We start from the raw sequence: 288,358 nt of genomic DNA, 5'->3' as shown, positions 1-288,358 counted from the left end.
TCAGCTCCAATGTATCCAATGTGCTTGCTGTTCCATGGGAGAAATCTATGCCTTATAAGAGATAAAATAATTGGGTTTTTATTGCCTCAGCACACACGTGCACAATCTAGCAACCACCTTAATACCAACCAAAGATGCTCCCTCACACCCACTATTGCCTGTGTGAACTTCTGCTCTCAGTTCTCCCAACTACTGTGGATTCCAGGGCCACAGCTGGAATCTGACCAAGAACTGCATTTAGGATCCAAGACTGAGGTTTCTGCAGCTATTGAAACAAAGTAAAACACATTTTTCAAGCCATTATGAGCTTTCCCATTCTTTCCCCACCCAGACTTTTAAATGATACCTAGTTGGAGATACAGAGGAGGAAAAGAAGAACCCCCTGCAGTCACTGAACTCGTGGTCTACGTGAGGTGTGAGCTGGGTTTTCCCATCAAGGTTTCTGGGCACCCCCAAGCAGATGCCACCTCAGCAGGTCACCACAGACTAGACAGAAACACGAAGCCCTTGCTATCACACTGTTGATGTTGGCTGACAGGCTACCACGAAACCAGCTCCACAGGAAAGTCTCATATTTGAACTTTTCACTCTTACTTCATTGTATTAAACAGCAGTGAAGGTAAGCTTTGTAAAAAATAGGCTGAGCTAATAAAACCTTGATGGCTGGTCAGAAAAGCTGCTGGCAGCCCAAAAGCAGCACTTTTACCCCACTCCTGGTCAGGAGGTGGCCTTTACAAACAGACTTGTTTCTTTTCAAGTGATCGTTTCTGATGGACAATTCAAAACCTGCTGGCCTGACAGGTGCAGAGGCTGAGATTCTCAGGGTGAAGCCATATGTGTACAGTCTCCACAAAGGACAGAGCAGCAGATTTTTCTCGACTTTGCCATAATTCACACTGTAACTCCATGACTGAAGTGCAGAGCTGGCATTGCTTTGGAGCCTCCCACAATAATAAGCATTTAACTCCACCTAAAATCAGAAGTCACTTATGATAACCTTGGGAGATACACTTAATACTTCTATGACACAATTTAAGCTAAGTACTTACATTTTATTGAAGCAACATCATCACACACACAAGAATAGTTCCTAAGTGAAAATGAGAAAGATCCAGTTGGGACTTTGTGGGTACATGTTGAATAATAATTCTGGATTAAATACTAGAATCATAGAACCATTCAGGTTGGAAAAGCCCCTGGGGATCCCCGAGTCCAACCATCATCCCTACTCTACCCAGTTCTCCCCTAAACCATCTCCACCAACACCACATCCAAACCACCCTTCAACACATCCAGGGATGGTGACTCCACCACCTCCCTGGGCAGCCTATTCCAGTGTCTAAACACTCTTGCTGTGGAAAAAATTTTCCTACTGTCCAGTCTAAACCTGCCCTGTTGCAGCTTGAAGCCATTCCCTCTTGTTCTGTGGCTAAGGACCTGTGAGAAGAGACCAGCACCAACCTCTCTCCAATGACCTTTCAGGCAGCTGTAGAGACTGATGAGGTCTCCCCTCAGCCTCCTCTTCCTCAGACTAAACATTCCCAGCTCCTTCAAGCCTTCTGCATCAGATTTACAAAGTACTAACTGTGATGCAGACAAACCATATTACCCCTAAATACTTGTAAGAAGTTTTCCTTGGGAATCTAATAAGTCCTGAGCTACAGTAAAAACCTTAGGCACATGAAGATCCTGAAATACATATAACCCTATATGAGAGCTCAAATTTTTTCAGCTTCTTGAGTGCTTTGTGGGGACAGGCCTAGCCTAGTTTGGGTACAAATAATTGGAATTAAACATGTAAAAATAGGAAGTGACAAGAACAAATGATTTAACTCAATGTTAAAAGATGCTGCCTTAAGGATGACATAACAGTTGGGTTTGTGATCATACAAAATAAATAAGACCTTCAGATTTGTGCCTAGCAGCTGACACTTGCAAGATGTGAGAGAACAGAGCTAGACTTGCAAACAGTACTGCCAAAGCCAGGATCCATAAGGTGAATTTGGGTGAGTGATCTGGCCTGGATGCTCAAACTTCCAGGACAGGATCAAGATCACTATGTGTAAAACCAATAGCTTTTAACTAGCCTTCCTTTAAGGGCAGGTTAAAGATGTTTGCTTTTTTAAGCCTAGCAAGCTGACACCTCAAGTACCTGACATTCATCCATGACTTAGTAAATCTCTGCCAGTTTTCAATTTTCCTCAGACACAGGCTTTTAAATATTTTTCCTCCCTTTTTTTTTGTAGCCTATCATTAAGCAGTTAGTTGTTCATTACTGAATTCAGCTCCTGACCCAGTTTTATAATCACTACACGAGCAGGGAGCAGCAGTTGGAATTTTCAGCTGCCCTGCAGTGCCTGGAGGTGGGCGTGGGAAACGTGCAGCAGGAGGAATGCAGGAGAGGACAGGATGTGGGGAAACAAGGCTGCAAGGCCTTGTTATGGTCCTGTGTTTTGGGACTGAGTCCTGGTTTGGGCCTGACCTGACAACAAAGAACCCACCCCAGGGCTGCTCACTCACTGCCCCCATCACACCCTGGGATGGGGAGGACAAGCCCAACTAGGATCTCATGGGTTGGGACCAAGGACAAGGAGGGATCTTCACTGATTGAGGTCACAGGCAAAACAGACTCAAATTGGGGAAAAAAATAATAATTTCATTTACTGCTAATGAGATGCACCCAGGACATATACACACACAGAGTAGGGCTTGCATATGTTATCCCTCCCCCCCCTTCTTCCCGGGCCCAAATCTCTTTGTTCCCAGTTTCTCTCCCTCCTTCCCCCCAGCAGCACAGGGGATGGGGTTTAGAGTCAGTTCACAGGCTGGTGGGTCCTGCTGCCCCTTCCTCCTCAGGGAGAAGGATTCCCCACAGTCCTGCCCTGCTTCCCCATGGGAGACAGTCCCTCCCCAACCCCTCTGCCATCAGTCCCTTCCATGAGGTGTGATCCCTCAGGAGCTGCTCACAGAGTCACTGCTGCTCCGGGAACAGCCACCTCCCCTGCTGTGGGGTCCTCCACGGCTGCATCATCCGAGTTCATGGGCTGCAAATTCCCCCCTCAGGGAATCCCCTTCAGGGAATGTTCCACCAGGTTCCTCCACGAGTGCAGGGGCACAGCTGCCATCTCCCCATGGGCTGCAGGGAACCTTCTGCTCGGGCCCCTTCTTCCTCAGCAACCTTGAGATCCTCACCCCAGCACTGCCCTCACCTCTCCAGCTCAGCTCTTCTCCCTTGCTCTCTCCTCAGGTCTTCTATCAGTTCTTTCATATGTTAATGGCAGAGGCCCATCTATTGTCTCTCTAGCCTTGGCCACCTGAGCTGGGGGAACTTTGAGTAGCTTCTTGCAGGAGCCACCCCTGGGGCCCCTCCCCTGCTACCAAAAAGCCCACCAAACCCAACCAGCACAGACTAATCTGCTTGCACTGAAAGGAAGAGGCATTCCTCCTTCAGCTTTGAAGATGAAGGAAAGCAAGGTGAGTACTGTTAACAACTCTGCATTTTTTTTCTAGTGCAATTATCCTAGGAACAAGAATTTGGAAAAATACCCACCAATCTTGCCAATTTTAAGTTCTGTCCTGGGGAGCTCCCAATTAAAATAGGGCTCTAAACTGATCAGTTAGCTATTTTTTCCATTTCAATACTGGTTCAATCTCTTTCATCCTAATTTGGGGTTACAATCTAGCAAGAAGGAGCTGAAACAAAAAAGCCAATATAAGCCTGCATGTCCAGAGGTGATGCATTTTAATATTCTACTGCCTAAAGTCCTGAGAAAAGGTACAGCTACCTTTCCAAGAAATGAGGTTTCCTCACTTCAGAGCAAAGCTGGATTGCTGTTTCTTCACACACATGCACTGCAACATGCTCTGTGCTATTAAACAGGACATGTCTGATACTCCAGGTATAATCACCATACTGGGTGCAGTCCAGTCTATGAAATGAAATTTACCTCAAGAGCTTTGGTGCCAAGACTGTGACTTATGAACATCTTGAGTTGAAGAAGTAGCTGATGGTTGTGGCAGGGGAAGGAGGGAGTCCTGGTAGGGTTGACTTTTTGCAGCTGTAGGCTGCCGGTTTAGGCTGCTGTCCCAGTAGGGCCCCTCTCTGCACTCCAGGCTGACACCAGACTCGAGTTTCCTGGCTTACATCATTACATTATGAAGGGATGACCATGGATTTATAGGGAGAACACTGGCTTATGCAAACCATGGGGCAGAAATCAGTAACAAGGTCAGTTTGCTGCGTACCTTCCAATTTCCCACTAACACTGAAATACACTGGGCTAGGACTATCATTAAACAAACCAACCAACCAACCTAAAAATCAGAGCCTATCTTAATTACCCTGAGGAGCTAAGTGTGCTCTTTACTTCTCACCAAACTAAGGATTGCTTAAAGTACCTACTTTCAAATGGGGAAGTGATGCTCCTGCAAATGGTGGCCATGCAGGCCAGAGATGGGATGGAAGGAGCAGGCAGTGCTAAATACAGCAGGAGTAGTGGCTGGAATTAATTCGATCAAGATGGGGATAGATGTTTAAAACTGGAAGAAGCAAGCGAGGACAAAGAAATACCTCATTATAATTCAGCAAGAAAAACTGACAAATGTTAACAATCTCATACCCCAGGCTACTTATTTCTGTGAACAAGGCAAAAAACTTGAAGGCAGATGCCTGGCTCCTTTTTTACTGCTGCAGCCCTAAATCAGTACCTTCCTCTCTCTGTTCCTCTCCTTCACCTTCCTCCCTACTTGGCTGGGCAGCCCAAGTGTTCCCATGCTGACCTGCCCAAGTGCTCCCCTGTGCCACAGGCTGGAAAACCACAAAGTGTCTGGACAGATTAAAGAGACCTTGAGACACTTACCTGCTGACTTATTCCTTTCCATGGGGCACTTCCCTGCTACAGCATGATGCTGGCAAAGCCATTTCTTTCCCTTTCCCTCCCGCAGAAGCCATTCCTGTCACTGTGGGAGCCACTGCTTGGCAGCACCTCTGCATGTCTTGACTTAGCCGACGCTTTTGACTCATTTTACATCCTCTCCTCAAGCTACAGAGAACAGAAACAAACTGCTCAACAGTGAAAACATCTGTAAAAAACATCACTCAGCAATGTAAACTGGGAATTCTGTTTTCTAGGAAGAGGAAACATGCAAGTTTCCAGCCATAAAGGCTGTACTGGGTACTATACAGCAGTTTTATGTGACTCTATTGATGGCAACTTGGTGGCACCTTCTTCACGGGGGCAGAGGGACCTCTATGATGAACCAGATCTAAATGAAAATTCTTAGGCAATGCCTACCTTTTGTAATCTTTTGGTAGATGGATAAGATTGTCTATGTGACTCCCAAACACATGAGAGCTCCAAGGCACGTAGCACAAGGGAGGAAACTAACTCAGGTTCATCAGAAATCTACGTTAACATCTCAAAGATATGAGAACTGACATTTAACCACATCCGAGGAAAGTAATGTGGGATTATTCATCCTCATGAGCACTGTGGCTAAAGTTGCTAGCCCAGACTATGCCTCTACTGTGCAGGGTACTGTGTGTACACACACAGCAGGAGACAATCCTGCAAAACTTGCAGGTAAAGTACACAGAGAGGAAGAAAATGGAATTAGAGGTGCACAGAATTTAAGTCTGTCATCCAGTGCCAGGTAGTTTGTATAACAGCCCAAATCCCACTCCACATCTGTCTGGTTTTCCAATTCCTATTCTTCCAGAAAGGTGTCTTGGCAGTAGGGAAAACAAGTGTTTGATTTTTGTTTTGTTTTTTAGGAGAACAGCCATTGGCAGTTAATGTACACAGGCTGCTGAAGAGAAGCAAATTGCATCCAGTTCAAGTTACATTTGCAGAAACACCTGGGCAGCTCTTTCTCTGTGACTACTGGCCATGGGCTGACAGTGCAGGTCAGGAAGACCTGAGGGTATAGACAGGAGAAGCAGCACTGCCTGGCATTTCAGATTTCCTTTCCATGGAAAGGAAAGTGAACCTTAAGAGACACAGCAGCATAAGGGATTTAATGCCCACAGAAACTCAGTGATGGAACCACTGATGGGTTCTCATGCCTTCCAAAAGCCCAGCTCCCCACTGCTAGCAATGACAGGAGGAACAGTGATGTGGGGGCCCTTCACTGTGCCCTCCTCTGGAAAAGAAAACAGCCTCTTCTTCCCAACTGAAAGCAGTCTAGAAAATTCTTTTAAAACTTCCACATCTTTCAGAGGTCACAGTAGGATACTCTTTGGTCAAGGAAGTGCTCCTCAAATGAACTGTGGGCTGGCACAGACCAAAATGGAAGTCTCCAGCACTTCAGGCAGCACAACCAACCTCACACTAAGGCAACTGCTCCAGGCTCCTGCAGGTTGCTGGTCAGGATCTGGAGACAACTGCATTGGAAAAGGTCCTTTTTCATCCCTCAAGAGATTTCAGCTCTGTTTTCCATGCTGCCCTGCTCTGCCTGGCCATCCCATTACAGTTACTGGGATGAAGCACGTACACAGGGTGACCAAAATGCCAAATGCAGAGAAAATCCTGCTCTAACAGCAACACTTCAGCATACTTTGACTGCTCATACTAACAAATCCAGCTGTTGCTCTCAGATTTGATCCTTGCTGTGTACACCATCTTTCTGTTACTGTTTTAACTGTGGTTTGCTCCTTGCAAGTGGGAAGTGGTTCATTCTGAAGAATGTAGTCTTATAGGAAGGGTCTGCATTTTAAGTGGATGTTTCTGTTTGGCAAGCAGAGCTTCAGCAAATCAGGCAAGTCACATTATGGAGAAGCACTTATCAAATGGCTACATTGATTAGACTGCAGCAGGGAAGGAGCAGCACAGCTGAAAATAACCAAAACACAGAGTAAATATGAAACCTCTTTGGGCTGTTTGACATTGTGGTCTGGTCCTGGAGCCAGTTAATAAACCCAAGGGCTGGGAATGCATTATCCAAACTCTGACCCCAGCTAAATATAATTATTTGAACAATACCAACTGGAAAGAGATTTCATCTAAAACCATTCTGCATGGCATAAAGAAAGATCCATAGTTCTTGATCAAGTATTTACAGTGAACAGACTTTTCTTCCTGAAAGGCTCTACAATTATCAGCTTCAAGCAGCTTTTTCATTGAAAGATGATGGCATTTAACCCACTTGCAGCATGCTACACTGAAGAAGAGTAACCTACAGACATTATTACATTTATCTGCACCTTTGTTCCTTCCCACATTTCTGTATGTTGCTTGATTCAATCCCCACAAGAGTTTTTTAGGACAGCATTTCCAGTAGGAAATATAACTGAATATGTCCCTCCCTTAACTCCTTGTGGTGTAACAAGTACATAGGCTCTGTATGAAACCGTCTTTATAGACAATGCAATGATTGCTATGGTTTCCCACTGCAAGAAACAGACTATTTGAATGTTGAAAAAGCTTGGGCTTGTTTTCCTTTTGTTCCAAAGACAGTATTTCAGGCTGAAACACATCATCAGCTGGAGCAACCCCTTGGGCTTCGTGTACTTCTCTGCTAACAGAGTACAAGCTAAATCTTCCAGGCTCTCCTGTAGGTCATTTATTCATCAGCCCTCTCTAGGAAACAAACTGGGAGAGTATTCTGAATTTAGTACTTCCAAGCCTACAGACAATGTTTTCTTCAGGAAGGACTGAGAATCCAAATATCCTCAGCTGGCATTAACAGCCCCGAATGTGTGGAATTCCAGAGCAAACCTGCATTGACTTACACCTTATGAACAGTTAGATGTCCCCCAAAGACTCCAGCAACTTGGAGGTGAAAATGAGTTGAGTTTTAAGGTGAGCACTTGGCACATTGCTACCCAGGAGAAAACACAAAGCAGCAGCAGGGAACAGTGATATTCTGCACAGAATAAGCTAATCAGACTTATCAGGGAGTAAAAGATAACGGACTTCCTTAATCAGAAAATAAGAAATGCAGCTTCCAACTTCAATTTTGAATTGAAAAATTGCTCTAGCCAACATACTACACGGAAGGTCACTGGAATTTGCCAGCTTTTAAATTCAGCTCTTTACTGGTCTCAGAATCACAGTAAATCTACAGATGGATGTCATCAAGGTATGCAGAATGTAAAATGTCATAAAACAGAGATGACAAAAACCAAGGTACTTTTGCAAGGAAGGAGGTGCCAGGGACACGGTTCCTGTCCATCCAAAGTGCCATTCCAGGCACCATTCCAGGCAATCCCAGCTTCAGAGGAGTGCTGTCCAGTACCACTAACACATCACCACTCCCAACTGCCTCTCAGTGTCTCAAAAACAGAGTAAACTGGAAACTAGGTTTACAAATCACCTTCTAATTGGGAGAGGGAAGCAACTGCAGAGAGCATTTGAGTATGGGAGCTTTTGGTATTATGAGGAAAAGGACTGGTTTGATTTACAGCTAGATGACTTACTGCCACATCTGGCAATATCAGGCTAGGGAATTTCATGTGGGAAGGAAATGCCACTTGATGCTTTTATAATTAAAGCAGACAATATATATATTACACAAAACCACTATTTTCTTTGGGACCCTTTACCTGAAACCTTGTGCCAGGAACAGTGAGGAGACTACAAAAATTACAATACAGATTGCTTTGGACATGCATTTCTATCCTTTTCATTACCCCGAGTGGTTCACAGCAGAGCCTAAGACACACTTTTAACTCCCACTGCTCACCTGTATGAAATTATTACAGGAAGAAAAGTGATTTTCAGAAGAAGTAACGAGACCAAAGTTTTCTGAGAGTATGTGTCCATGGAGGCTGATTTACTGAAGGGATATGAAATATTTCACAGCTTTGATAACTGCATCTTACAGCTGGAGGTTCTGAGGAAGTGAGCAAGATGGAGAGGGCTATACCTGCAGTGGAAGTCAGAAAAAACAGGCTGAACTGTCTCAATTCAAGCTGCTTAGTGCACAGTGCCTTCAAAATCTGGCCCCAACAGTAATTGCTGAGTCCCTAGCCACAAGCTCTTTAGAAAATCTAACTGACTGCACCAGAAAACCACATGCCACCAGTTAGGCCAGTAACACAAAGTTGAGTTTGCTTCCATCTGTGCACAAAGATGAAACTCATCTCCTACCATTCAAGCATAAAAGGTCATTCCTCTCTTTATCCTCTTAAATGAACAAGAGGAAACAGAAACATGTTCTGATCATCGTTAATCTAACTAGCCACTTGTCTCAGGTTTGCAAACTGTTGCCTTACTCTCACAGAATGGTGTCTCCTGGAGAAACCAGACTGGGATCCCTGTGAGGAGCAACACCTGATCACTGCACGACAAGCGTTTAACACATGACTGTTTTCTAAAAGCAGTGTCACATTCTCCTGGAGAATCCCACAGCCTATTTGTCCTTAAAAAGCAGTCACACACACACAAAAAAGAGGCCTTTATAGGAAGGGACCTTCTGATCTTGTGTTTCATCCTTGGAAAGCTAAGCAGGTCTTTTCTGTAAGCAATGATAATGAGAATTCAAGTCACTGCTTCAGACCAACGTAACTAAAGCATCACATACATGCTCAGCAAAGCCAAAACAGTTTCTGCTATTAGCTAAGCATTCTGTTTAAATGTTATTCTCAAAATACAGCTAGTGGAGACAGCACTGCAGTCCCTTTCTGGCTCTCTGGCTGGGTCAGAAGGCAGGTGGAAGCCAGGCAGGGAATTCCTGTCCTGCATGTGCAGAGGATGGACAACAGCGGGATCCAAGAGCTGCTGGCTCCACAGGACCCTTCTGTAGCAGCAGTTATCAGGGTGAAAGACATTGGCAGATCCACAACTACAAGTCTGTGCTTATGATCAACACATCTACAGCAGCCTGAGCAGTGTTGGACCCACCTGGTCCTGTGGCTGTTACCAGAGATGCTGTGCACCCTAAAGAATCCCAAACCAGGGCCTGTATTAACAAAGGTGATCGTTTAGCCAACATGGTGTGTTTTACCTTCAGTCCTTAAAGTTCTGAAGGTTTTGGGAAGAATTCCAGATCAACTGAAGCAGTTTGTGCTGTTAGACAGAATTCATGCTTCTAATTACTATAATTCACTATAATAGGCCCCTGAAGGCTTTCCATTTTTGGCTAAGTTCTTTTAATGAGGCTCAAGTTGGATCTATCTCCAGATATCTTGTATCTTAAAATACTTTAAATGAACACACCGTAGGGAAATCTTACAAATAAGCAACAACAAGCTGAAAAACCTGTATTAATCCAGTGAAAAAGAGAACAACTTCAAATGAAGAAGGGTAAGTATGGTCCTACTGAAGCTTTCTTTCACCTCCTGTCCAAGGGCCATCTGTGTCAGCTGGGTGTTTCCACTAGAACGATGGGGAGATGTGCTGAAATGACACAACTGTGGATTTTACCCTGGATAAATCAAGAATGTGTGCTGACCAAAAGCATGCAGGGAAGAATCTGACCAAACGTTTGACTGACAATAAATCTTGAAAGGCTTGGCTAAGGAGGGATGTATTTGGAAGAAAAAACTCTCACCAGATACTGATTTCTGTGGAGGTCTGTGGCAGAGAAATCTGTTTTTTTAAGATCAGTTTTCAGAAAAGGGAAGTATCTTAGCACGTTGAAAAGCTTCTCTTATTCCACCTTCTCACCTGGTGCAGAAGTAGCTCACCACAAAATCACAGCCTAACTGAGGTTGGAAGGAACCTCTGGAGATCTCCAGCCCAACTCAGAGCAGGGTCAGCTCAGCACCTTGTCCAGTTCAGTTATGACTAGATTAGTGAAAACATTTAAGACCCAGTTCCACTGTTCTTATGTTAAATAATTGTGATTAATTAAATGCCTGTGATGAACACAGAAAATCAGCACAACTGCTCTCACACAAAAGATTTCATCAGCTTGAGAAAACAAGGGAAAGCTGCAAGTTTAAGAGCTGAAACTATAGCACTGAAAAATCATTCCAGTATTAACATCTGAATTTTAGTACTTTCCCGGGAAGGGATTAAGAGTAGAGAACAGAAAGGGGAACAGAAATATCAAAACAGAAAGTGAAATATGAAAAAGACAGAGATGCTTACTTAGAAGGTAAAAGTTTAAATGTGAAGATGTAAAGAAAAAGTCCCCAGAAAAATTCAGACAGGCAGCTGGCACTTCCCAAAGTATCCCTACTGAAAAGAATTAAAAGGGAATATATTCAAAATGTCTAAATTTTGTGCCTACAGCACTATCTATGATTCTTGGGCAGGATTTTCTTAAGTCTTCAGCATTTGACTTCACTCATATTCCACTAAAACATGGACATTGTCTCAGCAACTCCAAACCAAAAGAAATCAGAGAAGGGAGAACCAGCTTAGGTGCTCCTGCGCCACAATAGCTGGAGACCCTGAAATATGGGATAGTTTTCTCAGGGTCTGCTTATGGGAACATTAGACTACAGAGAGATTGGACCATAAATGGCAATAGTGGACTTTTGTCACCCTCATTCAAGTGGAAAAGGCTGACTTGCTCTTAAGAGATATTTTATGTTGTGTTTAGCTGCAACTTAATCCAGAGCGAAAGGAACATCTAATGAAAAATTGATGTCATTCACATTGGACATCACTCAAAAAAGTTCTCAATACTGTCACAATTTCCACTTACTAAGCAGCTCTGAACTTTTAGGAATAAAAGGGTTGTAGATGCAAGATTGTGTGAAATTACATGACAATCTGAGGCTCTGATACAGCAGCAAAAGGAGGTTGGAAGCGGTGTTGCTGTTTCTGTGCAGGATTTCAGCTTTTGATGATTCACTCACCTAACTGAAAGTGACTTCCACAAGGTCACCTGCAATCAAACACCAGCACTCAGAGGTGTATGCTAATGGACTGGGTGACTCAGATAAGAAACAGGCATTTCTGTCAGTTTTGATTGTACATCATCAAAGAATGGATTCCAGACTGCTGCCACTGTACACTATGTGTTGGGGTCCCTCCCTCCAGAAATCCTTGCATAGCTCTGTTAAACTCAATCAGATACTGTCTGTAAAAATCCAAGAGGAGGCCACTTAGGGCAATTCCCATCTCCTTTTTCCCCACTCAGGCACTGCTGTTTCTGATGCACACCAACAGTTGAATCTGATGGCTTCCAGCCAGGAAACTTCAGTTAAGCTTTGGATTTTTTTCAAAACGTCTGACCTCCTCCACCCACACTGAGGTCAATTTTACTATAGATGCCTTGGTAAATTAGTATTGCTATTACTGTAAAAGCAAAGGCAGGCAGCTCCAGCCCTCAAAGATGGCACAATGAATATAAAACTCTGCATTATAGACTAACAGTGGGTAGAGCTGCTGAGGTAGCTGTGCTGCTCCTGCCTTTTTCCTTTACACAAAACACAGTCATGGATTTTCTCTCACTGCTGTGGCCAGCGATGATTCCTCCTCTTAGGTTATTCATTTAAAAGAAAAAAACCCACTTCCCCATCAAGTCAGAACAAAGGGAACCCCACAGAATTTGCTCTTCCCACAAGAAAGTCAGAAACCAGAAAACTGATTGTATTCTGTTGGGGAAGGGATACAGTTCTGCACAGAGCCCAGGTTGCCAACAGCAATCCCCCTTTGCCAGAAGGGGTTGAAGCCTGAGGATGGAAAAGGGACAAAGATTCACGTGCTCTTGCTGTCCCACACATGACATAAATACTCTGCAACATAGCACCAAAGGGCTTTCTGTCCCAAGGTGATGTATCTCTGTGCCTCTCCTACAGCAGCTGTATGCAAATGTCCTCTCCCACCCTTAACTCCCATCCCACTAATAACACAAAATCACTTCTATTAAACAATCTGTACCCTTGATGAAGACAAACTCAGAATGTGCCAGGTTGAATCACAACACCTCTACTAATGGTGGCTGCTGGGGAAGCTGAGCACTACACACTCCAGACAAAGGCACAACCACCCCTCAACCCACATACCACAGAAGTCCCTCAGGCAATCCCTAAAGCTGGGGCTGAACTGGTCTCCACATCACAGCGTTACAGACATGGTTAGTAACCACCAAAATACGTAGCCCATTTGAAAACCTAACCTCAGCATTTCCTTTGATTATATGATGCTTAAGTCAGCTCCTCAACATCCCACAGATGTTTAGTCAGCGTCAGTTCAAAGCCACTGCCGTTTTACTGCACCAGGTATGTCTTAGTTCTCATCACCTATGGGAGGATGAAGGAAGAAAAAAGTGAGCACTGATCACTTTATATATGATTCTTTACATCCCCTCTAGGGTTTCTCCTCTCCAGACTAGGCAGGTAAACTAAACTCTAGGTTTGTACTGTCCTTCACCCTCTCTCCCTTAGCCTGCGGATCCTGTCCTCCTGGCTGCATCCCAGAAAGGCAGAACAGCAGCAGCCTCTTCAGGTTTCGTTGGGTTTTTGATTTTGTAACTCATTCTGTCACTCTCACTCCTCTTGGCCGTGCTCTGGAACTGCATTTAAACTTCAGTTGCATTCATCACCTCAGAGTCAGGGTGGTCTCAGCACCAAAACAGCCAGCGACAGCACTGGCCAGGAGACAGGAAAATATTATTTCTCTACTAATACATTAATGACTCTGTCCTGATTGCTATTAGCACCAAAGAATTTCACTCCCAGTCTGACAGGCACAGCAGAACTGACACCTCTGGTTTTCCACCATAATAATCCTATCAGCAGCCTTAGATTTTGACTGCTCCTGAAATGAGTTATTGCTCTGTAAAAATGAAGCACGCTGCTGCTGCTGCTACCTGGTAGTTATCAATTGCTTTCTGGGAAAGTATTATGCTATCTATCTATAAACAGTGTTTTTCTAAGGTTTCCCTCCTGAATCAAACAATTTAATAAAGCCACAGGCAGGAAGGATGAAAAAGAGCCCTTGGGGAGCTGATCAGCTGAGACAGGGCCAAGATCTTCATCACTTCCAGCAGTTTAAAACTAGAACTTTCCAATTTAAAGGAAAGCTTTATTATATTCTGAAATTTAGTGCTCCTTACTGGAATTTCTTTTCCCTAGAGCCTAGTGCCTGCCTCTTAAGTCTTTTTTTATACCACTTTTAGCAGGTTTAATCCTGCTCCTACAGAAAGCCAGGGCAAAACTGAAGGATTTCTAACACGAAAGACACAGACGAAATAGGAAAAGCAAATAAAATAAAATAAAAAGAAAAGAAAAAGAAAGATATTGCTGTCTCCAACTTTTCCTGGGGTAAGAGATGAAGTGTATTAGGTTTGGAAGATTCTTCATTATACTGCCTTCCAAAAGAAACCCACAGAAAGGAGGAAGGGTTTAACTTGGGAGAAGCCTGTGATAGTAAGAGAGGGAGACGCACCATGGTATCAGGGATCATACATAAGCACTCTTCCTGGAATGTTTACAACTGAAATGTTACTATTTCCCTATCTGTGCTTCTTCTCACTCCTTTCTTGCAGCCTCTGATTACCCTTGTGCTTCCTCTGTGGGCACCTACACTCTTCTTCCCTCCCCTGCACTCCATCCAGTTTTCCTAGGCTTGCTCATTCTCCACTCTCCTCCCCTTCCAGCCTCTTTTGCCACTGTCGACTGTTCCCCTTCCCAGCCTCTGTCCCTCCAGCTGTCTGGAAGGTTACACCCTGCCTGAACTGGCAATCAGCCTTCCCAAGGCATGGCATGAGGGTGACTTTGGAGCCCAGCAGAAACACCTTCCCATGGAGACAGCTGAGATAGAGCAGGATCCATTTGGGCAGATAAAGCAGCACTTTCAGGGTGTCTGCCCTGTTGGCTTTCACATTATCTAAGTTGAAACGTGCAGCAGGGAAGTGTCAGCAGATGGAAGTAATGCACAGGTTGGCAATAAGCTAAAGGAGATTAGGAAGAAGGAAAGAAGGGAATGTTGGTCCTGAAACAGAAAGCCTCTGACTTAAAGAGGGACAACAGCTGACATTCTCACACCACTGCTTTGAGAGGAATCAGCCCCTGGGGCAGCAAGGTAGAAAGGAACATGGATAAAAGCCAATCAGCCAAGTGGAAGAAAAGATGAATTTAGTGCTTGTGCACAGAAATCTATGGTAACAGAGAAGATAAAGGAAATCCAAGGTAGTGAAGAGAAAATGCAAAGCTGGAGCTGACTGAAACTGGTAACTGCCAACTGCAGCACCCACCTGGGTCATGCATGTCCCAGGGGATATGGGGCAGAACTGTGGGAACTGTGCACACGTGGCTGCTCTTGTCTCCTTCTGAAGATCCTGCACTGGGAGCTCCACAGAGGACCATCACCTTCCCTCTCCACACAGTCTTCCCTTCCCACCAGAGACAACAGAGTCCTGAAATCCTCCAGTGGAAGCTTTTGCTCTCTGATTCCATCTCCTTTGATTCCTCATACTTTCATCTACAACAAAAATAAATAAATAAAACCTGGTCCATATTTTAGACCTCACACAATTTTTCAACGTGAGCACCTCAGAGGCATAGTGGCACGGTGGCAGTCTGCTGAGCACAGCTTTGCACTTCAGTCCACAGACTGAGGTGAGGAGATGCCCAAAATGGCCCACACTGGCCCTTTTGAATATTTGCTTAAGTCAAGAAACTACCTGGCAGTTGTTCTGTAAAGTAAAATAATAATAATAAAAAAAAAACCTTTAGAGTTTCTCCATCTCCTTTCTACACCTGGCAATTCTCCTTTTGATTCATTCCCTCTGTCCACCCATTGCCTGCCCCACCACTTCACAGCACGAGTACTGCTCAGAAACTGTTAGAAGTTTGAAGCATCTGCCTATTGCATGCCAGGAAAATGCATGGAATTTCATGTTTGGGTTGGGAAATCTGATTTTGTCTGTTTTATCCAGTGCTGGAAGGGTGGCTCCCAAGAAGATGGAGACTCCCTATTTACAAGGAGTCACATGGGAAAGACAAGGGGTAATGGGCACAAGTTGCTCCTGGGGAGATTCCAATGGGACACAAGAGGTAATTTTTCCCCCATGAGAACAGTCAAACACTGGAACAGTCTCCCAAGGGAAGTGGTGGATTCCCCCACATGGGACAGTTTTAAGTCTCAGCTGGACAGTGTGCTGAGCCACCTCATATAAACTATAGTAGTACCTGGAAAGGTTGGACCAGATGATCCTTGAAGTCCCTTCCAACCTGGCATTCTAGGATTCCATTATTCTAATCAATTACAAAATTTTCTCCAACAAAAATATCTACTTGTTCTCTATTAAAATGTATTTTATATTCCTCCAAGACTAACTGCAGTGAAGCCAATCAAAAGTATGAGCCAGTGAAGGGGTCCCCAGCACGCTGGTCTTTTATATTTATTGAATCCTTAAAACCTTCTTATAAAATGCTGGGTTGGAAAGGACCTCAAGGATCATCTGGTCCAAGCTTTTTAGGTAATGCTATAGTTTATGTGAGGTGGCTTAGCACCCTGCCAAGCTGAGACTTAAACCTGTCCAATGTGCGGGAATCCACCACTTCCCATGGGAGACTGTTCCACTGCTTGACTGTCCTCATGGGGAAAAAATTACCTCTTGTGTCTCCTTGGAATCTCCCCAGGAGCAACTTGTGCCCATTACCCCTTGTCTTTTCCATGTGCCTCCTTGTAAATAGGGAGTCTCATTCTTCTTGGGAGCCACCAATAAATGTGTTTTTTCACCAGAACAGCTCACCAAGAAAGGTAAGATTTAAATTAATAATTATACTACTACTACTACTACTATTACTATTATTATAAATATATTTAATGTTATGTACTAAGATTAATGGTATGATGGCGATTAGTTGACAAACTAGAATTATGAATATGAGTTAAGGTGCGTAAAAAGTCCAACATAATTTCCTTTTTGACAGCTCCCTCTTCATAAAACAGTACAACAGTAAATACAATAGTAACTGGTACGTCTGCTGAAACACTCAGCTGGTCTAAATGAAGACAAATTCATTTACTTTAATGGAGTGAAGCTAATATCTGTTATTTGGGTCATTGTTTCTACTATTTGAGAAGAAATTATTGCTGGGTTATTGTTTTAGGTCTTTTATATCCTAATTTTTATAACACTGTTAGAACCCAATATTCTTCATCCTGGCATCATGTCTTTTACTGTGGCATTTCTCCAGCATTTTCCACTTTGCTTGTTAAAAGGACACGAATGAAATAGCAGCACAGCAGAGAGTGAAAGAGTTACTGCTAAAATACATCTTGACTCCAGGACAGGCTGAGGTTTTGCATCAGTGCTTGGAACTAATCATTCTTGGCAGCTCCTGCAGCATTTGCTGCTGTTCCTAACACCTCAGTTCCTGGGCTAATGTAATTAGAGGGCACACAACTGGCAAAAGCTCTTACAAGGGAGTGCAAAAGCTTTATTTAAAGATCAGCCTTGGACTCTTCAGAAAAAAAACAGTTCAATTATAAGAGTAGCCTCTTCCCTTGACTTCCATCTAGCACTCAATGAGAAACCAGGTGCTTTCCTTCACAGAAGTAGATGGCCAGACTTGACACCATGCACAACTTTGGTGTCACCCTAATCCCAGAGGAAGAGAGGTGCCATCATCTGTGGGGCCACCATGTAATCTCCTTCCTAGACAGCAATAAAGGTGTGGCAGTATAAGGCCTCCAACATTTGTTCTGCTGACCTGCTCAGGTATGGAGGAGATGTTGGTGGGACAGAGAAAGGGCAGCAGAAAAGTCTAGAGGCAGAGGAAGGCAGGTGAACTGCCTGGGACAGGCTTGCAAGCACATCTCAGCTGCTTGCCAGGACTTTCACGTTCAGTGCAGGCATTTGAAATCTACCCACGAAAAGCCAGTCAAAAGACCACAAGACCAACACGTTGACTCAAGAGGAACTGCTGTCTGGGCTGACAGATGACAGTCTAGAAACTGGAATTAGTGTTTGTTTGTGAAACATCCTCATGGTAGCTCACTTCTTATTTCTTTGTACTTACATTCAGCAATCTCCCTCATGTACAGAAGGAACATCAAGGCATCAAACTCCTATATGAAGACCCAGATAAGCTGTTAAGCATTGTCAATACTGTCAGCATTAGCATTTCAAGCTTGCTATTAGAGGCCTAGCAAAGGAACTGAACAAAAAAGGATGGAGAAGCTTAAGTTTCATGAAACTCAGCACTTAAAAGACCTTATGGGAGAGACAGAGCAACCAACCGTCACAACTGCCTGGGGACTCACTGAAAGCAATTAGCTCAGCTTGTTGAAAAAATGTCTTTGATTCCTGCCAGATCCCACAGTCTTTTCCCACAGCACCATATAGTCAGCACTGCTGAAGACTCCTCAAAAATCCAGCTCTCTCAAAGAACACCACACTGCTCACAAGTCCTCCTCAAATAATTCCCAAAATAAGCAACTAGCTGATGGTTATGGAACCGGAGGATGTCTGATCCTGTTAGAGTCAGTCAGCTGGCACTTTCTCAGAAGTCTTTCCAAGAAATGTGAGTAAGCAGGAATATGACCCTCCAGGAAAAGATCTCTCCGCGAGAGCCAGACTGCTCCAAAGACTTCTGTGGAAATCTCTACAGGAGATCTGAAATAAGATTTCAGGATTTCCAGAGGCTCCAACTGCGATAAGAGGAATAAAGGACATAGCGAGTTTTATCTCTTTGTGATTTCAAGTCCTGCTACAACTGCTCCCTGAAGCTTGTCCACAATTAATACAAAGCATATTGAAATCCAAAGCAGTGAGCATCATCCTCTCAAACTGACTGGCAGCAGTAGAGGAGTGGTTCTGTAGGTCCTATAGCAGAAGAGCAAGAATCTGAACAAAAAAAAAACCCAAAGTAAACAAAGAAACAGAGTTCTAACTGGCAAAGTTGACCAGATTGAGGACAAAATCCTTGCCCCTGCTACCTCATGTCCTTGTGAGAAGGGGACACTGGAGTGCCCCTCAGGGAGCTTGGCCTCCTGTCAGCAGGATGCATGAGTCAAGTGTAAAGCTGCAGGGCAGCTGGAACCGAGTGGGAGCCAGGACTAACCGACTCACGGCAAGGTAGGCTTTTCCACAGAAATGATGAAACCACGAGTAAGTGAGGAGAACTTTCCTTGGAGTCTGCATTTCTTCCCATTCAGCCAGACAGCTGAGCTATGACTTTAGAAATAGCATTGAGAGGAACCTCACCACACAGCAGACAATAGTTTTCTGATTCCTATACTAACGTATGCAACAGCGATTATTAGGTCTTTTAACTCCATGCACTTAAACTTTTACCAGATTCAGGCGGATTTTTGGAACCAGAGAGATCTGTATATTGAGAAGTCTGATTGGTTCAGGCTTAAAATACCAATACTGGATTTCACCAGGTGCAAGGGCTACTGAAGTCCCAAGTGCCATATCACACTTACCCACCCATTCTTTTACTAACAGCAAGTGATCTCATCTCACCTTTAATACGATTGTTACACCAACATCTGACCCCACAGCAACTTTTCATCTCATCCCAGCCAAAGCAAGGCTACCTTTGGCTTATAAATACCACCTTGTGTGACAGCAGCCTGAAGATCTTTATGCAGTAACAAATCTTCCTTGGCTAAGTTTCTGGTTTTCACATTTCACCAGTTCTGCAGCTCCCTCACTGCCACTTCTGGATCTGGTTATGATTTTAAAAAATTTGGAAAAGTACATTAGTCAAAACTGCAAAACTTCATGACTTTTACAAAATCTCATTGTTTCTGAGATTATTATCCTAGCGTTATGCAAAGATACACAAAAGGACTCATAAAGAAAACCTCCTTCATTTTAACAATGGTTGCCTTTTGGTATCTCTTCTCCAAAAAACCCTTTGTTTGATTGGTAACCATTAAAATATCTGCCTTTAAGGTTTCTTCCTGTACCTCTCCCAGTCTCCTCATAAGAGGAGAGAGAAGCTGAGGGTGAGCCCTTTGGAAATCCCACCCATATTGCTTGGCCACAACATGCAAGTTTTGCAGGAGAACCCTATAATGAACACCTATCAAAACAGGAATGAAAGCTTGTACCCCATATTAGAAGGCCTGAAGGAAAGAGTTTGTTGAGTCTGAAAAGAAAGGAATAGAAACTAAATTTGGTTAACCAAATTGGAAAGAGAGGGACATTTTTTTGTTTGTTTGTAATTGGCATAATTTTTAAAAGGGAGAAATCTGGAGAATATTAACATTTCTACCTGAATCTGTGCAGAAAGTGTTTTTTTGTGATTTCAGAGCCAAAAATATCTTCCTGTAAAATGCTTTTTAAAAAAGGAAAAGGGGGGGTTGGGGGGGAAAGCACCTTCCAAATGGCATTCACAATTCTCATGGGTAGGTGATCATCAGCTCCCATTAGCCCCTGGCAGAGGAGTCTGAGCAAGAGTGATGGACTCAGCGCATCCAAAAATGTTTAGTCTAGACTAAACCATGCTGGAATTCTCCACAGGCGAGACTTCAGCCCTCTGGATCCTGGACAGCCATCTATACTGGCTGCAAGCAACAACACAGCCTGGATCCCATTCCAGGCTTTGCTCCCACTTCTCCTTATCTAGTCCTTTTGCTATTGTCCCTCCTGACTCCCCCCCACCCTGGCACTTGGGACAACACGGTAAAAGCTTTTGACTGTTGCAAGTATTTGAAGCCTGGTTAATGAACGTAGGTAATTCTCTCCCTGTCCCCCCCTCCATCTGTACAGTCAGCATGTGAGCCAAGCCCAAAATAATAAAACCAGAAAAACATGTTCATCTGCTAGGCAGCAGCCAGGACTGAGTAATGCCAAAAAGAAAAGAGTCTGGAGCTGCTCTTTATAAAATTTTGTCAGCACAATTAATTCTGAAATATGCTCAGAAAATGTGGTACATGCCCCATATGTCAGGGCTCCTCTTGTGTATTTAATGTCTTATTGAGAGGGTCTGAATATAAACTCAGTCCTTTCATCTCCAAACCTAGCTTTCCTGTGCAAAGCATTCAGCCAGTAGTTAAGAATTTCCTCCTTTCTCAATCTCATTCCTAAGCAGGGTCCCTCCAACAGAGAAGATGGTCCTGAACTGAAGAACTCCTCTGTCACCATGGCTGCAGTGATGCCCTTCTCCAGGACACCATTGTGGCTCTGCAGAATCCCCAGGGAAGACCTCCTTTGGGCTCTGCAGGATCCCCAGGGAAGACTTCCTTTGGGCTCTGCAGGACAAGGCAGGCTCCTTAACAGCCAAGCTTCAATAGCTTGAAACCAATCACCCCTTGTCCTATCACCACATGCCCTGTGAACAGCTCTTCCCGAGCCTTCTTACAGGCTGCACATCATTCTCAACCTGATTTCCTGAGGCTAAACTTAATTCTGAAACACAACAGATTTAGTTACACTGGATAGAAGTTATTTATACACAGGTGAAATCTATTTATAAGTCCATGGAGTTTTTGAGTAAGACAATGCAGATCTTTCTGGTGGAATTTGTTGGTTGTTTTTATAAATCTTAGCAGTGGCACAGGCTATGGATAATGGCAGCTTTTAAATTAAACAACTTCTTTTTCTGACACAAATCAGATTATTTTTTTGAAATAACTATGTTTTTAATATTGTTATTTTAATATGTCTTCAGCTCAGCCAGGAAAACAAACAATAACACAGGCTTCAAAATAATGGGTCGGGTTATCCTGGCTGGTGACAGCTCATTAATGGAATGGATGTGCAGAACCTTTATTACTAGTAATAGTGGATTTGCCAAAAATAAAGTGTCTTGACCTGTACATTCTCAGACACATTTGTAAAAGTAGCTTTTTCCATTTCTTTTGGGTTTTTTTAGACATGCAGCTAATCTGCAAGCTAAACAAGCTTTCACTGGGAGTAGTAAAGAACATCAAGTAAAGACACACCACTGTGTTCACCCAGATGAGAAGGTTACTTGCAGTTTTCATCTGCTGAGACTGAATGACACAGAATTAGTGAAATCTTCTGGTTTGTACTGCACTGTTAGCTATTCCTCTGGAAAATCCCAAGAGGTGAATTGAGAAAATGTCTATCAAATTCCCATTCTTAGTCACACGTGAACCACCAGGAGTACTTTCAAAGAACACTTTGGATTTACTGTTGTAAATGAGGCCAGACTGGCACCCTGTGCTTTGCTTACATCTTATCTTTCTCAATATAAGAGGGTATCTAACATTAAAAGTGTATATTCAACGTGGTTGTCTTTAAGGTTATGTTTGGCCCATGAATGTGACCGTTTTGAGAAGTTCAATACCTGTCTGTGCATTCTAAGCTTTTCAAATTGAGACTTTGATGAATAATTGAATTTGCTGGGAAAACAAGCCCTGAATCCCATTTCACAACATTGAACGGATGCATTTCTTTTGCTTAGGGGATGGATTTAACTGCTCACATTAAAAAGATGGCACCAGGTGGACCCAGATTAACCATGAAGCCACCCCTAATTACAGAGTCACAGCCAGCCCCATCACTATCTCTAGTGTAGCCAGAACAGATGTTTAAAGGGATTCTCCTGGGATTTAAGCATCTTTGCAGGAAAAAAAAAATACATCTTGAAGCAATCAGGCAAAGGATTGTAACTCTAATTTAAAGATAACCATTGGCAAATTAGGTATATTAGTTAAGTAAACTTGCCTTAGACTTACATGCTTATCCACTTGCCCCAGGCCAGAACAGACAGCTTCTACACACCAGCTGTTCTCACGTTTTTAGGACAGACTCTGCCTTCTTTTCTGTACCAGTACACCAAGTACCAACACAGAGTCACACTGCCAAGGAAAGGAACCAAGCAGAAAAGCCTTCCTACCCCACTCCCTGCAAGCCAGCCTTGCCTCGCTCCTCAGCTTGTGGACTCTCAAGAAAACACATACCTCATGGGGCTGCCAGAGAAGAGAGGGCTTTTGAAACAGAGACAGGAAAGCGGGGAAGGGGAGGATGGAGCCCAGCTGGAATTTCCTGGGAGCTCCCCAGCCTCCTCTGCACCATCTTTCTCTGTCAACTCTTCTCCCTTTGCCCAGGGAAGCTCCCCAGTTCCTCCCTCCTGAGCCACCTCAGAAGTGGACACAGAGACACTCTCAAATCGTGTGTGCACATTAAAAATGCTGCAATACTGTACAATACAGAACAATACTGTACAATACAGCACAATAGTGAAGATACAGCACAATACTGAACCCACAGAGAAGACATGCATTTCTAAAGGTGGTTTTCATCCACATGTTCCTCCTGGGCAATAATGCCCAATAGTGTCACTAGGATGATAACAGAGCTCTGTCTCACAAGAAGCCAGCATTCACTCCTTCATATAACATACTGTCCACCATAGTTCTGGAAATAATGCAAGTTCCAGGCAACCTTTATATAGAAAGACTCCATTCAACACGAGGCTTAGTCTTGTGGCTGCTGCCATGAGGGCAGAGTGGCAAGAACTGTCCTTCTTGATGGCTTACCTGGGTGATGGTCCCCAAGGGGGCAAGCTAGCAGGCAAGATGTATATGCACAGAACAAGATTTACAAGATTATTTATGGGAATATAAGTTAAGGTTAGAACGCAGAAGGTATCTTAACAGTAAACAATAAAGGTTAACCACTAAAATGTTGGCAACTTATTACCGAGTTTTATACTAGATCTAGAACATTAATTATCAAATTTAAAAGGATCCTACAGTCTTAAAAATTAAAACTTCACAATGAAAGATCACTTAGTATTAAATTAACTAATAAAGACAGTAAGGGAGTTAAAGTCTCTCACCCTCTGCGTGTCCCCTTGTCCAGTCCTTAATTCTTGAGAATTAACCTCTCAGGCAGGTGTCCCTGCTGGGGAGGAGAAGGTCCAGCAGCCTCCTGGAAAGTGAATGGGAGTCTCTCTGATCAGAGATGGGACCAGCTTTTAAAGAATAAAGTGGACTGACTGCTGTCATTTAACTATTCAGCTGTATCTCCAAAATTTCTCATCAGAGAATAAAAGGAAAGCAATGGAAAGACAGAGACAGAGAGACAGAGAGACAGAGAGACAGAGAGACAGAGAGACAGAGAGACAGAGAGACAGAGAGACAGAGAGACAGAGAGACAGAGAGACAGAGAGACAGAGAGACAGAAAGAAAGAAAGAAAGAAAGAAAGAAAGAAAGAAAGAAAGAAAGAAAGAAAGAAAGAAAGAAAGAAAGAAAGAAAGAAAGAAAGAAAGAAAGAAAGAAAGAAAGAAAGAAAGAAAGAAAGAAAGAAAGAAAGAACAAAACAAAACCAAGGAGGCCCTTTTCTCACCAAGCAAACTCTTCTGTTTACCTGTTCATTCTTGTTTTGTCTCCATTTCAAGCCTAGTTGTGGCTGGGCTGAGCTCCCTGTGCTTCAACACTGGAGAGCAGCTGGGGTTATCAACAAGTTTGTACCTTTCAAGGTTGTTACAAGCTCAGGGCTAGGCCCTTTCCTTTCCCATGGGAATCTTTCCACTCCAGGCCTGGGCCTGTAGAATTGAGAGACAATCAGCAATTGAATCACAGAGGGAAACTAGAGGCAAGGCATACTGAGAGATGGAGCTTCCTGCTACAGCAACTTTGGGCAGGGCATTAAATCTGTGCCTCTCACCTACCTATCTTAGAACAAGTGTCTGTCACCGAGCTCAAAGGGACCCTTGTGAGACTGTTCCATAAACACTGAATTTAATCATACTCCTACACGAACTGAAAGGATAAAAGAGGACTCACTTGAACATAAATCCTCCCAGCTCTCCACAACAGAACCAATTCTAAGGATGTACAAAGTTAAAATGAATTAAGGACTGGAGTTCATGTTAGCCTGAAAAGCCAGACCAAAATGACAAAAAGCTCCTTTGAAGTCAGAAGGAATTTAGGAAACCAAAAGGGCTACTCCTGTTATGCTTCCAAGCCTGTCAAAACCAGGAGTTGTTAGAAATCTTATTCACCAGCCACTTCCAGCATGATTTCTCACTGAATAGATGCATACAAGTTTAACCTAGAGTCAATTCCTAAATTACAGCTTTATAAAATATCTGTAACAAAACCAAAAATAGCTTAAAATTTGCCATAAGCTTTACATTTTCCATGGAGCTGCCTGCATGTCCGGGGTAACACGAATGCACGTTCCTGTGGAGTATCTATAAATTTGATGAAAGATTTGCTAACACTGGCCACACATTCCGTAGTCAGGTTCTGTCACTTGCTGGATCCATGAAGTAACACCAGGAATGACAAGACAGTTGTCTTACCAAATACCAGAGTACTACAGGAGTTCTCTCTTTTAACATGCCTACACCAACACGCAGCCATATGGATGAACAACTGCCCTGGGGTGTATCAGTGAGGAAACCATACCTGGGTAATTTCTCTCTCAGATATTTGGACCACCATTCCTAACGAGGATAACAATCCTCCTTTCCCTTCAGCTGCTCCTGTGACAGCACCTGTGTCCTTTCTCCAGGTGTGGGAAAGACCTTCTCTGTTTCTATTTGAACTTACAATGTGCAGGAGTTTAACCTTCTCACCCGTCAGTACAGTAACTTGGCATGGCTTCTTTATTAATATTGACTACAGTCTGTTATTTTCATAACGCTCTTCTTCTCCATGCAGCAAAAAGCCATTGCAGCCGTTCTTTTAGGAAAACAAATATATTCAAAATCATGGAAATAACAGTTACCTTTCTCTGCTGCCAGGAGAAGAGTTTGAGGCTTCCAACCCATTTCCCAAGGCCACAACTCTCCAGCACTGGCCCTTTCTGCAGGTAGAACAGGAGTCACTGCCACTCTTGGTCTTGGGCTTCCCAGTGTCTTCAGCGAGCTCTGAGTAAGATTCCCAGCTTGAATGCAGTGGCAGGCTAGGACACCACACAACAGCCATTACTTTTCTTAGTCTGTTTAAAATATGGGCAGGGGCTGAAGCTCCCGGGTCATTTAAAGCAGGGGCAGGCTGTGATGGTTCCTGTGACCACCAAGGCGGTGAGTACATGTCAAGGCATCACATTTGTGTCCTCATCAGATGACCAGGTATGGCTAATGGTGCTGATTGCTCACTCTAACATACAATGGCTACTTCCTGAAGAGTCAAACCCTGACTGTGCCTTTTTAACAGTTAAACAGAGTTGCCTGTCACCTACACAGCAGAAGCCCACTCAGCAAACCTGTGTGAACTGTAGTGTATCTTTCACAAAAAAAAAAAACACACAAAAAACCAGATCCAAACCTTCTTCTCTTTTGAGAAGCTGTTCCAACAGAGAGCACAGCCAGCACACCAACCACCTGTGTCTAAGAACTGCAGGACTGAAGACTGACTGCCTCCCACCCTTCTCCAATCGACCATCCCATTACAGAATCACACATTCGTCATGGTTGGAAAGGACCTCTGAGATCACCAAGTCCAACCATCAACACTTCCCTATTCCTGCTGGCCACACTATTCCTGATGCAGGCCAGGATGCTTTTGGCCACCTGGGCACCCTGCTGGCTCATGTTCATCCAGCTGTCTACCAGCACCCCCAGGTCCCTCTCTGCTGGGCAGCTTCCCAGCCCCTCTTCCGCAAGCCTGGAACATTGCCTGGGGTTGTTGTGACTGAAATGCAGGACCAGACACTGGGCTTTATTGAATCTCATACAAATGGTCATGGCCCATTGATTATTTCATGTATAAACCAAAAAGCAGTGGGGTGGAAGCTGTGCTCCGTGCAGCTGGGTTTGCCATTCCCCTTTGGGTGCTGTGGAACAGCCAAACTGGGAGACAGCCCATGGCCAAGCATCTCCTTCAAGGTACAGCCACATAAAGGTCCCTCCTGTCTTGTGAGCCATCTGCCACCCACCTGGACCCCCAGCAGAGGGTGTCCCCTGGGAATGAGCACCACTTGTCCAGGCTTCCCCAGGAACCATTCCCAGATGCAGAAGCCTTAGACAACAGCAGGAGAAATGGGAAGCAAACCACACGAAGGTGCCCCAGTGAGGTCTCCTCCCAGAAAAATGAGTGAAGCAACACACCTCACACTAGCACAGGCCAGTGAAGTGGTGCAGCTAAAAACCAGTTTGCAACAGGGTGTAATACTGGTGTGTGCCAGTGCCAGGAGAGCTGCTCATCTCCTGGGTGCCAGTGGGAAATCCTGAGAGAGGCGTTGTTTTCCTTTTCAAACAGAGATATTTTCCAAACAGAGAAATATGAATTACCTGATTCTAAATGGACGGAAATCAGATTTCTGACGGAGCACCATGTAAACAGCCAGTCAAGGAGTATTTCATATATATATATATAAATAAAAAAGTATAACATCTTTCCCTCTATTCTGTTGAAATAATCTTCTGCGTTTATAGGGTTCTTCAGCAGAGAAAAGGCCAGAGAAAATGAGATTTCATTCAGGGAATTGGTTCATTCTCACAGATCATTTTACAGAATGGGGCAGAAAAAGATGGAAATGGTTCTTCCCAGAGGACAGTGATGTAATATTCTTGCACACATTGATGAGTATCTCAAGAATCTAATCCTTCAGAGGAAGCAATTTTTTTTTCTGGCTAAGCTTAAGTGGTTACTCTTTTGAGGTCTATGAGATCCATCATTCAAAATGAGATTTTTTTTTTTTCCCATGTTGGTTATTTTTTTTTTTATTTTAAAGCAAAAATAAATACTTCATCTCTGTTGGACTACACCACCTCAGTATTTGCATGATTTCTCACATTCACCAGCACGCTCCTTAACCCTTAGTCAATCACTAAAGGCTAAGCCTTGCAAAATTACCAAGAGGTTACTTAGAGGTAACCCAGTTTGCTCACATGCTTTTCCTTCAGCCCTGAATACAGTGCCTGATTACTCACCAAGGGAGTTAGAATTTTGACTTTCCTAAGAAGTCAAATTTATTTCATACAGAGTGAACTTATATGGATTCCCTGTAGAAGGAGGATTTAATTTACAACAAGCCAGAGAAGATGAAATCAGGATTCTCTATATTCCTTTGTTGCAAGAAATGAGAAAAGGCATCCCTGCAGGATGCACTCAGGGCTAAATCCCCATGGCCCAGTCTCTTACTTCTTGCAACAATGAATCCCTAAATTCTCTGTGTTCCAGCAAACAGTCCACTGACAGTCCAGCAAATAGATCCACTGGCACTGCTTACCCTCTGCTCTTTCAAAATCGGTTCTCCCCTATTAATAAAAAAGCTCAAGTGCAGGTTTAACTTCCAGTACATTTTTTTTTTTCCCAAAAAAGGAGACTCCCAATTGTTTCCAGCCTTTTTTCCAAAACAGATGACACCCGTGGCTCCTGCTGCTGGTCTGCCTGTGCTGCTGTTCCCACTCTCCCTCTGAACCCACTGGTTAATTTTAATCAAATTTAGAGTTGGAATCCAAGTCTCAAGGTTCTGATAGATTTCATAAAATTAGCAGCTGATACAGCAGATACCCCATTAATTCCCCCATTCCTTAATTCACAAAGGGACAAGAAAGCAGCAATTTTCCTTGTTTCCATGACTATGAACTTCAGATCAAGCAAACAAAGAAAAGATACTGTTAAGAGGACCACAATTCCTCCATCCAAACAATAGAAAAAAAAGGTAAATTCTTAACTGCAAAAAAACCCCACCCCAATTATTTGCAAACAGATGCAGTGCTTCTAAACGACTTTGTGGGATATGTTTGGGTTTTTTGTTAGAGATCCATGTATACATAGTAGAAACAACCCCAAAATAACACCTTCTCAGTGTCACCTAATTTAAAGTTCTGCCAGTTTAACCTAAATCAGCTACATGTCCTAGATATTAAAAATGTCATCTTAACCAAGATGCAAACACCACGTCTCTACACTCCTCTTAACAAGGCAGATTTGTCTGTGGTGTGAGTCTCTGCAAGTTAGATTAAGTGCAAGAAATACATGGAGTTTACTTGCTTATCTTAGATTGTCCAGACTTGAATGGCCTGGAAATTCACAAAACAGTTTTGCAAGATCAGATTTTTCAAATGAAAATTCCATTACTGGTTGTGTTTCAACCTGGCTGGAAATCCCTCCAGCACAGATTCTTTTATACTGTTTTAACAGTTTGAGTTTCTGCTGAAGTCTGGAATTTTAAAAGCATATGCAGACTTTTTAAAATTCAGCTTTAAAATCCTAAAACACTTGGGTTTGGGTGTGACTTGAGCAGTGACAAAAACCATACAAAGCTCAGCTCTTTACCATTACTTTTTCCTGTCACTTAGCTCCCAAGCTATGCCTCAGGAATTATCTTAACACTGTAATGCCACTTCCCACCATGAATACTTTCAACAAAGCTGAAGATGTATCTGACCCCAAGACCTATCAGCAGAACAGCAATCCTTTGAAGGCAGGGCTGATAAAAATTGACAGTCTTCAATGTAAAACCTCTTGAAGTATCCTTAACAGTGAGTATTTTTTTCCCCCATAACATAGGATTCTACTGGGCCAAAGACATTATTTTGAAATGACATGCTATCATATTAAAATACCTGATTCCAATAATACACTTACAGTGCATTCTCTGCAGATGACAGGCTGGTCAAACTAAAAGCCCTCGTTTTTTTCCCCCTCTGCTTAGATGCAGAGTTTCTTGCGATTTCTAGTCAACATAAGCAGTATTGTACATCAACTGATGTGAGAAATGTGATCAGCTGTGCCAGCTACTCACATACATCTTCTACGCTTTTCTTGGTACCAGGCTCTTTCCTTCTGTACACAAGTGGAATTCACTGGGAAATGGGCTTGGCTGCTTATTTGCACCCTGTGTGGGAATAGCATTAAGGATCTGGGGCATTTTGATGGTCATCCATTTAAATGAAGCATCCTTGCACAGGACATGGCTGCTAACTAGTTTTTAATTTTGAAATCTAAGCAGACAACAATTAAGAACAAAGGAAGAATTTTCCACCACTAATACGATCAGAGCAGGAAAGGAAAAGGCATCTGGGGCAGGATTAAAGTGGCTGGGAGAGAGGGTGAGTAAACCTCTGTTACAAAAAGAACGTGCAGCTGAGGTGTAGTCTGGCCTAGCTGGGGAAGCCTGGTAGGGACAGAAGGGCACAAGAGGGAGGCACAAGGTAAGGCAGCATGCGGGGGGCTCCAGTATTCCAAAGGGATTGTGATTAAAAACAAAATTACCATGCACTCACATTACAAAATCTTCATGGTAAAGACTGTGTCAATGAATAGATTGCCCAGGCTAAAATACTAATGATTAAAGCAATTAATGACCTTTGAAAGAAGAATTTGAAATTAAAAATATTTATATGCTGGAAAAATGTTGTTGGCTGGGCCAGAAGTTGTTCTTTAGTAACTACAAAAGCTTGGCAGAAATAGCAATGCATCATCCCAGAGATGAGAATTTAACTGTCAGCACTGACATTTGTGACAACCAGCTGTATTGGAAATGTACTGCTTCAAAGACATGCCTGTTTCTTTCTTTTTGAGACATACTGCCCTGAACTTTTACCTGCAACTGTCTCCAAAATGATGGACCCTTCCTTAGAGCCCTTGTCAAGCGTGAAGGCTTTCAAGAGGTTTGGTTTCAAGATGTTGCAATGAGCACTGCACTGGAAGCCAAGGGCTACAACTCATTTTCTAAAACTTGAATCTTATTTAGGTGTCTTGCATAAGTCCATTTGAAAATCCTGGAACCAACAACTATGGATGCTTAAAGCTCCTGAGAATGCCACTCCCTCCTGCTGCAGACAGGTCACCTGAATTCAGGTCTGCCCATGCATTTCCTTCTCCAGTTTGTTACTTTTACCTAGTTGAGACTGCAAGCTCTGGGAATGATTTCAGGTCTGAGCATCACAGTAATAAAACAGTCACACTGTAGTAGGAGAGCCATTGATTTGACAGGGAAATGCTTATACTTCCGTGGAATACTCAGGTTACCAAAGGGATTTCTAATCATATTCACAGACTTCAGAGGTGACATCATATTAAGACATCTGCATTATTTATCTTCTGTAATTCCAGCCAACCAGAAGCAACCACGTGGCCAGTAACATATGCTGAATAATTTGTTAGTTTTGACTAACTAAGATATACACCCAAGCTCTTCAGTGCACCCTTACACACAAACACAATCCCAGACCCTGGGGTTTTGTTTTTTCCAAGATTCATGAAAAAGAGGTTAAAATGAAAACAGACTCCTCAAAAATTCAGCAGCACCCAAAGATATCCTGCAATGAAGAATCAAGTATTCTCTTTGCTGCAAAAATATGAATTAGTAGCCTTTACTGACCAGGCAAAACAGTGCATTTCAACACAGCAGCTAAAATTTTACTGTACCTTTGGAAAAAATTGTTTCAGTTCCACGGAGTTACTGGCCAGCTCCTTTCATCTCTGACCCAGAAGGCACAATTCCACCATGTGGCAGCTTCCAGAAAAAACTGCAGAAGTAACAAATCAATCCATCAGGATTCCAGGAAAACACATTTTACTCAGTAAATAGCACCTTCTGCAAGCCTTCTTTTAAATGATGAAGTTGTGCTCTTTGAAGCTACGTAGCACATGCAAGTTCTGTGTGCACGTACCAGGAGACGTGTTTGGAGGAACTTGGCAAATTGCACTAGAAAACAGGGCTGACATAATTACTGAGCAAAGCCACCTTGAAGTGATTGTTGCAGCAGACTGGAGAGAGTATATCCAGTGTCTTTGTGCATAATCCTTCCACCTGCTTCTCCCAGGGACTCTGCATTATCTCACAGGATAGGAAGGAACGGACGGGAGGTGACACAGGCCTTGTTTTCTGGCACTTGGTGATCACAGTTGGGCTGGTTTGGTTCTGGCCCAGTTTTGGCAGCAGGGGAGGGGCCCCAGGGGTGGCTCCTGCAAGAAGCTACTCAAAGTTCCCCCAGCTCAGGTGGCCAAGGCTAGAGAGGCAATAGATGGGCCTCTGCCACTAACATATGAAGAACTGATAGAAGACCTGAGGAGAGAGCAAGGGAGAAGAGCTGAGCTGGAGAGGTGAGGGCAGTGCTGGGGTGAGGATCTCAAGGTTGCTGAGGAAGAAGGGGCCCGAGCAGAAGGTTCCCTGCAGCCCATGGGGAGATGGCAGCTGTGCCCCTGCACTCGTGGAGGAACCTGGTGGAACATTCCCTGAAGGGGATTCCCTGAGGGGGGAATTTGCAGCCCATGAACTCGGATGATGCAGCCGTGGAGGACCCCACAGCAGGGGAGGTGGCTGTTCCCGGAGCAGCAGTGACTCTGTGAGCAGCTCCTGAGGGATCACACCTCACGGAAGGGACTGATGGCAGAGGGGTTGGGGAGGGACTGTCTCCCATGGGGAAGCAGGGCAGGACTGTGGGGAATCCTTCTCCCTGAGGAGGAAGGGGCAGCAGGACCCACCAGCCTGTGAACTGACTCTAAACCCCATCCCCTGTGCTGCTGGGGGGAAGGAGGGAGAGAAACTGGGAACAAAGGGATTTGGGCCCGGGAAGAAGGGGGGGGAGGGATAACATATGCAAGCCCTACTCTGTGTGTGTATATGTCCTGGGTGCATCTTATTAGCAGTAAATGAAATTATTATTTTTTTCCCCAATTTGAGTCTGTTTTGCCTGTGACCTCAATCAGTGAAGATCCCTCCTTGTCCTTGGTCCCAACCCATGAGATCCTAGTTGGGCTTGTCCTCCCCATCCCAGGGTGTGATGGGGGCAGTGAGTGAGCAGCCCTGGGGTGGGTTCTTTGTTGTTGAGCTGGGCCCAAACCAGGACAACAGTAAAAACCCAGCCCCTCATACGTGCTGCTTCATTCTAATTTAAGGACCACTATTAATCTGTAAAGCCAGAGAAGATGGACAACATAACAACTACAGAATCTGTTTTAAAAATCTATTCCCGCATATGCGAGCACCAAATAAAGTAGCACAAAACTAAGTAATAAAAGACTATTTAAAGTTAATATTTTAGAATATAAAATAATTTTGTCCAGACTTTCTTCTACTGCCATTTACAACTTCCTATCAGCCAAGTTTTAAATGTTTTGCTTGAGTCTGCAAGGCCCTGACAAAGTTCAGACTGCTTGGGCCCAAAGGGGAGAAGAAAAACAAGGTTCATGCTCATATCAAGGACTGTTAATGAGATTCTTCACTAAATATTCCATTAGGCTAGATTTTATCATATTTAAAACACTGTACTATTAATGTCTGCTGTTTGCAATATAGACTTTAGCTAGGCTAGGCATCATACAAAGAGCAAATGACTGGAAAACTCTTTAAGGGCTTGACACAGCTTGGCTCCAGCCAGGACCACTGCAGAGATCCTACAGGGTCCGTCTCTGGTCCTTCAGAGAAGATCTGACCCCAGCTGCTCCAGGCAAGAGGAGGCCTTCACTCCTACGTGATTTCACAGCTATAAGCAACAAAAACATCAGGAGAAATTTGACTGACTAGTCAAAAATTGTTAAGCAACAGGGCCCTTCAGCCCAGCTGGTCACTGGGTCTGTCCCCACAGAAGCAAGCACTCAGCAGCCCTGCAGGAGCCATTTTCCACAGGCATCCAGGTACTGCTTTGTTCATGGCACTGAAAGGGGGCCAAGACACATCTGATGTGGTGCCTGGCTGCTGCTAGAAAGCACACAAGTATCAACTCTCTCTGATACAGATGGTCAGGGAACACAGAAGGAAACGTAAATAAAACATCCTTGAAAAGCTACCCTAAACGCAGCAAAAATATATTATTTTTTTTATATGTTTTTTTTTTAATGTCCACAAGAGTTCCCCTTTCAGCAGTTGCCAGGATAAATTTCCCCTTCGGGCAGACGGTCTGAAACCTGAGCCCATCATGAATGAGAATGTGCAGCTCTACTGGAGCACACGTTGAAAAAAATCCCTAGGATTCTGTCCAGGGAAATTAATCATTCTCAGCACCTCTGCAGATACAGTCTCTCCCTTTAGCACTGACCTACATACTGCACAGACTACACTTCAAAACAATCTGACATTTTAAATCAAAACTGCCCAACCTCCCTCTCCTTCCCTTCATTCCCAGTGCATCAACAACCGATTGACCAGTTGCCCTTGGAATAACGTTTCTTAGTGCTGCTCCAGGACACTCAGGGTCTCCTCTGCATTTTTTGCACCACAGTTTAGGACTGTCCTGAACTGGAGGCTGCAGCTCTCGTCCTGTGTGGAGTTTCAGTTATGCACCAACCACGTCTACGAGCAGACAGGGAAGGTGGTGGGCAATCCTTTTTTTTCTTGACAGGGACAGCTGCAGTGTGCGCTGTCACTTCGGAATTCAGACTGCTCAGACTCTGGTTTTCCAAAGGCAACCAGAGCCTAGTGAGCTGGGCACTTCCAAGTGCCCTCCAGAACCCTGGAGCCTGGAGCCCAGCCTTGGGAGGGTGTGAGTGCCACTGCAGAGCAGGTACACTTGGCCACTCCTGGGTCACATCCCACCTCCGCAAAGAGCCATGAGCTGCCTGAAAGGCTGCTGGTGATTTCAAAGAGAATGGTAAGTACCAGCTTCTCTTCTGTTTCTTTTTAGTTTTGGGGCTTTTTCTAACTAACACATAAAAGTTACCAATTTACAAAGCAAACACTCTGCCCTGAGCGTTTTTGAAGAGTACCAGTGAGACACAGCATCACCTTCAACAATTTGTCTTCCAAACCAACAAGTAACAGTCCTTACAGATACGGTTACACCCACAGATAGGGATGGTTTATCATGACATATGCAGAGTCATTTTTTTTTTCTAAGGGTCTCTTGTGAACAATGAGAAGGTAAAACTTCATACATTTACATTTTCCAATGTGCCCACATGCAATAGAAAACAAATACCATCCTAGCAACAAGAAAAGCACAGTTAGTGGGGAGAAAAGGCACAGTCCTGGTAAATCACTTCTTTCTCCTTTCTAACAGTTACGTTCAAAATACATAAAACTGGAGCACATAAAAATGGCATGGAGCAAACAGTAAAACATAATGGAAGTTTAACTATTAAATGAATAATAACTCTAGCCAGTGTGGCTATGATTTCATGCTTTTCCACTGTAAAAAAAAAAAAAAAAAGAAAAAGAAAAAAAGAAAATAAAAAGGAGTCTGTCCACATTTCCTAACTCCAAAGGGAACAAGTTCCACATTTTCAGGATTTCCCAGAGTCATAAGTGAGTCCCCCCTGGCTTGAGGCACTCGGCACTGCAAGAAAAAGCTGCAGTGCCCCACGGCTGCAGAGCCCACCTGGCTGTTGGGACAGTGGCACTTGGGAAACATGCCACAGCCCCAATGCTAAAGGAGAACATCTCCTTCAAGCTGCTCGTGCAGGAGTTGGATGCAGCACTGCACAGGATGGCACAACCTGGGGCTCTGCTTTCGTCTTCAGATGCGCCAGATTCAGCTCAGACCCTCAATTTTTTTGCAGCCTCTTCCCAGCATCAATCCAGCTACTGGGCAACCACAAGTTAAACCTTATCGAGGAGCTGATCTGGCTGAAATGTTTTCCATGGGCTTCTGTGAGAAGACGTGTGGAGACTGCAGGGATGGGAACAAGCAGACCCGGTGATGCCAACACCAGCTTACAAGTGATTCTCCAAATATTTATGTGGTCATAGTGATACCAAGGCTTGCCCAGAACAAACAGGCCAAGGCCAGTTTTGGCTCTGGAGGTATACAGCTGTATCAGCGTGGTGCTGCAAGGAACTGCACGTCTCCTACCAGTTTCTCTCCTTCCTGCTTTTATGGCACAGTTTGTCACAGCAACACCAGTCTCTGCACTGGAAGGGAGCAACAGCCAACTTCTCACACCTAATCGAGTAGGACAGAAATGTGTATCCATCAGCTCAGGAGAGCTCATGCTTCCACCCATCTTAGCATCATCCTCTCAGCACTTCCTGCATGGATGCACAGGAAGGAAAAGATTTGGTCTAACTCACCTACTGAGAAAGAGAATCCAAAACTATGGAGCCCGTGTCCAACGCTCTGATCACCCAGCCAGTCCCTCTTTTTATGACACAACCATGGCTGGATTTATGTATTTATTACAGAGTAACATTCCTTCACCCTTCCCTTTCACAGGTAACTGCTAATGGGTGAAGTTGAAGGAGACAGTTTCCTTCCTTGTCCCACACTTGCCTCCCACAAAAGAAAAGCATTAACTGAAGCCTGAGCAATAAGACCAAGAGAAATGTGTTAGAAAATTACTTCATTCCTTTTGCTCTACTGCTACTGAGAAGAATGTGTGGCACACTCCAGCTGCAATCCCTCCAGAAGCTCCTTCATTGATTTGTTACTTGCCCACAAAGAACCCAACGGAGACAGCACATAGTTCCTGATGCAGGGGGGTGTGGAAAGCCCCAGTTGCACAGCAGACACTGGGGAGGGGGTGCACCACTCCACCCTGATAATTTGGAATCTGCTCATTAGAGAGGAATCTGCTGTAAAACTGCTGGTAGTCACACCAACAGTGACCTTGCAGATCAAGCCTGAAAAGCATCTGACATCCTATGGGTAACGTCTTCTATTATTAGGATGAAAGCATAATAAAATGAAATTTCTATAAAACTTTATGATTTTAATAGTTTCACTTACTAAGTTCAGTTTTCTGGAGGCTTGGCAGGCATTCCTGGCACGGACTGTGATATCTGAAACCTCTTTTGTTCCCTTTTTTTTTTTTTTTTTTTTTTTTTTTTAATGTAGCTATTTGCAACCATCAATGAATAGTGGCAAAATACGAACTTTAGAATTAACCCTGAAATCCTGGAACTGTCCAATGAGCCAAAAAAACAAAGCAGAATGCTTCAGTCTTCAAGCCAGAGTATCCTTAACCCTGCTTTAATCCCTTAGTTTCACTGTGTTAACATGCTCTATTCTATCAATCCATTAATTGCTGACGCACTACAAGAGAATGTCAAAAAGGATTTTCACTGCAATATTTCACGAGAGTTTTATGTGGCTGGAAAGTGTTCTTGCCATCTACAGCAAAACATTTGGGTCAGTGTTTTCATTTTATCAGTATCTGCATTAATTTCTTTCATTAATTACAAATTATTTGCTCATCGTGGGGAGTTGAAATCCTTTTGACTCCACAAATCTAGAGCATTTATATATATAAAAAAAAACACAACAAAAAACAAACCAAAACAAACCTAAATTGCACAGTGTCCCTGTTTTTTTTCCAGCAGTTCAGATGTCTGGACCAACTGCACATTCTAACACTTGAAAGGAGATTCTGCCTCATGTAATAGCTAAAGGAATGTTCCACTGTCAGTGCTGGGGACGATGCAGATGGCTGCAATGCATTTCAAAACCAACTCAAAAACATAGCTCTGTGTGGTTTTTCATGAAGTCACCTAAAAATCTTGTGTCTTCTGGGTGTATTTTAATCTCCAGGCAACACAGGTCTGTTTTACCTAAGCTGCCTGCAGCAAAAACTCTCCAGCATCAAACAAGACCAAATATTGGACAAATTAAGAGCTTAAAATTCTCCTTGCTAAAAACTCAGCTTCTCTTTTTTTGCTGAGCCGTCCCTTGGGCAGCAACATAGACTAGCAGGCTACAAGAGCTTCCTGGGCATGGCATGAAGATCCACAGCTCTGCATCCACAGCTCTCTGCATCCACAGCTCTGCAGAGCATCCAGCAACTTGTCACAAACACACAGACGGCAGATCCGGGGGTATTTCCACTCACACCGTGCTGATCGTGCAGCCAAACTGATGGGAACTGAGTCCAAAACCAAACTCAAGCCAGATGTTTTTAAGTTTGTCCATCCTCAAAACATGTAAAATAGCAGGACAGAAACTCAACCACCACTCATGTGACATTAGATAATTCTGGTCTATCTACTACAGCTGAGGAGTAAATCCTACAAAAATATGCATGCAAACAGGACAGAAACGTGGAAGAAGTAGCTCTTTCATAGAATCACAGAACTATTCAGGTTGGAAAAGACCCTTGGGATCACTGAATCAGTGGCTAAGCACACACACTGCTGCACAAGCAGCTCCAGTTAAATATAAGGAAAAACTTCTTTCCTGTGAGAGTAACAGAGCCCTGGGACAGGCTGCCCAGAGAGGCTGTGGAGTCTTCTCTGGTGACATTCAAAACCCATCTGGACCTGTTCCCGTGGGATCTACTGTGGGTGATCCTGCTCTAGCAGGGGGTTGGACTGGATGATCTTCAGAGGACCCTTCCAATCCTGATGACTCTATGAGAAGCTATCATTTTTTGACAGAGGATGCAGCCAAGCAAAAATTCCTGAAGGGGCCGTACTTGGTTGCAGAAGTCTAAAGCACAACCTTCTGTGGTAGCACGAAGTTCACAGGCAGCATGATGCCCACAAGCTACTAACCAAACCCCTGTCTTTCACTCCTGTCTTGCAGTTTTCTGGCTGAACTTAGCCACTCTGCTCTGTGGGATGCAGCTCAGAGGTAGCTGCAATCAGGAAGCTGATAAAGACAAGACACCGCTTTTGACAGGTAGTTCACTGTCACTCGGAGAAGCATTAGAATTGTCTCTGTTTCTCATTAGGAAACATGGAAGAATCTTGGGTTTGTGTTTTTCAGCTTTTCAGAAGTATGCTTACAGCTGGTTATCAAAGTTGTTCCAGCTGCTTCTCACAATTATTTTTAAACAATTTTTTTATTGAAACATTCTGCTCATTACTAGTAAAATGTAGATGATCTGAATAAAGTATCACAGAATGGGTTGGGCTAAAAATCTGAAAACGTGTTGTTTAAACTGGGAAAGATCAGAACTTCTGTTGCATTCTGGTTTTGTCATATTCTGTTGCCTTTAAACGCCAACATGAATGTAAATTGCCTGTTAAGTACAGCAGTCCTAACAGATCAACTCATTTCATCATCATTTTATCATGATTAGAAATACACAGTAGGAGCAGAGACCCTTCCAACAGACCTATGTAGTCTATGAGGAATGAAAGCAAGAGGTTGTTAATAGGATTTAGTAAAGCTCTGTAGAAATTATAAAACCTTGACAAATCAAATAGTGACTAAGATTGTGCCAGGTCTGAAAACCATTTTACAAAGCCTTATCCCTAAGGATCTAATTTCCTACTAAATTTGCTCCAGCTGTTCCCATATGCAGGAAAGGTTATCAGTTTCTCTGAGTGCTAAAGCCTTCTCAAATGGGAATTCAGAAGGAAATACATTATAAACTGAGGTGATGCCATCTTTAGGGAGGTTGATATTGTCAACTTACGTTGCAAACTCCTCTACTGAGGAGCAAAGCCAAGGATCTGCTTCACAGCCAAAAAAGGCCATCACAACAAAACAGAAAAGAATATGAAAATCTCCAGCCCTGTAGGATTCTGCAAATCTTTTGGCTGTGCCTTTGTTTATTGAACACCACACAGTTCACCAGGTAGGACACATCATGACTGTGTTTTGGACAGCACCTTCATAAAACATTCCAAAGCTGTGGAGGAGGTATTGGGTCTGAACACAACAGCAGAACATGCACAAGAGAGGGACTAGACAACACTGTCCATATTTGACCTGCCATTCCAGCTCCTGGTTCTCCCGGACCAGTATGTTAGAGAAAAGCAGGACTGCTGACAGCTCCTGTGTTTGCAGTGCTTTTGATAAAAAGGGCCTTTTAGTGAGCAGCTGGGGATGTGGTTTGAGTGAAGACAAGCAAGGTGTGTGTTTGTAGATGCTGGAAGCTAACCTGTCTCTCTGCAACACGGCTCTCCGTACCTAGAAGCAAACCTCCTTCCAGCTACCCAGTCCAAACAAAATAAAAATAAAGAGACTGCTGTGTAGAAATCCCTCCCAAGCGTGGCAAAAACCCCAAAGACTTTGGTTACAGGGAGAGGAGATGGAGACTATACTAAGCAGATGCTCCACACTCCAGCAAAGACAGCAATAACACCATTATGGGCCAAAGCTTCCTGCTGGTGTCTGTACAACACAGACCTCCTGGAGTCCTTGACAGAGCTCCCATCACCTTGCTGGGACTCCCTAAGGAATATGAATGTGCAAAGTCTCCAAATGTCACTCTATGGCTTTATGGGAATTATTCATTCACCCTGTGAATAAGCATGCTGAATTTCTAAAGTAGCAGAGCAACAAAATAAACTCCATCACACCCTTGAGGATATGATGTGTGAGTGACTGGTAAAAAGTGAGCCTTTAGTCTTGAAACATTTTTGAAGAGCCTCACCAGCTCACAGCTCTGTTCTAGCTTCATCATTGATCACAAATCTATCTCCTGGCCCAGTGTCGGGGTGTGTGTGGATGGATTATGGACACAGTCACAGAGCTGATTCCAGCTCTGCCCTGATTTTCCTCCCATTTCTAGCAGCAAGATCAGGCTCCACAAAATCTGGCAATGTGAGCTTCTGGGCACGGCCCAGTCTTAGCTGGGCTATGAAAATATCATTATCATATTTTCCAGCTTTACTGTAGCTGATTCTAAGAGCAGCTAAGTTTCCACATAAAACAAATGGTACTTTTTCTTTGTATACTGCCAGCCCTTGCAAATTGTACAATTGAGAGCATAAGTGTTTAAGTGATGGATGGAGAGAGGCACCATTTGCTGTAAACCTCTTCATGTTTTCCCTCATGCCGGTGTCAGTCTCAGGATAAACAGATGCATCAATCTGCCTAAATATACAAGCAAGTTTTGTGAAAGAAGTTTGCATTTTGCATAGAGTCATAGAATGGTGAAGGTTGGAAGGGACCTTCAAGATCATCAGGTCCCAACCTCCCTGCCATGAGCAGGGACACCTCCCACCAGACCAGGCTGCACAAGGCCTCGAGGCCTATTTTTTTTTAGAGTTGAAGGCTGACAAGGAAATTACTCTTTACAAAATGACAAGAGGCATTTTTCCTGGGTAACCGAGATAAATCAGGAAGAAGAAATAAAGAACAGCCCCACAGTACCTACTATTAGTATGTGCCCATCCTATATGGGCACAGACCAAAAATAAAACATGTATGTATAATTCTTGGCAGCTTAGAGTCTTGTCTCTTTAGCTGCCTTTCAGAACTTTCTCCACAGGCCCAAGTCAGGTGAATATGCTAAGAAATACCAGCAAACAGAATCGAATTATTGCCCCACAGAAAACAAGGGAACAAAGCTTACTGTCCTACACATGAGAATTAAATATTTTCTTAAAAAAAAAACAACACACAACCAAACAAAACCAGAACCTTTTCCCTACTGCTATTCAGAGACAGCAGAATTTGGTTTTGTAAAAAATATAAATATTCCCTGAACAGTAAATTAATGCACACATTCTACAGCCTCTGGCATGTGAAAGAAGAAGGTCTTAATCCTTTACAGCTGACTCTACTCTCTGAAGGTCACATTCCCAGCAAACCTTGAACTTCTAGTTGACTTTCTGAAGGCAGCTTAGGTCTTTCTTTGAAACAGTGCTTAAACCAGTCACACATCCCATTAAAAGGAGAGAGGGAGATTGCTGACCTGGGGGGAGATAAACCAGCAGTTTAGGTCATGTTTAATTGCTGCAGAACACCTTGCACTTATCAACAAGAGAGGGGAAGGAGAGGTCATCCTCAGAGCCCCCTGTCTTTGTTTTCAGCAGCTTTCTACTTCCTCTCCCAAAGTGCTGTGGACTCTCACTTCCCTGCCCTGTTCCAGCCTTAAGAACATGACCACAGAAGTGGGCACCACTAGTCCCATCATAACTGCTGTGCCAATGAGGATGGGATCCAGTATATAGAGTCAGGAGCAAAAGCTGGGATCTTTCAGGGTGAAAGCTGCTACAGAAATGCACACTACCATGGCCAGTGTTTAATTTCCAATGGAACATATTTTTCTAAGAAATAACTGAATCACTGGGGAATGCTGGAATTAAGTCAGGACATGAGATTCCTGGAATGTTTGCCAATCCTAGTAGCAACTGGCGTGAGGGCCAGGTCTGGCATATAAAAGGATTGTTTTTCAGTCTGATAATAGCAGTGAAAATTGGTCCATCAAGTCAAAATCTGGCAATGGTTACCATGGCCCTGGTAGAACACAGACTTTTTCATGGTCTGTGAATGCAATGCATGCTGGAAAAAGGCAAACAAGTTTACGTTTTATCCCATCTCCAGTTCTGATGCAGAAAATCAAAGGCCTCCCATGTTGCTCTTATTTGAAGATAGGAGGCAAGGCAAAGGACTGAAGAAACTATATAGAAGCAACACTGGGCTCCATTTTGAGTTTAATGGAATGAGAAATTGGATTATTTTGCAATGAAAAGCATACAATAGGTTACCCAATTATGAAGTTGGTGCCGTTCCCCGGGCATCACACTGGCAGGGACTCAAGCAGCCACACAGTTTGTAACCAGCATGTAGCAGAGGGGGGAAATACTCCAGGAAAAAGTGCTCATGGCTTCCCATCTGGGTGGCTGCATGCAGTATTAGACATCTCCAGGCAGCCATGGCACAAATTCATAATGGATTTTACAGTTCCTGCTGAACATCAGTTTCATCAGAAGCATGGAAAGAACATGACATGGACTTAGGTCCTATGGAAATCCTGCTAAGGTTTGGATCAGGCTTCCAGGGATTGAGTTTGCAATATTTGAAAGCAAACTATAGCAAATGAAAAGTAAGTGTGAGAAATAGTAACTGCTTTCTTTTTTTTTTTTTCCTCTCAGGAAGCCAACCAATGCCTGTCAAAAGAGTTCATCAACATTGAGAGGAATTAAAATCAGGTCCGTTTGCAACTACTTACAAGTAAGAAATAAACACCTGATTCAGAATCAGATACATAAGATCCACAGACACAAGCCTGTGGAAATTACTGCATAGTTACAAGGAACTTTGTGGGGACATCCTAAGCAGCTGCTTGCTGCAGGTGAGACATGATAAGCATCAACACGGATATTCTCATTTTGTTACAAATGTCAACTTAAAAAAAAATAAACAAAGAAACCACAAAAAACCTAAAAGTAAACGAAAACCCATCCTCAGTTTCAGTCTCTTCATTATCTAGAGTGTGGTTTAAACAAATGCATTTTACTTCCCACCTCCCATGAGCTAGGAGGGTACAGGCTGTGAGTTCTGGCATTTCATTGCCCTGTCTGTGCTTTCACATCAGAATTCCTCATGAGCCTCCTGCAGTCAGCCCCCTTGCTTTGGAAATAAAGGTCACAGGAAAAACAGGTCACACAGCACAACAGGCCAGGTCTTCCCAGGGATGTTTGTACATTGCTACATTAAACTGGATACTCACAGCAGAGCCACATGGCTGGCACGCAGACACTGCAGCCACATCATCCCAGTTGAGTTGCCAGGACGTGGACAGCCAGGTTTCTCCCTTGCACTTTGATCTCCTTTAGACAGCTGGAAGAGTGCCTGTGAAGTGCAGTGACACTGAAGATAAGGTTCTCACTGACAGTTCTCTCTTTTGATCTTTGAGACATAAGGCAAGACTGAAGTGGGTGCTGCCAATGCTACAAAACAACATTTTTATCTGTTTTTCTCTTGCAGTCGGGGCAATGCAAGATTCCAGTGACATGCAGCCTCGTCCAACCTACATTCCCTCAGAGATAAAGGAGGCATTGACTTTGGCTTTCAAAATACACAGATGGAACTGCCCAGATGCTTCAGCCAGAGGCACTGTGAGAAAGAAAGCACAAATGAGACAGAACAAAATTCTGTTTGTTCATTCACATCCTAGCACAAGAAAACTCCATATCCAGACATACTGGCTATTCATCTGGAACAGACAACAGTGATCAGAATGTCACTTCAGGACTCAACAAAGAGATAGAGCACAAATAATTTACAAAATGAGCTTAAAGAAGACATATTTGGTCACAGCCGCTGTTAAGACTAGATTGGAAGGAACCCAAAAACCAGGAGGAAGTGAGAGCATTAGTAAATTAGAAGGGGAGATCAAGAGCTTGCTTCTGTAAAGAGATCCCAGCCAAACACCAATGATCACTTCTAGATCAGTGGAAGCCACTACAAGAAAGCACCTGGAGCTTTTGTAGACCAACAAAGGGCCATCACAACTTTTTTGTGTCTTCCTTGAATTAAGCCAGCAACTAAAAGAAGTGCATGTGCTCCTGGTGGCTGCTCATATTATCTACAGAAATGATCTATACTCAGAAAATTAAGAGACTTTGTAGAGTGAAGAGGAATATTACTTACTGAAATTTGTACAGATGGAGCACTGCATGTCATGGGGGGAGGGGGTGACTGGGGTTCATCTTGTTAGACATAATGGGACTTTATTCATGATGGCTGAAGAGATTCAGGTCTTACCGTTACGTGAGAAGATCACTTCAGCTGTGGTGTAAGCACATCAACAGGACTTGCAGAAGGGTGAGTCAGGCTACTGAGACACAGCAGTTGGCAAATTTCAAAAAGCTGCTGGAATATTTGTTAAGATCCCACCTCATCTGGTGGATGTCCTTAAAAACATAAATCTCACTTCCATTATGAAAAGGAATAAATCTCAATGGCTGTCAGCGTATCTAAGAATTACTGGGGTGATCAATAAGCTGATCAGCATCTGGGATTAGAAAGAAATGCCCTCTGCTCCAACCCCACCATGGCTATAGTGTTAGAAAATTAATAGTATATCGATGAAAGGAACACCTTGCTTTAAAGCATCCCAGATTTTTATGCCATATGGACAATTATCTGTTCTACTAGTGCAACTCTTCTTGCTCTTAAAAAAACACACCATTGCTCCTCACAAATTCCAAATTATTACTGGGTTTTGTGCCATATGAACCACTAACCACTTTAACCACTGATATTTACTATATTCTGCAGCTTCTGGGATCTCTCAAAGTCAGGATCTCTTCTGCCACCCTCACTGATGGCCACTGCCTACCTAGGGAGCAGCCACTCCTGCCAGGGCAAAGCAGTAAAAAGATTCCTGAGCCACAGGACGTGTAGCCTTGGTCCGAAGGTTCTGACATCTGCCTGGATTGCAGCACGTTGCAGCTGCTGCCGTGAAGCTCCCCAGAAAGAGCCTGAATTGTCTAACAGATAAAAGTTGCCTTTTTTTTTCGAGACAAGATGCTCATGTCAAAGGACTTGAGGAGGATGAGAGGGAGCAAGTATCCAGCCCACATGGAATTATTTTGGCAATGAAACTGATGAAGGAAAACACAATAAAAAATGCTGCAAAGAACTTTCCCAAATGTTTCTTTGAAAGAATTTGTACACAGCCAAGAAATGCTGGTTCCACACCAGACTCCTGTGCCAATCTTCTTTCTTTCTTTCTTTTCTTCATCTTTTTCTGAAGATTTTATTGGTACCTTTAAATTTTCAAGCTTTTTATAAAACAGAGAGCATGCCTTGCCAATGACTTCTCCTCTACAACTCTGAAAGGTTTGTTTTCAATGTTTCACCATGATTTAAAAGTATTTTAGGCTGTAAGATCTTCTGATGTTGCATGACTTACCAGTTGCAAGACTCTACTAAATGTCTGATAAGCCAGTGAAACTGTGAACAGCTTAATGGTTTACACAGAGACTGGAAGAGAAAATTGACCGTGGTAGAAATGAAAAATATCTGTCAGTCTCAGGGGTGCTGATCTGCACTCAATGCTAAGGAAATCAACTGCAGCCCTTGTTTCTTGCCACATAACAGAAAAGTTTAAAAATTTCACTTTCACATTTTTAAGCTAGGAAAAGCTGTAGTGAGGTTGGTTCTTTTAAGCATTATCTCACTGAAGTGATCGCTAATTGTCCCGTTTCCTTCATGTTCCACGAATTTTTGCCAACTGAAAGGAGCAATTAGAAGTTCTAAAAAGACAAAACTGAAGCCAAACACTTAAACTTTCAGTCTGCCTTCAGCTGCTTAAGTTCTTCTACGTTCAGCTGCAATGAGAATTACATATGATACATTTTTTGAACTGTATGAAAACCGTGGTTCATTAAGCCCCTGGTTGGCTTCAGTCCTAACAAGATTTGCCTTTAATTTTGCATAAAACAGGACAGGACTTCCAGACTACGTTTGCTTCTGGGAAAACTATTTTCTTTTACCTAACACAAAATAAATATCTACTTACATCTGTTTTATTTGGAAAAAAAAAAAAAAAAAAAAAAAAGTAGTTTTCAGAAAAATGCTTGGGAAATATTCAAATAGTGTCATGTAATCCAAAACTTCAGTGGGATATCCTAGTAGTTTGGGAAAGCTCCAAGCAGTTCTGGGTTACACAGTAGATTATGAAATGTATACAATACTGAGATAGACATGATGTTAGCTTCCAACCAACGTGTTGGATGAGTACTGGACAGGCAGCAATTCATTTCAGAAGATGGAGAGATGAAGTCCCAGCACACTGCACGTGCACTGACCTCCAGCAACACACACCAGCACCCCTCGGTTTGAGCTGAACCCCCAGTTCCTACACACATCTGTAAGATGGGGGCTCTGCTGGTCCCACATCTCACTTCATTCATTGTACAGACAGAGCAACCCTCGGGTAGTCAGGAATATCTTGGTTACCAACTTTGAGCCACTTGTGAAAACTGCTTTTGGGAGCTGTATTTACCCCTCTGTAAAGCTGTCCCAAACAACAGCCTGCCTTGTCTGAAGCAGCCATCCTGCTTCCCAGGACAAAAACCAAATGTCCACACGTTCCCTTGAGACGGGGCTGAAAGCAGTGGAATTCTCCTCCCTCCCCATCCATCTCTGAAGGACAACAAATGACATCTTTCTGGGTTAGGAAAAATCTCTTTTACCAAACAAATCCTATTGTTTGTGTGATTCTTGTGGTTTCATGCTGTTGGCTGCACTCTGGGGACAGTTAAAATACTGTGGGGCTCTAAATCAGCACAAGTTGGCTGGTTTTGAGTCTGTTCTTGCAAGGACACCAAGAAGCCTCTAACCATGCATGCTCTGCAAATCAAGATGGCCACTGCAAAGCAGAAACTCTTTCACTCCCCCCGAAGTAAATCTCAGACATCAATGCTTTTATGAATGGTGCGTGTGCCTGTTTGAATTTAGGCTCTCTCTAGGATTAGGAGTGCCCATGCAACTCTAGAAAATGCTGGAAACCTCTCCAGAAGCCCCCCCCTGTTGTAAATGAAGGCAGTAATTCTGTAAATGCAACAAACCTCAACCCCAACGTTTAACTGTGCAATAATATAAACTGCAGAAAAGCTGCATAAAACTTGCTGTTTATGAAAATTTTATTAATTAACAGGGGTTCTCCAGGCAAAATCATGGAAGTCCCTAAGCAAATGGATGCTTTTTGAACAGCCCCGGGTTTTTTAAAAATACACCTGTGCTTCAGACAGTCTGTTTGCTAGTTCTGCACAGTTTATAACACAGAAAAGGCCAGTAAGGATCAGAAGCAGAGAAGAGCTCCTCAGCAGCAGCCAAGCTGTCACCTATTGGATGTAAAGTGGAAGCAGAACACACACCACCCTTTGTTCAGAGTAACTAGCCAGAGCCAACCTCAAGAGTCACCTTACAGCAGAATGGAATTTTTAATGGAATATAGAATCAGAGTCATAGAATGGTTGGAAGGGACCTTCAAGATCATCCAGTTCCAACCCCCCTGCATGGGCAGGGACACCTCCCACCAACCCAGGTTGCTCCAAGCCCCATCCAACCTGCCCTACAACACCTCCAGGGAGGGGGCAGCCACAGCTTCCCTGGGCAACCTGGGCCAGTGCCTTCCTACCCTCATGGTGAAGAATTTCTTCCTGACGTCCAACCTAAATCTCCCCTCTTTCTTTCATATAAGGCCATGCAAAAATCCTTTAAAGAATAACAAACAGGAGAGGGAGATGGTACAGGCTTTGTAACTGGAGTCAGCACAATAAATACTAATGAAATTAATAATGGTCACATTATGCAAGCATTTGATTAATAAAGAGCTCAAGTCTGCTACTCCTAAAAACATGGTTATTTTTCTAAAGAACTGTTAGTTTTGGAAGCATTTATCATTTCTGTTGTATTTTTCTGAAACAGAACAACATTTATTCTGTCCTTCATTGTAAGAAAGATAAAATCACAAGCCTAAATAGGTGTGGCCATTAAAAATCCTCTGCTACCTTTGGCAAGAGCATGGAGAGCCAGCTCCAGCAATCAAGCCAGGTCCCCAGTGTGGAAAGAATTCCCTCTTATTCACTTCCCAGGTTATTTCAGATACGAAGTCTTTTGCTGATGTTCATTTGTATGGCACCACACAAGATACAGCCACGTGGCTTACATCAGCTTTGGTTCTCTCTCACCCTAAACAGCTGCTTCAGTGATAGCTGCACTGAGTGAGGACAGGAATGATTTTGGAACCCCTACTTTTATCCTGCCCTTCCAAATAATTCTGCTTAGCAGCATTTCATTTCAAAAACAAACTTCCTAAAAAGCTTCCAAGCTTTCAGTACACTGCTCAATAGCCCCATTTTGCAAGCACAGAGACAAAACTTAAAATTCCAGTCTTATTTCTTGTTCTACCTTGTTTCAGAATCAACACCATTCCGTACACAGATTCTCTCCCTGACCTGCCAGCACACAGACCAGTAACTCAGGGCTGCCATGCTCTGGGCAAAGACCAAGTTCTCCTTCTAATCACTATGTCCATTTGGACACTTACACTCACCCCTTTAAACATGCCTTCTAGTGTCACCACTGCAGACCCAGTGAGAGAATCCATTCCAGTTGTTTGATTAAGGACAGTACAAGCCCTGTGACCATCAGGAGTGCAATGTGCTGGCCACCTCATATGCCATCAGTTAAACTGTGTAGATGACTCTTTTATACCTGCCATCCTCAACTTCACTCATCTTTACTTTGCCCAGTTTCCCACCTGTAAATCCACCATTTAATGGATTTAGCTCATCACAGTTATTTAGCTAAAATCAGTTATTACTGTGATATCAAAACAGGTTTTGTTAAGGAACATATTTACTATATAGGGCCTGATTTCTCAAAACCAGTTTTTTTTTTTTTTTTTTTTGGGGAGGAGGGTGGGGGTCGGGGCTACAAAAGTCAACTTCAAGGCTTAAGCTGCATTTCTCAAAACTGAGGTGCTCAAAATCCTCCTGAAACTCAGTGGCTTTGAAACTTTCAACCTCAGGCTGCAGTCAAATTTATATTCTTATGTGTGGGCTCATGAAATGGCATGAAATGGGTGACTTTGTCCTCATGAGATGGTCAGATTAAACACAGGAAGATCCAGCATATAAATGATGTCATTTGATGACACCTGTATTTTTGAAGCCAAATGTCCTCTCTTTGCTACAATCATGTCTCTCCTTCCAGAGCAGGGGGAAAGTCTTGACTATTCATTGATATCTGGCATTCACTTGTCATCAACAGGCACACAGAAAGGTAGATCTTAAGAAAGAGATTATTTAATACTAAAGAGGATTATTGCTATTTAAAAATACATGAAGAAAATCTGTGAAATCTTCACTCGAATATGGGCTTACTCTAGCTACTTGCCTACCAGACAAAACTCACTAAATTAATTCTCAAGCTTCATGAAAGTCTGGAATAGGCACTGAATTTTTGGTGATAATTTTATGTGTTGAACTGTATTGTACATAGTTTTGAAATCTGTTAAAGGTTTAAGCCTATTATCATCACCTATAAGAAGAAAAACAGAGCACCTTGCATCTACTCATGATCTGTTTTCTCCCTTTTTTTTTTTTACTCACCTGGCTACAGATTGTTTTCATACAATCTCTGGCTCAAATCCTCTGGCAGATTCTGCTTAAGTCAGAGGTATACACTGACTAAAAATCACCTTCCAAGTTTCTCCCTCTCCTTATTAGCTGGCACAGCTTTCTTCCCAATATATTAATTTGCTTGACAACAGCCTGTGAATTACACCACTTCAAAGAGTCCCCTTTGCAGTAAAGCATCTGTGCTTTAAATAATGGTTAGTGAAGAAATACTAGCTAGACAGAAAGGTAAAACTTTGGCTGGCTGTTTGACCAGGATAATTTTGCCTCCTCACAACAAGATTTAGTTGCTGTGTTCTTTCTGGAGAGTAGTAAAAAACCACTGTGCTTTGGAAGGGGGAAAATATCTTTTTCTGGCTGAGCTAACTGCTTCTGTGGACTGTACTTGCTAAATGTTCTAGCAGAGGTTAGAAAATTGCTTGGAATGGCTCGGAAACTTTGTTCTAAAGCAGAGAGAGTAGGTAAAGAAAAGCATTTCATGATAATAGGAAAAAAATGGACATCCTTAATACATGAAGCAGTACTTGCTAAGAAATGCAAACTGCAAACGGACTGATGCTTTGATTTGCTCACATGACTGTAAGGGACAGCATTTTTTTAAAATCTGATGCTCCATAGCCAGGTGTGGCTTATCAAACAGTGGATTCATGCATATTCAGGGGCCAGCGAGAAACCATTAAAGCAACACTTAAGTTGCAGAGACACTTCTGTACTCCAGAAAATGGGATAACATCTGAAAACCAAGGCAATAGGGAGGAAGTAGAGTGAACACCAACATTATTTTGTCCTTGCTTCACTGATGCACCACAATCCCGTATCTCTGGTAGCACATTATCCTTGAGTCAGTGCTCAAGGGGGATCCAGAAATGACGACAGCCAAGGAACTGAACCTAATTCTTCCTTATGCTCACAAATCCTGCATTTACATGAGCTGCACTAAATAGGATCTGCTCGCACAGGCTTTGTAGCCAGAGACAAACCATTCAGGAGGAACTCCACCTCTCCAAAAGGACACTGCCCACCTGCTCTAGTGCAGGCTGGCCCTTCAGCACCAGTCTTCTGATGCCCACACTAAATCCAGCAAAACACTGCTCCAGATTCACCCTCCCCACTCCAAATCAACCTGGCAGAAACTCTCCCATGGTCCAGATTGATTTGAGTGAATTCATTATCCCGACTCAAAGACAAATGGGAAGTGAAAAAGAGACAGATAATGTATCAATTACAATCAGAGTAAGCTGTTACACTTTGATTGCACAAAGAACCCCTGCAATACCCAGGAGGGGACCTGAAAGTGAAAAGGACGGGACACTTGAGTCAGTACAGAAACAGACCTGCTGCTGGAGTTTCCAGTCTCTTAGGACATGGGATAGCCAGAACCTGAAAAACACCTGCTGCAGAGAGAGACATGTCCCTCTGTTGAGTAGTAACTTCTATTAAATGACCAGTACTCCAGTGTTTTACCAAAGCATCTAACAGAGACCTCCCTCTTCATGCTCCTTCGGGCAGGGGTGCCCTCTCCTGGGCACTGACTCCACACTCCAAACCAAAGCTCTTCTCTCCAGCAAAATCTCCCCAAACTGTGCTTCGAGAGGTGGGGTTGGGGGAAGGGGTACGCAAATCATTTAAAGCTGGCTTGGGAAAGCATATTAAACAGTAAAAGGCTCTTCCCTCTATCGGTGGTTTTGAGAAGAGGTGCGTTGGGGTGCCACAAAACGTTTGGAAAGCCACTTGTTTCAGCCTGAAAACCAGTGGAAGGCTGCAAGGCATGCACCAGTATGGGTTAGGGGTGCACCTGCTGGAAAGCAGTTCTGAGGAGAAGGATCTGGGAGTCCTGGTAGACAGTACATTACCCATGAGCTAGCAAAGTGCCCATGTGGCCAAGAAGGCAAATGGAACCCTGGGGTGCATAAGGAAGAGTGTGGCCAGCAGGTTGAGAGAGGTCATCTTGCCCCTCTGCTCTGCCCTGGGGAGGCCACATCTGGAGAACTGAGTCCAGTTCTGGGCTGCCCAGTTCAAGAGAGACAGGGAAATGCTGGAGAGAGTCCAGTGGAGGTCAATAAAGATGGTTGGGGGATTGGAGCATCTCCCTGATGAGGAAGGGCTGAGAGCTGAGACTGTTTAGAAAATGGAGAAGAGAAGGCTGAGGGGAGACCTTATTAATGCCTGTAAGTGTCTAAAGGGTGGGGGCAAGGACGATGGAGCCAGACCCTTGTCAGTCCTCAATATGAGGAAAAACTGGAACAGGCTGCCCAGGGAAGTTGTGGAGACCCCTTCTCTGGAGATATTCAAGACTCCCCTGGATGCAGTCCTGTGGAATCTGCTCTGGGCCATCCTGCTTTAGCAGGGGAGTTGGACTAGATGATCTCTAGAGGCCCCTTCCAACTCTGACAACTCCGTGATTCTGGGGCCCTGGAGAGGCAGCACTGGGTGCAAGTCCCACCATCCCTGTGCCAGGGTGGGCCCCTGCCAGCAGGGAAAGCAGCAGCAGTTTTTACTGTGCTCAGACACCCAGGATCTTTAGCAACGTGATGTACTGTATGCAGTCTAAAAAGCTATGCTTGTTTATTTTTAATTCTTCAAAACCTAGATTCCCTTGCCATCACTGTGAGAAAAGCAGAACTGACCCACCCAGAAAAATGGAAACAATCCTTTCTTCAAGGAAGAAAATACACAGAAGTAGATTCTCCTCAGCAAGCCCCTTCCCCTTCCTCACCTCCCCCTTCATGCTTTTTTCCCCTCTGAACTCTGGAAGGAGAGCTGTCAAGTCCCTGGAATGAACAGAGAGCAAATCAGTTTAGGGACCTGGTTACAAATATTAAACCTAATCTAGGGTAAAGGTTGGGCTAGGATGTTACCTCCTTTTTTAAAAAAAAAAACTGAAAACTTTTCCTAGTTTGTATTTAGCAAGCAAATAAGGCACCTGCAGCATCCAACAAAATGCTCTGGAATTACAGAAAGATGACTTATCACAAATCCCTGGCATCACAGTGTACTTCAGTTGTATGGTAGTGCCATTGACTGAGGAAGTAAGAATCTGGCTTAGCTGAACAGTGAACTGGGTAACTGAAAAGTGAACTCAATAAAGAACAATGCACTGGAAGTGCCATTGTTAAACCACAGAGAAGACCTGGAGGAAGAGAAGCTGGCAGCTATTCTGGTAGTCAGTGTTTACTGCTCAACTCCTACAGAACAAAGCTAAATTTGCAAACAAATACCACATGCAATATCAACATGAGTTTCTACTACAGTCCAATTAAACCCCATAATTTTGCCTTCTGCAGACAGGGAATCAGTACCAGATCAGCAGCAGATTCTCTTAAAACAAGCACATACACAGGGCAATCAAACAGAGCTAGAGCCTTTCTTCCTAATAACTAACATATTTCATGACATTCCTGCAGATGATAGAGGGGAAGACAGCCCAGCAGTTTATTGCCTTCTGTACATCCTGTGCATAAAATATTCCTTTGTGGGCTCTTTATTCAGTTAAGTGCCTTGTATTCTCCCTCCTCTCCTGCCAAAGGCACTTAATGCTCTAATAATATTTCCAATCACTTCTAACAGGATTCCATTTTGGTAAGAGAATCACTGATACACACAATGATTGGATAGATCGTTTTAACAGATGACTGAGATGCCATTTGCATCATCCAGATATGGACACCAACATCATAGAATCATAGAACCACAGGGGTTGGAAGGGACCTCTGAAGATCATGGAGTCCAACCCCCCTGCTGCAGAAGGAACACCCAGGGCAGATCACTCAGAAAGGCATCCAGCCAGGTCTTGAAAGACTCCAGAGAAGGAGACTCCACAAACTCACTGGGGATCCTTTTGGAATACCCATTTCTTTGAAAGTATCACTAAGAGAGTGTCAAGGGAAGGAGAAAATCTTTCAGCTAGTGGACATCGATGGCAAAAGAATAAAGGGGCATATGAATGAATGTCTTAGAACACTACCTCCTCCCTATGAAATCCTTCCTGATTTGCATCCAAGTCTTGCAGTAGATGGTCTCCATTTCACACAGTGTTGGCTTGACAGACTGATTTGTCTGCTGCTTTCCATACCAGCTCAGTTCCTACCAGCTCAAGGTCTGTGCCTGTGGGTTTGGATGACCATGATAGTCACATTGACCTATTTCAGTTATAGACGTGAAACTGCACTTTCAAAAATATTTGCAGACCACCAGTTTCCACACGGCTTTGCTTATTCCTACAGAAATCTGCAGCTGCAGCACAAGCAGCACCTCTCTTCAAAATGGAACCACTCAGGTTTTCACAGAACACACTGTAAGAAGATTCATTGCCATTTCTCTGTGCAAGGTACATAAACATGAACCTTTCCAGACCAGGTAGGTCTGGAAACAAATCATTATGAAGACAGCTCAGAATTCCAAAAGGAGGTGGAGAGCAAAGGAGACCACAGATAAAGGTGTGTGTATATATTTAGGCACTAGAATAGATTTGGTAACGCTGGTGTTTTCAAACTTCATTTAAAGCCCAAACGTGTCCTCTTCAGCAGTGAAAAGGTTTAGCTGCGCCCAACCCTGGGATATACCATTAAAAATCATGACATCTCTTTAAATAAAACCAGTCTCAGAACATTCACACAGCTGCATGAGACATTTCTCTGAGCAGTCAGACGGAGCTAATGAAGAGATTAATTCACCCCAGGTATAACCGCGGAGACTGTAATAAGATAGAAAAAGGCCAAACATGTTTCAAGGTCAATGCAGATTTTTTTCAAAGCTTTACAAACAATTCTTTCCACCACCCAAGGGCTTCTCTCACACAAAAAGACAGCATCTGCTGTGTTTTCCTGGGGGGTTGTGGTTTGTTGGTTTTTTTTTTCTTCAAACAAGTGCAAAATCCAGCAGTTAAAGCTGTTACAGGTAAAAGGTACAACAGGCACAGGAAAATGACAGACAGGCAAGTAAAAAGCGGGAACAGAGCTAGGATAAAGGGCTGCCAAACACCTCCACACCAACCACCAGGGATAATGAAGCAGGGAGTCCTAGCGAGCTTGTCAGAAGAGATTTTACAGAAGAATCACTGCAAGCTTGGGAATTGTTCGTGCTGCCCCGGGAGTGAAATCCTAGCATGGAGCTGATGAGAAATCCAAGCCAGAGGCGACACTGTCTCTGCAACTTTGTGCTCCCAAGCACAGGCAGCTATGGTGGCTCAAGTCTGATTTCAGGGTAGGTGTTTTTTCCCTTAGACACCTTCTGCCTCAGGTATAAATGCACAGTCCTAACCTTTTTCTCTGTATTTGCCACTTCCAGACATCATCACTGGTTTGGAAAAGTAACTACAAGGGACGTAATTTTATTTTTATATTTTTTAACCATGGTTAATATTTGCAGAGCACAGGATCTGTCAAGAAAATGTAGTAATTAAAAAAACCACAAACAACAAAACCAGCAAAAACAAAGAGTAGAAAAAAGGAGGAAAAGAAAATGTAAGAGTAGCTTTCCTTCAAGTGCTCCTATATCTGAAATCCTGGTAACTAGCAGCTAACGAGGAGGCTGGGAACCTCACCCTGCTTCTCAGCAATGCATCCTGAATTTTCCTCCTCCTTCAGCTTTACATAAACCAAATATGAATTCTGTGCACACAATATGAAATAACTGCACGTGGAAGTGGGAGGAAGAACATTTACTAGATAGAAAACTCTGTGGAGACACATTTGCTTTTTCTGTTGATTGAAGTCACATAAGGCAGCTCAGGTAAATCACCCTTGAACGGGGCACCTTGCTGCATGGGACAGAGGAGTTTGTTTATTTTTCCAAGGAAAGACATCAGTTCAGATGTTTCCTAACCTGATGTTTTTAATCTGGAATTTACCAAAAAGTGGTGTGTGTTTTTTTAATGGACTTGAGAGGAGGCAAGTGCATTAGCATTAGTACAGATGAAAGTATGAGAGAAATAAAGAAAATGCCAAAATATTAGGGACTCTTCAGTGAGGAGAAGCAGCTACACACATAGAATACTGGGCCTCCCCTCACACGTGCTATCTCCAGAATGTTTGGATGCATCAAAAATTGTAACAGCAGATAGTTGGACTTAAGCAAGCTTAGACAACTCTTGTATACCATTCCAGCTAGAGAGCATGCTGGGGTTTGGGTTACCCTCATTAATGAGTTGGGGAATTAAGGAAAAGTAATTTATAATGCATATCTCTCTGCCTTTACATGCTGGCCTCAGATTTGAAACTCAATTTCACCATTTAGTTGGAAGTCAAAAGGATCCAATGCAAAAATTTAACAATCGAAAGAGAAGAAAAATTGGCCCTGTGCTTTTTCAACTTGCCAAGTTAAAGGAATGTTATTGAAGACTCTCTTACATAAATGTTCCTTGACCTTCAAATGAACCAACAGGTCTTAAAAACTACATTAGCCAAAGCAAATTCCCATAGCAAATACAACATTTAGCCGAGCGCATTAGATGTTTCTCTCTGCATCACAAAGAAAACTCCAAGAGCAAAAACGGCAAGTTAGCACTTCCTGTTTGGGTCTAAATGAGCCCAATAAACTTGCAGTGAGCAGATGCCAGTATCTAGAAAGCAGAACTGGAAGATACCATAATGACTCCTCCCCAGTTCTCTCACAGCTAGCCAAAAAAATGTTCTATTATTTTGCCTAGCAATAAGGATCCAAAGGCCTTTCTTCCCCTTGACAAAGATCTCACCATACATTGTAGCTTAACAACGTCCAAGTAAAGTTTGGAAAGTCAAGAAGAAACGCTAGAACTTGGGCTAAAACACAACCAGGCTGTGCTGTCCCCAGCCAGACCTCTCGTGTGCAACAGAAGCATCAGCAACAGGTATCACTGAAGACAGATGCACTTCAGACAAGGAAGGATTGTACTTGCCCAAACACTACAAATTCACTTACATATATATGACTCCAAAAACAAATGTAATGTGTTATGAGCTCCACAAAATGCTTGTCCAAATATAAACAACAAGTCCTATGTAAGATGTAGCTGAAGCTGATGGCATCTGTATGAGCAGTTTAAGATGAGCACAGAATGCGGCCCAGATTATCGCTAAACAACCTATTGCTCCTCAAGCAAGTGAGAAAGCATGAGAAAAGCTATATGGACACGTGGATGCTGCTGATACAGCCTGTGTACCCATAGTCTTGCCTATGATTAGTGCTCTTCTGTTTACAGGAAGCATCAATATTGTGTAACAAAGCAGCACACACAGACACCCAAGCAGCCTGGGAACAGAAGAGTGCACAAACACCATCCCCTTTGGCATGACAGAGTTCCTTACATGCTCTGTAAATACATCCTTCTGAGCACCTGCCACAGCTCTTCCTGTGGAGGAAGTCCTGGAACACGTCACTAGTGTGCTGCACAGATCTGCTCAGTCTGCCCAGACAGACTCCCGTACTGTCTCCTGAACTGTCCACAGAAAAAATGTCAAAGCCAGGAAACATTCAGCCACCTTCAGCACAAAACCACCCTTTCTGCTCTGTGACTTCCTGACCTGCTCCCCGGGTTCATTTCAACTTTATTCACTACAGCATGCCCAAGAGCCTCATGCAGTACATAAAGCCCTGGACATCAATTATCTTGTGCACTGAGGCAGAACTGCCAAGAATAAAACAGAATAAATCTACATGGGTTTCCAAGACAGGAACAGCTTCTAACCACTCCAGGAGAAATAATGATAATAATAAAAAAAATTGCCAGATCTTTTATTTCTATTAGCAGCTCCTCCTTGTTTGCTTTTTTTGTGAACAATTGTATCAAAATACATTTGACTCAAAGAACTGTTGGAGGGTGTCCCATGAGAGGGAGAGTTAACAGCAGCTTTTCGTGGTTTAGCAAGGTAGTGACTCCAACAAGCAACAGAAGCTGTGTAAAAGAATGAATTTGTTCACAGACTAAAACAAATGAGCCACACAACTATTATCACTTACAAACATGCAAGCGTGTTCAGGGATACTTCTCTGACAGGAAGAGGGCTCAGTGACAGCTGTTCTCATGCTGTGCAGGCCCACAAAAGCCATAAATGAAACTTGCATTTCAGAGTTCCTTAATTAGTTTTGTTTGTACTCCAGCCCCCAATCTTTTATGGCATCAGAATCAGGCCTTTGACATGGGCTTTTTTATAGTACGTGCAGAAGCTAGTTTACTGGTGTTATGTTTTCATCCATTTGTTAAGTTTCCTTAATGCGGAGTAGTGTACCAGAATGGAGTGAGAAAGGGTTAAGCAGCTACACTGCATACACTCAAATAACTGGAGGGTTGAAACAAATGAACATGTGCAGGCAATTCAAAGACTTACATTAGAAAACAATAACAGGGATAAATTACACTCGCAGATCCCGAGCATGCAGCTCCCACTTGGTAGTCATTAGCATATTCATTCTGTCTGTTGCAGCAACAGGAACTGCACATCAAATAATACCCAAGAAAGACTCCCAAGGAAACACTGAGGGTACACACACAACACACACATCCACGTGTCATGGCACGCGTGGTCCTTCCCAACATGTCACATCATGCTGTGACTCCATGGTTAGGAACCTTGAACTGCCTTGATTTTTTAGAACTGCATCTGAAGAGCAAAGCAAAGTGGGCTAGAAGAAAGCAAAACTCCTGCTTTACTAGCCAAAGTGACTGTATTTGCTTTTAAAAGTGTACAGCTCTTTTAGGTAGACAAGCAGTGATTGACTGACTCTCTGCCAAGGCAAGAACAATGCCCTATCTCACCAGAAGCCTCCTGCAGCCATACATCCCTCACCCAAAGGAAATGCACAGGAAAACAGCATTCTTACCTGTACTGAGGAGGGTCAGGAAAAAAAATTAAAAATATATATATATATGTAAGAAATTATGTTTTAATTATTCTACATGTGTTATCACATTGAAGAATATCTTTTGATCTTTGCATTGGAGTTTGGCAGAGTGTCTCCTCTTAAGACAATAAATCCAAGGTGTTTCCACATGTATGGACACATATACATGTCAATGCAGGCAGAAATACTAACATATATATTTCCTAACACTAGGAAAAAGTCTTCTGTGAAAGCAGTGTATTTTCCTGCTTCTACTGTTTATAGGTTAGCTTACCCTGGGGTTTATCCAAGATATTCATCATCTCCACATTAGATTTCAGCAATAAAAGATAATGTGGGCTGCAAGCTTGGAATACCAGTTAAGCTTAGGCAGAAAAACTGTTGCAGATCAGCAGCTTCTCTAGCCAGCACAACACTATCTCCAGATAGGTTTGAGAAAGACATAAGAATAGAATGGCCATTTGAGCACTCCCTGCAGCCCAAATTTCTATAGAGAGCATCTGAAGAATAGTCATTCCCAAAACAAAGCAAAAACTCTTTCTAAAATAAACCATAGGGTTTTGATCTGTGATAAACTTCAGACAAAGCTAATACAGTTGACCTCTTAGAACTTTTCTTTTGCAACTTGAAGCATATACTAAACTTTTAAAGAGAGCTGTGATAATGAGCAGTTTATTTGCCCAGCTTCCTTCCATAAAACAGAAGTATTTAGATAGAAACAGTAAGGGATTCTACTAAGAATGCTGGAATGCTTAGTGGTAAACCTTATGTTATGGAGAAAAACAAGTGTTTGTTGCTAAATCAATTTGGTATTTCTGGCAGTCATTATACAGATACAACATGAGATACGTTTCTTTTCTGTGTACTCTTCCAAATCATGGTGTAATTATAAGCATGAAAAAGAAACAATCTTTGTGTCATTCAAGAGCTCGAGATGCTGTATTCATCCTGTCTGCCAAATATTAGTTGAGTTTCTGCCTGCAAGGCTTTCTAGTACCAGTAAGTATTAAAAAACAAGAGATGCCTTAGTAAGGGCAGGACTTATCTCCAAAGAAGACAGCTCACTATTAGCAGCATCCTGGCTCCTTGTCACTATTAGCCTTTTAAATATCAGCCTTCTGCCCTAGACACTGCTCTGCAGATAATCCTCCCTTCCCTGTGTTACACTGACCAGTGGTTGGGATATTATTCCTGTTCATGTTCTTATCATGCACCAATTTAGCTAAGGAAAGGGTGTGCATTCATATATGGGGGGAAAATTTTTAACTTAATGCACCTTCACTTCACCATCCTCCTTCACTGCAGGAGACACTGGGTGAGACCACCTGCCACCTTCTACAGCCCGAGGGTTCCACACCAAAGGGCACACACAGTCTGTGCTGCCCTGGCTGCATGCTCCCCATGGCCTCCTGCTTCCTTTCTTCAGGGCAGACAATGACTGAGTAGTAAGGAAAAAAAACCCAAAAGTGACTCATTTTCTAAGAGGGGACAACAAAACTTCCATAACAAGGACTAGAGAATGCTCTTTGACTACATAACAGGACCTAGTGACACTGATCAAAGCAGCAAGGAGGAAAGTCAGAACACCCGCTCAGTAACTCAGCAGCTCCTTTTCTCATGCCTGCACCACAGATCTGTGTTCTGCATTATTTAACACCTTAAGAACATCATCTTACCTCACAGAACTGGGAGGAGAAATATTATAAAAGCCCAAAGCATCAAGCTAATTTAATTTGGCCAGAATTAGTTTTCCCTGTCTTTAGGATTTTTATAAGACCATAGCGTGGTCAAGTCCTCACTTTTGCATTTCAGCACCTCCCAGATTTAAGCCTGATTTTCCACAGAGATGTTCAATTCAAACTTTGAATTGTCACAAAAGCAGATAAGCTTGTGACAGCAAAATAACATGATAGATACTTACTGCTGAGTCAGACTGTTCTGATTTCAGTTCCATTCCTTAAGGGGGTTGGCTGCATTGGGAAAGTAAACACTCGAAGCTCTCTCAGTCAACTCTCAACATTCAATTTTGACATGTTTATGCCAACATCACCATGGCATACCCAAGAGAAACAGATACCTGCAGGACTAGCTATTCAATAAACAGGGATGCTGCATTAAAGCATCTGAAAGCATCACTGCTTCTGTTTTCTCCTGATTTCCACAATGAGTTCATTCTAGATAATCTGCATCTGAAGGGGAAAATGTCACCACGTTTTTTAAAAAATTGCAGTCATGTGCATAGTTGGTCTCTGGGGACTTATTGCTGAAATCATTATTCTAAATATCTCCAAACAAAGCTTATCTCTCAGCCTTCCAGTAATAGCATATCAAGTGGAAAAATGCAAGCCTAGCAAAGCTTTTATTGCCCAATTAATCTGAGGTTGTTTACTTTGCAGAATAAAAGAGAATTATTAGTTGCACTCTCTGGAGCAAGCACTTAATACAGGCAGGAACTAGATAAAAAACATGAACTGCACAGCAATTACAGACAAAAATCAGTGCTGCTTTGAAAATGGAACTGCTCTGGAATCAACAGACCTCGTTCTAGTCCCTCACTGCTTTCCTTCTGACAAAGCTGGATCTTCTCTTGCAATGTATTAAAGTAACTCCTAGTGATAAGGAATAGAAATATTGTCAAACAGCTGAGTGTCAAAAATAGGTGGTATTTTAATTACCAAATAACGTGAATGACGTGGACATCAACAGAAAAGGTAATAAGCCCAAGTCTTGGCTTGAACATTGAATAGCAACAGAGACAGATTTAAAAACAACAACCAAAGTCTCAACTCCCCACCACACCCCCAAAAAAAACCCTAAACCCACAAGAAAAAAAAACAAACAACAAAACAAAATGGTGTTTCAAGAGGGCTGGCTTTCTGCATAAAACCCCAACACAACAGTATGACACAGAACTCACGGGAAGGATGGGGTGGTAGGCAAATTTCACTGGAATTTGAATCAAGAATGAAATTAATTTTAATAAGTGTCATGTTTAGGCACAAATGAAAACATTTTCAGAAGCTGTCTTGAGTTTTAAGTTCCTTTGATTTACAGAACCTTAAAAAAATCACCTTGCTTCATTACGTAGACAGGCCAGCTAGACTTTAAGGAAATGCATAAAGAACCCAAGTGTGCAAACAGCCAAATCCCTTTAGTTGTACTCACAAGATAAAAGACAAGGTTTAGAGGTTTCCTATTGTTGTAACCTAAACAGTTGATATTTGTCAACTTTTTAAGTTCAGGTTTTTTTCAATTCTAAACTCTTCCTCAAAGCAGAAAAAATATGCCACTATTCCCACTTCATTAGATACCTTTCTAAGCAATTGACTTTCCCTCTTAAAAGATGTTGTATTTCTAAACAGAAAGGGCTCAAGTCCTTGCCCACGAAGAGAGTTCAAGTTCCACACTTCTTTTACCTTCCTAGTCTAACAGCTCAGAAATTCATATAGAAGATAATGTTATCTGCCTGCAGCAGCTCCCATGACAGTGCACCATTAGCTGCCCATGGCATTCCTACAGTGCAGTCCCTCTGGCTCTCACCTCCTTAAGAAAGGATGTTTCTAGACTTACATAAATCTGTAGTTATGCTTAGTAGGATTTCCATCTGCTTATGTCAAGCACGTAAAACAAAAGAGCCTCAGTTTTAATTTGAGCCCTTAAGGGCAATTACGTCTATTATTCAAAACTGAATTCCTGCATCTCAGCTTTCATCCAGCTGGAAGCACACTGGAATACAACTGTTCTTTTTCTGGCCACTGGTGTTTTCTGCAGGTGTTGAATACAAGAGGACCCATGAACTGGCAACTGGGCTTCTGCTTTCTCCCTAACAGCAGGCTGGAAGTCATACCTTAGCATAGTATGATTTCCTGGGGCCAGCACAAAAACTTCAAACAGGTTCTGAAGCCAGACAATCCCACCCTATAGACATAGAAACTATTCTAAATACCAAGAGTCCCAAAATGCAAGACTCAAATAACCAAACTGCTCCTTGCAACATAGTATGGTCAGCCTACAGTAATGGTAGGAAAGCCCTTCCTCACGGCAAGGTTTTTCATCAACAGTGATGAAACTCACATTGTGCAAGGAATTTGCATGGAGAGAAAACAATCTCTGAATCCTTCAAACAGTCTGCTCCAACTGACCTATCCTGCAATTACTGTTTTGAACAATAATGTTTCAAACTCTTCAAGGGCCTCATCAAATCTGAAGAAACTCTATTGGCAACACACATCACATATATAGGTCATTTGTCTGTTCAAACTCAGGTGATGAAAGAAACCCACTGGACTTAAGTGGTCTGGTACCTCAATTAAGATCTCTCAAGTCCACTTGAGCCTTTCAAATACTTGAAGTGAAATGCACATCTAAAATGTTCTCCTGTCAGAAAAAGTTCACAGTTTCTAAAACACGTTTCCAACGTGACAAACACACATAATGACACCATCACAGCCCTCAAACAGGAACAAAGACTAAAGCCAGCCAGATACTCCCTCCCACTCACTCAAGGTGTTCAAAAGTTACCACCTCTCTGCCTGAAGATTCCTAGCCCATCTCAGTGTAAAGCAAAACAGGTCATCTTAAAAGATGAGCGTGGAAAAGCAACTTCTTGGCTTGCTTTAAGTTGGCTGCAAGAATACATTTCAACTATGATGCAAAGATCTCTTCTGACCCTCTCACACTTCCAAGGATCAATCATTTACCATGGTTTTGCATTCTATCCACTCTGGAGCAACCACACACCACTTTTGATCAACACTGAGAAACAGTCCCCAGGCAAATCCAAAACAAACATAATAAGGCCCCAACTCTTGGATCTGACAGGCCCTTTCCCTCACAACTGGCTGATGATGAAGGCTGGCATTTGTTTCTAATTAACAACATTCTTCCCGTTACAACATGTGTGGTACCATCAGCATTCCAAATGGTTTTGCAACCTTTCTGGCCCCTCCACTTACCACATTGGAGCCTTGAACTTACACAGCCAAAAATCAAGCTTGTGATAGTATCACAAGTTCTCAAGCTACAGTAACAAGTACCAAAACCATCTTTTTACTGTTCAGGTGCAGATGCAGAAGTGTGATTTCCTTGAAGGGAGGCAGGGAACTTGGCACAGGTAAATGTGTTTTCCTTCCCTACCTCTCTCCAGACCAAAAAAGGCCTGGGATAATTAAGCTTCAGAGCATACAGCACAATACCCCATTTTTTCACAAGGGACTTGAGGGCCAGGGGTTCTGGGAGCTGAGAAGATTTCATTGCTTTTTAAGCTTGCCATGGTGAAGATTTTGTTACCTGCAGGGACACACTCATATTGGAATATCTGCCATTGGCAGGAGATGAGCACTCAGAGCTTGAGGAACAGTCCAAGCACAGGATAAAAGCCTGGATTCCATCTTGGGAATCTAAACAAATAACTGAGACTCTCACCCACTCTCGCTGTTCCATGAAGCAGAACATGAGATTCCAGAACATAAATGCCTTCCAGGCTTTATCTGGAGGATGCTCAACTGGGAACAGCTGATTGCCATGGCATCCCAGTGTGAAAGGTGGAAGGGTGTGAGTAGTGAGAAGGGACAGGCTTCCAGGTAAAATGAAGCATGACAAATTCTTCCATCCTGAAGGATGGCACAAGGACTGTCACACTCACTTCCTCCCTCCTCAGCTTTTAAGAATGTGAACAACAGCTAGTTCCTCTCCAGGCCAGTCAGGACCTTTCGCTATATGCTAAGTTTTCCTCCTGAAATTTGCAAGAAACGAGAGAATTCCTCACCACTGGCTTTGCTAGTCTGTCTTTACACTCCAATCATTACTTCTGAGGACTCTAATGACAGTTTTCAGATCAAGAAAGATGATCTGGCACGTAGGGAGAACTGCAATCCTGAAGGAAAAAAGCCTCCATCATTCTGTAAATATGTGACATCTACTGAACATTAGAGGAACCTTTTTGAACCATCTCCAGCACAAACAACTTGGATAACTTCTGAGCAAGCTGTTTAACTGAAACTTGCTCCCCAGCATTTAATATTCCATGACTTGCCTATCTGTTCACTCCGGCAATAGAGAATTACATTTGTTACTTGTTTTTGTGAAAATGTTTCCCAATCGCCAGAAGTATCTTAGCTTTTTCTGAAAACATTAATTGTCCATCTTGAAAACTTGGAAATTAGGATTATTTGTCTCCCACTTTCCAGAGGCTTTGAATTACATTCAGTTGATCAGGACAAACTACTTTTTGCCCATGTGATTCATCACATGTCCTGCAAACAAGCTAACATGCATACAGACAAATAATAAGATAATTGATTTGAGTGTATTTTATCATGCTACAAGGTAAAGATAATAACTAGAAAACAAATATTGGAGATTAGTTTGAAAAAACCCTTCAATAAAATGGCTCAAACCACAACGCTTTGAATGCAGATGAAAAGGTTTGCTGAGTTGAGAAGTTTCTTTAGATTTACACCAGACTACGTGATCCTTAGCCTGCCCCTATCAATACTATGTGGAACAGAATTTAAGAGCATCATAATCTCTCTGAAGTACTTAACTCACCAGTCTAAGTATGAAATCAGATGAGAATCATTGGCTTAAATTCTAGTTTTCAGTCATTGCCTTTGATAATACTGCAGATTTATTTGTTATTTCCTACCATGGAACTATATAAAAGCAGATACATAGTTTTTATTATCTGGCATTCAAATCATGAGCGGGCAGTTAAGTCAAATGAGTCTACAAAGTTCTACTCTTTAAATAAAGGAACATAGGGATGTGTGCACTCACCTTAACCTGCACAAAAGTTAGGCACTTCACTTACACAGACTTTGTTAAGGATCCCTGTGAAAAGCAGAAGCACTACGGGGTAATTGTGTGCACCAAAAATTGATCAAAACCATCATGGTAACATTGATGAAAAGCCCTGATCCCCTCTTACAGACTCACACTGGGACTTCGACGTGTTCAAAAGCCTCTGGCAGGTCAACTCTGTAGCTTCAGGCTTGCAGCACACAGTGTCTTTCTGTTTGCTAGCTCTGCTATCACCCGTCCTCCCACAGCTGGCATGACACTGGCAACACAAAGCCCTGACGTCAGCAGAAACCCCATGTTTGTGTCCTCTCATTTGACACAAATGCAACTGCACAGTCCAGCTTGATCCAGACCATGCCTGTACTGCTGAGATCCAGCAATGTCTAGTCATAATATTATGAAATCATGGCCTAAACTATCCTAAATATACAAATTAAAGGGGCAAAAAAAGAATTTTAAAAAAAAGGGGATTAAGGGCATTTATTCTCTCTGCCCATTTTCATGTGGTGCAAATTCCCCTCTCTTTTAAGATAATACTAACTTGTGATCCCTCAAACTTCAAAAACAGACCAGCAACCCTCAACTTGTGAGAACTGCAGCTGCTGTTACTCTTAGCTTCAAAGGAAGGAGGAGCATTTTCTTTCCCATTCGAAATAAGTCAGATCAATTAAATACAGGTAGCCCAACAATAACAAGGGAAAAGAGAAAAGAGGAGTTTTCCTGCCAGCTGGCTGCACAAACAGATGGCTTTGCAAAGACAACTAGTCCTTAAGAGGGATTTGTCCCCACACCTGCCAATCCCTGTTTGGCATCCTCAGCCCCCAAAGAGGGAGCAGCTAGCAAGTTCTTGTCATTATTTTAAAGATCAGCAGCGTTAAACACTGGGTTACTTCAAAGGGACACAGCAATGAGGTGGAAAAGCAGTGGATGCTGCAAAAGGATGGGCTGATTAAGTTCTGAAACAGCATCAAGATGAAAGACAGAGGAAGAAAACCGTTTTGATCTGAGGCCTGCCTGCTTGCCCTACATTCTAGAGCCCTGAAAGCCCAACAACAACAATATGAACTACAGCTTGAGCACCCCCGTGTGTACAGAAGCATATTCAACAATACTTAAGCACTTTTTTCTTTCCAGAAACCACAGAAATGAAATGCTAAAAACGACACTTTGCCCTTGAAAAAACTCTTGCACTTCAAGGAATCCATCCTAGTCACTGGGCTTTGAATTGAGAATTTGCATTCCCCACTAAAACAACCACAAAGAAAACCCAGTGTACTGGCACAGGATCAAATTCTCTGGCAGACAACAGCACTATCCTCTGGTGCTCTGTAAATGGTGTTATATCTTATATTGACATTTGCATCTTGAACGTGACACTGACCAACTCGTCTTTCTTAGAGTATTTCAAGCTAAGAAGCAGAGGGAAGTTAAAAAGGAAACTCCTCCTTTCTAAAATCTCAAATCTTTTATTACGAGCGGGTTTTGTTAATTTACTTACAGTTTGTTTTTAGTAAAGCTGGAATGGGAAGCATGCAGAACAGACAGACAGAGAAAATAATCCACAGAACTCACACACAAAGGCCAGGCTGCCTTCAGTTCAGCACAGCAATCTTTCTGCTGCAAATGGATTCATGGGGATTTCAGAAATAAACAAGAAACAGTCAGATGGTAACTGATATACCAAAACAATTGTTCAGAGCATTTAATATAAATGCTTTTGACAGCTGACAAAGTAGCCCCACATTTAAGCTGGGGCAGTGATTATGTGTACCTTTCCCATGACAAGGATCTGCCAGCTCTTCAGTATACATGTGATCATCTGCATACAGAAATACATATTTATTAAAACCTATGGTGTATATGTATCTACATCTGTATGTAACTGTACTAAATAAGCTAGTTCTCTTTATGTCTATATGCCACATATTGCTTGCTCTGGCAGAGACATAATACCAAAGAAAACAAAACTGCTTCTTCCCCCAGAACCTAGGGCAACTCAGAGCTTAGAAGCAGCAGACTTGCAAGTGCAGTGAAAAGAACAGCAAATCTAACAAAGCCAATTTCATGTACCAAACACTTGGTGTCCTGACAGAGCTGTTAACCTGTCTGAAATATTTTTCAGCCATCAACTTCGGGACCCTTGAAATCCCAAGAAATGCCGTGTGGATTTTTTTACATGTCTGGTTTAAGGCCCTGCCTGGAAGCTGGAAGGGAACGATTAACCATGCTGAGACAGGTGCAAGGGACATTTTTCTCCTTCAGCTGCATGGAGCACCAGCTCCCCCTCCTGCCAGTTTACCAGCCAAAAATGCATTCTACCTTTGTGCATACTCTCTTTCTGGTACCTTCAGCTGAGACAGAATGAGAGTATGACATTGAGAAAGTTCTGCAATACCCTCTGAAAATCTAGAAACAATTTCCTACATCTGATTCAACCCTCAAAAAGGCTTTATCACATCAGTTCTGACTCCATGCCATGACCTCCTTACCTGTGGGTTTGGAGTTGAGTTGTTAGATGGATATTGCTAGAGAAGACACTTTTCACTGCCTCGTTTTACTTGCAGTTTCCCACGTGGAAGGTTTCTTAGGCACAGGAACATTCTGGCAGCATACAGATGCAGCTGTATCGTTGGTGTTCTGAGACTCGTAACCAGACAGTGAAAACATCTCCATGGATAAGCCTACCCAGAACTAGACAGAGCATCCAGATGTAGCCTCAAGAACTGCCAGGGAATAGCAACATCCCTTCACCTGCAGGCTGTACTCCTAACACAGCTCAGCAGAGTTGCTCCCCTCAACCAACAGGCACCTCAGGGAAACTCAGGACTTCACTCTCACCTCATCACCTTACCAGGCCATTGCTGGGACTTCTCAAAGACATACAGCAAGATTAGGATACCCACCTGCTTTTGTCCTGCCAACAGCTGGCTGCATAATTCTACAGTAAGAAAACAGGTCCAACTGCTACTGCTGTCATTCAATCCTAACAGGTAGGTCACAATCTGAAAAACCATATGGCAATATTAAATTCAAATAAAATGTATTAAGAAAATAGAACTTATGTGACTTTTTGAAAGCTTCTGAATCAAGTGTGAGAGAATGTATCATCCATTCCTTTAGCAAAAACACATCCACTACAAGTGAATGTGCAGTACCAGGACTGAAAATTAGGAACATTTAATTTCAAACTACATTTGACACAAACATCCCTGCCCTATCTACACACCAAACCTTGATAAACTCCTTGAACCCTATCTATTGCTCAGGGGTCCGGGAGATAGGAAACTAACAAGACTACAGATTCTTTCCACCACAACAATCACATTTGATTGTTGGCTTGCTACTGTTGTCTCCACCTGCCTGGTATTCCACCTTCTTCTCTCTTTCCAGTGATAAAACAGTTTTTACTAAGGATGAAAAAAACTGTTATTTTTAAAAGCACTTCCTATGATCAAAGAGCACTAACTAACTGTCAGAACATGAATCATCCTGACTCTGCACTATGACAGCCATCTGAGAGCAAAGAAAACAAGCAATGCTTTGCCCTCTACCCTGATTTCTGCCTCTCTAAGAAAACAGACAACTTATTATGGGACCCAACATGCACAGGCTTCTATGCAAAGGCCCATCAGGGTGCAGTGCCACAATGTGTGTCTGCTGGCTTACAGTGTACACCAAGAAAGAAGAGATGCAAATCTGAACCTGACAGGAAGTGCTTACATGTAATCACACTGTTTACATGAAAAAATATCCTTTAAGGTCCTTTAAGGCATAACGTAATTTAGGACTTGCATTAGAAAATATATTTTATAGACAGGTGAGTATTTTGTTTCTTACCATCATTCATTCTTTTTCAAGGTGCTACTTGCCTCATTTTAATTTAATTTACAATAAGCAGTTGCTACTTTATTTATGGAAAAAGAGATCAGGAAGAAACAGTCATTCAACAGGTGATCCCCAGAAACAACACAAGAATCTTGTCCTCTGAACTCTAAATCTAATGCACAAGAGACTTAACGATGACCCAGCTTACTATGCAGTGACAGGAAATCAGCTGTCAGAACTGCTCTGAGGATCCCCACATGAACTATCTGGACATGGATCAACTATACCAAATTACGTATCAATCTGCACCACTGCCTCAATTAAATAAACCAATAACCACAGCATCAGCACATTGAGCCTCATCACAAAACTAGGTTGCTGGCCTGTAGGTCAGGTCAGCTTCACTCCAAGAAGGCAGCCTCCATGAGTCACAGCTTTATTTAATACTCATCTCTGTAATTCCTTACAGTAGTTCAGGAGGCAAACCTCTATTACTGGACTATTTTAACTGCAAAACAACCACCCTTGAAATGAAATTTCCCAATAAATATACATTTGTGTTGAACAATCATTTGTTACAGTCAGATACTCAATACTTTATTTGGAAAACAGATATCATTCCAGCTGCAGCATTTTACAGTAAATAAGCACATCTCAATAAGCCACCATTACTTCATCACCCATGCAACACCTGTGGGACAGTTCCTCCGACAGCTGAAACCACATCATTTCTTAAAGCTGTATCTGGTGGTCAAGGCAGACACAATATCCCTGTAAGGAGTATCCGAGTCGGATTTGGTCCTCGGTATCAAACAGAGCCGCCGAAAGGCTGGGGAACGCAGCAGCAGGTTGTGCCCGAGGCCCACGGAGCTGGAGGCCAGCCAGTACAAGGCCATGGACTGCAACGAGACACGGACTGAGCTCAGCCCCTCTAGGTGCAACCACAACGTGACAGTTTTCGGCCACAACCACTCATTACTTCCCAGCATACCCAAAAAAGTAACTCATCTAAAACCGCTTCCCTCAATAACAACAACGGCTTCTATTTCAAAGGTATTTTTCACTCTTTCTCAACTCATCTGAGGAAAAAAAGTCACTTACGCTGAAGTTTGACAACAGCTCAGAAATTAATTAATAAACTTGCTGAAACTTCTGCATTTCAGACTGTATTAACCATGGCAAAAATATTCAGAAGTAGTACATGAGGTAAAAATGAGGAGTGTTTTAAGAAGACACTGGAAGATTTCCCTACCTAACAACTACACTGCTTTCCTTTTACAGTTAGCAAACACTGAGCAAATCTTTCTTTTTATGTCCCTATTTGAAACTTTCAGTTTTGAGCTGACAGAAAGATGCTATCCTGCTCTGAACGTCCTTCCAAGCCCCAAAAATGATGTTTGAAAAGAGTAAGTTTGCAGATTCTTCCCTCTTAGACAACAATATTCCAAATGGGTTAAGAATTTAAATATATACATAGAGAAAGCCCCTTATTTGTTTGATGGCACACTGGAATAGAGTGCATGGTCTATGAAATACCAGGTATGTGGCTGTTCTTTAGGCAGCAGGAAGATCCCAGGGTCACACATACTTACAGAGGGGACTGTTGCTGCAACAGGGATCATGACCACAGACACCACTCGAAAGAAATTCGTGGCAAGCTTCTGGAACCTGGAAACTTCCTTTTTTTGCGAATCAAAGATCTGAAAGGGGAGAAACCCAGTTATAAACAAGTTCTTTTTGAAACAACTAAAATGAGAAACAAAGGCAACTGTGGGGTTTCCTGTAACCCAGCACTCCTGTTCACCCATGACTTCACTTTGCCTGTGTGAAGTAATGTTTCAATTAACTTTGTTAACTGAAATTTCAAATAACTGTTTCAATTAACACACTGCTACAATCTTTCCTTTGACTTGTTTGATGTTTTATGTGCTCAGTCCTTTGTACAAAATACTCTACCAGCTTGGCAGAGTACCTGACCATCACTGCAATGTGATACAACTACACAGTCACTTTTGCACACCCAGAAGTCTCAGTGCTTCAGCCTGAAGCCAGTCCTTCAAGGATAGGCTGCCAACAGAAAACCGACCCAAAATGGTTGACAGAGAAGTGAACAAAAGCAGAATCAGGTCTACAGTCACACACTGGACTGTTTTCCTCTAAGACAGTCTCAGTCCACATGACATAGAAGGAACTGGAGTAAGAGTCAAACCCAGGTCAGAGTTTAATGAGAACACCTAACAGAAAAGTCAAAAAGAAAAACACCTCCATTAAATAACCCCTCAAAAAGAGAAACAAGACTTTTTTTTCTCTTTGTTTCTGTTTATGCTGATTAATCTTCCCAGCAATCTGGATTTTCAATTTATTAAGACCACATAATATTTTTAGTTTTGACCACAAGGCAGTAACAAATTAGTGGGGGGAAATCAAACATAAAAACCCCACATGTGCTTTTGGATGCTTAACACCCAGGAAGCTTGTTAGAACAAAGAAAAATTCAGTGTCAAGACTAAATTTTACTGAGGCTCAAGCAGAGCAAATAAAGTACCTGAAACACGTCACACCAGAATCTGTATCTCTAAACAAGACACTCATACATTAAAATGCAAAAAACAATTAAGTTATTTTTAAGCTCTGCATTTAAAGCAGTAATCATCTGAAGCTACCGTTATGCTACCATGTTTTATAACTGGGTAAGATTATCTCACAGTTCTATAAAAAGTATTAGCCTTTTTTTGCAACTGTGTTATTTATCCCACCAACATACCTCCACGATCAGCAAATTCACCAGCCCAAGCAAAACTGGCAAAATCCAGGTAGAATCTGGTGCCGTGAGGTCTGTAAACCACAACGCTCCTCCTGCTGAAAACTGCTCTTGAACTACACAAACAGGTCAAAGAAAACAGGGAGTTAAGTAGGAATTACTACCTCAAGTTATCCAGAACCGCACTGGGTGTGACAATCAAGTGATCCTAGTTTCTAGGCACACTGGATCTGTAGGATCAAGGCTACTAAAGCAGAAATCTTTGGCAACTGAAGGAAAACTGACAGCTGAGAGGGTGTCAGTTCAGATGAATTACCTCCTGAGCAGGTGGCACCAACGCTGCAGTTGCGCAAAGCGAGGGACACGCAAACCCACATGGGAATCTGTACCCACACCAGGAGAGTGGCTTTGAAGGGATGGCAGTTGTCCCGGATGTACAGCTCCGTGATAATCCTCCGTAGGTTTTTCTTGAAGTGAAAACTTTGGGAAAGAGAAGCAAAGCAACCTCTCAGAATTCCTGAGTACTTCTCAGATGATGAAATAGTACTTCTAGAGGCTGCGCACGGCAAATTGGAAAACACGAAGATCTTTCCTCTCTAAACACACCTCTCTTTTGCCAATCCTTTCCCTCCCAGTTTTTAGACCTGTGGCAATAAGCACCATTCCACAGCAAAATTTCCCCTTGTCTTTGGCTGCTACTTGTCTGATGTTTTAACTCTGTGATGCCTTTTTTCCTGAATTAGGCTGCAACTTCCTCAATACAGAGGCAATCAGCCTGTTCCACGACCCTCAGTATCCCAGTTTACATACACTGCTGAACAGGGTGCAGTCCTACACTAACAAATCAGTGGGAACACAAGCACTCAAGCCTCAAGTCCCTGCAATACTTAGGGACAATAACAGCTGAGGAAACCTCAGCCACAAGCAGACAACAAAACCACACCTGGATTTGGCCCTGTAATCATAAACCTATCACAAGTTCAGAGCTTTGAAAGTGATACATTCTGAAGGGCAATATAATCAATACAAAGGAATCATGGAAGTGATAAGAAAATCTAAGCTTTGGGAAAGGGCAGAACCTTGCTCTAAGACTGCTGTTTGTTAGACTCGCCATTCCAAGAATGGATGTGTAAAGCACTTACAACAGCCATCTTACCTGGCCACCTTTTCAGACCAGCCCACTTGCTTTCCACGAACAGACACTTCATAGCGAAGACGCTCAGCTGCTTTTTTAATCTCAGGCTGCAAGTTTTCTAACTAGCTAAAGAAAAGGAAAATGTTTATGCACAGTTACACGTAACATCCACTTCATCTCCCCACCTGATCCTGTACAGACATTAAAAATGGCTGAGAAGGACAAGGCACACTCCCCTTAACATCTTTACACAAAGTAGCTGTGTGAGGACACTAGTAAGAAGTATTTACAGTAACAGTGAAAGATACTGTCATGCTAATAAATTAAATAAATACACAATCTGATTTTACATTTTCTTGTTAATAAGCATCTTTTTGTCTTCATTCAGCAACTGTGACAGGCTACTTTACTTAAAACAAAACAACCCACAACTTTAATGCCACCTCAAAAAAGATTTAAAGCCCAGCAGGACACACCACAGTCCCTGAAGTCACTTATACTGAGGAGTTAAAAACAGATCCCACCTTGCAAGAGCATTAATACAATATTCACTTTTGCAATCAAATGAAAAGTAAAAATGAACTAATATCACTGCAAAAACCAAAACAAAGCCAAAAACCCCTGCCCCAAACATGCTACGATAAAATATTTAAATTATGCAAATTAAACTGCAAATTAATTAAAATCTGCAGTAATACTGAGTCATGGTCACTGAAGAACCTAGTCCAAAAAACACACCTGTGCTGACCAGTCTGACCCTCACCCAGGTGAAGAAAAAAAATCCAACTGATTCCAAATCAGACCCAAGTCCTGGCAGCTGTGAAGCACCAGCCTGAAGTCCCCCTTAGTGAAGAAACAGCACAGAGAAGGACAAACACCCCACTTCAGACTGCAGGACTGTAAAGGCTCCTTCACTGCTGCAGGCACAGCACAGAACCTCTTTAGTAACTTCAGCTGTTTGCCTTGCTTTTGAAGAAAAACAGGTACTTAGAAACTACTGAAGGCTAGCTGAACTTTTATTGGAGCAGCCAAGTTAAGACAGCAAAGGACAGGAAGCACCTTGTAGACACACCAGTTGCCCCTCACACTAGAACAACTCCATATCCATGTATTTATACGTAAGGAAGCACATTCCTCATTTGTTTTATTTAGACTTCACGTGCCCAAGAAAGACCTAACGTGGGTCTGCACCTGCAGAAAAGCCTCCCATGAACTGCTGTTTGCTCCTCCAACACGCAGCAGCCCTGGTGAAGGGGAATCACAGAATGTTTGGAGTTGGAAGGGAGCTTCAAGATCACCTAGTTCCAACCCCCCTGCATGGGCAGGGACACCTCCCACCAGACCAGGTTGCTCCAAGCCCCATCCAACCTGCCCTTCAACACTGCCAGGGATGGGGCAGCCACAGCTTCCCTGGGCAACCTGGGTCAGGCTCTCACCACCCTCACAGGGAAGAATTTCCTCCTCATGTCTCACCTCAATCTCCCCTCTTCCAGTTTTAATCCCTTCCCCCTTGTCCTCTCCCTCCCTGCCCTTGTCCCAAGCCCCTCCCCAGCTTTCCTGGAGCCCCTTCAGGCCCTGGAAGGTGCTCTAAGGTCTCCCTGGAGCCTTCTCTTCTCCAGGCTGAACACCCCAGCTCTCCCGGCCTGTCCTCACCGGGGAGCGGCTCCAGGAGCCCCGCGGCCGCCACACGCTGTGCCGCAAGGCCCCAGCGAAGGCCACCCCGCCCCTTTCCCCCGCACGGCACGGCAGGCACCGCCGCAAAGCCCCCACCCCCTCTCCCCACAGCGCCCTCCGGCCGCCCCGTCCCCCTCCAGAGACCCACCGCGGCCAGGAGGCGGCCCTGCCGGGCGGCCAGCGGCAGGGTGACGGCGGTGCGCAGCAGGGCGGCGCCGCAGACGATGGCGGCCCACCACGGCAGCCCAGCGGCCTCCTGCAGGGCCGCCAGCCCGTCCTCCGCCCAGCGGACCGGCGCCGCCTGCGCCAGCCGCTCGTACCAAGCGGCGGGGCCGCCGCTCCCCGCCAAGGCCGCCGCCGCCAGCCGGGCGGGAGGAGCGGCCGCCCCGCAGCCCCGCGCCCAGCGCCACATGCCCCGCGCCCGCCCCGCGCATGCGCCGCCCGCCGGGGCGAGGGCAAGAGGGGCGGGGCCGCCGCCCGCGCAGCCGCGGTTCATCACGGCCGGGCGGGGAGCGGCGGGGCTGGGGGGGCGGGGGCTGCTTGTCTCGGGGAGAGCCCCCTGGGGTGACCCCTGCGCGAAGTGAAACGGAGCGTTGCTTGACATTCCAGCGTTAGAAACGTAGCGTCCGGTTTGGTTCATTCATATATATATATATACACACACCCTAGTGTTAGGAACATACAGTTTGTTTGAGAGAAGTGAGATCTCTGCACGTTCCAATGACACCCGGAGTGGTTTATGGGCCAAGAAACCGAGGGACTTCACTGGGCTCCATCTGGGGGATCCCAACACGGAGCAGGATTGATGGCCAAGATCAGACCCAACGAAGCCACTTCTGTCCTGCTCCTCGGGGAAGGATGGCACCAGTGGGTGCAGAGCGTTGTGGTGATTGGGAAGGCAGCCAAGGGGGCAAGGAAGGTCAGAATTAGACCTTAAAAGGTAAAAAGCACCTGCTGGAATGGGATGTGTCAACAGGGGTGGGAAACTTCTAGGATGGGCTGTAAACCCTGGAGTGCCCAGCCCGTGGGGAAAGAGGGGAGGGAACTTTGGGAATAGGGAATATAAACCGTTATTCACTTTGCTATGGGTGTGCCTGCTTGTTTAGGTCACCCACTCTTGCAGGAATGTAAATACCCTGTGCTTGGCTGAGGGATCCGTGTGGGCCTGTTCGCTGGCACGACAGACGTTTCTCACGTGGCTCAGGCAGCTTCACCCAGCGACCCTGAGCACAGCGCACCCACCTCTCACCGTAGCTTTGTTCCTCTGTCCTAAATAAAAAAAAGAACCTCCCAGGCCCCTGAAGAGTGATGGTCCTTTTTTTTTATTGGTCAAACAAAAACCATTACAGTTGAAGAATTTTTAAAAAAAATGTAACGGAGAAAGAAAGAAAGAAAAAATAATAAAAAACGTTCCTGGTACAGACTTCCAAAAAAACCCCCCAGGATTCCAGGCAGCAGATTTTTCTAGTCCACAAGGTACAGGTAAGAAATCTCTTTTGACCCACGGAATTCATGATTGTAATAAATATTAAGCAGTATTTCTCAGCAGGATTATTTTGGAACAAGAATGCAAAAATAATCCTATGTAGGACTGAAGCATTCAGCAAAAAATGCTAGAGGGCTAAAGGGGCATCAACGAGACTAGAAGGACATTATTTCCCACTCACAGTAAGGTGCTGAAATGGAGTTTTAATAACGTTTCTTAGCGGTTCTTCAGTTTGGTACCCAGTTTGCTATAACAAGCTCTTTACACAACATGTTTCAGGTGATCAGATAGCTGGAAAAAGGAGCTAACTTTTATTCAGAGCATCACCTAAGGGCACATAAATGGACACTGGTATGCACAGACCATCTTGACACCTCAGCATTAACACTTTTAAAAGGCAGTAGGTTTCTTTGGACACAAAAAAGTGATTTTTTTTTCTTCTGGCTTTCAAACGAGTACCGTAATAGGTACTAAATAGCACTACTTAAATTCCAGCCTTAGCTCATCCAGGATATTTCCTCCCCAGGTTTTCTCTCTCTGGATATTAACTTACAACAGAAAGGTTGACTCCAAGTGACAGGGCAAGGAAAAAACACCCTTTCCTTCAGCCTCCCTCCGTGCAGAATAACCAGCAACACATGATGCTGGCCCTGCACAAAAATAGATTGGACTTGGAGATCTACTTTAAACCCCACATACACAAACTGTAGGGCATCCTGACCAGAGCTGTGTGTCCCAGCTGACTGAGCCCTGCCTCACAGGACCTCTGAGACTTTGCATCCACGTACTGCTGTTTACTCCAACCCAACTCAAGTGCAGAAGGCCACAGCTCCTGTTTGTAAGGAAATGCTCACTTGGACTTTTCCAAATAAGCTTTCATGAGGCAGTGACCCAGCTGGAAGCAAGACACCATAGAACAAAGCCTCTTATTCTGAGCTCAGCCTACCTTTGGAGCTGGTGTTCACTGGGGAAGCTCTGCTAAAGCTGCAAGTTGAGTTTCATTCTTGAACTAAGACACGCTGAGGATTTATGTTCTGACATGACTTTTGCAGGCCAGGGAAGGAACCAGAGGAACAGAAGCTCTGAACACAACAGACCTTGCTGGATCAACCCAACTCTTAAGAATACTTCTTAACAGATGCTGCAGCATGATACATTTTACCCAGTTTACTGGGGAAACGGGAGTTCAGCGTGGAGATGACGCTGAATGTGCCAAAAAGGCTGTTTTCTCAGATGCTTTTTGCTGAAAAGCCTTTCACAGAAGGAAAATGGAAGCTCTTACTATCTGGTGGTAACTGATGTACACCTTCTCAAAGGCATCCAACACACATTTGGACAAAGCCCTCTGATAATGCCCAGTTGTTGTTTTGGTTGTTTTGTTTTGTTGTTGTTGTTTTTATAGTGTACTTAAATTACACAAGTAGAAAAGTTATGCTTATTAATAGTTTAATGTATGAAGGAAACATCCAGATTTCTGAATATGAAGGTACATATCTCACATTAATTTAAGTCTACATAAAGTAGAGCCTCTATACTGACATATTGAAATTTACTTTCTGCTTAGCCATTTGTTATGTAAACAATTGTACATTTATTTGCCATTCTAAAACTTCAGGATCAAGTTTACATAATTTTGCTAAATTTCTGTGTTTGCTCAGAAGCAGTTTACAGTACTAAAACCAACCAGCCAAAGAACAGCTTCAACAGAAAGTTATGTCAAAAAAAAAATAAAAATAAAAGGAAAGGAAAGAATAAAGGCTAACTAAGTTGAAACGTATGATGGTGGGGAATGGGCGGTCACAATGTTCACAGAAAAAGGTCAGTTAGTAAGTTCTTCTGCAAAAAGCCTACACACTTCAGTCAAGCACATCAGTAGAATGATCTGGGAGCACATAAACTGTTTCTGCCATTTGTGTTTTCCTCTGCAAAAAAAGGAATCTCAAGGCTAGCAAGTTGATCCCACTCAGCCAAGTTGGTTCATATGCACGCTGTTCATGTGAGGTGTCCAAGTTCCAGTCCACACCTGAAAGAGGAAGATTCATTTTACACCACGTTTCAAAACAGTTCAGAAGTCAAAATAACAATGCAGTGCTTAGGGCTTTTTTTTTTTTTTTTTTTCCCCCAAGGAAAAGCCCAACCTCAGACAACACAGCAATGCAGCAAACTGAGCTCCTTTCAGCACTTGTTTTATCCTGCTGTTACTCAGGTGAGAAAAGATAGAAATGGGGTTTTAATCTTTCTTCCTGTACTTTTTCACCCTGGCCAGAGGGTCCATATTCCTCCTCCTTTCTAACTAGAGCAAACCCCCACTTTCACCCAGCCCGACTGCTTTCCTTCGCAGCAAAATCAAAGATAGCAATCACTGCTATTTATGCCCACTAGTTCCTCCATCCTAGCAACAATGATCTAATCAGCATACTACTGTTCCACTGGAAAAAGGTGTCTCTTCAGACCCAGGGAAGTAAGGACTCCCTCTACATATGCCAGGTTTGCTGCCAAGGAGAGTTAACAGTACTCTGTATATATGCCAAATGATTTGCAAGGAGAGTGCCTGAAGACCTCCAGCTTGCAGAGCAAGTGACTCTCTTTCCTCTTTACCTTACCAAGTTCAGACAATCAAAAACATGATCGGCACCTTGAATTACTGTCACAGCCCAGTGCATACCCACACCCTCAGCTCTGTGGAAACCCAATTGTAACAAAGCAAAGCCTTCTATGGGGGACAAAGTTTTCTCACTAAGTCAGAAGTCACCTTGTAATGGTCATGAGCCATTTCTGAGCAATACATGGAACCGTGGCCAAATAACAGACCTCTTCCTTGGCATACCTAAGGTCTGCCAGAGCTGGGAGCTGCTGCTTCCACCTTGGGTCACTCCCAAGAAAATTAGGTCCAGAAATATCTTCGTTTAGTAACACTATAACAGAGCTCCCTGTATAACTAAAAATAAACACAGGGAGAGCTACTGCTGATCCATTATAATATTAGTTGCTGGCTGAGGAAGAACAAAAGGCTTAGGAGAACATAATCCCTATATCTAAATTATATTTAGTGGACAAGCCTATAACCCAGGCAGGAACAGAGAAGCAGACAGACAAGCTACCTACTCTCTTCCTACATGATCTCCTAACACAGTGAAGACTTCACCCCCTTCAGAGCCCAGCCACAATCCTCTAGACCTAACACTGTCTGTCTTTTTTGGGGAAGGGAAAGCTTATATGACAGCAAAAGAAGGGCTTTTCTGACAGAAGCAAGTTGATGGTGTTTTCCCAAATGCAGAACAGCACAGACAGAAATCATGATCATGTTGAGTAAAACACGCTTTTCTATCCACACTTGCCTAGAGCACATAATCAAAAAAGCTGATCTGCAGTAATTAACCAGGTGTCTACTTCGACTGAATAGGCAGCTTCTCTAAGCTCATCTGGCAGCAAGCTTCCCAGTTCTCAAGCACAAGTATGTTCACACAAGTAACAGCAGCACACTCCTGTGAGCTGCATTAACTTAGTGAGGTTGACTTTTTTCTTGGGACAACTCAGGCTTAATTTTGGAGCTATGGCCAATGTTTAGAAGTTGTCAGTAGGCAGGTACAACACTGAGTGCTATATTGAGTAGGGGGGGGGCTGTATCAGCTCCTTAGACACTAGCAAAAAAGAAGAGACACTACACTACTTGAATGCTTTCTAACAGCTAGGATGTTCACCAGACTGTTAAAGTTAAAACAAAATAGCAAATACAGAAATGGAAAGATTACCGTCTGAGGCCCGTTGTTTTCTGTGGAATTTGAAACCATCTTTATCAGCGAGTTCCAAGATGGGTCAGCAGCATGAGGCCCATTAAATATAGGCCCTCCAGTACCATCTGTGATGGGGGCTACGGGAGGAATCATTGCATTCCCATACACAGAGAAAGGCATACCCTTAGAGGGAGGAAAAAAACCCAAGAATCAGCGTGCATTCATGAACAGTGCTACTATTGCACCTACAGAACAACAAAAGGGGATTCGTGTTAAAGAAATTCTCTATCTTAAAGCAGTAATGAAATGCCTGAACTTCAATAAAACCTTTCTGTGCATGTATTTATTATCTCACAGACAAGTTACTTCTAGTTAGTGCTGTCAGGGCTAGTCAGTTCTAGCTCCAGCACGCGATGCCTCAGTGCTGTTCACCTGCCGCGCGCGACGACGTGGAAATCAAGCACTGCCTCCCACACGTATTGAGTCCAAGAAGGCCCTTACCCCAACTTTTGGGAAGTCCATGTATCCTGCAGGAACAGGCTGATGGAATGTACCGGAAGGCGTTACAATTCCCGTGCTGTCTCTCTCCATGGCTTGGTGTGAGAACACCCCTGGATCAGACATGGGCCTGTGGATCATGTGGCTTCCCATTCCACTGTGGCACCAGTCCACTTTATCTGACAACACAGAACCACAACACTGTTATACATCACACCCCCTCACCAGCCCTTTTCCGGCCTAAATGTTTGCACTCTTGTGTTTCTGAAAGTGACACGTGCTCAGCCTGCAGAGCCTTGTGCATCCACTGGATTAAAACTCAGGCACACGTGGGATGGGGAGCATCAGAAAGAGCACCTGCACATGGAGTTACTCCATGGCAGGACCCCTAAGCCAGGGCAAGGAGTTTCAAACAGTTCTATGCAACCCAAGCATCACTTTGCAATCTTTCTTCATTTGAAAGGCAAAGCTGGCATTTGGACTAACTCCTCCTCCTCCAAAAACCTAAATTCCTTGCATGTTTGGGTGCTGTGAAAGGGGTATGTGTGTTACGGATGCTATTTGCTCCACTTCATTACCATTCTTTCATGAATTATTTTAACAAAGAAACAGAGAAGTACTTTTGAAAGGCAAAACCAGAAAATGACCAGCTGGAGACGTGTGCTCATGTTCTAATTACATGAACTCATTAGAGGCAGCTTCATATTGTGACTGCAGTTCAGACATCCAGAAGCCAATTTTTCAAAATGAAACATAAGGAAATTATATTTGGAGGGGTGGAGAAGTAATACAGAAACATTTCTGAAGCCATCCTGCTACTCACCACGAGCCAATCCCATTCTCAACACAAAATCAAAATGCTGCAGTAATCGAATGAAGTAGAAAGACAGCAGCATTCCAAAAGCAGAGACAAAGGGCAGCCTTTACACCAAGACAATGCAAATAAAAATACTCAGTTTCTAAAGCCTTACTGATGAATAGCCTCTTACTACACTAGAGAAGTTAAAAAAAAAAAAGTTTGGATGCATCCTATCTATTGTGTACTTGGCAAAAAAAAACCCAGGGCAGTATACTTGTCGCATACAAAACATGGGCAGTTAGTCTATGTAAACCTTAAACTGTTTGGACTCCTCAGTCAAGCAGCTGAACAGGCTGTTCAGAGAGGCTGAGCAGTTTCCATCCTTGGAGGTTTTCAATATCAGACTGGATAAAGCTCTGAGCAACCTGGTCTGACCTCACAGCAAATCTCATTTTGTGCTGGAGGCTGACATGACCTCCAGAGATCCCATCCAACATAGTCTCATGATTCTCTCTCCTCATCCCAAGTCAAAAAAACCCAAACAAAAACACAACCAGCAAAAAAAAAAAAAAAAAAGGGAAAAGGAAAAAAACTGAGCAGACTCCTATAAACTGCACCCAAGATTCCTGAAGTGTTTGCTGAGAAAAGCTGTCCTGTCAGTAACTTAAGTTTGTAATTAATTCCAAAATATTGAATTCTATGTGACTTCAGGAGAGCCAAGAGCCTCACATTAGTAAAATGCAAATGGCATGACTGGAAGAAATGAAGAAAACTACCAATTGCTAAAAACACAAACTGCATGATCCTCAGCACAGAAAAAGCTCCATCTTGGCTATGAATTCAAGATCAACATGAACTCCTATTGAACAAAATAGTGCATTTATCAACAGAAAGAAAATATGTACTATTATCTTGAGACACTTGTTTCCCCTCAATCACATGAAGGAAATAAAAATCAAATTAACCTCACTCAGTTTATATCCCTGTAAACCCTGTGGTTTTATTTTTCCTGTTTTTTCAGTTCTTCACAGATTCTCCAGAGGCAGGGTGTTTCAGAACCCCTGAGGTCTTCTGAGACCTTGTTATAACACAATTAAGCAGATTGGAGGGCAAACAGAAGCCCCTGCTCCGGCTCCTTTGGAAACAGCAATCCTACATTTTGAGGCACTCGCTTCTGCATTGTCCTTCAGCTCCAAAGGCAAGTGGGGAGAACACAGGATGGTGATCAGTTGCAAGCACAGAGACACCTCTTAACACTACGTACCTTGATTGCCACCTATACCTTCGAAGGACCAGATCCCACTGTGTCCCACTGGAGCAGCTAAGTTGCTCCCAATAACAGATGGAGCAGACGTTCCAGTTTGTCTAATACGTGCAGACCGTTCAGTCCCAATCGGAACAGGAACTTTTCTGTCCTGAGAAACATTACTGGGTTTTTCTGATCCCAAGGACACTGCTGAAGGGGTGGGAGATGGTGCTCTTACTCCAGAAGACACCGACTGAGCAGGAGATTCTGCAAGAGCAGCAACAAGAGCACTCAGTAATGGCAGCCAGAGCTTTTCAAGTCACCACAAACCTGCCATTTAATGTCAAGACATACATCAAACAGTGGAAATGGGTACTTGGCTAACACCAGGATCCACACAGCAAACACTTCAGGATAATTTTAACAGTTCTACTTTCAGATCAGAGTGACATTCATCACCCATTTAGTCTCTTACATAAAATGATTATCATGGCCTGTCAGCTCAGCTACTGGACATACACCACAACTTAACTAAGCTTTACTGTGTATCAGCCATGGAGGATTTGAAGATTATATCCACAAAGCTGAAAGAAACCCAGGTTGTTGTTGGCTTCCTTTGGGTTTGCTTCTTTCTTGTTGGTTTTTAATCTTGATTAGCTGTGTTGTTAATTTTGTGGGTTTTGTTTGGCATTACTTTTGCCAGTGAAACCAACTAGCTTGTTCCCTGAATAAGCCAGTGGTCAACAGCTTGTTTTCTGCCCCAAAATCTCCACTACATAGCCAAAACTGCAGGGGCCAAACATGGAAGAAGGTACCAGAACTTGCCCTCCTAGAATACACTGCACAGTTCTGTTTCAAGAACATCAGAAAACCTAAGCAATCACCACTGTGAGTAAGCTTTAGTAAAACATCATTACAAGGTTCACACAAATCACACCTGGAGTGCCACCCTTCACAAACCAAAACCCAACCTTTTCTTTGTAAAGACACCTAAAAGGATGTCAGACCCCTTAACAGCTCAAAGGTATTTACAGCAAGAACAAGGAACTCCACAATAGCATGACTGTAGCTGCTAAAAAAACCACACAGAACTTATACAAGAAAATTTCATCTCAAAATCTGTGACTGCACGAAGATTTGAAATAGAACTAAAAATCTGACGTTAAAAATGAACAAAACTAGAAAAGCCTACTTAGAATAGGCAGTGGTTGAGGCTGCTTCATTTTTTTTGTACAACAGGTTCTCAAGTGATTTCCCACTGACCAGAACTCACCATTTGATGCTGATGAACATGGAGGCAATAAACTAAGTGGGGAAAAATGCTGTCTGTTAAAATTAGCAGCTGCAGGTGCTCCTCCAAGAGGTGTCCCAGGTGCGTAGATCTGACCTCCCGAAAGGTTTGAGGCAAAATTACCCAGGTGTGTAGAAGAAGGTGCTACAGAAGCATAGGGGGAATCCATACTGACAATACCTAGGAGAGAAATGGGCACAAGTGACTCCCAGGACTCCAGGATCCTGTGAAGAGGTCACCCATATCACGGAAATAACAAATAAAAAAAAGCAAGCTTTCATTTGATGGATTGTTGGGGGGAGGGAGGTGATGGTGTTCTTTTCCAGAGAACTGGGAGTGTTAAGCTTCATATTCTGCAAGTCTGGAGAGTATGTGGCAGTTGTGCTGTACATATAAATCACAGAATGGTTTGAGTTGGAAAGGACCTCAAAGATCATCTAGTTCCAATCCCCCTGCATGGCCAGGGACACCTCCCACTAGCCCAGGTTGCTCATCAAGAACGCTTCTTATGTTATTATGCAGGTACCTTGAATGCAAATAATTGAAGGAAATATAATAAATGCTCTGATATAACCGGACATCTGAAAAGGAAATGAGCATTTTATTAACCTGGAATTTAAATTTTCTAGGTTTAGAAATTATTTTGTACCAATAACAGTGGAAATAACACTGAAGATCTGAAGATTTTCTCAATTCACTTTTATTTGCCAGATTGCTGTCTACATACAGTGTGATCAATACTGAAGTGTTTTGATTTTTTTCCCCAATCCAGGGATACTTTTTAACTTGCTTAAGGAAATGATATTTCATTATGACCAACTGGCACCAGCTAGCCAAGGTACCAAAAACTGTAAGAATTTCTACCCCCTTAATACTCTCCTCAATGAAGAAGGGGAAAAGTAACAACTTAGAATTCTAAGTTTCATCCAACTGTCGTGGCACCTGCTTCATTCTCCTACACATAAAGCACATGATAAAAGAATTAATCGTTTAAATTAGGGGGAAAAAGTCCCTTCACCAGCATCAGGCAGAATAAAGCAGCACAGCACCTGCCTCCTCTCCATCATTTCACTATCAAGATCCAAACTCCAGTTTTTGTCAAATTCTTTAGGCTCTTGGAGGCTGAACTAATGGAGCAGTCTGATTTACAGATACCTCCAGGTCAAGCTTCCCTAAGAGAAGGTGCTGAGATAACAGTAGGAGCCTGTTGAGAGCACTGCTTTTACTCAGGAACTGATAGGCATACTCAAGTTACACACAGTGTAGAGTGTGCCAAAGTCAAAATGCTAAGTAGTACATGAGATTGATAAAATTCAAAGAGAGCACCTCAAAAGCTACTCAACACCATGGTAGTCACAAAATACAAAAACATGAGCTGTTATATCTCTTGATTCATAAATGAAGCTACATAAACTCACAGGTCCTACAAAGCCAGGCACAGATAGTACAAACTGTGTACACTTTCTGGAAGCTAAAGAGCACGTTCTCTGACAACCCCTTGGCCTCTATGCAGAGGGCTGAACACCTTGCTACAAAATTCAGAAACTCAATGAAATTAAGTTTCTTGATGGAATTAAGTAGTTAAGAGAACAACCCTCTTACTACAAGTTCACATCAAAACGTTTTTTTAAATCATCTTAACACTTCAAAAATGCTGCTGTTTTTCTGCAGCCTCAGGACAAGCAGCAGGATATCAGAAATTAGTGGTTATTAGCTGGTGGTAGGGAAATGGATAAAACAGTGAAGTTTTTTATTATCTGAACTACAACAGAAGAGTAGACTGGAGTGGCAAAAAGAATGCCTCAGCTCAACTTGTATTAAGTTCACCAGCTGCAAAATAGTTATTAGATTTGACAGGTGGCACTTAAAAGGAAGATGAAAACTCACCTTTTCTTAGAAAAGCAACAATAAAATAGATTACAGCACCCTTTTGTTGCAGGGCAGAGAGTGATTTACTATAAATGACCAGAGAAGCTGAGGCAGGAAGCATTACGTGTCCAAAGCAGTGATTAAGTTATTATTTAAGTATTTTATTAAGGTATGCACCCAAAACACAGTCTTACCTGAGGGACTTGGAGCTGGCCTCTGTAAGGGTGGCCTAAAACCTGGGGCTTTGGAAGTATCAGACTGATGCAAAGAATCTGAATTTGGCAAAAATGAAGACTTTCCTGACAGCATCGATTCTGGTGTTGTCTGAGATGAAACGACGGAACCGCCCCAGAAGGCGTGAGCAGACGTAGGGCTGTTCTCAAACAAGGTGCTGAAGGGCCCGAACGGTAAAGTAGCACTGAAATTGTTACCCATTGACTTGTTTGCTGGATGGGCTGAATTCTGAGAAGCACTTTGTGTACTTAAGGTAGAAGGAAGCTGCACTGAAGAAGGAACACTGTGGGGCCTTTTGATGTGGTTCACATTGAGGACTGCGACAGAAGAGTTTTGCACGGGAGCTGGATTCTTATGGACGCTACCGGTTCCGTGGACAGGAGGTCTGATGGCCGGGGTTTCCATCTTGGCTGAGGGCTGAGAGGACCCCACTGACGTCTGAGACATGGGATAGGTCATCGGGGCATTTGTTGGACCTGCCACAGGAGCAGATGAGCTGGTCGAAGCTAAATTTGGAGGCACAACCACTCGAGGATCTGGTGCAGGAACCTGAGGTTGCTGAAGCGGGGGTCTTGCCTCTTGCGGAGGAGCTCCCGGAGGCTGCTGATGAGCAGGGTGGACAGATGAGCTGCTGGTACCAGAACTGGATTGCCTACTGCTGGTTGAGCTGCTCGTTTCCACTGCTGGAGGACTACCCGCTTCTGGATCAGACGAAGGTGCACCTTTATTGGGAGAGGTTGCCGCACAATCGGCAGGGCTGCTTCGGGACACCCCCGCCGGCTGCGCAGGAGGAGAAGGAGATGAGGGGGAAGATGCAGGGTAGTGTTCTTTGGCAGTAGGAATTGGATACGTGGCATTCGTCGGTGCTGTGCTTGTGTTACTTGCTGTGGTTGTCACCGTGGTCGTTGTGGCATTTGACGTCTTCACGACCGTGACAAAAAGCTGTCTTCTGACTGAAGGTGAACTCGGGCTGCCGTTTGCAGAAGAACCAGGCACAGTAGAAGCCACTGAACTTGTTGTAGCTGTTGGACTGGTGGTCAAAGAACTGGCTGAATTCACCTGAGAGCCACTGCTGTTCTGACTGTTATGGCGAGGCACCATGTGAGGTTTCGGTGAGTTGGTCGCTCTTGCGGGGCTCAAGGGCCTAACGGGAAACGGACCCCACGTGGACTGAGCTGGTGGGAAAGTACCTCCAAAGTGTGTCATGGGCAACCGGGGCGGACGGATTTGCTGGAAAGTCTGAGCAGCCAGTAAAGCGTGTGCAAACTGAGGAGGAGGATATGCTAATGGAAGAGAGACTTGGAAACCAGGCCGCACGTTGTTCACTGGGTTCTTGATGGTTTTGTGAGTGGATGCTGAAGAAATTGCAGGCACGGCGAGCGCGGAGGCAGTCTGAGATGTTGAGGAAGCAGCCACGGTGGTCACTTTGATGCCCACGAGAGAACTATTAGCAGCTGTAGTGACGGCAGGTGTCGACGAGCCTATTTTGGAGTTTGCAGCTGAACTTTTCAAACGGTTCTTTGGAATAAGTTCATCAATTTCTTTATCTGGATCCTTAATCAGAGCATTTATCAACTGCGTGGCCTGTCTTGTCGATTCTGTGCCACCCCTATAAACAAGAAGGGAAAAGGAAGAGTGCATCTGAAGCATTTACATACATTAAAATGAAGAATCTCCAACTTGTCTTACATCACGCCAACAGACAAAAAGCCAACTCTCTAACTGAAGACCAAGTTTGGCATGCTCTTGCTGCTGACAGTTATGAAACTAGTTGAAAACTCCATCTCCCAAATAACCAAAATGGTTAAAAAAGTTCACTTCCCTAAATATGCCTACATATTTAGCCATGGTAAAACACAGAATCCTGATATTTACACTCCATCTTCTCTCCAGGCATTGTTTTTCTACAAATGTGATGGTACCAACTGGCAGTTTTCTCAGTTTTCCCACCCCATCCACCACCTCTGCCTCAAACAACTGACCGTCTCAAAGTGACCTTTCAAGGGACAATGAGGTGAAGCCTTTTCACTTTTCTATACAGTTGAGTTGTCTGCAAAGAAAAAAATCCCCACAGGAACAAGCAAATGAAGCAGCTCACTTACCTTATTGTTATGATTCTATCTCCAGTTTTGTCCTTCTGCTTGTCAATGTCTATGTGTGCTCCTGTACACTCACGTATGGCGTTGATGTTACATCCTCCTCTGCCAATGACTCTGGAAATTACAGTCGATGGAACGGAAACTTTCTTGGATCTACAGAAAAATGAAACTATATTAACTGGGAAATGCTTCCAGGGCATGAAGCAGTGGGCAGGCTGGTCAAAATAATGTTATAATTAATGACTCAAACTATGCAGCAATAATTTTGTCAAATCTACCAGGTCAGCTAAGAAGATGCTGATTCAGTAACTCCAGAGAGGGCAACACTAGATAAAACATTTTGAAAGCCAACATCAACAGGGGGGAGTTAGAGGAATGCTTTGCTTACCTTCTCACAACTTCCTTCCATCCTTCTTCCCTTTTCTGACCACGTTTAGGACTAGCAATGGTTAGCTTTCCATTTGGAGAAGAAAGGGGAGAAGGACCAGATTTTGTGCAAGTAGACAAGGAATTACTCGTCACTTCACTAATAACTTCAGACAACCTTTAAAAGAAGGAAATTACATACTGTCATTATGCAGTCACGAAAAGAAATGGGAGGATGACTTGCATTTTACCCACTTTCCAGCCCCCAACCCATTTTCCTCTTTCAGCCCAAAAGCATGATGGTATTAAGAAGCTGCTTGAATTGAAATGTTTACATCTCAGGACACCCTGACAATTCCCTAATCCCAGATGCACAGATGTTTCCTGCTCTATAACCCCTTATGAAGTTCAACTTACTTGATGGATGATTTGCCAGTAGCTGCTTTCCTCTCATCCTTTGGGCAAGTGACAAGAACCGATGGCTGCTTTTTGTTGCTCTGTGTGTTAGTAACAGCTGTGGAAGAATGATTGTCACTTTTGTGGCTGCTGTTGCTATTGCTGCTTTCATCGCTACAGCTGGAAATCCTCATGTTGTCACTATCACCACTTTCACTGGTACTGCTGCTCTTAGATTCACCATTCACTTTTTCTGGTTGGCTATAGGAAATTGGGAGCTGGTCATCAAATATAATCTGAACATTCTCAGGAGTTACTTTGTTTTTCCTGTTTTTCCTTTTGGAGCTTGTCGTGGTGATGGTATTGTTCCTCTTCCCATGGGAACCTGCTAAAGTTGTCCAAGTTGCAGATATGCCTATGGTGGTTGTAGTGGTCGCACTAGGAGGCTCCATTGGGACCTCAGGATCATCTGATGGAACAGCAAAAAAAAAAAGAGGACTAATTTAAGCTGGCTCGAGGCAGCTTGTGTGGTTTTGTTTTCCAAATCACAACTGTCCTATTGAATGACTCATAAGTAGTTTGCAAGACTCCAAACAACACACAGACCCACTAACTGCAAGGCCATCTGTAAAACTATTGCACATGTCACCCTGTGGAGCCTCTTGACCTGTTTATGCTAACTCACGGACAATTTCATTCTGGTCTTGGAACAAATGCAGTAGCAATTTAACAAATGTGAAATTGAATTTGGGCATGGAGACAGACACAAGCAATTAGGGGATACAAACAAGCATATGAAACAGAAGAAAAAAACCTGCCACGTGTCTTCCCTTTCTTTCAGTGTATCCAAGTGAGGGAACAACCTGTGAAAACCGAATCTCAGCACACTACATGAAACATTGCACCAAAAGATACAGAAGAGCCAGGTTTGATGGATAAGACTACAAAGATAGATACTTGGAACTTGCAGACTGACAGTTTTTCCTCTAATCATTATCATAATTCTGTTTGTAAGCTTGATTTTTTTTTTTTTTAAATGTCCTATTTTTAAATATTTGGAACTGGAGGACAATAAAACAAGCCAACACCATCCCCACTCTCATGCTTAATAGAAAGGTAAACAAAAGCAAAGCTCAGCAGGTCAGAAGAAAGCTTGTATTTAAGTTCTGACAGAAAAGCAATTCTTTAATCCTGGGAATAAAATCAAGGCCATGTTTCAAAAATAAGGAAAATATTTTTCATCACCTTCAGCTTTTAGCTTCTCTTTCTCCTGAGCAGCTTGCAGTTCAAAATTCTCTTTATTTTTTGCTTCTATTTCTTCCAGCTTTCGTCTCTGTTCTTCTTTTTTCTTCCTCCTTTTCTCCTTTCTTTTCTCTCTTTTGGCAGCCAAAGCCAGTCTCCTGCTTTCTTCCCTTAGCTACAAGTCAAGCACATGGAAGAGTATCACAAGGTTTCCCATGCACTTTAAATAAAAAAACAAATGCTTCTCATTTCCTAAGAAGCTAAACTTGCATTTTATACCAATATATTTACAAAACAGAAGCTCAATTCTCTATGATTTGTATTTTTACATATTTACTTCTTCCAAACAGACTGTTCACTCATGGTAACAGAAGGTTAGGGCAGAAACAGAGGACAGACACCATACAGACTTAAATCAGAGTTTTCCCAGACATATTTCCAGGACTCTTTTGTGTAAACTTGTGTGTCTCAGCAGTACAGTTCCTACACCACCCACTGCCCTTTCAAAGATTAGAACCTGGAATGGTTTCAGCTGGCATCAATAGAAACTGTGAGCCCATTTGACACTACACCTGTACTTCCATTTTTCCATTAGATTTCTACTACAGTGCTATGGTTTGTAGTAAGATAATTAGTAAATTTTTTAAATGTTCAAGACACAAAACAGTGTTTAGACTTAAAATCCATACTGTGAGTTGAAAATGCCCATCTACCATGCACTTGACAAAAAAAAAACATACTCAAAAATCCTTCTTTTGGTACAATGTTATTCCAGAAAAAAAAGTTATATCCAAGTTTCTTGATCCCATTTCTCTGAATAGTAGTGAAATTAAAAGTTCAAAGATTACCTGAACAGCAAGGTGTTTGGCTCTAGACACTCCAATTATGGTAATTACACATACTTCTAGACATTAATACATACTTTCACTGACCTTATAATTTTGAGGGAACCTAAGACTGGAATTTTATCAAATAAATATTCACAACTCCAAACTCTTGCAACTTGCCTTCTCCAAGTCCAGCTCCTCTAAAAGAATGCTTGCGTTTTTGTTGGCTTCAGCAGCCTGTCTGTCTTTGGCTTGAACAATGGATTCCATACACAGGTGGCACTTTTTCAGCATCTCCTAAAATGACAAAGCACACCAGCCCCCTGTTTGAAAAGGTAACACTGCAGGGGTTTCAGTGCACAAGCTCAAGCTTATGACTGTAATGTAACAACTGCTGTGCTACTTGCACAGGAATGTTTTATAAGTCCCAGCTGCTATTCTCGTTTCTCTTAGCACAAAACAGTTCATCTGGACTGAAGGCAAAACAAAACTGAATCTCCACAGGGAAGACCAGCAGTCCACTTCACCTGCTGTAAGAAACCACTTTGCTGCCAATTACGTTTTCTACCGTCTTTCTAGCACAAACTTGTTTTTCAGGACTGTGAATCTTCATACTTGAGCTCACAGACACTCTTAAGCACAAGTTCATTCTGCTGCCTCCATCTCACTGCATAAACGCAGTACAAACCTGCTCAACGGGGGGACATGCAGAGCAGTGTGAGAAAATGACTGGGAGAACATTGGAAATAAAGCATGGATAATAAATAACATCACTTATGTACTCCCCTGACAGTGCTAAGGCACAAAGTTACTGTGGCTGCAAGTTCACAGTTTTTGCCAGTTTTCTTTCCTGAAGAATTCCCAAGGGACTCATTACTTGGCTGGTATCTGGTATGCCAGGGAGCTAAAGAGCAGTCATAACATCAACTCTTAAAGCTGCATCACAGCCCTACTCCTTCTCAAATCTTTCCTTTCTTACAATCTTACCTTATCAGTAATTGTTGCTATGTATCTCATACACTCCGAGTCGGATGGAAACTGGTTCACTTCTTTCACGAGGTAGCGCACCACCTTCACGTGACCCTGAAAGAGACGTGTCAAGGATGACACTGTCATTTATTATCAGGCCAGCTGCCTCTGGTTTGCTAGGGAGCACTTCAGTCCAAGCACTCACTGCAAAATATTTACTTTCAACTCCTTCAACCAACGCTCCTTCAACCAATGCTCTCAACACTTTGTTTAAATCTTTATCACCTCCCAAACCAGTGAGGCGTATTTCTCCACAGTCAGGACAGAAGAAAAGGGAAGCAGTCACACTACCTGTTGTCAGGCTGCCCTTACTCCAGCCACAATTCCACATTTTCTGCCTTTTCTTTTGGGAATTGGCAAGTGTCCAGCTCTGCCACCTTAACAGCTGCAGGCTCCTACAGTCATTTGCAATTATATCAATACTGCAGCACAGGAGCTACACTCCCTTCCTTACAACAATTATCCCTAGACTCAGATCAACCTTTTTTTTTTTTTTTTTTTCACAAGTGCTCAGCCTGTCTTGCATTAGAAACCAACCCCATTTCCCCCCAGTCCAACTGCTTATCTCCCTCTCTACACAAAACACACTGAAATTTTTCACTTCTCAACAGACCCATGAGAACTAGCCTCAGTAAAGTGCCCATAAAGCAAATTTCTACTAGAATTCTACAGGTGACACACATATCTATTTTGGAGATTCAATGACAAGTATTACAGTTAGTTGACATAATTTTAAACAAGTCATTTCCATCAGCTACATTCTCTTTCTAACAACTGTGTAGGGGTGATGGAGACAATCCTTGCTAAGATCACAGCTGAACTGCATATTCTACCTTTCGAAAGGCTGCCATAAGAGGAGTTATTTTCCTGTTATCAGCAGCATCCACATCAGCTCCAGCTTGAACTAGCAGTTGGACAACATCGAGATGCCCTCCATTTGCTGCCAGCCACAGAGGAGTATTCCCCTTCTTGTTGCGCACATCAATGTGAGCTCCTCTACAAAAACAAACACAGTCAATCAAAACTCTGCACCAGGCTTTCATGTCATCAACTGCACATGCAACCTAAGAACAACAGGATAACATTCAATACTAATTTTTTTTAATAGCCAACTTATGCATTCACAGAGTGCTTCAGGTTCCAAAATGATACTTTGGTTTCTTCTGATGCTGTCAAGGGCCTCAACTCAGCCTAAAAACATTTTAAATTCTCTGTATCATGCTGTTTGTCATCTGTCTCTGAAGCTTCTCTAATTACTTCATTAACAGCCATCCATCAATACACTGTATTCTTCATTAGCTTACTCAGAACAACTTATGACATTTCAAGTATAAGCCAACAGCCAGTGCAACTCCTTGGAAAATGATGTAGCAAAAAGCTACCCAGGAAACATAATTACACTGAATGTGCATCGTGATCAATCTAAAAAAAATTAAATCATTCAGACGTACATTTTGTGTGTGCATCTTCTGTTGTTTAAGGACTTTAACACTGCCATCTAAAATGGCTGTGTGTCTTGATTATGAGTACCAGATATGTAAACTTGACAACAAATTGTTTATTTCTAACATACACGATTCTGTGAGACAGGAAAAACTGAGTTAGTCCACCTAGGCAAAAGCAAGCACTCTAACACCAAAGAGAACTTTGTTTGATCACTTCTGTTTGAACACATAGTGATGGTCATAACAGACAGAAGCTTTCCCATTTCCTTCCCTGGGATGTATATTGGGAAACATTATTGTGTATTTGGAGAGATTAGTCTAATTAAAGCCATATTCAAGATGTTTTTCTTCAAACAGCACACTTGCAAATACAATACCTGCTAATGAGAAGCTCACAGAATTTGTAGTGCCCTTTGTCTGCTGCAATGGTTAAAGCTGTATCTCTTGAGGAAGGTACTGGAGGAGCATTTACATCTGCACCTTTGTCCAGCAGAACTCTGCCTACTTCTGCATATCCACCAGAAGCTGCTTCCATTAATGGTGTGAGACCAGTCTAGGACAAGCAAGAAGGAAAAACAAGCAATTAATCAGGGTGGGAGGGCGGGTGTTTTTCACTTGACAGCCAGGATTGATTTCAACTCCCAGCAATATATTTCTAAGCCCTGGTGTAGGGATTACAGTTGTTACCTGGCCCATTTTATAACAGCTTAGCAACATTTTGCAGTTGAGCCCATCTTCAGCTGGCTCAAGAACAGCTTTCACTGAGCAGCACAGCGCACAGTGTGGCCCTCCTGAGGTGTAGTGCTAAGAAGGATTCAAATACATCAACACCTTCTATTTTTATTAAGTCAATGGATTACTGTTCTTATGCTTGTAAGCACCTGGAGATGAATTAAGGCTTCAGCAGAAACCCTTACTTTTTTTGGATAGTGTAAGCACAAAATAACTAGCCCTGAAGTGCAGGGCTAGTATTTTTTCTTTACAATACGTGGTTCAGTTCAGTTAACCGAAGTACTAAAGAAGTTAATTTACACAGAAGGCAATAAATCAGATAACCAGAGACAAGTGATGACTTACAAGCATCCCTCTTTGGAGACTTATTCAGCTGTTTGCTCCTTACCTTAGCTCTGTGTTCCACATTAGCTTTTCTGTCAAGCAGCAGGCTAACCACTTCAGTTCTCCCTTGGAAACAAGCCAGAGTCAGTGCTGTGTTCCTGTTGGTCTCTATCTGGGCATTTATATCAGAGCCCATGTCTAGTAATAGCTTGACAGCAGCAGTGTGCCCATTCATGGCTGCCAACATTAAGGGAGAAATGCCCAATTTGCTACCAGTTCTGAAAGAAAAAAGAAAAACCAAAACTTCTCTTTTAATAAAACCATAATTGCGTTTCTGAAATGACTTTAACAGAACTAGTGAAGGCAGAGAACTTGAAGACCAAAAAACCAGCAACTACTGCAACTACAAGAGGTTCTCCAAAGTAGCACTGCTGAGGACCAATGCATCTACTGACAGAAATTATGCACGTTACCTTTGAACTACTGTAGATTTAAAGACATCTCTTAGGAGGAGCATAACTTTTACTTGGACCTTTTGTTTCACTTGTGCAGTGCAGGGCTGAGCTATATTCTACCTCCCAATGGGTGAAAAAAATTTACACACATGCAAATACACACAGAAAAAGCTTTCACTCAGCTACACAGGGAAAACAAAGGTATAAATGAACACACACACTTTCTTCACCAAGTAACACAGAATTCATTTCAACCCACCAGGCCAACCAGCACAAAAAGAAGCATTTCTATCTCTGACAAAGAGATATGGGAAAGATGTTAACAAAAAACACAGAGGGAGATGGAAGTTAAAAGAGTATTAGAAAAGCACAGTCAAAATCTTTTGTTTCTAACTTAAGAAAGAGGCCTGCTACAAATGTAACACTACACTGGGTGTGATTATGTAAGAACAGTAAGATTTTGCTCCTCTGGAAAGGGTAAAAACTCAGAATGCTAAAAAAAAAAAACAACATGAGAGAAGGTGAAAAGGGAACTTGCCTGGAATTTATTTCTGCCCCAGCATTTAGGAGGATCTTGATAATGTTCACATAGCCACCAGAAGCGGCGAGGCTCAAAGGTGTGTAATCAGAAACATTCCTGTGCTCTTTGTTTGCCCCTCGAGCTAGCAGCAACTCCACCACCTGCAGTGTTTTAAAAAATAACATCTGGTTTTCTCCCAAACTTGCAGATCTATCCAGGGCAAATGTTTTTCAAGCCTAAATATACCACTGACATCTTCCAACAGAGAGGAAACGATTCTACTCAGTTGCTTCCCATCTTCTTTCCAAAAAACATGGAAGAAAACATGATGCATTCCTCCCAGAAATACTGTTCAGGAAACAGAGATCAAGCAAATCTCTGAAAAGGTAAGCAGAAATTCACCATGGCTGTACAAGGCTACCGGCCACAAAGGCTGCTATGAGAAGCTTTTTAAAAAGCAGACCTTTTCCTTTTCAAGAGGGCACATCATTGTCACTGCAGCTAATCCCCCTAAAGTATGAAATCTTCCAGATGGCACTAAAAACAGGCCAGAAGAGTGACAAGTTTTCAGTAAGCTTTTGTCTAGGGAAGTAAGCGCCTTTTAAATGCCACAGTGTCACCTGTGGGAGTGGGAGATGTGTCTCCAACCTCATTAATTTCCAGATGGCCACAGAGAGAGAAAGGTGATCTGACACCAGTCACAAAATACAGTGTTTCACATAATTAAAAAAACCCACAACGTTCCCTAGATTTACTTTTTATCAGTCACTTGAAAGTGTTCTGTGAGTTTTCCACTGCAGATACCAGAGTCATCTGCAGCAGTCCAGTTTCACATGGTCTATCCAGAATCCATCAGCAAAGCCCCTCGGCTCACACAGGGAGCTGACTCATGCCTAACTCCAGCTTCTCAACAAGAACACTCAGAGCTCACTCTAAGCTACATCTAATTATGCTGATCAGAGCCCCAGAAGGAACCACTAATGACTCCAGCCTTGAGGTTGTCTGCACAGCACCCATCCAGCTTGGAAAAAGAGAAAAAGCAATTTATATCAGACATGCTGCAATACGTAACTTAAAAACCATCACACTCTCTGCATCCTTTTTAAAAAGAACACCACCCTGAAACAGAATGCTGAGTGAAGTTACTGTAACTTCTCTGGAAGATCACTTGAGTACACTGACACAATAAGTAACCTACACGCTGCTTTTAAAGACTTAGGTTTTACTTCACCTCTTGTCTCCCTCCTGAACAAGCCAGAGACAAGGGAGTGTCCTTGGTTCTCTCAGATTGGGCTTCAATATCAGCTCCATTATCCAGTAAGATTTCAACAACACCCACGTGGCCGGCTGTAGCAGCCAAAATAAGCGGAGTAAACCCTGAAATGACAAAGGATGTTTGAAGAGTCCACATTCAGAGCTTCAGTGACAGAAGTTAAATCCCCTCAAAAGCAAGCCTAAAAGCTCCACATCATACCTATGCATATTGTGTATTTATTTACAGAGACACACTGGAGAGAGGGTGTGGACTGCCACAGTGAGATACCTACCTTTCTTGTCCCTGTGTTCAATATTAGCTCCTCTCTCTAGCAGTGTCTGTACTAGTTCTTCGTGGCCACCAGCACAAGCAAGTGTCAAAGCTGTGTCATGATTACTCTCAGTCTAAAAGAAACAGAAATCATACACAAAACAAGGTAAGTATTTCCTTTTTCAAGCACAACCCCTGCTATCTTGCATATTAGTCCAAGTACAACAAGACCTGTGACCAAAAAAAAGCTTCTAGAAGCTTAGGCATGCCTACTGATTACCTCACAGCTATCTCTTGAGTGCAAGCTGATTCTGCTTCTCCAGTCAGCTCTGTTGAGATTCATGAATCACTCCCGACAAGAACTGAGATTCTTCAAGAACCAAGATTTCATTTGTGCTTGGCTAGCTAGATCAACCCCATTACCACTGCTTGACTGTGACCTTTAGATGGTGGAATGAAGAATTTTAATCTTCAGTTCTTAACCCTCTGGTTAAGCCAAAGGGGGGAAAATTCCCTATCTCACCACTAGTGTTGCTGAAGTCCCTGAACAGTAGAAATCAGATACAAGGAGTCCACAAACCACAGTAATCCAAAAGAACAAAACAACTGAAAATACACAGAAGTTTCTGAGCTAATACTCTGCTTTTACGTTTTTTCCCTTTACAGCACTCATACATTATCTCCAAGTGAGCATTTCTAGTGGTAGATAGATCTTGGTAACAGCACAGAGGCTCACATCAACCTTGACTGCCTATTAAATACTTGCAATGAAACAATGTGCATTTAATTTCCCAGTGTTGCCAGGGCCCATGTAAATGACCACCATCCTACTGAAAAGTGCAACTGAGAAACTGGGAGGATTACTGGCAGTAACAGCACAGGGACTGACCAAGATGACACCTCTCGACTTACACAAGAACACCCAGAACCCACAAACATGCCTCCTTTTCTTAGCTACTATGAGATCATAGTTTTACTCTATTTTGACCCAGGGTAGCTGGCAACTTATCACAACGTTGCCCTGCACTGGTGTCTACCAGCTAACAAGACTGGCCAGGTTGTGGCAAGAGCTCTGGGACGTGGTCACTGCAGAAACCAGGCCAAATGCCACCAGAAGCTGAAGTAGCCACAACAGGTTTTCCAGAGGTTCCACTTCCTTTCTCTGCAACAATCTCATGCTGCTCCTCTTTCTCCACCCTGCCCACATCTTACCCATGTTAACCAGGCACCTGCATATGCTAGCTGCAAGTTAACATGCAGCAGCTCTTTTAAAAATAACTTCGAATACAGAAGACATTTGCACTTTCCTTCAGTGAAAATTAGAGCTTGAATTATTTCCTCTTGTTGAAAAACTTACAGAAATTACCAGTTTTAATATTTTCATACTTCTGTCAAGCTGGGTGACCACTGGCCAACAACTTCCGGCACAACCACAAAAGCACTGTGCAAGATTTTAAGAATTATTTTTGTCATAGGATATCAGGCCAGAAAAATATTTGTCAGAAAACAGGTTTGCTGTTTCTTATAATCACTCCAACAACAAAGAAATGAGAAAGACAAGTGTTTAGTCGTTCAAAGGCCTTCTCTTCTGTTCAGTGAGGGCCACAGGAAAGTGGGTTGCAACTCTCTGGGGAGTTTTACAGGCTTTTTAATAGCTGCAAGTCCCTAGAAGCAAACTCATTCCAAACCAGAGCAGCTTGCTGTCACTGAATTATTCAGAATGCAGAAGGCAAACCAGCTTCATGTTTCCCAGCTGCAGACTTACCTGAGCATCAATATCTATAGCAGGGTAGATTGGTAGCATGGCTGAAGGAGAAATGATAGGACTCGGAGTTGGTGTCTGAGGTTGGGAGACAGAAGTTGCAATGCTATGGGTAGGAGTGTTTGACATTGCAGATGCTCTTCCACTCACTGCTGTTGAACAGAAGAATTACACTTAGTAAAAGCAAAACATTTCTCTTCAAATGTTTAACATGACAATAAATGGGCAGTGGGACAGAACTCCCACTGACAGACAGAACTCCCAGAAGGGCTTTATTTTCCACAAGTACTTATTTTCTACACACTTAAACCAGTCTTTGAACCTTTAACTCTTTGAATTTAACAACTATGAAAAAGGTTAACTGTATTAGAGCAAAGAAATAGGCAAGCATCAGATTGGCACGTTTTCTAGAATAAATAAGTAAAATCTAAAACAACAACAATCTTTCCTACAAGTCAGCCATTGTTTTGAGCAGGAGTTCCACACCTTGAGAAGCAGGACAGGACAAGTTCAATCAATGGGTATCTATGCAATTTTTCTTCAAACAGTCTAAAGATTCCCATATAATAATAGTTTGTCCAACCTTTAACCTCCACCACCCTGGCCCCCATAAACATAGAAAAAGCAACAGTGCTAGTGTCAGGATGCTCACATGTTGAAACCAGGAGTAGAAGCTTTTCAACAGTCATTTTGCAAAGAGTTTGGTCAGGGGTGTTAGGATAAGCAAAAGGTAATGCCATTTTACAGGTGATGACAGTATATTGACACGACACAAAATAGCACCGACCACCACACTGCCCTGAAATTCATTTAATACAGATAATGTTTAAAAGTACAGAGCAAACTTGAAGCTAAAACAGCCTATGGGGAAAAACACTCATTTTCCTGCTTTGTTTTTTCCCTTAAAAGAACTCCATGTTTTTCTCCCTGACTTTTCTCCAATATTTCTTCAAGTCTTTATCAGGTATGATCGACAAAGTAAAGCACTGTACCCTTCTCCTCTCAAGTTGACAAAGGCACCTTTCACTGTAAAATGCAGTTTCCACATAGTATTCACCTAGCACACACAACTGAGGAACCTTATGGAAAATAAAATAATGCCCCTTTAGCCCCAACTTTCCAAGGCCTGTTCCTTTTTCGGGTGTTCAATCATCAGCTGTGCCCCTAGCCACCAGGCATTGATAATTAGCTCCTATATTTCACTTGAAGTGGTAAGTTTCTCAACAGATGCCACAAAAATTGTATCCTCACATGCCAATTTATGTACTCCCTCCACTGTAAGACAGTTATGTTTTTCTTCCATTACTATTTTCATTTCTGGATTTTCTACACCAGATCCCAGCAAAAAAGCTCATGAACATCATTGAGAGAAAGAGGGAACCCCCAACTTGTAATATAAAAAGAGTGACTATCCTTGTATTTAAATCAAGACTCAAACTCCCTTGATCTTTATCTTACAAGTCCCTTTTGCAAATTTATGAGACAAATCACACCAGGTACAGATTAAAAGAAACAAAGACACTAAGTCGAAATATTTTGACATAAGGTCAAAAACTACGGCTATAAGGAGTTTTGTACAGAGAACTAGCCAAAGATGATAAGGAAATATCATTCAGTGGAGCAATTGATTTCAGCTCATCTCGTTCCTTATTCTGACTGTAAATTAGAGATACAACCTAAAACCACAACTTCAAGCTGGTTTCATATAGAAGGATAAGATGTCAGGTTCAGCTCTTGCTCCCCTCCTGGCATATATGGGCCTAACAAGCAATTTGGAAAAAACAGCGTTATTTACCCTCTTTTTTTAAGTTCAAAGAGGAAGTTAAAGCAGCAGAAAACAGGAGTGGACTTATAAAGGATGATGATTCTTGACTCTCACATCTAGTCCAAAAGAAGCCAATAAGGATGGCAAAATGGACTGGACACTCAGCCAATATGCTTAACTCGGATGATATCAAAGCACGATCATCAAACAGTCCATGTTTGACACAAGTTAACTCTGCTACAGCAGAATATCTATTTTTAACAGCTGCTAAGAATTACTGCTGTAGTCCCATGGGGGCTGAGGAGCATCTACTATATTATATTTAGACTTAAAAATATATATATATAAAATCATCCAGGTAGTTAGGAAAGTTTCAACTGAGGTGAAGTCTATTTTTACACCCATGATGTTGCAGGGAGAGGACGGGAAAAACCCAACCAAAAAAAAAAAAAAAGATATGTTTAAAACCCAACACCCTTTTTTCCACAAGGAAGAAAACCTTTATTGTACAACCCTTCTAAAGGAGTTTTTATGCATGCTAGTAGAGAAGAATAGGCACATTGACTTACAGTTATGGTGTTAAGTATGTTTCAAGTGTGCTTCAGCAAGAACTCACAGACAAATATAGTTTGTGTCCCCACGGCACATTTACTGAGACAAGTTATTAATTTTTCTGGGTAATGACTGTGATTATATTTATTTCAACATCACCTGTGTAGAGTTCGAATTTGTAATGAACATGCCAAGGGTGATGAACAGAATCTTTACAGTTGCTTAAACAAATATATTAAAAAGTTTTCAATAAGCCAAAAGATTTCACAACAGTTTTGAGCAGTGAAGAGTAACTAGCTTAATCATTAAATATAAATGCACTGCCAAAGGTTTATCCTTCCCCTCTGTCCATCAATCTACTCTAAAGGACCGGTGGCAAAATTTAAGTAGAAGTCTGTGTTTGAACATGAAAACATCATGCTTGGGATAACTAAGTCCTCAAAATTAGTCCATTACTAGAGTATTTTAGTATACATGTGCCTCAGCACAGGACCAGCTACCAGTCTTAATCACATTAAGAAACAAGGTCAAGCTTCTTTGTCAGAATACTGACACTCCCAGCACTGCTGGACTACTCTAGTCAAAATCTTTCCCATTTGTTTGGTTATTCAAGTCAACAATCACTTTTGTGCTTACTGATATTAGGAGCACAGCTGCTCTTCATATTGATTTCCTTCTGGACACCTCAACTTTCTCTTAGCTTCAATTAAGAGAAGTACAGCCTCACAGCTGCTACCTTCTCCCCATGCCCAACAGTCTCACCATCCAGAGAAGCATTTGGCTTACAAATGCAGCACCAATAAAGCAAACAGCCAAGCTGACACATTAAAAAACCTAAAAATTAACACGATGTGTAACACTGGAGCCAACAGGATTTTTCCCTCACTGATCTACATATCCTAAATCAAAATGCTTGTCTGGAAATAAGCCTGACATTTTATTAAGGAACATGAGGTTGTTTGTGCTGTTCAAGTCTGCTGCTTCCTTGAACACTTTGCATTTTCACCAAGTGCAAGATGTTACAGAAAGCAAGCACCTCTGTAATCCCACTTGAACTTTATGCTGACCAATAACTTTCCTACTGTTGTTGGTTGACTGTGGGCCCAGAATTGTTCTTATGCCTTTATTCCTTATTTCTGGTAATGACAACAGTAGATGTGTAAGAGTACTGTTCCACATGACATCGCAACAAGCCGAGATGAGGGACTGAAAAAAAGCACCCCAAAAGGTTACAAGATTAACGAGCTCCTTCCAACTTATTCAAGCCAACTCTACAGGCTTGTTCCACATCAATTTTGTCTACTGTCCCCCCAATTTCTCTGTAGTATCTTAAGTTATTAAAAGCTAGGTTCCTGCCACGCATACTTAAAATGAACACGCAGCACTTCAGATGCGTAACATGCCGTGAACTACAGGAGTCCTTAAGTGATGTTCTGAATTCAAATACACACAGCACTGCTTCTAGGCACTAACAGCTCCACAGGTGAAACCTGAAAACCATCCCACACCTGAAGTTTGAGGATTATTAGTTATAGTCTGAAAGGTGGACTATCACAGGCTCAGTCCCACACAAAGCCTGCTGCCTAGCAATATATGAAAAGTCTCTCGATATTCCAAGGACAAAGGTCTAAGTGCACTTATGATCTATTTGCATGGATGAGGGGCAGCTATAGTTACACCAGTACAGATAAGCTTGCATCCTCTGATCTCTGGGGCTCCTGCACAGGTCCTAAGTGAGACAGAACCTCCTGATTTCTCTCTGAAGGACTTACAGTGCATGCATATTCTTTCTTATATATTAATTTAGCAGTCACAGTTAAAACTGACTCATCCCACAAGGTAGCTTAAAAAAACTCTTAAAACTCACTCCCATTTAAAAAAAAAAAAAAACAACCCTAAAATTAGCCACTTAACAGACAAGCAAAGATGGAACTACATCTGTACAGCTTTTCACAGACTTGCCACAAATCCCTTCCAGAGCTCAATTTGCTGGGAGATGAAGGGACTGAGAGCAGCCCTGCGAGAAGGACTTGGGGATGTTGGTTGATGAAAAACTGGACATGAAACAGCTATGTGTGCCGGCAGCCCAGACACCAACCATGTCCTGGGCCACATCAGAAGCAGCATGGCCAGCAGGTTGAGGGAGGTGACTCTGCCCCTCTGCCGAGACCTCCCCACAGCTCTGGAGTCTTCAGCATAGGAAAGACATGGAACTGTTAAGAGCAAGTCCAGAGGAGGCCACAAAAAATGATCAGAGGGCTGGAGCACCTCTGCTGTGAGGAAAGCCTGAGCAAGTTGGGGTTGTTCAGCACGGAGAAGGCTCCAGGGCTGAAGGCTCCAGGGAGACCTTACTGTGACCTTCCACAATACTTAAATGAGGGCCTACAGGAAAGCTGGGGAGGGACTTCCTAGCAGGGCCTGTTGTGGTAGAAGGGGTGATGGTTTTAAAATTAAAAAAGGGTAGATTTAGACTAGTTACAATAAAGACATGTTTTACAATGAAGATGGTGAAATGCTGGCCCAGGTTGTCCAGAGAGGTGGTAGATGCCCTATCCCTGGAACCAGGTTTGACAGGGGCCTGAGCAACCTCATCTAGTTTAAATATGTCCCTGCTCACTGCAGGGGGAGTGGACTAGACAACCTTTAAAGGTCCCTTCCAACCCAAGGCATTCTATGACTCGATTAATTTAGTCCTCATTCCCAACTGAACGTGTGTGCATCCATACCAAGAACCAGGCCCAAGCAGTACAAAAGCATTCACTCAAATGCACGTTGGAAACACCTGACCTTCCCAAAAAAGGCACTGTATGAGCATTTGGGTACATTGCAGATGACCTAAAATTGCAGATTCTCAAGATGCTATATGCAGTTAAAAACATAGCAAACGTCCTTACTAAAACTTTCAGTTAAACACAACTCAAGTGCATTGCACAGATTCTTCATAAGTAGCCAAGAACTGTAGTTAATTCCATCTCTTGAATTAAGTAGCTGGTATTATGTATCCCAGCAGCTGCACCTGAGAGAAATCTTCACTAACAATGCGTGATGGACGTGCTTTTATCTACTTTTTCATGCATTCAGTTTGTTTTTATCCATTGACAGCTTCTAATCAGAATTGAAGCCTAGACATACTAACACCAGATTTTCAGAAAAGAACCTCTGTGGCTCCCCTAAGTTTCAGTCATCTTTAATTAGGCTTTGCCTGAGTGTCAGGTTGCTCATTTGGTGCCTCATTTGAAAAGTGTTGTTCCAAGTACTTTAAACAATCACCACTTGGTATTTTTTACATTATCTTCTATTTACTCTGCACCATTACTGTACACCAGTAACTCTTGGGAGTGTATACCAGCTCCACACCTCTTGAGCTAAAACAGTCTCAGAGATCTGCCTTTCTTCTGGCACATGCCCCTCATCCTAAGATGCTTTACAAAGCAGACTTGTCAAAATAGACCGCACTTTCAAAACCAAAAGTTGACCAACTTCACCAAGAGCACTTGAGTAAGTTTTCAGTAAGTTCTGTGATTTTAACGTCATCTCCTAACAGTTAATCTGTATTTAGCTGAGTAGTCAAAATGACTATTTCAGCAACTACTTTAGCATGGAAAGGGGAATACAGTGCAACTGAAGTGGGTGTAAAGCCACACTGACTAACATTTCCAATGGTATTTAAAACCTGTTTCATTCTTTCATTTTGCTACTTAAAGCCTTAAAGCATAGGTGTTGCTGGGTAAAGAATTCTCCAAAGTGATTAAGAATATGGTAAGGCTAGATTTGTTTTTTTATGCCTAGACATTTTTAAAAGTAGGATTATTATCTTTTTTTCCAAACAGAGGCAAAAACTTCCAATAGGTAGACTATTCAAGGCTAAATAGAGCAGCTCTGATTCACAAGGCAAGCCTACAGGTTCCTTACAGATTATAGGCTTAACATGGTGCTATAGTTGCTCAAAGCTTCTTCCGAGTCAGTCCCCACATAGCAAGTCCAAAGTACTAACCAGTATCGTCAACATGTGTTGTCCTGAGCTACAAACAGGCCAAAACAAAACTGTTAGACCCTAGCACATTCCCCCCAGACTATGGTGAGTTAAAAATGCCACTTCTGACATACCAACCTGACAAACAGGCACCAGTTAGAGCTCAACAAAAGGAAAAGCAACCCTGCAAATTGAAAAGTTAAGACTAGTTTTCTGAGCTCCTCAAGACAGGGATCAGAAGGCTAGTGGTACTTGCTGTAGAGCTAGCAGGAATACACAAACACACACACACATACATAAATAAGTGGACATACCCTCAACTGGTCAAGCAAATATTATACCTGCTCATAACAATATAAACCCACCTGCCATGATGTCATCCAGCGTGTCATTGAGCGTCTGAGCAGGGCTGGCTACCATTAACCCTTGCTGTGTTTCTGTCAGTATTCCTTGCCCCAGCCCTGCTAGTTGTGCTTGGCCCAAAACTGGCTGTCCAACTATAACACCTTGCAGTTCTGTAAGATTTGCGATGGACCCTGGAGGTAAGGAACCTGCTGCCAGAGGCAAAGCTTGTGGCATCGCCAGAGGCTGAATTGGTGCAAAACCCGTCTGCGCAGCAGCTTGCTGAGGATCATCTTTAAGCAAGATGGGGTCCACTTGCTGTAATCGTGCATAGTCTCCCTCTGAGAGTTGTTCTCCTACCCCAACAGGAGTCAGTAGTCCCAGATGTTGGCAAGACTGTTGCTGCTGCTGCTGCTGGAGCTGAATTCTCTGGGCTTTTACCTCTAGATACTGCTTTTTTAGCTGCTGCTGAGTTTTCAGCTGTAACTCTCGCTCCACTTTCTGCAGTTCCTCCAAAATCTTTTGCTTCTTCTGAATTTGCTCCTCTCTCGTCTTGTTCAGCTCCTCAATCTTCTCTTTGGTGAGCTGGTCAGCGTGTGCCAATTCCAGAGACTGCAGCTGAGCGTTCTTCTCTATGGCTTCTTTTATCCTCTGCTCCAGCTCTGTCAACTTGCCCTGAGCCTCTTCTACAATGCTCTCTGGAGACTGATTGGTGATGTAACCCTGTACATCCTGGTTGTTTGCTGGCAAATGACTGCTGGACTTTTGTTTAGAAGCAGCTGTGTGAAAAAGAAACCCCCTCAGAACCAATGGAAGTGCATATGAATGGCATCCTCATTATAGAGCTACTGCTGGGATGCTAAATGGCCGGTTATGCACCAAGACACAACACCCACAGAAGGTCAGCGTGTACTGAAAGGCCCTCCAAGAAAACAATATCTTTGGCTATCAATTTGAATACAGCAGTCAGATTGCATTTAAGGGGACAGATTACTGCACATACATCCCCAACAACTCTGAGCTACATTGACAGATTTACTCCAACAATGGGTATGCTTTTGCCAAATGAAGCCATTGTCTCAAGAGCCGCTGTTACCAAGTGGTGCTACAAGACAAATGGAAACAAAAGGAAAGGATATGCTGTCTCTTTGCTTGGTGTTTTGTGTCTGGTATTGTGTTAAGACACACGTCTGGTTACTGCCCTGAAAGCACAGCAAAAGTGATGCAAAAACATCTCGAGGGACAGGTGACCTGCTCTAGGCCACCGGTTTTGTGAGTAACTCAGTACATTTTAGGAAGCACTAAACTTCCTAGGACCACTGAATCCTTTCACTACAGGTATCCAGCTTTGCTCAGTTGACAAACAGCGCTAGAACCCAGGATAGTCATTTAGATTTAAGGTGATCTAACAGGGTATGTTTAGCCACTACATTTTATCCATAGCAGACATGATTTTTGCCTGTGTCAAAACTCAGCTCTCTGCCCAGGCAAGGCAAATATTTCAGCCTTCCTGTAAGAACGAGCGATGGACTAATCCAATTCATCTTTTATGAAGAAGTCCACAGTAACACAGCTGACATGGTCTGCCATACCGGTTGGAGAAGGAACAATCGGTTAATTTTGAAGGGCGAAAGGCAAATCAAAACTCGGGATCTGAGTCAGTGGAGGTGCCCAGTTTCTTCCAGTCATCCTCGCTGTATTTCCAGAACAATACAAGTGTACACACAGTATTAATTTTATGACATGCACGCCTGTATTTGCACTATTGCTGATCCTTGATAAAAAAAAAATTGTTTTGGAAGAGCATTCTTAAGGACAGAAAGTGTTAGGTGTCAAAATGGCAATATCAAAATAAATGCAAATTTAGTCCTGGGAGGACCTGAGCCACATCAGACTAAATATTTTATAGCACAAGAAATTCCGCCTTCAGTCAAATTAGTCAAACCCACTCCAAGACTGCTACCCTAAGCAAACACAAGTTATCAAAATCAACTATGATATGGAGATTAACACTGTTTTTACAACTTCCATTGTGAAATTTATATAGGCTTCTGGGTGACATTTTGCATTAGTCCAGTATGTCAGACTAATATGAATTTTAACATATTTACTTAGGCAGATTTCTTGACGCTTTATGATTACAGGGTTAGATGACTGATACTTCATATTTGGCAGATAAGCAAATCCTAAAAAAAATAGTAATTGCAGTTTCCTTGACTGAATCCATAAACACTCTTCATAGGAACTACCCTGCTAGAAGTGCAACCCTCTATCTTCTACCTAGGAAGGATATGTAGAAAATAAGCTCCAGAACTAAGACTGACCTTTATTTCTGATGGGAAGGGTTGTAGCGACATTAGCAGGGGGTTTGTCAGGCTCCTGGGGTGGGACGACCATGGGCAGCGCCTGCACTGGTACACGAGGAGCCTAAAATGTTGGATACTAACAGATTACTTTTCTCATACGCTAATCTAGTTATAATTCAATAGAAGGTAAACAAAACCTGTTAGAAAAGCAGACCGTAATGGTGACTAATAACATTTAATACTTTTTTTTTTAATATGCCGAGTTCAAGAGTTAATAATTGGAGATCATTTGACTTCTATATACTTTGCATCTTTAACCTAAGAAATTACTTCCCAAACAACACCTATCTCAGCACGGTAGAGTGCCAGACTATGGTAAAGAAAATACAAGCTATAATGGGCTACAAATGTACTTCTGAAAAGTCTCATTAAAGCAGACCTTTTCACTCGCTGGGTTGTTTTTTGCCCCTCATTATTTTTTCCCGTAATACGTATAGAGCAGTAAGACCAATGATGAAAGCACTGCACAGTGATACTCAAAGAGCCTTCACCATTTTCACAACAGCTCCAAGTAATTTTCAGTGTGTTCACCTATAGTTCAACGGTTCGTGAAATGACAAGACTGACTTTTACACTCTTGAGTAAGCTGCAAGAAGAAATGCAAAAGAGCCCCACAAATCCACAAGTAACAAGCCCTGAAATCTTACCCTATTTAAATCATGGGATGGTGGGGTCAGCTGAGTAGCATCAGGTGGAGGAGCAGAAAGCAAGTTGTTTGGATAATCTAGCAGGTAACAAACCACACTGGTATGACCACCTTTTGCTGCCTCTATTAACATAGTTGATCCATCCTGAAGAGGGAAAGATCACGGCATTAGAAAACAGCATCATCAGAACACAACCACACTGGAGCACTTTAGCAGACATGACACAGTACTTATCTAGACTACATTAACAAATATTCATCTGCAGTTAAGTCCAATCTAAACTGAAGGACTACAAAGTATTTTCAAGGAAACTAGTACTTCTCAAAATCTTCCCCCATGATGTCCTTACAACTGGAGTGTAACCTTTGCATTTATGGTAACCAACAGACCTGCACTCCTCCCAGCTTCTCTAAATAGGTTCAGGAGCACACTGCCTGCTTGGGGAAATTGCACCTTACTTCAGCTGAAATCATGAGATGTTGGGTCAGTTGCAGAGAATACACAAGGAGCAAATTTGCTTGGTTATCATTAGTTTTTAGATGAATGAATGACTACCTCAGAGGAACATCAGGTAAGTGAGCAACAAACCTTCAATCTGTGTGTTGGATCAGCACCATGAGCCAGCAGTAACTCCACAACTGCCAAATGACCTCCAGCACAGGCCAGTGACAGGACTGTATGATCATTGTTTGCTGTGGTCCTATTCACATTTGCTCCTTCAAGAAAAAAGGGGGGAAAAGTTATTTACAAACAATTCCACTGGCTCTCTTCTACCACAAGTGACTGGAAGTTAACTTTTTTCTTAAATATGAAAACATCCTCCTCCATGGCTGCAGTCTTACAACTGACAAAATTAATAGTCAACTATTACTATCATCAGAAGACCATTTAACATGCCACAAAAAGAAACGTAACCCTACCTGGACTAGCACTCCCAACTCCCTGTTCTAATGACTACATTATAGGTACAGAACATGACACAGCAGATGAATCTATTGCTTTTAGATTTGTCAGCAACTGTGTCAAGGCTCTGTCTCTTTTTAAAAAAAACAAAAACAAACAAACAAAAAATGCCAAGATCCAGCATGTGGAACCATGCACCTCAGCTCCAGCAAGCAGATCATTAAACTTCTCAAAAGACAGTACTTAAAAGCTGCACCAGGAGCACAGAGATATCCAGTAACCACTACAACTACTGCAGCTGTGAATACAACTATTTTTAGAAGTAGCTGCCATTCGCACCAATCTCACCAGAAACCAGAAGTGATCATTACGCATCTAGTTTGATAGCAAATGACCTACCCGAGTTAAATTATTTGAAACAAACCCACAGAAGTTTCACAGTAGCACTGACATGTTCTTAACTCTGAGTATTTGTAACAGCAGGAAAACTAACATGTTTTCACAGTCTTACCTTTGCTAATCAAGAACTGAACAGTGCAAACATGGCCTGCCCTTGCAGCTTTCATGAGAGGAGTTCTTCCACCTTCCGATTCATGCTCCTAGAGCAGAAAAAGGCTTCAAATTCAAAATCCAGAAGTAGCACATATGAAAGGATGGAATTCAGCCTTTTGTTTTGAATGGAAAGATACCAGATATGGAAAATCCCTTTTTACTGTTTCACAGACTACAGACGTAAAAATTTGTGTAACATTTGAACTGAATTTATCTTGCAGACAGATGAAACTATTTACCTACCTTTATACAGGTCTGAGACTCCTGGATAAGAAGCACTCAAGCAATTGGTGAAGGTTTTAGCTGAACAAAATGTGTTTTGTCATGCTTAACTTCACTTTTTAATAACATACTGGTCTACCAGCCTACTGAGATGTAAAAATCAATTCACCTCTCATCTTAATTTCATTACAGTACACCCAATAGATCACATCAGGACAGAACTGTCTGCTGCACAAGGAATGTAACAGATTTGCAGGTACAAGTACTAACCCATAATCAGGTCAACAATTCAAAGCTGAACACCATTCCAGGCTACATATGACACAAGAACAAATTCCCCTGTTTTTCTGTACAAGTAACCTTGAATGGCTTGGAAATGCTTTAGATGTCAAAAGGCAAAGCACTATACTTGACCTAAGCACTTTCAGGTAATTGAACAGCTTGAAATCCACTAAAAAAGCACAACCTATTCTCACTTGGTTAAAAGAAAAAAGTTAAAATATAATTCTAATATAAGAATTAGCAGCAAATTAATTCAGTTTTCGGCAATGAAGACAGGACAAAAAAAACCCAAAAACACATTAGTAATTTTCTTTCCTATTTAAATGTTGTAAAGGCAAGGACTTACCAGATCTGCACCTGCCTGAAGTAAGACATCTGCTACATCAGTGTGACCATTTTCACAGGCGTATGTCAGTGCTGTGTCACCTGTTGCTGTTGTTGCATGCACATTAGCCCCTGAACCAGCAATAACAAGCATGTAAGGTTATAAGCTTTATGAAACTCATGACAGAAAACATGAAAGTCTCTTCATAATCTTTACCAGATGAGATAGCAAATTTTTAACTTCCCCCGTCCAGTCCAATACCTATGAAACTGACAACTTAATCATATTCTAGACAAATTCAAAAACAAACTAGAGATTCCATTCCAAGCAAGATTACATCAACTTGCTCTTCAAAAGGTAAATTAGGGTCCAACTATTTTATTACTTAAAGTTCCACAAGTCTTTGCAGTCAGCTTCAAGAAGTTGCTAATGAACATTTAGTTAATACGGCAAAAAGATATTTTTCTCTAAAAATTACAGTAAGTTTCCACAAAACTGGTAACGAAATTACTCCATACCTGCAGCTAATAAATATTTAACCAGCTCCAAATGACCCTCCTGAGCAGCCTCCATCAAAGGTGTGGAACAACCAAGTTCTATGTCAGCTCCTGCTTTAATAAGAAAATCTGCAACCTCCAAAAAACCTCCACAGCAAGCCAGAGTTAATGCTGTTTCTTGTGTCTCCTCTGTTTGAGCATTGATGTTTGCTCCTTAAAACAAAACAAAAACATCAAAACCACACATGCATCAGAAATGAGATGAGTATCAGCAGACAAAGCTAATTCCATGCACATCTTACCACCAATCTCATTTCTAGAGCTGCAGAAGTTTTCTTCTAAAATCACAATGTATCAAACTAAAAGATGTAAACTATATTTAATTACTTTGGAAATGCCTCAGAAGACCTCAACATATTTCTCTACAGCTTTTCAGCAATAACACCATCTCCAGATTGGCCAAGGCCATCATGCAGAGTGCAAGTTAATCACGTGAACCGTTTGCTATTTGATGTCTGACAAATGCAAACCTGCTTTGAAGAACAGGTCAGAATGACCACTTAACAAGTAAGGGAGTACAGCAAAGGAGATTTTGCTAAAAAGAAACAAACGTTAAAAAGGGGGGGGAAGCAGAGAAGTTCAGAAGTTGTACAAGAAGGAAACAAAATTAAGTTATTTAGCTTCCCTGCCACATATGCAGATAACTACTGAATTGCAGTCCATGGAAGGCACAACAGTTACCTTGACCAAGCAATAGGGCCACCATCTCCTCATGGCCTTCTCTAGCTGCTTCCATCAGTGGTGTGTATCCTTCATCGTTGACCTCCTCCAAGTTAGCTCCACGTTCAATTAACAAAGCTGCCAGCTCAACGTGCCCGCCACAGGCTGCCAAAGTCAATGGAGACTCAAAAGAGTCGGCAGGCATGTTCACCTGAGCTCCACTGTCCAGAAGTAATCTTGCCACTTCCACATGGCCATCCTAGGAATTCAAAAAACCAAAATCAACAGGCTGACAAAACAGACTAATTCCTCCTCTTGTGAAGTCACCTACTCAAATTCACTCAGAAGACAGAGGGAAACAAGTGAGTCAAGAAGTCCAAAAATATAATTAAATTGCTTAACAGTGTTTGGATAAAGGCTAAAGGGCTACTATTAAATAGGCAGCTGAAGAAAATTCAAAACTAAAATTCTGTGAACCACGTATCAAACTTTCCTTTTGATGGTGTAAGTAACAAGCTGGTCAACTTCTTTGTATCAGACTGAAGCTCAAGTGTTTGGGATCACCTTAGTCAGGTGGGAAAAAACAAACAAAACCAAAACCCAAACACTTGATAGGGTGTTGGATACTATTTTAGAAGCTTGCCTCTTCCACAAGAACAAAAGCAAAATCTTCTAACACCCACTACTCCTCTTTGCTGTAGGTACAAAACTACATGCAAAACTATCTAAGAGCACAAATTCTAAGGAATAAGTTACCACTGTAATGTATTTCTCACTTTAATTTATTTCATTTTGCTTTCTGCCAACAAACTCACTACTAACAATATAGGCAGTCTAATAAATAAGGGAGTATTAAAATTTCTGTTAAAAAAAATAGTTCTCTTAGATCTAAGAACAGGTTTTGATGTTCTTCCTACAGACTACAAAACTATCACACTGGAAACAAGTCACTCAATGCCAATGTTCCCCACTTGGTCAAAGAGAGGAAGTTTTGTTTTAAATTCAAAAAGCAGATGCATTATTTGTTAAATATGGTGTATTTTAGTTATAAAAAGAACACCTGCCAGGAATACAGTTTGTCCTCACATGTCTCTGAGTATTTACAGATTCCCAGCTTTTGGGGAGGGAGGCAGAAAAGAACACTTTGGCTCCTGCAAAACTATTTCACTGCTCAGTTTAATAGCAGTCAGGGGTTACTTTCTCCCTCCAAGAGAGAAGCCAAAAAAAGGCCATTTCTCAGGGGCTCCTCATACACCACAGGAACCACCTGAACTACAGCCTTCCCTTGGTATCTGGAAAATCCTGCCATTATCATGCTGTCAAACTTGTTTTACCAAGCTCCTAAGTTTGCTTTCTTCCTTTATAAACAGAGAAAACATTTAAGCACAGGATCTTCGTCACGTTTTGAGTATGCCATAAATGCAGGAACTATTTGAAGTGGCTTTTCAGCTGTATGTTGACACTGGATCCCTGACAGTGACATATCCAGCTGCCATTCAGTTCTGCTTCTGTTTAGACAGAGCAGAGAGCTGTTGGGTCACCACGGTCCAACAACAGCACAAACTCTCCAAGCTGGTTTTCTCCATGAGGAAGCTGCCATCATTCCAATTTAACAATAACCATAAAGAGGTCTGACACATAGAACACAGGAGGGCTGCAGAGAAGAAAGAGCAGCCTGCCAGGCACACAAGGCTATTCCAAGGATGTCACTGAACGAGGTAAGTACACCTTGATCTCAGATTAACTAATCAGAGGCAGCAAATCGCTGCCGTTGCTACCCTTGCCAAGTAGAAACCACAACCCTAACAAGCTCTTTTCCAGACAAAACACCAAACTGCATCTGGCTTTTTTACATTTCACTTTCTTAAGTGTTTCATACTTTCTTTTGATATCCAGGGAGCAAAACATGATTTCTTCTCAGAAAAATATCTAGGACACTAACTAGGACGTATTCACCTTTTAAATCAAATGACAATACTATTTTAGGGAGAAACTCCAAGACTCCATAAAGAATTTTTCCTCAGGGAAATGCAGACCGTGCCTCAACCATCAGGCTCTGGCCAGACTTCTCACTAATCATCCCTGATTCCCAACAAGCCTGGCAAACAGCAGTATAAAGGTATGCTTCAAAGGTTTTTATATGGGCCAAGCAGCCTTGAGAATCTGCTGGTGTTTAACCACAGGAGAAAATTTGATCCGTGCTTTTAGCAAGGCTTGCAAAGGGGCAGTGCTGTTCGGCTCTTCTCCAACAGCTAGAAAAAGCCTCAAAACTGCTATTAGAGGACAGAAAGTCGTCTAATCAACCTGCACAAATAAACTAGGTGCATTTCCAAGATCAGCCACTGTGGGCAATCAGTGCTCAGCCCTCACTGTGAAGATACACTCCAGTAACAGGAAGCATAAACTAGACAAACCTGCTTTCTGCTCCCACAAGGCAGGTCACGTTGTCCAACACCTCATTTGCATCAAACCAGCGTTAACTGCTGCCTATAAAAAAGCTCAGTCACAAGTCTCCCCGAATGCCTTGTAGGGCAAGGATTCAACAGGCTCACTGGCTTGTATCGAAGTGCTCAGCCACAAAGAAACAATTCTGTAACCCATGTCCAAGATCAATGCTACTCTAAACAAGATAGTTGCCTTCTGCTACTGAAGAGTAACAGCTGTTTCTGCAGAAAAACATGCTGAGATGAGAAGCCTCTGCCTTGCTTTACTTCAGACTGACACCTTCTAAAGTACTGCTATAGAAAGCTGCTCCCTGTCTGAAGCAGAACTGAAGGTACTGTGTGAATCCAGAGCAGCAGCATGGAAATGCCCACTTAGCAACAGTTTCCACCAGAAATACAGGGGACAGATTTATTTTTTTCTATTGCTCACTAAGTCCTAATAAAAGTCTAAATAAAAAAGTCTGTTGGTAGAGGGAGAAGGTGGGGGGAAGAGGGCATCAAGGAAAAGAAGGCTTGCTCCATGAAATAGCAGCTTGCTCTGTAAATTTCTGATCTGTCATAAAGCTGTTCTGAGGAGAAGGCTATTGCAACATCAAACAAGGTAAGTTTATTGTCACCTTCCAGAGCACTCACTGCAAGGACAGCACCCCTGATACTCATATGGCTGACCTATTAAGATTTCAGAGTGTGATAAACAATAGCTTAAGTTCTGTTTATCCACATGCCTTCCTTCTAATGACTTCTCAAGAAGTATAATGGTTTCTGTTAATGATTCCCTATCTGAAGCCATTAGCTTCCTTGAATAGACATAACTGGCTGATTTTAGAAACATTAGTTATTTCAGGAAAGCGAAGACTAAATAAAGGAATTGCAGCACTCCTCTATCACCACAGGTTCACAACATGAGGCCACACAAGGCTAATAACATGAAAAGCTTGTATTTGTGTTCTATGGCAAAAAAAACATTATCCAAAAATCGGAGTAGTTCACAAGAATGACAGAATGTTAGGAGTTGGAAGGGACCTCTGGAGATCATCAAGTCCAACCCTCTGCCAGAGCAGGATCACCTAGGGCAGGTCACTCAAATGCATCCAGATGGGTCTTGAAAGTCTTCAGAAAAGGAGACTCCACAACCTCTCTGGGCCCTGTCCCAGGGCTCCTTTATCTTCACAGTAAAGAAGTTTCTCCTCATGTTGAGGAGGAACTTTCTGTGTTGTAGCTTGGTGCCATTTCCCCTCATCCTATCACAGGGCAGCACTGAAAAAGAGATTGGCCCCTCCTTCTTGACACCCACCCTTCAGATATTTACAAACATTACTAAGATCCCCTCTCAGTCTTCTCTTCTCCAGACTAAACTGCCCCAGGTCTCTCAGCCTCTCCTCATAAGACAGATTCCAGTCCTTTCATCATCCTTGTAACCTCCACTGGATACTCTCAAGTAAATTCCTGTCCCTCTTGAACTGGGGAGCCCAGAACTGGACACAATACTCCAGGTGTGGTCTCACCAGGCAGAGCAGAGGAGGAGGAGAACCTCTTTCAACCTGCTGGACACATTTTCCAAAAAGGCTATCTATTCTACACTGTCATTTTACAATTGTCCCAGACTAGCACAGCAGCAGCAGCAACAGCAGCAGCAGCGTATTCTTCTTAACACAAATGTAACAATTTCCCCCCTCAATTTCCTTGTTGCTTCCCCAACAGCTTCCCTGTGTTTTCAAGGAGCACATGGCTATGTGAACCACACTAAAGCAAGCTGCACAGGCACACCCAAACATAATCACCTCCACTGAAAGAGCAATGAGCTTACAAACTCCTTAAATATGACACAGATATATTAAATGCCTCCAATAGCCATATTAGGACCATATTCACTGACTATGTTGAGCACACACTGGAATTACTAAAAACATTTCAACAACCACTGAGAAACTTCCACTTAAAGTTATTTAATTTGGAGACTCCTGAATAAAAGATTTGCCTGTTGTAAACTGAAAGCTGCTCACCCAGAAACCTGCTCAATTCCACAAGACAAACAAATAAAAGGTTCTGTTCACATAAAGGACTATTATTTACTAAAATTGCTACTAAGTCAAGAGAGAAAACAGATGCCTCAGTGCTCATACCATACATCTCTTACCATGCAAGCTTCCATGAGCGCAGTATGCATTTCATCTGTCTTGTGTTCCTGGTCTGCACCAGCTTCCAGTAGAAATCTCACCATTTCCAGATGGCCTGTGTGGAGAAATATTTAACAGATGAAAATGTGAAAAACTTATAAAAGACTTGAATATCTTCACTTCTGTCCAATATACCACAGTGAATGACTGACTAAACACAGATTTATTTATTTTTTTGTCTCTGCTTTCCAACCTCAATTCAGCAGTCAGAGCCCAAGCATATTTTCTCAAGGAAACAATGTTCTTGGGTCCCACTCCCCTCTTTCAAACACAGCCTTTGCTCTGACAACCACCACAAAGGAGAAATACTATGGCTTATGAAGGCATTCAGCAACAACAAACCAAGAATTTATCAAGTCAGGTAAAAGAAACATAAATGAAAGACTAGGACCATCTCCTACTGAGGTGCCAAAGTACCTCTGCCTCCGACATTCATTACTCTGCCAAGAGCCACTCTTAATAGCTCTAATAAAAAATGTCCTGAAGTGATTATAGCAGCAACTGCTCAGCTGTGTGAATACACTTGGCCTCTAAAACACCTTCATCCCTTGCCTGGGTGATGCAAGATAGCTGTCTAATACTCCAAGGGAGGCAAGCAGGGCCTGCTGCCTAAGGAATAACACCTAAAAGCAAGGCCCTAGGTCTTGCATGTTTTCCAAGTGCTAAGTCCTTCAAATTTAAATAATTTCTAAACCTAATCAGATACACCTTTTAAAATACAATTACGTTACAAAAAGCTTACCATACTCACTCTGTGATGAAGTGCGTTATTTCCTCACCTCATAACTCACTTCACAGAAAACAGCAACATCTTTTGAAGGATTATAAAGGCCCAAATATACGTTTTGTATCTCAGTATTTCCATTGTCCACACCTATCATCCTTCCACTATGCTGCATACATGCTAGGTGGTATCCCAGCCAGAAGAAAAACAGTAGGAAGTAACTATTCCCAGCCTTTAAAATAATTTTTCCCTGGACAGCAAGGTGGAATAAACAGATGTTTGAAAATACTTCCCCCACCTGTCACAATTTTCCACACCCATTACACCTCTGTAACAAGTAGGGGGTTTGGCACTGTACCTTTGTAGCAAGCCAGAGTGAGTGCACTCTCCTTGAATTCATTGGAATGCGTATTGATGCCTGCTCCATTTTCCAACAGCACTCTGGCCACCTCCACATGGCCTGCACTCCCTGCTTCCATCAGAGGAGTGTGACCATTCTCATTGTGGTCCTCGATGCTGGCGCCCGATTCCAGCAGTACTTTCACAACATCTACATAGCCTCCAGCACAGGCGTATGTAAGGGCTGTATTGCCTAAAACCAGAAGACAAAATGGTTTGAAAACACAATGTGACAGCACTTCCACACTGGGAACTTCAGCTTACGCTCCATTTCGTCCCTTTTACCTGGTTACCTTATGGAACAGGGTTTTTTTTTTTCAGGCTAGAGACCAAGAACTACAGGGAGGAGGGGAAAAAATGCAAGTAACTGCACGAAGCAGCTCAGTGCTGACAGACTGAAGCTCTCCAGGAGTCTGGTGACTGTACTGATGCACTTCCCTTCCCATTCCCAGCCTGGCTAATCCCAGCTTCCCTCACAAAAAACAGGGGATTATCTTCTCACGTTTAGTATTTTCCCTCGGTCTCCTACACCTGTCACCAAATAATTTTCAGTATATCCACAAATTTCCCAAACTCTGTTTAAAACACCGTATGACAATAAATTTACATATGCAAATAGCCTCCAGTTACTAGTTGACCTTATCCATCTTTGTATCTCCAGAACTAGTATCTTGTAGCTTCTTTAAAACAAAAGCAGAAGCTAAACAGTAAAACCACGAGGAGGTATTCTGTGTTGCTTGGCTGAGACATTCCTCCCAGATTTCCACACCAGGTTTCCTACACGCTGCAAATCTCAGCTTTTCTGTTGTTTTCATCAAGCTCCCACACACTTCCTTACCTGTTGATGACTGTGCATTCACATCAGCACCATGAGCTAGCAGCAACTTGACAATTTTGACATGTCCACCATTAGCAGCAGCCATCAAAGGTGTAATGTCTCCTTTAATACCTCGGTCCTCTACATTAGCGTGCATTGCCAGAAGAACCTGCCAACAAGAATGGGATCAACAACACCAGCAAGTGACAAACCAGCCCGTCAGGATGGTTGAAATGTTACCCAAAGCTCCCACCTTCACCAACACAGTTTTGTGTCAGAAACACATAAGGTAGGCACAAAGAATGCATTAGCAGTATCACTGTGTGTGTAAGTCTTCCATTGCCAGTTAAATTACATTTCCCACTACCTTAACAGCACCTTCCAGGTGCCTAAGACCAGAACACATGCATTCAACCCTTTTTTTTTTTTTTGTACAGTACACAGATACTAAAACCAGCCAGGAAACCAACCTGCGCAAGCTCATAATATCCTGCTGAGCAGGCTAAACAAAGGAGGCTTTCCCCTTCTTCTGTGTGCTCGTTCACACTCCGCCCTTCAATTAGCAGCTTCCGCACAGCATTTACATCTCCATCTGAACAAGCCTCTGCCAAGCTGCGGCTGGGGAGACAGAAAAGCATTGGAAAGTGACTCTGCTTGAAAAGCTTGCCCTGAGCACAGAGGAAAAACCCAACACGCCGAGAGGAAGCAGCCAACAAAAAAACTAGGAAACGCAATCTGAACAAGTGTCAACTGCTAATTAAAGAGGTGCCATTTTTACACTTGTGATTTTCCATGTATCATTTCTGAAAATGGAGTCACGTGCACACTCAGCCCCTCCTAGGACTGAGTTTTAACAGAAGTTTATGAGGGAAACATCTGCAGGATGACCACTTAGGTTACCCAAGTCTGCAGTAAGGACAACTGAAGCCAAAAACATAGTAAGAGAAGACATGACCAAGGACCTGGTTTACTGTCTGAGCACTATATACAGAGCACGATGCTATGTCCTACAGAAGTAATAAACCTTTTCTTGGTCATCATTTAATATAACGCAGAATATAAGTAGTGACAAAAGAGCACTGCAAACAAATAACTGTTGGTTTATACTACTAATCATGACAAAAACACAGCCCATTCCTGCTCTGTAGTTGCAGTTGGAAAATACAAGTTCTGCCCCTCACATTATCTGAAGTAAGGTTCAAAGAAAATGAGAACTGATTAAATCACAGAAAGTACAACACCATGAGTATTCCTTACCAAATCAGCAACCACTGCTCAAGAGCTACAGTCACATCCTCTTTTGCCCCAGGATCAGAGGACACAGAAATGGCCTGTCCATCTTAACACCACCCTAACTTCTGTTCAGCACTTTAACTGTTAATTAAAGCACAACACAGCACCTGCATAACACAATTAGTCACTTCCCCTCCTTCCCCTCTGTCCTGTGCTGAAAATCCAACTCTTGTATCACAGTCTAGTATTTCAGTTGTGGCCCTAACTCAGCCAAGCCAAAGTGTAAAAATCTCTTCGGTTTGGCAAGCCCTAATTCAAAGTACCTGTGGTTCTTGTGTCACTCTATGAGTTCTTCACTTCTGTGTGTTTCAGTCAAAAAAGGGCCTAGTGAAAGCCTATTTTCAATCCCTCTCATTCTATCTTGTCTATATATTGCCTTCATTCCAAAACAGTTATTGTTTTGAAAGAATGAAAAAACAAATAAATCAAAGCATATTTCTCTATTTTGGCCCAAATAATTGGATCAGTAAGAATAAATCCAAGACTACAGGCCCCAACCTCTGCCCTTTCATCTAGGAAGTCCCATCAATACAGGACTAACTCAGAAGAGAACGGAAAAATAAGGTAGTTGACAGAAAACTCTTGCAAGCCACTGAGCTCAATGCAAATATGAGCAATTTAAAATACTCAGGAAGTAACAGTGGTGTATTTGTGTAACAAGGACTCACTTATGTGTGCATACTGAACCCAGGACTCCTATTTCATTTGCGCCATCAGACACAATCTTAGCATATGGAGAATGATTCCTCAAAGATGTCTGTCCACTGCATTTCCCACATTTATTTTTGCTTCCCACATCCTTTATCCTGGTAACAACTTCAGTAACAGCCATTGTTAACGAGAAAAGAGATGGCTAGGAGCAGGGAGGGACGCACAGAGAACAGAAGGAGGCATAATCCTGTTCTGCTCTTCTTCCCATGTCCTGATCAACACACCAAGAAACAACTCCTTGGAGTTACTCAGTACACCAGGAACAAACCACCAACCAACAGAGCAGCACCTGCTCGTTCCTACTTTGTCCTGTTTGAGTTTAACAAAACCTTCATGACAGCCTAGATGGGAACCTTCCTTTGCTTTGCTTCAAACATCCCAGTAAAACAAAAAGCCACAAAGCCAGAAAGTTCCGTTAAAAGCAGCCACTCTGGCCAGGGCCTTTTCCAAGGTCCCACCTGACGACAGAAAGCTGCTGACTGCCATGAAGGCTCCAGGCTCTCCAGGACTGTTTTCCTTCATCAACTAAAAAGGCATGCTGAAGTTCCCTAAAACAAGAGATGAAAAGTTTTTTTGGTCCCCAGGCTAACTTCATGGTCACTGAATGACCCATTTCAGGATCTGCTATGTTTCGGTACAGTTCCAAGGCCTGTACTATAGAAGAGCTTAGAAATTCTGTTTCTACAGTTGGTCAAGTGAAATTATCAGAGTGTGATTTCTGAAATTTAAACTGATTGTTTCACTCCCTGTTGCAAGATCTGACAGTCCAGGAATATTTAACACAAGAATCACCACTGCTTACTTGGTACTAATTCCACTTGAGTAAGAGTTTCACCACCCTGTAATCAGAAGTGATAGAACAAGTAAAACTGCTTCTAAAAGTAGCAACCCACTGAAAGAAAACCCAACATGTAGTACAAAACTTGGCTTACTTGTCCGTCTGCCCTGCATTTGCTGTGCTTTCTGCTCTCATCCGGGTAAGCGCAGCGGCAGCTTCATCCAACGCGCAACTGACCGAAGAGGTCAGCCTGCGGAGCACCTCAGGATCTGCAAAGGCTTTCCCATCAGCTGTGGACAGCTTACCTATTCCTTTCATTCCAATTCACAACAAATGGGTACATGTGCCAGAAAAGGAGAAAACAGAGACACGGCAATTAAGCCTGTGAAATCTGCTGGCAGAAACGTTCCGAGCATCATCAACTATGGCTTCCATAATGAAGGGATGAACCACTTTACAACACTCATTTAAAAGCTGCACTCGGATGTGATGCATGGGAAAGAAACCCTCCAACCCAGAAAAGGTATTATTTTTCAACTGCTTGTCATATGCAACTAGTAAAACTTTCGATACAGTAATTGTTACAAAACAAAGCCTTATTGAGCAATTTAGTTTTCGATATAAGGCTGCAAGCCAAGATCGGGTGTCAATTTTTGACTCTGGCTTTCAGAGTTGGATTCAGTTGGCTTTCAGAAATCCAACTCTGGAGTAACCTAATTAGAAGCACAGCCTTCAAATGAAACTCTGATTTTATAGAATTTGAAAAGTTTTAACAAACTTCTTGCTCTTCAGTGACTTGCACAACCTTGCTAAGCTCACACCGCCTTACATTCTGCAATTGAATCATGCTCATACGGATTAGACTTATGCAAGCAGTTGCAGCGTGGTCTCATGTGTAAGGGCTGGGGTTAAATCTGTATGGGACACAAGTACTTACCTGCAGCCTCAAGTAAAGCTTCTAATCTTGCCTGGGTTTCTGGATCTACTGTTCTCAGGTCAGCACCATCGGCAGTACTTGACAAAAGTAATTTAGAAGCTGTTTCCAACATGGGATTTTCAAGATCATCCTGATCCAAGATAAATGATTCCACCTGAAAAGTAACAGATCTGGTTTAAGAAGGACATAACCCATTGAAATCCACTCTAAAACTTAAAGAAATAAATTCAGGTTTAGATATCACTTAAGCATTTGCTCTTTAAGTGCTTTGTCTCCCATCAATGGAAGCAGCAAAATTTTCCAAAATTACATCCAAAGAACGTAATTTTTGTCACCTTATCCATTTGCTCTGTGATGAGAAGCCACATGATTTACTACAAGAGTTTAAGACTGACTTCCCATCTTCAAACTGCACTCTACAGTTTTCAAGTCCAACTTCACACAGCAAGGGAAAAGTGAAAGACTAGGTATTAATCCAGAAGGTCTAAAGGTAGTAGATAGTGTGGGTTTCCATGCAAGCTCTTGGTTTGGGTTTTTTTACACTTCCCCAAAGCATGAAAAACAACTGTAACAAATAGAACTATTTTATTTCATGCAATCAAGTCACTTTTCAAAGTACCCTCAAATGGCATTAAACTCTACTAAGCACACAAAACAAAAAAAACACAACAGTAATCACTATTTTAGTGTCAACGGGGTTTTTTCTGACTTACAGAAAAATTCTCTCAGCTATCTTTACTGCTTTCAAATCTGATGTCTCCTAATCCAACATTAAAAAAACTCAAAAGGATCAGAAACATGTTCCAGATATAATCAACTCAGATGCAACACAACTATTTCACAGAATCTCTCTCAAGAAAACATTTATATAAAACACTGCCTACAGAAAATGGAACCAAATATATCTGCTTTTTTTTTTTCAGAAAACAGATGCTGAGTAGAAATTAAAGAAGAGATCAGCATCCACTTATGTTTTTCTGCCTCTTAAGAGAGGACAGGGTCCAGCAGTTCAAAGAAGCCCCTCTTCTAAGGGGTCCATGAACCCCCCTGAGCCTATGAACTAGCCATCAAACCATTGATTAGGTAATAAAAACCAAGCTTAAACATGTCCCTACAAAGCTCAACAGCCTCAAAAATCCACACCTTCAAAAACCCTTGAAATAAAATCCAATCCTAAACAAAATAATAACAATAATAGTAACAATAACAATAATAATAACAACAACAACAAAATCAATCTAAATGTTTTCTGTCAGACAAACTCCATGTGTTAGCAACCCCTACAACATGATTGAAAACTTCAAGCATCTCTGGATGAAGATAGCTTTTGTCTGTAGAAGAGCAGTAACCTATTTCTACATGGAATACAGTTTATCAAGACAGAAATACAATTTATCTTATTCTTAAGATTCACGTGTGTCTCCAAAGTTTAAAAGTAGTCCCATGAGTGTCACAAGTTAAGATTCCGGCAGATAAATGCTTTAGGAACAGAAGTGGGCAGGCAGACAAACCAGAGGAGTGACCAGTTCATCTCAGGACTCCTGAAAGGTCTCCATCCTCTCATCTATTCTCTGTCACAAGGGAAGAGCTCACAAAACTACTCTTCTTTCTGCAGTCTGCCTCCAGCTCAAAACTTACTAGGACATGGTACTAATGCATAGCTCAAACCTCAGTACCTTGCTTGTTTAGAAAGGCAGAGAACCACTGTCAAAATTACTTCAATTTATCCACTGAATGGTACCACTGAGAAACAGTATCTCCTGTCAGGCAGCTTTTGGCAACACACAAGCATACATCCCAAGGGCAACTTTGAACCCTCCTTCCCCTCCTTTGAAGCCTCTTTGCCACAGTCTTCAAACACGGGAACACTGCAAGCTGAAGGGGATGACTTCCAACCTCCGATGAGAAGTGATGTCCCCAAGTGCTGACCACAGCAGAGTCCTGCAGGAATGCATGTTGCTCCTCAGCACCACTTTTTCCAAGTGACACTCACACAGGCTGTAGTTTTCCAGCTTGGCAAAAGAGTTAAGGCAATTCCTAGCTTCCTCCCCAGTTCTAGAGAAAGAGTTCCCTCCTGCCTCTCCAGGGTCCTCCAATGGTTGCTGCCAGCTCTGCTCTGTGCATCTACAACACTGGGTTTAAGCTGGTTTTAGTTCATCTGAGGACTTGCTGTTTGTCCTCTTCCAGAGGACTAAGCCTGCTACAGCAAGCAGCAAGAGAAAGGAACTGCTCCACTGTTCAGGAGCCAAGAGACAGATTTCACCACTGGAAATGCAAACTACTGAGCACTCGGAAGGATTCTTGGCTCCCCCAACTCATGCAAAATCCCTGCTACTTAGACTAAGTGAAAAAAATCACAGCCCAGTGAGATATTTAACAGCTGGTCGTGGTTCTTTGTAACACTAAGAAGTATTTGCTAAGAAAAAAGTCAAAATAGGAAAACATCTCTCCCCCACTCACATCCTCTCCCCTCAAATTAGGTCTTTTATGCAGCTGAAGTCTGAAATGGAAAACTCTTCCTATTTTCCTACCAGCTAAGAATATGAGCATGGTATGATTAAAAAAAACAATTATAACTGAAGCAGAATGGGGCGAAAAAGCAATCCACCTACAAACAACACAGCACCAAACATCCACAGGCTGTCAGGAGAAAACATCTCCCTCAATGAAGTTTTGAAAATGTTTACATAATGTGCTGTCATTTAAACCATTTCAGAGCAACATCAAGAAACTGACACTAAACAACAAATGTAAACTATTTTAAGATGATAAATATAACTGATTTTCCTTTTCTAAGGTAGAAGGGCTAAATCTTCAACGTATGGCTTGCAAAACATTCCATCAAGCTTCCAGTTATGCTCTTCTGTATTATCACAACTGCCTTTTTGCTCATGAACTTTGTTAGATCTGCAGTCTTGTCTTCTCAGCGGGTTCAACATGACAACACCACACAGGGTGGAGTGACAGGAAGCCTCTGTGTCCAACAGTGGTGAATAAAACTGTATTTTGGTAGGACTGAAAATTCCAGTGTCGTTTTTCAGAACATACTGCCTTTTCTACAGAAGCTAGAAACTCAAGACAAAGCATTTCCATTTACCAGGCCAAGTAAACAGACATTTCCTTTAATGGTCTTCAGATGTACTTTATTCCTCTTAACTAAAAAAAGTGTAGAATAGTACACAAATGCTCCACCTTACGTATCAGAATATTTCATCTGGGTTCTCAGTCAGTCCTTCTCTGATCAAACAATACTCTGACATAATTCAATTGTTCAGGGAGTTCTCAACAGAAGGCCTTTTACAAGATTTCTCCTCCTCTCTCATCCTGCAATAAAAACCTCATGTTCTGTACTTTCCCAAGTTTACTTTGCCCACAATCACTTCTAGTGTATTTGATGCTTCGACAATCAAAAAAATGCTAGAACAAAAAGACCAAGTTCTGACTACTCTCAAACAGAAGAGCCTACAGATTCAGTGCACTGAATACAACTGTCAAGACAAATTTAAAAATGGCTTAGAAAAACACGGTGTTACCATGTATACAAATCCAAGTCTCAAGGAAATTTCATGCTGCAAGCACTTTAGCATATGTTCCGAGTCCTATTTTTCTAGGCAAAAGAGTAATTCTGCATTTTCCAAGTATTGTAATTCTAGGCTAAACTTAAAAAGTTTCCATGTTAGGTGCTTTTATCTCCACCTATCAGCAAGACCAGCTCTTCCCTAATCCCCAAAGCTCTGCAAAGCCACCGTGGTGGGCTCTGCACGCTTGGCTTCTCCCTGGGGGGCCTCCTTGGTCCTTTTCCCCAAGCACACTCCCAGGTTCCCACAGGGCACACCGTGGGGTTCACTGCTCTCAGACACCCACACATATCGTCCCCGTTCTCTGAATTCCAGGCTCAAAACACCATCTTTGTCACCTCTTCCAAACTTTGGGTGATCTGTTTGCTCCTCTTCCCCATCAAGTAGAAAACATATGATCAAGGGATTCTTCAGACCATAATCAGGAGGGTTAACTTTATAGCAAAACTATTCTATGGGTGGGGCAGTATCTTTTGTTTGGTAAAGAACAGTACTTCTGCCTTTTTAGTAGTTTTGCCAGGTGGTAACACCAACATACAGGTGTCCCAACCAGGTCAGAGCTGATCCAACAGTATTCATGTCCATAAACCCTGAAGACAGCCCTGCAATACACCAGTAATTTTATTTTGACTGCCAAATGCCAGATAGTGAACATATATCTTAATAAATCCCAGGTTAGAGCCAAAAAAATATCCCACAACTGAGTTACTTAGCTCCAACTGACACGGCTCTTGCCACCACGTGATACTAGAATAGCTAGAGACATCATTTACTTCTTGATGCTGAGACTTCCTCAGTCTCTCACCATCAAGCCATGCACATGTACAACTGCCAACAGCACAGACTCGACCATGGGCAGACACAGATGTAAACATCCCCACAAACCCCTGTGCCTGTCTTCCAAGTCCATACATAGCCCTCCCCATGGTTTCTCACACATGAAAATACAAATGCAAACAATACACTTCAGCCCATAGTCTACCTCACAGAAAAATAATGAACCCCCCCAAAAAAAAAAAAACCCAAACCAAAACAAACCCCATGCATTAATGATTTGAAGAGGAGTCAAGACACCTACTGATTTCAATGTTACGACTTAAAAGGCTCAACACAGATTAGCATCTTCCTAATTTCATGGCAAGCTAGGGAGGGAGGAAGGAGGGACTATACATTCCACCTACAAAGAACTGTTTCTTGACATCTTCTACACTTGGAGACTGAAATCCAGTACTTGATACCAAGCAACTCTTTAGAATCACATCATCAACTGAGGTATCAGGCTACTCAAATCCCTTTCCTACCAGAATTTGTATGCAATACCTAAATTAACATTACAAGCCTAAAATGACAGCAACTGTAATCTTATTCTCAGCAGAAATACCTGCCAAATATCAGCAATATAGAATGAAAGCTCTTCATACACATTAAAAAGTAAAACCCAGTACCGCACATCTGACCACAGCATGACTCAACTCTGATGACACTGCACAACTTCACAGGATAGGAAGTTCTAATCTTGTTTGATGCCACACAATGAAAGGACCCAAGAGCAAAGTGAAGCTTTTGTCATGCTAGTGACTTTGGTACTTTAAAAATGTCACTAGGTTTAGTGTCTGAACTCCCTCTTTTCATGCCTATCTAGCTCTTTGTAATACTTACACTTTGCATCCATATAGTCGCCCACAAAGCAACACCAGAGAGCTTTATGATTAGCTAAACTTTACCAATAGTAGAGAACAATAAAAACAACCATTTAAAATTTCACTTACGAACAATGGCAGAAAACAGTGGATTTCCAGCATCCACCACCTACCAAAGCCCTTACTGCAGAATGACAAAAGTCCATTATTTATCCTCCTAATCAGAACATCACTGCCATGAATAGCTCTGATCATTAATTTACAGAGCATCTCTACCACTTGTTTACCACTGCTTTACAGTTTTCTTCCATCATTGCTCTACTATAAGGACAACCCAGAGGCACAAAGAAAAGGCTGGAAAAAGTAATTTTCTCCTTATCTCAGGTTTTCCACCTGATTTTGAGAGCCCATTTTGCTGATTCCATTCCCAAGCTCTCCTCTTTAAGGCCATCCTGCACACACACAGTATTTCTGTGCTACTGCTTTCACCATTTAGTCAGAAATTAACACAAAGTAAACACTTAAGACCCTACATTCCATAAAATTATGGAAATAAACATCAAATTACTCTATAACGCATGCCATCTGAAAAGCAGAGGCACAGAGGTAGAGGACAACAAACACTTGCTTAATTGTATGGTTCACTTAGGTACATAGTGTCACTATCCCAGCCCAAACACTTGCTCCTGAGAACATGAACAGCACACCCATGGCCAAACACCCAGCAACATCTTCCTGGAAGCAACCAAGTTCCTACCTGTGTTTCAGCCACTGTTTATAATACAAGACCATAGAATATTTCTCCATCTTGAAGGCTTACTTGAAAACATGCTCAAAAAAGCAGTGAACAGTTCTTAAAGCAGTATGAAGCAAACGGTGGAAATCCAGTTAAGTGTCTAGCAGACAGGCTGCAAACACATCTGGAAGGCTGTGAAACAGCAAGTCGCACTCAGTTACAATAATAGGATGAAACATTTTTAAGCTTCAGTGTTCTATAAATAACAGGATCTGAAACCTGATTTGGATGAAGCACACTAGCCCAGACAGGTACTTTACAAGACCAAATGAAACACCTTTCATGACAAAACATGCTCTTGACAGGTTTTTTTCTTGTTCTTGTGACTGGTCCCTATTTTCGACGCTTACAATCCAAGGGCAGATTTGTTTCTCAACCTTTTGTCAGATGACTGCCGTGACTTCTGCCTTCTATCAAGCACAGATTACAATTTTAGAATTTGCTAAATTGGCCTTTGGTGTTTGATACCCAGAGGGTGCCAATTGCATCCTATGAGAACCAAACCTTGGCACAAAGCCTTTCTGAAGAACCTAGCGTACAAGGGACAGCTAGTGGGACACTACTACCACCACGTAGCGAACTTCACCACCTCTTAAGAGACCTTAGCTGACAATTCTTTGGTATGATTCCTTACCAAGCTACAGAAGGACTTACTGCCAGTTTGGAAGCATTACAACACTTGTTTTTCCCAGCTCCAAAACTTCTGGAGAGCAGCAAAGGTTTTTAATGACAAGATGAAATTTAACAAGGATTTTCAAGTCTGTTGGGTGTTGCCAAGCCACCTTCAGACCAAAATTATAACCGTTATAGAAGGTTATAGTCTTTAGTCCCATACATTGACAAATTGAAGAGCAAGGAGGTTTCAGATTCTCTACTTTCTCAGCTACAAACGACTCCCAGACAGTGGGCAGTTTTAATCCTCATTTCCATGAACTCCCCACATGAACAGCAGAGCCTGACCCACAGTTACATGACCTACCCCTCACACCCTAGCAACTCATAGCCAAGATAATCTCAGCTTTCACTCCACAACACTTTTAGCTTTCACACCTCCAATGGCAGAGAGCTAATTATTTCTGTCCCTGTCCTTCATCTCACTAAGACAACAGATTGTTTTTATAGCCCATGTCATTTACTTATTTAGAGCTGGACCTGCAAACTTCCACCTCACCACCTGGCTGTGCAGGACTGGACAGGCAGAAGGGGGGACACCAGGCTAGCACACCCACAAACTTTTTCTTGGACATCACAGACAAGCCCATAAACTCCTCTACAACCTGGGATCAGGACCCCATCTGGATTTTCTTCTGCCCATTCTTGTATCAAAAGTGGTCCCTAAGCATTTTTTGGCTGCTGATCACTTCCCATAGCCTTGGGGATTACTGCAAAATTGTTTCAAGTTACTGCAAGACACTGCACCAAAAAAACAATATAACTCCATCTTTCATACAACTTGAGCATTTCTTTAAAATCCACTGCTCATTTCATCAGTGTACCCTAGAAATCTGTTTTACACAGAAATAGCAACTTCTATACTATCACCTTGCAACTGGAACACACAAAAGGAAATAAAACGTTTCCAGTGCAAGAACAAAGTTCAACTCTTGACTAATAACTAGTTAGGTTTTCCGTGCACAACACTGTTAGGTGTTTTTAAAATCTTGTATCTAAACATTCTATGTGCATCAAGGGATTCGTGAGGTAAGAGTGAATCAAAACAAAGCGATGATATATTTGGAACATGGCAAACTGGGCCAAACACTTCAAGCACCAGTTTTTCTCTTAGGTATCCAAAATCTAACACACAAATAAGTAGCCCAAAAGCTCTGCAAATGATGATGCATAATTCCATCATGTTTTTAACCTTAACGGGCTATCAGAGTCTTAATATGCAGCTTGCAATTTAAGTGTCAAGAAATCATCTGGAGTCTTCGAAAGACAAACCACTCATTGTTCCAAAGGTACCCCATAACACCAATACACTGCATTTTCGGTTCATTTTAGTCACAGGTCAGCTCAGTGTAAGAAAGGGTAGAAGATGTTTTCAGCCCCTCACACATCTCATACTAAAACAAGAACTTCATGCCTGCTCTCTCTTACCCTGCTACCTTTTAGCCCTTAGAATATCACCTCTTACACTTTCAAAACAGATTAGCCCATCTCAGTTCAAAGTTAGATTTGGGGAAAAAAAAAATACTCTGGTCTGAAACATCAAGACAAAGCAAGCTACTTAGAGATGTCTTGAAACAAAACAGTGGGAATACATTTTGATGGTACCAAACTAAATACTAAAGCAAAGTGTATGGTCTGCCTTTTCACTTAAGGCTACATGTTTTCAGGTGAAATTATCACCTAGTCTACACAGTTCTCAAGCCATTTTAAGATGTATATCTTTACGGCATTAATCATGTATTATATTAAAAATTCAATTCAAAGCTTTACTGAAAAAAAGCCTGACATTGCTTGTCATTTTAGTGGGGACAGAACAGAACATCACAATCACCTAATTTATATGAGAGAGCTCTGAAGTGAAAGTGGTGGTGTACTGGGTATTTACACAAGACACCATTTTCATTAGATAAAGATCAGCTTCCTGGTTACTGAACGGCAAAGCCCAGACTGAAGCCAAGTGAAGCAGACTATTTTGCCTACACAATTTCAGCTCTGCAGTGTGTGTGTGTTTTTCCTTCAAATATGTTTTGCAAAAGGAACAAGCTGTGTGATCCTCCCTTGCCCTACTCAGCTACTACAGCAGCACTGCCACTGCAGACACCCATTCCTACAGCAGCATTTCTTCCCTGCACAGTGAGGGCTGATTCCAGTTATCTGGGACACTTAATCAGATCTGTTGTCTTTTGAACATACAGTGACCCTCCCCAAACCTAAACATCTTGTTCAGCAGAAACCTGAAGTCCAGCAGCTGGAGCGTCTCCACAGTGTCTTCTTTCATTTTATTTCATCAACTACACACTCCATTTCTTTCTCTGCTGCTAAAAAAAGATAATAAGGGGGGAGGGAGGGAGAATGGTGAGAGGACTAACAGTCCATGCTGCTGAAATGGCGTAACACCGTCCTCATGACTGGCACCAACAGAGTTTCTGCTGCAGGGACACCTGCATTATTACTGCAGTGTGTTTCTGATGATGAGACAGGTGCTGATGTATTCACATGAAAATTCCCTCCTCTCCTCTGAAGGCTTTATCTCCAGCAACCAACAATAAATAGAGGCAGGCAGGCAGGCTGAAACCTATAGCTACAAGAAGGTTGTGAAACTACTAGGAAAAAGACCTTCAGCTTAACATTTTTCTCCCATTTCCAAACTTCATTCCGAACACTTGGCCTGCTTCCACATTAAGCAAATTTATGCATTAACTGGTATTCAGCTGCAATTGTTCATGCGAGAAAAATTTCATGCCAACGTAAAAATAACAACACCTCAACTCATTATCTTACCCTGCCCCAATTTCACATTTATGTGGGGAACAAAAAAAAACCCAAGCTTTAGTCTCTGACATGAATAACAGGATATAAGAATCACACACAAACAAAAAATCAAAACACTCTAAAAGTGCCTGCCATCATGCTTCTGAAAGCTCAGCTTCAGACAATACCTCTATATCAACAATAAAAAAGCTGACACAATCCAGCCACTGGAACCTAGGTTTACACCTTCACTCTCTCAAGCCCCATGAAAAAGCTGAATATGAACTTTTGATGGAAAACATCTCTTCTGGAGTGAGCTTGGAAGGAACTGATTCACAGAGGTCAAGCTTTGACATCGTATTAATAACTCGCTTAGACTGCAGCTGGGTCTGCAGCAACCCTGAGATGTGGTGGTCTCCATCCTACCCCCTGACAAATAGGTTGCTCCTCTAACAAAGGTTGTTCTCATACTGTTGAAAAACCAAAATGGAAACTGCTCTCTGCAAAGAAACCCTGACAACTGAAGGATAATGAACAGACAGCCTGATGCTATGCAAGCAATTTTTGCTGCCCTGTCATGTCTTCCCAAACAATAAAAGTCTATCAGGGAGACGATAATGGCAGCATGTACCAACCATGATGAGCAGAGATGATGCAAGTGACCTTCCCAAAAACGCCCTTTCCCCTCAAGGCTGAAACCCCTAATATCACACTTCTACAGCAATGGCAGCCCCCTAAGACTCTCTCTCAAGTATCTGAGGTAAGCACCACTTAAGCTACTTAACAACTTACTTACAGGGCCACACAAACCAGAGCCTACTCACTACAGCTGTACAAAGCTTAGAGGGGTTATGCTGCCTCTGCCCACCGATCAGATTCTCGATTCAGACTGTACCACAGGCTCTTTTTTAAACAAGCCTTCTGAGTTATACAAATGGCATTTCAGAGTTTTTCCACATCTCCTCTTGCTGAAGGACAGCTCAAGGACTCTGAATCTCTCTGGGTAAGCTTGCACTCAAAGCACATCTGAGGACCACCACCACAGACTCAAGACACCACAGACTGACCCCTAAGCATGACATGGCCAGCTTTGATGGATCTAGTAGCAAGAACTAAGGAATACAGAGAACACAAGGAAACCAGAAACACATAGTTGTATGAGAGCCTTTTCAGTTTTGTCATTTAATACATAAAAACTGGGATGTACATTAAGGTTGGAAGAGGCCTTCAAGATCATCAAGTCCAACTATCAGTCCTACACACCCGTGACCCTTAAACCACCTCCTAAAGCACCGTGTCTGCCTGTTTTTTGAACACTTCCAGGGATGGTGCTTCCACCATATCCCTGGACAACCTTGTTCCAATGCCTCACTACTCTCTCTATGAACAAATTTTTCCTAATATCCAATCTGACCCTTCCCCGGTGCAACTTGACCCCATTTCCTCTTGTCCTATCACTGCTCACCAGGGAGAGGAGGCCAACACCTGCCTCACCACAGCCTCCTCTCAGGTAGTTGTAGAGAGAATGAGGTCTCCCCTCAGCCTCCTCTTTGCCAGGCTGAACAGTCCCAGCTCCCTCAGTCTCTCCTCACAAGCCCTGTTCTCCAGACCACTAATCAGCCTAGTTGCCCTTCTCTGCACCCTCTCCAGCACCTCAATGTCCTTCCTACACTGCGGTGCCCAAAAGCGCACACAGGACTCGAGGTGCAGCCTCACTAAGGCCAAGCAGAAGGTCAGGATCACCTCCCTGGCCCTGCTGGTCACACTATTTCTGATGCAGGCCAGGATGCTGTTGGCCTTCTCGGCCACCTGGGCACAGCGTGACTCTGCTCCTAAAAGATTTTGGACATGGACCTGCAGAGCACCCTAACTCGCAGTAACACTGGCATCTCTGAACAACGTGTGCACCCCTGAAAAAAGACTAAGCAGTCCTGCTGTGCACTGTTACATCCTATTCCTCACTGCCCTACTTTCAAAGGACTAATTATTCTCCTAAGCCTTGTATAAGAAAGGTGAGCTCACAAGAAAGAGAAAATCCTTCTCTAACACTGGTCACACTCTTTTTCCACTGGATCCACCTTTTGCCTTGACTATATAGTCCAAGGATAGGTTTAATGGATGCATTCTCAACACTAGCACTTCCAAGCCCACAATGAAGTGCCTTGGTACACTGACAGATCCAAATCAACTGACTTAGAACCCTGATGCATCCTCCTTTAAATGACAGTAAAGCAAAAAGTGAAAACTTATCAAGTATTAAACATGGAGCTGTTAAAAGCACAAATGCATTGTTTCAGTTCTGCTACCTCTACAAGGGCCATGCCTGAAATTCCAATGATAATTTATAATCTTTATCACTGGTTAACTTCAGGGTGCTTGTCTGCAAGTTTGTTGCCTGCAGGGTCTTCAACCAGAAGTATCTTGAGCTTGCTTTTCACAGCTCAATAAGCAGCCATTTCTCTGTCACTCTCAGGCTTTGTTGTAACAGATCAAGACCCTTAATTAATCCTTTGAGAAGGGAGTTTAGAGCAGCTTAGCACAACTAAAGGTGGCCCAACTTCTCACAAGCACTTTTTCTGGAATATTTTTCAACTTTTCCTTAACACTTGGTTGAAGCTTCAGTTCAGAACTGTGCACACCCATCCATTTCCAGCTGAAACAAGTTGTTATTCTAAGGCTTGTAGATCAGCACAGCTGAACAATGGGAACACGACATCATAACTCCTGTGTAGACAAAGCCAGCAGCAATAAAACTCCACACAGAAAACTGCTGTGGGGACTTGCCTTCACACAGATTTGCTAACAGCACAGTCAAAGTCAGTAAATACAAGAGCTCTCCTCTCAGATTTGAACACACGTTTATTTCTTGCACCGAGGCCAGGCCTCAGATGACCCAAAGCAGATTCTCTGTAGTCTATGCCAAAGAAGCTGCTGAACTTAGCAAACTAAGTAGATTCAGAGGAAAAGGCAGACAAGCTTTTATAGCTATTCATGTCAATTATAGGCATGACCACCCTCCTATCCCACAATGATATAAAGGACCAGAATTGTGTCCATTCAAACTACATCTGGGGTGCGTACAGAAGACTGTGGCCAGCAGGTCGAGAGAGGTCATCCTGCCCCTCTGCTCTGCCCTGGGGAGGCCACATCTGGAGAACTGAGTCCAGTTCTGGGCTGCCCAGTTCAAGAGAGACAGGAAAATGCTGGAGAGTCCAGTGGAGGACAACAAAGATGGTTGGGGGATTGCAGCATCTCCCTGAGGATGAAGGGCTGAAAGAGCTGGAACTCTTTAGCCTAGAGAAGGCTGAGGGGAGACCTTATTAATGCCTGTACGTATCTGCAGGGTGGGTGCAGGGAGGATGGAGCCAGACTCTGCTCAGTAGTTCCCAGTGACAGGATAAGGGCCAATGGGCACAAAGTGGAACATGAGAAGCGCTATTTAAATATGTGGGAAAACTTCTTTACTGTGAGAGTGGCAAAGCTCTGGAACAGGCTGCCCAGGGAGGTTGTGGAGACCCCTTCTCTGGAGCCGTTCAAAACCTGCCTGGATGCAGTCCTGTGGAATGTGCTCTGGGCCATCCTGCTTTAGCAGGGGAGTTGACTAGATGATCTCTAAAGGCCCCTTCCAACTCTGACAGTTCTGTGATTTCCAAAAACAAAGCCTCCACTAACACTGCTACATGCTGAGTTTTAACTGACCGAGCATACTCCACTTGAAAGGCTAAGAAGAGGGAAGCCACTGACTTTCTCAGCCTTCACTAAGAGATGCTTCAGATTTGCTATTGCTAAATCTGTCAGAAAGCATTTCTCAGTCAGCACAACTTCCAACAATTAGCCTAGTCAGCTTGGCTTCAATCCTCCCTTCATGTGCAAGTGACTACAGTGGTGGTAAATAATCTGCAATTCCCACCAGGAGTCTTCCCCTGATCGCTAACTGTTGTCAAATTACTTCTGTGCGTTTCCCAACGCTGATCTTGAAGCCAAACTCAAGCCCAGAACACAGGGCAGTCCAAATGCTCATTTATACCCCAAAACCTTCCAACAGAAGGCAGACCACTCTGCTGTGCTGGCCACAACCATACACGCATAAGACCATCTCCATTCCCTGAAGTTTTTGACATGAAGATGAGCTATTAAGTCAAAAGTATTTTATACTTATCCAAAGGCAAATGATCCCTGTTTGTCCACATATTTTCATCCCCAGATACAGATTTATAGACTGTCCAGACCACAAGGCAAAGGATATAATGAATAGAAATAAAGGATTAAATTTCTTGTATTATGCCATAACCAGTTACTGTTATACTCAGAACTAAACCTCTGATCTCCTGATGCCTAATGAGCTGTCTTCCAGACTCAAACACCATGTCTCCCATCTCTAGTAACTCCTTCTCCTCCCCAAAACTTCCAAGGGAATAGCTCTGGGTTCTGCTGGAAGGAGGCCCTCTTGACAGCATTTGTGGAACGCCACTACCAGCACCCACCTGGCAGGACCAGCTCTCCTCAGCTCTGTAGGGATGATGAACATCTTACCACCTTCCTGTGGAAAAGGAAGCCACCAGGCTACAGTTGCGTGGAAGCATAGGACCTTTGTGAACCCAACAGGTGCTGAGAAGGCTCTAGCATCACACCAATTCACTTCAAAACTCTACTACTAGGTGAAACCAGGGTGCACACAAACCTGATGCTTAAGAGACTTCCACTTCTCAACCACAAAGCTGCTCAGTTATCAGCACAACTAAGGAAAATCAAATTCCCAGCTACAAGAACAACTCCCATTTTACATCTGTAGTGGCATCCTGAATTCCCTCTCATGTCTAAAAAACAACTAGAAGAGTTTTCTTCAGTCAGAATAGCTGGGAGAAGAAACTCAACTGCTGTGTCTCAAACCCTTTAAAACCCCTATGCAACATCAGACCAGCATCAGATAAGTATCAAAGAGTTTATGTAAGGTGTCTACCTGAACTGCTTTCTGGAGAAATCATAGCAAAAGTGCAGTAATTTCACAGTGTCCTGCCTGAAACCACTTTGCCTTCAAGAAGGAGAACAGGAGAACCAGCAGCAGCACAGCAAGACTACTTGTCCAGAAAAGGGGCTTGTAGACGCAGCTGGCTTTTACAGATAAGCTTTTCACAAACCTGCTCTAGCAGTACTGTGTTGCAAGAACTCCACTTATTTACTTTAACAGGCTGGTTGAAGTGCTTAGGGCTGCTACAAACACACACCACAAACTGCACATTTGCATTATGTCAGTTGTTAAAAGGTGTAAGAGAAGCTTGTGGTAGGTACACTGATATCATGGTATATAACCATGAGAGGCTCTTCAGCAAATCACTTGCCCAGTAATGACAGTGCATACCAAAAACTACATTTCTGAGTGGAACACATTGAGGAAAAAAGCCTTCAACTTCCTCCCAAAGCATCCCATTTTGTCCTTTTATTAGAAGCCAATGTGCAAGTTACATAAAGATTCAGTAACAACAGCTAGCTTGAAGTTTGCCAACTGAAGGATGATATACCAACTTTGGGGCAGCAAAACCATCTTCTGTGGCAGTAGCACAGTGGGCTGATGAAGGGCAGGGAACAAAGCATGGCAGAGGCCTTCCCAGCCTCAGGTGAGGCAGGTACTCCACTGCAACCATCAGCTCTCCCCCTGCCTTCTCTGCCAACATTGAAAGGGTACAAATCAAAAGGAAAAGTTCAAAAGACTACCAGGGATTGAAGAAACGTCATGCCCTACAAAAAATACTGTCACACAACACAATCCCAACCCCTCCCTGTCTGTCCCCCTCTGTGGTGGCAGACTGTCTCTTTGCCTATGCTCAGAAAAGTAAGATTTGCTTTAGAGGAAAAGGCACATCAGTGGCAGACATCCATCTCTCAGCACAGCAAGAAAGAAAAGCTGTTTGCCTCCCACTCCTGTCTGCCTGTTTTGCCCACTATGTATAACCTATACTCCTTTCAGAACCAGTTTCCTCCTATAAGACAACATCAGGGAATAAAAACCTTGAAGCAAAGAAATAATGAAAAATCAAAGATAACAATTTTAGGTAAACAGTATTTTCACTGCCCTCAATGAACAAATGATGCTCAGCTGCACCACCACGCATTTTCACCTAAGCTGCAAAATTCTTCCTCGTTGCTCCTGCTAAAAACATAACCCTCTCAAATTCTCTATTCTGATCACCCTTGCACACCTTCTGACGTGCATTTCATGCATCAGGTCCACAGTCACCAAAAGGCTATGCAAATTTATTCTATCATTCACTGTGGCTACTGAGCATAAAACACAGTGAGCAAGTGGTCTGAACTGCATAACACCAGTTGGTTTTGAAACAAATAGTTTTAAGCTGCCCACATGTTTTCTTACACAAATTTGGCAGGAAATCATGCCCTTCTGTAAGTAGTTTTGGTCAGCTGTTCTTTACAAAGGATGAAGCAGCAGAAGGGAACGAGGACATGTGGAGGAGGGACCAGGATGAACCCACAAGTAGCTATTCTGCTAGAGTCCAACTCAGAATTCCCTTTGGCATGAATGAAACACTGATGTGTGCACAGGCTTCTTCACAGCAAGAGAGTATCAACTTGTGTGCAGAGATGTACAACAAAATTCAGGAACACTAGAACCAATTTTTTTTCTCCAAGCAACGTGCCATGTGTAGCTTAGCTTAGGCACAGCTTTCCCTTCCCATCATCAAAGTGATCAGAGCATCAGTCAACTGTACAAGGCTGAAAACTGAACAGGTCTAAGACGACTCTGTTCCTCTCTTCAAGGTGTTAACACAATATGCTATTCCAGGGACTAAATAACCAAACGTTACCCATGTCCCACAAGTCATCTTTCCTGACACCAGGTGGTAGCTCCTTTAGTGGAGCCATGCTACACTTAGTGGCCAACAGACGAGAGATGTGGAGACTAATGAAAATTAGGGACAAGAAAAAATACACAGAACAGGGGAGATTATAGTTACCAGCAGGACAGAGTTTTCAAACCTTTCTCTACTAATTAAAAATAAAAGAAAGACACAACAGACATTTGCATCTTTCTTCCAGCCTCCACAATGTTTTAAGTAAATTGCTATTCTGTTTAGCATAGGCAGGTTTAGCTCCCATTCCCTCCTACCCTAGGGAACAGCAGATACCAGTCACACTATTACTGCTTAAAATTCACCATCACAGCAGAGGCAGGAGACTGAACAACTGCTCCTTCAGGAAAGCGCTTTATGTCAAGATCAGTGAAAAGGGTTCATCCCAAGCAAATCAAATGCCACTTGCCATGCAACCACATAGGAAGCTACACAAATACCTTTTTTCCTTTTGTCCTGCACAGATGACAATTAAGAACTTGCTAGTATAGTGCATCCAGAAGTCCTACGGCCTGCATCCAATTTAATCCATCAGGATCATGGAGGGAAGGTAGAAACTAGAGGTCCTGAGAGGACACCTACTTTTCTCCATGTAATTACCCTACTGCTACCTGCCTTTGGTATCTTTCATTATGCAACATAACCAGTTCCAAGTATTATGTAGAGACATTCATGAAGTTAGCCAAAAATAGTTTGGCAAGGCATGACTAGTTATGTCAAGAGCTTCAAAATTACTTGGAGTCATTTCAGTTTTGTCTATTGGTACCTATCTTGTCCTGTAAGTTAAATGGAGAAGTAGCTATGCAGGTGTCCTAAAACAACCAGCCACACTTACAGACATAAAACCTGAGCCCAACAAAAAAAGTTAAATGAAACCAACTGAAGCATGATACAGATTTCCTTTCCTTTTTTTTGCCATTTACAATTGAAGTCTTTTTTTCCAATAAAGGACCTGGTATGGCCTAGTTTACCACCTGCCTCTTCTGATGAGAAGTGAGAGGATTAAGTTACAGTAGGAGACAGTCAAGTTCAGTATCTGATTAGAATTCCTATTGTTACTGCCTGGGGAACTGAGCACAGAGGGAATTATTTCTAATAATTTCGAAGCACTTGGTTAAAATTCTGACAAGCTTCTTAGTCACTGAATTCTTCCTTCAACAGAAACCACCGGTAGGCATACCTAATAGATAAATTACAAATTTCTATTTGCTCTATTTGGTACATCCAACTGAAAGCTTCTGCATATTGAACAGATTTTACATACAGTAAAGTAACAGACTGATGAAGGTAGCTAAAGCATGCACAAATATCTGACTAAATCCAAATACATCAAAAAGAGGTCCTAATTAAAAAAAGATAATCAGGGTTTACAGGCAGAGCAAAGAAAGCAATTTTAAGTGGTGTCCTTCCTTTCCATTATTTATTTCATGTGCTAGATATAAAAATCTTGTACCAAGTTCCTTCAAATCACCACTGCAATTCTGACTTCTCTCTCCTTAATGCTTCTGATTACATGCGTTCCACAAAGACATTTTAGCATATTTATTCAATGTTTACATGAACATAGCTCCAGTATTAGCTTCTCAGTAGGACAAGCTGCATCACAAGTCATTTCCTCTCCTTCCTTTCCCTTAGCACCAACTACATTCAGCTATATTCAGGTCACAGATAAAGCTGCTAGGACAAAGTGCCTTTTCCTGTTACAACACACTTTGTCCACAGTGAGAGACAGGAACAACACTTTTCTTCCGAAAACAACATTTAATATGTTTGAGTCCATCCCTTACTAGAAGGTATGCTGATGTTTGAACTGTAAGGAAATTGAAGAAACTGTGCAAGAGCTGTGCAGCACCAGAGGTGGTGGCCATAAAGCGCCAGAGAACCACTCTTTATATTAAGTAGCCAGTTATCCAGATTTCCTTCTCGCATGATTTTGATGCTGAGGCAGTTTAACAGGTTGTTTTGAGTGTGAGTTACAGCTTCAAAGCATGTGACTTCCTATCAGTCAACACAGCCAGCAAATTCCAGCAAGGCAAAGATCTGAAGAGATTTTATGCACATGCAGGAAAAAAGGGCCAAGTACCTCAGCCATGAAAATAACCTTTTGATACATTTTTACAGATGTTTAAAGACAAGATGCACAAACAAAAAAAATCCCTAAATATATTCACCTGTCTGAAACATCTATCAATTATCTTGTTTTTGATGAAGTACCTGATGTGAATTAACTGCTTAAAAGACACAAGAGTCTGGGTTGGAAGACACCTTTGCAGATCATCTGATCCCACCTGCTAGTCAGGGTCTTGTTAAGTTATCCCAATTAGCAAGACACTCACTAGCAGACACCACCACTGAGTAACATCAGCTTTCTAAACATAAGTTACCCAAGGACCAAGTTACTTCTTGCCTTAAGGGTTTCTCACACAATAATTGCATTCTTGTATTACTGCACCCAGAACAAACCGTTTCTGGAAAAGATAAAACAATAAAACATAAATAACAAGAATAGTCTCCAATTACACCATCAAGCTTGTAATCTCTTCTGCAATGCAAAGAGAAACAGCTTAAGACCCAAAGGGAACACATCTACCATCTACTTCTTGCTCGTCACACAAAAGAACCCAGATCCAGCAGCTGAAAATTATCTCCTTGCCCTGCAAAACAGTCTTACCAACTTAAACTGGGAGGGAGAAAGTAACAGATTTGCTTTTCATAGGAGACCCAACATACACACTTGTTCTAAGCTCTTTGTCTCATGCCACTGGCAGAAGGGCAGAGCAAGCAATACCAGCGAAAGAGAAGTTTCAAGAGCAGGGGGATCACCTTCCAATGTTTTGCCTGAAAGCACTAGACAACCTTAAAGAGCTCTTGGGAAGCAGCCAGGCAGCTTCACTCTAGTTTCCACTCACCTCAGAAAAGCTGCAGACGCACAGGCTAGCAGGGGGGCCTAGGTGACTGCCATCACTGCTGCTCAATCAGACTGACACCATTCTGTCAAATCCACCCAGCCAGGGAAGAAGGCGGCAGCACAAAGGCTCTGTGCTACATAACTAGTTGCCTAGTAGAGGAGTAAGGTGCATATATATCTCAGCAAGCTCAGAAAAACTTCAGTTCATATAGCTCCTCTTCTCCAGCTGGTTCAAGAATGGGGCAAGAAAGGCATTTTTCCTCTAACATTTCCTGAAACTCCTGTGATACTACCAGCCAAACAAGGATACAGTACAAGTTCTAGCACCCTGGTCTTCCTGGCGAGATGGGACCTCACTACAACTGTTCCTCCTCATCTCCACTGCACATCCCTAGGCAGATCAGTGCCACCTCCTGAGTAGAAGATGGCTGGTGTTAGCCTCTTCTGTGAGCACGTTCAGCTTGCTTTCCTTCAGGCCTGTTCTCCTCATCCAGGGAGCTCCTAGAACATGTGTTCAACTCAGCACAATTTAGTCCCACACCCTGCAACAGCAGCCAAAACCATCTGCTTTACTTAAAAGTTTGGGCAAACTATAGCATGATCAGCTAGGCATTGACTGACACAAGTGCACAAACACTGACCAGATGCAGCAGTGCTCCAGCTCACCTGAAAAGAACACATGAAGAAGTTGCTCTGACAGACAATCCATGGAACAATCGCAATAAATCACTAGGACATGCTGGAGCACTTAAGTAGCCATGCTGACTTCATACAGGCAAACTATTTAAAAAGATGGGAACACAGGTTGAAAGTAAAACAGATAGGATCACCAAGAGAAACCATGAGAAAGAAAACAGGGAAAGGATTAGTCTGTTTAAGAGCTGGAATGTGGGAAAGCTACTCATGCCCCAAACAGAAGTACTGTACTATAACCCTGATTTTAATCTTAAGACCAGGAGACTGCACAGTTTATAAATATTAAAAGCCTTGGCCTATTAAAAAAAAGTGTTGCAGAGGCCTCCCTGATCTCTGAGCATGCAATATAGACATGACTCTCCTATTTAACATGTGCTCTTACTTCCACTGTTGTTTCATCCAGCACCCAGGGACCCAAGCAGGATAGCCTCCATGCTATACAAAGCTTTTGGTCACCATGTGAGCTACGTTCCACTGCCTGCACCAAGTCTCAACTAAACTAGTAACATGTAACAGATGATCCTTTCCCACCACCTCGTATCTTACCAACATCAGTGGCAGCTACACACTAAGCAACTGAAGTAGAAGCTTAGGGGGTGTTAAAATATCCCCACGACTCCAGTACATGTTTTTAAATGTCTGCAGTTAAGAAATACTCCAAATGTCACAATTAGAAATGAAGGTTTCTTCACAATGATTTTCAGTTTCAGTCCAATGTAGGTTAAAGATGTTCAACTTAAGTTCAAAACCCAAAGGATGTTTTTTTAAGTGCACTTACTAAGGACCTAAAGAAACTGCCAGATGTGGGTTTCCATTATACTCCAGATTGATTCTCTTAAGCACCAGCAAGCTTTCAAAGAACCTGAAGGTCAAAACACATGGCTGCTTCTCTTGAAGAGTCTCAAATCAACACAGAGAATATAAATTTACCCCTCTACTGTCAAAAGCTTAAGTGGTTTTCTGCACTGTCAGTCCGAGTTCAGCACACAACAATACAGTCCACGTCCTCATCTGTCAAGACAGAACACACCTCTTTTTCTCCCGAGAAAATGTCCTGTTGACTAATTCAAGCATCAAAAACCTAAGCACAGGTTTATGCCTCTCTCTGAATATCCCACTAAGTTCTCCTATAGCATAATTTTCCCTTCATCAGGACACAGAAGCCAAAAACTGAAAAGTTACTCCGACAAAAAAAGCCTTGATGTCAGTGAGGTTGCACATCAACAAAGCAGTACGGCCGAGATACACCCATCACAAGAACCAAGTGAGCAGAAGCTAACTGGGCATTATCCCCGTGGTACTTACATTTTATAGAACTGTATTCCTACACTGCACTTCTAAATACCAGATTCAAGGAACAGAGCCAAAACAAGGTTCATCTTCAGCTGACAGTGGCAAAGCCAGCTCCAGCTCTGCATTAAGCACACACCTTCCCTGAAGGTGATGTAAGCCCATGGCAGGCAGGATGTCAGGTGAACCCCTCTAGGATAATGACCATTGCTGCCTGCAGTTGGACTGAAGAGTCACTTTAGTTTTACCCTCTGATAGGAAAGTACTGGAGAAAATTATTTCTAACAGATTCCTGCAACTTTGGTAAGAAACAAGCAGGAACTAGGCTTTCACTTCATCTTGTTTCTTTGTCTCCCCGAGGAAATAGCCCTCACACTAGGGCAAGCTAGAACATGTGAACTATGAATTACTTGATGTGATCTACCTTTTTAACTCTGAAGTGATTTTTATCCCAGAAGTACCCACTCAGTTCTTGCAGCATGGACCTCTCTATCACCCTTTGAGCCTCAGTCTCTAACTCAACTAGCACACTACACAAATTGCCTTTTCTCCTGTTTTAAATTATAAGCAACTTAAGAGATGAAACCATTCCTGAAGATTTTATGGAGAGGCAAGGACTGATCCCTCCAAATTTAACTAAATATTAAGCAGTACCAAGCGTGTCCAATAAAACAAAGATTCTGCTGCCTAAGCAAAAGTAGTTCCCTCAATCTTCACACTGCTGTCTTTGAATGAACATTAGAAACTGCTCCACAGCAGAAAAAAAAAAAAAAGCCTTAAAATGGGAAAATAAAGCACACACTGTAAGCACACTGTTCCAAGTAACAACAGAAGCAAGTTTTCAGGTAAAAAACTCTTTAATTCTGGACCCGTACTAAGAACACAAGAAAATTACATTGCTTCTACTGATGCATAATGAAATTAGAACCAGCCTCCACTGCTACCAGAGTATTTCAGAGACTCATGAACTACTTACTCAGTCATAGTTTACACACATATAAATTCATAAAGGCCATACTTGATTTTTGAAGATATTTTACCCAGACACAGTTTGTCTCATCACCAGGAAAGAATGTGTGAAGAAATTGTTGAAAGTAAGTTATGGCATCCTACTCTGAGAACCAAGCTATTTAGTTCACACATACAACACCAAAATACTGCTATACTGACAAACTTAATTTGCTAATTGCCTTTCCAAACACCATTATTAATAATAACAAGTATTTTATTAACTCGACGTTTTACAGAGTTGTAGATGACAACTGTAGTTAAAATAGAGGGGAAAAAAAAATACCTTTCAGTATTTATGAGACAAGTGAAATACTGAAATAATTTGTTTGATGGCAAAAAGCCCAGTTCCCTTTTGGTCTTCCCACCTCACCACAGAAACCCAGCCACACAGACTGATACTGGTAAAAACATCTTGTTCATGCATCTGACCAGTTTCTTACACCCTGATTGAGCAGTTGTGTTAACATTCTGAATGTCATTATGTTAAACAGTTCCAAGGTTCACAAGGAAGTTAAAACTAACACCAAGTATTTTTATTGATTTAAAATTAAAGGGCAACGTAAGTATGGCCATTAAGGAAAAAAACTTAAAGAAGGCAAGCACCACAAAAAGCACTGTATTGTTTAAATTTTGACAGCAGCTAATAAGGTAGCAGCTTCTTGTTACAATAAAGACTATATGTGAGTATTTTGAAGTCATCTGGCAAAGAAATAATGGGGTTTGCTTGCAAAAACAGAAAAACCACAGTAACAACAACAAGATATTTCCTTGAACTATTACAGCTAATAGCATCTGGAACAGAGATCTGTGTCACTTTGAAAAGAAGTTTGACTTTATGATTCCTAGGCAGGCCCCGCTTCATTTGGCTGCAACAGCATTTTCAAGTTTCACTCGCAAGAAGGGGAAACATCCTTCACTTCATAATGCGGGATCTGATTTCGCAGAGGAAGTTAAAAGCAGGCTACACCGAAGGCACGGGAGGATAAATTTTACAGGCCTAACACATTCATTCTCAGGGCAAGAAACAGAGACAAGAGGCCGAAACCAAGCAGAACACAAGAAGAGTTAGGACAAGCAGCGGTTCTGAAGAAGGGCCGAGGGTCGGGGCAGCCGCACTGCACTGCCAGCTCCGGGCACACCGGAGGGCTCCAGAAACCACTCACCGACCAGACCGCCCTGCAGCGGGCCCAGAGAGCCCCCATCCTCTCCCTGCGGTGATTCTCCCCCCCTCACACACTCCAGAGGAGGCGAGGGGGGGGTGTTGCCCCAGGACTCAGCCGCCGCTGGGCACAGCCCGGGGGTGGGGATGCGAGGCGGGCGGCCCCGCTCGCCAGGGCCAGGCCTGGAACGGCCTCCTCAGCCGGCACCAACGGCCGGCGGGGCGCGGGGCGGGCAGCGCTTCCCGGCAGGCCCCGGCCCTCGCGGCCCAGGCCCCGGCCCTGGAGCCGGGCAGCGCTGCCCGGGGAGGGGGGAGCTCCGGCCGCCGCTTCTTTCCCCCGTCCCCGTCCCCGCTTTCGCCGACCCCGCGCACCCCTTTGTTCCGCGGCCCTCTCCCGCCCCTACCTCCAGGATGTCCTCCAACACGTACGCCTCCATGGCGGCCGCCTCCGCCAAGCCTCACCGCCCGGCCATGCTCGCTCTCTGCCGCTCTCCCTCTCTCCCCTCAGCTCGCTCCCTCTCCTCCCTCCCGCCGCCGCCGGGACGGACGGACGGACGGGCGGCCACACGCTCGCTCCCCCCCTCCCGCTGTCAGCACGGGAAGAGGAAACGGACGGTTCCACCCCGCGCAGCCCGGGCACCTACCACCCCACGGCGGGGGGAGCTGCGCCCGGGCCCCGGCCCCTCCGGCCGCCTCCCCGCTCAGCGCCTCCGCAGCATGAAGGAAAAAAAAAACAACCACCAACCAAACATCAGTCCTCACGAAACCGGCTCCTTTCCCTCTTTTCCACCAGGCGTTTCGCCGCCCTGCCCAAGCCGGGTGCGTGGTGCTTCTTGCCACCCCCGCAGCTCCAGCACAACCCACCTTCCCGCTGTTGGCAAAGCCTCGACCCGCCGGCCCCCCAAAACTGGGCACACGGACTCAGCCAAGCTGCTTCTAAGGGGGGTCTCTCCTTCCCAGCAGGTGCTCCAGGCACATGGGCAAGTCTCTCCGTGCTGACAAAGCCTTTGGGTGCACACGAGCGATGCTGGGGACGCCAAGGGACATACTCATTCCAACCCAATGAAGTTCAAGAATCCACTTCAGGTGGTTTCCCTTGAGTCTATTTATTGCCATCACGTTCTTAACCACCCTTGATATCAAAGCACGCTCCTCAAAAATATAGTTTAGAAACCCCATAAGCCTTAGATGAAGCAAATTTATAGCATGGCCCATGTATTTTCTGTGCTAGGATCTGGCTTCCCATTCCTACACAAAACACACAACTCAGCACTGAGATTAAGATACTTTACATATGACAACAAAAACATTTTCAAATGGAAAGGCAGCTTAATCCAGGAAAAAAAAGTAGTTGCCTGTTCCACACAAAGCAAACTGAAGAGCACAGTCTTCTCTGTTTTTACAAAACAAGTGCAAGACTTTCCAGGAGAAAGAGAAACAGGCTCACCTCAAGAGCTCAACTATTTCTCGCCCCACTTGGAAGACAATAGAATTCTGCCTGCAACAACACAACATCATTTACAAAACTATAACCGAAATAATGATTGCGAGCTTCAAGTTGTGTTACATCAGCAGAAAATCCACGAGGAGCCAGGTTCTACTTACGAGCCGTGAGGGCTGCCAACAACCTAACCAGCTTGATATTCCGCTGAAAGCAAGTCACACTCAACATTTGTTTGCTTTCACACTCAGAAACTTCAACTCTCACCCCTTTGCTGCCCCTGTTGTTGCCTCACCTCCCGCCCTCTCCTGACCCACCTCCATTTGCAGCCCTCCAGTGCAGGCTTAGGAAGAAGCATTCGTTTGCCAAATAATACCCACTACTTAACTTAGCACTTCAAAATTATTTCTAGTTTGCATTACCAAATTCCAAAAACCCCATTCCAAACACTTTACACCACTATGAGACCTTCAGTAAAACATAAAGGCTTTAATGCAGCTTCCATTCCATTCCTGCTAGAAAGAGAGGTATCCAGGGGGAAATAAACAACCAACCCATTGAGATGTCCACCATTAACTTCTTACATATATCTACTGTGGGATTTTGAGTTTTAAGCACAGGTAAGGAAATATGTCTTAAAAGTTTTGCAAAGATGATCACAAATCCATTACTTCCTTGCTTCCAAGTCCAGCTCTACGAATAACATAGACTAGCTGTTTTTAGAAAACCAAAAAAACAAAAAATGTACCTTTTTGAAACATCTGAGCTTTGAAAGCTTATTATCTTTACTTTGCCTTACTCTGAAGGGCATGATCTAGTCAGTCCTCTCACCTTTTTCTACCCACTACAAGAAAGCACTCTTCTGAACAAGTGGCACCTTGAAACAAAGCAGTTGTCCAAGTCATGCACATCCATCTTTTTGCCTTATTGTTGTCTCTTACATTCTGTAAGCCTTAAAGACAGAGAAGTCCTTATGTTCCCCACACAGAAGGTGGGAGAGACAACACTTGAAGTGCAGCTTGAGGAGACAAACTTAGCACAGCACTGCTTAAAAACAGGGTTAAGAGAATCCTATTTCAAGCTACACTGAAGCGTGTTAGACCAAAGGGAATCCTGAGACAGTTCTGTGAAAGCCAAAGCCAGGGATGAGTAGAAGTTGTACAGGTTGGTAAACCAACCTGTACGTATCTCTGCTATGTACCCCATCCAGTATTGGTGACTAAAACAAAGTAAAAATCAATTATTTGACCAAAGGGAGAAGAAAAGCATTTGCAACACCACAGTTGTTCCTGCAGGATGAAGTACACAGCAGAGCTATAAATGCTCCAGAGCTTGAAAGTGGACAGTTTTTAAAAAGATCCTCACTTCAATCCTCCAGTACCACACCACAAATTTTGAACTGCCCAGACTATGTCACCCTGAAGCACAAGCATTTGAACAATTGATCCGAGACAGATTCTGGCACCCAGAAATGTAAGCATTTGAACAATTGATCAGACAATTCCTACTCTTATATCACAAAAAGCACATTGTTATCTATTTACAGCTGATCAAGCAGTACTGGTCACCAAGCGTCCCAAAGCATATAAACACACTTTTTTGTGTTTTTCCAGTCACAGAGCTCAGTGTCAAGGTTGAGTTGTTGAAACTGTGTCCCATGCCGATGCTAACACCTTACTCAGCAGAACCATGAGGTGCATTCATTACGAAAAGAAAAACAAATCATTTTGAGATAGAGAAAAAAAAAACCCACAACAAAACACCAGAAGAGTTGAAAACTTCCCTTCAATACAGGACAAAAGTTATCCCCTTTAGCCTTCCGAAGTATTTATCTTTGGGAGACAGTGCTAACAAGATGATCTCAGATAGAATCCAAAAGCTCTTGAGACAGTTAAGACTAAAAATCAGGGTGGGTTTCCAGACAAAGTTTTGTAATGTTCCAATTTTCCACTAAGTGTAGAGCACCAAGAGGCAAAAATCCCACTAATGTCACATGAAATAGCTTGCAAACTCAGGCTTACATCACAAACTACAGGTATTTGACCATGCTGACTGTCATTTCATGTGGATTAGAAATGCCTGTGAAGTCAAGAAACACAATTAATCTGCAAAGGGGAAAATTCCATCAGTAAAACTTACAAATGGCCATGTTTCCTCTTCTAACACAAAACAAAAAAAAACCATTGTAAGCTAACTGAGCAGCTGTTTCTATGCAAAAGAAACATTCAGTGGCACAAATAATATTCAGATAGCTTTCTCAAAGGCTGATCAGACTTGTGTTTGAAAGACTACGTGGGTGAGGAGCACATCCAAGTTAGCAGCAGTAGGAACTCGGCCCATGATAGATTCTGTCCCAAATTTATCATAGCACTCCTATAACTGCTTAAGGGAAGAGCAAAAAATATACTTAAGACAATAAATCACCTACCGAATAATGAACAAAAAAATCAAATGTCTTCATGAGTCATCACACACTGAAGGGATGACTTTTTGTAGCCTGGACTCTATTTTATCTTAGAGGCTGCAGAAGTGTATCACCAAAACATGTATGCAATAACCTCATAAAAATCAAGGAAGCCTGTGTCCTTCAAAAACAGATGGTTACTGAAGCTATCCTGCATTAAAGAATATGCAGTCACAAAATTATCTTAAAGATGGCACAGAAGAAAGGAAAATTGAAAAAAAAAAAAATTAATTGGGAGACACACTAATGGGTAAACAATTCAAAATTACACACTACAATTACCCACCACCTAATATACATCTCCTTCTGCTAATACTAGCTTTCAGCTTTGTGTTGGGTCCATTTCTTCCATTTTTAGAGAGTGATGATACTCCTACACATATTAATTTTGCTGGACTGAGCCAAGTTCTTCCTATCTGCTCTTACAGTAAAAATAGCATTTTTCAAAACCCTCTACAACTAAGTCAGAACTGAATATTTTCCCAAGCAGACAGCCCTAAGGGTACACACTACTCCAGATAAGCTCACTGCCTTGTAAAATTGCAGTATTATTTATCAGCTTTCCTTCCTGAGGAACTACATCCCCACCTGTGCATATAACTTTCATTGTTCCATCATTATCAGTAGCTAGTTCAGATAGCCACCAACATGTTCTTCTCTGCTACTTCTCACATCATCATTTTTTAAAATACCAAAATCTTGTTACACTGCAAAACCATTACCTTGGTGGCAGTTTGCCTCAGTTATCACTCAGTGTATTTTGTAAGGTCCCTTAGTCCTATGACAAACCCAAAATATAGCTTTACACCTACTGTTTCAGCTTCCGTCTTCAGACAGATTCATCAAACTCTTTACCCTTGATCCCCAGTGCTTAGTGACTAAATAAAACTAAGCTAGTCCAAAACCAATTCTCAGCAACCACCTGAAATCCCAACTCCTGTCTCCTTTTTCTGTTTTCACATGGTATATTGTTCTCTTTTTCTTCACTTCTTACAGAGAAAACATCTCCACAGTTGTCAGCCTGACTAAATTTGCAAACCCTTTCAGGTAGGAGCTTTGGTGAATTTCAAATGAAAGAAATCTACTTTCTTCCTTTTGAGTGTTATTATTTGGAGTGGGGATGCAGGGCAAATGGACTTTAACCTGATAAAATCTACCATTTTTAACAGTTACTCTTATTTCTTTTTACTCCTTTATCTTTATAATTCAGTGTCTCTTTCTGAGCTTTTCAAGATGTTCCACTAAAAACTATGGTGTAGCACTCACTGAGTTTTACAATCACAAGACGATCCTTACTACTTATCCTTACTATCATACCACCCTTGTTTCAGCTCTATAAACCTTCCACAGATAAGGAAACTTCCATAAAGAAACCACTTTTTCTTCTTTTTTCCTGCAACAACTACATAACAACTTTTTAAACTGCCCAGTGTTATTTCACACTCAAAAACTAAGCTCTCTCCCAAGACGGATCTTTTAGTTCTGTTCAGCATATTCTTCACTTGACTCAGGACATTCAAGACCCTCTGCCACATTCAGTATTTTATGTTCATTTAGTTTTACTCATTTCAGTAAGCATGGAGAGGATGACATTCTATTCCTTAAAGGGCCTTAACCTGGTATTCTTGAGACCTAGGTTTTCCACAGCTCCAAGGCAACTAGTGTCTTTGAAAGGTTATCTGTACTTAACTACCTTTCAAAGTGCCAAGATGAACACATGCTGAGCTTTTAATATCAATTTAAAAGACTGCATGAAACTAAAACGGTTTAAAGTCTGACTGTTGACAACAAACTCAGATGTTTATGACCTGTCTGGTGCAATAAACGTGCCTGATTCCTCTGACACAGCCCTCTTCAGATCTGCTCTCCCTTCACGGAAGCACTACACTAGCAAAGCGGACTTGGCGGCTGGCATGAACTATCAGGTTCCTGTTGGATGAGTGAAGATGATGACTCCATACCCACAGAGAACCCTTTTCAAAGATCGTCATAGAATCGTATCATCTCCCTCCAGCAAGAGCTGGGGGATTTCAGCATTCACACTGCATTATCTTTTCATAGATTTCTCATTCAATGGTTAGGGAAAAAAGGCAATGGCTCCCACAACTGATAAAAATTACAACATAATGCCAGGACACTAAGGGAAGTCTAAGGACTCACTGAGAAGACATAAAAGCTCAAAGCAAAAGCAGTCAGCTTACAGCACTTTTTCCAGGAAATCTAAGACAAGGGATGTCAAAAGCTAGCTCTGTCTGAAGCGAGATCGCAACACTCAAGAGTCATAAGATAAACGTTTTAAATTCTGTTAGCAGCCTCTTAGTCTTACACCATCAATCTCTAAACAGAAGGTGGATGTGCCGTATACAAATATTTCTGAAGTATTCATCTATGCTTAAATGAAACAAGACATCTAAGTAAAAGTTTGATAGTCTAGCAAGTAATCAGCATTGTGGCATGGAGTGAGAGCAACCCTTCCCATCAGCAAAGAGCCTTCTTCCCCAACAAGTGCTTACATCAGCCTATTATTTGGGATTGCAATTCTGTAAGGCAAGTCTAAGCATGGAAAAAGGAGGAAAGAACACCCTTTACCTGTCCATAGCACTGCCCTGAAGATGAACTAAACCAGAACATAATTAAAAACAACTGTGTCAAGTTATATTCCTGGGGTTCTGCCTTCCCCTTTGTCCAGTGCCTTTTACTGGAGGAGCCCCAAGGATTTCGCTAGGGAGGAACTGCCCAAGGCAAATTAAAAAGCAACTGACACAAAACTGCAAAAGCCAAGGATACCTAGCATTGTATAAGCTTTTTAAAAGTATTCTTCATCAGAAGTGTAAGATTACTGGCATAAATTTTTGTCAGAGGGGTGTTTTCTATTGAACTTCAAGTAGCCCACGTTTCCACTGGGTATAAAAATCATAGCAAAACCAGCTCTTTTTATGTTTTTCATATTGCATTTCACCTTCCCAAGCCTTCAATTCAGTGGTGCCAGGTTCAGTTTCTCTCAGATTACTGGAAGAAAGATACAATTAACCACAAACTTCTGCCCCTCTCAATTCAACTCAACAGTAATATAGCCTGATTTTAGCCCAAGGCTAACCCTAAAGGCTTTCAAGAGTCCAAAACATCTTTAGCAGCCTTCAACAGCATAGCTAGACAACATTCACCACCCTGAGAGTAGAGGCTGAGGCCCCCTTTTAACCAAACACATGTACTGCCACTCATAACAGAACTTCTCCCCCTGGCATTTCAATTAAATCATACACACAGAACCTCAAAATTATTTTACTATGACAAAAATGAATAAATGCATTAGAGGCTCACAAAAAGTTAAAAAAAAAAACAAACACAATTAAATATATCCCAGACTGTGTGCACAATCCTTTTGTTACTAAATCAATTGCTCAAGTTATTTCTACCAACAACTATTCCAATGATTTGGAAAGACTGCATACTCTGCAATACCCATCTCTGGATTACAATGAAAGCCACCACCAAAGACCTTACTTAAAAACATTTTTGGGGTTTTTTTTTTTGTTGTTGTATTTTTTTAAATGTAAAAATATCGGGGTTCACTGAGAGGACTACTACTAACATTACTTAAAGTCTAGTTCACTCAAGGAGGGGCTTACTAGGTGACACTACTGCACACACTTCAAAGCCAGTAACATTAGTAAAGTTATTGAAGGCAAAGAGATTTGCAGCCTACCCAAGGGTTTGACCATACACTGGCATTAACTAAGCAATGCCAGGACAGAACAGCACACAAGAGTTCCAAAGCACAGAAGGAAAGAGCATCTACATCAATTTCATTTGTACATTTTAAAGTGATTTTATGCAGAAGTTGTGTAGAAGCATAAGCACACAGGCTTCAGAAAAGCCCTTTTTCAAAGTTTGGCACATAAAGTTTACCACTGTGTTTATCACTGAGGAGATCCTTTATCAAGCTGATGCTTCACAAAAATACCAGCATGCTGTTATGCCAACTTTCACTTCTGTTAGTGACTGAGATGGACAGAAGGCATATGTTCATCCATCTAGCAGACTGTTATGTTGAAAGTGCTCTTTTTCTTGAAACCAGCTCGGTATTACGATTCCCATACTGATTCCAGTTGTGCTTTCTGACTATTTCAGGCTCATCAGTGTTTCAGGTGACTCCTTTGCTGCATTGCACTAAATGATGCAGGAGCAGTGATGGTGATACTCACCTGTGTGGCAACTTTTTAAAATAAATACTGCTTCATTCCTCCCTGTTCTTAATATGCTGCTTTCAAGAACCTTAGCAAATACCAGAGGCAGAAAAAGTCAGTGCTGATTTTATCTCAAGAAGCGTTCAACTCTGAAAGCTGCACACAAAAAACAGATTTCTGTGTTATTTATCTTTCCAGGACTGTGCCAGCCACTTCCAATTAGAAGATCCAAAGGAAGTGTCATCAAGAAGACTACTTTGCCCCTTACTACAAAAACTCTCACAGATCTGTAGCATTCTTAAGAATGTGAGTCCTGAAAGACAAAGCAAGTTTTTCTTTCAGGGGCACTTACATGAATAGTTCCACCAAAAAAGGCAGTCCTCCTCCCTGCCCAAGTTCCTGGCTCTTCGCTGTGTCAGCACAAGCTCTTTGCAACTGCCTGACAGACTGGATCACGGAACAGATCGACTGGAAACATGACTTTTCTGTTGCTGAGGCTTTTTTATAACAAGATCATTTCCCAAGTGGTTGGGAGGAGCAATTAATGTGCTTTTTTTTTTTTTTTGGCAGCAGCCTGCTCGTTGCAACCTTCCTGCAAGCACAATTCCCCTGATTTCAGTGGGATTAGTACCCACTCTGACACAGGGGCTGAACAACACCCAGCACCTGAGGTAAGAACACAAAGTCACATCATGACTTGAAATTTGACACTTCATTAAAGCATTGTTCACCATTCTGGGGAGAACAATTTACACCTGCAGAACAGCTTAAAAAAAGGAAAATTCAGCTGGCAAAGCATTTCAGAACAGGACTGAACACGAGAAGAAACACATGAAATTCAGAAACGGTAAAGCTCAGGGACAGGGAAACGTGAGTCACCAGATACCTGCCCCACACAGATGTACCAGGGACCTCCAGCTTCTCGGTAGAGAAAGTGTTTCGTTCTATTCTTTCGTGTGGGAAAAACTGGGAGGATAAAAACAACCTTCCTCCTCTTATCTCTGAATCACTCCCTTCCCTTGAGAGAGGTTTCAGATGTTCCCCTTCTGCTGAGGCTGTAATTCTCAAAACAGTTCCTGCAAAGAAGGACAGATGTACAAGCTTGGAAACAATCACTCCTTTTACCTTAGGGCAAGGGGAAGCAAACCTGCTCTCAACCATGAGGTACCCTCCTTAGGAGTAGAAAAAGTCCCACTACTGTGTGAAAGATGCCTTAAATTTTAACCTACAAAAAAATTAAATAATCTAGACTCTTAACGTTTTGCCTGTTTCAAGTTGAACTTGAGGAGAATGAAGGTCAAAATTCCAAACTGATATTCTAAAAGGTGACATTTCATCATACTTCTTAACACTCCAAACTTCCCTCTAGCTCTGTGTCTAGCATCTGAACAGCTGCCTATTTGGACACGTTATCCATCCTTGATGATTAACACCACAAAGAACTAAGATATCGGGGTGGGGCAAGGAGAAAAAAATATAATCAAGGTTTATTTCAGCTCATTTCCTAGAATACAGCAGTATACTCCTAAGACTTGAGGATTCAGCTAAAATACAGCAGAGGAAAAACACCTGCATATCAAACATCAGTGGTTGGAATTTGTCAAAGACTGCTTTGGGTAACAAACAAAATCATCATAATTACAACATTCATCCTAAAAGAAAATACTGCAAGCACAAACAAAGATACATTAAAGACATGCTTGGTTTCATGGCTGATTTTTAGCCTGGTATACAACTATCACCTAATGTGAAAATAAGGTGACATGAGTTAAGTAATACCTCCACACGTCTTGAGCTCTTCAGATAGTTATAAGCTTAGGATTGCATGGAGGCAGGGGGGAAATACAGCTGAAAAAACATCTGGAATACCGAGAGAACGTCTCCGAGTACCAATTAACACAAAGCATTAACTGCTTAGTGAAAACAGAGAGGAAATGTTGCTCTTCATTGGTCAACTATGTATCTTTTAAAAAATGTCCCTGTTGACATTGCACAGTGACTGCACAGAGGTCACCAGAACCCACACTCTAGCACAAAGACATATTTACATTCACTGGCAAAGCTAATCACACCTTAAGGAAATTCCACGCCCCCCCCAAAAAAAAAAAAAAAAGTACACGCATCAGTTAAAGGACCTTCTCCAAACTATTTGCCAGCAGTAAGTCCTTCCCCACCCACACAATTAGTATTCTTTCTCAAAACGTCAAAAGTTCTTGACGTCAGTCCCACATAGGTACAGAAGCTCTACAGATACATCACATCTTCAAGGTGTTACTTCAACATGATCACCTAAAATGCCATACCAACAAACACAGAGAATAACGTCATCAATTCAGAAAGAAGAGCAGGATGTTTACCAAGGCAGCCACAGATTCTGCTTCCAACAGCCTAAAAAACTAATATAAAGTTTGTGTAAGTTCGTTTGTTTGATTCTTTAACTCAAAAGGTATTGTTTCTTTAACCTCGGAATCAAAGCCTTCTTACTTATCTTGGATCTGCAGCACTGATTTTTCAATTCCTAAATCCAATTTCCAAATTGGCTACATCCTAAATATGCACAAATAGCTTTGTTTTTGAAGCACAGATAGAGGAAAAAACCCAACAAACATACATAATCCCATTTGCCTTCAAACTTGACAGATGAGGAAGTTCTCTCAGCTCTGTTATGGAGAAACTATTCTCTCTCAAGAACTAAATTACTAGCTTAAAATACGGGGTGTTTGGCTCCAGCCTGCTCACAGCAGTTCTGTTTATAGGGACATTTCCTGGAGAAATATCTGAGGAAGTAAACAAATTCACGTGGCTCCACCAAAACCCAACTCCACCTTCTGCAATGACCATCTTATGCAGGGAGCTTCTTTTTAAACCCAGATAGTCACTAATCACTTCAGTTACACAGAAGAGACAAGAAAAACTTGCAGATATTTATTTTTTTCTTTAAATATGCATTAGGTCTAACCAGACACCACTGATCAGCTCAGCATACCTGGACTCTCTACCATGCCCATGAAGACACTACTTAATCTATGGCTAGATTAAGTAGTTAGCTTAGTTAACCTCACCCAGTTAACAGTACACTCCATCTCCTAACTAGCACACGAATTCTAGTAACATAAAAGCCATTGCCAGGAGGACTGTGGTGACCCAGATGGAAGTCCCACACAGATCTACTGCTGTCCAGGTCTCCAGCTGCAGGGAGTGCTTCAGCAGAGCTGAAGGAGGAGGCTAAGGACTATCAGGGAGTGTGAGAATGAGACAGACCATTGGTGTCTCCCTTAGCCTCCCTGAACCAGGGCCAACAGCCATGCAGGCAGGGCTCATGATGCAGACAGAGCTCCTTGTCTCCTCTCCACCTGGCTGAGGATGATGGCCTACAGGATAGGAAGCAATGGCAACAAGACCTTGCATGGCACAAGCAGCGTGGTAGGTGTGTCCCTCAAGTAACTGTTCCACCTCCCCAGGTGATGCTGCAAAATAGATTCGATGTTCTGCAAGGGGAACCAAATAGTGACGAAGGTGATAGTTCACCAAACTTGGAGGTGCCACCGAGGCAGTCAGACCATGCCTTGCATCAGAACCACCTCAGTTAAGAAAAAAAGATGGGTCCTTGTCATAGATGAGTGACTTCTAAAGGGAGCAGAAGGCCCTATATGCAGGTCAGACCCACTTCGTAGGGAAGTCAGCTGCCTCCCTGAGGCCAGGATTAAGGATACATGGAGGAAGCTCCCTACCCTAGTTCAGCCCTCTACTCGCTACCCTTTACTGATATTTCAGGTAGGCCATGATGAGGTAGCTACCAGAAGTCCAAGGGCAATGAAGAGAGACTTCAGGGATGGCTGGTTAAAGGATCAGGAGCTCAAGTGGTGTTCTCCTCTACCCCACCAGTTGCAGGGATTGATGAAAGGATAAACAGGAAGAGCCAGCAGATTACCCTGTGGCTCTGAGACTGGTGTAACCAGCAGGACTTTGGTATCTTTCATCATGGGTTGACTGACAGGAAACCAGGCACCTTGGCAAGAAGTGGGGAAAGCCTAACCCAAAGGGGAAGAAGGATCCTGGGACAAGAGTTAGCAGGGCTCATTGAAAGAGCTTTAAACTAGGTTTGAAGGGGGGTTGAAGATGAAACCAGGCTTACTAGAGAGAAGCCTGCAAGCAGCATGCCAGTGCTTGCGGGTATAAGTGGAGCACCACTACGGGATGGTGATCCAAGTGGTAGCAAAGACATGAGCAGCAGTGACAGGCTGGCAACCAGGGAAGTGTCTGAGTGCAGTCCAGTGGGAATCAGGGCTTGTCCCCCCAGAAAGGTGGCAGGACAATTAGACCAGCTGGGGCAGCAAAGAGGATGAGATGGAGGCCATTGTACAGCAAGACAACTATGATATAGTTGCCATCACAGAAACGTGGTGGGAAGACTCCCAGAACTGGAGTGCTGTCATTGGTGGCTACCAACTTTTCTGAAGGGACAGGCAAGGAAGGAGAAGTGGTGGGGTGGTCCTCTGTGTTAGGGATAGATTTGAATGCCTAGAACTATGTGAATGACAGTGTTGAGTGTTTATGGGTAAGAATCAAGGGGAAGGCCAGTAAAGCAGACATCATGGTGATGCAGAGGCTGATGAAATATTCTATAAGCAGCTGGCAGAGGTCTCACCATCACCAGCCCTTGTTCTTTTGGGGGACTTCAACTTCCTAGATGCCTGCTGGAAATGTAACAGGAGAGAGGGAACAGTCCTCTAGGTTCCTGGAGTGTGTGGAAGACAGCTTCCTGATACAGCTGGTGAGGGACCCAACCATGCAAAGTGCCCTGCTAGACCTGCTGGTTGTTAACAGAGAAGGTCTTGGGGGGGATGTAAAGGCTGGAGGTCATCTTGGGCAGAGTGATCACAAAATTATAGAGTTCTCAATTCTTGGAGAAGCAATGGTGGGAGGGGGAGGGAAGGGGGTGGGCAGCAGAACTGCCACCTTGGACTTCTGAAGGGCAGACTTAGGCCTGGTTTGGAGCATGGTTGAGACTGTCCCTTGGGAGTCCTGAAGGGCAAAGGAGCCCAGGAAGGCTGGTCATACTTCAAGGAGGAACTCTTAAGGGCACAGGAGAAGGCCATCCCCAGGACCTTGAAAGATGAGCTGACGGGGAAGAAGACCAGACTGGCTAAATACAGAGCTTTGGCTGGACCTCAGGAGCAAAAGGAAAGTTTATGGCCTTTGGAAAAGGGGTTTGGGCAACTTACAAGGATTGCTGAAATGTAGTGAAGCTATGCAGGGGGAAATTAGAAGGGCCAAAGCTCAAGCAGAACTTAACTTGGTCACTGTGGTTAAAGATAACAAGAAGAAGTTTTTTCAGTATATTGATAGGAAAAGGAATAATAGGGGAAATGTAGGCCCACTGATGGATGAGGTGGTTGTCCTAGTGGTGGAAGACACAGAGGAAGTGAAGTTACTGAATGCCTGCTTCGCTTCGGTCTTCACTGCTAAAGCTGCCCCTCATGAATCCCAAACCCCAGAGGCAAGGGGAAGGGTCTGGAGAGAGGAATAGTTTCTCTCAGTAGAGGAGGACAAGGTTAGAGACCACTTGCTCAAACTGGACATCTGTAAGTCCACGGGCTCAGATGGGATGCACCCGCAAGGGCTGAGAGAACTGGCAGATGTTATTGCTGGGCCACTCTTTGAAAGGTCATAGAGAACAGGAGAGGTGCCTGAGGACTGGAGGAAGGTAAATACTACTCCAGTCTTCAAAAAGGGCAAGAAGGAGGATCCAGGAACTACAGGCCTGTGAGTCTCACCTCCATTCTCCGTAACAGGTAGGAACAAATTGTTCTGGATGTCATCTCTAAACACATTGAAGAACAGGAAGTTACTGGGAGTGGTCAACATGGATTTACCAAGAGTAAATAATGCTTGACCGATCCGTTAGCTTTCTGTGATGACATAACTGGTTGGCTGGATGACAGGAGAGCAGCAGATGTCATCTACCTTGACTTCAGCAAGGCTTTTGACACTGTCTCCCGTAACAACCTCATTAGGAAGTGTAGGCAAGCTGAGCAGACAGTGAGGTGGATTGAGAGCTGGGGTGTGACAGAGCTCAGAGGGTTGTCACTAATGAAGCAGTGGTGCACCGGGGGTCGATACTCGGTCAGGTCTTGTTCGATATGTTCATCAATGACCGGATGAGGGGACAGAGTGTATCCTCAGAAAGTTCACTGATGATACCAAACTGGGAGGGGTGGTGACACTCCAGAGGGCTGTGCTGCCATCCAGTGTGACCTGGACGGGCTGGAGAGCCGGGCAGAGAACCACTTAATGAGGTTCAACAAGGGCAAATGTAGGGTCCTGCATCTGGGGAGGAAGAACACCATGCACCAATATGGGTTAGGGGTGGCTCTGCTGGAAAGCAGTTCTGAGGAGAAGGATCTGGGAGTCCTGGTAGATAGTAAAATACCCATAAGCCTGCAGTGTGCCCTTGCCACCAAGGCGGTCAGTGAAATCCAGGGGTGCATAAGGAAGAGTGTGGTCAGCAGGTCAAGAGAGGTCATCCTGCCCCTCTGCTCTGCCCTGGGGAGGCCACATCTGGAGAACTGAGTCCAGTTCTGGGCTGCCCAGTTCAAGAGAGAGAGAAATGCTGGAGAGAGTCCAGCACGGGGCAACAAAGTTGTCTGGGGGATTGGAGCATCTCCCTGATGAGGAAGGGCTGAGAGAGCTGGGACTCTTTAGAAAATGGAGAAGAGAAGGCTGAGGGGAGACCTTATTAATGCCTGTAAGTGTCTAAAGGGTGGGGGCAAGGAGGATGGAGCCAGACTCTGCTCAGTAGTTCCCAGTGTCAGGACAAGGGGCAACAGGCACAAACTGGAACATGGGAAGTGCCATTTAAATATGTGGAAAAACTTCTTTACTGTGAGAGTGGCAAAGCTCTGAAACAGTCTGCCCAGGGAGGTTGTAGAGACCCCTTCTCTGCAGCCATTCAAAGCCTGCCTGGATGCAGTCCTGTGGAATGTGCTCTGTGCCATCCTGCTTTAGCAGGGGAGTTGGACTAGATGATCTCTAGAGGTCCTTTCCAACTCTGCCAATTCTGTGATTCCATGATAACTCCCTTAGGTGAGGGGATGCTGGTTATGATCCAAAGGGTGATGCCAGTAGCTACTGCAAGGTGCTTAGCAGGGAATAGCAAAGCCAGCCAAATCATTCTGCCAGTTTTCCAGACTGATCTTGCTGGAACCTAGTCTAGGGAACAGTAAGAAAGGGACAGTAAACATTTTTTGGCTAATGCTTCCCAGGGTCAGCTACAGCAGATTTCACTACTGGGAAACCTGATTAAGGGTTTCACTTACCAACAGCCCTGTCAGCCTTGTTATCTCAGGGGATTTTGGGAAACATCCCATATGCACTTCCAGGCCATCTCTAATTCTACTCACATTCTGAGACAACGGATGTTAACACTTGACAGCTACATGACATCACACCTACCATATCCCTCACACGAGGTAAACCAAAAATCTCACCCGTAGCACCAACCCAGTTAAAACCCTTTCTTTAAGAGCAGACTTTGTGTTGGGACTACTTACAGGTGAGAACTGGAGTTTCTCATAAGGTTCTTCACAGAGATGGAAAATAAGTCCTTGTTCCTAAGGGATTTCTCTATTATTTCTTCTTTTGAAGGGAAGAAACAAAATGGTACAGGCAAAAAACTGCCAAAGTAGACAGAAAGAAAAGAACTACAGCATAAACAAGGCAGCAGAATAAGAGACTGAGCTGTACATGGGGACGTCACACACTAGCAAGGACAGAGTCCAATTAATTGCATGTTCAGTCATATTTGAGGACACTGGGAAATGAAAGCAAAGGTAGTCCAGAGAATGTGTCACACAGCGGTCAAGCAAGACACACTGGCTCTTTAGCAGCCCTGCAGAGTCCAAACACCTTATTCCAGGATTCTAACTGAGACAATAGGGATTGAAAAAAAAAAAAAAAAAATAAATTGTGTGTGCTAAATCTAACAGCTTACTTTAACACTTAAGCTGTTAAAGCCTTTTAAAATATAAGTATTACAACCTGTGTGGCTGTGACACTCGAAATCACACCAGTAAACACAAGTTTTCAGATTAACACCTTAAATCTGAAGCTAAAGAAGTCAGAGTGGCTTATTCTGCATGAAGACATTTTAGAGGACTGGTGGTAGTTTTATTTACTTCATCTTACTAGCTCAGTTCAATCACTAACTGAACTGCAGCTGAAAAAAACAAAAACCAACTTTTATTTACAGCAGCTATAAGGCCCAAGTAAAAACAAGAATGCCTGAAAAACAGACCAAACATCTCAAAACATCCTTGGCACACGGCAGCACTTTCAGGCATTATTGAGGATTATCTCTAGGAAAGCCAAATTGCACATCATATAAGAATCCTGTAACAAACTATACCAGTCAGGAAAAAAAAAAAAAATGAAAGAAAGAACAAAAAGAAACACATAGAAACCCAAGACTCATCTACATCTAATAATCACTGGACTCTTTGCTCAAGGAGAAAACTGAATTTACCAACTCTTAAAATGGATACGATATTAGGAAAAGCAATTATAAACTTCACTGCCAGCAGCAAACATCCTCTAAGATCAAAGACCTAAAATAAGCTTGTAAACAGTTTTTACTACACAATTAACCTTTCCATGTTTAATAAGAGAAGTACTAATGCACTCTGCCCATCAGATTTTTTAAGTAACAATTTGCAACTTAGACTTGCTAATTTTTTGCACTAATTCACTATTTATTGAAGGAGTATGTTTAACCAAACCAATACTCACAAGGACACTTTCAAGAAGCCTACACATTCATGGTTTTTATCTGATCCTGTTCAGAGGAACCACTAAACCATGTTCTCACCAAAAAGAAAAAAACAACCAAAACACAACAAAACAAAAAAACTGAGAGCAAGCAATGAAGTTCTCAAACAGTAAGTATGTTCCCAGGCTTCACATTATATGTCATCTCTCATCCATCTAAACTGCCCCTCTTCCTTTTTGACTCATGTCCTGAAAATAATTATTTTAAGAAGTTTGGAAGACAGAGCTTTGATGTGACTGCAGGCACAATTCAGTTGGGCCATTTTCTTCATATTTGTTTCACATATTTTCATATAGAATCATAGAATGGTGAAGGTTGGAAGGGACCTTCAAGATCATCAGGTTCCAACCTCCCTGCCATGAGCAGGGACACCTCCCACCAGACCAGGCTGCACAAGCCTCATCCAACCTGGGCTCCAACACCTCCAGGAAGGGATGGGGCAGCCACAAGCTCCCTGGGCAACCTGTTCCAGTGCCTTCCTGCCCTCATGGTGAAGAATTTCTTCCTGATGTCTAACCTAAATCTCCCCTCTTTCAGCTTAAATCCATTACCCCTTGTCCTATCACTGCCCCCTCTGGTGAAATGTCCCTCCCCAGCTTTCCTGGAGCCCCTTCAGGCACTGGAAGGTGCTCTAAGGGCTCCCTGGAGCCTTCTCTTCTCCAGAATAGTTGGGGCTGAGTAGTCCCAACTCTCTCAGCCTGTCTCCAGAGCAGAAGTGCTCCAGCACTTTGACCATCTTTGTGGTCCTTCTCTGGACCCTCTCCAACAGCTCCATGTCTTTCCTGTGTTGTGGGCTCCAGGGCTGGACACAGCACTCCAGGTGGGGTCTGACCAGAGCAGAGGGGCAGAATCCCCTCCCTGGCCCTGCTGGCCACACTTCTTTTGATGCAGCCCAGGACACAAATGCCCTTCTGGCCTCCAGTGCTCACTGGTGGCTCATGTCCAGCTTCTCATCTACTACCACCTCCAAGTCCTTCTCCTCAGGGCTGCTCTCCAACCATTCTCCCCCTGGCCTGTATTTGTGCCTGGGGTTGGTTCAACCCAGGTGCAGGACCCTGCACTTGGCCTTGTTGAACTTTATCAGGGTGGCAATGGCCCATCTCTCCAGCCTGTCAAGATCCCTTTGGATGGCAGCCCCTTCTTTCGAGGTTGTCCACCACACCACACAGCTTGGTGTTGTCAGCAACTTGCTGAGGAGACACTCCATCCCACTGTCCATGTCTCCAACAAAGGTGTTGAACAGTACTGGTCCCAATACTGACCCCTGAGGGACACCACTCCTCACCTGCCTCCATTTGGACATTGAGCCATTGACCACGACTCTCTGGGTGGGGCCATCCAGCCAATCTCTTACCCATCTGTCAAATCCATGCCTTGTCAGTTTGGAGGCCAGGATGTCATGTGGGACAGTGTCAAATGCCTTGCACAAATCCAGGTAGATGACATCAGCTGCTCAACAATATGCCACACTAAACGGGCAGTGGAGGGTACCCTGTACAAAGCCCCACTAAAAAGCAGCTTCCAAGTAGGGATTCAGTCAACAGACTGGCCCAATGATACAATCCTCTTCATTCCTCACACAGTTCTGATCAAGGACAGAGATCCACCTTCATCTCACCCTTAAGCATCTAACATGCCAACTAAGTTCTCCATACATGCCCCTACACCCATCCACTTTTTCCCCAGCTACACCTGTGAGCTACCACCTGATGGAAGTGGCACTGCAGTCCTATTTAATAATACAGCTCCTCAAACAGCTTATGAGACTGACTCCATGAAAGCCTAACAATTGTGCTTGTTGTATGTGGTCATTCATAAACTAAGGCCAGAATTCTGCCAGGAAGTGTGCAGGCTGACCTCCTCTGGCATGTAACTTCTACTCTCATTTTTCTCTTACCTTGAGATTCCTTTTCCTGTGTACTTGTTTGGGTTTGTTGGGGTTTTTTAATGAACTGGTGGTTTAACGAACTGGAAGCCAGTTTGCCATTTACAGACAATACTAGCCTGAGTTACCTAGAATATCGGGGTTTTTGGCAAGCAGCAATTTGCTGCAACTTGAACAAGCAACCTTGAAAGTTGCCATGAACATATTAGTAGGAGCACAATTGTTGGTCAGAAATTTCAGTTTAACTTCTCCCAAAGCTCTACCCAGTGCCTCAGATTCCACACCGAGATCTAACAGGGTTTAGAAAAAGACTGAGCTGAAAACATCTGACGACAACGTTTTATTCCATCAGCTCAGCAACAACTGAGCCAAACAATGTCTTTCCACTCACAGGGGTTTTGTGATTTAGCATCCGCCAGGTCCCCAGTTATAACTCCTTTGACTTGTTGCTACTGTACTCCTGATTTTTAGCAGTCTCATTAGTAGTCAAATCTAGGAGTACTTTGCTTCAGAGATTAGAGAAGTCTTAATGTATTAAGCATGAGAAGGGCAAAAAATAGCCTAAGACAAACTGTCTTAAGTTCATGGAGATAATGTACTGAATGGTTGAGAGGGAACACCACCTTATGCAGTGTTGCCACAACAGTTTCCATTTACAGCAAAACCAGAAACTTTGATTTCTTTCTGGTTTACATTTTATATGCCTTCCAGACTGCCAGTGGTCAGAAGACCACAATCCAAGTGCTGAAAGCCACACAAGCTATGCACATCTCAAGACAGAATGAACTAAAAAAATTTTAAACCCCAAACAAAAATCACATGGTAGAAACACAAACTTTTTTCCTTTTTTTTCCCCCCCTTTTTTTTTTTAAGCTTTTAAAAACCAAAATAAACATCAGGTTGCTTTCAGACAAGGAAAACTCCCTTTCACTGACAACTCTCAAAACACATGTCCTCTCCAGGAGCTGCTGGGAACCACTTTGAAGTTAGATCCTCTGCTCCATTAATCTGGCCATCCTCATGTTCACATTCCTCAAAAATGTGATTTCAGCTGTGCACGTTCTACTAAGCTGCATCATTTCATCCTGAAGACACTGGGAGAAAGACCAGAACAGTTTTTTTGCAAGCAACCTGGACGACCAAGAGAAAGAGTTGTTATGGATGAGGCTGATACATGACAAAATGTATGCTACCCTGAACTTAATAAACTCAATTTTATTATCTTGTTTATCACTTACCTCTGATTAATATTTAATCCCAGACCACCCAGACTGGGAAAGCCTTCACTTAGTGTGAATAAGATGAAAACATCAGGGAAGCTTCCAGATGCCAAAACTGCCTTGCCAGCTATGGGTATCTACAAATGTCACTCTGTCAAAATAAAGTGAAGTATTCTTTCTGCTGCCTGATGACAGCTGCATGATCACTTGCTTTCTTTCTCTCTCTGCAGGTCTCAGAGCATGCTAACTAGATGCCTACAGCCACACATGGCACAAAGGCTCACCTCACCTAGGACATTTATTCCTCAGTTGTCCCTGCCTTTCCTGCCAGGCCACACACACAGCACCACTTGAAAGCCACCAGTGCAAGGAGCCATTTGGAAGAATGGCTGTGGACCATGAAATAAACTGCCCCACCATTTTGCCAGTAAGTTAGATACTTTAGATGAATCCTCCTGAAGGTTGCTGTCACATCCAATCCATCTCAGTGCTTAACTATCCACACATACATCTGCTAAGTCAATAAAGGGCCTTCATTCCTTTGCCACACACCACCACAGCAGGACTTCACGGACTCTGCTCAGGGGAGTTCCTTCAATACCTGCAGGAGTGCCAGGTAGCAGAGTTCAGCACTTAACCATGGCTGCCCAGCTTACAAGTTTTACACCTCAAAAACTTCTACCTACCCGATGACCCTAACTTTCCTAAAAACAAGCACTTCAGAAACAAAATGCCAGCCGTAATTGTTAATTGAGGCATACTCATTGTGTGCAATTTATCTCACACGAGTTTGATAAAATGCTTCTTGTATCAGCTTCAGCAAAAATAAAATGCAGAGTGCTTCTTAACCATGGAAAATCCTATCACCATCTCAGTGCAGCCTTTCCTTAAACCTATCAGGCTCTTCCTTCCCTGTCTTCCTGCTCATTTTCATTTCTGACACAGAAGTAGATAAACCACTTAGAAGCCAAACCACTTAGAAATTAAGTTCAAAGAAGAGCATACAAGCTTGGAGTGGACTTTTTTGAGGACGCTGAAACGAGCATGCAGCTCAGAAGGCTATGGAATTAAAACCACTGAGCAAAGCAGCTCCCTGTGACTATGTATGCAAATAAGGATGGGGCTCCAAGTCTTGCTTGGCCTTTTCCAGCGATCCCTACCTGAAAACACACCTCACATCAAAGGAGAGCAAGTTAATCACGCTTCCTGCTGCTTGCTGCAGCGTTACACTGAACCGGTGGCTCAGAGAACGTGTTGGACCAGAGCGAAGTGCCTGGGGCCCTGCAGCAGGCTCCACTCCAGCCCAGGTTCACCTGCCTTTCCTCCAGCCCATCTGTTCCCATGGCTAGGAGAGCAAGCAGCTCTCCAGCTCACCTCGAGCGTGCTTCTGCCTCGAAAGGTTGGAGCCGATGACCCTTGCCGTCCCCGCCGACCTGGCATCCTACCATCCCAGCCAGGCCGCCCGCGGCTCGGGCCCAAGGGCACAGCCTCAGCCAGGAGCTCGGATCCGAATTGCACGTGTAGACACGACACGAGGCCGCCCAAGGCCACCTGCAAACGCCTCTCGGGCCTTTCCCTTCAGCAGCGCCCAACGCAAACCGCACACGCCCGCCACCGGCGGAGCCGCCCCGGGACCCTTCGAACCCATCCCGGGGCCAGCGGGGCCGCCCTGCACGCCCCGGCTCCTTCCCCCCCGGGGGCAGCCCCTGCTCCGGGGGGCTCCCCCGAGGCGCTGGGGGCCCACCCGGGCCAGTCCCCGGCCACGAGGCCGCCCCGGTGCTGCCCCCTTCCTGCCCGGGATGATGAAACCGGATCAGTAGGGCAACCCCCGTGGCCAACAGGGCCTCCCCGTCCCGTCCACCTTCCCCCCCTCCCCCCCCCTCCCCACGGTACCTCAGAGACCTCCTCCTCCTCCTCCTCGTCCTCCTCCTCCTCCTCCTCGTCCTCCTCCTCCTCCTCGCTGCCGTTGTTGCTGCTCTCGCTGCCGCCGCCGCCGCTCTCGCTGCTGCTGGCCGGCCGGCCCGCCCGCCCGCTCCGCTTCCCCTTCGCCGCCGCCTTCTTTTTCAGCAGCAGGTCGCACACCCGCACCAGGCCCCGCGGCCCCGCCGCTCCGCCGCGCAGCCCCTCCGGGGGGCCGGGCCCCGCCGTGCCGCTCCCGGCCTCGCCGCCCTCACCGCCTCCCTCCGCCGTCGCTGCAGCCGCCGCCGCGCCGACCGCCTTCTCCATGGCCGCCGATCCGCCCGCACCGGGTGAGGAGGAGGAGGAGGAAGGAGGAGGAGGAGGAAGCGCCCGGAGCCGCCGCCGCCGTCTCGGTCACCTCTAGCGCCGGCGCCGCGGCACTTCTCGCGATATTTGGCGCCGCTCCCGCCGCTGCCGGCGCCTTCACCGGGGCGCGCGCCGCTCCCGCCGCTCCCGCCGCCTCGCGCCCCCCCCGCCCCGCCCCGCCCCCGCCCCCCGCGCGCGCCCCCGCTCCCCGCGCGCGCGCGCCCCCGCCCCGGCCGCGGCAGCCGCGAACCCCCCCCCCACCCCCTCCTGCCGGGAACCGCCGTCACCGCGCGGCGCCGGAAGGAGCGGCCGTGACGTCATCCGCCGCCGTTTCGCTGCTCTCCTCAGATCACCTCCCGGCCGCGCTCGCCCCGCCCCGCCCCGCCCGGCCCGGCGGGCGGCGAGACCCCTCCCCGGCCCCGCCGAGCGGAAAGAGCCAAGGGAACCGGCGGAGACAGAAGGCGGAGCGAGCCGGTCAGGCCGAGCGCGGTAAGGAGAAGAAGGGGGGCCCCGTGTCACGCACCGTCCACGCCGTGCCCTGCCCGGGGAAACGCCGAGCGCCCCGGTGCGGCCCCGCCAAGCCCCGGTGCGGCCCCGCCAAGCCCCGGTGCGGCCCCGTGAAGCCCCGGTGCGGCCCCGCCAAGCCCTGGTGCGGCCCCGCCAAGCCCCGGTGCGGCCCCGCCAAGCCCCGGTGCGCGTCTTTTCGGTGACAGGTCCTCGCGGCCGCTGCCGTGCCAGCGCGCGCGCCCGGGGCACCGTGCATCCAGAGCCGACCTCCCCGGCCCCCCTCCTGAAAAGGAGGTTGGGGGAGCGTCACTAGAAAAAAAAAAAACCAAACACGAAAAGAAGCAGGGAACGTCAAGGTGGCTGCATCGCTTGGACCACGAGCTTTTCATGACATCCTTTAACTCTGGCCGCTGAGTCCCTTTTCCTCCGTCAGGCCCCCCCACCCCGGGCTTTCATCCCTAACAGCAACTTGGGACATTAATATTCAGCTGTGGGGTGTTTTATTTCTTTTTTTTTTTTTTTGGTCTGGAAAAACAGGCACCTGGTGCAGGTCAGGCAAGTCTTGTGGCAGTTAAATGCAGGCAGCCAGTGCCCATTCGTTCAAGAAATCAGCTATTTCGTTTGTTTTCTTTTGGATCCGATGGAAACAACAAGGAAAATGTTTTAACCACAAACACGTGATTGTAAAGATCAGTTGTGGCTCTAATGCCCTGGCGCAGCATGAATGTTCTGGAGTTGGTGTTTCAAGCCCACAGTGTCTGTTCTTGTAGTTTAAAGTTACCTGATTACTCTTAAGTGATGCCTTTTGTCATATTTGGATGATACTGGAAAGCACCTGTCATGTTGGCAGCACCTCTGAAAAGAAACATGACTGCTTTTAAAAAGAAGTCCCTAAAATCTAACTTGCATCATGAGAGCAAGTCTGCCTAGTGCCCCCCAAAATATTAATGTTCCTTACATCACACCACAACCTGCCTCTGTTACGGGCCTCTTTATGTTCTCAATAAAAGACTGCAATAGTGTAACAGCACCACTACTAAGTTTCAACACATGTTCAAAGTCATCTGGTTGTAACTGCAGTTCTCAACCTCTCATCTTCAGATATGAGGTCTAAACTGAACCATGCATTTATAAATACATACATAAAAATGTATAGTGTGATCCAGGAGGAATAAACTCAATGTTCCAGCCACTTCCTTACCACTTCCTGATATGAATACACAAAAATCTGAAAATGGTGCAAGATCCATGACAGCAGGTCTGTGAGATTAACACTTTTGCCCTCTTGTGTCAAATACATTGATTTCTACTGATTTATGATGAGATACAAGCCCAGATCAAGCATTTGTTATTTGTAATCACAGCAAGGAGAAAACAGGATTATGAGTGAATGTGGGTACCTTCAGCCTTCCCACCTGACATTCATGGTATGCTTGTGAAAAGGAAGTCACTTTTTCAGGTGATAAGCCTGGAAAAGCCCAGTCTTCATAGTTTGATCCCAGAGGGGACTGACCCCTTTTTTACAAAGGCTTGCAGTGAGAGGAAAAGGGGTAATGGATCAAAACTGGAAAAGGGGAGATTTAGATGAGATATTGAGAAGAAGAAATGTTTTCCTGTGAGGGTGGTGAGACCCTGGCCCAGGTTGCCCAGGGAAGCTGTGGCTGCCCCATCCCTGGCAGTGTTGAAGGGCAGGTTGGATGGGGCTTGGAGCAACCTGGGCTGGTGGGAGGTGTCCCTGCCCATGCAGGGGGGTTGGAGCTAGATGATCTTGAAGGTCCCTTCCATCCCAAACCATTCTATGATTCTGTGATCTAAACAATCTTTCCTTGGCTTTATGAGCAGCCCAGCAGCAAACAGGATCTGAAATTCACCTGCTGGTGTTCAGGAAGGGCAGTTGCACAGCTGGAATTTACCCTTTGAGCTGTCAGCAAGGAGTTGCCCTCCCTGTCTCTTCCTGGTGCAGCGTGAAGTCGGGAACTGGCAGCCAAGGGTCCGTCTGCTGCTGAGCTGATCTCACCTCGGTGGGGTTTGCAGCAATGCTGAGCTCAGGTGTGTTGCCAGTCTGTGTTTTAACACCAAGCTTCAACAGTTGCACATTACTTTAATTATCCATTTACTCTGTGAAGCTCAGAAAGGGTCTTTTGAGCCATCCAGTCCAGTTTCTTGCTAATGAAGACTGTGCTCCTCCAAAAGGCTGTGCAGCCATTCAGCAAGATTTGGACAGGCTGGAGAGCTGGGCAAAGAGGAACCTAATGAGGTTCCACTAGAGTAAGTGCAGAGTCCTGCACCTGGAAAGGAATAACATGCAGCAGTACAGAGTAGGAGCTGACCTGCTAGAAAGCAGCTCCATGGAGAAGGACCTTGGAGTCCTGGTGGACAACAAGTTACCCATGGGGCAGCAATGTGCCCTGGTGGCCAAGAAGGCCAGTGATATCTTGGGGTGCATTAAGAATAGTGTGTCCAGCAGGTCGAGGGAGGTTCTCCTCCCTCTCTGCTCTGCCCTGGTGAGACCACGCCTGGAGTATTGTGCCCTGTGCTCCCCAGTTCAAGAGGGACAGGAATTCACCAGAGAGAGTCCAACAGAGGCTACAAGGGTGATTAAGGGACTGGAACATGTGGCATATGAGGAAAGGCTGAGAGACCTGGGACTGCTTAGTCTAGAGAAGAGAAGGCTGAGAGGGGATCTTACTAATGTATATAAATATCTGAAGGAGGGTGTCAAGAAGAAGGGGCCCATCACATGTCCACCTAAACATGAGGAAAAACTTCTTTACTGTGAGGGCAGAGGAGCCCTGGGACAGGCTGCCCAGAGAGGTTGTGGAGTCTCCTTCTCTGGAGACTTTCAAGACCCTTCTGAATGCATTTCTGTGTGACCTGCCCTAGATCCTGGGGGGTACTGATCTGGCAGGGAGGCTGGACTCGATGATCTCCAGAGGTCCCTTCAACCCCTAACATTCTGTGATCCAGTGAAAGCCACCATGTTGTTCTCAAGTCCCATGTCAGATGGAGCAGTTACCAACACCTCCACGGTCGGCACAGGCAGCAGGGCCTATCAGAGACTGTTTGTTCAGTTTCTTTTATGATGGTGACCTCTGCTCTGATCAAAGAGTTGCTCCTCCTAGTCTTGCAGCATAGGGCAAGTAGTTTTCCTCCATTTTTATAACACAGTTTATACCTGCAACCACTGTTAGTAGTTTGAGCTTCTTGTGAGCGGTGGTCTTTAGAGAAGCTCATTGAGCTTCTGAGCATTGTTTCTGGCACAGGCCAACACTGCTAATGAGTGTCAGCCAGCAGTCTTGTGTTGTTTTGTATGAGAGAACACCTTGGGAAGGCATGAAACTTCCCCAGGTTACCTAACAGTGCCTTATATTTTAGAAACATTCTGGTAGATAACCACGATAATCATCAAGACAGACTTAAAATGAAAGGGTAAATTATCAAGGTAATTTTTTTTGTATCCTGGTTTCCATATAGGTGCGTGACCCAAAGCTGTGTTTCTGTTCATAGGACTCCCGGGTCACGGGTCATATGGCCATGGAAAGTCAGCATAGGCCCTGATCAGAGAAATAATACCTAAAAAATACATTTCCTTTTGCGAATCTGTCAGGTTGATTAACTTGGGACATTGGCTTTGTTGCTAGCACAAAGCTGCAGGAAATCTTGAGAAAAAAAATAGTCATTTGTTATCCTTTTGATCTGTGAATTCTACATCAGTATTTATTCAGTTCCCTTCCAGTTATTGGTCACTTCACTGAGCTCTCAATATGAATAGTGGGAAAACCCGGGGTTTGAATCCAGTGAATGCTTTCAGGAACTGTCTTATGTGTGCCAGATTCTTTAACAAGTTCTACAGGACAACTCACACTTCTAAAGCTATGCTGTGGAGTAAGTGTCTGTCGGGATCTGCTTTCAGTTTCATTTATAACAGCTGGAAACAGGAGCATCATCAAAGTCAGGAAGCAGGGATGTAGAGTTTCGTTTGCAAGTATAACTAATTCAAGAGCTGAAAATAGTTATTTAATTTTCCCTCCACCTGCCCCTCTGCCTTGATATTGCCTGTGCACCCTCTCCCTCCTGGTTCACAGTGTCAGCTAATTCAGCCTGCCTGTGCTCCGTGCCGTGCCATCCATCTGTCCTACACCCACACAGACTGGTCACACTCTTGTTTCTGAGGTGCTTTTTCACCCTAGGAGCTCCTGAATGACTATCAGAATTTCTGAAATTATAATTTGAGAGCTAGAGAGGAAAAAAAAAGGTGAAAGAAGGTGCTCATTCTCAATGTGCAAAGATTAAATAATCTAGTTTTTAGCTTCAATAATTTACTGTAAATGCACTGAAAGGGCACTTCTGAATTGCTGGAATAGTTTTCTTCTTGGGAATGGGTGAATGTATTTTTTTTCTTTGTATTTTTTTGGTGAAAACTTCTTACAGTTTTTAACCCAAACTCAGAGCTGCTACATCTGCCCCAGGTCTGCCTTTACCCATTGTCTCCCTCTAGCCAGTTTCAGTACCCATGTTTCTGTGTATACAGAGAGGGACTGCCTCTTAAAAAGGATGAATGCTGACAGCCCCCAGGTTTTTGTCTCTTCATTTCAAGACTGAGCACATCTATTTTTAGTGTGTCAGAGTAGGGGGAACATAGGAGGAACACAGAAATTACACATGTTCAGATGAGATGATTATCCAAATGAGCAATGAAATTAATATTAAAAAAAAAAATCATGCCGTTCTCACCAGTTATAGGATGAATTAATTTGATATCTTCATTAATTCATTGGATATCTTTGATGCATACAGTTTGCAGTCCTTGCAGCTCCTATAGTTGCTGCAATGCTTTCATTAATATCCTTCTGGGAATTGTGAACCCCAAATGATTGCATTCCTTCAAGACACTTACCAGAAGAACCAGATTCACTGAACCTTCCTGATGCATGGCATTGTCTCAAAAATAATGGAAAACCCATATGAAATAGGGGACAAGATAGACTCAGACCATCATTCATTATTTTAAACAGAAATAATAAAATTGGAGTTGTTCAGCACTTATGCAGCTACTGCTGATCCAGTTAAAGGGAGGAAGAAGGAAAAGAGCATAAATGTCGCTGCATTCTGAGAAGTCAGCTACCTGGACCTGTGCAGAGCTTTTGACACTGTCCCACACGACATCCTGGTATTAAAACTGGAATGATACAGATTCGATAGATGGGCCACTCATTGGGTGAGGAACTGGCTGGATGGTCACACTCAATGGCTTGCTGTCCAGATGGAGACCTGTGATGAGTGGTGTTCCCCAAGGGTCGGTACTGGGACCAGTGCTGTTTAACATCTTTGTTAGCGACATGGACAGTGGCTTTGAGTGCACCCTCAGCAAGTTTGCTAATTACACCGACTTGTGTGTTCAGGTTGACACACTGGAGAGAAGGGATGCCATCCAGAGGGACCTGACAGGCTCGAGAAGTGGTCCCAGGCCAACAAGTTCAACAAGGGCAAGTGCAAGGCCTTGCACATGGGTGCAGGGGTTGATGTTGGACGAGAAGCTCAACATGAGTTGGCAATGTGCGCTGGCACCCAGAAACCAACCATGTTCTGGGCTGCATCAAAAGTGTGGCCAGCAGGGCCAGGGAGGGGATTCTGCTCCTCTGCTCTGCTCTGGTGGGACCCCACCTGGAGTGCTGTGTCCAGGTCTGGAGCCCCCAGCACAGGAAGGACATGGAGCTGTTGGAGAGAGTCCAGAGGAGGCCACAATGATGATCTAAAGGCTGGAGGAGCTCTGCTGTCAAGACAGGCTGAGGGAGTTGGGGCTGTTCAGCCTGGAGAAGAGAAGGCTCCAGGGAGACCTTAGGGCACCTTCCAGTGCCTGAAGGGGCTCCAGGAAAGCTCAGGAAGGGCTTTTGACAAGGGCTTGTACTGAGAGGACAAGGTACAGTGGATAAAAACTGGAAGAGGGGAGATTTAGATTAGACATCAGGAATGAATTTTTCACCATGAGGGTAGGAAGGCACTGGAACAGGTTGCCCAGAGAAGCTGTAGAAGCCACATCCCTGGAAGTGTTCAAGGGCAGGTTGGATGAGGCTTGGAGCTACCTGGTCTGGTGGGAGGTGTCCTTGGCCATGCAGGGGGGGGTGGATCTAGATGATGTTTGAAGGCCCCTTGCAACCCAAACCATTCTACAATTCTATGAAGTACTGTTTTCTGTTGCACATATTTTAAGATTTGTCTAATATCCTCAGTAACAGTAAATTATGCATGGAAAATAATTATTAAAACTTGCTTTTATGAAGTCATGGGATTTAATTTAAATTCCATTTCTTTGATACCTGTACTTCTCCATTACAGCAAGTTTCCTGTGACCATCTTGACTGGTGTGGCCTTGTGAGCAAAGAAATTAAAGACAATCCAGACCAATTCAGGATTTAGCAAGAGCTGGAAGAACTGGTTGGGGCTCCAGCAGCTGTGTTCATCAAGAGGCAGCACCTCTGTATGTGCAGGAGGTAAAGCACTGATATTGAGGCTTAGCATTCAAATACACCAGGGATGAAGTCCAGAAAGCAAAATGTGGTAAAGATTGATTTGCTGATGAAATATGCAAGTGCTCTGTTAAAAAAGCGCAGTTCTACAGGAAATGAGGGTGTTCCATCCAGTTGAGTCTTTGCCAACAAAGACTAACCTTCTCCTTGATCCTTCTCTCTAGTCCCAGTACTACCCAGCATACAACAGTATTTTGTACTTGAAATTCTTAAGGGGTGATAAGCTAATAATTAACCTGAAGGGTTAAGCTAGAAGGACATTTATTCCATAACATATTTAGTACTTTGGAAGTCTGTATCTTATTTAAGTGGCTTAGGCCACTTGGAGTCCTAAAACTTACTAGTACTAGGTGAGACATTTTTACATGCATAAATGATTTTTGAAAGTAGGTTTCAGGTTCCTAATTTGCCTCATGTGGTTTCAAAATGTTTACCCTTTGAAGTATAAAACTGAAAAATACCATGGCAGATGGAAGCAAATAGCATCTGGACGAGATTCTGAATTTCTTTCTGATTCTCTACAAGTGCTGTGGAAGATAAAAATAAAATAAACCCAAGACAAATCCTAAGATGAAGAGAAGCTTTTGTGTATTTTGTGTATAACGGGTTTGTAACCCAAAGTTGTGAATTAGACCTCTCAAGCCAAAACCACCTGTATTTCAATATCAAAGTTAATTTGTCAAGTGATGTTTTGTTGTTTAGGTATGGTTGTGGGTTTTTTTTGTATTACTGAAGTTTAAGGTAGCATCAACTATGGACTACACAAGAATCAGCTAGAAGGTTAAACATTCCTTATAGTTTGTTTTGCTTGAGTCCTACCAGTCTATAATGATAATTTCTATAGTAACCACTTTTTAAGTAAACAATTGATTAGTCCTGAAATTAGTCCTTGAAATTGCTTTCCTTTGTGCAGCTCAGGAAATCTTAGTGCAATCAGCCTTCTGTTGGCATGCAGAACAACAAGGTTCAAGCTGTTGCTTTTCTGTCTTCATAGAAAGAGTGCCTGGAAAATATTTATACTAGCAGGCTAGTTTATCTCTGGACAAGAAAGGGGGTGAGACTCTCCATGGAAAACTTGGTAAGATCTTGGTTTCAGTGAAGGAAATGTAAAAAATGCCTTTGATATCTCAAAAAGGTATGTGAAGTGAAAGAAAAAACTTTGCAGAGTTCAAATGATAACTAGAAAAATTGTCTAAAAGCCTTCAGTCCCCTAGGATTATCTAAATACCCCTGCATCATATGGAGTCTGGTTTGAAAACAAAACCTTCTCCACCTCGTTTACTGCTTGCTGTTCTACTTACTGGCTTGTATTATTTGCCGTTTTGTCTTGGCTTCAGTGCATTGCCTTTCAACGGTTATATGTTGCTGATTCATGACTCCTACTTTAGGGGGAGATCGAGATACAGGTGTTTTTTTAAAAAAGTGGAAAGATCAATCTTTCTGTTATTTCAGTTTGACACAGTAGATGGAGCTAGAAGCTGCCAATCCATCTTCATTTAAAACTAGTCGGAATCGAGGGCCATAAATGACAAATTCTTACTCTTCCCAACATCCTGGAAATTATACTTTAGTAAAGCATCTGAGTCTTGAACATAAATGTCCCAAATTTTTTTCTCCCATTCAACAGTAAATATAAAGTGATTTTTTGGGGGTCATTTATTTCCAGCAGGCTAACCAGGGATTTTTTTCCTGTGTGACATTTACAATGCCATTCACTTGAATGCAGCTGAATGCAAAGTTAGGTGCTGCCTTGAACAGCTTTGTGTTCCTGAATTAGTGTCCTTTTCAATAAGCATTTCATGTACATGGGAGCAAAAAACACTGATGGGGTGAATTTTCATTTTGCCACCTGTCATTCTCTGCTTTTCTCATCCATGAGCATGAATTAGTTATATTTGTAAACGAGGAAGTACCACAAGATAGTACTTGAAAAGGGAGCTGCAGTAAGTCAGAATACACATGAGCCTGTAAATATCTGGTGGGTGAGTGTTGAAATTACCTTTCAATATCTGGATCATTTCTTCTCATTCATGGATTTCGATGCTCAGGCTCAGCCTAAAACATCTCATTTTCCTCAGCACTGAGGTCCACGGCTTCTCTGTGCAAGGGAGTTTGATTAGCAGTAGGTGGCATACTGCTCCTGCCTGAGGGCTCTGCAGAGGCTTGCTGCAAGCTGGCCAGAACTATCTCCTACCAAATCCTGGTACCTCTTTATGTCAAGGCACATTGTAGCTTTCTCTGCCAGAGCTCTCTTTTTAGGAAAGAATTAGGCTTGAGATTCAGTTTTAGAATAATCTCGATATAACCTGAACCAGACCTGCTTTTTACTGTCCATCCTTGTGCCTTCTGCATTTATGCCAGAGCTTCTCCCCCAGCTCAACAACAGCCTTGTCACCCTGTATCACTGCTGCATCTGTGCCAGTCTTCACCTGCAGTTTTGAGTGGGTTGCTTGGCCTCAGCTGCAGGAGGCAATTAAACCCGTGTTAATTCTTTATTGTGTGACATGGACATTTCCTATCCTTCCGCTAACCAGACTAAAAATGTTTGTCTGGTTTGGTGTGAAATAAATTCCTTAGAGTATTGCAGAGAGTGTCTACAGTCCATATGGAAAGATCCAAGGCACAGTATCTGCTGGCACTTTTGTAAATGAATCCCCTACTTTCCAAATCCAAGGCCTCATAAAAAAGCCCTTTGCATGAAGACCATCATCCCACTTGTTATTGTGTGAAATCAAATGTAAAAAATGTGTAAAATGTGTAAAGTGAAATGGTTTTGCACCATTCATGCTAAGCAGTGTTTGCTGGAGCTTAACCTGACATATATTGCTGGCTTCAGTGGGTCTATACATTGTGCATGCAATTAAGCATACTTGTCATTCTTATCTTTGACGATTCATAGTATGAAGTTTTGCTTGCACAGACTCCATGGCACGAGGAAGATTTTAATTTTGACCTCACATGAATGAATCTGTGATTTTATGTGTTACTTTACTCAAAAAAAGTTTGATTATTTCTTGATTATTTGACAGTTTCTCATCTTGTTTTCTTAGCTTTCCAGTTCTCTGGTCACAATTGGGGTAAATAGGCAGTGCACTTTTCAAAAGCACACAGTTTTATCTAACTTGGTTTCCAGTGAAGTCAGGCAAGTTTTACCACTGATTTTGACATGACCAGGATGAGGCCAGCGCTGAATATATTTCAAAATCCTGCACTGAGGACCTGATAACCTTATGGAGTTCTCAAATAGCTACTTAGGCAATACCAGTGCCCAATAGACAGGATTCTCTGGGTTGTCTCATTTCAGTCTGCCCTTACCCAACTTAAAGTGCAGTTATATACTAAAAGAAAGAAGGGAGAACTTGATTTTCCTTTCAGAAGTGGAAGTAGATAAGATTGCCTACTGAATAACCAGGAATAAAAATAACAAACTAGAAAGAAATTCCTCAGGAAGCCTTGTCTGAATTTCACTTTCTCCACACAGTATTTTTTTGTTCCAATGTTACATCATTCTGTATTGAATGTTATGACCAGCTTGATCATAAAGTTTTCTTTCTGTGGGTGGCAAGATTAAAATGACAGAAGCCCATGTCAGTTAGATCCCTATGATTGGCAGGATTAATTCAGCACTCAGACTCGCATTTGCAGCTCAGATGTTGTGGTGGGGGTGTGGGCTTACATGTCTGAGACTGTCTGTGGGACTAAGACAACCTAATCCTCACATTCCTAGAAGTCTGAAGAGAAAAATAATAAGCACTCTAAAAGGCTAAGTCTTGCACAAATGGCAAGTCTTGGTCTCTGAGAAGAGACATCAAGGTAGTAGCCAGACTTTGTCATTCCTACTCTGAGAAATGGGCATTTGCCATGGAATCACAGAATTGTCAGAGTTGGAAGGGACCTCTAGAGATCATTTAGTAGGACGGAGTTGGATACTGGTTCTAGGTCTTATCGTTTATTAATTTGTTTTGAATTTTTATGATATATAGGTCAGGGTTAGCAGATTAAAAGATTAATTTGTCATTTGAAAGGTTTAAACATTTTAAACATTCACTCTTTCTTGAGCTGCTTTGGTGGTAGATCACAAAACACCATCCCCAAGGGCAACAAATGCATTCAGAAAGGCTCCTGTTGGGAGTTTTGCTGTTGTCTTCAGCAGGAGCTAAGACGTGCAGCTAATATTTTTGCTCAAGCAACCATTATGACATAAAGGAGACCTGGTCTACCTATTTATTGCACAGTTTTCACATAAAATGTCAAGTAGTTGAATCCAAAATGGTTCACATCAGAGTTCTGACAAACTATCACGATAATCTGAAGTTATGTTTCCTATAGATCATACTGGCTTTAACAAACTTGCAGGGAGCCAGGCCCTGTGCTTGTAGGATTTGTAGCTTTTGGGGACCCAGTCAAATGAGCCAAGAACATCACTGTTCTGGGATGCCAAAGCATCCAGGCTCCCCAACAGGAAGCTGGGAATCCCAAAACTCTTACAGTGCTGACAGTGATAGGCTACAGTGCCTGATGTGCAGCAGGCCCTTGTGGGCTGTGAGGCTTGTGTTCCTGTCAGGCTCTCAACATTTTCAGGCTTCCTGTTCTCACACCAGGAGCTGAGTCCTGGGTCTTGGCTCAGCACTAGCCTCTCCACTCTGCCAGTAGGATCTGTGAGAAATTTGGTTCAACACAATTTGCACAGCTTCCAATTTCCCTTCCCAGGGAGCCAGGAATTTGGCAGTTTGAGGTAACCCTGGCACAAAAAACCCACCTTATTAAGACACAGGAAAGAGATGTAACATATAAATCAAGTAATATAACTTGCTATTTATGAACAGGGATGGGGCATCCCCCCTGTTATCCTACATGACACAGGGCAGGATTCATCTCCTTCTAAATCACACACCTACTTCTGCTTAGCTGACCTGTGTCCTTCCCTCCATGGCTATATTGACTAGATCTGCACTGACTTTAAAGCTTCAAGTCTCCTTGCAGTGACAGGAGCTCAGGTGCCTGTTTTGTAGACACCTGAAGCTTTGTAAGATCAATCCCAGTCTGTGTTTTCAGCACTCATAGTCATGGAGAAAAGTCAGAAACCTAAATTCACTTAGAAGTGCAGAAGCCAGATAAGGGCAATTCTAAATTCATTCTTATGATTTAACTTCATGAGTTATTTTTGAGAGTGACAAATTCTGAATATGCTTGAATGGTAGTATTGAACCACTGCTGGTATTAGAATAAAAGGCATTTGAACAGAAAGCAAATGTCAAGGACTGTCAGCATGGGGTTGGAGGGCAGTGTAGAGGAATGGCCTAGCGAGTATAACCACTGACTAATTGATCCAAAAGACAACACTAAGAGCTTCATGGGCAAAGAGTTTGTTAATGTTTCCTTTCATGACTTGAGAAGGATTCTCAGGCCAGCATTCAAATTAAAAAAAAAAAAACAAAAAAAACCACCACCACAGCAGTTCACACTTCACAAAGCCAAAGATCTACCACGTGTCTCTTTTTAATTCCTCTGAGTGACTGTCTAGACCAATCTTTTTACCACTTATTTTAAAGAACTGCATAAGCCATACAGATCTTTGCTAAACTTGATCACATTTTTGGTCTGAGCTGAACTTTTTCTGATTCTTGGAATATACTGAAGAGCCTGTCTTTTAAAAACAGGTCTTCCTGAAGGCTCTCAAATTAGGTATCAGACTTTGCAAGCAGTACTCTTAAAGAAAAAACTAACAAAAAAAGCAACATATCCTCAGTTTCACACTATGAAATACACTATGCTTCCGTAACCATGGGGAGTCCCAGGTTTCTCATACTACATGCTGCTTAAAGAGCTTTTAGCTGTTAAAAACAATAGATTTTTTTCAGGCAGATAAGTATACTTGTTCAGGTTTAACTAATTGAACTTTGCTTCTGAAGCAAAACCAAAAAATTTTGAAATATTCCATTGTGTGGTTTTGAATTTCATCTGTGGAGACAGAAAGCTTCACTTTTAATTTATGAATATATGTATATTATAGCAGAATAATATGCAGAAGTGGATTATCTTTTTATGTCAATGAGTAAATGACATTGCCAGCTTTCAATATGTCTTAACCTGCCTGCTTCAAAAGAGTGGCACAGGCTCAGTCCTAGCAGTAGCAGACCTGCTTGGTGGGCTTCAGGGCTGTGCACCGTCTTTCTTCCTGTTCATCCTTAGCTCTCTGCTCTCAGAGTTTCTGAGTTCCCTGCTGGGATGTCAGGAGGCAAGTCCTGGCTTTGGGGAAATTGAAAATCTGGGTTCTGACAGGAGTGCTGAAAGCAGCAATATTTTTTAATGCAATGGTGATAGAGCCTTATCGGTATATACAGGACTGAAAGGATTCTTCCCTACATGTTCATCTGTCTTTCTGGCATTATAAATGTTCCTTCAGTGCCAACAACCTACAAATGGCTCCCTAAACTTTTATTGTCCTGTTAAGGTGCCAGTTCAGGCCCTGACTCTTACCTAAAGAAATTCCAAAGGCAGTTGTATATATTTGAGTTGGAAAATGCCAGTCCTGCTCCTAGGCTTCATTTCAAACAATTGTCTTTCCAGTTTTAAAAATTGTGAGAGCTTCCCTTTCAGGAACTGCTTACTCAGAGATGGAGGAAAGAACAGGATCACCCTCTTTTTCTTCTTAATGCTTTAACATTTACAAGTTGTCTCAATCCGAATAAACTAATATCTTCCCAAGAAACAAGCCAACATAAAAATATCCAGAGGCCCTAACAGAATAAAACAGCACAAAATTAGAGAACAATGATAGCAACAACACAGAAGCTGTTTCTATGGAGATGGACATGAAGGGGAAAATATTTAGCAGCTCTGCACTTCTTAGGCCAGAATGGGAAAGCTGTAAGTTTATGATGAAACTAAAGAAAGAAAACAGGATATAGTGTCAGGAGGGCCAAGGGCAAAGGCTGTCAGTGATGCCATAACATCTGGGTGTGTCAGCTGCAGAATGGGGAAAAAATCTCACAAGTTTTCCAGAAGTCCTACAGCCCCACAGGACATAAAGCAATGTTTTCAACTCTTGAAGTGTTTCAGATGGGGAGCAAAAACAATAGTTCTCAGAATCATTAGTTCATTTTCAACATGCTTTTCTTCTGAATTTAGCAAAGACACCTGCTTGCTCTTACAAAAGAGTTTGTAGCCACGACTTTTCTAAACTCAAGGTCACAGATAAATGCCTTATAGGAATACAAAACAAAACCTCCAAACATTTCCTGCCATTCCTCAGAAGTTTTTGATATCTTTCACTCTAAACCTCAAGTACATCAAGCCTTGGAAAGAGATATTAACCATCTCTTGCCAACAAAAACTTTCAGCTTTGGCTCTCAACTGAACTGTGTTCAGTCTCTGTGTTCTATACAGTTCAAGACCATTGATCTACAGTTGACTGCAGTTGCACTTTTCCAGGCACAGGGCCACCAGCAATTTCTCTGAGCTTGAATGCCGTGTATTAGCTATCAGAACCAGAATAGCCACGATAGAGACAGGCTGGTGAAATGGATGAACTTCAGAGCCTCCTGGTGAGGACTTGCAGAGAACTTAGAGCAGATCTGTTAGGATGGTTAGAAATACACAAAGCAGCTCACAGCTAGAGCATAAGTAGCACAGAATCAACAACAATATCAAACATGAAAAATGTATCAAAATTGGTGGGAAATGAATCACAGAATTCAAGAGTTTAAACAAAATCAATCTTTTGTGTGCTACTGAAAAAACACACTCATGAAATGCATGTGGCTCCACATATATCAGCTCTGCCAATTGTTTTTAAATAGAACCTAAAAGAAAAGTTCAAGCAGCCCCTGAGACATGATACCAGTAGGATACAAAACAGAAAAAATAGCTGGATCATAAACCTCAGAAGAATACAGACTGCAGAGCTCAGGCAGCAGCATGGAAAGTGGAAACTGAATGCCAAAAACTTTCTAGGGCACAAGTGAACTTGCTAGATTCCAAAGGCCTCCCGAGAATTAGGTAAGAGGAAGAAAAAAGATCTGCCACCGACAGTTTTATCATGAAACAAACACCAATCACACCACTGCAACAGTTTGAATTCCAGATTGCATATCAAAGACATCTATTAAAAATACTGAAGAAAAAGGCTCTGACAAGGACTTTGGAAGCTGAGTAATGCTGCACCTAGGAGAATTCTTTCCTACCTCTGCTCTGAAATTAGACGTGCATTTCACTCATACCAAAACACCACTCTGATGTTTTTTTGAGGGACCTTACAACTAGAAATGGCTAAAATGATCAAGCCAGCACCTCATCTACTTTGCAGTTTGCCAACTTGTATTGACAGGAAAAAAAAACCTCACAGTGAGGTGGAAAAAAGAGACTAATCCTGAGAAGTCAGAGAGCTTGCCAGCTGACAGCCCTCACACAGCATTGCAGGCTGTATATTTGGAGAGGTTCAAGCAAGGGAAGGCATTCTAGAGGAGTCTCTATGAAATGCTACCAGCAGTAGGGTATTGCCTCACCAGGCCCAACAAAACCTTTCTTGTACTTGCTGCCAAAGGCTGATGCTGGCAAACGTTACCTGACAAGGAAAACAGCTGCATTGCCATGTTGTGGATTTAATGAGATAAATTGGTAGGGAGGGTAGGAAATCCTAGGGGTCAAACGTACATTTGAAAAGCAGTACAGGCAACATGACTCAATAACAGCATCTTGGCTGGTCACCCCAGATGAACAGCTTAGCATCAGAAGTGAGGATGTGCCCAGAAGATATCCTTGTCAGGGAATGCTGTTAGCTACACCTTAGCAGGTCTCTGCCTATTCTGCTACAGTGATCAAACGCTTTCTGTGTTTATGTTTGCTCATCAGATGGGCCTTCTTGCTCATACTGTATCTGTGAGTCCATCTCTGTTCAAATAAAGGGCATATATCTGTTTGAGATGTTTGACTTGGTTTGCATCGGAGCCAAACATCAGTGATAAGAATAGCAAACATAATGCAGCAGAGCAGGATAAGACTGATACCTGTCCATGTGTCCAGAACTACAGATATTTATTTAGAAATATACTGATGATCACAGTTATTTAAAAAATGAGCTATTGTCTAATGGAAAAAAGGAACAGCCAAACCCCATGTCTGTAGGCACACGCCTGGAACTTGGAGATGATGACACCTTTTTCAGCATTATCTTACCTCCACCTGCAGGCCGAGGAGAAGTATAATTCCTTTTGAGGGTGCAGTTCCATGTGCTTTGGCAAAAGGCTATTTTTCATTTTGAGGAATTAAAAAAAAAAAAAGGTTGGCTGCCCTCCTTCGTGTTATCATTTGATAAAGAAAAAGCCAAAGCAGAGCAAAGAACAAAACCACCTCCAGATCAGACTTGTGGTTACTGGTAGTGGTTGAAATCCTAGCACATGAACATCTGGAGGTTTGGTGTATGTCTCACAGTCCATTCACACAAACAAAACTTTTGGTCTTTAAAAGGAAGAAGAAACAGCAGTAAATAAAATTAAGGACCACAAAATTAGAGGGTTACTAAGGATCTTTGTTTTTGGAGAGATCACTTTGAAAAGGACTTACTTCCCCAAAAGTTCTCTGGCAGTTGTTCTGATGATATATCAAATATGTTATTCAAGTCTCATGCAATTTTAGAACATTCTATTCAACACATGGGTAATTTTCAGTAGGAATCCCAATGAAACAGGAATTGATTTCTCTTCCATTTCTGAATGCTTTCCACTCTCCTGCAATCTCCTTCAAGTGCAAACCTCCTGAACACAGAGATGAATGAGAGGTCTTTCCTGATAAAGGAGATTTTACAGAAAAATTCATGGCTCAGAAATTCCTTGAGAGCTATGGCTCTACCACAGCATCTCTTTGTCCTTCCTTATTATGTTGGATCCAGCCTAAGAAAACAGAGAGCACAAAAGGAAGCCTGGCTACCCCTGAAAGTCTTTCTCCAGTGGGAGTCTGAGTTTGCACAGCACAATATTTTAAAATCACCTGTCCTTTTTTCCCAGGTCAGTTACTCTTAGAATTACTGTCCTTTGGTCCCCACATCTGAAATAACACTAGTTACCATCTATAACTTTGGGCATAAATGTGTATGAAAACACACTCATCTTAAAATGCAAATGACATCTTCCTTTCATTAAGACCAGGACAACTTTGTTGGAAGTGTACTCAACACAGTATGGAAGAATTGAGTAAGAGGAAGCTCAGTATAATATTAAATATGGTTAAACAAACACCAACATTGGAGTTCAGATCTTTCTTTCAGCAGTTATATGAAATGTTGGCATGAAGTACAGGACAGACAACAGAAGATATCTAGAAATAAACATGGACCCTGTATTACCTACTTACATATTAACTCTAGGGGACCAGTAGTGTTCTTGCTAACACTGCACAATGCTGCAGGGGAAAATTCCAGATGGCTTTGAAGATGCAACATTGCATATTGAGAATTTTTTCTTGTGCTAAATTTCAGTGTAACAGAAAATACTTTCGTCTCCCAGTCCTTAGCTGTCACTTTCTGAGGACTGCTTTGATGCAGCCTGAGAACATTCCAAGGGCTATTCCAGGGCATGATGTGCCACTACCACATTTTTTTCACCACTTTCACTCTGGGCAATGTTCCCAAGCTGATGTCTGTAGGAATGAGATTCCATTTTTACAGTGGCTTTCATTGGGTCAGAAGGTACTTGTCAGATTGCTGAGTTAGCTCTTTGCATTCCTTGTATCTGAAATCTTGGAAAAAGTATTGGTAAGTCCCTGTATCCACCATTCCACCTCCATCATTTATCTCAATGCAAAGTGAAGTTTCCAAACTCAGAATGCTGATAGTCTACAGTTAATCAAAAAGATCCAAGCTTTAGTGGTGGGTTCTTCATTGGCAGAGGTATATGTCAGTAAAAACAATTCCAGGCTGAAGGGTTTAACTGGCTCTTGCCTGGGATTTTGTTAGGCTAAAGCAGCAAGGTCCAGATTGCTTATCATAATTCCCATTATCCACCTGTAAATAATACATAATAACATTCTAAATAATTTCCATGATCATAGACCACTCATTCACCTCTATTTTCTGGTGGTTTAGCTCTTGAAGGAAACTGCAGGAGACTGGAAAGCATTCAGGAAAACTCTTGCGTGGTGGGGGAAAGCCAAATTTACAGAAAAGCACCTCAGTTCTGTCCTAACATGACATCATTCTATTGGTAGAAAAATGTATTACTTAGAATAACATTCTAACCATCCAGGAGTTTTCCAGATGATCTTTAAAAATAGAGCCATGTTCCTTTAAATCAGTTAACAAGAAAGCTGGTTTTCACCTGCAAAGGTATTAGGAGCAGACTTGGGGAAATGCAAAACTTTGTTGCAAAGCAGCAGCTGGTACAAATTTCATTGTATCAAACTGTTCTCTAGACTCAGCTAAGTTTTCTGTTCTATTCATAGAGAACAGAACGGTTTTTCTGAAAGGCAAGATGCATTGCCTGAACATTTTTCTAAATGAAAATTGCCTACAAATATTTTATGCTTAAATCAAATGACATGTCTAAGACATGTTTAAAAACTCAAGTTCAGAAATAGTCTTTTTTCTTTCTCTTTTTTTTTTTTTTTTTTTTAATCTTCTCAAATGTCCAAACAAATGAATGTGTAATTATTCCTACTAGTCCCAGTAGAAATAATACAGAGATGTGGTAAAACTGCCCACTTGAGGAAAAAACCAGACTAGAAAAAAGAGCCTTAAGGACTAAGAAAAAAAGTAGAAGACCTCACTCTAGGCTATGCCAGGTACTTGCTACTGAAAGCAGGGAATTGTGAGGCAGAGCACAACCTCCAGCAACACACTAAGAATAGTTCTGGGAGTTGAAATGCAGCTACCAAAGAGACAAATGAATTAGAAGTAAGTTATAGTATTTCCCACTGTGGAAACTACATCACTTTGCACTCAGTAGGGAATCCAACCTTATGCTTGGTTTGTTTTGTTGTTTTTTTTTAAAGCCTCTCACGGAGTGTTCTGGAAAAATGATTCTATTTTATTCCATGTCCTGGGGCTTTGTGCAAACCTCACAATTCTGCCTGTGTCTGATCACTTAAGTTACTGACTAATCGAACATTTTGAAAGAGGAGAGCGGTGCTTAATTAAATTTCTCTATAATTCACCAGCAGTCTTGGTTAACAGGGCAGGTCCCAGGTGACTGGAGGCTTGCCAACATGGTGCCCATCCTCAAGAAGGCCTGGAAGGAGGATGTGGGGAGCTACAGGCCTGTCAGCCTGACCTTGGTGCCCAGAAAAGTTATGGAGCAGTTCATCTTACGTGCGCTCACATGGCAGTGCAGGACAGTCAGGGGATCAGGCCCAGCCAGCATGGGTTCAGGAGAGGTAAGTCCTGCTTGACCAACTTGATCTTGTTCTATGACTAGGTAACCAGGTAACATTGTCTACCTGGATTTTAGTAAGGCTTTTGACACCATCTCTGACAGCATTCTCCTAGAGAAGCTGGTGGCTCATGGCATAGACAGGTGGACTCTTTGCCGAGTTAAAAACTGGTTGGATGGCCAAGTCCATTGAGTTGTAGTCAATGGAGTTAAATTCAGGTGGTGGCCAGTTATCAATGATGTCCCTCAGGGATCAGTTTTGGGGCCAGTCTTGTTCAACATCTTTATCAACAATCTAGGCGAGGGGATTGAGGGCTTCCTCAGCAGTTTTGCAGATGACACCAAGTTGGGCAGGAGTGTTGATCTGCTTGAGGGTAGGAAGGCTCTGCAGAGGGACCTGGACAGGTAGAATCAATGGGCCAAGGCCAATTGTATGAGGCTCAACAAGGCCAAGTGCCAGGTCCTGCATTTCGGTCACAGCAACCCCCGGCAACGCTCCAGGCTTGGGGCAGTGGCTGGAGAGCTGCCCAGCAGAGAAGGAGCTGGGGGTGCTGGTGGACAGCTAGATGAACATGAGCCAGCAGGGTGCCCAGGTGGCCAAGAAGACCACCAGCACCCTAGCCTGTATCAGGAGTAGTGTGACCAGCAGGACCAGGGAGGTGATCACACCCCTGGGCATGATCTCATGATCACCAGAACTGGGCCCTGGTGAGGCTGCACCTCAAGTCCTGTGTTCAGTTCTGGACCCCTCACTACAAGAAGGACATTGAGGTGTTGGAGCAAGTTCAGAGAAGGGCAACCAAGCTGGTGAAGGATCTGGAGAACAAGTCCTATGAGGAGAGGCCGAGGGAACTGGGATTGTTTAGTTTGGAGAAGTGGACACTGAGGGGAGACCTCATTGCCCTCTACAACTACCTGAAAGCAGGTTGTAGTGAGGTGGGCATTGGCTTCTTCTCCCAAGTAAATAACGACAGGACCAGAGGAAATGGCCTGAAGTTGCTGCAAGGGAGGTTTAGATTGGATATTAGGAAGAATTTCTTTACCCAAAGAGTGGTCAGACACTGGAACAGGCTGCCCAGGGAGATGGTGGAATCACCATCCCTAGAGCTATCCAAGAAACTCGTAGATGAGGCATTTCAGGGCATGCTCTAATGCACCTTTTTTTTTTGGGGGGGGGATGGGGGTTGACAGTTGGACAGGGTGATCTTGAAGGTCTTTTCCAATGGTGACAATTCTGTGATTCCTCTTGGGAGGATATCAGTACAAATGAGGAATTGCAAAAATTATGAAACAACAGATCTTGCAAATGTTTACAGATGAATTTGGCAGTTTTCTGGATCCTGAACAACAGCACCCACAGAAAACCAGAATGGGACCAAATAAATCAGGTGCTCTCATCAGCCCTTTGACTGTTGGAGCAGCTCTCCTCATGAACATTATCCCAAGCATAAGACCCAGAATTTGGAATGAGATGCAGGTTAATACAGTGTAAAAGTGTCAGTTCCAACTTACTGACCCAGATCTGTTGTCTGCATGAAATTGTTCTACTCTGGAGCCACATACGTTGAGGTTCAGATTCCTTGATGCATGTTCCACATTGGCACCCTCTGTTTCTTTCAGAATTTGGAAGCCAAGTGGAAGTAGAGATGCTGTTCCCCTGTATCTTTGTGCTTTACCAATCTGTATTTTTTTTATACCAGAGTCTAGATGAGCCACTTCATCTTTGTAAAGTGATTTAAAACTAAAATTCTCTCATGACAAGCATGTAGGTGGGCTGAGTCCTGTCTGGGTGAATTTTTACTGTACAGTACCAACCTGCTTTGCTTCTGGACAAATACTAGCAAAAAAACCAAAAAAAAAACCAAAAAAAAAAAAACAGCTATAGGATTAGACTAGATGACTTTTTTGTCTGATGCCTTGAACTCCTTGTTTGTCATTTGATAAGGAAATTTACGCAAAACTTTTATCTGTTTGGGTGCTGGAGGGTTCAACATTTTGGGGCCAAAAAGGCCCTGAGTAACACATAAAAAACAAGTCCTATCAAATTCATTTTTGGCAAGGACAGTAAAATTTTGTAATCTTCTTCAGACCAAATGGAAATCTACAAATGCCAGCTCTGTAGTTAATATTTTACAGGCACAGGTAGTAAAGGGTATATAAGCAAATGCTTTCCCTACAATCTTCCTAGCATTTCTGAGCAACTTAGCCCACATCATAATCTGCAACCATGAAGTGGGTAACATTAATTTCATTTATTTTCCTCTTTAGTTCTGCTACATCCAGAAATCTACAAAGAGTTGCTCGAGGCGCAGGTAAGAAAGGGCTAATTTTTTGTCTCTGTTATATCGATGTAATGCCTTTAATGCAACTTCACACAAGATTCTTGAAAGCCTGATCCAAACAGAGCAGAAAGAATTGGCTGACTCAAAAAAAACCAAACAAACAACCACTCTAAATTCAGAAATGGTGAGGAAATGGGTAGACTACTCCAGAGAACTTAACTGGGCAAGTGAGCTCAGTGACATCTCTTGGCAATGTCAATGTAGTGCATGAGCAGATGTTGATTATTCAGAACCTCTTACTTTCCAGCATGGAGAAAATGGATGCAATGTGCTTTTGGAAGTGCTGTCTTTGGAATGGCAGTTCATAAGTGAGCTCCTCACCAGTTAAAGGCAACTGTTTTCACACAAGTAGGTCAAAAAACTACATCTCAGTCTAGGCTATGAGGAGGCTAGCCAAAGACTCCTCATTCTGTCATTTCTCCCTGTATTAGGGAACTGTAGACCTTAGTCAAACAAATATTTCTGCAGACAGTCCTAGAAATTTTTCCACTGACACTTTTGATTTTTGTTTGAAACATCAAAATACCAAAATGCAACAAAACTGAGTTTTTAGGAGCTGATGAGAAGTGCCAGTGAACAGCAGCAAAAAATCTTTAAATGGCTATTTCCTGCACTGGAACCCTTTTTATCAAAGCAGGTTTACTCCATTAAGCAGAATAATTACTCTTAATGTTTTCTAAATGCTTCTGCATGGTATTTCTAGAACAAAATGACTGCCCCATTCCAGCTTATTCATTAGTGGGGCCATATGCCCCAGTATCTGTTGGGAAAATCTCATGGGGGTCTTCTCACCAAGAGCAAGGTGTAACTACAACCTGTATTATTACTATCAGGGCCAAGTGAAGGCTATTATCTGCCTTCCTTCTCATGAAGAAGATAATACACATTGGGTGGAACAAAAATATGAACCTGCCAAGCTAATAATTTTGTTTTCAAGAAGAAGATTCTGCTTCTGCTTGCTCGTATGTAACTGCAGCTGCATTCCTTGATTTGTAGTGTAGACATGATAACGTTGTTGATTGTCCAAGAGACACGTTTGCTAACCCTTAATAGCAAGATACAGCAATCTTTTTGAATCTTTGGATGAAGTATGTGCTTACAGAGGTAAATGTTGGATTAGAATCCTGTAACTTGGATGGCTTGGGTTCCTTCAGAAAGATGTGTAAGAGTTAGGTATCTGCAGACCAATGGATGAGAATGGCCAACTGAGCCAACAAACAGTTCAAGGTGGCCTGAAGAAAGCTTTAGACTGCAGTTCCTTGCAAAGCAGTACAGATTACCCCAGATAGGGTCCCCAAAGGTGGGATTTCACAAGTGTTCACCATTAGCTTGGTCTGTTTCAAAGCAATGATGTTACTCCTCTAAGTGTAAGAGCTGAACACTTCTGAAAAGCTGGCCTGAGGTGCCCAGGCTGTATTCTTTAAGGGCTCTAGCACAGGCAAGGTGACACTCAGCATCACTGTTCTCTCTTTTTCTTCCTAGAACACAAGAGTGAGATTGCCCACCGCTACAATGATTTGAAGGAAGAGACATTTAAGGCAGTGTAAGTGAATGTTCAGCCTATGTTTTCTGATTGGTTCCCATCTCTGTTGATGTTGGGCAAAAAAGGGAAACTAAAACACACTGTATGGGCTAGTGAAGAGTGTGTATCTCACTGAGGCATGGCTTTGAGCTAGCCTTCTTACTGTTAGTATAAAAAGACTACAAAGATATTAAGACCTACAAAAGACAGGATGGCTTGCTTGCTCTCTGGGAAAAGAACTCCCTGCAAACCTCATGAGAAAACCCGTGTTGCTTACGTGCAAAGAAAACAGGCTTGAGTAATACAGCTTGGATAAGCTTAGGATGGAGAGAAGTGGTACTAGATTGACACATTACCAAAAACAAACAATACCTGAACCACCAACCTCAAAAAACAACCATGTGACAGATTTTCTTAGGCAATTACAAGTTTCTCTTTTCAAACTGGTTTTGGGAATGGCAGAGGGTCCATAACAACTTCTGAAGCACCCAGCTGCAACACAGGAAGTTCCACCTCAACATGAGGAAAAACTTCTTCACTGGGAGGGTGACAGAGCCCTGGGACAGGCTGCCCAGAGAGGTTGTGGAGTCTCCTTCTCTGGAGACTTTCAAGACCTGCCTGGATGTGTTCCTGTGTGATCTGCTCTAGGGGATCCTGCTTTGGCAAGGGGGTTGTACTAGATGATCTTCAGAGGTCCCTTCCAACCCCCAGGACTCTATGAAAGAAGGCAGCCTAAAGGCCATCATTTGTGACAATGACAAAAACCAGCTTAGTTTATGACATTTACAAATAAGCTGGTTAAAGTGGCAGAAAATTCAAATCACAGCCTTCTCTATTTTGTTCCTAGTATTTTATTCAAGACTTTTGTTCTTGGGAATTAGGATTAAAATTATTCTTTTCAGAAAGGAGGTGAGAAGAGGAAGGGCAGGGGATGTGGGACTATGTTCTTCACGGCGCTCCGTTTAAGCATGGGGCTTGTCATTTGAACAAACAAATTTGAATCCAAAAGCACCTTCAAAAATATCAACTGCTAGGTTCCTTATCTCCATATTCCCAAACGTGCTTTGTGTTTCAGCACCATGATCACATTTGCCCAGTATCTCCAGAGATGTTCTTACGAAGGTCTGTCTAAGCTGGTGAAGGATGTTGTCGATCTGGCACAGAAGTGTGTGGCTGACGAGGATGCTGCTGACTGCTCAAAATCACTGGTAGGCAACAAATCCTTTGGCATTGTGTTTCTCCTCACTCTAGGCAGCTACCAGAATCATCCTCATTGAGGATTCGTGCCTGATCCCTTCAGGTGTTGCCTTTGGCATCAGCCAATGCTCAGATTTTAGTTCTGAAAGAACTAGTTTTTGTCAGGTTCTGAAACTCTGCCTTTCAGCAGTGCCTAAGTGATCTTTAGAGCCATATATTGGAGACCAAATGCCACACTTTGGCACATTAAGCTCAGCATTGCCTGGAAATAAACATTAGCCTTTAGTACAAATACCTCAGCTGTAAAATGAAGGTCTAATTTAGGTATTAGAATGACCAAAGCATGTGGGTTTCCACACTAGGGTGACTTGAAAAGGTATGTGTGCAAATGTAAGGTAGTTTAAGGAGTTAAAAATACTCCTCTAAGATCAGGTAATAAAAGAAGTTTGCAGGTATGTAAGATCCCTGGATGTCTAGCAGGTTCAGCCTGGCCCTTCAGAAAGTTCTTGCAAGCCCTAACGCCCAGCCCAAATGCCATGGCTGCATTAGTTCTCCCTAAGGGTTTCCCAAGCTGATCATCAAGTAGAATATCAAACCCTGCTTCAACTCATCTGAAAGTGCAGTTTAGTCAGATTAAAAGTGAAAAGAGACCACCATCTTGCACAGAGTATTTTGAATTATAACTGAAGTTAATTTTTAACAGCATCGATATTGGACCACTTAAAATAAAACTTTACAAAATTGTGTTGAAAACAATGGATTATTCTGATTTATGGTCTAAATCTCACCCAGTAAAAATGTAGTTACTTTTCAGTCTGGGCTTTCTTTGACAGATAAATAGAATGCACATTACTCTTTCTAGGATCAATAATTCTGACCCTCAGCATCTCCCTTGCAGCCCTCCATTTTCCTGGATGAAATCTGCCAAGTAGAAAAGCTCCGTGACTCCTATGGTGCAATGGCTGACTGCTGTGGTAAAGCTGATCCTGAAAGAAATGAGTGTTTCTTGTCATTTAAAATTCCCCAACCAGACTTTGTTCAGCCATACGAAAGACCATCTTCTGATGTGATTTGCAAGGAATACCAGGACAACCGTGTGCCACTCCTGGGACAGTAAGGAAAATGGCTATTTTTTACTGTTTCAGGATTTAGTTGTGCAGAGAGGGATCCCCAAGCTATACAGAGTGTGTGGACATGAGGGACATTTTAAAATCAGTTGCAAGTATTCAGCCTTATATATAAACCAGTTGCTCAGTCACTAAATATACAAAGCTCTGACTGTATTTTTCATTCTGTGCTAGAGCAGGTTTTTCCTTTCAAAAATGGGCTTTAAGGGATCATATTTGATAAGTCGTGGAGACTTTTTGCCACAAAACCCCCTGAGAAACCAGCGTTTCCAAGATTGATGTAGTAATTTACTTGCTCCAGCTTCCCACCACCTCATTGTAATTAGAAAGCATGAAGAAAGAGAAAAGAATAAAAACCGGCAATAACGTCTTGGTGAAATGGGCATAGATTCCTTTTTCACACTAGGAATCAGGATTTTCAAGGGTTTGACAATGCATTTAAACAAACAAACAAACACAGAGCTCTTGGAGCAAGTCCAGAGGAAGCCACGAAGATGATCTGAGGGCTGGAGCACCTCTCCTGCAAAGACAGGCTGAAAGGGTTGGGGCTGTTCAGGCTAGAGAAGCGAAGGCTCTGAGGAGATTTCATAGGTGCCTTCCAGTACCTGAAGGGGCTACAGGAAAGCTGGGCTGTTTACAAGAGCTTAGGGAACTGAGATGTAGCACAGCATTTACCAGTAGCAGGCAGTTTCATGTTAGGGAAGATGATTACATTTCTAAACTAGAAAGTTCCAGAAGCTGCAAGGGATTTAAGGCCATTTGCTGTTGTTGTTGCAATATGTAATTTAAGTTTTCCTTTTGTTTGTAGTTTCATCTATACTGTTGCCAGAAGAAACCCCTTCATGTATGCCCCAACAATCCTCAGCCTGGCTGCTGATTATGAGCATGCACTTCAAAGCTGCTGCAAAGAGAATGATGTCAATGCTTGCTTGGATGAGAAGGTACATCACATTTTTGACTGTGGATGAAAACTAAGCAACCAGTCTGCTACATAAAGGTCTCTTCTGATCTTTGCAGCAATTCTCTTCCAAGTGAAAAGTGACTCTAAAAGGCGAAAGTTAAATTACAGTTTATAATTCCTAAATTGTTCTTCCCCATGGTGGTTTTCAGTAAACATTTGTATGTGGCTTCATAGAAATGAAGATAGTAAAGAAAATAATGTAGTTTGCTTTTTTTTTGAGGCAAAAGCAACAAATCAAACTAGATATTTAAGCTTGCCTCATTGTCACTTTGCTAATACATTATTAAGCAGCTCTGGTTATTGTGCAGATGCACTGAATCCACATAACATATAGCACTTGGGGTTCTCCATCTGTTTTAACTGTTGTGAAAAGGCATGTGACCAAAGAAGCACTAGAGAAAGAGAGATTTCACTTGGCAGCCTAACATGCCATCTCCATATCCAACATGTAGATTAGGAGAGGTCTCTCCTACTCTTTGCCCAAGGAAATGGAAGAGAAAGGCTGAGAATCATAGAACAATTTGGGTTGCAAAAGATCTTCAAGATGATCTAGATCCCAACCCCACTACATGGGCAGGGACACTTGCCACCAGCCCAGGTTGCTCCAAGCCCCATCCAACCTGCCCTTCAACACTTCCAGGGATGGAGCTTCCACAGCTTCCCTGGGCAACCTGGGCCAGGGTCTCACCACCCTCACAGCAAATAATTTATTCCTAGTGTCTAACCTAAATCTCCCCACTTGCTGTTCAAGCAAATCTCTGTGTGGAAACTTGTAGAGAAGGGTCAAGGTCATAACCTGTTACCCCTGCAAATTAGCAGCAGATGACTTCCACATAGCTGGGACTTGCAGGGAGCTGTAGCCAAGATTTCATGTTTGTGAATGGCATGAGCCAGACTTCCCCTTTGTCTCAAACTCAGTCCCAGTGACTATTAGATGTACATGTATTCACTGTCATCACAGCTTCATGTGACAATATGCATCCTGTTACTGTAGGCAGCTGCCATAAAAGAAAGGGCCAAGAAATTGAGTGTGAAGCAGCAGTATTCCTGTGGAATCCTCCAGAAGTTTGGTGAGAGAACTTTCAAAGCAGAGTAAGTTCCAATCCATTTTTTATAAAAATAGTCTTTTTAACCTGAACCCAAAGCCACGCAAGAGGAAAACATCAGCATATTTAGTTCACTTCTATGTGCTGACTTTGAAAGCTGCTTTCATGGTACTTCCCTAGCATGCTCTTAGCTGAGAACCATTATCCAACACAATAAGACCAGTGGGTCCATTTTTTCAACACTAGGCCAACAGAAGTTCATTGAAATGTAGAATTCAATTCTGGTCAGGTTTCTGCATAAACACTGGGTGCAAAGGGGATCCTGTGTATTCCAGGCTGATAATGAGGACCAGTAGTAACAAGATCAGCCATGAGATTTACAGAGAAATGAAACCATCCCTAGAACCAGTCCAGGAGATGCAGTTAACTGACAGAGTGTCACACAGAACCAGAGGTTCCAGTGCATTTAATCCACATCTTTGCCAAAGCTGTGCCCTGTTCCAATGCCTACAGCTTTTAGCTAGAGGCACATCACTAACCAAAGTTGCTAGTTTGAACCTTAAAGCAGTCAATTTGACAGAATCAAGGTTATTGTCAAAGTTGCTTTTTTTAAGGTTAAGAAAGAATTTTGCAATCACTAAGTGGAGCACCTGTCCAAGCAGAGAGAGCTGCTTTCATTCAAGGGCTAGTCTGATGCACTGGCACTGCCTAGAGTCACCTTGCTGCATATAGGCAGCTCTGAATTAAGGTTTTCATTAGGACTATATACATCTGTGCTAAGCAGTCTGAAGATGCTTTTAAGTTGCTCAGGAGCAATGGGGAATTCCAGGGTGTGACTCACAGAGCTCAGATACAGCACAAGCTTGTTTCTTCCTATTGTATAGGAGCCCTGGGTTCCTGGTGCAGGTATCCATGCCCTTTCTTTCTAGCCACTAGAAATGAGATGAGAAGAATGAATTAATATTTACTTGTAACGGTGCTGATCTGCAGTGTCCTAAGTGTTAGTGACTTGCAAAGTTTCTGTTTTGAAGGGACCTTTAAAACAAGTGTATTTTTCTTCTTTTCCACCTAGTAAACTTGCTATCCTGAGCCAGAAATATCCCAAGGCTCCACTCGCCGAAGTTGTTAAAGTTGTAAATGATGTTGCAGATATCCACAAAGAGTGCTGTTCAGGGGACATGGTCGAGTGCATGGATGACAGGGTAAGATAAGCCTTTTCCAAAATGTTTACATACTTGAAAAATGTTTAGGAAGACAATAATTTGTGCAGCTATTAATTTACAGTCCAGGGAACTTCTACTCCACGCTGCTAGAACATTCTGTAGCCACTGAAATACTCGTGGTCATCTCTGCTGACTGTGACTAGAACTAGGTTTTGGACTGGTCCTGGATCTAGTCCTTTCTGATCACCAGGGCAACGAGCTGTTACTTACAGTATAGTGTGTTTTTGGTTAAAATAAACACCTTTATCAGGGAGACTGATGGTATTTACTCACTTTCAATCCATCATAAAAAAAACAAAGCAGAGGCAAAAAAGACCATATTTTTTTTCCCTGCTGAGTTGTATGTACTGCCGTTAATTCAGCCTTGCTTTAGTGCCAGTGAGCTCTAGAGAATAATTTGGATGGCACAATTAGCCAAACTATGGAATAGTGACACAATTTAAACATTGCCTGTTTGGCTGGACCTTAGGCACACTTTTTAAACCGGGTGGTGTCCAGTCTGGCTTTGTGTAGCCATGCACACCTGGGGCTTCAGGTGGTTTTTTTTCATGCTTTGTTCTCTATCATAGCTGTGCACCTGACAGAACTGACAAGATCAATCAGGCATCCTTGTAACAGATCACTCAAACTGGTCCCTTGGCTTTCCAGAGTTTGCCTTCCAAAGGTTTTTAAGATCAGAGAGGAAACCACATTCTCCCCCCACTCGTGTGAACAATATGCTCAACATGCACAGGACATGCCCATCCCTCTGATTATTTCTCTTTGTATGGAGACAGCATTTTTTTCAGGGAAGTGCTAAGTAGATGGATGACCTGAAAGAAGAGGGAAGAGTCTAAAAAGGAGAGAGGGGATTAATAAATCCATCTTTTCTTGATCTATTATTTCACAGCTTGTCTGATATGTTTTAATTTTACAGGCAGAGCTTATGACCTATATTTGCTCTAAACAAGATGTTTTCTCAAGCAAAATCAAAGAGTGCTGTGAGAAGCCAGTTGTGGAACGAAGCCAGTGCATTATTGAATCAGAGTATGATGACAAACCTGAAGATCTGCCTTCACTAGTTGAAAAATACATCCAAGATAAGGAAGTGTGTAATGGCTTTCAGAAAGACCATGACGCATTCTTGTCAGAGTAAGTAGTGCCAACAGTATGTGTGCTTGTATTTGAATGTTCCTGCAAATGATCCTTGGTCTTTACTGGATTATGGCCTTTTGCACTACTGGGAAACCTGTCCTCTTGGGTGTTTCAAGTGCATATGGAGAAAAGAGATGCCCACATACAAGTCTGATGTAACTATTTAATAGAGCTTCGACTCTAGTTGAACCCGTAGGTTCTCATTTATGCTTTGTGACTGTTTCTGTTCAGCATTGTCCTATTTGAAGCTGAATTTATCAGTATCTTCTTTTTAATCTGAGGACTTGGTGCATGCCCACATACATGGTCTGCTTAAGAAGTATTCTCTCCTGGGGAACTGTTTTATTCCTCTCACATTTGCCCTGTTTGCAGACAACAGAACAACCAAAAAAATTCTACTAGAGCAAGCCAACAGCATTCCAAGCTCATTCTCCACCCAGACTTGATCTTGAGGAGCAGTCATTGTCAATCAAGAAAGCAGCATGTTACGTGGGAGCTCTAATTCTTCAGCTTGTGTGTCTTTCAGATTTGTTTATGAATACTCACGAAGACACCCCGAATTCTCCACACAGCTGATTCTGAGAATTGCTAAGGGATACGAAGCACTCCTGGAAAAGTGCTGCAAGACAGACAACCCTGCTGAATGCTATGGAAATGCTGTAGGTGCAAAGCTTTGTTTGCAGATAATTAGAATGCTTGGTTGGTACCTATCATGAAACAATTGGGTTGAGAAGCTCCTATGGAAGAGCAAACAGTTTTGAGAGACTTATCCCCAGGGAAGTTAGTGTTCTGATGGGAGATGAAGCACTCAGGGGCCCATGACTAGGATGCAGAACTTTTTCAGATCAGAGTAACTTCACTGGTCACCTTTTAAAATTCCAGATTGGTCTCACTCAACTTCCTGATGTCTCTGACATGATTCTGCTTGTCCTGAAGATGATTAATAGCTGGTTAGCTGAATTATTCTGTGAGCTCCACTGCCTATACTGAGCATGGCTGCTCACACGTCATGATGGGAACCTGCATGGCCAGCTCACAGAGAGGTGCCTAAACTAAGTTCTCCTAGTCTGCTGAACCACACAAGTCTCAGCACCAGTTGAGTCCCTGACAGCTTTGGCCAAGGGAAAGAAATGGATACTCCCCTCCTAGTTGTCCTAGACTTGGAAAATATGAGTACAATTTAAACAAACAAAAACCCCATTGCCTAGAAAGTAAGTCCAATGGGTAGGTAATTTAAATTACATTTCAAAAATCAGAATTTCTGCCAGAACTTCAGACTCAGATGAGAACCAAGTCCTCCCTGTGCCATCCAGGCTATACAGAGGTGGCCAGCCTTGCAAAACAGGTATCTTAAAGCAACTAAGATTTAGAAGAGGTGACAAGGTATACTGTATGACTGTTACCAGAATGTCCTGCTCCACTAATAATTTTATACTTGTTTGCAGCAAGAGGAACTGAACAAACATGTCCAAGAAACTCAGGAGGTTGTAAAGACAAACTGTGAACTTCTCAACACCCATGGCGAGGCAGACTTCCTTAAATCGTAAGTACCTGGATAAACAACGGTGCAGGCTGCTTTGGGGAAATCTGCTTGGTCTTGGTCATGGTTTGGATCTAAAACAACTACAAAAAAAAAGCCCCGTGGCCACTCACTCAACTGCCCCCCACCCCCTGCACTGGGATGGGGGGACATAATGTGCACACACAACCACCCCCCTCCCTTCTTCCCGGGCCCAAATCCCTTTGTTCCCGGTTTCTCTCCCTCCTTCCCCCCAGCAGCACAGGGGGATGGGGTTTAGAGTCAGTTCACAGGCTGGTGGGTCCTGCTGCTCCTTCCTCCTCAGGAAGGATTCCTCACAGTCCTGCCCTGCTTCCCCAGGGGTCTCTCCCACAGAAGACAGTTCCTCATGAACCTCTCCTTCATGAGTCCTTCCTATGAGGTCCAGAGCAAGCTGCTCCAGCCTGGGCTTCCCACAAAGTAATGGGCTGCTTCAGGAAGAGTCATGTTCCCTGGCATGGGGTCTTCCATGGCTGCATGATCCATGTTCACTGGCAGCAAATCCAAGTTCACCCCTTCTGGCACCTTCAGGGAATGTTCCACTATGATCCTCCATGAATGCAGGGGTACAGCTGCCATCTCACCATAGGTTGCAGGGACATGTTCTTCCTCACCAACCATGGGATGTTCACTCTGGCACTACTTTGCCTCTCCAACACAGCTCTTCTTTCTTAACTGCTCACTCTGATCAGCTGTTATCTCAATTCTTTTCATATGTTAATTGCTGAGGAGCATCTGTTGTTGCTCTAATGGCTCCTTGGCTGGTTTTGGATCAGGAGAAGCTTCTCCGCTTCTTACCAGAGCCACCCCTGCGGCCCTTCCCCCACTACCAAAAAAATGCACCAAACCAGCACAGTCTTGACTTCTATTTCCACTTCAGTGGTCTAGCTCAGTAGAGCACTCTTCAAATGTGAAGAGAGTGTCATTTTGACATGACTTTTTCAGGCTTCTGATCCGCTACACCAAGAAGATGCCTCAGGTATCAACTGACACCTTGCTTGAAATCGGCAAGAAAATGACAGCTGTTGGCACCAAGTGCTGCCAGCTGCCTGAAGACAGACGCCTGCCTTGTTCTGAGGGATATGTGAGTACATCATTTATTCTCTCTTCTCCTCTGGGAGATCTCTTCTCTTCTCAAAGATCTTAAATTCTGGTGAGGCAGTAAACTCAACATGATTTTTCCTAAACCCCAACTTAAGCGTCTACCTAACAGAATTGGAAGTAATTTTTAATGGATGTGAGAACCTAAATTGTTGTCTGGTGGTAGCTTGTGACAATTTCAGCTAAACTTTCTTCTCCCTCAGAAAGGAAAAGGAAGCTGATTGGGTTTGCAGCAGCTTGTATCTGGAAAAGCTGAACAGCCTACTAAAAACTGCACTTATTAATTGTAGCCCAATGGACAGACTGCTTGCAGATTAAGAAATGCCTCACGCCAGAAATATTTTAAAGTAACTGCCATTTCCAAGCAGGTGTTTGGATCTGACAGCTTCCACTGCCAACCCTGCTGCTGTGACACAGACATCACCTCTGTTTTCTGTTACTGAAAGAAGGTGTAACTCATGTTTGTCCTCCTTCCTTTCTCTCTTCAGCTGAGCATTGTGATTCAGGATATGTGCAGGAGGCAGGAGACCACGCCTATCAATGACAACGTCTCCCAGTGCTGCAGCGACTCCTATGCTGACAGGAGACCATGCTTCACTAAAATGGGAGTAGATACCAAATACGTGCCTCCTGCCTTCGACCCCAACATGTTCAACTTCGATGAAAAACTGTGCTCTGCTCCTCCTGCTGAACAGGAATTAGGACAGATGAAGTAAGCCAAAAGAAGTACCTTGTAGGAAAACTGCTGAAGTGCAACACTTAATGGGGGACAGAAGAAGGCTACAAACCCCTTGTTTTGTCATATGACTGGGACTTCACCAGTGACAGGGGGAAAGCCAGGTGGAACTACGGGTCTGTACTGAGCTAGTCAGTGAATAGCATCATGTAGTCTGGAAGAGCCAAACAGGGTATTCAAATAAAATCAATGTCTTAGCTGACCAGCTTCATGTAGGTCCACTACCAGAGCAAGTACTAAGATGTACTTATTTAAGCAAACACAGAGACCATTTCAATAAGTTTTTTCCCCACCTATAAGCAGGATAATAGAAAGCAAACAGGTGGTTGTGGTAGACTGGGAGTTTGGAGTCACAAATAGCCACAGACTCCTCCTGGCATGTCAGAGAAGCCTATAAATGAGCTGTACTGCATAGAATGTTGTATTTTTAATTCGGGAATCAAACTACAACAGGTAGCATTAACTGTGTGTTGTGGCTTTGTTTTCAGATTGCTTGTCAACCTCATTAAGCGCAAGCCCCAGATGACAGAAGAACAAATAAAGACAATTGCTGATGGTTTCACTGCCATGGTAGAGAAGTGCTGCAAGCAAGCAGATGTTGAGACATGCTTAGGGGAAGAGGTATTTCCCATCTCCTTAAAAAAAAAAAAAAACAAAAAAAACACAAAACACCAAACCAAACACCTATACAGGAAACTCCCTAGGAAACCATACACTGCTCATGTGGTTCTGCAGACTGCCATGGTGACATGTCTGTGTGCCCTTATAATAAATTTGCCTGCCAAACATAACATATCTTGACTGTACAGATTATAGTCACAGATTACAGTCATTGAACAGTTTCATGTGGAAAGGTTGACTGGAGGTAACGTAGTCCAGTCATCTGCTTAGAGCATGGCTAAGTTGTACATTAGATAAGGTTCTTCAGAGCCTTGTCCAAATGAGCTGAGTATCTACAAAGCATAGTTTTAAATTATGTAAGTGTAGAATTGCACCTTTATCTCCAGCATATGTAAACTTCCTTTTGTGCTAAAGATTCTTAAAGGACTCAGTAAAAAGTGCACCTGCATCAATTATCAGAGACTCTTAGCAAATACAGATATATTGGCAGGGGGAGCTCAGCTGATTATCTCCTATGAACAGACATTCCATTTTTTTCAAACTCATCAACCATAAATACATTAATTCACTCAACATTTGTCTCTGAAATAACCACAGGATAAGTTTTATCTGTAGCCATGTTGCTGAGCAAGTGCAAAGCATTCACTGGAAGTAAAAATGACAGTTTCCAACAGCAACCTCACTATCATATCAAATATTGAACTGTGTTACTAAGATCTTAAACTGCTTATTGATTGAACCCTTTTTAATTTATAACCAAAATATTGCATAGGTAAATATATTAGGAAGACTTGAGGAAAGAATTATTTTGCCTCTAATTCACTCTCAAAGTTCATTTTCTACCTTTGCAAAACGGATAATCACCCAACATGCAGGAGTGCAGGAGCTTAGGAAGGACCATGATAACTATCTTTCAAACCACAACACAGACAGGAGTTTAAGTTTACAGAAGATCCTGCTCAAACACTATATGCTTTTGCTCCATTGGTTTGTCTCTGATGACTGTTTTTATTCCTTTTTCTAGGGTGCAAACCTAATAGTCCAGGGCAGAGCCATATTAGGAATTGGCATGTAATGTCTGGTAGGTAACAGCAGCAATACCTATATACTTGGTCACATCTCCATCTGCCCCTCCCTGCCCACCCTTCCACCCATTTAACTCCATCTCAAAAAAGCATCCACCTTCACTTGGACCACCAGGTGTTTGCTTTTTCTAATGGGTGGTTTACTGCCATTTTTCCAAAATAATTCTTTTTCTTTCTCCAACCTAGGTTGCCACGGGGAAAAATAAGAAGAAAAATACTTGTGTAACTTCTCCCACCCGTTACCATTTTGCCTTTGGTACAGAATGAGTATTTCATAAATCTTCAGTGTTTTGTCAAACCACATGCTTTTCCAGAATCTTTTCAATTCTGATACTTTAAAAAAAAATGAATAAATAAAAGCTTTGTAAATCTGCATCTGTTGTTGTCTGCTGGTGACTACCACAAGGCAAAGCTGTGCAGTGTTCCCTACACAAAGTGGGAAGTCAGTCATACACAGGGGCAGGGATTCCATTGGTTTGTTTTTTTTTTTTTTCCCTTTTCTTACTCTTGGAAAGTATATATGAAAGAATGTGTAAGGTTGCAAGATGTTTTCCTAGACTTTAATATTCCACTTAAATTACAGGTTCATTTAACACTTTGCTTCAGCAATTATAATTACATATGAAGAGAATGTTCAAAGGAACTGTTCAGTCTCAATAAGATGACCAGGAACCAGCTCTTATAAAAAGAAAAGATTTTGGTTGGTTGGTTGTTTTTTTTTACATCAGTCCCAAATCAAGGATCTCTTCACTTGCAAAGAGTTGCAAGCAGATCTGCTTTCAGGCACTTCTCTTCATGTCTTAAGTTGTTTTTGAAACAGCTTTGGACTTGAAAAGCTCACCATCTAAATCATGCCTCTCATTCAGTTCAATGAATCCGAGACCTTTTTCAGCTCTATGCCACTAAAGCAGTGTGATTTGCTAGTACCTATTTAGTTTCAGTCCATGGACACAAAACCCCCAGGTCTTCAACCTTTGAACAAGGACCCTTGCATCATTATAAGAGACCTCACCTAATAAGGCATTTCATAAGGACACTTTTCATGGCCTTGAAACTCTGTGCCTGTCCTTCATTAACTGGCCATCTTCTCCAGAACCACAGAAGTGCAGTCAGAATGAAACATGCAGAGACTTTGGGTTGAGAAGTTAGAAGGAATAGTCATAAATCTTGTTACAGTTGACAGGTGGGAACATTCAATTGTTGTAGGTCGTAGTTATTTATTGGTTTAGAAACAGTCATTTGGCCCAAAAGCTTTCACAAACACTTCCTTCAAGATTGAAAGTTCTGGAAATCTGTGCAAGTTGCATTCACCAGTTCCATGTAAGCACCTTCTCACTTGCTTTAAGGGAGCACAAACCAACATTATAAAGACCATTCCCTTCATCTAATGCATCTAAAAAGCTGACAGTCATTCACTGCAGCTAAAACTAACCTGCTCTATGACCATGCTGCAGTTAATTAGGACACGTTAAGCTCGTTTGAGGTTCAGTGAAGATTCTGAGGCACAGAAATCAGCACTAAGCCCCACCAATCTATCAAGAAGTGTGGGTTTCTCATTAGGTTTCCAGCTAATCCCCATGCCACATCACATGATGATTCTTAGATGTGCTGACTAGCTTCCTGCCACATCTGGAATGGCTTTTCAATTGCACATTGATTAATTCCAAATACAAAGCAGGTTAAGGATTCCATATAAGATTTAGTAATGGAAAATGTGTCTATAATTACCATGCTGGTCATTTTGCTGGCTCCAAAGAGATACAGAATTAATATAAGTGATTTCCAGGCTGCATTTATAATTTATTAATGCTGAAGAGAGTGATGTGTCAAGAGAGTAGAGCAGAGTTGAGTATCTGTATACCAAAAATACTTTAAAAGAATTTATTATCCTCCATCCCACCCCCTTTTCTACCATCCCCAGGAATCATCTGTTTCACTCTTGCAGGGTCTGTCAGATTACAGAAAGGCAGCACTGCAGCCAGGCTGCAGCACTTCAAGAAGCCTCTTAAGCCTCAGTGTTGATGGGGTTTTGAAAATCACTTTTAAGGGCTTTTACTCCCATGCTGAGCAGTCTCCCTTGTATTCCTGGGGCTCTCTCTTGCCTGGGCTTTTCCACAACATTTCTCTCCATCTGGGTTTCTTTGTAATGAGGTATCTTTCCTTTTCTTCTTGTAGGGGCTGAGTTCAGAAGGAAAAGGAATAAGCACACCTGCAGCTGTAGCTATGACTGCATGGGTACAAAAGTATTCTTTGACCACTTCAGTGTCACCTAAAAAGGTAGGGAAGCCTCCCCATATTACATGGAACATATTTTAATTTCTGCTACCAAACATGAATAAGGGCATCACATTTCAGAAATGCCAGCTATTATGGTAACTATTAGCAGGGCACCTGTGATCTGTTTTCATACAGCAGCTTTTGTGAGGTTACTTCAAGAGACATTTAGGTTTTACATTACTTCCATTGCAAGTTCTTGTCCCTAGAACTCACCAAAAACTAGTGTTCAAGAGGGGAAATAAAACAACCACCAACACATCCATTTGAAGGCAGACACGATGAGTTTTTTTGAAGGCCCACATCCTTGCCAGTGAACAACTGAGTTTGGGCCCCATCAGCTACAGCACTTGTAGGCATCCATTTCCTGCCCTGTGAAAATGCCCTTGGCAGTTCCACTCCATGTGGTGTGCCCTGGAGAGGCTGACATTTGCTGTCTCTGTCTAGATAAATATAGAAACCCCTTCCCTGGGAGATGGTGAAACAAAGTGAGACTGTGGAAACAGATAAAGACCTAAACCAGCAAGACACTGGTGGCACTGAGTAATATTAGGAATTACACACCTTGTAGTCTGCTCCTGTTTGTGTGCCCCATTTGCCTTCTCTTTCCTGTACAGCACAGTATAATGAATGGATACATAGTTGTCGTTTGTGAATCATGGAATCATAGAATTTCAGGTTGGAAGGGACCTCAAGGATCATCTGGTCCAAGCTTTTTAGGTAATGCTATAGTTTATGTGAGGTGGCTTAGCACCCTGCCAAGCTGAGACTTAAAACCTGTCCAATGTGGGGGAATCCACCATTTCCCTTGGGAGACTGTTCCAGTGTTTGACTGTCCTCAGGGTGAAAAATGTACCTCTTGTGTCCCATTGAAATCTCCCCAAGAGCAACTTGTGCCCATTACCCTTCATCTTTTCCATTTGACTCCTTGTAAGGAGGGAGTCTCCATCTTCCTGGAAGCCACCCTCTAATTAGTGAAACATGAGAAGAGAAGGCTTCAGGGAGACCTTGTTATCAAGGCTAAACAAACCCAGTTTTCTCAGCCTCTCCTCATATTGTGATCTACTGTTACCTCCAGTAATATGCAAGCTAATTTTCACTTTCTCCATTTTCATTATTTTGCATGCCCATGTCTCTCTTATAGCCTCTATAAAGGTTAATAAAGCCATGACCACTGAATCTCTAATACTCACAAAAAGCATTACCATAAACCAAATTTTCTGATCTTTAGAGAAAGCCTGATGGGACCCACACACCCATTTGTTACCAGAAACACAACTTTGACAGCACCAGCCATTAACACTAACTGCTAAGAGTCTCCTCAGACCCTACTCTAAATTAATTTGTTTGCTGCATGTAGATTTCTTCTGCTAAGGCAGAGAAATAAGCACAGAGTCATTAATGCTTAGCAAATAACTCTGCTCAAGGCTGCTCCCTCTGGCCTTAATGTATGGAAATTCCTTTAATCCATGCTTCAGCTTTTCACCTGAACATTTGGAGACATTTATACCCAGTTTATGACAAAGCAAGGAGAAAGATGATGGGTTAGCAAGAATGTTCTTCCAGCTCCCTGTACCAGCTGATGATGCTGATCTCACAGCACTCAGCCTTAGTAAAAAAAAACAGTAGATTGTGTCTGGGGCTTGATAACTTGCAGTGGCTTTGGGCTAGGCTGGATTCCTGGGTTTCTGAAAAATTCTTCTTGGCTACCTTGATTGCATCAGATCAAAGATGTGCAAAGTTTTAAAAAAGTACAAGCAAGCTCATTAGCACCCAAGTTCAAAAAAGCAAGAACCCCACTAGATGCAGAGTGAGCTGTACCAGATTTGGTGCAAGGAAGTCACCGAGGCCTGCTCAGAAGTGCACACATTTTGGTTTGTTAGCTGTGTTAGCAGCCATGGCAAGTCCCCTGCCTTACTCAAAAATGCTGTGCAAGCAGGTCACTGCAAGCTAAGGTTGTGTTGTGTTAAGATAAGAGGGACTGTGTTGTGATAAGATAACTTGTTTTGACATTCAGCCCTGGTGTTTCACTTGGCCAGACCATCACACCCACAGGTGCCGGATAAAGACAAGGACAAGTTGTAAATGTCACCCTTTGTACTTTGTTGTGTTCAGTTCAGTTACAATCTGCCCACAGTGGGATTTGAAACATACATAGGAACAGGAGTGTTTTGCTTAGGAAGTTAAGGGAAGGGTGGGTTGAGGGGTAAGGATTTCAACTTGAGGAATTTCTTGCAATTTTCCATTCCAGACATCAGAGATTCACACCTTACACTCCCATGCTTAGCTAGCACATAGGCTTTTCTTACCAATAAAGGAGTAATTCCCTCAAGAACAGGTCATCCAGGAATCCTTTACCATGTTTAAAGAAGCCACCTCTGTGACTGATCCATGGCATATCAGTCACTGACTGAACCTCTTCAAGAAAACTGGATGGCACTGCCACCCTGCTACCCACATGGTGTCACAGCGCTCCCAGAGAAAAGCCACCCCTCTCTCAGCATCTTCAGTGTCACAGCCAAACCAAGGGGGAGAGAAGGGGGCATGAAGGGAAGAAGTCACAATGCAAGAAAGGTTGTGAGCTTTTATGTGAATTTTTCTGCTGTGCCTGTATTTTGCATAGAGGCCTATAGAGTCTGAAGCAATCCTGCACACCAAGATTCCATCTCTTGGCTGGTTCACAGGCTTTGTTCCTTCTTGTTTCACTCTGTAGTGCCCCAGAAAAATTTACCAAGAAAAAGAAAGTTGAAGACAAAGCAAGATTTTGTGTGCTTGACCTTAGATGCAATAATACTGAAGGACCAACAACATGACTGGCAGCCCACTGATCTGGTCAGCTCCAGCAACCCCTGAGATGGGCTAGGTCTTACAGCTGGTGCACCAGGACAATGGAGAAGAGCCTGGTTTGCTAACACTGGGCTTTCTTGGAGCCCCTCTTGGAAGTGATCTGGATTTGATACTCTGTTGAATGCCAATTCCTGCCTCTCGGAAGGGAGACTAAATAAAAGTAAAGCTTTCTCCTGTGTTGGCATGCTAGGAGACCTACACTACCAGCACCCACATGGACAAGCCCTCCTGGGACACCTATCAATTCATTCCCAAGGCTGGGACCACACAAAGCACTTTCCACCCACACGCCACGGACACAAAAACATGCAGCAGATGTGTCCTCACAAGCCCCGAGACAAACGGGGCTGGGGAGAGGAACACTGCCAGAAAAGCAGGGAGGAAAGCTCTTTCATTCCCAGCCAAGTGACTCAGAGGAACCAAAGGACAAGGGAATGGTTGCCAGCTTCAGGCAGCACATAGGCTTGCGTGGCCTGGGCGTGCTCCCACCTGTGCTGAGCCAGGTTCTCCTGCCTCCTGCTCCAACATGCTCATACAGCCACAGGGGGAATGCTCCCCCAGACAAGGATTCAAGGAAAAACTGTCAGTTCATACCAAACCAAGGGGCTATGCAGAGCACCTCAGAGTGACTAAAAACAAAAAAAAGGGAGAAGCCAGGCATCACATGGGAATCTTTTCATTTCCTCCAGTTAGAAGAATTCCAGTGGGATCCTTTTATCTAGACAAACTACGGCTTGTGTACACCATGTACAGCTTTTCAACATCTGTCAGCAAAGAGGTGTGGCTGGGGAACACCAGAGTATTTGAATACCATGTCAAAAGTTGCCTGTTTTTCATGACACAAGTCATACTCCTCTATGTACTGATAGTCTATAGATTCATAAAGCCTTTTAAAAATTACAAGGTCCACATATATATATATATACACAAACACATATATATAGTCAGTAAACAGGTTAAAACACTGCTTTTGACAAAACATACCCACTCAGGAAATAATCCAGGTCAAACAGAAGTTCACAAATTATTTTGTTATAATTAGTCATTTGCAGGGGCTGAAAAGAGCAATTCTTACCATCATTCTTCCTAGCATTGCCAAATCATGTGAAATCACTTGCAGCAATGGAGTGAACAATTTGGATTTCCTTCCTGTGTTGCCTCCAGGCTGCATACACCAGAAAAGATTTGCTGAACATATAGGTAATTCAGTTTTACATGACATGCCCTGTGCCATGCCTTAACATTACTCTTCTTAGAGTGAATGCTCAAGACTTCACAAGCATAATACTCCCCAAGCATAAAGGAAGGATGCACTTGAATCCTCTATGGGCACCACTCACATTTCCAGAAAACATCATAGTTCAATTTGAAGAAAAAGAATTCTAATATTGATCGAATAATGTTGTATCAACACAAGCAAAAAGGGGATTAATAAATTCTGCTCTCATCAGTAGTAAGAACAAACTAGCTGAGCTCTGGGGACATGCATTTGCACTTCATTAGAAACATCAAATCACTGAATGTCTTGGGTTGGAAGGGACCTCTAAAGACCACCTAGTCCAACCTCCCTACAAGCAGGGACATCTCACACTAGACCAGACCCCTCAGAGCCCCACCAAGCCTGACCTTCAATGTCTCTAGGGATGGGGCCTCCACCACCTCTCTAGGCAACCTGTTCCAGTGATCCACCACCCTCATAGTAAAGAACTTTTTCTTCATGTCCAACTTCAATCTACCCTTCTCTAGCTTGAAACCATCACCCCTTGTCCTATCGTTACATGCCCTGTGACCAGCTCTTCCCCAGCCTTCTTACAGGTATTGGAAAGTGTCTGTAAGGTCCCCCCAGAGCCTTCTCTTCTTCAGGCTGAACAACCCCAGCTCCATCAGCCTGTCCTCATAAGAGCTGCTCCAGCCCTCTGATCATTTTTGCAGCTCTTCTCTGGACATGTTCCAACAGCTCCACATCCTTCTTGTGCTGGGGGCACCAGAGCTGGATGCAGCACTCCAGGTGAGGTCTCACCAGGGCAGAGCAGAGGGGCAGAATCACCTCTCTCCATCTCCTGGCCACACTTTTGATACAGCCCAGGATGGAGTTGGCCTTCTGGGCTGCAATTGCACATTAGTGGCTCATGTCCAGCTTTTGATCCACTAGTACCCCCAGGTCCTTTTCCACAGGGCTTCTTTTTAGCATGTCTTCCCCCAGCCTGTATTGATAACCCTGGGTGCCCCAGCCCAGGTGCAGGCCCCTGCACTTGGCCTTGTTGAACGTCCAGCTTGTCCATGTCCCCCTGGATAGCATCCTGTCCCTCTGGCATATCAACCACACTCCCCATAGAATCATAGAATCATAGAATCCTAGGGGTTGGAAGGGACCTCGAAAGATCATCTAGTCCAACCCCCCTGCCAGAGCAGGGTCACCTAGAGTACATCACACAGGAAGGCATCCAGGCGGGTTTTGAATGTCTCCAGCGAAGGAGACTCCACAACCTCTCTGGGCAGCCTGTTCCAGTGCTCTGTCACTCTTACAGTAAAAAAATTTTTCCTGATATTCATCTTAAACCTCCTATGCTCCAACTTGTATCCATTACCCCTTGTCCTATCACTGGTCTTCACTGAAAAAAGCTTAACTCCATCGTCTTGACACTCACCCTTTACATATTTGTAAACATTGATGAGGTCCCCCCTCAGTCTCCTTTTCTCCAAACTAAAGAGACCCAGCTCCCTCAGCCTTTCCTCATAAGGGAGATGTTCCACTCCCTTAATCATCCTTGTGGCTCTGCGCTGGACTCTTTCAAGCACTTCCCTGTCCTTCTTGAACTGAGGGGCCCAGAACTGGACACAATATTCCAGATGTGGCCTCACCAATGCAGAATAGAGGGGGAGGAGAACCTCTCTTGACCTACTAACCACACCCTTTCTAATACACCCCAGGATGCCATTGGCCTTCTTAGCCACAAGGGCACACTGCTGGCTCATGGTCATCCTCCTGTCTACCATGACCCCCAAGTCCCTTTCACCTACACTGCTCTCCAGCAGGTCAGCCCCCAACCTGTACTGGTGCATGGCGTTTTTCTTCCCCAAATGCAAAACTCTACACTTGCTCTTGTTAAACTTCATCAGGTTTTTCCCCGCCCAAGTCTCCAGCCTGTCTAAGTCTCTCTGAATGGCAGCACAGCCTTCTGGTGTGTCAGCCACTCCTCCCAGCTTGGTGTCATCAGCAAACTTGCTGAGGGTACATTCTGTGCCCTCATCCAGGTCGTTGATGAAGATATTGAACAACACCGGTCCCAGTACCGACCCCTGAGGGACTCCACTAGTCACAGGCCTCCAACTAGATTCTGCCCCATTGACTACAACTCTCTGACTTCTTCCTTTCAACCAGTTCTTGATCCACCTCACTGCCTGATCATCAAACCCGTACTTGATCAACTTATCTACAAGGATGCTGTGGGAGACGGTGTCAAATGCTTTACTGAAATCAAGATAGACCACATCTACCGCTCTACCATCATCTATCCACCTAGTAATTTCCTCATAGAAGGCTATGAGGTTAGTCAAACATGACTTACCCTTGGTAAAACCATGTTGACTGCTCTTGATGACCCCCATCTCCTTGATATGTCTAGAGATAGTGCCAAGGACAAGTTGTTCCATCACCTTTCCAGGGATGGAGGTGAGGCTGACCGGTCTATAGTTACCCGGGTCCTCCTTCTTGCCCTTCTTGTAGACTGGAGTGACATTTGCTATCCTCCAGTCCTCAGGCACCTCTCCTGTTACCCATGACTTACCAAAGATGATGGAGAGTGGACTAGCAATGACCTCCGCCAGCTCCCTCAGCACCCTTGGATGCATTTCATCCGGACCCATCGATTTATGGATGTCCAGATTATGCAACTGATCCCTAACCCAATCCTCATCTACTATGTCCTCACCTATCTTGACTACTTCTGGGGTTATATGAATCTGGGGCTCATGGGAAAAGCCTGCAGGAGTAAAGACAGAGGCAAAGAAGGCATTCAGCACCTCTGCCTTCTTCATATCCTCTGTCACCAGGGCACCCACCTCATTCAGCAGTGGGCCTATATTGCCTCTGGTATTAGCTTTGTTGGCTATGTATCTGAAAAAGCCCTTTCTACTGTCCTTAACCTGACTTGCAAGGTTAAGTTCCAAGGAGGCCTTAGCTTTCCTAGTTGCCTCCCTACATTCCCTGACAACATTCCTATATTCCTCCCAAGTGACCAGCCCCTCCTTCCATGATCTATAGATTTTCCTCTTCCACTTGAGTTTCCCCAGCAGTTCCTTTTTTAACCACGCTGGTCTCCTAGCTCCCCTACTAGATTTTCTACCCATTGGGACACACTGATGCTGTGCTTGCAAGAAGTGGTCCTTGAATATTGTCCAGCTATCTTGAGCCCCTTTACCTTCTAGCACTCTGTCCCATGGGACTTCCCTTAACAATTGGTTGAGGAGGCCGAAGTTTGCTCTGTAGAAGTCCAGGGTTCTGGTCCTGCTGGAAATTCTGTTCCTCCCACACAGGATCCTGAACTCCACCATCTCGTGGTCGCTGCAGCCAAGGTTGCCATTGACCACCACTGCTTCAATAAGGCCCTCCTTGTTGGTGAGCACAAGATCCAGCAGCGCTCCTCTTCTAGTCGGCTCATCCACCATTTGCATTAAGAAGTTGTCATCAATGCATTGGAGGAACCTCCTAGACTGTGAAAGGCTGGCTGTATAAGTCTTCCAGCAGATATCGGGATAGTTAAAATCTCCCATGAGGACCAAGGACTGCAGTTGTGAGGCTGCTTTCAGCTGCCTGTAGAAAGCCTCATCAACTTCCTCATCTTGATCAGGAGGTCTGTAGTAGACCCCCACAACTGTGTCACCCATACTACCCTGTCCTTTAATTCTTACCCACAGAATTTCAACTCGCCCCTCATCAGCCCCTGTACAAAACTCAATACATTCTAGTTGCTCTCTCACATAAAGAGCAACTCCACCACCTCGCTTCACCGACCGATCTTTCCTAAAAAGCACATAGCCATCCATGGCCACATTCCAGTCGTGTGAGCTGTCCCACCATGTCTCTGTTATTGCTACCAGATCATAACCCTTAGACCGCACACAGACCTCTAACTCTTCCTGCTTATTCCCCATGCTGCGTGCATTGGTGTGCAGGCATTTCAGGAAGCAAGTAGAGCACATCGGTGGGACTAAATCCTCCTTAGCCCATCCTCCTACAGGCCCTGGTATGTTCCTCTTGGGCTTGTCCCTAACAGACCCAGTTTTCTCCCCTTCCCCCTTCACATCTAGTTTAAAGCTCTCTCAATGAGCCCTGCTAAGTCCTGCCCCAAAAGCCTTTTCCCCCTCTGGGACAGGTGCATCCCACCCGCCACCATCAGGCCAGGTGTCTCATAGAGCAGCCCATGATCAAAAAAGCCAAAGCCCTGCCTTTGGCACCAGTCTCTTAGCCATTCGTTCATCATTAAACTCTTCCTGCTTATCTCTCCACCCATTCTTGCAGGAGGTATGGAGGCAAACACGACTTGTGCTCCAGACCCCCTAACTAGCCGTCCCAGGGCCCTGAAGTCTCTCTTCATTGCCCTTACATTTCTTGTAGTAATTTCGTCACTGCCAACCTGAAAAATCAGCAGTGGGTAGTAATCAGATGGATTTACCATACTAGAGAGTTTCCTTTTAACATCTCTAATGCGAGCCCCAGGGAGGCAGCAGACCTCCCTGTGGGATGGGTCAGGTCTACAGATGGGCCCCTCTGTTCCCCTCAGAAGGGAGTCTCCCCAGCTTGGTGTCATTGGCAGACTTGCTAGTGGTGCTCTTAGTGCCACTGTCAATATTATTAATGAGGATGTGAAACAACACTGGTGCCAGCACAGACCCCTGAAGAACACCACTTGTCACCATTTTCCATCTGGACATCAAGCCATTGTCTACTACACTCTGGATGCAACCATCCAGCCAGTTCCTTATCCACACAACAGCCCCCCCATCAAACCCATACCTCTTCAACTTAGAGAGAAGGATGTTGTGGGGGACTGTGTCAAAGGCCTTGCAGAAGTCTAGATAGATAAGACATGTAGGCCTTCCCTTGTCCACTGATGCAGTCACTCCACTGTAGAAAGCCACTAGGTTGGCCAGGCAGGATTTGCCCCTAGTAAAGCCACGCTGGCTGTCCTGAATCACCTCCCGGTCCTCCATGTGCCTTAGCATGTCTTCTAAGACAATCTGTTCCATGAAATTAGCCTAGTTTGAGAATGACAATCAAATGACTGAAGCCTACCAGGACCATACAGCAGCCTAAGACACAGAAACCTTCTTCTAAAATTGGTGAACTACAAAAAGAAAGATCCACCTCACCTCTCTGCTCTGTAATCCTCATAGCAAAAAGCCTATAAGGAAGCAACTGCCTGGGCATTTCAAGAATGCTCTGAGCATCCCCCACCAACCATCCCCAGCTGGTGGGAATTCACACCTCCACACCCTGAGGGCAAACAGCTGCTTTTAGCTCTATCTTCCCCTTGCAAGCTGGTTTCTAAGGAGTTCTGGAAACAGCTGTGTCCTCAAGAAGTGTAAAACCGACTAGGTCAGCACGGTTTCTGTACTTTGAAGGACAGTGAGGACTCTTAACAAGGACCTAAGCTCTTCATTTGATCTCATTTCTAGTGTTTGCCACGCTCCTTCTTTCCAGTTAAATAATATATGTATGTTTCCCTCCTGCCAATGGAAGGGTGCTCACCGTAAGTAGGCACCTGGCCATCCCAATACTAGCAAGGATTTTCAAATTAAAATGAAAAGTAGTTCATCCTCCTGCTGAGCATGGAAAAGGGCAGTGGAGAAACTGAATTTAAAGGATTTTAAATGCAGCAGCCAAGTGCAGCTTCCAGAAATACTTGGGACACGACATTACACATACATCATCTCTGAAACACGCTCTTCTGGCCCAGGGAAGAACCTTCTCCACACACACAGCCTCTGTGTCTCTGCTTCTGCAGCTCCACCTGAAATGATACCCCCCCACACCTCTCTCATGGCTTATAGTAACAAGATTATATTCTGAGAATGAGAAGATCAGTGTCACAGAATCTTAGGGGCTGAAGGGACCTGGAAAGATCACCCAGCCCAACCCCCCTGCCAGAGCAGGGTCACCCAGAGCACATCCCACAGGAACGTGTCCAGGTGGGTTTGAATATCTCCAGAGAAGAAGACTCCACAGCCTCTCTGGGCAGCCTGTCCCAGGGCTCTGTCACTCTCACAGGAAAGAAGTTTTCTCCCATGTTCCAGTTTGCACCCACTGCCCCTTGTCCTATCACTGGACATCACTGAACAAAGCCTGGCTCTGCTCTCCTGACACTCACCCTTTACATATTTGTAAACATGGATGAGGTCACCCCTCAGTCTCCTCTTCTCCAAGCTCAAGAGACCCAGCTCCCTCAGCCTTTCCTCATCAGGGAGATGTTCCTCTCCATCATCTCTGTGGCTCTGCCCTGGACTCTCTCAAGCAGTTCCCTGCTTGAACTGAGGGGCCCAGAACTGGACACAATATTCCAGATGTGGCCTCACCAAGGCAGAACAGAGGGGGAGGAGAACCTCCCTTGACCTACTAACCTCACCCTTTCTAATGCACCTCAGGATGCCATTGTCCATCTCTTCCCTTCTCCTTCTGGGAAAAGGGGAGCAGGAACACACTGGATGGTCCCCAGGTTGTCCCTATGGGGACTCTGCTCTGGGGCTGCTGCTGAGTCCTGGGGGCTGGAGGGAGGAACCTGCAACTGGCAGACATGAGAGAGTTCCCAAACATGTGAGGGAATTGCCTTTTTGGAAGCAGCTGGAGGAGAAAAGCTTTCTCTGATCTGCTCCTATGGACTTAGTGAGGATAATAAATGTAGAAAGATGGTCCATAACCTCCAGTTTTCTTTCTTTCAAGTCCATTCCTCTCCTTCCGGGGGGGCGTTTTAGTTAACAGTGTGACAGGGCTTGTCCCTGTCCTCCTCAACAGATGTGGTTACACCTTATGTTGCAGCAGATCTTTGCTCTGATGACCACGCTGCCAGCTTCTCACTCCCTCTTCCCTTCTGATGCAGTCTCATGTGGTAACAAGCAACCCTCATTGTCTTCCTGCAGCACAGATCAAAGACTATTCCCATTTTCTCTCAATAAATAAGAAGCTCTGTCTTTGCCTCTTGCTTCAGACCAAACACAAGCATCCTTGCCCCACTACCTCTTAGTTACAGATACCTGTGGCCCTCTAAAGCCATTCTATCTCCAAAAGTTTGTCATTTTTTTCATGCTGATGCTTACAGGATACATTTTTAAAAGTCATTAAAATAACTGTATTTACTGGAATTTTTCTCTTCATTTTGGAGTTTTGTTTCAAGATTCAGAGGCATTTGGATGGCAACTGTTAATGCTGCAAAAATACTGTAGGGGGTCCTTAATTCAGCCTTTTCACCGTGACACCCTGGGAGCTGAGACAACTTGTTCAGCAAGGAGGGATGCAAAAAATATCAGGTTAACAGCTGAACTTGGGATTTTTCAGTCAACAGTGTGTTACGAAGGCATCTTCTGCACAGCAACCACCTTTGAACAAATTTGTAAGAAGGTGAGATGAGTATGCATGATAAAAGCCCAGGGAGTGTTTAAACTTCTTGTTTGAAGTGTGATAAGTTAAAAATGTCTATTTGTCTGTATTTCAGGGGAAAAAAAAAAAAAAGAAAAGAAAAGAAAAAGGAATGTACAAGGATTTGCAACATGCTGGTCACTTCATCATACTGAGCAAATAATGGCATGTCTAATTATTGTGGGAATATTCCCAAAGGGCTAGTTATATATGACACTAAAAGGGTTTTAATTAACCAGAAATTGTTTGGGAGAGTATAAAAGTAACCCTTCCCCTTAATTCTTTCTGCCTTTCACAGAGGAACCAAGCCCAAGCCAGGGCCCTTGCCAAGACACCTGACACTATGAACTGGAGAACAACCATTTATGTTATTTTATTGGTGAGCCTGACTGTAGCCAAAGCCCTGCCTAGAAGTTATCAGGACATAGGTAAGAATATATGTTATAATTTTATTCCTTTTCTGTAATCCTGGTGGCTGCAGCTTAGCATGCATGGTTATTTGGTAGCTCATGTTGCCACTGGGCATGTTCTTATGGGTCAAAGCTACACAACTGAATTGGATCTGGCTCAGTTTTTTTATCAGCCTTGGATGTGTTGCTTCTCTATGGCTTGAGAACTTGTGTAGATTGCAGGACTGTCAGTGGTTCCTGGGAGTAACTCTGTTGAAGAGCAATTTAATCCCCAGGGATGTGGTTGCACCACTGCTTTTAGGTACCCTAAAAACTGCTGGAGTACAGCCTGTGGTTGTTCCAGCCTCCCTCTGCAACCTGAGGACTGGAGACAGAGAAGTGCAAAGAGAGATGTGCCCTCCAGGTGGCTATTCAGGGTAGCTAAGTCACACTGCTGCTTTCCTCTCTCCTCTGGAGGGGTCTCACTCTCTCTTTAACCACTCCTTAAAGAGCCTGTGATGACCACACTTCTCTCTCAGGTTAAGTGCCTCAAATGAGACTGCTGAAAATCTCAAATAAGGTGGGGTTCAGATAAGCCAATATTTTTTTTTTTCATCTTTATAACTTCCCAATGCACTAAATGACCCAACAGTGTAAAACACAACTGATGTTTGTTTTAGTTATTTCAGGCTATGATCTCAGTTGAGACCACTGCATTACTCAGAGGGAGAAACTCTCTTATTTCTCTGATCCTTTTAATACTGATCCCAGCCCTACTAACATGAGGGTCAGACAGTAACATTTTGATTTGGGAACAGGCCCCTTATTTTAAAATTAATCTCTCAGAATATTCTCTGGCAAAGGAGGGACTCAAGAAATTTCTTGCATGAAGATTTGACTGTTAAGAAAGGCTCAGTGGTAGAGGAAAAACACTTGCACATAATCTTCACATAGACTGGCCACATTTGCTTTCCACTGGGCCAGCTCATGAGAGGGACAGAAGGATGCAGGTCTGTGAGTTTTTTGAGGACCTTTGCCTACCAGTGTAGTCCTCATTTTATCCTTTATCTTTTCTGCACAGAAAATCTTTCATCAATAGCTAAAGAGTGGGCAAGCACACCTTTAAATAGCTACGGCAAGGTGTTTTGCAAGGCCCTTCTTTAATCATGTGAAGTGCATCACCAAAGTAGCTGAACACCCTCCAGGTTTAAGACTGTTCCTCCCCCCAACACTTGAGACAAGCAGGGAAATTATATTGGCCCAATTGTAGTGTAGGTCAAAGAGTTCCACAGCCTCATGCTTCAGTCACATAGGAAGTTCAACCTTATGCCTTCCTACCCGAGTGCTAGTACCCCAGGCACTGAGTTATCTAATTATCTTTCTCCAAGACTCCAGTACTAAAAAAAAAAAAATGTGTAAAAGTACTTGATGAAGCATTTATGAAATGTTTTTTATTCAAATTATCTTGTTTTTCAGAGGGAAAAACCAGCATTGGGCAACGCTTTTCTCAGCTACAGGAGAACAACTTTAAAGCCATGTAAGTTGTCCAGGTAAAGCGTCTACTTGCAAATTTGCTGCCACTGAACATTCCTGTGTGGAAATGAGGATGTTCCATGGGCCAAACGCCCACCCCTGCTGCCAGCTCGGCCCAGGGGGACGCCAACCCTCCCACTGTCCCCCCTGTGGAAGTCACAGAGTTAGCTTTTAGGCAGCCAGGACCAGGTTTAATGCCGTTGCATTCTCCTCGCAGCGCCACCATCATGTTTGCTCAGTATGTGCAAGGAGGCACGTTTGGCCAAACAGTGAAAATGGCTGAAGATGTCACAGCCCTTGCCAAAGGCTGTGCTGCTGCTGCTCCTGCTGCTGCCAGCGACAGCCCCGACTGCCTGCAGCCTTTGGTAAGCACAGTTATGCTTCTCACGTGGCAAACATTTCCAGAAGTGACTCTCAGTTCCTACAGCCCGTTACGTGTTTTTCCAACGAGGTGTGAATACAGCCTGAAGGGACCTTCTTCATGCACAAGTCTTTGGCCTTACTGACCCTCTCGTTCTCCATCTGTAAAGCATCTTAAGATACATGCAGGAAAACAAAGCCTCTCTCCACATCCCACTCCAAATATTGCAGCCTCTTTTGAAATCCTTGACCTGTACCATTCTAAAAGATGGTCAAAAGAGTTGTGCTTTCAGGGCTGGTGTAAGAAAGCTGAGAAGAAGCCAGATGAGATATTTCTAGCAAATGTGATGTTTATAAGCTTTTGCTCCACTCCATTAGTTCATGGTCCTGGTTTCTGATGGACTCTGTTCCAACAGACTTTTGTAGCTGGCAGAAAGAATCCTGAAACAGCAATGTCAGCCTGCTGTGGCTCATTTCTGATTTGTCAGGCACACTGAAACAGTCCCTGTGTTAAAACAGCTCCCAGCTGAGGTGTGACTGACATCTGGGCCTGAGCACCACTGCTTGATGAACAACAAATGAGACACTTTTCACTGGATGAACCTGACTGCAACTAGAAAACACTGATCCTGCTGTGCTGCAAACTGCAGCATACAAATCATCTTGATTGCTAGAAAGAAAAAGGTCTAAACAATGTTCTAAGTTCAGGGTGTTTGAAAACCATCCCACTTCCAAGTGTGTCTTGGCATAGCACCAGGTATCAGAGTTTGAGGAATGATCACTTAGAGGTTCCAGAGATAGGTCTGGTTTTCACTGCAGTGAAAGCAAGAGGTGATAAAGAGAGAAACTGTGACTTCATGCACAAACTCAGGGCTTGTTGGCTGAAAGCAGCCCCCTCAGAGAGCTCAGAAGAGTAAAATGGAACCTGCACACAAATTAGCTCTTCTCTGATTTTTCACAGGACAAGATTTTCCTCGATACAATATGCCAGGAGGACAATCTTCCCAGGTTTACTGGCTGCTGTGCTAAAAAGGATCCTGAAAGAAACGACTGCTTCCTCTCCCTTAAAAATGCATCAAGAGGGTTCATTTCACCTTTTGAAAGGCCAAACGCTGAAGCTGCCTGCAAAAATTATTCACAGCATCAACATCCATTGACAGCATAGTAAGTAAATACAGTTGAGCCTGGAGGCAGCAAATGCTGTATCAACCACAAAGTTCAATCCAAGTTGCTCTGTAGTCTCATGCTGATTTTTCTTTCCAATGTGAATTATTTGTGTAATTCATCAAGCTGTAATTGTCACTACATGAAGCTTGTTCTGCCACCTCCTGCTTTGCTTACAGGTCCAAATGGCAACCAATACCTGGCCTGTTTTATTGTGGTCTATGGAAAGGACTCATCTGAAACCAAGGGCCTCCCTTTAATCCTAAAAAAAACAAGCAGAAGTTTCGATGCCTCCAAGCCAGAGCTGGCAGGGTTTTTTGACACTGCAGTTTCCAGGAAAACATCAGGCCCATCAGAATTTTCCAAGATAAAACACTGCAATGTACAGCTTATCATTATGACAGGAAAACAATCCTGTTGATTAGCTCTCACTGTAGCATAGAGCAGACGCTGCAGTCACCCTGCTACCTCCTGCATCCACTCCGAAACTAAAGCCATTTTTTCTCTGGCCTTCAGTTTTATCTACGAGGTTTCCAGAAGGCATCCTTTCCTCTACGCCCCGACAATCCTTTCTGTCGCTCCCCGGTACGAGGAGATGCTGAAGAGCTGCTGTGGAAGTGCTGCAGCCCCGACTGGTGGCCTGGAGGAATGTTTCCGGAGGCAGGTATGCCAGCCTAGGCTTTCGGCTTGTTAACGTGCAAGCAGCTAACCCAAGAGCGAAGCAGAGTTCCCAGCCATTTATTTTCTCACCACCTGAACCTGATATTAAAATTCACCTCGATTCCATCCCCTCTGCTAAGGACACTGACCTGTTGTCTAAAAGGGTTCTGGTTTCTTTTCACAGAACACTTTGTAAATGCTGGTGACTGAAGCAGCTGGTTCATGTTGCAGCTGGGACAGCATTTTTCTTTCACTGTTGAAAAATCCCTGTTTAAAAAAAGTCACAGCAAGCAGCAGTTCTAAGTGTCAGGCACTGCCTTTTTTTCCACCCTCATGATCTGCATCTTCTTTCTACCAGGCACCAAAGGTGGTGAAACCAATAAAAGAGGATGGCCTGAGGCAGGAACACACCTGTGGAATCTTGAAGAAGTTTGGAGAAAGGACCTTAAAGGCTCTGTGAGTCTTCTCCATCTTTATCATTAGATTGAAATTAAGCATGGATGTTGCACATTAGCTGTGGGTGGCTTCACACCTGCAGGTGGCACAGTGACCCCAAATACCGACCTTTTTGTATGCAGGTCACTACTGGCACCTAGCAAAGGTGACAGATGAGGAGCACCAATTTATGCATGACAACAGTCACTTTCTCCTCACTCACTGTCCTTAGCTTTCAAACTCTAAACCCAGAGTCTGAAATGAATGCATGTCTCTGTGATGGAAGTTAGAGTGATTGAGAGCAAAAAAAAATATAAAAAAAATACAACTCTCTCAACCATTTTGGACACAAGATTGCTGCTGCAATTTCATGCTCACCTACCTCATTTCTTTCCACCACCTCACACTGCAATTCACCTGGGATCCTTAGATAACTCTGAAAACCTCAGCAATTGGCTTCAAGGGACATGTATTTCTTCACTTCAGTGGTAGCAGGGAGAGACAATCCCTGAGCAGTTTGGATACCCCCTCCACAGGAAGGTGACAGTAGCTCTCAGAGCCTCACACTGAATAGAAGCAATAACTGTTTTCCTTCGTTGCAGGAAACTTGTTCAGATAAGCCAAAAATTCCCTAAAGCTGATTTTGTTAGTGTTAGCAAACTTGTGGTGGACATTGCTAACATGTACCAGGCCTGCTGCCGTGGGGACATGCTGGACTGTATGCATCAGAGGGTAAAACTCCTTTCATATTCCTGTGCTTGCAGAAATGGAATGTGGAATTGTGAAATGGAATTGTTGTTTTCAGGTCTGGTTTTGTTTTGTTTGTTTTTCCCTTCTCTGCTGTGCTGATTGCTCTCCAAAACTGGACTTTCAGTCTAAAAACCTGGTTGACTTTCATAGAATCATAGAATGGTGAAGGTTGGAAGGGACCTTAAAGATCATCAGGTTCCAACCCCCCTGCATGGGCAGGGACACCTCCCACCAGCCCAGGTTGCTCCGAGCCCCATCCAACCTGCCCTTCAACACTGCCAGGGATGGGGCAGCCACAGCTTCCCTGGGCAACCTGGGCCAGGGTCTCACCACCCTCATGGTGAAGTCCTCTTCATCTGCCAGATGTCTGTTGCACAGCTTAAGGCAGTCACCTCTTGTCTTTCGGATTCACCTTCTCTGTCTGCAAAATGGAGATAAAACCACTGATTTAAAAAAAAAAAAAGAAAAAAAGAAAAAAAGAAAAAAAAGACCAAAATCTTTTAATTGTTTAATTTTATTTTATTTTGCTTTACAGGAGGAGATTCTACACTACGTCTGCACCAACCAAGACATCCTATCAAGCAAAATTAAGAAGTGCTGTGAAAAGCCTCTGTTACAAAGAAGTGAATGCATAATTAATGCAGAAAATGATGACAAACCTGCAGACTTGTCCCCCCACATCAGGGAGTTTATAAAGGACAAAGGAATATGTGAGCGTTTTGCCCAGGAAAAAGACACACACTTAGGCAGGTAATGTGGGACTTGCCCTGCTCTTCAGTTTTGCTCTTTCAATCCTGGGGTCTCAAAAGATGACAGCCTGGATGTCAAAGCCCAGCTCATCAGCCTCTGAGTTGTCTGCTCTGTGAGCAGAAGGGCATGGGACACTGTGCAAGTGGATCTTAGAAAAACACCCAAGGTGTAGGATGGGAACAAGTGTAGGACAGGGCAGAGTTGTTCTTGCAGTGACAAAAACTGAAGAAAGGCATGTGACATCCATGTGCTACCAGTTCTGATCTCAGCCCCAAAATACAGCTTTGATACACCTCTCAGTGGGAATTAAAAACCAAGTTTTTTTAAGTCAGACTCATGTCTTGGTCCAAACAGGATTAGTTCATTTCTGTCCCAGCTCGGTTCCTTCCTGCAATAAAGCCCTGATCCTACCTCTAGGAACCTTGGGCAGGAATGCCAAGGGCTGCAACAGAAGCAGCATTGAGACCCAAAGACAGAGAATTCACTTCAAATAACACACACCAGTTTATGAGAAGTGCTGCTAATTGCTTGGGCATGACTGCTGTGTAGGATGACTGCTTGAGCAGAGCCCATCTTTCCAGTGTCTGCTGAGAAGTGGGTCAGTTGCTGGAAATTATTTCATTATCATTATTTATCATTTAGATAGGATTAAAAAGAGAGGAAAACCCCAAGCCCCAGGAAGCTCTGAGCTGTGCCTGCCCCAAGCTCACACTGAGCTGGGACTGTCACTTGCACAGGACTTGCTCAGGCTCCTCAGTCAGTCACATTTTGTTTGGGTTCAGTCCCAGGCTGAGATGCTGTGAAACTCTTCCTCTTCCACTGGGCATCAGACAAACCCATCCCAAAAGCAGCCCCTGCTGTCCTTACTATCCCCCCCCACCTCTTGAGGGCAGTTGTCTGGGCTTACCTCTAATTTCTGACACTCCACATGTTGCAGGTTTCTGTATGAATATTCCAGGAGACACCCTGAATTTTCTGCTCAAATGCTTTTAAGAATTGGGAAAGGATATGAGGACCTCCTGACAGAGTGTTGCAGACCTGGTGCTCCAGATGGCTGCTGCAGCAGAGGGGTGGGTGCTGTTGGGCTTCACACACCACACTGATGGATCCAAAGGTCTGGCCACATGGCTTGTGCTGGAGAAATAGGGAATATCCCTGTTCCAGGTCCAGAGTGACTACCCACAGCTGCTGGAACAAACCCAGCAAATATTGCAATTCTGTAGAACCCTCATAATCTTCAGTTGTGAAGCAGTTTAACATGGATAGATAAAGATGCTGGGGATGGGATGGAGCTAATATTTCTCTGAGTCCTGCTCTCTTCTGGGCTCTCTGGCAGTGCCAAGTGCCCTCCTGGAAACGTAAAAAGGCACTTATGCTTATTGTATCAGACATTGCTTCCATCAGGGATACAAAATGAAATACTTCAAGGAGACTGGATGTGGGTATTTACCACCTTCAGGCAGTTTATGGAGGTTTCAGGCAGATGAAGACTTTCTAACACAACTACAAATGGGTGGCATAAATCAGGTGGGAGGTAACTAAAGACACCCAGGCCTTACTGTGAGGCACTGGGGCCTTCTGTGTTCCCCCTGAGACAATGACTCCTCCAATTAACTTTTCTTTTCTTTTGTTTGTTTGTTTTTTCAGGAGGAAGAACTGAAGAAACATATTTATGAAACTGAAAGTGTCATGAAGACAAGCTGTGACATTTACAAGGAGAAAGGAGATTACTATTTCCAAAACGAGTATTACCCTTTTATGTGCTTGCATTATCCTGTCCAGCTGGGCACAGTTCAGGCTGGAGTCAAGGCAGGGGTGTCAAAAAAAGCTGGGCTAAAAGACACCACTTGAATATTTGGACCAATACGTGAATGGCTTCCAGGATTTTTAATTTTCCCTCTTTTCCAAGACAATGTTCTGGCCTCTCAGGAATTCTCTCCTTAACCCAACTCAGGAAGCAAAGTGACAACTTGATCCATCTCCCCACCCGTGTTTTCTATGAATTTCTAGCTGCATTTTGAGCTCTGAGCTCTAAGTTAAGAGTCAGAAATTTGGCCAAAAAGACAGGTGCTGTGTCTTTTGCAAAAGACTTTACTCTCTCCAGCTCCTGCAGCAGATGTGAATATTAACAATTTTAACAGAAATCTGCCTACACCAGGGATAGCAAAACCAGAGCAGCTGAACCCTGCACTATGCTTAAATGCAACATGCAGGCACAAGCCTCCTGGAGGAACTTTGGCCCTGATTAGCAAAGCTAATGAGCATGTGCTTAACTTCAAGTATGTGAGCAACCTCAGTGAAACCTCTGAAGTGCCTGTGTACTTAAAGCTCTGCTTCAGCTCACCTCCTCTGGGGAGGTGTATTGGGCTTTTTGCACTCATGTTTGATCTTTAAAATACCCTTGGAACTAGAGGTTACCAACAAACCTGGTGGGCTGCCTCTTCCTGTTGTATCAGTCATTTAGGTTTTCTTAGCCATGATGGCTAAAATAAGCACAGATTTTTAAGAATTAAAAAATGGTGAACTTTTTTGAGCTTATCATCTGCTCTCCCCTAGCCTGCCAAGAAGTCACTCGAGTTCAGTTTTTGCTCTCAGACAAGCTCCCTGCACTCCCAGGGGAATGAGCAATGCAGGAAAAATATCTGTACCATCTGGTAAGATGGGACATACAGCTGGCAGTGTTGTCCTTGATTTGATTTGCTTAACCTGGTGAGAGACTGCTCAGAAAAAGAAATTATCTCAAACAGACAGTAGCTGCCACTTGCCTTCCTGACTGAATGAACTGAGTCCTGTCCTGGCACTGACACCTGCTCCCTGTGGTTTGGCTGGAGCTTTAGGCATGTGAGGGCAGGTACTTGCTCCCGGCTGGAACAAAAAAACCAATACCTAATAAATTATTGTTTCAGGCTTCTCATGAGCTTCACCAAGAAGATGCCTCAGCTGACATCTGCAGAGCTGATCAAATTCACCAAGCAGATGACTACAATTGGCTCCAAATGCTGCCAGTTGAGCCAGGACAAGCTGCTGCCTTGTGCTGAGGAGAACGTGAGTATTTTTCTTTCTTACCTTGGTCCTGCTGGAAACTTGGCCACAAATTCTGCTGCCAGCAGGGTCTGAGAGCTGGGAGCACATGTAAATGGGGAAAAACTTTCCCTGAGCTCCTGAGCTGACCTGAAGATGTACTTCCATGCCTGAAGAAAGCAGGACTGAGCATCACTGAAGTTACCACTCCAGGAGGCTGTTGGCAGTGGCTGAGGCAGGTCAGAGCTGTGCAGCACAGGCAATCCAGCCCTGCAGCTCATGATCCCTGCTCTGAGCCCATCCTTTCTAGATGCCTGAAGATGTTGTGCCCTATGGAAAGGCTCAGTTTTGTAGAGCTCTGCCCTAAGAATTCTCCAGGCCCATAAGCCAAAGTACTTGAAAATCAGTCTCATCATAGAATGGTTTGGGTTGGAAGGGACCTTCAAGATCATCTAGTTCCAACCCCCTGCATGGGCAGGGACACCTCCCACCAGCCCAGGTTGCTCCAAGCCCCATCCAACCTGTCCTAGCCTGTTCTTCAGCCACCCCTTTGTACAACACCACGTTTACCAGAGCAGCTGAGCATACCCCCAGAAGCCCTGCTGCTGAGAACACAGCAGACACAAGCACTGTTTCATAAATGTCACATCAGTTCTATGCTCAAAAGACAGTCCCTTTAATGGCCTGTGCAAATTTATTCTGAAAAATCTGAGCCAGTTTTGCACTGACAAAACCCAGCATTCATTAGAAATATAAACTTAGATCTATCTTAAAAACAAGGCTTAATTTAAATTCTGGGATATTTTCTATGACTTTACTAAGAGCATCATGTATTTCAGGGATTTTTGAAAATTAAAAAATAGTGTATATATCTTTTTTTTTTTTTTTTTTTTCCTTTTTCACTTCTCTTGATAAAGATGGATCTTGTGCTTGGAGAAATATGTAGAAGACACCAGACTGATCCTATAAACCCAGGAGTTTGCCACTGCTGTAGTAGCTCCTATGCTCTCAGGAGACCATGCATGGGGAAACTGGAAATTGATGAGAATTATGTGCCTTTATCCTTGACTCCCGATCTGTTCACTTTCCATGAAGACTTGTGCACAGATGAAGAAGAAAAGTTACAGCACAAGAAGCAGGAGTAAGACATGCCTGTTTATTTTCTTCCCCCTTTGCTTCTTCCCTGGCAAGGCTCACCTTTCCCTTGCTTGCTCTGCCTGGCCTTCAATATTCCATGGAAAACCAACCAGATGCCCCTCAATCCCTCTTCCCAGGTCCTTTTCTCTCCTCTCCCACTAGTCCCAGCTTCTTCTGCCAGCTGGTTCAACCCGTATTTACTTGCCTTAGACTTGAAGTCATTCTCAGAGGTGGAGCAAAAGGGATGGGAGGCATTTCCAAGTGCAGCACTGCATGACCTCCAGGGGCTCAGAGCCGCCCAGCCCACACACTCCTTCAGCCTCTGAAGCTCTCTGGCGTTTGGTCACCTCGGTCAGAGCAGACTGACGTGCTGCCTGCCCCGGTCACTGCAAGAGAAGGAAACCTCTTTGGCCTTGAACTTGTGCCGCAGCGACCCCCGCCTGTCCTGGGCACCCTGCAGTGCTGCTCAACGCCACAGCAGCCCCTCTGCACGGCCTGGTGGTGGTGGAACAGCTCCAGAAATGAGCACTGACGTTTGGTCTCCCAGGGGAACGGGGCTGCAGAGACCTCTCTGGGTGGTGAACCACGGTGGGAAAGCCGCGGGAAGGCAGCGGGCAGTGACAAGACAGGGACTCCAGCTTGGGAGAAGTGCTTCCCAGGCTCCCCCGCAGCCTCACGGCGCTGCCTTTGCTTTGCTTGCAGGATGCTCATCAACCTCCTCAAGTACAAGCCCCAGCTCACCCAGGAGCAGCTGAGCGCGGTGACGGCGGCGTTCGCTGCCATGCGGGAGCAGTGCTGCGGGGAAGCCAGCCCGGAGGCGTGTTTCACCAAGGAGGTACCGCTCCTGCCCACCCCCCGGGAGCACAACACCCCTGCCCCCCTGCAGTACGGCCAAGAGAGGACATTGCTCCATCAAGCAGCAGCAACAAAGCCTGGGTAGCCAGAATCCCCGCAGTTACATTTCCAAAGACAAAGGTGGCTGCCTGCAGAAGTAGATGGAGCAGTTGAATGAGCACTAGATAACTTCTCTGATTAGCCTGGGGTTTGCTGTGCAGCAATTTGTAGGGACAGAGCTCAGCTCCAGCTCTTGCTGCTGGGGAGTGACTGGGCCTTGCACTGCTGAAGGAGGTGGGTGAAGGGCTTTCCCTGGCTCACAGTTCCTAACTCAACTTCTCTTGAAAAGTTCCTCTGCAATAGGGAGAAAAAGGATGTATTAAAATTTTAGGTCATTTTCCCTGTTTATTCTCCCTCTCCCTGTTTTCCTCTTGCTTTTCCTATGATATCTGAGCTCACCGAACTTCATACCACAGAACAACTTTGGCTTCTCTCTGCCCTCCAGTAGATCTGCTTTGGTCTACTTCTTATCCCTCTCTCTTCTGTGTATTCCTTAACTGAACCTTAACAAAACATGCACCACCCCTGAGCCTTGCTCTGCCTTCTCCCAAGTCTTTCCCTTTCTTCACTTTAAATGCTAAAATAGAAAAATCCTCTTTTATTACTCAGAAATTCCAACCTCCAAACACTCCTCCCCCCCCAACCAGCACATCTCCAAAGAACCATTCTATGAAGTTTTTCTAACAGAACTGTATTTCAGTATTTTTCTGACAAATACCAAGTCTTCTAAGGTGATCTGAGCTGAACAGTGAAAGCACAAGGTGTGTGCTATGTACAGAAAATGCACATTAAACACAGTGAGATCTGCAGGTGCCCCCTGCACACAAGATCACCAAACATCACTTCCTGCCACCACATTCATTTCACTCATGCACACATGGAGCATCTTCCTGTTCCACTGCTGCTCACAAACATCTCTCTTTTTTTTTTTTCAGGGCCCAGAACTTATAAAAAGAAGTGAAAAAATGTTGTCAGCATAAAGAGTTTGTGTAGCACACTGGGAGACACTTGCTGAAGGACAGGAACTCACCCCATCCTGGCAGTGAGCATCTTTGTTTGTTTTTTTTCCTAAATGTTGATGAAGCATAAACAGGAGCATGTGATTTTGTCCTAGAGGAGAAAATGATGTCGTGTCTCTTCACTCACAAACCTCAGGGAGTCCTGAGGGTTTACACCAGCCCCAGTTCTACCCCTCTCTGGCAGAACTGAAGAAGGAGGTGCCTCAGGATAAACCCTCCAGTTCCCACAGGGACCCTGCTGAGCTGTGGAACCAGGAGCCTGGGTTGCTGGCAGAGCTCAGCTCTCCTGATGATTAAACTTGTGCATCCATTATATTCAGATGGGGGGAGAAACCTGCACACAAACTTCATACCTGGCTCCTGGCACTTTGATCCAAGATAACCAAGGCTCTGTAAGCTTTAAACCAAAAGTAACTCAAAGCCATCTGAAATCCAGAGGGAGGTGCATCACCTGGTACTGGGCAGCAGATGAGTGGTTAGGGAAAGCACTGGGAGGCTGCCACGTGTAGACTGCAGGTGGTTTGACACACAAACAGCTTTTGGGGTTTTGCTTTCTTTTTACATTAAAAGAAGTTAGAATGCACATTAAAAAAAAATAAATCCTAAGTCAAAAGAGTATGAAGAAAGAAATACTTGGGCTGGAGTCAGGTCCTTTTGGTGGCCATATCTGGTAGTAGTTACCCTGGGAGTGTTTCAGGTGAGCTGCAAGATAAAGAAACGTTTCCCAAACAAACATCTCATAAAATGCAAACCCAGCTTGAGGCAGTGCCATCAGAGAGGTTTGAGAGCCAGACTGAAGAGGTCAGGCAAACTGACTCCCATGAAAATCCATCCTAGATTTCCTGCTAGGCAGTATTGTCTGTGGAAAGGATTGGCTGGGTTTGTGGCTGACAGCAGGAGAAAGACACACTGCAAACCCCTTTGCAACATTTTAAAATTCAAAGTCATCCTGCTGAATTAGAGAAATAGCCCAGAAAAATCCAGCTGTGTTCCATGGGGAGAATTTTAACATAGGACACAGGTATGATTTAGCAGCTGCAGTGCAGGAAAACTGCTCCTTAGGGAGCTGTGTGGGTAACAATGCTCTGAACCACACATCACAAGCTGACCAAGTCACCAGTGCTTTGCTGCTCGGGTCTAACTTGGTGCCTGGTGTGTGAGCAGAACAACAGAGAGGACAGGAAAACCACCTTTGTAATCCATGGCTCATGGTTTCTTTTCCTCACCTCTGGCAAGGACTGGAACATGAGGACAAATCTTGGGTACTTGGCTTCCAGAAAATGTTTCCCTGAAAAGAGATTAACAGTAACAGGCCATGATCCACAAACCAGGAAAGCTAAAATAGCTTGGGATTGCCTGGTTTAACAGGAAAGGCTGCAGGAACTTGGAAGTCTTCATATACCAAAAAGGACTCGATCCCAGGATAAAAGCAGCCAGTCAATGCCCAAGAAGGAGAACAAAACACCAGGATCAACTGTCTGGGAAAGGTGGGGAGCTGACAGGGACACCAAAACCTCAGACAAGCTTTACCCCCAGGGATGTTTTCCACACCAAACCCATGATCAGGTGGCCATCTTGGGTTCCTCATTGCACTGTGTTTGCTTAGGCATTTATGTTCTGATTCAGATCAGTCTTCTGGAGTTGGGGGGTGGTGGGTTTATTGGGTTGTTGTTTTTTTTTTAAATTCAGTGATGACTTGGGATTTCTCTCACGGGGTAGCTTGGTAGTACAAATTCAGCTAAGAATCATACTCTAACTCACTGTCTTTATGGCTAGTGGCTTAGGCTCCAAATGAAAAAAAACACAAGTATTTCCTCTCTCCCCTCTGTTCCTCATTGCTGTGAGACATCCTTGAATATCCAATAATGCTTTGGAATAAATTCTTCCCCTGTTCTTCCACCTGCCAGCAATCCTTCATTTAAACCAGGGCAGTATTCACAAAGAACTAACATCACAGCAAAGTTGCAGCTTTATTTCACTAGCCCTTAAACCCTGGCAGACCTCAGACAACCTGTGCTATGTTCCATAGTTCTTTTCCAGCGTATTTCAGTCCCAGTTCAGCAGAACAAGTGAAATATAAAGGATTCAAGCATTCAACATCAGATGGTGACCAAAAAATGCCTCAGTGTAGGGATCATGTACATACACAGAGGGTTGGAGAACCTGCTTGGAAACACTTTCTTTTCCACGTGGTCTGTGCTTTTCTTTTTTAACCTCAGACCAAGGAATTAAAAATATTTAACATTCCACTATTTTCACACTGCCCCTTCATATACAACTACTCAGCATTTACTAGATGGAACATGAGAGTAATTGCCTATTCTGCATGAAAAACCCAAACCTGAAATACTTTTCTGGTTGAAAGAAGAGGTGCTGCAGGGTGGGCAGAGCTCCTTGTAGCACCTGCCACTTCCTAATGGGTGGGGATGAGCTTATTTCCCTGGCTCATGGATTTGAGCTCTCTCAATATTGCTGTGCAAATAGGTTCTGATTTGTCCCTCACAGTTACTTCAGCAGAACAGATCCAGGAACCCAGCCCCAGGGGCTGCTCCTGCTCTGACACTCACACTGTTGTCTCAGCACTTCAGTCCAACCCACCTGGGGCTTCCCAGGAGGGACCCAGGAGGTGGCTGGAACTGCCAACTCCTGCCTGCCTTTGGGGGAGAACTTGCCTGGGGTCTGCTTCAGACCTCACTGAGAAGTCCCCCTTTGCCTCACCAGTATCACCTGTGATACCTCACCACTATCACCTGGAATGGCTTAGGGCAAGTTTCAAGTCTCCTAAAACTTCTCAAACACAGATTTGAATGGGTCCCTGGGGAAATTCCAGTCACACTTGTGTGCCTGCTGCTGTTGGTCCAAGGAACTTATATTTGCACCTCCAAGGCAACTGGTACTTAATACCATGCAGCCTGGCTGCTGAATCATTTTTATTTCTCCCCTCTGTGATCCCTTGCCCATAACTGTTTCCCTGGGCAGGATTAGAATAGATTGTACATTGAAATAAACCCCTTGTCCCAATCACAATAGATTCAATGAGCATATTTTTAAGTTACCAGCCAAATACCATCTCAGGCAGGGTACAGGTTTTCGTATTTGATTTATTCCATGTTATTTCTAGGCAACATTTTCTGCACATTAATTCCCTCCCTCTCACAGTGTTTGTGTTCTTATCTGCATCAGCCAGAGGTAACTGAGGCAAAACACAGATACCACGTAAAAAACCCCCACAAAACCCAAACTAATACAGGAAAGCAATTAATTGATTGTGCATAAATTGGATCGTATTCACATCTCTACAATTTGAGCATGACCCAAGCAGACAGGACCCCATGGCTGGTGACTGTTCACAGCCCTGGGGCCAGGCTGTCCCCAGGCTGCACCTGGGGGAGGACACCAACACCCCCCTACCAAGGCTGCCACCTTCAGACTCTCACTGAGCTCTTCTCATTCCCACCTTCAAATATAAAAACCAGGAAGCAACACGGAATATTTGCTTCAACCACAACAAATGCTGAGGTGCCCCCAGGACCCCATCAAGAAGGCCCAGCAGCACTGAGGGGCAGTTCAAGAGAGATTTCAGGGATAAATTCCCTCTGATGCTGAAAAGCTGAGTAGCTACGTGTGGTGGGAGGGCTCCCATTGCTATTTTTCTAACTGTATCTCAAAGCTTAAGCAAGTTAGGCCCCTGCCAGCCCGAGGCCAGAGGGATTTCAGGTGTCTCTTGCACAAATTTCTTTTTTAATATAGGTGAAAAGCCTAACTGCAATCTTAGATACATAAATACCTTTTGCCACTTATCTCTACTGAAAAGCTTCCTCCTAATATAATGTAACGTTTCTGCAGCAGAAGGAAAACCATGTACTTAATTTTAGTATTTTCTGTAGGATTAACACACTGGTTATTGCAATTTTTTTTTTTTTTTCTGTGCTGGACTTCTGGTAATGGTTTGTAAATTAGCAGGTTTTAAAGCCTTGTGCTTTTCTCAGGGTTTTTTCCCCCCTATCTTAAGCTTCCAGCTAGATGCAGCATCTGTCTTGGGATGATCTGGTGCATCATCTTCAGTGGTTCCCAACTTGCATTCCAGAGCAGTGGGTTCAGTTCAGCTGCACAATTATGAAGAGAAGCTTTAGCACTTGGATCCCCCCCGCCCCGTGCTGTGACAGCTCTTCAGTCAGGGCACATCCAAGCACACGTGCTGAGGTTCCTTTGGCAAAGGTGGGGGACTTGGCAACAGGCTGTTCCCATCAAACAGTTGTCTCTGTTTTCTTAACAGTTCGACTGTGAAGGTGCTGGCAAATCATAGTCTTCTCTTTCAGGTACCTGAGATTGAGACGGAGGGGGCAAGAGAGAGGAAGAACATGCATTTCAGTAACCCAGAATCCTGCATAAATTGAACCCCAGTTCTAATGTGCTAGTTGAAAGGCTGAAAAATATCCTAATAGGAGCTTTCCTGACAGAAAATGGCAATTGCCATTTTCATTTTTTTGCTTTACATTTCCTGGTCACTTTGATTCAGGGTGATTTTCAGATGATCATTTGATGACAGACCCACAGCTGGTACAGACTCTCATTGCTTTTGTCCTCGGGACTCTCTTGGGCATCCAAAACCACCACTGCATTTTAACTTGTACCTGCTGTGCATTTTGAGCTCCTGCCACTCCTCAGAAGTTTTCAAGGGACACTTAAGGACTTGGCACTAGTTTAGCTTCAATACTAACCAAATAGTACCAGTGTCTGCACTGCATTGATGCTTTCCAAGGAAACACATGGCAGCAGGTACAGCCTAAGGAACCAGCCTGAGGCTCAGAAGACAGACCAAGTAAACAGAAGTAACCCCAAGGGCTGGGATTTTCTGTAAAGATCCCCCCATGAGTACATAGTTGGTGTTTATTCTGTCATCTAACAGCAAGAGCTCCTCTGGGTGAGCAAGTCATAAAGGATTATTAATCCCAACAGGTTTAACTTCAGTCACAGCACAGCATTTGAACTGCACCCTGCTACAGAAATACCTTCACCTCTCAGGCCAACCCATAACTTAATCTGGACTCCAAGTGACCCCACTCGTTTAACTCCTATTTACCTTGCAATTGTCTGTTGAATCTCCTGTTCTTCTTCTTCATTTATTCTGTGCAGAATTGACTCCAAAAAGGGAAGATGAAATTGAAGATACTGAGCGACCTACCAAGTAGACAACAAGAAGTGCCCATGAGGAGGTGTGGTCACTGGGGAGAACACTGGGAACGATGACAAGAGGTGTTATACATACATCACTGCTAATCTCTTCCACATCCCTGTCCATCAGGAAGAACTTGGCAACCTTGTCTGAGGGGCCCTGTAGGAGCCTGTGCAGTAAGGGAACATCTCCACTCCTCAGCTGCTTCTTTTCTGGGATTTAAAAGAAATACTGTGATGCACAGAACACTCAACAGTGCCTCAAGACACCTCATGCAGCCAGGAGGCTTTTTTTCCTGACAAAGATCCTGTATTTGGCTGCTGGGCAGTCACTGGATACTGAACAAGCCTCTGAGACACATCAGCAGGAGGATGTGGCACCTGCCTGGTAGGATGCATTGGGAAAGGAGTTGTTAGAGGCAACACAAAGGGGTTACAACTTAGGGAGCCAAAGGAGGACTTGACCCAGGCATCTAGGAGCCAGGAATACCATCCAAACACCCCCTGGCACTGCCAGCAGGAGCCTGGCATCCCACAGTTGCAGCGTGGCTGCACAGAGCACAGGGTGGAGCAGAAAAGGGTCTCAAACACAGCCTTTAGATCCAGGAGGAGCAAAGGCCTGTGGAGCTGAGCCAGCCCCACCAGCAGCACACTGAAAGCACCCAGAGCACCATGGCTCCCATTTTCCTCTCCAGCAGACCACATATCTCCAAGGGGGCTCCAGAAAAGCCAAAATGCCACCCTGAGCCCACACCATCTGAGCAAGGACAGCTACCTGTGAGGAATCCCAGCACTCCAAGGGAAGCAGGCACACTTACCTCCGGACGCATGGATAACATAAAGTGCAAATTCATGTGGGCTGTTTTCTATCTGTTAAACACACAGAAAAAAAGCCTCTTCAGACTGATACACTTCCCCAGGACTTCACTGCCAGCAGATCTTCTCTGTGCTGCTCAGCTCAGGTATTTAAATCTAGGTCTGAGACTGGGATCCTGCCTGGGGAAAAGCTCAAATATTCTGGGCTTGGGTAAGCCAGGAAGCTATGCTGCCACCTTCATTGTCCCTGTGTCCCAGCACCTCATGACTGCATATGTCACCACATTGCCCCAGTCAGCAACACACCCTGCTAGGCAACACCGCATCTTACAGTCTTGCTTCCTTGGAGCATCCTGAATTACTTCCCACAACTTATATCTCAGGTGACACGCCAGGAGGGTAAACCCTCTCACCTAATCCTACCCACTCACCTGCACAAACACATGCAGAAAACAGAGAGTCCTGCTCAACACCTGCTTTTCCACTTACTCCCCACAGCTTTGCTCTAGAATTCCATCCCTTATGTTACCATTCACTAAAGCCAACTTCTCCCTGTAGCCTTACACTACCAAGTCTTACCAGCCCTATGAAGTAATCCTGCAATAGTCTCTAGCCAAGGTAAATGAAGAATGATCAAAACCTGAGCACTAGGAAGCCGTGTAGAATACAGAGAGTGGAGAAACATGCAGCCCCACTGGTAAACACATTTCTGACTGGGTATAATCCTGTTAATGGAGGAGGGTACCAAAGGAAATCCAAGGAAAAAAAAAAGTTTCAGGCAGCATGGCACTGCTCTTGAGCACCAGAGTTTTAACTTGGACTTTCTGGAGGTCTCTGTGTGCCTGGATCCAACAGAACAGGTATCCCAGCCCCTCGGGCTAAAGAGAATTATTTCCCTTTTGTCTCAAGCAAAACACAACCCCTGGTGCCCGCCACTAGAGGGAAGCACGGGCATGAGCTTTCAACAGACATCCTTGCTCCGTGCTGAGAAAGGCTGGGAAGTGAAGCAGCATTTTCGCCTCCTGTGCTTCGAGAGAAGTCCTGCAGTCCTCCGGTCACTGCACACCATACACACCATGCCCCTTGGCTCGGCTCCAATAGCCCTGAAGCATTTGTAGAACAAACCCAACCCATTCCTTAGAAATGGCCCGAGTGGGTTTTTTTTTTTCCATGCTCTATTTCCTTCCCCCCCCAGTTATGTCCTGCCTTTCCCACAGCACTGCTGGGACACACTCTGGGGAACATTTGCAAAACGGGGCTGCACTTGCTTCTGCAACCACCCGGAGTTACCTTGAACTTCCGAAGCAGTTGTTCTATGACTTGTCTTGTCCTCATCTGGCTGTTTACTCTTATTTTGGTTTCCGACCCAAAAGCTGGAGTGAAAACTGAGGTCTAGGAACAAAGAAGCAGGGAAAGGGCTGTGAGGGCAGCTGTGCTCAGCAGCTGGGACTCCAAAGGACACAAGCCAGCAGAGCTCTGGTGCACGAGCAAGCAGTCAGGTGTGGGTGGGCAGTGTCCCCAGGAGAGCCCCCTGGCATGTAGGACCACTGCGGATGCCTCCCCATGCACAGAAACCCACCTTCTGGAGCAGTCCCCAAGGGCCTGGCCAGGAAGGGGGCCAGTGGGGTAGGAGGGGGGTGCAGGGCAGGCTCCAGAAGCTGCTCTACCCAACCTCACAGGCTTCCACATCCATACCTCATAGTCATAGAAGTGGCCATTGATGGAGAACCTGTGGGTCTCCACTTCTGTCCTGGCTATCATGGGCAGCCTGGTCCTCTTGCGCGCGGCGGCCGCGGTGCCACCAGCCCTGGGCAAGGTGGCACAGTCCTGCTCCTGCCCCCGAGGGGCCTTCAGGGTGTGGCTTTTGTAACAGGAGGAACCTGGGCAAAAAAAAAAACAGAACAGCTACTCTACCCACCCTGCCAGCACAGGGAGAAGGTTCTCGGTGGAGAGATGGTTATTTTTGTCATCATGTTACGGGCAGGGGGAGTGGGAGAAGAGCGAGGCAGGGCCACCTGCAGAGCCCAGGTGGCTGTTCTCTTCACCTCCTGGGAATGGTTCTTTTTGTGGCAGCACAGCCCTTTCCACAAGTGATCTGTACAGCAAGGTTCCCCCCCTCACCAGTCAGCCCTCAGTGCTTCGCTGGCACATCATGGATGTCAGGCAGACAGAGAAAAAGGTTCCCCTGCCACAGGCAGGGAAGGCCTGATGTGCCCAGGGGTTTTTGCACAGCCACAGAACATTGCATTTTTAGTAAAGATGAAAGCACTGACACTCACTTTTCTCAAGGTCTGGCTTTTCTTCAGTAGATCTCAAGGTCTCCCCACTGATGTGATGGAGGTCATCAAATTCTCCCCAGCGTGTCATTCCCCTGAAATACCAACCATATTTATAGTTGATTATTCTCATTAACTCAGTGATTTCCACGTCTCCTGTAACCCAGCTTCACATAACACACTCCCGTTCCAAACTTCCTAAACTACACGTGGAACATGAAGCCAGGCATTTTAGTTCAGGTCACAATAAAATCAGTTAGTAAAATGTGGCACGAGCAGGGCTCCCAAATGTAACACAACCCTCTTCAGAGTCTGTTGAGCATCAACCACGATGTCCCTTAAATCATTTGCAGTATTTCCTTCACTATTTTATAGCAACGCTCTGGATTGATCAGGGTACCAGGCAGGAATATAGAACACACACACACTTGGGTTTAAATAGTCACAGGACACATCATGCCTGTTACACAGGGTCATGAAAGCCTAGATGACCAGTTCAGAGAATTCAATCCAGCGTGTTATAAGCCCCAACTTTCTTTATATCACTATTGCCATAATTCATTGCATTAACGCTCTAGCAGAAAGTCTTTGGTCAGTTACTGCTCTAAGAATAAACCAATTGGTAGGAAAATATTAAAAATTCATTTCCTACACATATAAATATTCAAAACAGTATTAAACTAACTCCAAAGCACATGCCAAATGATGAACTCAGTCGTGTCCTGTGCATTTTTAAAAGTTCATTTAAGAACAAACAGTCGAGCTGCTCTGCATACCTTAAAGCATGTCAGGGCAGCTTCACAGTTCTGTGATCATGAATTAAGATTTACTTTAAGATTCAGATCTCCACCAGACATAAGTTTCTTGAGACATAAAAGGCAAAGCAGAACCTTAACTGCCAGGCTGGACCCTGTCCTACAGGCCACGGGCACCCATAGCAGTGGACCTGGGCAAAGCCAAGAGAGCCAGATCTGCCTCAGACTGGAGCTCTTCCCTGGTTATTCCTGTCAGGTTACACCCCTGAACTTCAGCAGCATGAGACAGGGAGGAAAAGGCTGTCCCTGACTCTACTGAACTCCACAGCTGCCACCATAGTAGAAACATCTGCCACATGCAATCTAAGACAATGGATAATTAAGGAAAGGAGCTCTGAAATACAGGATTTCTCAGGCAGTCATTAAGGGTGCACATTGGCTCTGCATCCACACTACACTTGGCTTGGCTTCAGATCATCAGATTCATTTCAAAAGTCACCAACCAAGGCTTGGGAAAGTGTGTTCTGAACAGGGGAAATACTCTGAGAACTGACACAAGAGTTGACAGAGAGACTGCAAATCTGGCAGGAGCCAGACCAGCACCATGCTCCCAGCTAGGACAGGTCACAGGCTGCAGCCTGAAGGAGCAGCTGCTCTGTGTGTGTCTCTAAAGGGTTTTAACATCAGATTTTTCAGGGACAGTTCTTGTTCCCTGGCTTGGACTCTGCCCTGAGAGGCAATGGTGTCACACCTGAAGACCTGGGATGTTAACCTGCAATAGACAATCACTTAGCACTAACCTACCAGCTTTTTGCTTCATGCTGTAGAACATGAGATCTTTCAAGGGCTACCAGTGTTTTTAGGTGTCCATACATGTGTGTGGTTTTTTTGGTCTGTGGTTTGTTGGTCGATTGTTGGTTTTTTTAAGTTTTTATATACATAAATTCCCCAGTACTTGCATGGGAATAGTCAGTATAGACAAGAGCAACCTCCTCCACCTTCTCAACTCTTCTTCAGCTGGAAGTCAGAAAAAGATGCAATAAAGATGCACCTTTTTGCCCAGCAGAAGCTGTTGAAAGACCACCCCAGTTACACAACACCACTGTGCAAGTGACCACCACAGCCTTTGGGAAATCTGGGATTTATAACCAGCCATATGCATGGAAGCAATGGAGAGAAACACATTAATTACCTTTTATTAGGAAATGAAGCCACGCTCTCCGTTGACTTCAAGGTCACAAAAGAGGGTATCTGCTTCTCATCCTGAATTTTTAATTGGATAGGATGTCGTACTCCCCAAAATATTGACAAGATCCCTTCAATAAATGGTTTGCTTCCTTCTTGCTGGAAAAAAAAAAAAAAAAGGAAGGAGTGCTGCATAATAACCAAGCAATAACAGCTGATTTCCCCTCCAAGTAACAGGAGCATGATGAAATCTGAGGCTGACACAGCCCTGGAACAAGTCACTTAGAGATGCTGTGTCCTCTTCAGACTTAAGCCATTTCCAAGACAGGTAGCTCAAACTGCAGCTGTCCTGACCTCCTGTCAGCATTAGTCTGACTTTGAACAGGAGGTTTTCCAACCAACATGTCTGTAATTCCATACAACTACTAGTCTAATCCTCTTTGCTCTACTTGAATGACTAGCTCTGCAGAAAGCAGGATGCTAAGAAGGTGGGAAAGGGGAAGAACAACTGCTGGTGAAGGCAGGAGAAGCAATTAATCATCTTGGTTGATGCAGGGCCCTGCATCAGTCCAAAACTCGCTGTCATCAAACTCTGTCACTGCAGAATGAGCTGGGACAGAAGTGAGGACTGCCCATTTTCAGCCCATTTTTGCTCTCAATTTCTCTCATTTCCCTTTGGGTCTCAATACCAGCAAAACAACAGAAAGGCAGCTTGTGAGGAGAAGGAAGCTCAGAGCTCTAAACTCTGTGGGATGAGACACAGTTGATGCTTTCATCCACCCTTCAGCTCCACAGTCCCTTCTGGTCCCAACAGAGGAGGCATTCCTGGGGCAATGCTTGTGAGTATTGTCTCTGTCCTAGAGGTTCACATCTGAGGACAGCAACAGTCCCTCCTTGACCCCAGTCCTGCCATTACCGAGGGCAGGTTCAAGCTGAGGGGATGGGGAGGAACTGCACCCCACCAAAATATCTGCAGTGCTGCTCCCTCCCAGCTAACAGCAGGAGACCTGAGAGACCAACCCAAAGGATGGTTTCCTGTAACAAGCTAAGGAATGGGATGGCAAGAAGATGACACAGCTGAAAATTGGAAACTCCCATTATTCTGAACAGACCTATTTCAGTTCCCTTCTCCTGACAGCACTTGACTCCAGCAGCTGCTGTGGTGTTTCTATTACAGCACTGTATTCCATCTCATGCAGGGACACACAACAGATACCCCACACTGCTCTGTCCAGCTGCACTGACCATCACCTCCCATTATTCCTACTATTACACTGTGTTTTTTGGTATTTTTGTGTAGAACCTTACCTGACTGTGTGACAGCTGCAGATTTTCTTGATCAGAATAGTAAGAGTTATAGGTCTTCAGAAGAGAACTGAGCTGCTCTCTAGAATAAAAGATCACAATGAAAAGAGTCATTTTTAAACGTATCTATCACTGCAAAATCCAAGTGTTAGGCAGAAGGGAAACTCCATCACCCACTGCATCTTTGTACGGGTTGGTTAATGATTAATAAATTCAGGGAGTAAAATTTGGTCAGGGTACTAGGTCGCTTGTAAGTCACTTCTTTAAAGACTGATAGACAGATGAAATTAGTCACAGGCTGGTGTGACGTTAGTAACACTCCTCCAGAACAACTTGTACTTTGGACTTCTCTTATGGTCATGGGGGGGAAGCAAAGAGGAAGAACACTCCCATCCACAGATGTTGCAGCTAATTCTAGTTAGGTTACAATTTGTTTTCCCCTCCTGAGGGTTTCCAGGGGGTCTTGATATTTTTACAGATCCTCTTCTTGTTTCAAGATACCTGCAGAATGCCCAGACAAAACATTTGTTTCCTTCTGCTCCAAACATAACAGCTCCTCGCTAAGCCTTTGCTCAAAGGATGGATATGAAGCCAACCTCTGCCAACAAGCAAGGATTTTAAACCTACCCATCATATCTCAGATTCCAAACAGCAACTCATGCTGTAATTAAGAAAAGCAGCAGGACATTCTGCTCTGAATAGGGCAGGAAGGCAAGGTGAGGCACACTGGTGTTGATGATGTTTAACACTCAGTGTTTCAGACCCACCACCAGGGATGGCAGCTCTGCCTGTCTCCATCCTTGAGAAACTCACTGCAGGAGAAGAGGGCTTCAGAAAACGGTGCCGATTTGATGGCATTCCAAAAACACCACGTCAGAGGTGCAACACATCCCAGTTTCCAGGCCTCCTCCTCCCTTTGGCAACTTGGTTGGCAGAGAAATAACTTCATCTACTGAATTGTAACGATGCGATTTCCAAGCCTCCTGGGAGATGGCTACAGACAGGGCTACTCCACGTCCTGAGGTGCTGAGCAGCCCGAGGGTGCACAGCCAGCGTTCCTGCAGCGTCCCAGGCTCGAGTCACAGCTCGGGGAGCAGGGCAGGTTTTGCAGGGGAGCAGGGGAGGTTTTGCAGGGAGCTCTGCACCGAGCGCCAGAGCAAACCCTGCTCCCAGCTGAGCCAACAGGAGCGATGCTGCTGCCAGCCCAGGGCTCTGACCTGCCCTAACAGCCCCCAGGCACGGGCACGCAGCAATAAATGCCACGTTGCACAAACACAAACTGGGGGGTGATGGCTTTCCTGTTGTGGAAAAGCACCTCCTGGTTCCTCCTGCTCAGCAGCTGCTAGTCCCGAGCCGGCAGTGCCAGGCTGGTGGATCCAGGTGGGAACATCCTGGTCAGAGTCAGGCTGCTCAAGTCACAGCCCAAGGCAGAACCTGGCCCCAGGGCTCTGCCTTCCCAGCACTGCTTTTGAAGGAGGACACACACACACACAACCCCCAAGTTGAAAGGGTCCACAGAAGAGCAGGGGGAGTGAGAAGTGGCACGAACCGTGGAGACAAAAAACAAGTTGCAGCTCAGGCTGAGGAGGACCAAAAAAAAAAGACAGGATTAAGAGACAGGTATTTCAGGACCACCAGGGATGAAACACTCTTCCCCCACACCAATTAAGCAGCAAAGATTGTTTAGATTGTAATTCAGAAAAGCAATTTTCACCAGCAGAGATAATTAAGCATGGACAACAACTGCATGGAAGCACACAAATTCTTCCTCATCAACAATGTTTAAGCACCTAGATGACTACCAATCATGATGGTTTCACCTGCTGCCTTGCAGCAAGTGGTGAGTGAAGGCAACTAGTTTGTTTCTAAACTATTATTTCCATGGTTTTGTCTAGAAAGAGATGATGTAGCAGCCAGCCAAAGGCAAAATGGACAGCAGTTGCAAACTCTTCTCACAGCAAGTTCCACAGAGATCTGCTGAAACCATTCAAGACCATGCAAGCAGATAATACCCAGGGTAGAGACATCAGGGCAGACACCTGACACCAGGCTGAAGCAGAGTGCCTGGTGGGACTGATGGGCAGTGCTGCCCAACACTAAGAGCTGCCAGCAGGACCCTGGCCTTCCCCAGGCTGGGCTGCTGACCTGCTGGGGAGGGCAGGTGGGGAGCAGGAGACCAGCTGAGGTGCACACACTGTGCTCACACAGGGGCACAGAGGCGTGCGAGTGAAAAAGCTTCTCCCAGTACCTTTCACAGAATCTTAAGGGTTGGAAGGGACCTCGAAAGATCATCCACTCGAGCCCCCCTGCCAGAGCAGGGTCACCCAGAGCACATCACAGGATCCAGGTGGGTTCGGAATGTCTCCGGAGAAGGAGACTCCACAACCTGTCTGGGCAGCCTGTCCCAGGGCTCTGTCACTCTCACAGGAAAGAAGTTTTTTCTGATGTTTATGTGGAACCTTCTATGCTCCAGTTTGCACCCACTGCCCCTTGTCCTATCACTGGACATCACTGAACAAAGCCTGGCTCTGTCCTCCTGACACTCACCCTTTACATACTTGTAAACACTGATGAGGTCACCCCTCAGTCTCCTCTTCTCCAAGCTCAAGAGACCCAGCTCCCTCAGCCTTTCCTCATCAGGGAGATGTTCCTCTCCATCATCTCTGTGGCTCTGCCCTGGACACTCTCAAGCAGTTCCCTGCTTGAACTGAGGGGCCCAGAACTGGACACAGTATTCCAGATGTGGCCTCACCAGGGCAGAATAGAGGGGGAGGAGAACCTCTCTTGACTGACTAACCACACCCTTTCTAATGCACCCCAGGATGCCATTGGCCTTCTTGGCCACAAGGGCACATTGCTGGCTCATGGTCATCCTCCTGTCCACCAGGACCCCCAGGTCCCTTTCTCCTACACTGCTCTCCAGCAGCTCAGCCCCCAGCCTGTACTGGTCCACAGGCTTGTTCTTCCCCCAGAGGAAAGAGCTTTTCCCCTCCCTTGCTCCACTTCATCAACTGAGCTTGGCAGCATCCTGTTGCTTGGTGGGCCTTCTCCCTTGGTGAGAAGGGAAAAAAAACAAGGCTTTTCCTCAGCAGGTAACATTAGGCCAAGGGCTGCACCACTCAACTCAGCAAGGTCAACTGCATTCCCTTGTAACACTCTGGAGGTAAACTGTTTATTTCTTTAACTTACTGCTGTTCTCCAAAAAATACTTTCACATGGCTCTATCAACAAAGTGCTGGGCTCCAACACAGCCTTTTCAACAGTGACTTCCACTGACTTAGATTTCAAAACTTAGCAATACAGGTGGTCAAGGTCTCTCTTTCCCCTGTGTTGGAACAGGTTCTTGGTCTTGTGAGCTATGAGGGATTGTATTCAGGTCATCCCACCAGAAGGAAAAGTTTTAATAGACTTTTATATGAATCAGATACAAGTGAAATTTTGATCATGCTGGCTAAAGGCACTCAAGATTAGGCAAGTCTTGGCCTCATACACAGGCAAAATCCAGATGTAATTTAAGTTTAGCATGCAAGTAGGAGAGACCTGGTTTTGTTTGACAGGTGTTGCAATAGACCTGCTGATCCTGCTTATGTTTTAAGTACCTCACAAGTCTCTTTCTATTTTGCAGCCTAATACCTTGGACAATAATTTTATTGACAGCTGTTATTTTGCAAGCTTTTTCCAGGCAGAACACTGGGGAGATCAGCTGCCTGAAGACAGAGTAGGAAGACATAAGGACCTGGGTCATGCTGAGGTCCAACTATTGGTCTCAGTCCATGTTGGCTGCAAAGGCAAATAAAACCATAGGCTAAAAGCACTAAGTCATGTGGTAATGGTCATCTCTGAGGCAGAGTCTGTTTCTCAGAGTAAGCTCTGAAGATTTTTCACTTAGCTTCTTGCCTCGTCTAGAAAAACTTCCCATTAACTTCCACAGAAATTTGCAGAAATAAATCTTTCAGGTTTCAGTCTTGCCTTAGTGCAACCAAGGGTGGTGAACCACACAAGCCATCAGGAAAGCCCTGAGGGAGATGTTTAACTGCAGCTCTCACTGACTTGTTTGTCCTTGTGTAGAGGAGAGACATCAGAAAAGAAAAGAATTCTTCTTTTTGCCCCAGAAAGGAGTCCCACATGCCCCAGCCTGCTAGCTCCAGAATGACTCTTGCTGTAACACATCTTCACTACAAAGGCCCAAAGACTGCCCTGGCCACAAGGTCATCTCTGAAGAGTTACACTGCCAGAAAGTCAGCAGCCCTGCTGTGTTGCAAAACTGCTCCTCACAAGACTGGAAACCAAAGCCAAGTAACTGGTAGAACAACTTAGAGGCAAACCCCTAAAAGGTAACATTTACTGCAGATTCACCACTTTCTTCAGTAATGAAGGCTGGATACGAGGGAGCTGCAAGGTCAAGTGTCCCAATGATAAACCACAACAGAGCCTAGATGGTGTTTGCTCAAAGCACTAACCCAGGACAATTCACCTGTGCCTTCTTCTCCCCGAGCCCTGCACATTTATCCACAGATATTTATGGCAGCTCTGCTTCAAGATGCAATAGTTCAGCCAACCAAATCATCCCACCTGCTTTGGGCAGCCTTCCCATCCAGCCCCTGTGCCATGCCCCAGCAGCAGGCCTGCCCTGTCAGCAAGACCTGCATGACACAACTGGAAGAGGAGTCATGTAGCAGCAGATCCACAGTATAGATGAGGGACAATAGCCTGGAAGTGGCACTAGAAGCAAGCCTGAGTGCCCAGGGAACACGTCAGTGACTCCTGAAACACTTGTTTTCTTGCACAGCAACCTGAACAGTACTTCCCACCGTGACTGTAATGCAGAAGGGTCTTGACCAGGACCCACGTCTCACCACTTCAACAGGCAAACACAGAGGTGCACAGAAGCCCAGAGACATTGGCTCATTTGGTACATGCCCAAATGCTTTTGTGTGCCAAGTATGTGAAAGTTCACCCAGATTCATTACCTCTGACACAGAAGCACTCTGTCCCAGATCAGCAGCTGCACAAAAGGAACAACTCTTGAGGAGAAAGGGAGGGACACCTTTATTGCCCGTGTGCTTTGGGCAAAGCTCAGACTCCCTAAGAAGGCAAAGCTCCCTAAGAAGGGAGAAATCTTGGCACTGCTCATGTCACATACAAAAGTACAGGAATTCAGGTGGAAACACCTACTGCACCATGAGAAATTCCATCCTAGGCCCCATCCCCAGGTGTATTGACACTTATCCTCTTCCCCCAGGAACATCAAGAGGGATGGAAATGAAGTGAGAAGAGCCCCCTCTTCCAGCACCTGTGCTCTGGTCAACAAGGGAAGAATTAATCCCCTAAAAAGAGGGGATGGATCTATATATTCCAGAAGGCTCAGGGCTTATTACAACATCAGAAAAATTCCTACCAGCGAGATTTAACTGTGGAAAAGCATCCCAGGAAATACAGTTTGAGTGCGACCCCAAGCTTTCTAGAAGTAGGTTAAGGAACCACTTGCACTCAGCACAGAATGGTGCTGGCAGCCCAACAGATCTGCTTGTGAAGAAACCCTGCCATCTGGGACAAGAGACCAAACCACAAGCCTCAAACCAGTAGAGCTCAAGTTAAACACTGCCACTTATTTTCAGTTCCAGTAGATTTCAAAAACGGGGAGGTCTTCCCTAACTTACAATTTTATTTCAGTATCCTCCCAAAGTGCTGGTCTGCCTTAGGAGCAAAATCCACAAACCAAAAAGGTTTAATGCTCTATGCTTCAAAATCCAAAGAAAAGGCACCTGTTTTCTGTAGACATTTCATAAAAAGCAAGTTGCAAGAATTGCTGCTGTTAGAGGCTCAGCCCTCCACAGGATCCCCTGCTAAGAAAGAAACATGGAGCAACTTGGCAAAAAAAAGCAGCAAAGTCATGAAATATTTTTTTCTTCAAATAATTTACCTTGTTATGAACTTCTCCTCATTGATGGAAACAGAAGGTAGATGCTGTGCTTTCATAGTCACTTTCTTCATTTATTCAGAAGAGATGAATCTAAACAAAAGGTTAAAAAAGTTATATCCACTAATGCCACTAAGACTAAATGGTAAACAAAAAATCAAAGCCTTAGTTAGCCAAGTGAAACAGGCTCAGACACTCCAGCTAAGGGCTAACCACATTTTTGCTACTTTATACTTAACCATAATACCTAAATAATTCCCACTCCTACTAAAAAAAGTCCTAAGTCATGCCAGAATCACAGAATTATTCAGGCTGGAAGAGACCTCTGAGATCATCAAGTCCATCCTCTAACCTAACACCACCACATCAAGTATATCACAGGACCTTAAATCCCAAGTACTACATATACCAGGAGCTCCTCAAGTAGATTTAGGACTACTGTACAACCCCCTGATTATGCTTCATGTGTTAGTAGACTGAGACTGCAACCCATTTACTGTTTGGATTCATGTGTATATTATGGATAAAGCATTGCCCAGGGTCACCAAAAAAAAAAAAAGTGACTCAGCAAACCACCCTGAACCAGATTCATAAAACTAGACAAAGGAAGGAGAAGTGTTGATCATTGGCAGTCCTGCAGCACACAGAGCAAGCAGCTGAAATATTAAAGAGAGAAGAAGACTATAATTAAAGTGATGTAGCAATATAATTTACAGATCACTATGCAGTGATTCCAGCACATTGTGTAGGCAAGAAGCCAGACCCATGAGACTCCAACAATGCATTCTTCAGTAAACTTAATTATGGAGACTTGGCTCCTTTCGTTCCCCCTCAGGTACTAGAAGAAAAGGCAGACTGAGGAAAGCAGTTGAAGAGGCTCAGAGAGTCAAGACTGACAACTGATACTGCACTGGAAAAAACCTTAGTCTCAGCCCAAAAAAGTGGCATCACACAGATGGCTGGAAAAAAAATCAACGTCGTGGAAAGTGGCAAAATCTCCAAGGACTGCATTGGAAGCTGATTATTCCACTTCTCTTTCTCTCTTCCCTGCACACAGCGACAGAGGAACCTGCCTAACAGCACTTGGGGTCCATCCTGCCTTACAGCAGGAGATGGACTCGAATCTGACTTCAGGCTGCATGGGATACAGCCTGGTCAAAGACATCTGAAAAGTGCTTTGTTGTCCACAGTCCTAATGACACGTAGGCTTCAGAAAAATCAATTTAGAAAAGAAAGGAAAGCTTGAAAGGCTCATGCCTAGCTAAAGAGTAAGTGCCAAGCTTCTGTGGAAGTGACCCTACGCTACTGAGCTGCTTTTTTGGAAGAGGTTACATAAAGTTTCCATAGTCACAAAGTCACATAAAGACATAAAGTCACAAGTGAACAACTTATAAAAAAATTGTATGGGGACAAATGAGAAGTTTAGGGTAAAAATACATGGTCTACAACATAAAAAACAGAGGAAATTATTGCACAACATCTAAACCCGGAGTGCAGTACCAAAATGAGCTTCAGGCAAGCAGCTGGGGCTTCTAACAGTGCCTGATCATCAGCTCACTGAGAGCAGTGGGAAGAATCCCACATGCCCATTGTCCTTTGGGTGACATCCATCCTGGCAAAAATGTACCTGAAAGCCAGAGCAGCCAAGGAACTTCTGTACAGACATGAGCTGGTATATAAGGGAGAGATTGCTGCCTGCCACTATAATAGTGTTGCTTCTTTGCCTCTGAGAAGAGTGCAGGAACCATTGGCCACACCTTGAAATCTGCTTTTATGTGATTTACTAATACCTCTAACTGACTCTACCACCTATGCCAATGTAATTTCAAAACAATTTTGAAAGATGCAGAGGAGTTCATGTACATTGGCACCTGAATAGCTGGATGTACACTTAAGCTTCCTCCCATCTGTCAGGAAACAACATGTTAGGAAGAGCAAATAGCCAAGTCACCACTATTAAGCTTGGAGCAGCAACTTCAGCAAGCTCTAGCACTGCTTCATTGCTCACGGTTCCATTCTTTTCAATAGAATTTGACCTTAAAATTATTCACATGCAAAGAAAAAACTGATCTCTACGGATCGAGAGCAGTGATCTTCACACGCACACAGAAAGGATGATCACCAATAATTAACCTGGTTTCTTACACAGTGAATGGCTCTCACAAAATGATTTGCCTTTAAAACCTTGAGCACATCTTAAATCAGCTGGATGCCATTAGAAGGCTGACAAGGAAACAAACCGGAAGAGTCACTGGTCATGGGAACAATTCCTCACCACCACCTCCCTCCCTCCCTTTTCTCTCCCCTGCTGCCCAGTAAGCCTGGACAAAGACCAGCCTTTTCTCCCACAGCTGGCACAGAAGCACCCAAAATGCTGGTTGCATTTTCCTCAGTTATGTGACCAGTTCTGCTGATCAGGCACTTCTCCATGTACCCTACCCATAGGTGCATTTTGGCTACTTCTATCATGCAGCCTTGTTTTTAGTTAACCCCAAAACCTGCAGCTTGAAAAACGTGCAGCGACTTCCCCAGCACAATGATGTGACACCACAAATATTGACACTGGCTCTCTGCAAGTCCACAAAGCTGCCATACTTTCTACCACCTCCCAGTATTTTATTGTTTTCCACCTCACTTCCCTGTAGCTCTTTTGAGCTTGAGTAGAAGTGCCTTGTCGGGGTTTTTTTTCCACTGAACCATCTCAAAAGTGCTAATGTTCCAGCTCTTCCAAGGGTTATATCTGATTGTGGCCATCTACTCAAGGTTGTCTCCTGACTTGCACAGTGTCACCCCAATGTCCAGCTGTGCATTGACCTGGACTAGAACCACAGAACTCTCTCAGATAAGTAAAACCTGGGAAGGGGGACCTTGGCTGGACCAACGTCCTGGCCTGAGGCTTAACCATGAAGAAACCTAAGTCTTAGAGAAAGGTTGGCTGAAGCCTAAAATACTTCTGGAAGCTAGAAGGCAAAGACAGGAGTCAATTGGAAGCGGGGCAGGTGCAAAATGAGCAGCTCTAGGGGAATGCTATTGGAGAAGTCTAGGAAAGGGAAAGGGGGAAAAGACCACTGCGCAATCCCAAAGCTGTGAGAGGATCAACAGCCCCATCAGGGGCACCAGACAAATCTCACTTTACTTTTCTGTTAGATGTACATCTCACCTGAAAATGTTTATTTCCAAGAAAAAGTACAAGGTGTTAGCAGAGAGGCAGGTGAGAGGAATAGCTTCATTTTATTAAGTAGTGTGATTAAGTTATTTGATAAGGGGACAGCACAGGGACAGGACAGTGGAGGAATGACAAGGCCAAGGTAAGAGCAACCTGCCATGCTGATTTTTACCCAAGAATGAAAGGAGTCAACTGTAGAGGAGGGCTGGAAAGAGAGGGAGTCTCAACAACCAGGGTTAAGCCAAGCAGGAGCAGCAAAGCAGCATTTTAATTTGCACACAACAGCCTGGATGTGCTTTTTGGCACATCCACATATTAAGGCAGGGACTGTGGAGCGAGCAAGGTGTCACACAGCCCTCCCACCAGTGCTAAGAAAAACTAAAAACCCAACCCTCCCCAAAGATTTCTAGGCATTTTGACACAGTGCTTCCCAAAGCTACTCCAAGAACAACAGGATGGGATGGGGTGAACCTTCTCAGTTTCTCATGCAGAAGCCCCGAGGCTCAGCTGCCCCTTAACTTAGCTATTGCCAACACACACCCCTGATACTTGGCACAGCTCTAAGCTTCGTGCTGTAGGCACGACAGCCCATACACTTCAGTCACTTTCTAAACTCAAATGTTCGACATGTAGCAAAACTTTGGACCACTATCTCTTCCTACCAAAAGGAGCTTTAGATGCCCTCCCCACCAAAGCAAAAATCTAACGAAAAAAAGAGTACTTACTGGAAACCCCAGCGTTTTTCCCACTGCAAACAAGGGGGCTTTTTTCGATGCCTTGCACACTTCTTTACACTCGATTTAAAAAACTCACCGCTACAGCAGAGAGCAGCGGCAGCAGCACTACTTGAACACAAAACACAGCCTCTGCCCTCTGCTCAGGCAGGTTCAGAAAGGGCTTTTAACGCTGAAACCAGAGGCGAGTTGGTGTTTTTCTGTGAGCACGGGCCCCGAGCTGTCCGAAGCGGGCGAGCAGAGACGCGCCAGCTCCTTTCCTGCGCACAGGGAGGGACGGGCAGAGCTGGGCTCGCACCAAACGTCCTTAGCAAGAGGAGCTCCTTTCTCTTTCGGGGGGCTCAGGAAAGGGAGCTGCTGCCCAGCAAGAAGCCCAGACCAGGTCACGGCTGCAACCTTCTCAATCCCACCGCGAAGGGACGAGGAGCAGCCGAGGCTCCTTCCTTCCCGGGGGTTCCTCATGTCCCGCCCGGCTCAGCCACCTCCAGCGCTCGGCAACTTCTTGGGAGGAGGATTTTTTGTTTGTTTGTTTTTTCCCCACCCAACATTCCTCCTTCCCTCCGGCACCCTAATTACCCGAGAGGAGTTTGCCTGGAGCTCTGGGTGAGCGGGAAGGACGCTGCTCTCCCCCGCCAGCAGAGCAGCTCCAGCGTCCCCGCACTCACCTGTGCCCGGCACCAGAGCAGCAGCAGCAGCAGAAGGGGCTTCACGTACCTTGCGCTGAGCCCTGGGCAAGGCATGACAGCATTTGCCTGACAGCTCCCTCTGCTACTTGATGGAACCCACAAGGCTGCTAATTACTATTTTGCTTCGCAAACCGGGAGCGCTGGGAAGCCGGGACACTCCCCGCAACTCGCTGCCTGTCGGGAGTATTTACCTGCCCACTGCCCTCCCTCCCAGTGCCGACAGGAGCGCTCCCCGAGTCACGGTTACACCTGCGGGAGGCTCCAGTGAACACCTGAATCACGAACTTGTGACGAGAGGCAGCCCTGCTGACTCTCAGCCATTATTTGCTGACAGGGCACACCCTGAAACACCCCGCGCTGACAGCACTGTTAGGTTCTCACCTCTTGTCTGTTTGCTAATCCACAGCATAAAAACACCCTCCCTTCTCCATATACACACCAGTCTTTAGTGGAATAACCAATACATATAACCAGACCATGCCTGAGTACAAATATATGTGTTTATAACGTGATGGCAAAAATTGACAACACCACTTCATCACTTACTGACACATATATATTCAGAATATACATAAAAACCCATCTAAGTGCAGTTTCTTCCTTAACCATATAACAGCCTTATGAACATTATTCATTGGGCAAGAGTTATGCCTGGAAAAGAGAATGCATCACAGCTTAGCTTCATTGCTCAACAGCTAATTGAATAAGCAGGTGTTTAAGCTGAAAAAAAAAAATACTTGAAGCAACATACCTTCCAAGCTCCTCCTGTTTGCCCATCCATTTACAACAAGCAACTTATTTTCAGGATCAAGCCTAAAACTGGGAGCTACTGGGCCACAAAGGGAATAGCATGAAAAATACTGAGCCTAAAATCGCCTTGGTATCAAGCTTTTGGCATCGTGATTTATATCAAGTTACTTCTGCTTTACGTATTTTTTTGTTGTTAGTGAGAGGGAGAACAGGCCATAAATATTTGATTCCTGATCACATCATTATCCTCGAGAGCTGGACTCAACACTGTGCACGCAACACAACACACACCATGTTTGGGTTTACAGTTTATACTCCAGTTTGCTCCACCTCTTCTGCAACTGCTTCACATAAACCCATATCACTTCCCAACGGGCTAAAGCCAGAGGTTGGAATTTTTCCTGTCACAGCTCCAGGCAGCTGAGCACTCTGCCTGATGCCCTCAGATCAGAGAGGGGGCACAGCCTGGCCCCTCCAAGTCTCTAAGCCAAGATAAAGTCAGTATCTGTTTCTGACGAGTGTGCTGCCTTGCTGGCCACTTCCACCAGAAAGCTGTCAGGTACCAGGAGGTATCCGAGTATTTTTAGACCTGAAGACCACATTGTTGGCTTGCAACAGGGCAGTGTGACATTAACCCTTCAGTGTACCTCAAGTGTCACCCTGACTTACAACTTTTAAGGTTTTGTTTGGGTGGTTTGTTTTTTTTCTTTTGTATTACTTTAAATTTCTAGGGATTGCTTTTTTAGGCTTGCAACTAGAATTCTGCAAACCTCATGCTGAAATGAGACTCATGGGAAGATGTCTCAGTAGGAAATTAACACAACAAAGCAGTATAAAACCCAGTTGTAATGAAGGACTATAGCTCTCATTTCTAGTTAAACCAGGTTGGTTAATTTTTACATTGGCTTGGTGGACATGGCTCGGATTTGTTTCTAGTTTTCATTCTCACATTTGAACTACTCCTACTAATGGCCTAGTTCTGGTCTCATTTCAATTGTACACACCTACCTGATAAGTACTCTGTGAAGACTGGTCAGTGCAGACCGGAAATAGGAATCATATCAGAAAAACAAATAAACAAAAAGGAACAAAAAGACATTTAGGACCACATAGCAGAAATCAGTTTATTGTAAATGCGAAGAAAGGGAATGCTTCTATTCCTTTCCTACAAATTATCAATGCACAGGAAGCATTATCTTTTCATCTTTTGTCATAAACATAGTTTATATGCCCTGGAAGTCTATGAACAAGTCACAACTTGGTTATAATATTTCACTCCTAAAATGAAATGGTAAGGATGATTTGTTTCAAACAGGCAGGGAACGTGATGATCCTTGTGCCTTTAAAGGCTGCGTGACATTTCTGGCTCCTTGCATGATTAATATTAAAATAACTTTAAGTTAATAAATAATTGGAAGTTGGAGTTCAGCTGTTTAATAACTCAGCCTCAGATCATTAACAAACAGACTGGTAAAGCTAGAAGAATACCTCAAGCAGAAAGAACTGCTGTTCCTGTTCTATTCTTGGATGAACACAACCCTAAGGAGCAGGCTGGCCACGGCAAGGTCACACACTATGCTGGACTTCAGAGGAAGTGTTTTGATAAACACAACGGGAGAGACACAAGCTCACAACTGATTTCCCTACTTTATAGTGAAAAGTCAAATCCCTAATATCATTTGCAAGCAGCTGCTTCTGGAAAACTTCACATCATTCACTCTAAACATGGAAAAATTCTTCTTGGACTTTGTGAGCCAGCTACTGCAATGCAAAGTGAGAGCCTCAACTGACAAGACACAGCATTGACATAAGTGATCAAGTCTTTCCTTTATGTTACAAACATTACCAAGAAGTCTGAGTCGATAATGGCAAAAAAAAAAATCAAGGAATTTAAAACAACTGCATTTCCCCTATAAGAGACCTCCCATTCTTTAGAAAGATTATTTTCTGTCATCACACCCAAGTGCCAGCAGCAATACTTGTGTGCCAGAACATGTTTTTCAGACACAACTGATAAGCATGGAAAACAGAAACTAGGAAACAGGTGATTAGCTCAAATAATGAAATAGACAATCCACACATCCCTCAGAATGCTTTGTCACCTCTCATGGGCCATAACCCCTCACACATGCTGTTTTGTGAATTTCTGGGGCCACAAGGACAGAAGGAATAGAAAAGAAGCAGAGTTGGTGTTCACAACAGCACAAGTCCTAAAGGCTACAGTTTTTGACATCATTTAAATGATGAATTTCCCAGGTACTGACCTTTGTCTGCATGAAAAGCAGTTTGCTGATATCACTCCTGTTATCCTCCTGAGCCACTGTCAGAGCAGCAGATCTTACCTAAGCATCTGAAGCACCATTAGTCACACATCATGGCATGGCATGCACTGTACACACCCAGTGAGGCATTCGTTTGATACTACAGAGCTTTGTAAATCCATACAAGGATTTTTTTTCATGCCTAGAGCTACAAAATATTACAAAGGGCAGAACCAGAAGGAACTGGCCTGTCCAAAAGAGCTGCAATCATACAGCTTCTCAGTCCCATTAGAATTCAACCAAAAGTAAAAAAAAACCCAGCAAACTTAGACAGCACTTACAAGCTCTAACTTCCTCCACCCCCAGGTTTTCCTCAAATCCAGTTTTCCATTAAATATCCTTTCCTCAGATTTCTTTCTACATGTCACTCTGTATCTGGGCTCTTCTGTCTTCAAGGTAAAAAAAAACCAAAAAAACCACAACAAAACAAACAAACCTCCAGTCTGCTTTTCTCAATGAAGATCTTTCACCCTCCCCAAACGATCCTCTATCCTTATGCCTGTTTGGAATTCAGGATCCTTTAATGCTCAGGTCATTCCTCTGAAATGGTCAACTGAGGGTCATGTGACTGCAGCACCTGACTCCCATTTCCAATATGCTAATGATTCTACTTTAATTACTTCTTTCTTAAAGCACTTCAGTCATAAGGTGGACTATCCCTTATTTCCTATTGCTGTTAAAAATACCAGTTCAGGACTCTCCACAATCAAATGCTCATACTGGATCTGAACTAGAGTTTTGAGGAAGCTTCAGATCTGAATTCTAATTTGAATCTATTACCATTGTTCCTGGGGAGGTGTACCCACCTGCTGCAGTTCAAACTGCCCTTGCAAAACAACCAGTGGGTTTTTTTCTGTTGCTTCTACAAATGGGAACAAATGGGAAGATTTGATTTGCAAAGTGTTGCATGACTACTTGAGAGAGGACAACTATTGTTCCCAGATCTTCCCCATTCCCCTCATCCTAAGACGTCCATTGTTGTAAAGCAATCTTCAGCAATAACCCTAATTCCAATGTATTTTCATCACAGACATACGTGTGCAAGTCTCTGTTTTCCTCATGAACTCAGTGAAGAAACAGTCTTGGTTCCACTGAAGAAACAGTCCTAGTGTGACATTATAAATACATGAACCTTACACAAAAAAAGTCTTTCTCCTCAGACTTTCATCTTCTGAAAATCTATGCAGTTCTAGGTCCTGAGGTGCTCTGAGCACACGCAAGACTCTGTCAAATTTTAGAGAAGAGCTCAGCAGCAATTTTTTGGTGTGCATATACCTCAAGATACATTTGAAGAAGTTGGAAGTAAACTGCACTTCAGGAGTGTCACTATGATACAGTGGGCTACCTAAATCCAGTGAATTGTACAGCTAAACTCAGGCAGATATTCCTGCTTCATAGCAATGGATGCTGAGTCATAACTATGAAGCAAGAAACTCCTGCTGTGAAATGAGAATCATAGAAATATGGAATCATAGAATGCCAGGTTGGAAGGGACCTCAAGGATCATATATAGTTTATATCAGAGGGCTCAGCTCCCTGTCAAGCTCAGACTTCAAACTGTCCATTGTGGGGGAATCCACCACTTCCCTTGGGAGACTATTGCAGTGTTTGACTGTCCTCATGGGGAAAAAAATTACCTCTTGTGTCCCATCGGAATCTCCCCAGGAGCAACTTGTGCCCATCACTCCTTGTCTTTTCCATGTGACTCCTTGTAAAGAGGGAGTCTCCATCTTCCTGGAAGCCACCCTTTCAGTACAGGAACACTGTAATAAGGTCTCCCTGAAGCCTTCTCTTCTCAAGGCTGAATAAACCCAGTTTTCTCAGCCTCTCCTCATGCGGCAGGTTCTCCAGTCCTCTGTTCATCCTGGTGGCTTGTTTAGCTTAATGCTAGGCTGGATGTGGGTTAAGAGCACTCATGTAAATACCTTGGCATTGTCTGTGTAAAACACTTCAGGGGTTAAACAAAGTAGCTCACATTTCTAGATATCATTCTGTTCCCACTTCCAACAGAAAGTCCAAGGTTTTCACACAATACTCTGCTCTGGAGCACTAAAGAGAAGTCACTTTAAGAATGATAATCTATGCTAGCCAGCCTTGCTGGCAACTGGATTTAGCAGATGCTTTACTGAGATACAGATTATATAGCACTTTTAGCAAAGAATGTGTGTTGCAAAACTATGTGACATCACCATATTTTACATGATTGTACCCGACCACCTTTCCTGATGGCATAAAATGGTGGGACTCCATGAATACTGAAGCTTTTAGTGTACAAAGGTTATCGGGGGACCCAGGAGGCTGAACCACAAGTCACACAGTGAGAGCTCAGCTCATGTAATGTGTCTTCATATCAGATGAACAGTATGAAGAGCACACTCGCCCTTGTGCCACACCATTTATTCCAGCATCCATTCTAAAAAATCAGCTTTCCTTGAGGAGCCACGACACACCAGAATTTCCCTCTGTACAGAGGAGGACATAGTTTATCAGTGCAACAAACCACACAGAAATAAGTTTCAGTTACTCATACATAAGTAACTCTTTGTGCAAGAAAAGTGCTCAGGTTGAAAAGAAAGGAATCAGAAGCTGGTGGGCATGGGGGGAATGCATGGCAGTTGCTGCCCACCTCTGTGCCTTGGCAGCCCACACTCAGACATTCCTCACGTTGTGCCCTGGTGGCTCTGCATGGCACACAGTTCTTCATTGTATGCTGCTAAGCACAGGGAACTGCAGTGGCACATCAAACTGCTGGGAAGCTAGCATAAAACCTGTCAGATCTGAGACCTAAAAACATTTCCATCACAAATATTGACTGTGTAAGCAAGTAACGGACCTGAAGTGCATCATAAAAGTTGTTCCGAGAGAGAACTGGCTTTTTAATGTTTGTGCTGCATTAAATATCTGAACAGACAGTAGAGCAGATGTTCTATAAGCATCTATAGCATTTATTTACTCATTTGCTCTTGTAAATCTCACACAAGCACAGAGAGCACTGCCAAGAAGAAAGTGTAAAGCAAAACAGACTGGGACAACTCACTTGAGGTTCTACATGAGGTTTGGTGGTTTGAAGAGACCTCCATGACCCCTCAGTTCTCTCTGAGAAAGTTCTCCTTCTGACACTGAGACACTCCTCAACTCTGCTCAATCTTCTTGCTGAAAATCACTCCACAGATACTGCAACTGCTTGCTCTGGATCACTCCTGTCCTTCTATAATGCTGCTTTTCTATTACAACATCAAAAAACCCCTCTGGGCATTCAGGTCTCTACCATATTTTACCAAAAGTAAAGACATTGACATACTTACTGCGCCACATTAATATTATTTTCCTGAGCATCTGATTGTACAAATCACATTTTTCTTCTCATTCAGATATTCAAGGCCCAAACTCTTCTGAGCAGGGTCCTACCAGAGTGAGCTCTGCATGTTCTGGTGACAGTTACGTGCCAGCAGAGGAGGTGGCATTTCAGTGGTGCTGGATCAAACAATAGTGTCTCTAAGTTTTCAGGGCTAAATCTTCCCTCAGTGCTTGGCTAGCAGGTTTACAACCAGGCTTCCAGGGAATTAACATGGGTAAAATTTTATGCCACCGTTGAGGACATCTGAATGTCTTTCTGGTCTTAGAAGCACCTTGGAAAAACAAGGCCAGGTGAGAACGGAGGCATATGAAACACAGTGGTATATAAAATCACTATCAGATTTGGACTAGGAGCTTGGCTTCTTCCTGTGTAAGGCAACACAAACCAGTCAATAGCTGTTTAGGAGATGCTGAAATTCTGGAAAGATTCTTCCCTGCGCGGTTGTTTGGAGGGTGTGTCTTCCAGTTTGGAATTTGATCCATCTGAAACTGTCATTCTCGGCCCTGCAGGCGATACCCTGCTTCCAGCCAGTACACGTCCTTACAAGTGAAGAATCCAAACAAGCTGCCCACTGGAAATGCAAATCCAGCCTCTGGGAGGGTGTTGTTCCAGCAGAGATGTGCCACGCTTGCAGGAGGCACTCCTCACCCCGGGAAACCACAGGCTGCTGCGTGACAGAGGCAGCCTGCAAGGACAGGATGGTCCATCAGCTAAAATGCTGTGGAGAAAGAGGAGTGTCTTTAGGACTGTAAGATGGATTGTAAGCTCAGCTGGTTCTGTGAGGAGAGCACAGGTTCTAACAGGTGCAGGAATGGAAGCAAATCCAGGTGTGAAATTTTTATGCAAAGGTCACTGCAGAAACAGGAACTGCATCTGAGCAGTAAACGTCCAGCTGTTGCTGGAGGCATCTGGCTGCTCCTCTCCCCAAGCACCTGGTATCTGCACAGATCCTCTTTGGCCCCTGGGTGCTTCTGCAGTAGGCAGCTCAGCAGCACTGCAAGAGCTGGCACGGAATATTTAAGCCCTCATTTAGGGCAATAAATGACAGCATTTCAGACCCCTTTGGGAATAGGTGGGCCCACGACCCATTTAAGCTCAGCCTGGAGGAGCTGCTCTTTTTTGGAGCTGCACTGGAGGACTGTTGATGTCTCTGAGGCAGACATGTTGATCCTTGGCCACGGACCCAATTAATCGTCATCAGCAGAACAGATTTGCTTCCCTGTTGCTTGAGACTTGATGGGTGATTACAGGACAGGCTGGTTGTGATTTCGAAATTGATGTCTTTGGTCCTGGCGCTTGGTTCCATGTGGCCGCAACCTCTGGTTCTGCTCAGCTTGCTTTGTTAAGGTACCGGAGGGGATTTTGAGCAGGTGAGATGACCAAGGGGTGTGCTGAGCAGCTAAGCTGCTGCAAGAGCAGCCGGTGGCTGCTGGGCTCAGGCTGCAGGTCGCACAACGAGCCTGCACTGGCCCCTGCCGGCTCCTGCAGCACGGGAGCCACGGCTGCTCCTGCTGTGCTCCATCCCCAGGGTGCCTGCAGCTACTCTGCCAGCCACTGCACCTAAACACACACCTCTTCAAAGACCTTCATTTAAACTGGCAAAGCTTTTACTAGAAAAAGCTATGTTACCCTGGAGCCCTCAGCACAGGCAAGATATGCAGCTGTTGGGAGAGAGTCCAGAAGAGGGCCATGAAGGTGATCCCAGGGCTGGAGCAGCTCTGCTCTGGAGACAGGCTGGGAGAGTTGGGGTGTTCAGCCTGGAGAAGAGAAGGCTCCAGGGAGACCTTAGAGCACCTTCCAGGGCCTGAAGGGGCTCCAGGAAAGCTGGGGAGGGGCTTGGGACAAGGGCAGGGAGGGAGAGGATAAGGGGTGATGGTTTTAAACTGAAAGAGGAGAGATTTAGGTTAGAGATCAGGAAGAAATTCTTCACCATGAGGGTAGGAAGGTGCTGGAACAGGTTGCCCAGGGAAGCTGTGGCTGCCCTCTCCCTGGAGGTGTTCAAGGGCAGGTTGGATGAGGCTTGTGCAGCCTGGTCTGGTGGGAGGTGTCCCTGCTCTTAGCAGGGACGTTGGAACCTGGTGCTCCTTAAGGTCTCCTCCCACCTAAACCAGTCTGTGATTCTATGATTCTATGATAGTGACAAGTGTCGTTAAAAAGGACTGAGCTAAGACACTCAGATCCTCCTGCCTCCTGTTGTTTTTAGACAGGAACTCAGATCTACGGCCCAGTTACTCCTGCCACTGCAACATCTGAATCTGACAAGCTGCCGGGGCCCCTGTGGAGTATAAATAATTTTAAGCATATGCTGTTAAAATATTTCCAGCTGTGGAGTATTTTTTATATTAACGCAGTATCTGTTCACTGATGTTTGGAACTAAAAATTCATCTCTCTAAATTCGTCTTGTAAACTGTGTAATTTTGCACTTCATTTACCAGCTGAACCAAAACCAAAATGGATCTTGGATTTTGTCAGAAGTTCTTCTGAATATAAAAAGTGTCTGTCAGCTTTCACTTAGCTTGTCTATCCTGACCTCTTCTCATTTTGTTTGCTCTATTTTCCACCAAATCTGTCTCCAGAGGACATCATTGCAAGCCTTCCCGGGTACTTAAACTGAGTAAAGGGCATCACATTGAAAAGTTTGATGTAAAGATGATATACTGATAAAAATTGTTTGATATGTCAACTGCCTGTCTTACACTGGGCTTGTTCCTTAGTGCTTTACTTTTTCTTGACTCTTTAGACAATACATCACACAATTGTTAGCTCTCTTTCTGTTCTCTAAGGAACCGAAAAAAAAAAATATATATTACCATTCCAATATAAGTATTTAACTGGAGTCAAGAACACCACAGTAAAGGAAACACCTGTGAACTCCCGGTACTGCCTGCCCTGTCAGGCCAGGGTGATTGGGATGCAGTGGCGTGGAAAGACCACGAGGTGGTGAAGCCTCAAGGATGCATCTTCTTGGCCGACAGAATGAATTTCGACTAAAGCTCGTGTTTGACTTGGCGAAGCTGAAATAAATTTGCTCTCCCACCGGCGCAGGGAGTGTCAGAGCTGTCAGTGTTTGTGTGCAGGAGTTGCCACTAGTGAGAATACTCTATTGACTCTGGAACGCAGAAAAAATAACTGTTAAATTTATGTTGGAAAGATGTTTTCAGGGCCCATGTAATTAAACCATGTCGAGGTGGCTATTAGAATGGAAGGTGGTTTCCAAGGTTTAAGGAATGGTCAAATATACTGACTAACTCCAGCATGCTACATGTGGAGATAAAGCACAGCAAGTGCCAAACCTCTCATTTACACCTGCCTTGCCACTAGACTTGAAAATGCCCCAATTTTAAAGCTATGTCTTCTGAAAAGTCTGGGAAACTACAGCCCAGGAAGCTGATGCCTTTACCAGGCAAATTAGTAGAAAAGAGAACAAAGGACAGTCAGTGGACACAAGACTACAGCTAAAATACTGGGGAAGGGTTAACCCACCTGTTGTTGGAGAAAGCTGTGGCTCAGGACCTGCCAGGATTCCTGCCTGCAGGAAGCTGGGACCCAGGTAGTAAGGGAGACTCTGGCTGCGTGGAGGAAATCAATGTTACTCATGTAGAAGGCCAGAAACAGAAGGCAGGACTAATTGTCACTCATCTTGGAGAGACGTGGTCTGAGTCCCACAGAGCTGTTTAGGGAACTCTGCTGTTTGACATGAGGTGAGCAAGGAAGGCGAAATCTTCCAGCTGAAAGAGCTGAGTTACATACAAAGAGAGAAGAGTGCTCCTGCTCCTCTAAGACGCTTCACATTTCAGTATGGCATAGCATGTGTCCATCGAGTCTCCTGCCTGTGACCTTCTGATCCCACCTAACACCACTAGGATGCGACTACAGCTGGGATAGCTGTGAGGAACAACCTCAGTGACCACACAGCAGTAGCTTCCAGGGTGAGAGCAAAGCAGCCGTGTACATAAGTAACAACCAGGTGGAATGATCTTGATGGGCATGAAAAGCACCGGGCTAGACGTACAGTTTTTGAATGTGATGTTGAGCTGTCTCTTAAAATCATGAAGACGAAGCTGTGACCAGAGGCTGCTCTATCAGGCTTGGCCGCCGGGTGGAACTGTGGGCCTGCCTGGGACCCACAGAAAGTGAAAGGCAGTCACCCCAGAGGGGAATCTGCTTTCTCTTGCTGCAGAAACGCCTGCACTGCAGCCTCAGGCCTGGCAATTGCTTACCCTGGTTTTATTTCACAGAAGAGACGGTGGGGAACGAACCTCAGAGTGGGTTTCTGGGAGCAGGTGTTTCATGCACAGGTATTTCTGCCTTACCAGTCTTTCATACACCTACCTCCTGGCTGGAAGATACATGGGGAAAAACTTCCTAATTAGACTGGCTTAAGAAGAGCTGCAGTTACATTTTATTGTGCTGCATTTTACTGTGGTGACCTGGGGCAGAAAAGAGAGGGGGAAGGGATGGACTTAGCTACACATCTCTCATACTCTCTTCACAGTACACCAGTAGCCAGCTGAATAACCATAATAACCAGAAGCACCTAAGTAACCATAATAACCAGGAGCACCTGAATGATCATACTTGGTGCTTCCCTACCTAAGGGCTGCCCGTGCTGGGTCTGAGGCTGCAGGAACAGATGTGAAACAGAAAGTGAGTCCATCCTCAGGGATATCAGTAGATCTTCTGGACAAGAAATAAGAGCAGAAAAAGGGCATGAGGTGGCTGGGTTTGGTTATAAGCTCAACAGTGGTTCAATGACAGAAAAGGTTATCTGGTCCTGGACAAAGAAGCTGAAATGATACTACAGTATCCTGCTTGCTTCAAGTTGTTAGTGAAGCACGTGCAAAGAGAAATCCCAGTATTCCTAACAAAGCCAAATATTATTAAAGGAAAAAATCTGGAGCAAAAATGCTAAGTTCTGGGCAAAAGAAGAAATGGATATTGCCACGCTAGCCCGTTCTGTCCCAAGCGCAAGAGGCTGCTTCTGCCATTGTTGTGAATAGGAAAATATCCTTCCTGTTCAAAGCAATGCTCTAGAACACAACTTAAGTCCATGTTTGGACACTGTATTAGCACAGAACCTTAAAACACACTGGAAAGCTTTTAAACATGCAGTTCAAAATCTACAGGAGAGGCAAGAATTTATATTTAGGTTTTATTTGACATTTCTCATGCATTTCACTGGCGATTTCTGGTGCTATTAACGTGGCCTGCTAGTGTATTATTGTATCTTGTTCCAAAATAAATACCAGACCAAAACAGGGGGGAAGACACATAATTTCATTGTGTGTGATGTTGGGGGGAATACTTCTTCTTCCTTTTTTCTGATACAACTGTGAAAGCAATTTCCCTAAAAAAAAACAACCCAACATTCCATGGCTGTTAAGAGTAACAACCTGCCTCTATCTAACATCTCTCACTTCAGAACACATTTAGTCTGAAACTTTCCAAAGACTGGTGAACTATGCACGTGTAAAACAAAATTGATGCAGAAATGGTAACGGGGGTAGGACTTGTGTCTGGGATGCCTAGATGCTTGAAGCTTGCCCCCTGTATCACATACCAGAAGAAAAATCCCGGTAGGGTTTTTTAACTTCAGGGATCTTGTCAGGGCAAGTGAGATGGGGGGAAAAAAATCTCAGATTACACAAGTGAAAAGTGTGACAGGAAAACCAGCTGGGTGACTCAGTGGGGTGAATTAGACCCTTGCAATCCCCAGAAATGTACTAGGCCAAGTAATGCAAAAGAGCAATAACTCATGTAAATCCTTCATTTGAAGCAGTGAACTGTGTCAGCCTCTGGTGGGAAGGTGAGCTTTCAGCTAGTGTCTGCAACTGGCATTACTAGGAAAATAAAACAGGTTGCATGGAAAACCTGTCTGTCATCTACAACTGAATTTCCTGGTTATAAGGTGTGGAGCAAAACCGTAATATGAGTAAACCGCATTGTTCAGTTAGTTTATTTGTTTATGAAATATGATGAGGGTGAAATATATCACTTGAAACCTTGCCAGAGGATTACGGGGTAGATTTCCTTCTGAAAGGAAGAAAACATGCCTTTGTTTTTCTGAATTACAGAGTCCGTTTCCATTTTAAAAGGTTGAAGTGCCTTAAGTATTTAAGATAAACTCATACCCATGATTTGCCAATTTTCACCCGAAATACACAGAATGAAGGTGATGTTTCTTTCAGAGGTTTTCTCAATGAGCCCTTTGAAGTACACTTGGTAGCTCACAAATCCTACTTCTGCAAAAAGAATACCCAGTTTCTCTTACACTGTCTGAGGTCTGTACTTGTGTTGAAGAACTGTGCTGATACTTCATTTAATTATGTAACCCATGGCAATCGTCTGCTCCTGCTTTTTAAAGTGTATATATTCTTATCAAAATAAAAATATTAATCACTCAGTTGATCACTCAATCAGCCTTAAAGCTGCCTTTCCTCCATGCTGTACACTTCTCAGGATTTCTTTTTCTGAACCTCTAGCTAAGAGTCCCAGTAACACGTCTCCTGGGAGACAGACAGCTTCAATCATTGCAGCGGTGTAACTTCATAGAGGTAAAATCATGCACAAAGATATAAACCTCAAATCTTCAGAGGAAATTAGTTGGCTCTGGAATGACCTTCGAGGGGGACAGTCTCATCTTGGATGAGATCTTTGCAGACCCTGGCCTAGTCAGCTATCCCAGAGTCACAAACACACTGCACCAAAGCCAAGAGCTGGACTGAACTCTCCTGAATTCCAGGTTATTGTGGTTGCCTTTTCTGTGAGTCTTTTTTCAATTTTTCGTATCATGTACATGCAATAAATCTAATTCACCTGCTGATTTTGCCCTGGGTTTTCCTTGTATTTTTCTTTTACCAGGGGCTTCCCTTATGCTGAAAATTCCTAACAGGTCCATGCTTTCACAGGGGTGCTAATAAAGTAAGATACTCAAATTGTCTTGATTATTGCCCTCACAGACACCCAGCAATTTCAAAGCAGTTGCAAATGTGAAAATCAGGCTGCTCATTTAACTACCCACATGCAGACCCAAGAATACAACCTTAAATGTTGAAGGCCCTTGTTAAGTTGCCTGCAGAACATTAACATCACATCCCATACCAGGTAACATTAGCTGGAAAATACACACATCTGTGAGAAGAAAACACAAAGTAATCTCATATCCTTGGGGAGAGCTTTTCTGTATTCAAATACCCATGCAAGAACGGGAACTTTGGATCAAGATTCTGACCCCAGCTTTGTGAATCAGGCCTGCTCTTCACTGCTTGGGACAAAAGCAAGTAGCTGCTGGTTGTGCAAGAGTGCTGAAGGGTGTGGAAAGGCTCTGTCCCATTTCAAAGAGCTGGGGCTCAGCAACAGGGCAGTGTGCAGAGCATCTCAGGGCTGAGTCAGCTCTACTGGTATTCATGTTTGCTGAGCTAGAGTGCAAAAGCTCAGCCTTGGATAAGTAGCCCATTATTCTAGATAGCCTTCAAAAACAGGAAGAGGGGATGCTTGCTGGTGCTGGAGCCTTTCAGCCTACTGAAAGCCCTTCACCAAAGGCTGCAAGATGCCATCTGGTACCACTGGAAGAGCTCTGCTAGAATCCCTGTCTATGTGCTCTGCCATTCCTGACTTTCAAAAGAGTATCCTGTCTGATGGGTTTATGCTGAAAGAGATGATCTGATGCATCTGCTTACTGATTATCTCACATGCATGAAAGATTATTCGGAACGCACTGATGAGCTGTGCCAGGAGCTTAATCTGAAGGGTGGTGAAATGCTACCTGCTCGGAGCGGAAGCACTCTCACTGAGCAGAAATGTTAAAATGCTGCTTGTGGCAGGAAGCTGACTGGTGGTCCTGAAAGAGGGAACACCACTGCTCTTTCAAAATGACAGTGTCCTTCCTTGTGTGCCATGAGTGCAGAAGTGACTTCTTACACAGGACTCCCAGGATGACACTGTGCAACACAAAGGAATTGCAACACGATGCGGGTCTGATTTTACTGTCTGGCTGGAACTCATTACCAAGCTCCTGCTTCCAAGCAAAAGAATGACATTAAAATGGCCTTTGGATACTCCCATGGTGAATGATTCATTTTGAAACAAGGGATTGCTGGTACACGGGTTTGAGGATGGGGCTCTGAAAAGCAGCCAAGAGACAATGTACCGAGATCTCCTTCTGCAGATCAACAGCACAGGGAGACACATTCACTGTCTGAAAGACATGGGGCATGTCTGTGAGCAGCTCAGCTTAGGCAAAAACTGCCCTTGTGCCTCCAGCCTGCTTGTTCTCCCTTTATACCATAGCAGTCACATGCAACACAAAGCTCTAGCTGTGATGCTGTAGCTTGAGAGTAGATGTAAACTGGAAATAATACCAGTATGGTCTGGCTGCTTCCTGAGCAGCACTGATACCTGATACTGTCACTGGCTTCTTTTGAGGTGAAGAGATTCAGCTTATTATTAGAGACATCCAACACTTCCTTAATTCACACCCATTCCTGTTAGCAGCAAGAGCCAACACGACGGAGCTTGCCATGAAATGAAGTGACCTGTATGTTAGTAAGGCTTCATGAAGTCAGCTCTGTGATAAAAATGGTATCATGTCCTGTAATCCCCTCATGCTGTACAACCGAATTCAATGGCACCCTAGTTCTCTAAGGCTTTAGAGCAATTGTCACTAATCCTTCAGCTATTGTCTGCCTTGTCTGATGCTTCATACAATGGATTACAGTAAATTAATTTCTAGGCTATGTTGTTACAGCTAAGGATGTAGTTTAAGACATATGGCTTTGGGGATGGCAGTGGAAGAAGTTCCTCTGCCTTCCTCAGCCCTGGCATCTCGTGCCCACCTCTGCAGTGCAGCTTTGGCACTGTCTCCTCATTTTTTTTTGTTACCACTATCATAGAGCCAGAGTGTAAAATGGGATCCCCCTTAGACAAATAAGGAAGAATCACCCTAAAATGACCAGCACTGGAATGAAAAATACCCATGTCTGTAATAACAGGCATCTCAGAAATCTCATGGAACCCCAGAATTGTCAGAGTTGGAAGGGACATCTAGAGATCATCTAGTCCAACTCCCCACATTCCACAGGACTGCATCCAGGTGGGTCTTGAAGGTCTCCAGAGAAGGGGTCTCCACAACCTCCCTGGGCAGCCTGTCCCAGGGCTCTGTCACCCTCATAGTAAAGAAATTTTACCTCATATTTAAGTGGAACTTCCCATGTTCCAGCTTGTACCTATTTCCCCTCATCCTGTCACTGGGAACTACTCAGCAGAGGCTGGCTCCATCCTCCGTGCCCCCACCCTTTAGATATTTACAGGCATTAATAAGGTCTCCCCTCAACCTTCTCTTCTTCAGGCTGAACAAACCCAACTCCCTCAGCCTGTCCTCATAAGAGAGGTGCTCCAGCCCTCCGTGGTGCAACACAACTTGCCTTGATGTTCTGTGCAAACACCACAAGGTAATTTTTACTGTCTTCAGAAAGGAAGCATTGTCTGAACTTGTGCCTCTTGTTTTATGCTTCTTATTGTCAACACATCACATAAGTACTTAAAAACTGTGTACGAAAGCCAGACTTCTTTACTCCTATGACTTCTTCTACAGACGTATGCTTTTCATCTGGAATGCCTTTTGGTAAGTGATTACCAAGATGTTTGGCATTTCCTTTCAGCCTGGGTTGTGAAAAGAGTAGGACATGCACTGGCTTATACAGAATTACAAGCATGCCTTTCAGAATGCACTATGGTGAGTTCAAGACATGACACACAACTCTGAATTGGTGACTTCTTAAACAAGTATCACAAAGCACCAACTATAAAAGAACATGATGAAAAGTGCTGCTGTGATAGAAAGCTTGGTCATGCAGGAGTGGTGATGCCAGAGCAACGAAGGCCACATCACCCTTTAGTTCTGGGTATGTATTTCAAGAGATAATGCTTCAAAGGCCCTATCCTGAAAATGGGCATGAAAGACTAAAACTTTCAATGAGGCTGCACAAATATACTCCAGATCTCATTTTTCCCCTTCCTGTCCAATTCTATACCTTGAAACTCGAGCCTCATTACTTGAAGATTACAATAAAAAAGACAAGTTCAAGTGCAACTTGTAGCTATTCCCCTTCCAAATTTCTATAGTGTACTTCAGAATTCATGTGAGAGGTGAACAGTGACGTTCAAGTGCACATCCTGCTCATTTTGCAACATCAGCTGGAAGGAAGCAGTTTTCAGAGTCTAGTTTAGTAACCATTTTCTGATGAAAAATTGTATCTCCCTCACTAAAGAGCAAGCCAAAGCCTCGTGAACTAATAATTGCGGTGTTCTACAATTACCCACCAGTGGTACAGAATGATGCAAAACACCTGAGCCCCTGGCACCGCTCCTGGCACACAAAAGTAGACAATTTATTATCTGCAATACTTTCCAAAGTGACCTTGATTTCACAGAGAAAAGCCTTAAAAAATCCAGAAACAGAGCTGAGAGATGTGGAGAGGTTACAGGACCTTTGCAGTTCCACACATGCAACTTAAAGCTTGCACCAAAGATGGTTCCCAGTTAACACAATTGTACATAAGTACAGACTTACTCAGGGTGGACAGTTGAATGCTTTGAGCAACATGCTGACCCTCCTTTGAACAAGTAGAATGTGTGTGTGTGCACACATAAGTGTCTGTATGAGCACGGGCTGGGTGTTCTCCAAAGGGCTCTTCCAACTTATTCTCTCATGTCTTTCTGTGAAACAGTGATTCTCAACCTGGCACAGGAAGGGGGAATGATTTCTGGCTGGATGATACCTGCAGTGGACATCTGCATTTCCAGGCCAGAGTGTTGATGCAAAGATTTGTTGAGGAGGCTGTCTGAAATAGGGAGTGGAAAATCTCCAACGTCAGGCATGGGAATCATGTGAATCCAAAGAAACCTGAAAGAAAGCTTTGGGGGATAGGAGAAAGTGGGGTCTTTTAAAAAATAATAATAAAAATGAAGCCTACAGAGAGTGCAAGGGTTACTCTTTTGAGATGGCAGACAGCAAACTTTAAAGTAAGAGGGGTTTTGTACATGTCAGCTTCAGAGAAAGGCAAAACATTTCCAGTTTTGGTGAATAGCTTTGATGCTAGTACCAGAAAAAGGTGAACTGGAGAAGTTCTTGCTCTCAGGGCTGTGTTACACATCAGACAGTGAAGGTGAGCTTACAGTGTTGCTCCATTTCTTTCCTACCAGCTCTGAAGAATTAGTAGCTTCTAAGGTTTGCTCCATCAGACCTCCTGGGTAGAGGGGAAGTCAGAGTTGCTTTTGGACCATTTCTAAGATTCCCGGGAAGTATACACTAAGCATGAAGGAGAAAAAAATTGTCTCAAAGTATCTCAAGTTCATCAAGACTGGCAAATCCTTAGTGGATTTGGTAGAACAGAACTTGGCCAAATGCCTCAAATAGAAAGGCAAAACTAGAATACATGAGGGCAGTCTTGTCAGGAGAGAACCTTTAAACTTCATAAAAGCAAAAAAGTAGATTCAAACATAAAGTCTAACCAAGAAGAAGGGGTCCCAGGTCTCTTGTATTTCTCATTTACTCTCCGACAGCCTATGAGAAACTCTTCTGGAAGACATCTTACTACCCAAGGAGTTTTTGTCCTCCAAAACTGCAGAAATAATGGAGATTTTGCAGAAGCAATGGAAATATTTTCTGAAGAATATGTGTGATTGACAGGATGGACCTTAGGAAAGACTGCCAGCCAGTGTGCAGTCATGCATGCCACTTCAGAAATGATATGCTGGAATCAGAGCTAATAATGACTCTCAACAGTTCCCGAGCTCTCCAGTGGTTATTACACTTCAGAAGAACTGGGAAGTTATATTGGTTTTTGAGGGTGGTTAAACGTTTGGCTCAGTGACTACCTCAGTGCATGACTTCTACTCATAAGGGATGGTTTCCTGTCTAACTGTACTGGGACTGGATAGCTCGACAGGTTGGACTTAACAAACAGGTGTTGACAGACCTGCAGGAAAAAAGTGCTGGGGAAAATCAAACTCCTTGCCATAGGTTTATATCCTTGATCTACACTAAAGACATTTGGGTTTGGCATCAACCACTAACAGTCTGACTCAACACAGCCGTTGAGTTGCTCCCCACCTGCTGACTGATGCCCTGCCCAGCAAACCTACAGGAAAGAAAATCCCAAAACCACAATCCACGAAGAGAGAGAGAGGAACTCCCAGTCAACTCTCACCCATAGACTGAGCATAATGCTGCATGACATGGAATATCCCACTGGCCAAGGTGGATCCGTCGCGCTGGCCACGCTCCCTCCCACTATATTATCAGTATATTATCAACATTCTCCTCATACCAAATCACGCAGAGAAACAAAACACAATGCTAACTGCCCACACAATGGGAATGGACCCTCATGGAAAAAACGCAGACTGCAGTTCCCTTCCTCTCCAGGTTCTTCTGTCTTCACCCTCTGATCCCTCAGGTGCAGGCAGGCAGCATACACAGAAGCCCCCTGTCTTCACTTCAAACTAATTTTTTTCCTCCATGCAGCTGAAACTTCGGAAATAAAAAATGCCTCAGTGATTTACACACAGGAATTTTAGGCCCATGCACCCTCTTTCTGCCTCCTAGTAGCTCTTGTGCTTCACACCATCTCACTGCCTTTGAGTTCCCAACCTTGTTCTCTTCAGATTTATATCCAGTCCTGGAGAGTGACTCCATTGATTTTCATTTATTCCTGATTTACACCCGTAGGCAGATGATTATAATTGCAATACCCACGTAACACTGAGCTGTTTATTTCACTTGACATTGCAATAGGCTTGAAAGTACAAGAGTTTGGGAAAAACTGTTATTATTTTATCCTGCTCCCTCAAGTAGATAAAGGCTACCTGGGAAACAAACCTCTAGTTTTGGCACAGCTAAGAGGGTAAAAACATGCAAATGGGAGGCCAAGGAGTAAGGGAAGGAGTCTGAGCAAGTGCTTCTCATAAGCACCTTTTCCAGTCCTTTCGTTATTCCCAACTTCTGTTTCTGCTCAGTCCTGGAAGTCTTAGCCTTGTCATGTTAAATCAAATATTTGCTTGAGTAACCCTTTGGTTCATGTATTGTAATCTGTTTTCAGTTAACGATGATTAATGAAAAAAGGTACTTATTTAATATGAAAGACAACAGATGGTGATAGCAGCTGAAATACTGGAAAGTCCCTGAATAATCCTACTACAATTTTTTTTTCCCCTGAAAATGGCAAATATTGCAAACAAACCGCAGTGGTCACTTTACTTTTTTTTTTTTTTAAGTTGCTGCATGTTGAGTAGCATGAACATCCAGATCACACTTCAGGCAGCATCCTGTCCATTTTATTTTTTTTTTCTCCTTTTTTAATTTTTTTCCCTATACTACTTCCCTTTCTGGAGGTGACTTCACTTCCTATGCACTTACTACATAAACAGGGAAACCCCAAGAATATACAAAGGATATTTTCCATCAACCCCAATCAGTAAATGGCTTTTGATTGCATTGTGAATGGGCCAAAGGGCACAGAAAGGAAGGACTGCAATTTTGCATTCTTTCAAACTGCTGAAAAGTGTGAATAAAATCCTCAGTCAACTGTAAATGCTGTGCTTGAGGCTCAGGGACTTTGCTGAAGCAATGCTTGACATTGCCATTAACAAATTTTAGAAGTCCAGCTGCAAGGGTAGAGTATGACATGCATAGCATTAGGATCCAGAACAGCTAGCAGGATGAAGAAAGGACAATTAAGCCAGCTAACAGAAAAATCAGAAGAGAAAGATGTGATAATGGTATGTTTTAAAATTGTTTATTGCTGGAGCACTTGCTTGTGCTGCAGGGAGATCCACATGCTAGTTCCTTTTGAGACAGAACTGGAAGGTGCTTCTCCTGCCTCTAAACTGGAGATTTCATCAGCAGTGCAGGTGGAAAAAAATATTCACTAGCACAGGTGTTGCAACTGTACTTCTCTGCAGCAAGAATCATGGGCTGCACGGAAAAAACAGGAATAGGGATCATCATCTCCTGCACTGTCAGGAAGTAGCACTGTGGTACTGGTTGAGTCTTTGTTCTCAGAAGACTTTGTGCAATGTTATGACTATACTCCTTTGTGAAAGCACTTGCCCAGTGACCTTTGTAACATCTGCCCAGTAGAGGACTGATTCAGAAAATACACTTCACTCCATGTGCAGCACTTCTAGAAAAAAATGAATGCCGTTTCTGTCCTTGTTAATGGTGGCAAATAGAAAGCATAAACAGCTTCAGGAAGAGGGTCAGAGTCAGCCACTTGAATTTCTGGGAGCCTTTCCTGGGAAGGAGACCTCAACAAAATGAGTTAGGCTTTCAGAAGTGCATATTAACTAAACAAAAGGGAACAAATGTTTTTGAGCTGACCCAGACACGGCTGAAGCTGATCAGGCAGATAGGTACTAAACATGTGACTGGTGGTTCCTCTGCTGTTTACAGCTTTTGCTGTTTATTCCATGTCTTTCATATAAGAGTAATTCAGTGTGACAGCTGGCAACTGCAAAATCTTGTTTTGCTGCTATCTAATTAAGAAATAGTTAGAGGGAAAAGGCATATATCTGTGCTATTTTTAACTGTGAGTCAGTTCTCTATTTGGCTGTCTCAAGTCAGTCAAGGTGCCTTGGGTAAGGTTCACAGCAGCAACAGTCTCACCTCCAAAATACAGATGACATTAAAAGACCCAGGCTGCCAGACAAAGACCCAAAGAAGCTGAGACACTTTTCCTTTGCAGACCTGTAACCTGCCTGTGTTTTGCATGCACAGTCACAGAAGAGGAAGAGAACAAGAGGAAGAATTTGCCTGTAGGAAATCTAAAGATCAAGCAGGACTACCCTTTCCTGCTGACCCGACTATTAAAAAAAATCCCAATGAGGGTTGTCACATTCACTGACTCAGCTCTCAGCTATCTCTAAATCATCTTTTACATGTTTGAATGTAAAATTCCAGGCATGAGGCAGTATTTCTAAAGATCCCCATGACCAGTCGCTGAGGGAGATGAGGACAAAGCAGTGCAAGGGGATCCTAAGGGGACAGAAATCCCCCACTGCTCATTGGAGCATAAGGATGTGTAAAGTGCCAGGCCAAATCACAAATCAGGGAAAGCTGGAGAAGAGCACACAGGAAATTATCTGAGAAACTCCATTTTCTTCACTCAGGTACCTCAAGCTCTCTCTTGCCCTTGGCTATGCCGTAGCGTAACTGATGTGACTTCTTTACCACACATCAAGGTCAAAAGCTGGAGGCAGGATAGTCTGCATTCTTGTGTGCCACATACTGCTGATAAGCCCATCATTTCTCAGAAATCTTATCATTTGATAGGTGTTAAGGCAGCCTGATAACAAGAAAATTGAAGCCTTCCAATAACTACATTTATGACCCTTATAACAAAGAAAGTGTTCATTCATCCGGAGGCTACCAGATATTGTTTCTGATACTCATATTTAAGGCTTAAGAAATATTTTCTTCAGCCAGAGACTCTATGCATTAGAAATTCAGCAGCTTTTAATTCACTTGCCTCATGGTTCTGCCCCTCTTACTCTGTTCTGGTGAGGCTGCACCTGTGTCCATCTCTGGAGCCCTCAGCACAGGAAAGATATGCAGCTGTTGGAGAGGGTGCAGAGAAGGGCCACAAAGATGATCGAAGGGCCACAAAGATGATCAAAGGGCTGGAGCACCTCTGCTCTGGAGACAGGCTGAGAGAGTTGGGGCTACTCAGCCCCAACTGTTCTGGAGAAGAGAAGGCTCCAGGGAGCCCTCAGAGCACCTTCTAGTACCTGAAGGGGCTCCAGGAAAGCTGGGGAGGGGCTTTTCACCAGAGAGGGCAGTGAAAGGACAAGAGGTAATGGTTTTAAACTGAAAAGAGGGGAGATTTAGGTTAGACATCAGGAAGAAATTCTTCACCATTAGGTAATGGAATAGGTTGCGCAGGGAGGTTGTGGCTGCCCCCTCCCTGGATATGTTTAAGGCCAGGTTGGATGAGGCTTGTGCAGCCTGGTCTGGTGGGAGGTGTCCCTGCTCTTAGCAGGGACTTCAAAACCTGATGATCCTGAAGGTTCCTTCCAGCTTTCACCATTGTATGATTCTATGATTCTATTTTTCCAAAACGAAATCCTAGCAGATAAATTGAAACAGCGGCTCCTCTCTCAGTCCCAACTCAGAATAGCTTACAAAAAACCACATGTGATCATTTATTTATGGTTCATCTTTTCTGACTTCTCTCTATAACCACAAAAGGAATTTTATCTTTGCTGGCTGCGGGTTTTTTGCAGGCAGTGTCTTCAGCTCACTGCCTCTTAAATCACAAGCCAGACAGGCTCAGACAACCCCACTGAGTTGTTCCCCCTTGCTGCACGTCAAGATTTGACTTAGTGTAATCGTTGCCCCATGTGATCGATGTAAGACACCTGAGCCCTTTCTTTATGTTTGAGTAGGCACATGCAAGAGCCACAAACATCTTATCTGTCTGGATCAAGACAGCAGAAATCATGCTTCCTTAAAACACAACCTGCAGTGGGTTTTATGCAAAGAAGACTAAGAGTAACACCTTCATTGTACAGCCAGTACAGAAGCTATCATTGAGTTAATGAAGTCTCAAACACACTTGATCTTTTCTTATGCATTCCCAGATACCTGCTGATGGCCATGGCTGAAGAGAATATACTCACTAGGCAGAGCTCTGGTTTGACACAGAAGGGCTGTAATTAAGTGCTTATGTGCTCACCTTATCTAATCCAGCTATGGTCACTGCAAGCTGAACATTTACAGGAAAAGCAGGTGTTTAATTCCATATCTACACATCTCACTAGGCTACTATTCAGAACACGTCTTCTAAGAATGTAAACTTAATTGCCTAACACTACAGATACTGATATAAATGGTAATATTTAGTGAATTTCAGCATACATTCACCTCTGTGTCCTTCCTGATGAGAACAATAACCTGTATTCATTCATATCGGGTCCTATGTATTGTCTCTTTCCCTGTTTCCATTACCTGGCAGAAGAACAATAATGGGATTCTTTAATGTTTAACTCAAGAAAGCCCACTTGTATTTTTAGTATTTATAAAAATTGTTAATTTTATTGTTAATTAAAAGGGTTGTACATCTCTAACTTCATCTGAATAATCCTCCTTCATGATCCCATCTTCCCTTTTCCTTTAATTTTATAAGGATCAGAATACATTTTCTCTTTACAGGGAAAAAAATCATGTTTGCAAAAGTGCCTCAATTTATTTCAGAAGCAGAATCCTGCAGCAGCTTTTAGAATTTTCCTCTGCCCAAATTCAAAGCAGCAAACAGTTAACAAGGTTTGGCTTCAGGAGCAACAGTCATCCTCAAAAAAAATTCCACCTGATCAGGCAAAGAAATTCAGCAATTCATGATACCACAAAAATATATTCCATACATTCTCAAGGATACTAAAAAGTCAGCCTGGGTCCTGTTGCTTATTTCAGTGATGCCAGGTTTTAATGTATCACCAAGTACTGTAAGTAATTCTGCAGAAGTTATATCAGCATATAAAGAAAGACTTGTTAACATGTAATTCCATGTAAGGTCAAGGAGAGCTCATCAAAATCCATTCTAGTATCTATCATTTCTACAGCGTGTTGAGTCCTACTTCTATCATGTCTTAAAATGGATAAGGGTCAAAGCCCAAACACACAGATGGAAAGTTGCAGATGGAATGTCTTCCACCAGAAATGGAAATATTCAAAGAGTGGCATAATAATGACAGCAAAAGTACCAAAGTACAGATGAGAATAATGACAAGACATAGAATGTTACAAAACCCCTATAGATCCCACACAGTTAAGTACAGAGCAATTTTGTACATAGTCTACGTTTTCATATTCCTTTCACTAACAAAGTGGGTTGTGTTAATGAAAAGCAATTTCATGATTATCTAGGGAAAGGGGCTTCCCCACTCACCTGTGACTCATGTCACAGCAGCATCTGACAGATTTGGAGTTTCCATTGGTATGACCCACCCATGAGGCTGGAGTGGGTGAGGGAGGCCAAGGCACTAGTATATAAGCAGGGCAGGTTCCCCAGCACAGCCACTGGCCACACTCGGGGCTGCAGGATCTCACCTCAGAACCAGACCCAGGCGACACAAGGAAGACACACTCTTGCATCATGACAGGCAAGGCTGTGGCAGCTGTCCTGATTCTTCTCCTGATCTCAGCTATTGGAACAAAAGGTAAAGAAATCCTTCCTAAAGCTCTCCTTACTAGTTGCTAGTGAAAATCATAGAATGGTGAAGGTTGGAAGGGACCTTAAAGATGATCAGGTTCCAACCTCCCTGCTATGAGCAGGAACACCTCCCACTAGACTAGAAAAATGCTGAAGGGTAACTTACTACTCTGTCTTACAAGTTCAGCAAGTAACTATTCCAATACTATAAGCAAAAAGAACATATTGTGCTTCCTGTGGAGCAGTGAAACAGTCACCTCTGCTTTCTCCTTCTCGTTCTACAGGCAAAGCCCTGCCCCGCTCAGCAGGTGAGCTGCGGTGCCTGTGCATAGGCACCCACTCCAAGTTCATCCATCCCAAGTTCATTAGTAACTTGAACCTCTTCCCGAGTGGACCTCACTGCGAGAACACTGAAGTCATGTAAGTGCTTTTGCAAAATCCTCCTGGTTACTTAACAAGAAGGAAATGTAAAGATGACCTAAGTGTTCTTTAAAAGATGCGACAAGCCACCAGGCACGGCTACTCAGAATGCAGAACTGCATTGCTTGTTGCTCTTACAAACAATATTCTACATGTTCTAAGTCACATGTTGTGCTTGCCATTTTCTGCTTTTCAAGCAACACGTACAATATTTCAACCTAAATCCACAGTCATCAGACAGCAAATAACTTCCTAGAACTCTGAATTCTACCAGTGTAAGAGAAGAGAGTTAAATGCATGGAGTCATGCTGAGCAAGTGATCAATACATCCACCTTAATGGCTAGGTAAAAACTATGATCCCATTATGATCACAAAGCTACCATTAGTATACAAACCATAGCATGTGCTCACAATTCCAGAACTCCTACTGGAACAAAATTTCTATGGACTGGGCAACGTAATTTCTGAATCAAGATGTAAAGATTTAGCCCCCTTCGGTTAAACACCATCACAAATCAAAAGCAAGCTGGAAGAAAAAGAAAGCAGAAATCCTGCAAAGAGTGCAGGTCCTGCAAAGGGTTTCATGCATTCAAACGAACACGTGAGAAGATACAAAACATTTTTTAAAACCCACAACCTTATGTTAGGCTACAGCCTCAACTGATACAGCTTAAAATAAAGGAGAAGGTGTTAAGTGTACACCTAGAATGGTATTATGAGAGAAAAGGGTTTGGAATTCCCTGAGTAAACCTTTTCCCTTCCTTTTCTCTCTGTTGCAGAGCTACCCTGACAGACGGCAGAGAGGTGTGCCTGGAGCCCACGGCTCCCTGGGTGAAGCTGGTCATCAAAACTATTCTGGACAAGTGAGTCCTTTGTCCTCAGTGAGCAGGGCTTACCAAAATTACTTGGATTCTGTACCCTCAGGCAGTTGCTACCATTTGTGCTCACTTCAGTGGGACAAACACCGTGATCGCCTTGAACTTTAATGACAGCAGTAGGTTCAATTGATCAGGGTGTCACACCCCCCACGGGAACGGCGGCCGCGTCTCTCAGAGGGCACAAGAATTTTGAAAACCTGCAGCTCAAGTGCTCAGAAAATCCAGGGATTAACCGACGGGTTTTCTCTTGCTGTCAATGGGAGAAAGCAAGAATCAGGTTCTCAAAACTAATGGCATCCAGATGGGGGGTGTGTGTGTGTTTAGGGAGAGGGGTGTAAATATCAGGCCCAAGAGGTGTGAAGTAGGACATCAAGCTAAGGAAGCCCTCAGTTATTGAGCACCTGTGAAGAGATCATGGTGCTCCAGTGTCCCTTGGCTTCAGGAACAGCTCTTAAGGGCCTTGGACACTGAAGCTCAAACCCTCAGTGGTTGATTTCAACGGGTTCCAGTGAATGATACCTGTTCCATGGACAAGTTCTAACTGTCTCCTTTTCCATTTTCTTTCTTTCTAGGAAAAATGACAAACCACCGACTGTGTCCTAAGACGAAGAGGAAAAATGTCCTAACTCTTCCAGGATCACAAAAATGTGAGAGACACTCATCCAGCTTCTGGCAGCTCACCTCTTCTTGCCTCCTACCGTTACCTACCTCTAACAGCATCTAAAGAGTCTGGATTCCCTGGTTCTCTCCCTGGTTGACAACAGTACTTTAGGTCTTTTAAAGAAGTCTCATTATGTAGGACAGAAGCCACTGACACTAGAAAAAGCTGTCAGAAAAAATGGCTTGTGAAAGGAGATGGAGATGATTCTGGAGTCATTTTTGCTGAACACAGCTGGATCAGTGCAGTGCACTCTCAGCAGAGCTTTCACTAAATAACACCTTCCCTTCTAGCTAACAGTTTAGGAAGAGATGAGTGGCTCCTTCTCTCCAGCAAAGCATGGATAGGGAGCATAACCTATACCTAAGGTCATCACCACTCACAGTGGGCAACTCACCAGGAGAAGGCAGCTTGCAAAATCAGGAAGCCAAAATTCTGAGACATCAGGTTTTGTGCCAACATTTCCAAGATACTCTTTATTGTGAATGAGTGTTGTGAAGGTATAAACATATATCTTCTAATGCCACCATGTGATTAGAAAAAAGCACTTTATTTATTTACATATTTATTTTAATGTCTTTACTTTTGCATAAGAAGGTAGTTCATCTTAAATATTTATTTCTTTATGTATTTACTTATGCATTTATTTATTTATTTATTTGAAGTGTTTCTGCTTATGTACCTAATAAATGGTTGTTGAAATATTTTCACTTGAATGTTGTGTGTTATTAATTTCCTCATTGCAACACAGAACTGAAAAAGGGGATGCATTTTCTTTCAATTTGTCTCATGAAGTGGGTTCTCAGAGGGACACGGGGTGGCTGAGTTGTGTGGGGCAGCTAATGACAACAAGAAATTCTTGCCTCTGGTGAGTGCAGATGGTTTCCAACGTGAGAAATTCTTAAAATTATCTACTTTCTTCCTCTTCTCTTGCCAGACTCAGGGTTTCCAGGAGTCTGGGTGAAAAAATTCCCAGAAAGAAACTAATGAACAAATAATGGTAAGTGACAGAAGTTCTGAGGTTATAGCAGTGGTGGTGCTCAGCATGGAAGCTGAGAATCTGGCAATGAACAAGGCTTTTCACTACCTTAAATAAGCAGGGAAACCTGATAAACATTAAGGACTAGCCCTAGTTCCATTGAGTAGGGAGGACTACATCAGGGGAAGTCCTAAGAAACAGAACTCCAGTTGTACAGCCACGCACCTGCCTGGGACACGGCGATTGACAGAGAAATGGCTGGAATATGTGCAGCAAACCCTGGAGAAAATGGGAATGTTGAGCAAATGCCTTGATATTTGTTCTTCTTTGGTCTTTTCCAACAAGAAACCACTCCGCATTCTACACAAATAGCTCATGTTTGTACATGGTGCAAGATGAAAAGGGAATTTTTGGCACTGTTTGAACAAGCTCTTGTGCGAGATGACAAGGATTCCACCCACACTTTGCTCCTATTCCCATCCCATGGAACTGCATTACACAACCTGCTAGACCTCATCCTCAGAATGTAAAGGAGATAAATCATGGAATCACAGAATGTCTTGGGTTGGAAAGGACCTCTAAAGGCCATCTAGTCCAGCCCCCCTACAAGAAGCAGGGACATCTCACACTAGACCAGATTGCTCAGAGCCCCATCAAGCCTGACCTTGAATGTCTTCAGGGATGGGGCCTCCACCACTTCTCCAGGCAACCCATTACAGTGATCCACCACCCTCATAGTAAAGAACTTTTTCCTCATGTCCAACCTCAATCTACCCTTCTCTAGCTTGAAACCATCACCCATTATCCTATCATGGTCACATACCCTGTGACCAGCTCTTCCCCAGCCTTCTTATAGGCCCTTTTCAGGTGTTGCAAGGTTGCTGTAAGGTCCCCCCAGAGTCTTCTCTTCTCCAGGCTGAACAACCTGTCAAGAGGAGCATGTCCAGAGGACACCAGGTCCACTGGAACACCTCTCTTATGAGGACAGGCTGAGGAAGCTGGGGTTCACAGAATCACAGAATCTTAGGGGTTGGAAGGGAACCGGAAAAATCATCCAGTCCAACCCTCCTGCCAGAGCAGGGTCACCCAGAGCACATCACACAGGATCCAAGTGGGTTTGGAATGTCTCCAGAGAAGGAGACTCCACAGCCTCTCTGGGCAGCCTGTCCCAGGGCTCTGTCACTCTCACAGGAAAGAAGTTTTTTCTGATGTTTATGTGGAACCTCCCATGTTACAGTTTGCACCCACTGCCCCTTGTCCTGTCACTGGATATCACTGAACAAAGCCTGGCTCCATCCTCCTGACACTCCCCCTTAACATATTTGTAAACATGGATGAGGTCACCCCTCAGTCTCCTCTTCTCCAAGCTCAAGAGACCCAGCTCAGCCTTTCCTCATCAGGGAGATGTTCCACTCCCTTCATCATCTCTGTGGCTCTGCCCTGGACTCTTTCAAGCAGTTCCCTCTCCTTCTTAAACTGAGGGGCCCAGAACTGGACACAATATTCCAGATGTGGCCTCACCAGGGCAGAACAGAGGGGGAGGAGAACCTCTCTTGACCTACTAACCACCCCCTTTCTAATGCACCCCAGGATGCCATTGGCCTTCTTGGCCACAAGGGCACATTGCTGGCTCATGGTCATCCTCCTGTCTACCAGGACCCCCAGGTCCCTTTCTCCTACACTGCTCTCCAGCAGCTCAGCCCCCAGCCTGTACTGGTCCATGGGCTTGTTCTTCCCCAGATGCAAAGACTCTGCACTTGCCCTCGTTGCATTTCATCAAGTTTCTCCCCTCCCAACTCTCCAGCCTGTCCAGGTCTCTCTGAATGGCAGCACAGCCTTCTGCTGTGTCAGCCACTCCTCCCAGTTTAGTGTCATCAGCCAATTTGCTGAGGGCACACTCTGTTCCCTCATCCAGGTCGTTGATTAAAATACTGAATAGTACCAGTAAAAAGACGTGTTTATCTTCTGTTTTAAACACCTATGATTATCCTACATGCATGAGGTGAAAAACAAGTAACTTCTTAAGTGGTTATTGAATCAGGTGTTTCTACAACTCTTATTGTCAGATACTTTCTCTATTCATATTCTGATCAAACAACATTTTCAGAAGAGCTTAAGTCACTTAGGTGACAATGCCTCAGTCATTTTAAGCTCACTGTTTCCTGTTGAATGACTAGATCTAAATCCCTTTAGCCAAACTGATTATGACAAAATCCTTTCAGAGAACAATAGAAACTAGCTATGTCTTGCCTTTGGAAGACACTGGCTAAATAAAGTTATTAGAGTCATAGCAAAATACGGTCCCTACCATTGGGGTGAAAAGTTCCCATAATTAAGTTGGGTAAAAGTTTTTGCACGAGGCATTTCAAGTCAATGCAAAGAGCTGAACAGAAATTCTACACTCGGGGGGAAGTCTCTTTGTTTTGGGTTGGGAGGGATGCCTGGCAATGCTGTATTGATTTCCAAGTGCAAGCTTAGCATTGTTGCTTAAAACTAATATCCCATGAAGAAGTGCAAACAGCAAGTGATGAATAATACTCACAATTTAAAGAGGTAATTAAAAATACACAGCAGCAGAAGCTAGGAAATTCTGAAGTGCCACGGAATGGACCGTGCAGAGCTTTGGATTTTTTATGCAACACTCTCATACCAGGAAACCTGTGTGTACAGAAGCCCCCCACCTGGAGTGCACTTGGTGGGCTCGTGGGCTGCTGGGAGAGCACCTTGCCACATAAAAACCTGGTGTGAAACACAGCCAGCAAGCAGGACAGCTGCCAAGGAGAAACTTCTGCACAGCAACAAATGGCAAATCTGCTGCTGGTGCTTTGGTTCTCTATCTGGTCTTCATGGCAGGGTCAGAAGGTAGGAAAATGATTTCTTAGAACTGACATAACCTAAATATACATACGTAAATGCATCTTGAACTTATGAACTTATGAACGTTGACTTTTTGCAAGAGATGTGCATCTTCTATAGACTGGCATTCAAGAAGAAACAGTCTCATTGGTATTGTCATCTGCCAGGATGCTGCAGCAGTTGCTGAGAGTGAAATACGCTTCTGACAGGAAATGAGTTTATTCCTATCCCATAATGTTTGTCTCCACTAGATTTTAAGAAATGTATCTATAAAGACAGGACCTTTAATCTAAACATGTCAACACATCTCTTTTCCAAGTGACCATCCTCCATTATTTGTACTTTTCTTCTTGGCAGGCAGGTTGATGATGGTGCTTCCTCAAAGCACAAATTATGCAGTTTGCAGAAGATAATGCAGAACAGGCACAGATGATCATGGAAGAAACCAGTAAACAATATGTGGACATAATTAATAACATTAACCTACTTTGTTCAAGTGGTGTAATTTAGGTGTAAAATCTGGCCAGGCACAAATGCAGTATGAAAACATCTAAGTATTTTCACTTAGAGATCTGAGTTCAACTTCAAATGCTTTTGCATAATAACAGCTCTAAAAATGTAACTGCTGCTGTTGTGCAGACCCAGTCAATTTTATCTCAAAGTCTTCAGCAAATCAGAGTGTCTGAATAACAAGAATAAGGCTGACAGAAGGGAATACACTTTGCTTCATATGAGTGAATAATGGAATTGCTCACTTACCTAAACATAGCTTATTGTTGTTCTACAGTAAGGCCCTGGCCAAGACAGAGGAAAGAGGCTTCCAGTGCCTGTGCATGAGGACTAGGTCCAAATTCATCCCTCCCCAAGGCTATTCAGAATGGGAGGTTATGTGGGAATCATGTGAGCACTTGTACAAAACAGCATCTTGCTTCAATAGGAGGAAGTAACTCAGCATTTCACACCCTGGTTACTGACTTTCTTCAGGTGGAATTATATACCCCTTGCAAAGCCTCAAAGACACTAAGAATGAGGTATTAGGCCTTCTATCCAAAGGAATGAACCAATTTCTTGCCAATGTTAGAGGCTACTTCCAGGCAGAATTTTAAAAGTCTCTCTATGTTAATTATGACCATAAGAGGGGAGGATCAGATTCCCATAACGCCTTCAGGGCACAATTAATAATTTAGGCAATGAAGAATCAATAAAAGATATATCTTGATCCCAGTGACATGAATTCAAACAATTTCCACTAGCTTGATCTGCATGTAGCAAAATTTGAAATGCTGTGAGTTATTCCAAGAGGTCTTGGAGCAAGTCCAGAGAAGGGCCGCAAAGATGATCAAAGGGCTGGAGCAGCTCTGCTCTGGAGACAGGCTGGGAGAGTTGGGGTGTTCAGCCTGGAGAGAAGGCTCCAGGGAGACCTTAGAGCACCTTCCAGGGCCTGAAGGGGCTGCAGGAAAGCTGGGGAAGGACTTTTCACCAGAGAGGGCAGTGAGAGGATATGGGGCAATGGTTTTAAAATGGAAGAGGGCAGACTTAGGTTGGACTTCAAGAAGAAATTCTTTACTGTGAGGGTGGTGAGACAATGACACAGGTTGTCCAGGGAGGTTGTTGATGCCCCCTCCATGGAGGTGTTTGAGGGCAGATTGGATGGGGCTTGGAGCAACCTGATCTGGTGGGAGGTGTCCCTGCCCATACAGGGGGGTTGAAACCTGATGATCTTCTAGGTCCCTTCCAACCCAAACCATTCTATGATTCCCAATGCCAGAACTGCATAACGAGCAGTTCCTGTGGGAGAAGTGTGGAACGTAAATTCCAAAATCCAAGTGGGTACAGAGTAAATGGTATGCTTCATTTAAAATCACATCAGGAACTATTCACATGAATAGGATCAATGTGTTCCTGTAAACAGAAGGGAACTTCTGGGTTTTTATGCTTTCACTAGAGTTTCATAAGCAAATAATATTTGTACAATCATACCCTCTGTGCAGCATTGCGTGCCACCCAGTTCCACCTCACTAAGAACTGGTAATTTCAGCCACCTTTGATTTAAAGAGGAAAAAAAAAAAAGTTCCCAAGCTAATTAAGTTCCTGAAAGATCTCCTAAACTATGACCAGACAGAGAACAGAAACAACTAAAAAATCCATTAGGCTCATTAAAGAGATTGCATCACAGGCGCCTATACTGATATTGTTCATTTAAAAAAAACCAGCCCAACCCAACTTTCAATGCCCAAGTGTTGAAAAAGTATAGGGAAATAATTTTCCCCTTGTTCTCTCAGAAATGCTACCTGGAAAATATCAAAACAGGTTAATCAACAAAAGTCTGTACCATGTCCTCCAGGTTCCTAACTAACCAATAGCTAAGATGAATGTCAAAACATGACAGTTGGAGGGATCCACCTGGCCTCACCTTCTGCATTTGTTCCTTGGCAGAGCTCCTCTGAAACGCTGCAGACAAGTGTGTTTGGAACCCACTGCTCCCTGTGTCCAGCTCACTGTAAAGGCTATTTTGGCCAGGTAAATTGTCTTATTTACTAGACCAGCTCCAGCTAAAAGCTATTTTTAGAAGGCGTATTTTAATTTCTTGGCATGAAAATGTTCCCCCTCTTCAAGCATTAGTAATCCTTTCCAATACTTCTCTCTAAATCTGCATTTATCAATGCCTGGGGGTTAAAATACTCTCCTAGTTTTGGAAGATCTGTCATAAAGGATAAGAGACTGGGTGCTGTTTAGCCTTGAGAAGGCTAAGAGGGGACCTTGTTAATGTCTACAAATACCTGAAGGGTGGATGTCAAGAATGAGCCAGTCTCTTTGCAGGGGTGCCCTGTGATAGGACAAGGGAAAAAGGCACCAAGTGACAACACAGGAAGCTACAACACCTCAAATGAGGAAGAACTTCTTTACTGTGAAGGTGATAGAGCCCTGGGACAGGCTGCCCAGAGAGGTTGTGGAGTCTCTTTCTCTGGAGTCTTTAAAGACCTGTCTGGACACGTTCCTGTGTGACCTGCCCTGGGTGTTCCTGCTGCAGCAGGGGGGTTGGACGCTTCAGTCTTCAGAGGTCCCTTCCAACCCCTGTGAACCTATGATTCTATGATTCTATGAAACATTCCCTGTGTGTTGAGCCACGCAAAAGGCCACAGGTATGATGCACCCAAACATCTGCTGAAGAGACAGCACAGGCTGGGTACATACCTGACACTTCCAAAATCAAGCTCTAAGAGACTGACTTCCTCTCTCTGGGTATCATTCAGATGTACAGCCTGCATTTCTAAGCTATTGGCTTCCACTGCTGTAACTGGGGACAATCCTGTAAACAGGATTTCTTTGTCTTTGCACATGTGTCAATTGGTTGATGCAGCAAAAATAGGTCATATACAACTTCTGAGCACCTATTGCTCTCCCTGTAGCTTGTATTAATGGCAATTGCTTCATTAATAAATGCCTGAATTTACTTTATGCTTCATGTATTTACAGGGCCAGAGACGACATTAAGTCAACAATCAAAGAAAAGTCAAGGAAAAATACATCTTGGAGTTTTTCGAGGAAATGAAACAAGAACAAACAGTTGCTGATGGGAATGGCAAGGAACAGACTGCTACATGATTACATCTGATTATACTTTTTCCCAAAATGCTTGCTGATTCTACTTAGTTCCTTTGCTGTGTCTATCTCTAAAACTCTATCTGTGATGGATCAAGGAGTTCAAGCTAAATGAATGTGGTTTAGTGCTGTAAGGACAAGAATAAACAAGAGGAAATTAGTTACCCTTAAATGGTCTTACTAAAGTAGAAATAGAAAGGATACGATTAGTAAACACATGAATGAACATACAATAAGGAAGAGTGTGTAGCTTTGCAGGAGGTCTTTCACACACTTGTTACAGTTCTTTGAAAGTGACAACAAGCCCATGGATGTGGAAGGTCTCACAGATACAGTCAAATTGCCTTTCTGAAAGCCTTTCACAACTCCCACCAACAGGTCAGCAAGTTTGTGTGCAACAGCTTTTGTGCAAAACAGATCTCATTTATAACACTAAATGCTGTATTTTTATTAAAGATTCAGATGTTCATGTTTTTGCACTTCCTCCACAGGCAGGCTGTCTACCTACGTTCACTGGAGTGATCTTGAAAACCTCTCCATCTCTGCGCTTACCCTGTGTCTTCACTGGCAGGAAGTGTCGGGGCTGACACCCACCAGGCTGCACTGTCTGGACTTCAGCAGGCAAGAAGATACCAGCTCTGGAGCCCCCAACACAAGAAGGAGGTGGATCTGTTGGAGCATGTCCAGAGGAGGGCCACAAAAATGGTCTAAGGGCTGGAGCAGCTCTCTTATGAAGACAGCCTGAGGAAGCTGGGGTTGTTCAGCCTGGAGAAGTCTCTGGGGGGACATTGTAGCAACCTTGCAACACCTGAAAGGGGCCTGTAAGAAGGCTGGGGAAGAGCTGGTCACAGGGCATGTAATGTTAGGACAAGGGGTGATGGTTTCAAGCTAGAGAAGGGTAGATTGAGGTTGGACATGAGGAAAAAGTTCTTTACTATGAGGGTGGTGGATCACTGTAATGGGTTGCCTGGAGAAGTGGTGGAGGCCCCATCCCTGGAGACATTCAAGGTCAGGCTTGATGGGGCTCTAAGCAACCTGTTCTAGCGTGAGATGTCCCTGATTGTTGTAGGGGGGCTGGACTAGATGGCCTTTAGAGGTCCCTTCCAACCCAAGACATTCAGGGATTCTATGACACTGGAAGAGTCAGAGATGACCGCATGACGTATATTGGGTCTACTGACCACTTCTAATTTAATCAGAAGTTCCCAGCATGAACTTCTTAAAACTTACCATGTGTCTCCTTCCACCACTTCCATATCTTACTTGCACAGACAGGAAATGCTTCCTGCCAAACCCACGAAAGGGAAATGCAACTAAAGCACTAAACACAGCCTTCCCAGACCAGCTAAATCCCCTGCTGCTGGTCCTGAACAATTCTCTAATTGGACTTAGTGTCTCCTCTGTCACCACGAGGTACAGCAAATTTATTTTTAATAGGAATATTTGTTAATATTTGCAAATACTTCATTTTAATGCTATAATGAATATTTAGGTATCATTTTCGGGTATTACTAGATACCTTTTATTAATATTTTCAATAACTTTTCATATTGAATTGGATCAAATGAAACATTTAATTTAACCCACAACTTTGAAAGCTACAATTTACAATTGACTGTTTCCAAGCAGAGATGAAATATATATCATAAATAAATATGGAGTAACATAAATACATTCTTACACTATTACATTTATAAATACATAAATTAAAATGCAAATCAACTAAAAAGCTGCACTGCTAATCTGTGATGCCAGAGGGATTCAGGAAAGTCCAGCAGTGACAACAATCTACTCAGGCTACATAACTATCTATATTTAGGCATTTCATTTAATAAAATAAACAAAATCACAAGCTGACCTCAGCTTTTCTCCTTTTTCTGCTAGCACTTCCTCATCTTGCAAGTCAAAACCCAGATGTTTAGGAGACATTCTGCTTTTTACATATCTGCTCCCTAGACTGTGCCTCACTGTGAACTTCCACAAGTGCTTGCACAACATTGTGCCCAGTTTCTGAGCTGTGGAAGAGGTTATTTCCCAACCCTGGTATTCGCCCCTTCTGCTCTCCTTGGGTCAAGTGCAATGGCAGGTGAATGCCAAGCCCTTTTGTTGGGAAAAGGAGGTGTTTTCAGGAAGACAGAGTGGATATTTTCCCTGATGAACCGGAGTAGCTGGCAGAGAGGATGCACAGGTGACAGAGGTGACAGAGTTCACCTGGCACAGGCTGAACCCTTGTTCCAGCAAAAGCTTTGTCTCCTGGGCCTTTGGGGTCTTGTGTGCACAGCTTCTCAAGTGAGATGTATGAATTTGACTAAGCCAAGTCAGATGCTTAATTTTCTTAGAGAAAGTGACCTAAGCAGCCCAGAGGCTGGAGCATTCCTCCGGAATTGGGGTGACTCAGCACAGTAAGGGACTGGAGGCCAGCCTTTCCCCATCCCTCATGATGGTCTTGGTCACCAAAGTATCCATGAATCCCCCTCACTGTGTCCCATGTGTTTGGGTGCCCTCTGTACATGCAAAGACTCTAAACCATCCCAGCCAAGACCCCAAGAGTTTCCCCTTTGGCTTTTGTCTTCATTAGACAAGGCAATGACTCATGAAAAAGAAAACCCACTAGCTGCCATCCTGCAGCAAAAGGAACACATCCTATACCCTGCCTTAAAACACAGGCAGATGAGGTATTTACTTCCCTTTTCAGCAGTCTTTCAGTCGTCAGACTATTGCATAACTGTAGTTTTTAGTTACAAGCAGGCTTCTAGCAGGGTTAAGCATGGAAGGTCTGTGCCTGCAGAAGTATCAGCTCACTCAGCGACGTTGTCCTGGAGAACAGAGCCAGCAATTCCAGCGGCACAAGTCATCTCCGATGGCTGGCGGCAAAACACACGCTGCCAAATCAGAGAACGGATTTGGAGTTCCCATAAGCAAGGGCTGGGATGAGAACCTGGGCAGAGCATTGAAGGGACGTACGGAGAACTTGGGTGAAGCATGGCACTCCCAGGAATGCAGGTTAGGAGTGCCTGGCCTTTGGGCTTGATCTCATGTCTCAACCTTTTTATGCCACTCTTACACCTCTTTCAGGTACTCTTGGTGAAACTGTGGCACATCAGAGAAACAAGGGAGGTAGAGAAGATACTTTAGCCCTCAGAAAACATAGTGGTTTTTTATTTCATTACAAACATCCTGCTCTTTTAGACAGACACTCCTAGCTTGGGGGCAGGGTTAATCATATAGGTGGAGCAGGCTCTTGGCTTCACTTCTGACCTGGGAATTTCTGCAGCTCTCTTACTGCCTCACTCAGGAAATAGCTGAGTCCAGTGGTGAGGAAGACAAGCAGTCTAGGGATTTGAGGGGGAATTTTCTTTTTTTGCTACGGATATTAATGACTTTTCACCACAGGCCAAAATTAGATAACAAAGCTGTAAATAGTAACGAAGAGAAGTGGGATCTCTAATCGAACTTTAATTGCCTGTGTGTGCACACATACGTAGAGACAGAGAACCCAAAGGAAAAGAATCAGCAAAACCTCCTTCCAAGTAAACTGGTTAAAGCCCCAACATGTACAGTCTGATGCCAGTGAAACCACCCTGATAATTTAACGTAACATATGCAACATACTACAGCACAACCAATAAAAAAACCCTCCAGTGTCTAGCAAAACCCTCTCCTTTTTCACAGCTTCAGAGATCTAAAGGTATTTTGCAATAAAGCTCTAAGCCATACAGCTAAGGAGAAGAACCATCAGGAGTCAGAATCACTATCTTTTGTTAACTAGGTACTCAGTGACAGGTAGGAGAGGCAAACTTGGTGGGTCAGCTGACACAGTGATGGGAAACACAACTTTTCATCTCCAGGTTCTTTTTATCAAGTAACTTAATGACAAATGGTAAACAGTAAACCATAATAAACGATGGGCAAATGATTAAATTATTACTATAAACAGGTTACAATGCTTTACATGCCGAAGTTAATTTTGTTTTTACAAACTTCTCACCATTTGGGAGAAGTACCTCTATAAATCCACAGATCACAAC

General features: G+C 43.6%; 7 protein-coding genes and 2 long non-coding RNA genes across 13 annotated transcripts; 5 read left to right on the top strand and 4 right to left on the bottom strand.

Annotated features, from left to right (window-relative positions):
* Positions 1 to 69,407: 69,407 nt before the first annotated feature.
* Positions 69,408 to 74,848, bottom strand: LOC127384412 (cytochrome c oxidase assembly protein COX18, mitochondrial). The gene is made up of 6 exons (XM_051618756.1): positions 74,555 to 74,848; positions 72,754 to 72,854; positions 71,914 to 72,077; positions 71,601 to 71,713; positions 70,429 to 70,536; positions 69,408 to 69,735 (listed from the first exon to the last, which is right to left on the bottom strand). Exons 1-6 carry the CDS (start codon positions 74,816 to 74,818, stop codon positions 69,562 to 69,564), a joined length of 924 nt encoding a protein of 307 aa, XP_051474716.1. The 5' UTR covers positions 74,819 to 74,848; the 3' UTR covers positions 69,408 to 69,561.
* A 2,473-nt stretch (positions 74,849 to 77,321) lies between these two features.
* On the bottom strand, positions 77,322 to 167,534 carry ANKRD17 (ankyrin repeat domain 17). Of its 4 annotated transcripts, none has more exons than XM_051620149.1 (34): positions 166,996 to 167,534; positions 121,712 to 121,865; positions 120,929 to 121,085; positions 118,463 to 118,610; positions 118,014 to 118,161; positions 117,135 to 117,368; positions 116,013 to 116,107; positions 111,453 to 111,690; positions 110,733 to 110,924; positions 110,236 to 110,345; positions 109,345 to 109,432; positions 108,519 to 108,646; positions 107,931 to 108,074; positions 107,242 to 107,344; positions 104,941 to 105,696; positions 98,289 to 98,437; positions 96,546 to 96,657; positions 96,230 to 96,375; positions 95,017 to 95,159; positions 94,088 to 94,301; positions 93,345 to 93,520; positions 92,356 to 92,518; positions 91,481 to 91,576; positions 90,674 to 90,790; positions 89,670 to 89,841; positions 88,446 to 88,893; positions 88,051 to 88,206; positions 87,666 to 87,815; positions 85,524 to 87,172; positions 83,443 to 83,640; positions 82,188 to 82,436; positions 80,128 to 80,303; positions 79,645 to 79,809; positions 77,322 to 77,915 (listed from the first exon to the last, which is right to left on the bottom strand). In XM_051620149.1, exons 1-34 carry the CDS (start codon positions 167,326 to 167,328, stop codon positions 77,856 to 77,858), a joined length of 7,767 nt encoding a protein of 2,588 aa, XP_051476109.1. In that variant the 5' UTR covers positions 167,329 to 167,534; the 3' UTR covers positions 77,322 to 77,855. The 4 variants fall into 4 exon arrangements, with proteins under 4 accessions (XP_051476109.1, XP_051476110.1, XP_051476111.1 ...); XM_051620150.1 differs by having other exon boundaries at positions 98,289 to 98,434; XM_051620151.1 differs by lacking the exon at positions 166,996 to 167,534 and adding an exon at positions 145,483 to 145,577.
* LOC127384989 (uncharacterized) lies at positions 164,208 to 166,463 on the bottom strand. The gene is made up of 2 exons (XR_007889553.1): positions 165,121 to 166,463; positions 164,208 to 164,976 (listed from the first exon to the last, which is right to left on the bottom strand). It is a non-coding gene; the product is annotated as an uncharacterized LOC127384989 (long non-coding RNA).
* Positions 167,535 to 167,681: 147 nt separating the features above from the next.
* LOC127384852 (uncharacterized) lies at positions 167,682 to 186,792 on the top strand. Its single transcript, XR_007889515.1, has 3 exons — positions 167,682 to 167,856; positions 174,211 to 174,365; positions 186,568 to 186,792. It is a non-coding gene; the product is annotated as an uncharacterized LOC127384852 (long non-coding RNA).
* Positions 186,793 to 188,940: 2,148 nt separating this feature from the next.
* On the top strand, positions 188,941 to 202,791 carry ALB (albumin). Its single transcript, XM_051616663.1, has 15 exons — positions 188,941 to 189,075; positions 190,588 to 190,648; positions 191,703 to 191,835; positions 192,723 to 192,937; positions 193,760 to 193,892; positions 194,907 to 195,004; positions 196,031 to 196,160; positions 197,098 to 197,312; positions 197,842 to 197,974; positions 198,761 to 198,858; positions 199,819 to 199,957; positions 200,463 to 200,686; positions 201,199 to 201,331; positions 202,356 to 202,412; positions 202,603 to 202,791. The coding sequence occupies exons 1-14, from the start codon at positions 188,991 to 188,993 to the stop codon at positions 202,404 to 202,406; spliced, it is 1,848 nt and encodes a 615-aa protein (XP_051472623.1). The 5' UTR covers positions 188,941 to 188,990; the 3' UTR covers positions 202,407 to 202,412; positions 202,603 to 202,791.
* A 1,549-nt stretch (positions 202,792 to 204,340) lies between these two features.
* LOC127384763 (alpha-fetoprotein-like) lies at positions 204,341 to 228,375 on the top strand. 2 transcript variants are annotated; one of them, XM_051619649.1, is made up of 15 exons: positions 204,341 to 204,693; positions 216,468 to 216,597; positions 218,035 to 218,095; positions 218,309 to 218,456; positions 219,413 to 219,615; positions 220,132 to 220,279; positions 220,634 to 220,731; positions 221,313 to 221,442; positions 221,996 to 222,210; positions 223,148 to 223,280; positions 223,858 to 223,955; positions 225,117 to 225,255; positions 226,149 to 226,372; positions 227,071 to 227,203; positions 228,198 to 228,375. In XM_051619649.1, exons 1-15 carry the CDS (start codon positions 204,640 to 204,642, stop codon positions 228,240 to 228,242), a joined length of 1,959 nt encoding a protein of 652 aa, XP_051475609.1. In that variant the 5' UTR covers positions 204,341 to 204,639; the 3' UTR covers positions 228,243 to 228,375. The 2 variants fall into 2 exon arrangements, with proteins under 2 accessions (XP_051475609.1, XP_051475608.1); XM_051619648.1 differs by lacking the exon at positions 204,341 to 204,693 and adding an exon at positions 215,914 to 216,151.
* Positions 228,376 to 231,403: 3,028 nt separating this feature from the next.
* RASSF6 (Ras association domain family member 6) lies at positions 231,404 to 249,670 on the bottom strand. Its single transcript, XM_051619794.1, has 11 exons — positions 249,605 to 249,670; positions 245,717 to 245,806; positions 239,797 to 239,875; positions 238,496 to 238,647; positions 236,552 to 236,643; positions 235,968 to 236,152; positions 235,563 to 235,664; positions 234,275 to 234,326; positions 233,551 to 233,669; positions 233,365 to 233,462; positions 231,404 to 232,604 (listed from the first exon to the last, which is right to left on the bottom strand). Exons 2-11 carry the CDS (start codon positions 245,785 to 245,787, stop codon positions 232,529 to 232,531), a joined length of 1,026 nt encoding a protein of 341 aa, XP_051475754.1. The 5' UTR covers positions 245,788 to 245,806; positions 249,605 to 249,670; the 3' UTR covers positions 231,404 to 232,528.
* A 25,208-nt stretch (positions 249,671 to 274,878) lies between these two features.
* On the top strand, positions 274,879 to 276,837 carry LOC127384181 (interleukin-8-like). Its single transcript, XM_051618264.1, has 4 exons — positions 274,879 to 274,942; positions 275,220 to 275,355; positions 276,136 to 276,219; positions 276,807 to 276,837. Exons 1-4 carry the CDS (start codon positions 274,879 to 274,881, stop codon positions 276,835 to 276,837), a joined length of 315 nt encoding a protein of 104 aa, XP_051474224.1.
* Positions 276,838 to 279,864: 3,027 nt separating this feature from the next.
* Positions 279,865 to 284,280, top strand: LOC127384180 (interleukin-8-like). Its single transcript, XM_051618263.1, has 5 exons — positions 279,865 to 279,884; positions 280,627 to 280,733; positions 281,514 to 281,616; positions 283,164 to 283,247; positions 284,205 to 284,280. The coding sequence occupies exons 1-5, from the start codon at positions 279,865 to 279,867 to the stop codon at positions 284,278 to 284,280; spliced, it is 390 nt and encodes a 129-aa protein (XP_051474223.1).
* Positions 284,281 to 288,358: the final 4,078 nt, after the last annotated feature.

This window comes from Apus apus, chromosome 4 (genome assembly GCF_020740795.1).
Source record: "Apus apus isolate bApuApu2 chromosome 4, bApuApu2.pri.cur, whole genome shotgun sequence".
Taxonomy (NCBI): domain Eukaryota; kingdom Metazoa; phylum Chordata; class Aves; order Apodiformes; family Apodidae; genus Apus; species Apus apus.
The sequence above is the reverse complement of the archived record's forward strand: the minus strand, read 5'-3'. Positions and strand labels throughout refer to the sequence as shown.

Coding starts and splice junctions, on each gene's coding strand:
- LOC127384412 (XM_051618756.1), bottom strand. CDS start 74,818: ATGTGGCGCTGGGCGCGGGGCTGCGGGGCGGCCGCTCCTCCCGCCCGG. Junction 72,855..74,554: donor AGGGCCGCCTCCTGGCCGCG/GTGGGTCTCTGG, acceptor TTCTTTAGCTAG/TTAGAAAACTTGCAGCCTGA. Junction 71,714..71,913: donor TGGTGCCACCTGCTCAGGAG/GTAATTCATCTG, acceptor CTGTTTGTGTAG/TTCAAGAGCAGTTTTCAGCA.
- ANKRD17 (XM_051620149.1), bottom strand. CDS start 167,328: ATGGAGAAGGCGGTCGGCGCGGCGGCGGCTGCAGCGACGGCGGAGGGA. Junction 118,162..118,462: donor GATATTATGAGCTTGCGCAG/GTTGGTTTCCTG, acceptor TCTTGTTGGCAG/GTTCTTCTGGCAATGCACGC. Junction 110,925..111,452: donor GGCCCTATTGCTTGGTCAAG/GTAACTGTTGTG, acceptor TTTTGTTTTAAG/GAGCAAACATCAATGCTCAA.
- ALB (XM_051616663.1), top strand. CDS start 188,991: ATGAAGTGGGTAACATTAATTTCATTTATTTTCCTCTTTAGTTCTGCT. Junction 198,859..199,818: donor GAGGCAGACTTCCTTAAATC/GTAAGTACCTGG, acceptor TGACTTTTTCAG/GCTTCTGATCCGCTACACCA. Junction 200,687..201,198: donor CAGGAATTAGGACAGATGAA/GTAAGCCAAAAG, acceptor CTTTGTTTTCAG/ATTGCTTGTCAACCTCATTA.
- LOC127384763 (XM_051619648.1), top strand. CDS start 215,957: ATGCTGCAAAAATACTGTAGGGGGTCCTTAATTCAGCCTTTTCACCGT. Junction 216,598..218,034: donor TAGAAGTTATCAGGACATAG/GTAAGAATATAT, acceptor CTTGTTTTTCAG/AGGGAAAAACCAGCATTGGG. Junction 218,457..219,412: donor CCGACTGCCTGCAGCCTTTG/GTAAGCACAGTT, acceptor GATTTTTCACAG/GACAAGATTTTCCTCGATAC.
- RASSF6 (XM_051619794.1), bottom strand. CDS start 245,787: ATGAAGAAAGTGACTATGAAAGCACAGCATCTACCTTCTGTTTCCATC. Junction 239,876..245,716: donor GAGGAGAAGTTCATAACAAG/GTAAATTATTTG, acceptor CTTTTATTCTAG/AGAGCAGCTCAGTTCTCTTC. Junction 233,670..234,274: donor TGTTATCCATGCGTCCGGAG/GTAAGTGTGCCT, acceptor TTTAAATCCCAG/AAAAGAAGCAGCTGAGGAGT.
- LOC127384181 (XM_051618264.1), top strand. CDS start 274,879: ATGACAGGCAAGGCTGTGGCAGCTGTCCTGATTCTTCTCCTGATCTCA. Junction 274,943..275,219: donor CTCAGCTATTGGAACAAAAG/GTAAAGAAATCC, acceptor CTCGTTCTACAG/GCAAAGCCCTGCCCCGCTCA. Junction 276,220..276,806: donor ATCAAAACTATTCTGGACAA/GTGAGTCCTTTG, acceptor CTTTCTTTCTAG/GAAAAATGACAAACCACCGA.
- LOC127384180 (XM_051618263.1), top strand. CDS start 279,865: ATGCATGAGGTGAAAAACAA. Junction 279,885..280,626: donor ATGCATGAGGTGAAAAACAA/GTAACTTCTTAA, acceptor TGTGAAACACAG/CCAGCAAGCAGGACAGCTGC. Junction 281,617..283,163: donor TATTCAGAATGGGAGGTTAT/GTGGGAATCATG, acceptor GTTCCTTGGCAG/AGCTCCTCTGAAACGCTGCA.